The sequence below is a fragment of the Manis pentadactyla genome, chromosome 9, assembly GCF_030020395.1.
Source record: "Manis pentadactyla isolate mManPen7 chromosome 9, mManPen7.hap1, whole genome shotgun sequence".
Taxonomy (NCBI): Eukaryota; Metazoa; Chordata; class Mammalia; order Pholidota; family Manidae; genus Manis; species Manis pentadactyla.
In genome coordinates, this window is record NC_080027.1 from 41,329,936 (window position 1) to 41,534,233 (window position 204,298).

Sequence of the window (204,298 nt, forward strand, 5' to 3'; positions counted from 1 at the left end):
TAAAGCTCCCAGCTGAGGCTGGAGTAGAGATTTTGCCCAGTCTGGCCAGTCTGTGAACCTTACGGCTAGTGGGTAAGACCAACTTCCGGCTGGGTTTGTGTACTTCACTGGGAATTGCTTTGAATGTGTGTAGGCTTGGTGTACCTTGAGGCTGGTGGGAGGTGAATTTCTGGATTGCTCTTGATTGTGGTGGGAGTGTGTGCCCATATTTGAGTCTCTAGGGTGTCCTGTCGGGGTGGAGGTGGTTCTGGGGACAGCGTGCCTATGTGTTGAGATGGTTGCAGAGGTAGGCACCTCTGAGTATGGGGGCTGGGGGATGGAGAGAAGGGGCTCACAATTAACTTGCAGAATCCCTCTTCTAGTACTTCGTCGCCCCGCCTCTCAGAGCCCTCTGAATATTGGCCCCTCCCGGATCCATTCCCAGCCCCTGCGGGAGCACCAGTCCCTCCGGGCTGAGTCCCCTCCCTGGGCGGTCAGCGGCGGGCGCTAGGACCCTGCGGGGCGGGGCGGGGCGGGGCAGGACTCCGAGCTCTGTCAGCTGTACCTCCGCAGCCTGGAAAATACCGAGCCCGGCAGCGAAGCCCTCGGAGCCCCAGAGCCTAGCCCGGTGGGAGGGAGAGGGCGCGTGGGGAGGGGGGGCGCGGGGCGGGGCCGGGCGGCTGGACCCACTGCTCCTCCCCCCAGAGCCCCCGCGCCGTCCCGGTCGCCTGGGCAGCGGCGGCGGAGGCGCTTACACCCCTGGCCCCGGCGGGCCCCGGCGTTGCAGCGGGCGCAGGTGAGCGGCCCGGAGGGCGGGCACCCCACCCCACCCCGCCCCCACCACTCGCCCCGCGCGCCTCCCGCGCTGGCGCCGCTGCCGAGTTAGTTGAGCGGGTCCGGCCAGCACGTGCAGATCCCCGCCGAGCTGTCGGTCACCTCGGATCCTGGCCTCCCACGAGTCCCGACGGGCTCTCGCGGCGCCCCTGCATCCTATACCCAGCCCCTGTTCCTGCCCCAGGGAGGTCTGGGGTCGTTCCTTTGGGGTGATCGCAGTGATTTCCCCGTGCCGGTGCTTTTTCACTAAGGGGCCATCGCCTGCCTATCTCAAACTCTCCACCCGCCCAGGACCCCGGAGAGCCCCACCCGCGCCCCCAGCGCGCTGACTGCCGTCCCCAAACCGGTCTTGCAGGTCCCAGAAAGGTGGCGTCAGCATCTGCAGCCGCGTTGACGTTGTTGGAGCCTTCGCGGAGGACCCAGGAGAGCTGGACTAGGACCAGGGCCCTGGGCCTCCCCATGGAGAAATCAGCTGCCTCAACAGAGCCCCAAGGGCCTCGGCCAGTCCTGGGCCGCGACAGCGTCCAGGTGCCCGACGACCAGGACTTCCGCAGTTTCAGATCAGAGTGTGAGGCCCAGGCAGGCTGGAATCTGACCTACAGCAAGGCCGGTGTGTCTGTGTGGGTGCAAGCTGTGGAGATGGATCGGACCCTGCACAAGATTAAGGTAGGATTGCCCAGCCTGCCAGATACAGCCTCCACTGCAGACCTTGCTGTCTCAGAAAGGGAGTCTCCTGGTCCTCCTCAGGTCCACAGGCACCTGGTTGTGCACCTTGGGCTCAGAGAGTCTCCTACCAGGAGCCAGGAGGAGGCACAGTTTGCTGGGCCGGTCCCCATCACACAGGTGGGCCAAATGAGTCCTGGAGAGGGGGTGTGACTCACTCAGCCATAACCCAGGCTTCTGCATGGCCCTGACTGTCTTGTGTCTAGATTGGTCTGCCCCTGCCTCCACCTGGTCCCTGACTTGAGTTATCCCAGGGAGAAATTGAGCCCTTCTCTCCCTCATTTCTGGCCCTCTCAGCCTGAGCTGGGTCTCTTTCCCCATTCTGCTGCTTTGGATGCCAGGGACCTGATTCCTTCTTGCCTGGGTCCCTGCTCTCCTACCTTCCTTTCCTCGCTGCTCCCTGAGACTCCTGCAGGGACTCAGGACTGTGGTTGGCACATCCTGAAGTCAGGGCTTGCATGTCTCTACCTTGGAGGTCCAGGCTGGGGGTGGGTTGGGGGAGGAGAGGGCCAGCAGATGCCTGCACATAGCCCCCTTGTAGCCAGCAACCCTCTCTTCACAGCCCCATAATTTTCTTCTCTTTGCCATAATAGGGCAGACTTGGGGTTTTGGACCCTATGAACCTACTTCCCTTTGGGGGCTAGTGGGGCTGAGGCTAGTGGAGACTGGTCTAGAGGTCTCAGTAGCTGTCCGCACCACATCTGGCACTGCTGTGGGTGCCACATCCCAAGGGGGTGGGTCTCCCACTAGTGGGCTCCTGGCAAGTAGACTATGCCTTTCCCTTTCCACAGCGCTGCCACAACAATGCGTGGAGGAGTGTATTGCTATTGTGAGGAGGGCCAGGGCACAGGACTCAGAGGGTAATCCTCCCCTCCCCCCACTTCTGCCTGGGTTCTGCTCTCAGGTTAGCTGGGGCATCTTGGCCTTGCACCAGAGTCTGACCTCCCCTCTCTGATCCTATGTCTTTCTGCCTCACTTTGTCTTAATCATTTACAGCTCTGTCCATCTGTCCCACATGGCCTTCTGGCTTGCCTTCTCTACCTTCTCTTCTCCCCTGTGTGACTCTTCTGTCTGCATCCCGGCTGGCTGTCTCTTTCTTTCTGGGTTTCCAGTGTTTCTCCCTCTGGGACACTCTACCCAGGTCCAAGACCCTGGGCTGAGGGTTTCCTGGGTGCCTGACCTGTGTCTGAGCCTAAGGAGCAGGGGAGGGGAGGGCAGCTGATATGTCCTAGCTTGGTGCTCTCTGAGGGCAGGGACAGGTCCTGTCCCACTTTGCATCCCCAGCATCCAACACAGACAGAGCAGGGATATTGGCGGAAGGAAGGAAGAAAGGAAAGGAACAACCTGAATGAAAGGTGAGCATGGTTGTGAAAATAAGGTTGTTTTCCTGACTGACACGGGACAGGCTAAAGGCTGTCAGGGCGCAGTGGGATGGGGAAGTACAGTTTCCCCATGGCTGGCTCTCAAGGGGGAGGGAAGGGGAGGAGGGTGTGACCTGAGTCCAGGACTACCGCCCTGTTGACAGAGAGGGCGGAGCTGCCTCCTCCATCTGGCTTGGTTAATGAATAAAAATGCAGCCCAGTCCAGGACTGGAGTTGGCAGGTCTGGGGGCCAGACTGTCACAACAGACCCCATGTGACCAGATCAGACTTGTCAAGTGGCCTTCCTTGGGGTGGAGGGGACCTGGAAAAACTGGGTGTTGTGGGCTTATGGTCAGGACATACACCCTCCCCAGCAGCCAGGAATCCCAACCCCCCTTCCCTCTGCCACTGTGCAGAGGTTGAAGGTGCCAAAGGGCCGTGGGAATCCCTGGTTCCTGCTCCCCCCTTACTGGGATGCAAGTGAGGACATTGAGGCCCAGAGAGGGGCAGGGCCCACCCAAGGCCACACAGCAAAGTCCCAGCAGAGCTGGACTTAGAATCCAGATCTCTAGCTTCCCAGCCTAACCCTTCTGTTATGCACCCCAGAGTGGAGGGAGACTTGGAGTTAGTAGGTGAGCAGAGCTGGGTCCTAGGGAGGATGCTGAGGCCTTGGTAGTCATCCCATGGAGCCAGTCCCTGACTCCTGATCCCCTCAGCACAGCCAGGTAGAGTTCCTGGACCTGGGCAGAGGTCTGTGAGCTCCCCATCCCCAAGACTGCAGGATTCCCAGGTTCCATGCAGTTAATCCCATTCTTCTGAGTCCCTGCTCTGAGCCAAGCATTTCTCTCCACCAATTTACCCTCAGGCCAGTCCTGGGCAGTAGTAGGCTTGTCTCCATGCTACAAAGAAACTGAGGCTGAAAGAGGTGGCGTCACTGCCTAAGGCCATACAGCAGCTGAGGCAGGAGGGGAACCCAGGCCAGCCTGACTCCAGAGCCCTTGCCCCTCTCTGGTTGGGCTCGCATCGTTAGTCAACATTATGGCATTTGACCCCATCAATATACTCTTTGAAGGACATGATGTTCTAATTATCCCATTTTTGTTTGATACATGAGAAAGCTAAGGTCCAGAAGGGGAGTGGCTTGCCAAGGTCACGCAGCAAGTCTGTAGCCAGAGTCCACAGGGATCACAGGGTCACTCCAGGAGCCTGGGACTCAACCACAGGTGTTTGTTGAGCCTCTCCCCCCTCCCCCACTCCCACCCCCTGTTCTGGGCTTACCCCATGAACTGGGAAAGCCAGCTGCCCCTGGGCATGCCCTGTGCTCATGATCCTAGGGTAGGGGTGGGGTTCCAACTATCTGTCGGCCTGATTGATTTCCTCATCATCTCCCTTCCCCCAGACTTATCTTCTCACCGCCACTATGTCCAGAGGTCCCTGGAAGCCACTGTGGCTCTGGGCCCAGAATTCAGAGCTAAGACAAAGGGAAGGGGCTGCTGGAGGCCACCTGTGCCCTTTCACTCCCTCCTGGCCTCCACCCTGGCCTGGCCCCAAGCTGCAGTGTGCTCTGGGTACTGGAGAGGAAGCCGGCAGCCAGGGCTTGTCCCAGAGGCAAATGCTGAACACGGACCCTGGGTCCAAGGTGGAGGGCAGCTTGGAGCGAGGCCTCCCCATGGCTCCTGTGGTGGCATGAGAAATACAGAGCCAGGGAGTCTGTTGGTCATTTCAAGCAGGGCCAGCTGGGGTCCAGTCCTGGCTGTGGTATCCTCTTCTGTGTATGTGACCATGGGCACGCCCCTGCTCTTCTCTGGGCTGTTTTCCCATCTGCTATGGGACTGTCCTGGCTCCAGGAGCCTCTGAGCTCAATACCTATGCAGGAGCCTGTGAGAGGGGAATGAGGAATGGGGGACAGAAAGCCAAAGGTGCCACATGGCCTGCCAAGCCCTGCCCCCGATGCTCACATGCTCAGACTCTCCCGTGCCACTGCCTGCCTAGCCTTGTGCTTGGCTAGCTATGAGAGAGGCAGAAGGGGAGACCTGGCTCCTGTCCTCAGAGGTTTCCAGTGCCTGGTGGAGATAGGACCGACAGTTCCAGGTGAGCCCTGCCCACTGCACAGGGCAGATGTTCACAAGGAGATCACAGACACAGGAGTGGGCTCCATGGGCAGGGAACTTGAGGGGCTTGGCAGCTGGAGCAGGGCTAGGAGTCTCTTGGCGGAGTATGGTTGAAAACCTGAGGTTCCTCTTGCCTTAGAAAGCTGGGCAGTGGGAACCTGTCTTCTCTGAATCCCTGTCCTCTGGCTCCTCCCCTTCCCATACGGAGAAAGCTTTACTGCCCCTCCTTGCCCTGTCTCACTGTCCTGGAGCTCCCACACCACAGGACCCCTAGGTTCCAAGTTATCAGGCTCTCAGAGCCTCATTCTCTCCCACCATGAAATGTGGGGTCATCCCAGGGATCTCCAAGGGATCTTCTCACTTTTAATAGTCAGTGAAACTCAGAGGGTCATGGAGAAGGTGGGGGTGTGGGCAGTGTTTTCTCTATACCTTCTCACTGAGTCTTTACAATTGTCCTGTGGCGTGGGTCTTACTGACCCCATTGAACAGATGTGGAAACTGAGGCTCCAAGCAGGAATTCACCTGTGTAAGGCCAAACAGCTAGAGGTGGCTGACGCAGGATCAGAACCCAGATCCTTGGGTCTCCAAGGCTGAGTGCCCTCTGTTCCCTTGAGCCTGCTCTTTTGAGCACCATTTGACAGAAGGCCGCCTCTAGGACCCCATGGCTCACAGCTTACCCCTCTCTTCTGCCTTGCATCTCTCTATGCCGTGTCATTGTGGGAGGGCACCCTGGAGGGGATCTGGCTGAGCAAGAGCCCATTCCTGGTTGTGTGACCTTTCCAAGGCAGGCTGCTTTTCTGGTGGCAGGGGCAGGAGTTAATCTGGTTTTAGGGCCTTGAACATTGGTGAGTCAGACTCAGGGTGGGCCTCAGCCCCATCTGGGGTTCAGTTTGCCTGTCTCTACAGGAAGCTGCTGGACAGGTAGTGTGTAGAAGCCACTGTTGCCTTAGGCCATGGTAGAGGGGCCTTCACAGCTGGACACAGAATAAGGATGAAGAGCTAAAGCCTTCCCAGTCTGTGCCGTCACAGAGGTCCCTAAGTGGGGCACCTGACCCCAGGGCCCTGAGGACCATCCTGGCTGGCTCTAGCTCTGACTTGGTCTGGGGCAATTGGGAAAGTAGTGTCAGAGCTGTCTTCAGGGAACAGGCTTCCAGAGGGCATGGCTCCAGGTAGTCAGGGTCTGGGCCTTCAGGTTGGGGAGCTCAGAGGATGGAAGATCAGAGTTGGCTAGGGGCTTTAGAGGTCTTCCCAGAGGAGGTGCCTGGTTGGGCTGTGGCTGCAGGGGAGAGAGCACAGGGTCCAGAGTCCCAGCCACATGGCTTTGGGCAGGTTACTGCCCCTGCCCAGGCTTAATTTTCCTCATCTATCAAATGTGGGTAGTAGTGCTGCCCTGCCTGTCTTCAGTCACTTCATTCATTCATTAGCCCATTTAACTAATGGGTTCTCTGCCTGGCTCTGTGCTGGATGTTAGGGACAGATAGGGGAATCAAAGCCAAGCCCTGTCTTCAAGGAGCAACCAGTTGGGTGCTGGGACAGACACTTGTCACGGGAGCTGTGGAGACCCACCATGGGCCTCTGAACCAGCTTGGGGCCATGGAAGGCTTCACAGAGAAGGAATGTTCAGGTGCTCCTTTTGGAATTGGATGAAGAATAAGGAGTACAAATTTGATGCCATCGGGAGCTTTCCATGCAGAGGAGTATCTGTGCAAAGGCTCAGAGGCAGGATGCAGGGCAGGGCAGCAAGACAACGGCAGGCTGTTCAGTAAGGGACTGAGGACTCGGAGCTAGAGGTGACAGGGCTGGACCAAAGCCCTCGGACATGGGTTCTGGAAGGCCAGGGGAAGGTTTTAGACAAGGTGAGTGGTAGGAGGAAGATGTTGCTGTATTTGGACAGAGTTGCTAAGACCTGCACTAAAGCAGGGGCTTTGGGGAATGGAGCAAGGGCTTGCATCCAGAGCTATGTAGGAGGACTGGTGGATGGAACATGGGGGTTATAGCACAACCCTGTGCAGTATACCAGCGGTGAAGTGTTGTGCAGTCGGGGCTCTAAGGCAGTGTGGATGTTCAGTCCCCTTGGTGCCTGCCCTGGGGGTGAGGAGCCTTGTGAATGGGGGTGGGTGCCTCTAGTCAGTGTCCCCAGGAGCTAGAAGAGCCCTCAGTACCCACGCTGGCTCTGTGCCTCCACACCCAGCTCCCCAGGCTCTGGCTTTAAACTTTAACGAGCCCCAGCTCAGTTTCCAGCTGAGAGTCTTTAAAGTTTCAGGAGATGAGAGAAAGAAGGGAGTCCTGGAGACAGATGGGTTTTCGTTCTTCCCCTGCATCTCCATGCCTGGCTGGGCCACCTGTAACCAGGGCCGTGGGTGCCATGATCTCAGAAGCCTGGCACTCTACCAGGATCTGGGACCTCTGTTGGGCCATTCCTGCCTGTTCTGAGGGGTCTGGGCACCAGGTTGCTGCCAAGATAAACAAGATGGAAACATTATTTCAGCCCTGACTCTGTACCTTTGCCCTGACCTGGGCAGGTGAGCTGTGCCAGAAATAATTGGGGGGAAAGCTGCTCAGACCAGGTGCCAGGCTTGTGGTATCCCTGCCGATCTTGGTGCCTCACTTTATCCTCTCTGGCATGCTTGGGCTGGCCTTGCTACTCTGGGGCCCCTTGAGCTTCAGAAACACAGGCAGTAAAAGAAAGTAACAGGCCCAGAACTTAGAGGTGGGTTCTACACCAGATGCAGTTTCCTCTCACCTGTCGTTAAAGAGAACCTGGGGCAGGTGGTACAGGGCAGCTGGAGCTGTCTCTGGGGCTTTAGCCTAATAATTGCCTCCCTGCCTCTCAGCCTGGGCTCCCTGAAGGCAGGTACTGGCTACCTCTGATGTCTCTAAAATCCTTATGTCCTGGAGCAGGTGAACAATGCCTGCATATGTACACTGCTTCCTGCTATGTATACGCTTCCCCCACCTACCACATGCACCCAGGAAGTGGAGGGTGAGTACTGCCTTGTCTTCCTGTGGTGCCTGGGCTATTTAGTCTCATCCTTTGGGTTTCATGCCACAAACTTGGTTCTGTGAGGTTCCCTCTACATCTCTGGGCATCCCCAGCCCTCTGACTTTAGGCCCTTCCAGATTGCCTGGAACCTGGTACTAGACCAGGGAAATTATGAGTATTAAGGCAGAGGCCTGATCGCTAGAGGGGATGGAGTTCCCTGTGTGTCTCCAATACTGATTCATTCAACACATATTTATTGAGCACATACTAAATGCCATGTATTGTGTTATGTGCAGGAATTTAATGGCAAATCAGGCAGATCAGACTCTGCTGTCATAGGTTTACATCCTGAGGAGGAGACAAGCAAAACAGAAGCAAAAAACTAAATAAAATACCAGATGGTGGTTATGTATTATGAGGGTAGAATGATGTGATGGGGGTTGCCCGGCCTTCTGCGTGTGGCACTGGATTGTGGGTGACTGTGTGTGTGATGAGGTCCTTAGCAGGGTGGACTGTGAACCTCTGCTCAATTGCCCAGGTGACAGCCCTGCAGCGAGCACCTGACGAGGGTCAGTAAATCATACTGAATGTGTGTGTGTGGGTGCACGTCCATGTGTCTAAGGTTGCGTGTGTGTGCCTCTGAGTGTAAGACCGTGTTTCTGTGTCTGGTGTTACTGTGTGTATGAGTCACGCTGCCTCCCTGCAGCAGAGTTGTCTCTGATCCAATTATGTTTCCTCAGCTGTCTCCTGGCGGCTCCTGCCCCCTGGCTCAGCTCTGCCCACCATGGCTTTCCCTTCCCTGCTCCCTCCAGCCTCCTGTCCTCGCCTCTGGGCCTATCTCTGGGTCTCAGAGGCTCCTCTTAGAGTGTGTTTTCTATCCCTGTCTCCAAGGGTTACTGCCTCTGCCTTTATGTCTCTGGGCCTCCCACCCACTCCAGCTACTCTGCTGGTTCTGGGGACCTGGAGATGGATCAGACCTGGGCCCTGCTCTTGAGGCCTAGTGGGGAGACTGATGGAAATGGTGACAGCCCTTCGGGAGAGCTCAGGCTGAGGGAAGCCAGTGGCTGACCGCATGGTAGGGGGCAGTGGTGTCTGGGCAGGGCATTGGGAGCCGTGCAGCAAGCTGAGAGGGTCTTAGTGAGTCTCTCAGTGAGGTGGGCTCCCAGGGGCACAGGTGTAGACTAAGGGTGGGAAGGAGTGGAGACGGAGACAGAGCCTGAGTGAGGAGGACATTTTGAAGTCAGGATTCGATCCTGAAGGCAGAGAGAGAGACAGCAGAGGCTTGCAAGCTGGGCAATGCTATCATCAGCTCTGGGTTTTAGAAAGCTCCCTGGCTGCAGGGGACAGATTGGCTTGGGAGCCAGGAGACCCAAGACGAGGACACAGCTGCAGTTGTACAAGCAAAGGATAACAAAGTTGTCACTGCTGGGCCCCAGCCCAAGGATGGAAGGGCCCTGAGTCCCCTCTGCCTCCACTGCCAGCATGGCCGGGTGACATAGAGCATTTCCAAGGTAACTCAGCATCAGCAAGGGCAGCCTCGGGCCCCATCTCAGCTGAGGGCAGGCTTCCAGATCCAAGGAATGAAGACCTTGGGATTCCGGACAACATTCTTAACTGAGGGAAAAAAAGTATAGTTTGTATGTCTTGTATAAACTATATTGTACCAACGTTAACGAGAATCATTCATTAACAAAAAATGAAAAATCACTCACAATTCCTGAGTAAAACTTCCATGGTTCCTTCCACCTGTCATTAAGGATATATTTTGTACATAGTTTAGACCATGGCACAAGTACAAGTTTGTATCCTTTTTGGTTCATACATTGCTTCTGTAGAAGTTTCTTATATTGCTACAGACTTATTAATTCACAAACATTTCCAGCAATACTCCCTGACAGGCCTCTTCTGGGCCCCGAGGGTTCAGAGTCAGCTTAGTTCCTGCCCCTGCCCTGATGGAGCCCACGGTAACTGGGCAATAATCAGCCAGGTGATATGTTATTCTTAACTCAACTGGGCCCTGCTGTTGGTGGCGTTCCAAGTTGTTCTCCAGTATGTTTTGCTAATTACAAATACAGTAATATAGTCATTAATATTGTAACAGAACTTTTTTCTTATTTTGTATTTTTTCCTGAGTATAAATTTCTTGTCATGAGGTTCCAGGGAATGAGTTGAAAAATACATTTTTATGATTTAAAAAATATTGCCAAATTTATTTTCATGACAGTGGAACCAATTTTTGCTGTCACAAACTGTAACAATTTTACCATATCTTCACATACAATGGGTGTTTTATATATTTTTGCTAATTTACTAAGTATAAATTGGTACCTCAGTACAATTTAAATTTACTTTTGCCTCTTAGAACTATAAAAGATCTTACAGCAAGCCCTAAAATCTCCCCTGAACCTGTCTCTGACATCTCCTACCCCTGTACCCTGTTTTATAAAAGGATGATGTCAAAAGCAGTAATCAGCCCCAAGTGCCATAGAGATTTTTATGAGTCCAGGAGGTTTTCATGACAATTCTTCCTTCTGAATCCCACAGAAGCCCCGAGGGCCACTGGCTACAGCCCAGCACCCTGAAAGCCAGAAAAGCTCACAGAGGCATGGCCTCTTTGTTGGGTCACCTGTCCAGCCTTCAGTTCGGGCAGCAGTTCTTTTACTAAACGGTGCCTGGCCCAGGGGACGCCAAGATGAACAAGGGGCCACAGCATTGTAGGCAAAATGGGTGCCTTGCAGTGTGTGCTGATGGAGGGAGGCCCTGGGGATGGAGGAGGCAAGGAAGAGTAGGCCCCCAGCCGGAGCAGGCTGCCTGGACAGGGGACAGCCAGGCTGAAGTTTGGGGACAAAATAGGAAAGGAGCCAGTGAGGGAAGTCCTGGGAAAGCAGGACCAATCAGACCTGTCTCCTCCTGCAACCCTGTGACCCCTTATGTCAGTGCCCATGAACTGCTTTTGAGATTTGGGGGGCGTGGAGGAAGGTTTAAAGGTCTCCATTCTGGGGGCCCCAGAAACCAAGAGAAGGGAAGGCTCTCTGCTCTGTCAGCTTGGCCAGTGCTGGCCTCATGGGGCCTTTAGGAAGGACAGAGTGGAGGACCATGAAGCCAGCAGGTGGTGAGCAGGACCTGAAGGGCCCTTGGAGCTGAGCCCCTCATTATGTGCCCCCTGGCCTGTCTCTGCACCTCTCAACACCTGGTGTGACCTGGGGAGGGTAATGCCTGCTCATGGATTGGGAGGCCAGAGTGGGTGGATTTGTGTATGGCCCTGGTGTAAGAAGGCCACCCACCCGCTCCCTGTCCATCCACCCTATGGATGGATCTGGGGCATTTTGTTTTTTTAAAACTTTGTTCCATGTTCCTATGTACCCTGCTCTGTGCGGATTAGCAGGAAGGTGCTCCCCTGGCAGGGTCTGAGAAGTCAGGGAAAGCTGCTGGGGCCTGGGATCATAAGGGCAGCTGCTGCTGGGGGCTTTATATACAAGTCTCACTTAATCCTCACAGCTCTGCTCTGAGGGGAGGATTATCCCAGTTTGACAGATGAAGACACTGGGACCCAGAGCTAAAGTCCTTCGCCCAAGCCAAGGCCAGACAGGCAGGACATGGCAGGGTAGAGACCTGCCTGACTCAGACAGCCCGGAACTGCTGTGTAAACTGTGAGCCTCTGTGGTAAACTGGGCCTGGCTGGGTCTGGTGGGGCAATGTGATGGATGAGAGGTTCTCAGGTGCAGAGCTCCACTGCTGAGTTTTGGAAAACATGGCCCTGTCTTTTGAGCCAAGTGAGGTCTGAGGACCCAGTCTGGAACTTTGTTCAGAGAAAGAATCTCTGAGCTTCTCCTCCCTCATCAGCAAGCCCTCTGAATCCAATGAATGCTGCATAGTTAACTAAGCCCCCCTCCAGCTGCCAATGTGTTTGTTTTAGCTGGGCCAGACCTGCCCCTTAGTGAAGGTACAGAGAGTCCTGACACTTTGGGGTCAGGCGTACCTCGGCTCAGGTTCTCTGCTCCGCCACTGTTAGCCAGGTGGTGATGGTCAATTATTATACCTCTTGACCTCAGTTTCTGTATCTGTAAAATGGGGATGATGATACTCCTGGGGTGTTGGGAGGGTAAGAGATGGTGACTGCACAGGGTGCAGCTGGATGCCCTTGACAATTGGCAGAGGCAGTGTGACCTAAACTGCAGTCACTGTGGTGTCCATGGTGCAGGTGCTGCCGTCTCCCTTTGTGGGATGGGGAATTCGTGATTTGGAGCTCATGGTGAGGGTTATTGCAGGAGTGACTAATGTTCAGGGCTCTGATTGATTTGTTGCTTAGTGCCCCACCCCAGTCAGGAACACTTCCTTTGATTTGAATATGGTTCTGTTGGGAAAGGGTGATTTGCTTAACAGTTATTCCTTTTACAAAACTGTCTGCTAAATTGTAATGTGAAATGCAATGTGGTGAGCAGTCAGCACAGCTTGTGGGATGTTTCAGAGCCCAAATGAACATGAACCCCTACCCTTCTCTGGGCCTCAGTTTCCCTGGGTCTGTAGGACTTTAGGATAATCCATGTGGCCCACAAATCCCATGGACAAGGATATTGGAGACCTGCTGTGAGAGGTCTTGGGGTGAGGGTCAGACTCGGTCCACTGTCAGTTTGCTTGTTACTGCCCTGGCCTTTGACCCTCAAGCCCATGCTGCTGCTCCATGGAGGTGACCTGGCTTCTATTTCCCTGTGTCAGGTCTACCATTTCCCTGAGTCCTGGGAGATCCTGCAATTCCTCCTGCACCACTTGCCTTCCTACTGTAGAGATTCCTTCTTTGTTAAAGCTCAACACTGGGAAGGCTCCCAGAGTAACACAAGGCCAGGGGTGAGAGAGAGGAGGGGGGCAGAGTGAGACGCACCATGGGCACGGACCCTGCTCTGTACTCATTATTTAAGCCTCCAGGCCTTTGACCCCCAGTCCCTCTGCCTGAAATGCCCTCTCCCCTTTCGTCAGTTCAGCTCCTTTTCCTTTTAGGCTGTGTAGCCCTCTGCTCCTGTAGTTCCCATGCCTCCCCCTCCCAACCCTGCTCATTCTCTACTGGGGTTTTGTGTCTGTCTGTCCCACCACCCACGTCACGGGGCCTCTTTGGGGAAGGGCCCAGGTCTGATTTGCCTCTGGATTCCTGCTGCTCAGTGGTATGCCTGGCACACAGGAGACTCCAGAACATGGTGAATGGATGGATGGGTGGACAGGCAGGGCCAGGGTGAGGCAAGAGAGGTACAGACCACAGAATATAAGGAGATGAATGCAAATGCTGCACAGTCCTGTCCTATGGAAGGGTGGAAGCCGGCTGGAGTAATAATCGCTGCTATTTTTTGAGTCTACTATGTGCCAGGCATAGTCTATACATGATCTCATTTAATCACAACATGAGATAGGTACCCTTATATTCCCATTTTTATTTGAGGAAACTAAGACTGAGAGTTAAATCCTGTGCCCAAGGGGAGGAGCTGGGACTGGAAGCTGGGATTGCCAGACTGAAAACCTACAGGAGACTCCCCTCAGGCCTTTCTTGCTTCTCACTATGCCAGGTCCATTCTCACCATGGCTCTGTGGGACTTGGGGGTGCTGGTCCCAGGGTCCGGGCAATCCCAGTTTTGTATCTCATAGGATATGGAGAGAGCAGAGTGCAGGGGACAGTCTATAATTTCTCTGGTGTTACTTGCTCCCTCTGGGCCTCAGCTTTCTCAGCTGTAAAATGACTGCTTGTCAGGCTCCCTGCTGTAATCAGGCTTTAAGGGCTTTGTAGCCAAGTGTGGCTCTGCAGTGGAGCAGCCCCCACTCCCTTCAGTTTTGGTTTGCTGGGGAGCGCACAGGTGTCCTGCCGAGTGACTGACTTGCCAAGAACCCAGTGGCTGAGTGTTCAGGTCACAGGCCCACCCACTGGTGCTCTCTATTGACTCCCCGCCTCCCCCACCTGTCCTTCCTGAAGCCTCTTAGAATTACACCTTGCAGATGTGGTTTGGGCAGGAACAATGCTGTACGTAACTTACCCCTCTTGGCACAGACGCCCTGCCTCCTGGGGGCTGTGGAAAGAGTGGGGCCAGGAGCCAGGCCTGCCACCGTGGTATGGGGACACTCGTGGACACTCTGCAGCCCAGCTACCCAGACTGCCTGTGTCCATCCCTGCAGTGCCTGCTGCTACAGCCTGGGTTCTCACCCTCCCAGGGCCCTTCTCCCAGCAGGCCCTGCTGCTGGCCTTCCTTCCCGAGTCTGCCACAGCCTGGGGAACCTTTGAAGTGTCCCTCTTTATCTTAACTATAAAATATTATGCAGAGTTTACACTTAGTTCACGCCTGGTCTGTCTTGTGGCTCTGCATGCTCCGCCTACTGCCTGCTGTCCCAGTGGGAGGCCTTTGGTTCTGAAGCCACAGAAGCCCTGACCCAGGAGTCTCTGAGGAAGAATGGGCCATGTATGGGCAGCGGGAGTCCCTTCTCAGTGTGCCCCCAGCCATGGGATACTTGGGCCCTGGGGACACTGAGCCTGACTGGAGGGAAGAGGCATTCCCAGGTTGGATTCTAACCTAGAGCATAATTCTGTTGTCACTGTCTCTCTATACACTCACTGTCCAGGATAACACGTTTGAGGACTTGCAAAGCCAAATTGCTTACATACTTGGACTTAAGAGAAGTTCTCATTTTCTCAGAAGCCACATAAGCACTTCTTAATTGTTAGGAGCACAGGAAGATCCAGGTTTGAATCCCTGCTCTGCTATTTTCTTGCTGTCTGCTTTGGGCAGGTGACTTAATCTCCTGTGCCTGCCTTCTGTTTGGCAGCACAGGAATAATACCGGGTCACAAGCTTGGGGTGAAGCGTGAATGTTTGGTGAACATCTGGTGCAGTACCCAGATCTCCACCTGCTCTATAAAGGTGGTCAGGGTGCTAAGGATGCCAGACCTGGCCTCTGCCATCTTCTCCATGTCCATTTCTCATCATCACATCCATCCCCTCACTTTGTTCACTCGTTCGTTCACTTATTCCTGCACTCACGTGTCATTACTCTCCTTCAGTCTCATACAGTTCCTGAGTCTTCCCTTGACTTTCATGAACCTGAGATTTAGAGACCAGTTATTTTGTAAAAGTCCCTCATTTGGGGGATTGTCTGATTCTCCTTATGATTAGATTTAAGGTTTATGCATCTTTGACAGAAGTTTCACATAACTGGTGCCTGTGTTCTTTTCATTGCCTCCTTTCTATCAACATGCAGCTGTAACATGTCCCATTACTAATGGTGTTCACTCTGATCACAGATTAAGGTGGGATCTGCCAGGCTTTTCTATGAGTTTACTCATTCTTCCTTTGTATTATTAAGTATTTGATAGGAAGGCACTTTGAAGCTATGTAAATACCTTATTCTTCATGAAACATATACGTTTCTTATTTTTTATTCAGTGGAATATAATCTGTTGCTGTCATTATTTATTTTGACATGGGTGGTCCCAGCTTTAACCTGGGGTAGGTGGCCAACTGTTCTAGTTTGTCTGGTACTGAGGGGTTTCTCAGGATGTGGGACTTTCAATTCTAAAACTGGGAAATGCTCAGGAAACCCCAATGAGTTGGTCACTCAGCCACCGGGAGCCATTCTCACTGGCTCCCATATCCACTGGGCAAGGTCCCTGTCATTCTGTGAGTACGTCCTTACTTTCTGGCACAATAAGATGTTCCAGGCTCATCTTATATCTACTCTGACCCAGCCTCAGAATCCTGCATTGCTCCAAGACCTGGCACCAGGGCCTTTTGGTTATTAGGCTACACCACACCATGGGGACTGGAGCAGACAAACTCATTCGGCTTCCCTACAGGCTGTACTCTTGTCTGCCTCTGCACCTGTGTCTTGGTAGTTCTCGTTGCTAGCCACCTTCCAGACTGAGCTCTATAAAGCCTGATCCCCCCCCCACCCCTCAGAGCTGGTTCCTCCTTGGTGCCCCACTGGGCAGTTTAGGGCACCTCTCCATTTTCAAGTTGGTCTCCTCCCTCCACTGGAAACCACTCGAAGCCAGGCCTCAGATTCACCCCTGACTTTTCTGTGCTCTGTACAAGGCTGGAACTGTGGATTGCTAGTTAAATGATTGGGTCTAGTTGTACCCTATTATGGAGCAGAAAACGAAACAGGGAGAGTCACTTGTTCAGGGTCACACAATGACTTTTTCTTTGTAGGCTGGAGTCTGTCCTTGACTTCAGTTTTAATTCTAAAATGGGGTAATACCTCAGAGCATTACTTTAGAATAAAATGTGTATAAAGCACTTAGGATAGTACCTGGCATGTGGTGAGTGCCTGTCTTGCCAAAGGGTTTCAGCTGGGCAAGTTCACTGTGGATTCAGTGTGACCAAAGAAATGACAGTAGAATGTTCTCGGAGTGAAAGGGTTATACCCAACTTTATTTCCATGGTGGCAGGTCAGTCATTAAAATCCTGTTCATTCAGAGCGAGTCTGCATGCAGGAGGCTGGTCTCTGCCTCTGGGCCTCTCTACCTGCACAGCCATCCTCTGGGCTTCTGTCCTTGGCGCTGCCACCACTCCAGCCTCTGTTCTCCTGCAGCCTTGCAGCCATGCCACTGTGTCACCCAACCATGCCACCATTTCGCCCAGAGCACTGGGCAGGGCTCTTTATATAGAGTCAATAACGATGCATTGCCCACATGTGTAGTGAGCTAGCCAACCAGGGCCAGGTGAGAATCCCAGCCACAGGAACCTTCACTTTATCCAGAGTGCCCTTCTCAGTATCTCTGAGGGAACTTTCCATTCGAAGTTTTTCGTTATTGCAGAAGCAGTACTATACATTTTAGAAAATTAGACTACGGACAGCAAAAAGAAAATAAAACCAATATTCTCATCATTTAGAGATCTGTTGACACCTTAGTGATTGTCCTTCAGAACCTTTTCTGTGCATGCATCACTTCCCCAGCCCACCCCTAAGGAGACTATACCATGCGTTCCATTTTGTAACCTGCTTTTCTTTAGGCAGCAATCTCCACCATTTAGTTTCAGTAAATTTTCAGCACATCTAATACTTAGATCACATTCACATTTCTCCAGTTGTCCCAGCCATGTCTTTGAAGCACTTGTGTCCAAGCCAGTATGTAATCCAGGGCCACACTTTTTATCTGGTTGTGTGTTCTATAAATCTCTTATTTTTGCCCAGTCCTTGCCTTATGGTACTGACCTACAGAAGAGACTAGACCAGTGGCTCTGCAGAAACTCTCAACATCTGGCTTTGTATGGTTGTATTCCCATGGTAACTCTTAGCTTGTTCCTCTGTCCTCTGTATTTCCTGTAAGATGAAGTCTATCCAGGGCTTGATGAGTTCATTGGTCCCTGGAATACCCGACGGTAGTGATGTGTCTTTACCACTGGTGATTAGTGGTGCCAAGGCCTAACCCAAGATTAGGGGGAAGGCAATGTGACCCCTCCCTCCTCTGATGTTGTATATTCCCTTTTTAGTAAAAAGTAATGCGTGTATGTGTAGTTCCTTTGGGACTGTCTGAAGTCCCGCTTCCAGCAGACCTTTTAAAATTACACAAGAAAACTTGTCCCTTTGCTGAGGGGAACTTGATCCTGGGGTTTGGGCTCTTGGGTAAAAAAAAAAAAATCACAAAACAAGGACATGGACTGAGTTTTATCTTGCTAAATACAAAGTTTGCAAAACCTGGTTCTGTTTTTACTTGCTTTCCAGACATGTGATCTGGGTTAAATCCCAGCTCTGCAGCTTACCAGTGTGGTGATCTTGGGCAAGTTGCTTAACCTCTTTGAGCCTCAAGTTTCTCCTTGGATTTCTTGTCTGACAGAGTTGTTGTGAGGAGTAAATAAAAAAGGTATCCTTGGCTCTTCTCCTCCAGGTGGAAAGCTCTTTAAGGACAAGGCTAATCAATAGTAAGAAATCTAGAGGTTTAGGTTAGATGAAAAAAAAAAAAAGGACAGGGGGAGGAGAGAAATCATTCATTTAGATGTATGTTCATGCTTCCATTTAGTTTAACATGCACCCATATGAGGTGCATTGATTCTGCACTGAATCAACCATGAGCCTCTGCTCATGAAGTTCAGGTGTCTGGGAGGGCACAGATACAGAGAGTCAGTGTAGTAGGAGTCCAGAAAGTCTGTCTGGGTGATTCAGGAAGGATTCTTGGAGGAGGAGGAGACTGGGAGAAATTGGGAGGGTTGGTGGGGGCTGAGATGGGGGAAATGGTCTCTGGATCCAGGGCCTGTCTGTCTCCTGGTGCAGGTGGTTTCTCAAGGGCTGTAAGGCTCGAGGCAAGAGGTAAGCCCATGCTGGCTTCAGAGATCGCTGCTCTCCCTGTCCACGTCCTCCTCTCCTGTCTACCTTCTGGTCAGGCCTCTGCACCCTGTGTGACTCTGACAACCCATTGTCTGTCTGCAGTGCCGGATGGAGTGCCGCGATGTGTCAGCTGAGACACTCTATGATGTCCTACACGACATTGAATACCGAAAGAAGTGGGACAGCAATGTCATTGAGACTTTCGACATCGCCCGCTTGACGGTCAACGCTGATGTGGGCTATTACTCCTGTGAGCAGGCACAAGCGCTCCCATCAAGGCCTCCAGCCAAGCTTCCTCCTCCCACTTTCTCTCCTGTGGTCACTCCCATGGCCAGGCTCCTCAGAGTGCTGGGATGTAGGACCACCCAAGGGGAGAGCAGGAGCTCTCCCTGCATTCCTGTCTACTCCCAGACATGTGGACATACACAGACATGTGTACTCATAAACACATATGCACTTCATGTTCACATATACATAGTCCACACAAACGCATGTGCACAGTCATGTACACAACCCACAGCCACATGCCACATACTCACAGGCATACATTTTCATGTACACCTGCACAATAATACAGTCACATCCACATGTACAAACAGGTCAGGCCAGCAAGGTAAGGGCTGTGTGAGGTTATGAGGAGCAGAGATAGCTAAAGAGGAGGGGAGAGGGTTCTGCTCTCTTTCCTAGTTCTGGCTTTGGGACTGTGGTCTAGTGGGTGGGGAGGGTGCCTGCTTGGATCAGGGGGAGCTAGCGGTTAAACTAGCGTCCTTGTGTCTCTTGCCTCTGCCACGCCCTCCCTTATAGGCAGGCAGGCAGGCCAGGGGTCTGGCTGAACTGTCCCTTGCCCTCCACAGGGAGGTGTCCAAAGCCTCTGAAGAACCGTGATGTCATCACCCTCCGCTCCTGGCTCCCCATGGGCACTGATTACATCATTATGAACTACTCAGTCAAACATCCTGTGAGTCAACCTGCCTTCCAGTTGGGTGGGCAGGGAAAAGTGCCAGGTAGGGCTGGGCCAGCAGGTCTAGCTCTGGGAGAGGCCCCTGGCTGCTACCATGGCTTCCTATGACTCTGGGCCAGGCATGAAGCCCTCTGGACCTCGGTTGCCTTTCTGTAGTGAGAATATCGGCACCCGTCTCCCTGCTGGGGCTCTCAGGCAGATGAGGAGACAGCAGTGTGGCCCCTCATTGTGAGCAAGGGGGCAGGATGGGCTTACTTCCATTGGTTGGGCTCTGAGAAGAGCTGGCCTGGGAAGGAGGGAACCGGTTGAGAGGTAGGGTCCTCTGGCCGTTCCCGAGCCTGGGCCACCTTAATCTCCATGGCAGGCAGAACAGGCAGGATGAATGTGTGTGTATGTATGCGGTGCCCATGGGTATGCTCATGAACCCTGACACCAGATGGGGGCTTGCCTGAGGGGAAGAGGGAAGGCTTTAGAGGGGCAAGGATGACCTAGTCTAACTCCTCCCTTTCTCCTCACCCCAGCGTCAGGCCTGGCCTGGAGTGGATGCCAGGGGATGTGAACTAACTATGTGTGTGTATGTGTTTACATGTACGTCTACATACATACGTACTCACAAAGACCCTCCTTTGCCCCCTCCTCCTGAGTGTCAACTCCCTGTGCCTTCCATCCCCAGAAATACCCACCTCGGAAAGACTTGGTCCGAGCTGTGTCCATCCAGACGGGCTACCTCATCCAGAGCACGGGGCCCAAGAGCTGCATCATCACCTACCTGGCCCAGGTGGACCCTAAAGGTGAGGGCTTGGCCCTGGCAGCCTATCATGAGATCCTTTCCTATACCACAGGCAATGGGGATTGATCTACTAGGTATTCCAGAAGGGCCTCTGTTAAGAGCTGTTTTGTGTTTGGGGCATCTCCATTCAAAACATTATTTGAACCAAGGTATGAGACTCACAACAGTTTGGAAAGCAAGGACCACGTGGCAGCCACTACTCCATGACAAGGCCTAGAGCTCTCTTCCTGGGCTCCCACAGCCCTGGGCTGTGACTTGCTCCCACTCACTGACTGGTCCCACTGTCTGTCTTGCTGGCTTCCGTCCTCTGCTCATCCTGAGGCCTGGGTTTTCCAGGTGTTAGGCCTTCTTCCCTTGGGAGGGTTCAGCTAATCCCAAGGCTTCTATGGCAAATTGACTACATGTCTTTCTCTGCTGAGATCTGGGTCCCTCTGGCCATTGGCCTCTTGGGCATGTCCTTCAGGATGTCTTCTAAGACCTGAGACTCACTGTGTTCCATGCTGAACTCACTGCTCCCCTCCTGATTTGCCCCTTCTCCTAAGTCTCTGCCCTCTAGTCACCTATGCCTAGAACCTGAGGGTCATCTGGGGCTCCCTCTTCTCAGCTCCCAAATCTGGTCACTGCTTCCTACTGAGTCTGCCTCCTAAGTAGCTCCTGAATATGTCATTTCTCTCTATACTCAGTTACCTTGTCAGTCCAGTTACCAGAATGATTTTTCCAAAACACTCATTTCCTCATGACTCTCTTCTGCTTTAAGTTCTTCTGACTTTCCATTGCCCTCAGAGTGAAGTCTAAGCCTCCTCCCTGAGTTTCCCAGTCCCTCCTCACACAAGTCCCCCCATCCCTGTCAAGGCAGCCCTGTCCCTCAACCTGGAAACAGCTCTCCTCCCTCACTCATCCCTTCAAGGCAGCTTCAGATGTCACCACCTCTCCCCCTGATAGCCAGAGGAGCTGCTGGCTGCCCGCTGTGTGGGCCTGTCCTCCTGTAGCAGAGCATTTGGCTCCCAGATGAGTTCCTCTCTGGGTCCCTAAGGCTGGCCCAGGGTGGGCATCACTGAGTGAAGATGGAGTGAGTGAATGAGTGAACGACTAGAAGGTGGGTAGGCCTGAGTATGTCCCAAGCTCGCCAAGGGCCCAGTGACCCAGCACCTCACTGAGTGGGTGTTTTGGGTGTCAGAGGCAGAGCTGACACTTGGGAATGAGGCAGGCTGTGGATTCCAGGTCAGGCCAAGAGGCTTCTGTAGCAGCTATGCTTCCTGGGCCAGGGGTTTGGAAGGACGGGTAGCAGAGGGGCTGAGCATGAGGGCCATTCACACTAGAGGGATTGGGTGTGAGAAGGGCTTTTGGCATGAGTGGAGGGAGTTGGCAGTCAGGAGCTTGGTGGGTCAGGATTTTGACTCTCCACCCCCAGCCCTGTGTAACCTGTGGTCACCTTGGACCCTGTGGTTTTCTTCCATGCAGCCCCCTGGGGCTCAGAAGAGGCATGGGGGAGACAGAGTTGAGCCTTAGGACGTTGGTTTCAGATGGAAGGAGGGAGTGAGGAGGATGAAGTCTTATAGGACTTGCCTCACACTGCCCTCATGGAGAAGGGAGCAGCCTTCCTGGAAGCCCCAGGCTGGAGGAAGGAGGCTGGTGTGTGTGTTCGGTCGGGCCAGGTCTCTGAGGTTGTTTCTTCCTTTCTCTCCTTACTGCCCTTCCATGCCCTCTTAGGCTCTTTACCCAAGTGGGTGGTGAATAAATCTTCTCAGTTCCTGGCTCCCAAGGTGAGTGGCTGTGGGATTTGGGGGTTTGGAGGCTGGTGAAGTTCTGAGGTGAGGGGGTGGGCGCCGGGATGGAGACTGGGAGCGAGAGGCCGAGGTCGGGCAGAGGGGCCGGGTCAGTAAGGGGCCAGCGTCCAGATCCTGGAGCAGGGACTGGGCGCCTGAACGGCGCCGGAGGGGACTTGGTCAAGCCCTAGCCCTGGTTCACGCCTGTTTTTGTTGCGGCCGGCCGGCAGGCCATGAAGAAGATGTACAGAGCATGTGTCAAGTACCCTGAGTGGAAGCAGAAGCATCAGCCACACTTCAAGCCGTGGCTGCACCCGGAGCAGAGCCCGCTGCCGAGCCTGGCGCTGTCGGAGCTGTCCGTGCAGCACGCGGACTCGCTGGAGAACATCGACGAGAGCTCTGTGGCCGAGAGCCGGGAGGAGCGCGCGGGCGGCGCGGGCGGGGAGGGCAGCGACGACGACACCTCGCTCACCTGAGCGCGGCATCGCGCAGGGACCAGGACATGACGGGGCGAGCCGGGGGACAGGGGTTCTCCGAGCTTCCTCCCCCCGCCCCGCGCCTCCGCGGACGCTGGGCTTGGGCCAAGGCTGGCGCTGCGGCCTGGCTGGACACGGCCCTAATAAACGATCCCACAGCCTCAGCCGGCTCATTGCTGTACCTGCTTCCAGCACCTGCCAGGGCAGACCGAGGCCCTTGGTCCCCTTGTTCTGCAGTTAATTTGTTAATTTTGTTAATTTTATTATTGATCACCTGATCTTTGCTCTTTTAGGCATCTCCTCATTTCCCCGTGTGTAGCTGGGGGCAGGAAAGAGGGGTCATCCCCTCCACCTGTCCATGATGTGTTCTGGTGTCTCTGTATTAGCTCATCCTTCATCCATCCACCTGTCCTTGTGTGTTTATTTTGCCATTCACTCTGGGCTGATTGGCTACCTTTTGCTGCTCTATGAGATGGTGCAGTTCTGGCCCCAGGCCCCAGGTCAGGGAATCAGAGGGTGGGGTTCTACTGTGTGACATTCAGCTTAAGGCCCCTTGGGTCCAACCTATGGACTGGGGGTCTGACCCTCTTCAGTTGTCACGGAAGGGAGAAGGAGAGGTGCAGACCACAGGGCTATAGGCCTCAGATCTGATGTTAGGGGTTGAGGTGAGGGTCATCAGACTCCAATGGAGGGACTAGGCCCTGTGATTGAAACCCTCCCTAGGTCATTTTGAAGACCTCAGTCCTGTGTTAACAGAAGACTCAGCACCTTGTCAGTGGTCAGATGCCAATCCCTGGGTCCTGTGTTCCAGCTGTCTGATTTGAGTCTGGCCTTTGAGCTCTAGAGGGTAGCCTCGGCCTCCCCTGTTCTCTGTGGCCTCTGGGTGCCCTCTGCTGCCCAAGGGATCCTCCTGTTGTCAGCCTGGGAGGAAGGCCCTGTGCTCTGCCTGTCTCCAGTGTTTTTCAGCCCATATGAATTTGGGGCCTGGAAGTTCTCCCCAAGGTCTGGCCCTGCCCTCCCCTTTTGGGAAGCAGCTTGCATTAGCTTTGAAGTAGACTTTTTTCTAGAGGGGTAGGGTAAATGTCCAGTGGAGGGTAGGCAGGAGATTCTATAACTCACTGAGACTTGGGTTCCAGTCCCAGATTTGTTCAATACTGGTTTTGTGACTTTGGGCAAGTCCTGGAACGTCATGGAGCCTCATTTCCTATTCCATAACCTGGGTGATGATTTTTGCCTTCAAGCAGAGGTGTGAGGATTGAGATGAAGGAATAAGTTGCCTAACAGTGGGGCCTGGCATTTAGTAGGTGCTAAATCAATGGCTCCCAATCTCAAAGTAAACCCCCATGCCCCACCCTGTGAGAGCTGTTCTTCCAAATATCTCCATTGGGCATTTGGAGAAACAGAAGCATAGAGAATTTAAGTTCTCAGGTTTGGCTGGCCCCAGAGGTGCCCTGAACACAGGACCCAGGGATGACTGCCAAACCCCAGGCCCTCTTCTGTGTGTATGCTGGCAGAATGGATGGGAATCTTTCACTCTCCAGGCCGGAGAAGGTGCCTGGGTGCCGGAGCCTCAGCTGCAGCCTTCTGCCAAGGGATTCTTGGGTGCTCTGGGCAGGACTGCCTCTGGGAGATGGTGGGCCTTGGAAGAGAAGTGGGATATCCTCTGAGAATGAGGTGGGGAAGGACCTCCTGGAGGAGAAGGTCAGGGACCTTGGTCATCCTGCCCCTTAACCGTACTGCGAGTCTGAGCCGCTGGTTGGGTGGTGGGGGTTGTGTGGCTCATCACTCTAGAGGACTGAGTCACCAAGAGGGGTGGCAAGAAGCAGGGAGACTGAGGAAGAGATGGAGACCCAGCGGGCGGGGGTAGCTGGGGTAGACCTGAGCCTCAGGAGACAGAGACGGACCTGTGAGCAGTGGGATGGACAGGGGAGACACACACACCGGACCTGTCCGCAAGGCGCTCGATGCCAGCTGACTCAAAGATCGCGGCTGGGCGGAGCCGGGAAGGGGCGGGTCCCTGCCCTTCCCCGCCCTCCCCTCCCGGGGCGTCACGTGGGGCGGGCGGAAGCGCCCGGCCGGGTGGGCGCGCCTGGTCTGCGGCCGCGAGTTGATTGCGCGCAGTGAGTCCGTGCCGGCGCCGGGACCCCGGGTCCCTCAGAGTGCAGTCCTCGCTCAGAACAGGTCAGTGAGGCAGCTGGGGCCTCCCGGTCCGGCGCTCCTTCGCCAGGTGTGGCCCGGAGTTTCCCCATTCCGCAGAAGGGAACGCCGAGGCGGCGCGGCGACTCTGCGCCCAGCGCCTACTTCCGCGGGCGTCACGTACTGTGTTTTCTTGTCTGGTGGTGGGAACGGAGGTGGCTTTCTGGAGTTGCGAGGTCGGGCCTGAGGCCGTGGGGAGGAGGGCAAACCGGCGGGACAGGGGGCTTCCAGCAGTTAGCGCTTTGGGATGAGGGCTCCCAGAATCCGGAGCTCGCCCTCCCTTGGGCGCCTTGCTTTTCTCTTCCGTGAAGTGAACGGCCCCACCTCGTTCACTGTGGAGACCCTTACAACGCTGCACATTCGCATGACCCCATACCCTGGACTCGGGGCTCCAGTGACCTTGGGCAGACTACTTCTGGTCTCTGTGCCTCAATTCCCCACCAGTAAATGGGGCCATGGACTCCCAAGAGCTCCTGCCTGGCCCAGTTGCTGCAGAAAGGTGTGTGTTCACTGAATGGGGTCAGTCCGGGAGTGGGCTATCGGGACTGCAGAGAGCAGACTTGGAGTACTGTCTTGGGGAGATCAGGGCTGGGTATTTGGTCCCAGATCTCCAGGGATGGTTGGTGCTGGGAAACTCTGTTGAGGAGCCATCACAGTATAACTTCCGGCTTATGTACTCCCTTTCCACATGTGAGCTCCTGTCCAGGGAGTCTTCCATGATGCCCAGGCTTGCGGGAGGGGGAGATGCAGGGCAGGACAGATATGTGGAGGTACTCAGGAAAGGATTTGACTGCGTGCTGAGCCCTGAGGTCCAGACAGCACCCAGGATGCCTGTCCTTGGAGAGCAGAGTGTTCAGGCTAGGGGAGACCTCCCAGCAAGCTCATTACAGGGTAGAAGGAGTCCAGCAGAGTCATGAAGACAGGTGCCGACAGGTTTGAGATAGAATCAGACTAGGACTTTTGGAGGCCCAGAAGGGAGGAAATAACTGGAATGGGCCTTGGCAGTTAAGTGGCAATTCGTAAGAATAAATGCCCTCCAGAGAAGGGCATAGCTTGTGCAAAGGCAGGGACTTGGGTGGTATTTTTGAGGAATGGCAAGGATATGGGTGTGGCTGGAAGGAGTAGCTAGGGCAATGTGTAAAGAGAACTTAATCTCTGTGTTCCATGGCTGGTTGGGGATTGTCCAGACCCTGGCGTGGGGACCCTGCCTCCCCATTCGCCGCTTGCTCACTGGAGTAGGGCAAGGAGTTGTCCTCCCTGGCAGAATCCTGACAACTGGTGAGATGGAAGTGGCCAGGGACTACTAGGGGCCCAGATTGCCCTAGGCTTCATTAATGAGGTCTCCCCACTCAGCCCCAGACTCACCCTCACCACCTCCCAGGTTCCAGCTATGCTTTTCCACACATCAAACCTCAGCCCTCTGTGCAGGTTGATTCCCCATCCCCCTTGCCCAAAACCCTCCAGAAGTTTTCTTGCCATCCAGATCTCCTACGTTCTTTGGGACTTCAGAGGTGGGCTGCTTATTGCCTCCTCCTGCCTAGCCTTTCAGTCCTGTGCAGTGGCACAGCTTAGGAAGGGACTCCTTGGAGCTCTGGGGGTAGAAGGGTCCTGCACAGCCACGGGGATAACTGGGATCTGGGGCATTCCCGTGCAGCCACCAAACCCTATGTGATTCTGCAAGTCCCTAAACTTCTCAGAGCCTCCATTTCCCCATCTGCAGGATGAGGTGATAAGCCATAGTCCCATGCTCCAAAGAGAGACTCTGCTAGGGCACAAATTGGGCCTGAGTTGAAATCCTGCCCCAGCAGTGAGTGAGTGAAGAAAACGAAGAACCTGGGTGGAAAAAGTCAGTTCAGAGGGGTAAGGGGCCTCTGAGAGTCTGAGGGGCTGGTGGTGAACTAGCCTTGTACTAAGCCTAGGCATGAGCTGGAGAGTAGGAGTCCTCTCCACTCTGCAGGGGCCCTCTCCCCTCCCCACTCTGCTCCCTCTTTAGCCAAGCTCAAAGCCATCCAAACAAGTAGCCTCTGTTCCCAGGGTTGGGGGGAGGGGAGGCAGCCCTGGGCTGCAGGCCTGCCTGTCCAGGGCTGACCCTGGCCCCCCAGCCTTCACTCTGGATCTTAACCCTTGGGGGCCTGGGATGAGCCCTGGGCTGCTTGCAGGCTAGTACCCCTTGCCAACTAGCTGTTCCCTTCACCCACTTTCTGTTGCAGCAGGAGGGGATGTAGTAGGAAGGACATGAGTTAGAAATGGAGAAGGAAGGAGGGAATGGAGGTGGCAAGGAGGCTAGAGCAGATTTGGCCATAGACAGTCCGTTTTTGGCCCAGAAGGTTTTTTCACAGATGGATAGGCCATCTGGGTAGGCCAAGGACCAGGAATGGGACCAGGATCACACAGCACACTCTGGGTGGGGGGCGGGGGTCAGGACTGACCCTGATTCCTAGTCTGGGCCCTTTTGGGGAAAGGAGTGGGGAAGGGAGGGAGCCCTCCTTGATTTGAGCACTTACTGTGTGCCTGACACTGCACATTTGTTACTTTATCTAACTTAACATCATTCCGGGAGACAAGGATCACCGTCCAGTAACATAGGGGAAGAAATAGCCTCAGGAGAGCCAAGTACTAGCTAGAGTGACATGTCAGCAAACATGCGCAGTGCACTGCTATAGGGCCTTTTAAGCATATTAACCAGTTTTGTTCTCCCAACAACCCTAAAAGGTAGGTGCCACGCTATAGATATGGAAAGCAAGGTACAGAGAGGTTAAGTAACTTGTCCGAGATTACAGCAAATAAGCAGAGACAGGACCAGCACGCAGCCATTTGTTTTCCTTCTTTGGCCTGATTTCCCCTCCCCCAGCCTGACCTTACTCCTCAGTCCAGGGTCCCACTCAGTGAGGGGCTTTCCCTTGGGTGGCCAAGGTAGTTTCAAGCAGAGTGTACCCACAGCTAGGCAGACTCGGCCCTTGCTCAGGTGGCCTCTTTCACCCCCTTCTCTGGTCTTAGGCTGGATTTGTGCTACCCCTGCCCCCCACAGCCCTGTGCCACTGGGCATTCATGTTTCATGAAGGGGTTCTGGGCTAAGAGTGGCTGCTTCAAGGGTCTGAACAGCAGGAGGATATGGCGGGCCCTCTAAGCCACTAGAGGTGCATTCCGCACAAAGCTTAGGGCGTGCTGCTGATTCCACACCAGCATCCACAGCCCTGATCAGAGAGGCATCTCGTCCACTTAACCCCACCCTTGTCTGTCTGGCCCTCAGACCTGCACATACATTCCAACCCTGGCTCTGGGGAGGTAAGTCCCACCCAGCCCAAAGAGGCAGATGACCCCAGGTGTCAGCGATGGCCTGGGATGGAGGGGAGGCAGTGCTCGGTTGATCTTCCACGTGACCATCCTGTGGATTCAGCTGTCTCATTCTTTGGAACATAGTTAAAAAGGGAAAAGTCTGTCCCACAATTAGGACATCTGACCCAAACCATTGCGACAACCATAGTGGCTGGGAGGGGATGTGAATTAAATGACCAGATCAATAGCAAAATTATTGGTTAATAGTAATTATTATATTGGCAGTAGCAATTGTTTCTTGGACGCTTACCATGTGCCAACACTGAGCTAAGCATTTTATATATTAATTTCACTTAATCCTCAACAATTGTCTTACGGAATAGGCATCGTTCCCATTTTACAGATGAGGAAATTGGGTCCAGGGAGGTTAAGTGATTTGCCTAAGATCATCTCTTACATAGAAGAGGTGGGAGTCTGGCTTTTTATTGCTTCCCAGTGAGAACCCTGAGCGGGAGGCACTGCAGACAGAGGAGATCCAAACCCTGTCTGCCCCAGGAACTCCTAGTCAGGGTGGCAGACGGGGGCTGGAGGGCTCCTTGGTCAGGTGACATTGCTGGTGACAAGCTGTGGCACTGGGATGTCTGCAAAGGCCTCCAGTTTGCAAACTGGACTGACTGCTGTTGTGTACTGAGCCCCCATGAGCCCAGCCCTCGAATGAGCATGTCCTGTTTTTCCAAGAGCCCATTTTGCTGTGAGAAAACTGAGGTCAGGAGAAGTAAGTGACCTGCTTTGGTCTTTCAACTGAGGAAAGGGAGAGCTGGGACTGGCGGCCAGGCGCTCCTCCCTGCCTGGGGCCTGGTCAGGGCCTCCTTAGGCACTGCCCACCTGCCTTGTCACAGGGCCGTCTTCCTCCCTCACCGGACCGGGAACCTGATTCCTCTCAAGGTGCTTGGGAGCTGGTACAGCTGGGTGTCAGTGACAGAATGAAGAAACCTGGGGAACATAGTTCCAGAGCAGAGGACAAAAGGAGCAGAGACCAGCTGTGGTCAAGAGTGTGGTGCTTATGGTCAGAGAGGCCCAGAGGAGGATTCAGAAGTCAGGCCCCGCTTCTCCCAGGAGGGAGGGATGTGGCCAAATCTGCCTCTTTTTGTCTTCATTGTGAGGGCAAGGGGGGCGGAGAGGAGGATTGGGACTCTCACAAGCATTCCTCTGTCCCCCAGTCCCAGGCCATGGAGTCTTAGGTGCCCAGGGCTCCTGGGGGAGCCTACCCTGTTCCGCCTCCTTCTGGCCAGGCCAGTGCTGGGGTGGGTCAGCCCCCAGGACAGGGGAGTGGTAGCAAGGGAGCCACCACTGCATATGGTCCCCCAGGTGCCTGAGTCTCCTCTGACACCTTCCCTACCACCCCAGGGGGCACTGCCCGCCCCTGGGCATTACCTTCTCTCTTCCCCTCCTTCCCACCATAATTGGGGGGCAGGGCTCTGCCGTAGTGAGCCCTGGAGTCAGGAGCCCGTGGTCTGTCCCTGGCTTCTGGTTCAGTAAGAGGCCTTGGGCTGTCACTTATCTTCAGTGGACTCAGCCTCCCTTGAGCTTCAGGGAGAGAGCAGGAAGATCCTGGGACTTCCCAGACCCACCAGCCCTGAGGTGTGGACCGGTCAGGACAGGAATCAAGCACACTAGGCAGGTGAGGGGTGAGATGGGGTGAGGAGGCCTTCCCTGTCCCGCTCCACTCCCATCCTCCCTCTCCCCACATTAGGCAGCTGGGATTTTAGGATTCTGAGATTCTAGGTATTGGGAACTCAAAGATTCTAGGGTTCTGTGTGACTCCCAGCCCCCAAATTTATGAAATTCTAGGTTCTAAGAAGCTGCAAAGCCTCAGATCAGGCAGGTGGTCCTGAGCCGAGGCCGAACCTTGTGCTGCCCCTTGGCTGTCTGGTGCCAGGTAGACGAGGCCTGGAGAATTCCTTGGGGCTACTTGGGGATGTGAGTGGCCCCATGGGCATCCCAGCCCTTTGTGCTCTCTGCATCTACCACCCCCAGCATGCTGCCTTTCAAGAAATCTGTGAACCAGGCTCTAGAAAGAACTAGGTGGTAGCAGGAGAGACAGCTGTCTTGGGGAGGAAGGAGGGGCTAGACAGGGGCCAGGCTTCCCCTTCAGATTGTCAGGCTGCCCTCCTGGATACCAGGATGGAGTTGAGGGATGGCCCAGGGAGGGCTGGTGACTGGCTGGGTCACAGAGCAAGGTCTGGGTCACACTACTGGGTGAACCTGGTCCTCCCAGGGCCAGCAGGAGATGTGGCCTAGCAGGCCCAGGGTCAGCCTCGGAGGGCCAAAGCCAGGCTCAAGGGCCCTGATGGAGTGGTGGGTGAAGACTTGAGGGCAGGAGCCCAAGAGCCTGAGGGGAACCCGTCCTCGGGGAGCAGGGGACCTGGGCCTTGGCCGAGGGTCTGCGAGTATGTCAGAGTGCCTTACCCCAGCTCCTGCCAGTGCCCATCAGGGCCTGTGGGCACAGCATTGCCCTCAAAGGGCAGTGGGAGAAGCCCTGTGGGGAGGAGGCCTGTTTCCTCCCTCTGGGGGAAGTGCCAGCTCCGGAAGGCTTCCCTGGCCGGTGAGCCCCTTCCTGCCACACATCCCTCCGGGTCTGCCTGTGAGGTGCTCACGCATGGGTTCTTGGGCCCAGGGGCTCCTTGGAGGACCTGTGCCCTTGCCTTTGGGTGGGTGTGATCAGGACTCAATGCCCCACTGGGCTTGGGCAGGAGGTGCTGGCTCTGCGGCCCTTGGTGTGAGGGCCGGTTGAGGCTTTCGCCCACTTGAGTGGGGACCTTCCTCCAGGCAGGCTGCTGTGTGGCTTTGCAGCTAAAATGTGACCATTTGTTCCTAAAGGCTTCCCTGGCCTCATAGGTAGAAATGGGGAGCACCTCCTGGAGCACAGGGTTGGGGACTGAGTTTTGCCAGCTGACAATAGGATAGCCTTGGGGTGGGGTCCCCCTTGCTTGATGAAGGGGTGCTAGTGTCTCAGCTAAGGGCCTGCCTCTCACTTCCAGCTGGGGCTGTTCTTCCCTCTGTCTCCTCAGCTCTGCAGATGGACATGCTAAGCCTCTGGAGGCTGAAGATCCAGGGAGTGTCAAGTGGCTTTAGTGGTTCTGTTCCAGTTCCAGGACATGAACCAGGTCGTTCATTTACCTCTGTTCCTGTGGCCTGAAAACCCACATTTCTCAGTGCAGGGCCAGTCTAGCTTCTATGGAGGCGGGATGCTCATTGCTTCAGTACCTCTGAGGTCACCTGACAGGACCTTCCCCTCCCAGTTCTTCCAAGGAAGAGGCTAGTGGAAGGGGGTGGTGGGGAGCTCAGGCTGGGGCCCTGGGTCCTGATCCTGACTTGTGTGGCCACAGTTAGGTTGGCCCTCTTTGGGGTTCACTTTCCCCTTCTGGAAGCAGGGCTGGTTGAATTAGCTGGTTCCTAAATGTTAAGGAGCAGGTGGTTGGGGCTGTGGAGAGCTGGGAGAAGACAGGGCTGGAGGCGGGCAGGCAGGAGGCCTAGAGCTGTAACTGGGTGGACACCCAGGGGAACGGGAAGCACCTGATCTGGGAGACGGGAGGCCAGGTTCTACCTACAGTTTGGCTGCTGATTGCAGTGTGAACTTCGGGCAAGTCGTCACTTGCCTGGGCTTCTTGTTCTCCATGTGTGTAATCAGAAGATGTTGGTCCAGTCAATAGATATTCACTGTCTGCTAACCTTGGGCTTGTAGCTGGGGATGCAGGGGAATCAACCCCTGAACCCTGCCTTCAGGGAGCCTCCAGACAAGGCAATGTTGAGAGAGTGTGTGTGTGTCACAGTCATGGGTAGTGGTGTCCCATGGCTGTGACCATGGGAGTCAGGGACTGCTTCCTGGAGCAGGTGACAGTTGAACTTGAAGAGCAAGGTGGAGAAAGACGTTCTAGGCAGAGGAAATTCAGTGTAAGCAAAATCCTCGAGGTAAAGTGTCAGGCAGTGGGAGTGGAGGGAATGAGATTCAAGAGGAGGAATAAATGGCAGGAGCCAGAGGGTAGGCCCTTTGGGCCCCCTGGGTAATGGGGAGCCATGGAAGGGGTAGGCAGGCAGGGAGGGGGCAGTGGTTGGTTTCAAAGAGTCCTGGAAGTCTGGGGTGATTCTGCCCTGCTCTAGAGAATGGTTGAGGGGCGGATAGCACGAGGGGGCCTGAGAGTCAGCCCTTCCCCTCTGTGGGTGAGGATTCCCCCAGCAGTGTTTATTAGGCCAGCACAGAAGGAAGTGGCTGGGACAGCCACAGTGGTGGAGAGAGGGGCAGGCCCAGCCACAGAGGGTGTCAAGGAGCCTCAGAGTTGGGTCTTTGACTCCTAGACATCTTGTCTGAATCTTGACATCTGCCTCATCCAGCCGTCCCTCTCCTGTGTCACAGGCCTTGGACCTGAGCTCCTGACCAGGGCGAGCCAGGCCTGTGTAGATGTCCATTCAGCCATTCCCCCAGTGGCTGGACACTTCTAGCCACTGCGGATAGAGCTGTGAACGAGCCGAGGCCCCTGTCCTCCAGGTGAGACTGACAAGGAGCACAGAAATGTTTGACACAGTGTCCAGTAAGGACAAGTGGGGCCCAGAAAAATGACACAGGGTCAGGAGATAGGGACTGATGGGGACACGTCTTTAGGTAGAGTGGTCATGGAAGGAAGACCTTGTGTTGAGAAGGTGCTGGAAGGAGTATGGGAGTGAGTCAGGCAGATGTGTGGAAGAGCATTCCAGGCCGAGGGCACTGTGGGGGGGGGGGGTGCCCAGCCCCGAGGCAGGAGGCGGCAGGCGGCAGGGACAGAGAGGCAGGGCTGGCGAGCGCTGGCTGACTGGCTTTTCCTCTGAGGGAGGTGGGAAGTCACTGGGAAGGGAGAACAGATTTGGGATCAGTTCTGAGTGCATTTATTCCTCACAAGCCTGCAAGGTGAACCTGTCATAATTTCCATAATACAGATGGTGAAACTGAGACTCAGAGAAGTTCTGTGAATTCCCACATCTCACAACAGTAGGAACCCCTGCCAGCCTGCCTGCCCGTCACCCCGTGCCCCATCCCCAACGTACCCTGCTACCCTGTGTGGCCTGCTGCTATCTGCACAGTAAGGGTGAGTGCCAGCAGGGCCTTCACGGTCCCTTGCCTTCTCTCACCCTCCCTCTCCCACCTCACCTGTCCTCCCTGCCCACTGCCCTGTCTCCACACTGTCCCTTCTGAAAAGATGAAATGGAAGGAAGGGCCTGGTTCAGATTGTAGCTCCTGTGCCATCTCGGGCAAGTTACTTAACCTCTCAGAAGCTCAGTTTCTTCCTCATCTGTAAAGTGGGCTAAAACCATCCACCTTCTAGAATGTTGTGAGAATTATATGAAACTATCCATGAACCTGTTTAACACAGTGCCTGGTAGATGATAAGTACTCTGTAATCACGATCTTTTGCTGTTTTGAGCAGGGATGGCTGGATCAGATAAGTGGATTAGAATGTTCCCTGTGAGTTGGTGGGGAGAGGTCAAGTCAAGGAGTCTTGTATAGTGGGGGAGGCTGAGGTTGCACAACAAATTGGAAACCAGAGCCTGTGAACCCCATCCCCATCTCCCTCTCCTTCCTTCCTCCCTCCTGGCCCTGCCCTGTCACCTCCACCCCTGACACAGGCAGCTTCCCCTCTCAGGTGCTGGCAGCTGGGGGCCTGCTTATCTTCTGGCTTCTCTATTCCCTAGGAGGGAGGGAAGTTCCTGTTCCCCTGGGCTGCTGGCTCTGGAGTGCAGAGGAGCCCACCCAGTCTCTCCTCCCGGGTGGGCAGGCACATTAGGCTCCCATTCAACCTGGAGATGATGGACTCCAGCAGCCTTCTTTCCCCTCCCCGCTCAGGGACAGGATTGGCTCTCAATTCCTCTGGTGTGTGGTGAGGGTCCCAGCATCTAACTCTGGTTCTGTCCGCTCCTGCTGCCTGGAAGCCTGTTGTCAGCCCTCTGCACTCCCATCTCCTTGTGGTCAGCCCTGTTTCTTCCTGTTTCTGCCTTATTTACAGTGTTGAGTCCCCCTGGCCCCCCGTGGGGGGCAGTGGTCACAGGAGGGTCTTCCAGGAGTCACCCTGTGCCGCCTCAGGCTGCTCTCTCGCCCAGCACCTTTGGTGGGGGGTGGGGGGGGTGCTCCCTGCCCTGTCTGGAAGTCTCCAGCCCAGGAGGGTATGTCTGGCTGAGGAGCAGGGGGCCAGGCCAGAGCCCGCTGTGCTGGTGGGAGTGTCCCATGGCTGCGCAGGTGCTTTGGGGCCGGTGGGTCACCTTCAGTGTAGGAGGGCAGAGTTGAGGCCTGAAAGTGAAGAGCAGGGGCACGGGAAGCCAGATGTGGTCATAACTAGGAGCTCTGCCTCAGTTAGAGAAGTAGGCCAGACCTTGCCCTGGCTGCAGGGGGGAATGGCAGGAGGCAGGGAGGAGGGCCCAGGGGTCCAGACAGGCTGGGAGGTCTGGGGTGGATGGGGGCAGTGGGATGGAGAGGGGGAAGGTGTCAGAAACATGGTAATGAGGAGACAGGAGAAAGGGGAGGGAGTGGTTTTCCAGAGTGATCAGTTTGGAGGTGAGGGCCAAGGGGATTAGTGTGTCAGAGACATTTTGACAAGGCCTAAAAACCAAGCCCATTTAGCTTTCAGCTTCATTTATTTGCAAGTGAGGTACTTCAGACATTCACACTTCACACCACACCACACCTTACTCCCTATCTGACCCTCTCCAGGGTGGGACTTGGGCATAGGAGGGTCCTTGGGGAGGTTGGGGGAACCTGTGTGAGGGTCCAGGCTAGGGTGGGCTTGGAAGCTGTCTAGAGGCTAAACCACATGGACCCAGGAGTCTCATGTTTACTAATGGACCTCAGTCCATTTCCTATTTGAAAGTCTGTGGGCTGTGCTCTGCTCCAGGCCTCTGGGTCCCTGATGAGGAGACTTTATTTCATAAGCTGTGTCTTAGACCTTCAAGAGGATAAGATGGTCAGGGGAGGGAGCTTCAGGTCTCAGTCTCTCCTTTTTCACATTCATGGCCCAGAAAATCAGCAGTTTTGTTTATAACAGTTCTCTTAGTAGTCTATGCATGTTACATTTAAAATCATAAAGCTACTTTATAATAATGGTTTTGGGGAACAAACTGGAACAAACTTGATTCTAATAGACTTAAAGTATTTTTATTATTTTTTCTCCTAATTATAAGTGATGTGCAACTGTAAAAACTTTAAATAGTAAAGACATGAAGGGAGTAGGAAGTGATAATCTTTTAGGATTGTGGTGGGAAATTGAGGTCAGGGGAGTCCACTGTCCCTTAGTCTTTAATACCCCTTGGTCATTAGAAAAGTAGTTGCACATTTTATTAGGTTGATGCTGATGGGGCTGCCTCAAGAAGGTTGTTAGAATATCCTGCCTCTCCCAGGTCCATTGTGTGCATGTTGTGCACTGCCCAAGGGTACCTGGTAGGTGAGGGGTGGGGTGAGAGTCAGGAGAGGGAGGATGGAAGCCCAGCGTGTCCTCTTTGCTGAGCTGCATGCCCTGCTGTAAGTCTCCTGAAAGAAGAGGTGGATTTTTCTGATTTGCTCCAGCGCCTGTGTAGGTAGGAGGCAGCCCTGCTTTCTTGGGAGAGGGGGCTGGTGAGTTCAGTGTGGGATGGGGCATATGGTGCCGTGGGCCACCAGGGAGCAGGTCCAGGGGGGCAGGGGTGTGTCCTGTAGGCTGGAGGCGCTGTGTGGTATCTGGGGTGATTGGGATTCCAAGGTCCTAAGGGGGTCCAGACTAGACCCTGTGTGTGAGGCCAGTACCAAGGGCCTCTCTGCTCAGGACTGGCCGAGGCCTTGGGGCTAGCGACAGGACGCATCTCTTAGCAGGAGAGTTGTGAACAGATGACAAGTGAGTATGGTCTCTACTACACAAATGCCGACATGTCACAGTCATTTGGGTGACAGCTCTGCTTTGGGGACCGGGAAATTGAAGGTCAGAATGAGACGTCACCTGCTCGGGGCTTCAGGCAAGAAGTCGTGGAGCCGGGACTGGAACCCAGACTTGCCTTGCTCCTGGGGGGTGGGGATTCTGGCCTGGAGCTCAGGGACTTGCCAGTGGGCCCCAGGTCCCCACCAGGTGGCTGAGGCAGCTCCTCATGCACCCAGGCCCCTAGGGCTCCAGCTCAGACTGTACTACCCTGAGTGCTGCCCCTTGTCAGCCCCTACACCTGCACCCCCAGAGGACGGGCTGTACCACAGATGGGATGGGGCAGGAATCTGGTGTCAGGGTGAGTGACAGGGCAGAGATTTGGGGCTGGGGTAGGGCAGGAGACCCCAGTGTCCCTCCCTGGGACTAGTGTGCCATGGCCACCAGTCCCAGAGAGACAGAAAGTAGTTCTCTTGGCCCACGGGTCAGTCAGCTCCTTGCCTGGGGGCTACACCTGTTACCTTGCCTTGGGCTGGAGGGTGCTAGCTGTGCAGAGGGGCAGGAGCCACTTCTGCATCCTCTGGGCCAGGAGCCCAGCCCCCACCTAGTTCCTCATATCTACGGGAAGTGTCTCCAATCCTCTTGCGTTCTCGGAGTCCTGAGAACGCCCAGGAGGCCGAAGACCGAGGGTGGCCCTGCTCAGAGGCATCACCTGGTGACCAGACTGAGGGGCCAAGGAGGGGGCTGGGCATTAGTGGGGCTCTGGGGCAGTGTTGCAGGGGAGTGTGTGACAAGGCTGTGTGTGTGTGTTTGGGGGGCAGATCTGTTGTGTGGCTGCTGGGTGGGGTGGGAGGTGTGTGTCTCTAGAGGTGTGTGAAGTGTGCATTTGTGGCATGGGTAGGGTGTGGTTTGGTGACCCAGTCTGGTTGAAGCTGGTTGTATAGTGTTCTTGGTTCCTGTGTGGGGAGCTCTGAGGGGTTTCCTGAGGTCTGGATGCTGAGGTCCCTGCCCAGCCTGCCTGGGTTGTGGGGTGCTTTGCAGGGAAGGAGGAGGTTGGGGGTGGACCAGCTCATGCCTCAGGTCTGTACCTTGGGCCTGCCTTCCTCACCTTCCCTTCCTACCACTGAGCTTTCCCCTAAACCCTGAACTCTGTGCCCTTAGGGACCTGAGGGTGCAATCCAGGGAGGAGTCCTGGTTGAAGGGACTGCAGAACTGAAGGTGGAAGGAGTCAGGACCTTCAAGGCTATCCTGACTGAGGCCTGACTCACTCATGCAAATGAGAATGCAAAGGAGGCTCACACCCTTGCGGGTCAGCAGGCTCTTGGGGCAAACAGGGCAAGTCCCCAAACCTCTCTGGGTGTCACTGCCTTCTTCACATGCCCCATTCCTGCCCCACTGGAATCTCCCCGTCTCTGTATCTGCCAGGTCCTTTCCCACCCTGGGCCTTGCACACTTAGTTCCTATTGCCTGGAAGGGCAACCTCCTACTTTACCCTTCAAGACCCACTTCCCAGGAGTGCCCTCTGGAAGCCTCGCTGACTCCACCAGGCAGAGACAGTCACCTCCCCTGAAGGCCTGTTGGCTCTAGCCAGTGACCTGGGCAACTTTCCACCTCACACAGCCTCCATGAAATGGGTAAAATCCCAGGTCTTAGGATTGTCTGAGGGTGACTGAGATGAAGAGGGCAGTCTGGCATGGGCTGGGCACTTTGGAAATGGAGGGAGTGGCAGTGTGCCTGTCCTCAGGGCTCTGAGCTGTCTGTCTGGTGGAAGTAGAATTGGTGTCCCCAGTCAGTAGTGGGCGGGGCAGCCCAGGGGAGATGCTGGGCTACAACAGAGAAGGGGCCGTGAGTTTTAAATTTTGCCCTTGGTGGTTGAAATGCTAGGTAGAGGACAGAAGGGTGAAAGCTTTGGCTCTAGCAAGAGGGACTCAGGCCAGACCTGAGAAAGGACTGCTGGCGAAAGTTAGAGAGCCCAAATAGTCCTTACTTTACCTCTGGACTGAGTGCCCTTGTGAGCCCAGCCAGGTACTGGGCTCTCCTGTGGAGGGCTAGGAGGACAAGAAGGGCTGCAGATTCCCAGGATACTCCAGGCCAGGTTGGGGGTTGGGTGATGGACCCCACAAATGGAATAGTCAGACACAGCAGGAGCAGTGCTGAGCTGCATGGCTCAGCCTCCCAGGCCTAGGGGCCTGAGGGGGTAGGCAGGTAGGACTTTCTGTGGGAGGCAGCCTGGAATCAGTACCTGAATGTGGAAGGATGTGGTTCATTTACTCATTGTCAGCAGACATTTTGGGGGGCTTCCCTGTGCCAAGCTGGTGCTGGTGTGCAAAGTGAAACAGAGGGAGTTGTGGGCCAGCCCAGCCTGGCTGGGGCTTGAGGTCACGGACCACTTGGGCAAGTCACTTCCTCCCTGTGGGTGTTTGTTTCTTCATCTCTTAATGTCAGGGCTGGAGCAGGTTGAAGGACGGGCCGAGGAGCTGGACCTGAGTGTGCCGGAACCATGGAAGGACTATGAGCCGCCGTGGAGCATAGTTAGCACAGCAGAGGGGCGAGAGGAAGGAAGAGAAGTAGGGGCACGGTGGGTGGTGGGGTGTTGAGGCTGAGCTGGGCGCTTGGGATGGGAGAGGAGGGGAACCCCCCAACTGTGCTGTGCTTTGCAACAGGATGACACTCCCCTCTGCTGGGTCCCTGCTTCCCTGAGGCTGGGGACTCAGTGACCTGTCCACAGCTTGAAGGGCCAGGGTTAGGTTGGAGCCAGTGAGGTACTTGCCTCAGGTGTGCAATATAAGGGGGTAGGGGTAAAAGCTCAGTAATCAAGATAAATCATATTTTCAAGCAGTATTTTTTAAAATATCAAAGTCATGAAAAAAAAATCCAAGATTAACAAAATATCAAAGTTTTACATAAAGAGATTCAGTACTGCTGATCATTTGCCTCGAGCTCTAATAGGCTCAAAACTTGTCAGGGAGCTGCCTCCTCCAGGAAGCCTTCCCTAACCCGCAGCCTAATGAGGGCCCTGTTGGTTGTTTTTGCTGGCTGGGTGTTGTCTGGCCCACTCCAGCCTAGGATCTTGGAGGCCCGATCCAGGTTTGTGCTCTGGCTTAGGCTTCCAGCTCCTTGAACAGAGCTGTTCTAGAGGGGTCTCAGCAGAGTCCCCAAGTCTGACCTTGGCCTGAATCCTTTGGTGCAGGAATAGGAACTTGAGAGAGGCCCGGGAGGGGGCTGGGCCTTCTCAGGGACAGAAGTGGTTTCCTGTTTCCCAGCCCTGTCATTCCAGTGGAGTGGTTAGGGCCATCACTAATCAGTCCATGTTGAACCCGTGGAACAGTGCCTGGCCTGTAGCAAGTGTTCATTATCACTTTTGAGAGTCAGTGAGCAGAGTGGTTAAGAGTCTAAAGTTGCACTGTCCACTAGAAATGTAATACGAGCCACAAGAGCAATTAAAAATTTTCTAGTAGTCAACATTGAAATTAATTTTAATAATATATTTTATTCAAATACCCAAAACATTATAATTTCACTGTGTAGTAAACAGAAAACATTATTGAGATATTTTATATTCTTATATTTTGTACTAAGTCTTCAAAATCCAGTGTGTACTTTACACAGCACACTTCATTATGTGGCCCAGTGTTGAATGTTAATAACCATTATGTGTCAACTATCGGATTTTATATTAGAGTTCTAGACTGTTCAGACTGCCCATTCCTAGCTGTGTGATTTTGAGCAAGTTACTTAACCTCTCTGTGCCTCAGTTTCTTCATCTTAAAATAGGAAGTATGTGACTTACAGGGTTGCTGTGAAGGTTAAATATATTATAAAAAGTGCTCAGGTCCATGGCATACAGTAGGGACTATTTATGTGGTCTCTTCTTTTTTAAAGTCATCATTTGAATAGCACTGCCATTTTTTGCCAACTCTTCCTGAAGTACTAATTACTTAAAATTTATCTTTAAAATACTCACTTATCAAACATATACCTATTTTAGCCCCATCCTAAGAAATAATTATGGAATCTACTTAAGGTACTTAACTAGTAAATTAAAAATATTCACCAGTACCCCTTAAAGTCACCATGCAGAGCCCAGCAGTTTGTGGCTGACCCTGCTGTAGTAGTAGGAAACGTGGCTCTGCCCCAGACCTGCCCCTCACACACACACCCATCGCCACTGCCCTATCCCACACAGAACCCTGACCATCAGAGCTTGCTGGGCGCTGGCCCTCAGGCATGGCCAGTTCTTTCTCCCCCTGTCTGGAACACCCTCTTTTGTTCCCCACACATGTTGAGGGACAGGGCTTCTGGGGTCTCATGCCTCTGCCTCAGTTGCCCCCCTCTTCCCTCACTCTGGCTGCCAGGCTTAGTGGAGAGGGGCCTGTCTCACAGGGTCTCCCCAGGGTCACCCACCTCCCTCTGACAGGCTCTGCATTGCGTGGGACTGCCTATGTCCTGGAGCTGCATCTGACCCCTCCTGGCATCCTGCCTGGGCAGCCCAGTTTTCTGGCCAGGACCAGCAGACCCTGCCTCAGCTGGTCCTCTCCACGTTCAGAGAGTCCTGACTCCCCCTTACCACCTGTGTGGCCCCCACCTCTGGGCAGGCCTGCCTGTCTTCTCACCCCGCCCTCCCTGAAGGCCTTGCTGTTGTCTTACCTTCACATCCACTGTCCATCAGGCTCCCTCTCCTCCTCTTTCTCTGCCCTCGTCCCAGTCTCTTGCTTTCCTCCCTCGTTCCCGTCCCCCTGCCCTGGTGTCCCAGCTGCTCAGAGTGTCTGGCCTCAGGGACTTTCATCCATTTTGAAAACAGGTTGAGAGGCAGAGAGAGGATGAGGCCTAGAGACCTTGAAGAGCATCCCAGGAGGGTTTTGAAGGGGTGGGACCAGGAGGGCCCAGCGATTGGGTGGGCGGGTGTTTATCTCCTTATTTGATTCCCCTTCTTTCCTGGTGAGTTATGGTCTTGGTCTCATTCCCAGATGATCACATTATCTTTTAAATTGCATGTATTTTTTTTTTAAAACGGTACAAAATTTTAAAAGATACAGTGAATGGTGACCCCCTTGTGTCCTCCCAGCTGCCAGCTCTCTTCCCCCAAAGGCAGTTCCTTGTGCCCCAGCTGGAGGTGTCCGAGTCTGTGTGTGCACGTACATGTAACCGACCCTGGAACAGCACAGGTGTGAACTTGTATGTAGATCTTCTTCAGTAAATATATTGGAAAATTTTTCATATATTTGAGGCAATTTGAAAAATCATTTTCTTTAGTTTACTGGAAGAATACAATATATAAATCATATAAAATTTGTGTTAACCAAATTTTTATGTTATCATTAAGGCTTCTAGTCCACAGTAGGCTATTAGTAGGTAATTTTGGGGGGAGTCAAAGTTATACATGGATTTTTGACTGAGGGTTTGGCACCCCTAACCTCAGTTTTGATCAAGGGTTTGGCACCCCTAACCTCAGCTTTGATCAAGGGTCAAATCTATGTGTATATGGAGATTTTTTTCTGTATTCCAGATGTTTATAAATACTACTAATAAATACTGTAATAAAGCACTACTTTTCCACTTAAAATATATCGAATTTTATTTGAACTGTAGAATCTAACCGTTGGTAACACTTGGGGTTGTGCTGCTTAGTCTAACCCTGGAAGAACTGATGTCTTTATAATGTAGAGAGCCAGCTTATCCAAAACATTGAATATATTTCTGTTTGTTTGTGTCTTCTTTGGGTCCCTCAGGAACCTTTTAAAAAAATTCACATAGTTCAAAGTTTGGATGATAGAAAAAGATGTAGAGTGAAAATTTTCCCACCCACCCAGAGGTGGCTTTCCAGGGAAGCCAATGGTGCGGGGGCTTCAGGCTGCACCAGGGCCCAGTGAGGGTCCTGGGCATGTGTGCATGTGGTCGTGTGTTTTTGTAAATTTTTTCTAAAATAAGATACTCATTTTTTTAAATTTAGATGTGTTTGACATACAGCATATTAGCTTCAGGTATGAAACATAATGATTCTATATTTGTATATATTATAAAATGATAAGATGCTCTTACATTCTTTTTCTTAAAAGAGAGCATCCAAATTGTATAAGCTCAGATCCTGTGACGTCTGGATCTGCGTCTGTTCCCTCCTGTCCCCTCAGCCCTCAGTTTTCCTCCTCAGAGGCAACCAGCATCATACAGTCTCTGTCTTTTCAGGGATGCTTTATGCGTTTATCCAGTAGGCACATAGTGATCTATCCTCTCTCTTGGTTTTTTTCTTTTCCACATAAAGGACAATGTTATATACAGTTGACCCTTGAACAAGGCAAGGGTTAAGGGTGCCAACCCCTCATGCAGTTGAAAATCCATTTATAACTTAACTTCCCAAAAACCTTACCAACAGCCTACTGCTGACTGGAAGCCTTACTGATAATATAAACAGTTGATTAACACATATTTTGTGCGTTTTATGAATCATATGTTGTGTTCTTACAATAAAGTAAGCTAGAGAAAAGAAAATGTTTTTTCAAGTTGTCATAAATCACCAAAAAATTTTCCAGTATATTTATTGAAAAAAAAATCACACATAAGTGGACCTGTGCAGTTCAAACCCATGTTGTTGAAGGGTTAACTGTATGTTATTTCTGGGCCTTTCTTTAAGTCACTTAACAATGTATCTTGGAGGTCATCTCATATTGATAGGTAAGGAGTTTCCTCCTTTTTTTATGGCTGCTCAGTATTCTACTGTATGACGACACTGTAATTTAGTTAACCATTACCCGATTTGTGGATATTTTGGTTCTTTCCAATCTTTTGTTATTATACACATTACTGTAGCCAGTAACATATGTACTTCATTTTGGATGTGTGTCAAGATTGCAAGGTAAGTGCCTACAGGTGGCTGGATCAAAGGGCAGATGCACTTGGGGTTTCCATAGCTATTATGGCATTCATTGCCCTTCCCAGAGCTTCTCTTAACAGGAATGCCTCACCCTGACTCCACTTAGTATGGGAAGGTTAAGTTCCTTTTCAAATGTTTAAGAACCATTTATATTTTGATTCCTGTGAATTTCCCTCTTCATATTCTTTGCCCATTTTTCTGTTAGATTATTGATCTGTTTCTTATTTCTAGATGCCATCCATTTTTAGGAAAATTAGCCATATATTTGGAATATGAGTGGCAAATTTCCCTTAGTTTGTCATTTATCTCAAGGCTTTGCTTTATGGTGTTTCTTAATCATGCAGAAATGTTTGATTTTTATATAGTTGAATATTTTATTCTTTATCCTTCTGGGTTTGTCTCATTTCCAAAAGGCTTTTGCCTTTCTGAGATGATTTTTAAAATCCTTTCATGGTTTTATTTTTTGTAATTAAATCTTTGATACATCTGTAGTTTTCCTGTTGTAAGGTGTGAGATAGGAGTTCAACTCTTTCTAGAATGCTCCACAGCTGTCCCAACAACTTAATAATCCATCTTTTCCCCACCAGTTTGAGATGTTACTTTTATTGTATATTAAATTCCTATGTCTATTTGGGTCTAGTTTTGAACTTTCTGTTCCGTTCTGTGTAATTGATCTGTCTGTTGAAATACTAGGAACATGTACTGTTTTAATTACAACGGCTCTACATGTTTTAATTATGTGGCAAGGCTGATTATCACTCTTTATCCTTCCTTTCCTCCATCCCCTGCTTCCAGAATTTTCCTGGCTCTTCCTGCTTGTTTGTTTTTCTACATGATCTTTCAAATCAGCTAGTCTAGCTCCCCCCACTGCAAAAAAAAAAAAAAAATCCTGTGTGTGTATTTAACAAGATTGCGCATATTCATAAATTCACTTGGAGAGAATAGTATCTTTATGATGTCTTCTATCCAGGAGCATACTGTCTTTCCATTTGTCCAGATCTTTTTGCTCCTCTGTAACACTCTACATTTTTCTTCTTACACATTTCTTATTAAGTTTATTCTTAGTGTTTTATGTTTTGTGGTGCTATTGTAAATAAGGTCTTTCATCCTGCTTTCTCCCTGGTCAGTGCTTATACATACTGATTCTGTTGTATTAATTTTGAACCTAGCTATCTTAACCAAATTCTTTTTTTGCTCATAATAGCTTCTCAATTTGAGCTTTTTGAGTTTTCCAAAATTCATATTTTTGGTAATAATAATTTATCTCCTTCCTAGTTTTTATACTTCTTATTTATTTTTGTTGTCTAGAACTTTCAGAGCAATAATAATAATAATAATGAAATGGATATCTGTCTTGCCAATAGGTTTCAGCTCCAGGCAAGTTCACTGTGGATTCACTGTGACCAAAGAAATGACAGTAGAACATTCTTGGGGTGAAAGGATTTTACCCAACTTTATTTCCATGGTGGCAGGCCAATCACTAGATTTATTGACTAGGTCTCAGTCTCTGTCCTTGGCGCTGCCACCACTCCAGCCTCTGCTCTGCTCTCCTGCAGCCTTGCAGCCGTGCCACTGTGTTGCCCAGAGCACTGGGCAGGGTTCTTTATATAGAGTCAATAACGACATATTGCCCACATGTGTAGTGAGCTAGACAACCAGGTCCAGGTGAGAATCCTAGCCACAGGAACCTTCACTTTATCCACAATATCCTTGTCTCATTCCTGACTTAAATGGAAGTTGTTCTGTTACTTCTCCATTAAGCAAGGTGCTGGTTTTTAGTTTAAGGAAGTATCATTCCATTCCTATTTCAGTAACATTTTTGTTGAAGTACACTGGATATTGCGTTTTATATGCCTCTTTCATATGTCTCTTCAGTATCTGTGGAGATGATTGGATGGCTTTTCACTTTGGTCTGTTAATCACCTTCTCTCTCCTCATTGTTTCTTGACTCTTGCCAGGCCAGGAACTCTTCAGTGTGAGGATGGGACCTGAGTCCCCATTGCCTGGTACAGGGCTCTTTGGGATGAACAAATGAATGAATGGCCTTTCCTGAACATGATCCCCTTTCCCCACTCCACTTGGTGGGAGGACTTGCTCACTCACAGGGCCAGGACCCCAGAGCCTGTGTGACGCTGGGTTGCCTCACCTCCCAGAGCATTCCACGCCCTCTGGGGCATGGAGGTGGGAGTGAGGCTCAGCTCCGCTCATACCCTTGGCCCCTGCGCCTGGCCTTCAGCTGGGAACTGGTGCCTCAGAAGGACTTAGGGCCTTGCCTGGATCTTGTAGAGGGCAGTAGGGTTTGTGTAGAGCAGACACAGCTGTTGGCCAGCTTTACAACAGTCACTGAGGCTGCAGAGGGGGTTTAGGGGTGGTAGGAGGTTCTGGGGGGCTTCCTAGAGGATACATGATCTGGATGCTAGGAGGCCACAGGGTCGGGGGGGGGCAGTGTAGGGCATCAGGCTTCAGGCAGAAGGAGAAGGCTGTATGCTCCAAGACCTGGCAGTATCTGGCCTTGCCAGGTACATGGGGCTCATGGGAGAAAACTCAAGGACAGAGCTTGACCCCATGGCATGCAAGAGCCATGGAGGGCTGCTGATCAGGGAACTACAGCTGGGCAGCCATGCCTCTGACCAATGCCCATCTGTCTTCTCCAGGTCTGGACAGAGCCCCACCGGCTGGCCTCTGCTGGCAGGAATCATGGCAGATGCTGAGGACGCAGCCCTGTCGGTGGCCGAGTGGCTGCGGGCCCTGCACCTGGAGCAGTACACTGGGCTCTTTGAGCAGCATGGGCTAGTGTGGGCCTCCGAGTGCCAAAACCTCAGTGATGCCCGCCTGATGGACATGGGCATGGTACTGCCTGGCCACCGCCGCCGCATCCTCGCTGGCCTGCTCCGTGCCCTTGCGCCACCACCCCCCGCACCCCACCCCACCCCACGGCCTGTGCCCATGAAGCGTCATGTCTTCCGCTCACTGCCTGTGCGTGCCACTCTACCAGAGCCGCTGCCCACAGCTGGAGAGGATGAGGGGCTACCCACTGCTCCCCCGATCCCACCCCGGAGGAGTTGCCTGCCGCCTGCCTGCTTCTCCGCCCCATCTCCGCCCCAAGACCCTCCGTTGCCTCCACTGCCCGCCAAGCGGCATTTGGCAGAGCTCAGTGTCCCGCCTGTGCCCCCCCGCACGGGGCCCACCCGCATGCTGCCGAGGTGAGTGGATGCCGTCCAGGGTAGGAGGAACATGGACAGGACCCGGAGGGTGGAGAGGGAGTTTATGGTCTTTGGCACTGGGGTAAAAAAGGTACCTCGGTGGACGGAACGGCATAAGCAAAGCTCAGAGGTGGGCAGCACCAGCTGGTGGCACTCCGAGCAGACAGTGTGGCTGCACTGTTGGGTGAATGTGGGCGAGACTTGTGGATGGTGCTGGCAGGACATGCTGTGAAGACCAGGGGAGGACCAGGAAGGTTACACTGAGCTCTGAAAGGGTGACAAGCTGCTGGTGAGGTTGATGGGGGAGGAGGCAGGAGACCAGTGAGAGGGCACAGGGCCAGCTGAGAGCCCCGCTCAGGCTGTGCCAAGAAGACTGGAGAGAAGTAGGCAGATTGGAGTGAGAGGTTGGCCCTGGACTGAATTCCTTGAGTCTCTGAAGTCTGTGGCCAGTCTGTTGCAATCTCCTTCACATGTGCCTTCCTTCCTGCCATTTGTCGGGGTACCCGGCAAGGAGGGATGTATGTTCAGGGCTATAATGGAGATATGCTGCAACACTCAGACCAAGTCAGCCCAATCTGGGAAGGCTTCTCGGATGAGGAAGGAATGTGCAGAGAGAAGTTTCCTGGCCCCTGTCATCACTGATAACCCTGCATTGCTTACATGATCTTGTTTGAACCCTGCTCAAGCTCTGTGGGGGATCTGAGGCCTGTTTTCAAGCAGAGAAACTAAGGCTTAGAAAAAGGAGGGGAGCACCGGCTGGAACCACACCAAGTATATGCTCAGGGACCTCCTGTGGGGCAGGTCTGGGAGATTTTCCCCACCCAGACAGGGACATTAAGTAAGGGTGTCTTGAAGGCCAAGCCAGGCCTATGGTGTTTTGAGGTTTGATCGATGGAAGCACAGCAAGGGGTTTGTGCCTTTCTTGGTTTCACACAACTGAAGTTGCTACTGGGGTTCCCCTGGAGCCTGGTTTGCAGCCTAGATTGGAATTTCCTTGTGCCATTGTGCCATCTAGTGGCCATTCTGCTGCAAGCAGGAGTATGTTCCGTTTCCTTTTAACTCCATCAGCGCGCATGTGCGCGTGCGTGCTTGCGTGCGTGCGTGTTTGTCTCTCGGTCTGTCTGTCTCTCTCTCTCTTTCTCTCTCTCTCTCTGTCTCTCTCTCTCCTCCCCCTCCCTCCCCCTCTCCCTCTCCCTCTCTCTCCCTCTTTTCCTCTCTCTCTCTCTCTCTCTCTCTCTCTCTCTCGGAATCGAATGGAACAGGGGCAGGAAGAAGGGTTCCATCTATAGGGCGCTCACAAAGGCTGAGGAAGCAAAACTCCCAGTGGGAAAATGGAAGCTGGATTCCTGCTTAGGAGGCAGGATATCTGGTACCCATCTAGCTGTGGGACTCTGATTAACAGCTTCCCCTCTGGACCTGGTTACCCATCAGGTGCCCTCCTTGGCCTCCCATGGCCCTCTGGTACTAACATCTGAGTTCAAGAGACTTACTGGGTAGAGCAGAGGTCCTATCTACATCCATGGTACCAGCCCTCATTCTCAGAGCCTTGGTCTGAACTTAGCCACTTAGCCAACCTCTGGGGCAGGCCAGGCTCCCATAATCAGGAGTCTGGACCCATGTAGGACCCAAAATTCATTCCATGCAGGGAGAATCTGTAGATAACTAATCCTCACAATTTGGTACTATTCCTTAGGGCAGCATGTGGTGGGAGGTGAACTGCTAAGCCTGGCTTCCTGTGTTGGTCTTTGGAATTGTGGGTGTCTATAGTCCCAGCATCCTGGGTTACCAGGGTGTACTAAGTCTCTAAAGCCCAGTGGTAGAAAAACACACAGTGGATAGAGCCTAAGGTATGTGTAGCAGGCCAAGGCTGGCAGGGCTTGGGCCAGGTTCCAAGAAGCAGTGGAAGGGTGCTCATCCTGGCCTGCTCCTGCCTCCACTTGCGGGAGTTCCTGCTTCCTTATATGGCCTCCTGTCCTTGCGGTCACCCTCTGCTGATGAGGATCTCACTCTCAGTCCTAGGCCCTCTTATACCAGATTATGTGGTTATCTGAGTGAGCATTTCTGCCTGGCTCTAGCCCATCACCAGGCTTCCAAGAAGATTTGGGGATTATCTTCTGTGTGTGCATGTGGGTACTGGAGGTAGTGACTCCATGTGAGGGCATGCCTAGCCTGTTTTTGTGTCAGAACCCATAAGTGTGCATGTGTTTATGCAAGCTCTCAGGCTAGTAGTGTGCCTGTGTATTTACACATCTGCACAGGTTTGAAGGGAGGAAATGAGACAATATGTACACATGTGTGGAGACTTAATGCAGTCTCAGTGGTGACTTGCTGTGGTGTGTATGTGTGTGAATTCATCAGGGCCTGTGTACACACATACACGTGACCATATGTACTGGCACAGTGGTGTGAGTCCCTTTGTATATGTGTATGCTGTGGGCGATGGCTTGGCACATGTGTGATCTGTGTACCATCACCTGTGAGCCAGCGTGTGTACCCATGTGTGCATGTGCTGCCGAGGGGGTGAGCCCACTAGACCATCAGCTCTATTAGGGCGGAAATCTGTTGGTTTTGTTTGCTGACTCCCCAACTTCTGGATCAGTGCCAGGGGCCTAATAGGTGCTCAGAAAGTGTTGTGGGAGTGAATAGATGAAGGCTGTGTGAGCTTCTAGACTTTGAGGTGCTGAGCTCTTGTGCTGCCCGTGCTGACTCAGCACCTAGTGGGTGCCCTCAGCACACTGGACAGTGGACAGTAGGGTGAAAGGGCCCTGAGCTCACCAACCCAGATCCCTCCCAGCTGCCTAAACTGTGTGACCCCAGATGTCTTGGAAAAGCAGAGGCCTTGAGAAGAGGCAGAAAATGAGAAGAGATGGGGTATCTTCAGAACCAGATTCACAGTTCTCTCTAGCGGGAGAGGACCTCACTGCACCCACAAAGGGTCTGTGCCCCCACCATCATTTAAGCCTATAATAAGGAACTTGCTGATGAGTCTAGAAATGCTGAGAAACGTGCTCAGGGTCATGCAGCCTAGCAGAGGAGAAGCCGATATTCACACCCTGCCTCCTGACTTGGGGCCCAGTCTTCTCAGTTCCAGCAATCATATATGTGAACCTTCTGAGCCTGCTTCCTTGAGAGTGGCAAAGGGGTCATTTCTGATCCAGGATTCCAGGGTCACTCCACAGAGCTCCTCCCAGACTTCTCTTGGCCCCAGTTTCCTCCTCTGACACCTGGATGTCTGGAGATACCTCAAAAAGAGGGAATATTTGTCCAGAGTGGGCAGCTGCCAGCTGGAGTCACCCTGCAAGACCTCCCACCATGCCCTGGATTGCCCTGCTGCCCAGCCAATCCCTGGTCTTCCTGAAGTCTGATCACTTGTTTCTGGGGCAGAACTTGCTCCCTTTAAAGGGCCTCTTTCCCAGCCTCTCAGGGCCTCCTTGTAGGGATGGGGAGGGGTCAGCCAGGGCCAGGGCTTCCTGAGCATCCTCTGTAAGACCCTGCTAGACGGCACTGGGGTGGCTTGTTCCGTTTCAGTTTCGGGTGGGAGGGCAGTCTCAGGGTGGGGAGGAATTGTTTGCCCCAGGGGATTCTGGGTGACTTTTTGCTTTCTCAGTCAGGGCTTTCAGGAAGTGTGTGTTTTGGCCAGGCTGCAGGAGGTGGGGGAGGCAGAGTGCAGGAAGCCAGAGCTGGACACAGACACACACATACACACTCTCACGCACTCACACTCACTCCCAGATAGATCCACAGTTAAACACAGAAACACACTCAGACAAGTGATCACAGCTATTCAGACAAATCACAGGCACACAAAGCCATACCTGGACTCAGACACAGCCTCAGGCACACCTAGGTAACAGGGGCCAGGCTGTCTGTGCGACCAGCCCAGGTCCGACACAGACAAACTGCTCGTGTGGACACACACACACTTAAGCCGGAGCTGTGGGAGTCCTCGGCCCAGACCAGCAGGCGCCTGAGGGTGAGCTAGGGGAGCCTTGGGCTGGCCTGTCAGCCTGCTGGGAGGGAGTTTCCTCTTGAGGGCCTGGGAGGGCAGGAATGTCTGTGGGGCTGGCTGGCTGTCACTCTGAGCTGGGTTTTCTATGCTGCTCTCCTCCCTGTCCCTTTTTGGCTCTCAGAATTTTCTCTTCTTTCACTTTCTCCACATTTTCTGTTTTTCTTCTGTGCTTACTTTCTCTCTGCTTCTCTCCTCTCCCTCTGCCTGGGCCTTCCAGGTTTCTCTCTCTCCGTAAGCCTCTTTCTTGGGTCCACAGGCAGCCCACAGTGCTTGTTTGCTGGGCCACATGGATTGCTCCTCTGGGGGGCTCTGTTCGTCGGGGACCTGGTGCTATCTGCTCAGTTCTGGCTCCCTGTACCCGATTGTGGATTCCCTTGGGAGGTTAAATGTGGCTTCTCTCAGCGTCTAGTTCCAGGGTTCTGTGGCTCTGGGCACCTCATTCCTGGGCCCCCTTGCCCTCCCCACGGTGACAGGGAGACCTGCTGAGGGCTGGCACCCCTTCATTGCAGAGCTGATAGTGTGAAAGGCGCCTACTCACTGGGGGCCTTGGCTCGCCTCCCCTCCCGCCAGTTTATGTGGATCCCTTACTGGACTCAGCAACCCTCTGCTTGTGTCACTGGGGACGGAGTTGCCTCTAACCAGGTCTTGTCCACGTACCCATCCCTGCTCTGTGCCCTCCGCTCATCTTTTCACAGGGCCTAGCAAACAGCTGTACCCTCTTCTCCTGCCAAGCCAGCCCCCAGACTGGGCACTTGGAATGGGAGTGGGGGCCAGTACAGTTGTGAGCATCCTGAGGGCTGAACTTCCTTCCCCTGCAGCCCTCACGAGTCAGCACAGGGCCAAGCCTGGTAGAAGTGCTATAGGAGATCCCAGCCTCTGCCTCCCTCATGACAGCAGGGCTGGCCTGTGGGGAAGCGCGGTGTAGGCCTGGTAGTAGATGTGCCATGAGGGGCCTAACAGGCTTTGTGAGCTTAGGGAGGGAGCAGTTGGGTGGACTTCCTGGAGGAGGAGGTGTGTCCTGAGCACCTTGGAGTGATGAGTGGTGTCACTGTGGGAATTAAATGAAAAAAGGCCCCCAGCAGAATGCCTGGCATATAGTGGCTACTTAGCTCTGGTTCCAGAGAGAAGTGCTAAGAGCTGGGTGTAGCCTTGGTTGTGAGGATGGATGCCAGTTAATTGGGTGCTGCTCTGTGGAGGGTGGGAGAGCAGCTGACTTCTCCAGTGATGGGACATGAGTGGGGTGGTGGTTATTGAGTCATTCAGCGTGTCCTCACCGAAGCCTTCTCTGTGTTGGGTGATGTGTGGCCTGAGGGAGCGCACAGCATGTGCAGGCTGAGTGGAAAGCCGCAGACATCACAGCTGAGCCAGGGAAGCCCCAGCAAGGGCTGTCGGTGCTGTGGCCAGGGCAGAAGTAAATAGTGCAGAGCCAGAGGAGTGCTGGAGGGGCTGACCTTTGGGTCTCATGATGGAGAAGGAAGGACAAGGGTGGCCACAGAGGAAGCAAGAAGCATAGGACCGAGGCCTGGGCCCTGCATTGCCAAGGCCCAGATGAGGAAGTGCCAGCTGGGAGAGTTTGCCCTAGTGGGAAGGGGAGATCATGGTAGGAGACACATGTGTCTAGATCATTGGGCCTGACCTCACCTCTTGACTTTGCTGGTCAAAGTCCAGGGGCCAGGATTGGACTGGTTCCCTTTGGGGGTAGGAAGGTCCTGACTTCAGGATAGGGTATGGTGTGGGTCCTTGGTCATCTGAGGTCAGTTCAGTGAAGCACACACTGACAGACACAACTCTACTGAGTGATCGGAAGTGTGGAGTCTGGAGGAGCCGCAAGGAGGCTGCAACTCAGCCTGGGGCCTGAAGGGAGGTGCAGAATGGAGGGAAAGGATATTTGATCTGGACCTTTGGGGAGAGGAGTAGGAGGTGTTCCAGGAGAGGAGAGGAGAGGAACAGGGAATAAATGCAGGCTTCCAGGTAGAAGGAACAGCATATGCAAAGTCCTGGAAGCCTGCATTTATGGAATGCAGCTCAGTCGTGGATGGCTGGAATGTGAGTGGGGGACGAATTCAAGGCCACAGACTGCCCCACTGTGTGGTCCACCTGCCCTTATGGTGAGGCCTAGTTCTTTTGGCCAGAGATTGATAGAGACAGAAAGATGTGAAGAGAGAGTCAGGGGCTGTGAAGCAGGGTCCTGGCCCAGCCTGTGGGGCCTGAACCTCCTTCAGCCACAGCAGGGGTGAGGATGTGCTGATGACACGTGGGAGCAGCTGTCCTTACTGAATCATCAGTAAGCCTGGAAGCAGATTGCGAGGAAACTAAGGGTCAGAGGTGAAGTGACTTCCTTGTGAGGTCACACAGTGATGAGAGGTCAAGCTGGGATTCAAATCCGGGTTTACCTGGCTCCAAAGCTCTGTCTCTTAACTAGAGTGACCACATATTTCATTTTTCCCAGGACAGCCCCTGTTTATTTTACACATGCTACCCTGACATAGTTATTAAAGTTCCTCTTTTACCTCAGAAATGTTCTGGTTTATATGGTTATATGGTCACCCTACTCTTACCATTCTGGCTCCGAAGCCTCACATGTCCCCCAGCCCCCAGGTATAAGATCGGCTGTGTATATTTGCCATAATCAAATAAAACAGCATCTTAGGCTGAGGGCCCAGGCTTGGGTGGGCCAGCCCCTGCCTCTGCCCAGGAGTGCTTGGTCTTACTGTGGGCATTGTATAGGGAGAGCAGATAAGTCTGCAGGTCACTCGGATAGAGGAGAAAATGGGCTAAAGGAGCCAGCGAACCAGGCCAGGGGTCAGGGGCGGGGGACAGCAGCTCTGCATGGGCATCTTGGAGGCTGCCTAGAGGATAGGCCCACTGAGCCATGTTTTGTGACACAGATGGGATTTGGAAGGGCTGTGATGGTAGGGAGAGACCAGTGGAGAGGAGGAAGCAGTGTGGCAAAGGCTTGGAGGTGGGGCCACTGAGCATGCACTCAGGGTTGGGGCTGATCTTCTGGTCTAGTGGGTCATCAATCAGCCGCAGATTGGAGCTGGGGCTGCTCTTAGGAATGCAGGCATTTAGTGGCCAGGACTCCGGCTAGGGTGGGGACACTCTGTGGGCACTGTTCCTTCCCCTGGGATTTTCCCACATGCTGTACCTTCCTGATACTACTTCTCCTTTCCTGGGACTGGCCCTGACTCAGCATGGCCTCAGTCTCCTGTGGTAGGCAGGCAGGGTCAGCCAGGAGGCTTCCTGGAGGAGGTGGCTAGAATGAGGCCTGGAGGTCCATGAGGGCCCCTTTCTCCCATCTTCTTGGCAAAATAGTCCTTTTCCTGCAAAGGCTCTGCTGGTCAAGGAACATATTTGCATCTGTTCCCCTTCCCCTTCATGCCATCGTCACAATAGCCAACAGAGCTGTGAGCACATTCCCTCCTGGACAGAATGTGAGCTTCAGAGCTGCCTAGATCCTGAGTTGGGGTGGCCAGTGTGAGGAGGCAGGCCTCAGAGAAGCCCTCAGATCCTGGCTGAGGACTCATTTGCCACTGGTGGTTGAGCTTAAAGGCTCTGGTGATGGACTCCTGGGTACAAATCCCAGCTGTGGAATCAAGGACAAATTACATAGTGTCTCTGTGCCTCAGTTTCCTCATCTGTAAAGTGGAGATGACAGTAAGCCAAACCTCAGAGCCCCTGTGATGAGTAAATGATGAATCCATGTAAAGCACTTGGAAGAAGGCTGAGGATATATATATAATACACATGGTTAGCAATTAATTAATCCAGGTCTTCATTTATGTATCAGTGTCTGCTGAGTGCCGGGCATACAGTAGTGAAGCCGGCAGTGTTGCACTTGTCTCAGGGAACCGCCTGTTGGGAGGCAGGCCTGTGGATGGGCAGATCCCTCACAGATGATTGTGACAATGATGGGGGAGCACTGGGAACGCTAAGTGGGAGGGCTGGAGCTCCGTGGTCTCGGAGGATGCGCTGTGGCCACCATCTTCCCCTCAGCTCTGGTCCTCAGTCCTGGGAGAGGTTGGGCAGCCAGGTCCACTCAGCCCTACTTGGCACTGAGGGGACGGAACCTGTCTCCATGTTCCCTGGGCCACCTGGCCCTGGCTCAACAGCTTGAAGTTCTGATCTTGCTGATGACAACCTGGCCCCCAGGGGCCCCTTCCTCTTGGACTCTGGGGGGTTGTGTGTGATTGCTTTGCCCATCAAGAAGTCCCCAAGGACATTGCACCTGACCTGCAGGGGACCAGCATCACAGGTCATGCCCTTTGGCCTGCAGGTACTCCTCAGTCTCTTGGCCGTCATTCACTCTTTCATTTGCTTCTCTCCCAACCCTAAGGCCAACCCATCCATACCCATCTGCCTACCTACCTGTCCATTTATCCATCCACATGTTCTATCCCTCCATCCACCTGCCCACCCATCCGCACACCCATCCAAGATGGTTTTGTTGCTGACTCAGCCAGGCCCTGACCAGGCTGTTGGGGTAAAGAGGCAAGTCTGATGCCATCCCTGCCCTAAAGAGACTCAGGGTCAAGTGGAGGAGACAGCCTGGTGCAGTGCTTACCAAGGGGTCTTTGTAAGTCCAGCTAAATATTCAGGCGCTCAAAACAGAGGCCCACTTGGCATCAGATTCCCTGAGAAGCATTTAGGGAAGGAACAGCTGGCCATCGGGGCAATGGCAGGTCTTTCTCTGCTGGGGTCCTTGTAGCAGTTAATGCCACTGTCCACCCAGTTGTCCAGGAGCCATTCTCTGGCCCCCCAGGGGACAGCTCAGGACTGGGGACTGAGACTCACAGTGGACAGATAGGGAGCCACCCTAGTTAGAAACCTCAAGTCCCAGAGAGCCAGTATGTCTTCTCACAACCTCACCGGGTGGTTCCAAGCCACTAGCCTCAGGGGAATCCATAGGGCCAGCTTCTCTACCAGGTTGAGAGACCCTTACAGTGCCACCTGTCCAGGTGCAGGTCCTCACTCAGGCCACTTTTGCCAGAGGCAGTGTTGCCAAGGAATATGGCTGACATACCACCTTGAGCAGATTTCTGGGGGGATAGAGTGAAGAAGCTAGCTGAAGGCCAAATTTGCACACAGAATGGGGAAGAGTCTTGACCGTTCCTCAACACACAGAGAGGAGAGCACGCAGGCTGATGGGAAGCGGCCACGTAAACTGAGCAGCACACAGACTTGAGGGGAAGTCAGGGCTCAGGTCCTGGCTTAGATACTGGCCCAATAGCTGGCACAAAGGAGGGAGATGCTTTTTAAAAAAATGTTACTTGGAATAATTTGTCTAAAGCTCATGAGAGGGGAACATGGATAGGGAATGGGGGAACATGAAGGAGGGGCAGGAAGGACTTCCACAGAGAGGGGGGACTTGACTTTGGAGTGAAAGGATGAGCAGATGTTCCCAGTCAGAGACTCTGGAGAAGAGATTCCTGGGTGACACAGCAGCAGGAGCCAAGGCCTGGCGTCATGACCGTGCTCCAGCCCTTCCTTGCTTGTGCGGTGGTCACATGGGATTCATCCCCACCAGCGACACTGGAGCAATAGGCCAGGCTGAATATAACCAGAGGGGAAAGTGGCCCACTCACTCTGGTGCACCTTGCTGGCCCCTGCTGGACGTGGGCAGTCAGTGGGTGGGCCAGCCGTTAGGGCTCAGACACCTGGCTCCAGCTGGTGGCCCCTGCCAGACAGAAGAGGATGCTAAGGCCCAGAGAGGGTAGCCGCTTGCCACGGGACACACAGGAACTAAGACTGAGTGAGGGTTCAAGCCCATGCCTCTAATGCCAAAGCTCTTTGAGAGACAGTCATCTTGCGGGGAGCAGTGTGACCTGTTGTGAGCTAGACAGAGGCACTGTTCCTGTGGGAGCCCAGGGGGTCTTGAACCTGGCCTTGGAGTCGGGGAAGGGTTCCTGAGGGAGTTATAGCAGAGATGAGGAGCAGGTGGGCAGCAAGGGTGTGGTGGGGTCAGGTAAGATTGAGGGGTCTCAGGGCACCGGAGCTGGGGGAGGTGGTGAATATCCATGTCCAGGGCAAGAGAGGAAATGGTCTTGGTCCAGAGACCCACAGCTCAGGGCCTGAGGACTTGGCTTCCAAGGTTCTGGCCTGACCCTTGGCCTGGATGCCCATTTCAGTCTGCCCTGTCTGTTTATCAACACACATGCCTTCTCAGCCCTGAGAGCTCAATCAAGCCTCACCTCCTGTAGCTGTCCTTGACCCTGCAGGCTAGGGTGCAGGCCACCCCTCACCCCATTCTGGTCTCTATTCCTCTTCTGGAGTGGAGACACAGTGGGTATGTGTGGCTGAAAGCTAGTGCTTTGGGGACAGCTGACCGTGTCACAGCAACACAGGGCCAGCTCATGTGGGCCAAAGAAGGTGCTTGCTTCCTTTAGGCTTTGCAGAGGGCAGTGAGGTGGAAGGGTTGTGTGTGGGGCCTCCTGTCTGAGTCTGTGCAGTGAATGAGTTTTGCTACAGCTCAGGTGAGCTGGGAGCTTAGTGGGTTTGAGTCCTGGTTCAGTCCCATAGTTTCGCTGGCCCAGTGACTCAGCCACACTGAACTAACTTCTTGGTGCCCAACTTTTGGTCTGTTCCAGCCTTGCCTCCAAGGAGGAGGAGTCGCTGTCGCCACAGCTGTCACCACCTCCGCAGCCAGAGCCTGAAGAGTCCCCAGCCACCTTACCCTGGGGGTCTTCCCAGCGCCTGTCCCCACCTCCCCACCCCCCAGATGTTCCCCCAAAGCCTCTTCACTGGCTCCCGGAGTTTGGTGAGTGCCGTAGCCAGGCGTGGGGCTCTTGGGGTGGCCTGGGATCCAGGCCCTCAGGAGTCTGCAAGGAAGCAAAGATTGCACTCCCCTTCCTGCTGTGCCCTGCCAGCTGTGCTCACGTCCCTGTGGTGGCTTGGCTTCGCCTTTGGCTACCCCCTTGTGCTGGCCTGTGAGGCCCCAAGGGTATAAATAGTACTTCCTGTCCCCTGTACCTATTTTTGAAAGCCAGACCAGGGTGGGGGTGGGGGTCTCTCATAGGTTGAGGGTGGACTTTGTGAAGTTAGGCCGAGGTGCCCAGGAGCGGGGGCCAGGCTCCTGCATCTGAGTCTCCCCCTGCCCCTCTCTCTCCCCAGATGACTCTGACTACGATGAGGCTCCAGAGGAGGGGCCAGGAGCCCCAGCTGGCATGATGACCAAGAAGGTGGGGCAGGCAGTGGTTAGGGTTTGGGCTGTCTGCCTGTCAGCTGCCTTTCAGACCCTGGGACCACCAGATAGAGAATGGGCAGCCAGTTCCCAGAGAGTCCCTCCCCTCCTTCATTGTCTTGCACAGCCCTGGACTCTGGGCCGGGGCCCTGGGGTCCAGCTGTGGCTCCCACTCCCATCTTCAGCAGCAGCTGCATGAGGCCTCTTCCCTCCTTGGTGTTTCGAACACATCTGTCCCTCCATCTGTTTGACTCTCCGTGTTCCCATATCACCCTCTCTGAGTGTCTTAACCCTTCGTCCCTGAGTCTTTTTCCGTATCCCTTTATCTTTCTCTCTTTGTCTCTGGCCTGGGCTGGTGCCTGCACGGATTTTCTCTGTCGTGTGACCTGGGTCCCTGGGTCCCTGTGCAGTCTGCTGGCGGGGGGGAAGGCAGCGTGAGGAAACAGAAGTAAAAGTGCTGAGTTGTGTGGCTCCAGGATGGAGTGGACAGAAGGGGTGTGGCAGCCCCTGGGTGGGTGTGATCTGGGGCTTGAAAGGAAGCACAACACTGAGTGGATCTCGGGGGGTGTAGGAGGAGCCCTCGGTGAGCGGAGTCCCACGGGCCGTGCGTGTGGCCAGTCTGCTGAGCGAGGGGGAGGAACTATCTGGGGATGACCAAGGGGATGACCAAGAGGACGACTACACCTACGAGGGCGTCCCCAAGTGAGTGCCCCTCTTGGGTGGTTCTCCCACCCAGCTGTCCTCCTTCCCTAAGCGCAGCCCCTGCCCTATGGGAGGCCCCAACCCCTGCCTCGTTCCTTCCCTCCTTCCCCCAGTGGTGGATGGCACACCAGCAGCCTGAGCTCAGCCTTGCCCAGCAGCCTCCTCATCCCCGAGGTCCCACCACACCCGATGGACGGGCTGCCCAGGGGCCCCACCCCTACCCCACCGGTCATCAAGGCCGGCTGGCTGGACAAGAATCCACCACAGGGGTGAGTGAGGCCTGTTGGGCCCTGCTGTTGCTCTGCGTGGGTGGACAATGCTCTGGTGCCCTGGTGTCACTGACCGGATAACCAGAGGGTTCAAGATTACCTGAGCAGGTCTCTCCCCAGGCAGAATACCTGCCCATCATTCCCATCAGACTTACATTTTATTACCCTTAAAATTGAGAAGGCCTACTTTGAGTCTGACTTGACTCATTCTTGCTGTAGGTGAAGTTCATCTTCTCCATGACCAGTTGGGATCCCTCCTTCCTTGGATCTGGCTGCTTCTTACTTTGCGTGTGGCTGTCAGAGGGGTCTGGGGTGGTCCTGGAGCCTTGCCCCTAATCTCTGATCCTCTGCTCTGTCATCTCGCTCCCTCTCCAGATCGTATATCTATCAGAAGCGATGGGTGAGACTGGATGCTGACTACCTGCGATACTTTGATAGTAACAAGGTGCGGCCCATGTGGTCCCTGATGCAGGCCTGGCCCTTGGCTGAACCCTGACACTGGAACCAGGCAGAGTCCTTCCCCACATGAGTCCTCACCAAGCTTCTGTCTGACTTCTGGAATGTGTCCTCCTGGCTCATTGGCCAGCCGTAGGCTGTGGTCAGGGTCAGCCTAGGGGGACTGTCCCTGCCTACCTGTGGGAGACAGGGCTTCAGCCATCACTTATTGAGACTGAGAGAGTTAGGGAGGGCCTGGGCCTCTGGGGTCCCACCCTCCACAGTACAGCTCCTCTTTCTTCCCCAGGACGCCTACTCTAAGCGCTTTGTTCCCGTGGCCTGCATCTCCGCAGTGGCTGCCATCGGAGATCAGAAGTTTGAAGTGATCACTAACAATCGGACTTTTGCCTTCCGGGCAGAGAGTGATGGTGGGGCAGGGAGGGGGCTGGCACTGTGGCCTGAGTGGGGGAGGAGGGCCAGGGCACATCTGCCCGCATATCAAACCGGGAGAGCAGTCAGCCTCTGTGAGGTGGGGGGTGAGGGGGTTTCCAGTGCCTGGCTGTGCTCGAGCCACCCCGAGTCCTCAGAACCACACATTCCTGTTTATAGGGGAAATAGACGAAGCGAGTGGCACAGCTGGGGGTGGAACCCGAGTTTGTCCAAGTCAGGGAACTCGGAGGGAACTCGGAGACAGTCAGAGATTGGTAGGCCAGTCTGGGTGGGCTTTCTGGCAGAGGAGTGGTGTGAGGAGCCTGGAACAGGGACCCCTTGGGGCCCCCTGCTAGGCAGAGCTTGGGCTTAATCTGCCTGTTGTGCGCAGCGGAGCGGAAGGAGTGGATGCAGGCCCTGCAGCAGGCGGTGGCCCAGCAGCGTACCCGGGTCCAGCTGCCTGGTGGCTCCCCACTGGGTATCCCAGGCTCAGAGCCACCTGACCTTGCGGGCAGCCTGGAGCTGCGTGGCTTCAAGAATAAATTGTATGTGTCCGTGGCTGGGGACAAAGTGCAGCTTTACAAGAATCTGGAGGTGCGAAGGGGTCAGCCAGGTTGCTAAATGTCTCCCCTGCCCCGTGCCCACCTGCTTCCTCAGACTTTGGTCATGCCCACCTGGTCTCTCAACTTGTCCCATGCCCACCTGGCCCTTCAGTCCCTCTGTCCTGCCCTTTGCCCACCCCCTTTCCTGTCTGAGCTCAGCCCTTTGCCTGTCCCCCTTCCTGCCCCTAGTTCTGAGCCCATCTCCTGCCAGGCCCTGAGTGTTACTCCTGTCACTGCATTGCCTGTCCTTTCTGCCCCCTCCTGGGCCTTGAGCCTTGCCTCCTGTACCTTGCCCTCACCCCTTCCTACCCACCTGCCAGGAGTACCACCTGGGTGTCGGCATCACCTTCATCGACATGAGTGTGGGCAACGTGAAGGAGACAGACCGACGTAGTTTTGACCTCACCACCCCCTACCGCATCTTCAGGTGAGCCTCCCTCCCCTCATTCACCTGCATCCTTACTCCCTCCCATTGGTTTCTTCTGGCATATGTGGGAAGCTGCCCCTTCTTTTGGATGGATTTCTCCCGTCCCTTCCCAGCCCTGCCCGCCCCTACTGGTCCTTTACTAGCCCTCGCTAACCTGCTCCCATCTCTCCCTTCTAAGAAATCTCACTTTTACCCCCCACGCTGGCTATCACTGTCCCCCTTCCCTGTCTTGCTGCTCCAAGAGTTGCCCATACTGGCTTTCTGCACTGCCCACATGCCACCGTCCCCTCCAGCCTGCTCTGCCCCCTCAAAGGTGCTTGTCTGTCATTAGCACTTGGGGCTGGAGACCAAAGGCTGCACCTCACCCCTTGTTGTGTGGAGCCTGTCCTGGGTGCTCCTCCCTGAGTCCCCAAGACTCTACCACCTTGTTTCCTCTGCCCTCAGCCACCTCTCAGTGTTCTGTGTCCTCCGCGCTCTCCCTGGCCAGACTGACCAGCTCCTAGACCTTCAGCTGCTGTGTCTAAGGCACTGGGCCATGCCTGGGTTCACATTCTGTGTATCATTAGTCGGCTTGGCTGCCATGACGGAGAACCACAGGCTGGGCGGCTTTAACAGCAGAAGTCTGTTTTCTCACGGTTCTGGAGGCTGGAAGGAGCTGTGTCTGGTGAGGCCCGTCCTTCAGGCTCGTCCTTCACTGTGTCCTCCCACAGCCTTTCCTCTGTGCATGTGGAGGGGAAGAGAGCCATCTGACGTCCCTTCCTCTTTTGATAAAAGGCATCAGTCTTGTCAGATTAGATCCCCTCTCTTAGGATATTATTTCCTTACTTGCCTCCTTAACGGCCCTGTCTCCAGGTACAGTCACATTGCAGGGGCACAGTTCAGCCTGTAACATCCTGGGTCCACTACTGGGTCAACTTGGTGATCAGAGCAAATCGCTCAGCCTCTCTGTGCCTCGGTTTCCTCTGTGAGTGGGATCACGGCAGGCTTTGTGGAGCCATTACTTGACGCGGTGTGCTGTCACTGCTCGGCCCACACGAGCACCATCGCCCCTCTCCGTCCTCTCCTCGCCCATAGCTCAGATCTGTCTCCAGCAGGGTCTTTCTCCTGAGCTCCAGACCTGCACAGCTAATGGCTTTGTGATCATCTGCCCACTTTAACTTCTTCCTCAACTCACTGTTCCCATGGGCCCCTTCCTCCCCTGCTCACCCCTGAGTGCCGGAGTCCAGCTCCAGCCGAGGTGTGGGTCACGAAGGAAAGAACAGCGTCAGCGAGTGAGGAGATGAGTGAGGAGATGAAACACCCAGTTATGGCTGTAACATCTCCTGACATCAAGCGGCAGGGTCTTTATTTTATATCTTTTTAAGGTTTACATAATGTTATACATTTTCTTTGATCGTGGATGGTACAATGTTTTTTCCTTTCAGTTTTTGTATAATTCCGGCTCATTACAGATGTTATCATTTTTTTTTTTTTTTTGTAGATAATTATTTTTTTATTGAAGGGTAGTTGACACACAGTATTACATTACATTAGTTTCAGGTGTACAACATAGTGATTCAACATTTATATACATGACAATTCTAGGTACCAGCTATCACCATACCAAGCTGTTACAATATCTTGACTATATTCATAACATCCCGGTTACTTATTATTTTACCATTGAAAGTGTGTACTTTTTTTTTTTTTTTTTGTGAGGGCATCTCTCATATTTATTGATCAAATGGTTGTTAACAACAATAAAATTCTGTATAGGGGAGTCAATGCTCAATGCACAATCATTAATCCACCCCAAGCCTAATTTTCATCAGTCTCCAATCTTCTGAGGCATAACAAACAAGTTCTTACATGGAGAACAAATTCTTACATAGTGAATAAGTTCTTACATGGTGAACAGTACAAGGGCAGCCATCACAGAAACCTTCGGTTTTGCTCATGCATTATGAACTATAAACAGTCAGTTCAAATATGAATACTCATTTGATTTTTATACTTGATTTATATGTGGATACCACATTTCTCTCTTTATTATTATTATTTTTAATAAAATGCTGAAGTGGTAGGTAGATACAAGATAAAGGTAGAAAACATAGTTTAGTGTTGTAAGAGAGCACATGTAGATGATCAGGTGTGTGCCTGTAGACTATGTGTTAATCCCAGCTAGACCAGGGCAATAAACATCCACGTATGCAGAACATTTCTCTCAGAACGGGGGGGTGAGGTTCTAAGCCTCACCTCTGTTGATCCCCAGTTTCTCACCTGATGGCCCCCCTGCGACTGTGCCTGTCTTAGGTTGTTCCTCCCTTGAGGAATCTTACCCGTCTCTGGCTAACCAGTCGTCTTCCGGGGCCATGTAGGGAAATGTAAAGTTGGTAAGTGAGAGAGAAGCCATATTGTTTGAAATGGTTAGCTTTTTACTTCTTTGCATATTTATGCCCTGTAGCTTCTATGCCCAGCATTTGTCTTGAGGTATCTTTACCACTTGGAAGAATTATGATACTCAGTAAATTTGTTATGAGGCACGAATTCTATTTAAGGGTTGTAATTAGGAAGGAAGAAGAAAAGCTATAGAAGCAGCAGGTGGCAGAAAACCTGGGAAGATTGATTATTTATTTGACATCAGATGTTATCATTTTTAAAAAATTCATTTTATTATCATTAATCTACAACTACATGAAGAACATTATGACATTATGGTTACTAGATTCCCCCCTTCACCAAGTCCCCCCCCACAAACCCCATTACAGTCACTGTCCATCAGCATAGTAAGATGCTGTAGACTCACTACTTGTCTTCTCTGTGTTGCACATCCCTCCCTATGCCCCCGCCACACACTATACATGCTAATCATAAGGCCCCCTTTCTTTTTCCCTGCCCTTATCCCTCCCTCCCCACCCATCCTGCCCAGTCCCTTTCCCTTTGGTAACCGTTAGTCCATTCTTGGGTTCTGTGATTTTGCTGCTATTTTGTTCCTTCAGTTTTTCTTTGTTCTTATACTCCACATGTGAGTGAAATCATTTGGTACTTGTCTTTCTCCACCTGGCTTATTTCACTGAGCATAATACCCTCTAGCTCCATCCATGTTGTTGCAAATGGTAGGATCTATTTTTTTCTTATGGCTGAGTAATATTCCATTGTGTATATGTACCACATCTTCTTTATCCATTCATCTACTGATGGACATTTAGGTTGCTTACATTTCTTGGCTATTGCAAATAGTGCTGCAATAAATATAGGGGTGCACCTGTCTTTTTCAAACTGGAGTGCTGCATTCTTAGGGCAAATTCCTAGAAGTGGAATTCCTGGGTCAAATGGATGTTATCATTTTTTTTTTAACAGCTTTCTTGTAACATTTAATGTTTAACTTTCCCTTAACCTTTTTGGCCAGAGATGTAGGTTACATGCTAGGTGCTAGACAGGAAAATGGCGTGTGGCAGTGTGTGGTTTATAATGTCTGCTTTTAAGCATAGAGTTTAAGATGTGTCTAAAGCTATATAAAGTTTAAGCAGGTTATATAAAATGCAAGCTATATATTTTTTGGTTATTAAGTGTAACTATATTATTAATTAAATCCTATCCTACACATGTGGGTTGAAACTTACATCTAAAATCTAGGGATGGTACTCCTATCACCCATTCCTCAACATTCCTACAAATACAATAAAAACACCTTATTCTTTCATAATATTCATTCCACAATTTCAGATGTTTACACCTTTCCTCCTGCATCTACAGGCACCAGGGCCTAGCAGTCCTCTTTAATCTTTCATATAATGACACTAAATCTGCTCTTACTACCTTACCATTAATATAATAATATTTTATCATAAATTCATTATAAACTTTTATATATGGGATATTTATAAATATAAATTTTCCTATTTTGCTCATAAATTCTGTCTATGAGGGGGATACCAGAGGTGTCTTCTAATATTATAAGCAATATAAGGGGGACCCTGGGCAGTGGGGACTATTAATCTTTATTACTTTGCTATTTCATGTAAGTTTCTTGGGAGAATGGGTTTTTCTATGGCCCAGTTTACCATAACTCCTGGTTAGTCATGCTTGAATTGTTACAAAGGGGAGGACAAACTGCATCTAGTTTGAAGAGAGGCCTGGGTTCTGCCTCACTTCTTTGTGGCAGTATGCCTGGAACAGTTGGTCCCATAACACTGCTTTCATTTCCGGAATTGCTGCTTTGATCAATATTTTGGGTTATGTTATTTACTAAAGATTAAGAAATCTTAAATACATAAGATTTCCCATATATGAGCCCAATCACCAACATCATAACTGCAAAAATAAGTGCGGGAATTAGCAGGGGCCAGCTATGAGGTTTCCTGTTCTCAGGATTCCTCCTCGTGCCTGGACCTTGTCAAACAGCATGAGCAGCATGGCCCGCACCACCTGTGCAAACCCATCACCAGCTCCAGCTTGCTCCGGCGTGCTCTCGCCTCCATCCCGTTCTTCCGTTTGCCCTTCACCATTTTTCTCTAGGTCTATGGGGCCCCTGGCCTATGCCTGCCTTGGCACACTTTGGCCACCTATCTGTGACTACCGAGGGGGTCTTCATTTTCCTTTTTGTTAAAAGGCAAGTTTTTATTTGTTCATTTCTTAGATTTGAAGCAATCTTGGGTGATACCCATGGCCTCAGATCCTTTGTCATCCTTAGCTACCACACAACTGCAAGCAGCTACAGTCCCGAGTCTTCCTTCTCTGCTAGTTCCAGAGGCCTGCCCATTCCCCGAGTTCCCTGCTGTCATCACCTTGATTAAGTGGGTTTGGTGTTCAGCACCAGGGGCCTGCCTCACCTGGGCTCACAGTGTGGATGCGAGAACACGAAGATGGGCTCTGTGCCTGGCTAAGGCCTTGGCAGCTTTGCTGGTGCCACACGCTAGGCCTTCTTGGATGAGGGCAGTCTTCAGCGCCTCTCGTAAAGCTGTGTTAACCTCTGTGACATCTCTAGCAACAATGTGTTCCTTGATCACGCCAGTGGGTAGTGCGTGGGACTGAATCTTGAATGCGTGCTTGCAACTTGGTGACTAGGGGGAGAAAAGAGCCAGAGGGGAAGACATCTCTGTACCCTCCCCTTCTCCCCACTGAAACCTCCTCCTGCTTCTCCATTGTCCTGTGGGTACACTTTGACCTCCTCTGGTGCAAGCCTGTCCCTGTCTGCCAGCCTCTTCTGTGCCAGTCTGCCCATTCTGTGTGCACAATGCCCTGTGGACTGTCGTGCCCCTTTGCACCTGCTGTTCCCTCCCTCCTTCCCTGTGCTCACCTGGCTAAGCTTTTCTCATTCGTCTCAGCTCAGGCATCCGTTCTTCTCAGTAGCCTTTTCTGCTCCCTGGGTGGAGCAGAGCCCCCTGTGGACACCCGTAGGCCCCATCTCTCTCTCAGGTTCATGGTATCTCTGCCTTTGTCCCTGTCCACCTTCTTCACAGACCCAGGATGCCTCCCTCTTCTGATGATGAGCTCTCAAAGCCTTATTTCCCACTTCATGCTGTGCCCTTCATGCTACCCCAAATCCCTATGAGCCCTATCCCACCAACGCCCCTCTTCCCTGGCCCCATTCCTGTGTCCCCAGTTTCTCGGCCGAATCGGAGCTAGAGAAGGAGCAGTGGCTGGAGGCCATGCAGGGAGCCATTGCCGAGGCCCTGTCTACCTCAGAGGTGGCTGAGCGCATCTGGGCCGCGGCCCCCAACAGGTTCTGTGCCGACTGCGGGGCTGCCCAGCCCGACTGGGCCTCCATCAACCTCTGTGTCGTCATCTGCAAGCGCTGTGCAGGTGTGTGTGGGGGCACCAGGCTGAAGCACGGCAGGGCTGGTGTGTGGGGTGGCAGGTGGCCTGCCTGGGTGGAGGGGCTAGAGCCACGGTGATAGGTCATTGCCAGTGAAGTTGCACCTGTGTGCCAAGCTTTCCTACCACAGTTAATCTGCAGGCCTTGCATTACAAGGCAGAGATTCAACTTCTCATGTCATTGGGGGGACTATGAGTCAGAAAGAGGGAAAATGGCTCATTCAGGTCACCTGGCAAGTCAGGGAGTCTGGATTTCAGCCCAGGCCTGTTGGGGTCCAGTGCCCCTGTCACATCAGAAGGTGAGGTAGGAGGGGCTGGCAGTGGACCTGCCTGGCAGGGCTTTCCATGTAGAGGGAGGAGCTAGTGTTTCATGTGGAGGTGGGCAGGAGGTGGAGTGAGTGGAACATTGTCAGATTTGTGCATCAGACTGGCTGGTGGGTGGAAGCTGAGTTGGAGTGGATGAGATCGGAGACCTTGAGGAGACTGCTGCTGAGTCCACGAGAGAGGAGGCCTGGTCTGAGGAAACGATGGAGAGCATTCAAAAGATGTGGAGGGTCCGTGGTGTAGAAGTCCCAAGGACAGATCAGGTGAAGAAGATGAGAAAGAAAGAGGGTTGAACCCAAGATTCATCCATTTATTTAGCTAGAATTTATTAGGGTCTGTGATGTGCCAGACACTGTGCTAGGTCCTGGGGATTCGGACCCCATGGGAACAGACAGTGCCAGGCAGCTTTGGGTGGCTGGAGATAGGAGCCCAGGAGAAAGAAAGGTTCTGGAGGAGTTGAGCTCAGTGAGAAACCCCAGAGCTTGTGGGGTGTTCAAGGCAAATGTTTAGGAGGCCTTGGGCTATGACAGCTGGATACAGAAGGCAAGCCTTGATTGGAAACTAGGTTAGGAGGGTGTCAGCTCATGGAGGGCTGAGGGTGACAAGTGGATGAGACACTCCATAGGAGACTGTGGATGGAGATGGGGCCAAAGCCAGACAGTGCTAAAGCGAGTGCCTCCAGCTTCCTGCCTGCCCCGGGGGTCCTGTGTGGAACCTGCAGCTGAGCAGGGCTGCATTCCCTCCAGCCTCTACTCCCCTTCCCCTGCCTTCCACAGAGATTTATTAAGTGCCTACTTTGTTCTAGGCACTGAGTATTGACTCTAATGCAGGCAGTCAAGGTTTCTCCTCTTAGGTAGTTTAGGTTCTAGTGGGGAGAGGCAAGAAATACACAACCAGTAGAAGTGTCAGATAATGACAAGCACTAGGCAGGGAATGTGTCAGGAAGCCCTCTAAGGATGTGACTTGTCAGCTGAGATCTGAGTATCAGGAAGGAGCCAACCCTGGGCAGATGGCGGAAGAGAGTTCAGGTAGAAAGAAAAGCAAGTGCAAAGGCCCTGAGGCAGCAATGAGCATGGACAATTATAAGAGGAAGGAGAGTGTGGCTGAGCCACCGGGGAGGCATGAGAAGAGGTTGGAGGAGAAGCAGGTAAGGAATTTAGATCTAGCTCTGGGCAGTCATTGGAGGGTCTAAAGCAGGGATTTGAAGTAAGAGGATTTACATGTTAAAGAGTTCACTCTGGCTGGGCTGTTCGGAGTGGCCTGTATGGGGGGTCAAGCTTGGCTGTAGAGAGCCAGCAGGAGGGTTGCTGCAGAAGCCTAGTGAAGGCTTCTCACCTAGGGAGTGGGGAGATGAGTGCTTCTGTGAAGGAGAGGGCCCAGATGACCCTGAGTCTGGCCCTCTGTCTACAGGGGAGCACCGTGGCCTGGGTGCTGGCATCTCCAAGGTGCGGAGCCTGAAGATGGACAGGAAGGTGTGGACAGAAACACTCATCGAGGTGGGGAGGCCCCTGCTTGCCACCTGTATTTAGGGTTTGCTTCACTCAGTGGCTGTCTGGGTCTCCCAACCCCATCTCACCAACCCCAGTGCCCTGGAACTAGAAGAGACCTTTGGGATTACCTAGTGGGTGGGGATTTTGGAAGAGTTGGTTTTGGCAAAGTCAGTAAATTGGCCAGTAAACTAAGAGTGTTTATACAGTTTTAAAGCATTGTTTAAAAAAAAGAAGATTATGTAACAGAAACTCTGCAAAGCCTAAAATTTTTACTCCATTTTATCTATACTCGCATGTGCCAGCATGTATGTGTATGTACGTCTGGGGACACACATGTGTATTTATGCCTGTGTGCTTGGGGTTCCCAGGTACTAGTATGCATGGTCCTGCAACATGAGGCTGGACCCAGGCTGTGACCACACAGGGCCTTCCTGACAGCCCCAGCCAAGCTGTAGACTCCAGAGCAGTTGAGTGTCACATCTCCTGTGAGTTAGGTTTAGAATCCCCAGTTTACAGATTGAAGACACTGAGGCTCAGGGAGAAAACATGACTTGCCCAGTCAGAGAGTCAGTGGTAGGAGGGACTGTTTCTGTTTTGTTCTCTGCTGTGACCCAGCAACCACACAGGACCTGAGAAAGAGGCATGTTGGGGGTCCCAGGAAATGGAATATGATCAGCAGAAGGAAAGAATGAATAAGCTAGTCCCCTGAATGCTGAACTCCTGCACCTGCTCCCACATTCCTTCTCTCCTCTGTCTGCCCCTGCCCTCTTCCCCTGAGCCTAAAGAGGAATGTCAAGGACAGAAGATTTTTCCCAAATCCCTGCCCACCCCATTGGCTGATAAGTCAGCACCCCCACCCCCACCCCCAACCAACCTGTGATAACCTCAGGAATGCCAAGTTCCAGATGTGGGTCTGGGCAGGAAATAGCAAGGCCCTCAACAGGCACCAAGCCTGGGGTGTCCACCTGTCAGACTGTCGGCCTCTTGTCCTGTCACTGAGCTGAGGAATAGGACTCAGGCCCAGAGCTGGTGGGAGAGCACCCTTGGGCACCAACAGGTCAGGTTCCCCCGTAGTTTCCTTGATGGGAGAATGGGCAGATGGCCTGGTTCTCCCAGCCCCTTGCCTGACAACCTCAAAACCAAAATTTTGTCAGGGATGGGCCTCTGGCCATAGGCTGCCACTCTGATCTCTGGCCCACACCCGCAGCTCTTCTTACATCTGGGCAATGGCCCTGGGAACTGCTTCTGGGCAGCCAATGTGCCCCCGAGTGAGGCTCTGCAGCCCAGCAGCAGCCCTGGTGCCCGGCGTCGCCACCTGGAGGCCAAGTACCGTGAGGGCAAGTACCGCCGCTACCACCCGCTCTTTGGCAACCAGGAAGAGCTGGACAAGGTCAGAGCACTGGTCCTCTGGACCCCTTGAGACCACCTCCTTTCTTCCTGCCCCCCATTCCTCACCCTGTCTCAGCCCATCTTTCTCATCAGCTCAAAGTGATGAGCTGTCATATGGCGAAAAGGTCCAGAGGGTAGAAGGGCCCTGCCTAAGCCACAGGGAGAGTTGGGGCAAAGCAAGGAAGAACCAGGTCTGACCCTTGGGCCAAGGCTACGTCCCAGCATCTGCCCGCCTCCCTCCCCGCCTGCTTCTTACATCTTCTGCACCCTGTTCTGCTCTTTCTGAATCCTGCCAAAAGAAGGGAACTTGATGGGGATGCTATTTCCTGTCAGACTCATGAAAAACAGCTGGCTGCTCCAACCGCCCCACCCCCCCAATGCACACCCCACTCCAGATGAGGCCCTGTGTGGGCCCCAGGCCCTTAAAGGCTGGGAGCCAAGCCCTGGGCCCTGGTCTGACTTAGGCTGGGGGCGGTAGACTGTTCCTAGGCAGAAAGATGCCACTTGTGACCTCTGGTTGGCCTCTGGCCCCTCCCCCGAGCAGCCCCACCCAGGCAGCTCAGTCCAGCTAGAAGCCCAATGGGAGCCAGGCCTCCACCCGCCAGGAGCCCAGGAGTCCAGCCCCTAGCCCAGCCCAGTCTGGCTGGCCAGCCAGGAGTGGCAGCAACACCATTGGCTGGGAGGGCTGGGCAGGCAGTGAGGAATTCAAATGTGGGAGGAATTAGCAACCCGGCAGCCCCTCTGCCCTTGCACTAGGCAGAGGGAGCTTGAGAGCCTCTAGAGGACAGGCTCGGCGGCCGACAGGGTCCCGGGGCTGCCAGCAGGGGTGAGGCCTGGGCCGCTTGGACCCTGGCTTCTGCGGGGCAGCCCCTGCCCACCCTCCCTCTCCTTGGCCTTTTTCTTCTTCCTTCTCTCCTCTGTCTCTCCTCCTCCCTCTTCTCTTTCAGCCTGAGGATGGGCCCCCAGACCTGGGTGACTTCTTACTCCCTGCCCTCCCCTAGGCCCCCTTCCCACGGCCCCTCATTCCAGTTTAGGGCAACCTTCTCCTTCCTCTCCCCTCCCCCAGGCCCTGTGCGCTGCAGTCACCACCACAGACCTGGCTGAGACCCAGGCACTCCTGGGCTGTGGGGCTGGGGTCCACTGCTTCTCAGGGGACTCCGAGGCCCCCACGCCCCTGGCTCTTGCTGAGCAGGCGGGGCAGACACTGCAGATGGAATTCCTTCGGAACAACCGGACCACAGGTGAGTGGCCGGTGGGACTGTCCACCTTGAAGGACTGGGACCCCCCAGCTTCCAGGGGTTGACCCTTCGGAGGGGATGCTGGGTGGGAGTCTGCCAGGGAGTGTGTATCACCCTGCCAGTTTGATTTACATACCACTCGAGCTGTAATTGCAGCTCCTTGAGGGGCCCTGGTGCAGCGGTGTGTGCGACTTGGGGTGTGTTTAGCTTTACACATCAGGCTGCATTTCTGCATCTGGCTTCCCCCGCATAGGCATGTCCCATTGTGTTCCTGTCTCTGCATCTCTGTGTATTTGTGGGTCTCTCCCTGACCTGCAGTGTGGACCCTTAGGGCCCTTAGGACGGCGTCAGTGTGCCAGTGTCTGTCTCTGAGCTGCCGAGGATCAGTTTCCTTGAACCTGGGAGTGTGTAGCACTTTGGGGTTTGTGCGTGTGCAGAGCGTGTTCCTGTGGTGGGGCAGCGGAGTTGGGGTGGTGCTGTTGCATTTCTCCATGTGTGGGTGACCCACCACAGCAGCCCTGTCCACTGCTCTGTCTAGGTGGGTCTCTGTCACTGACTGGGGGTGGGTCCCATTTGGCTCCCATTCTTGGAGCGGGTGAGGAGGGGACGGTGGGGGTGAGCACTGCTGGCCATGGCCCCGGGCTGGCCTCTAGGGCCGTGTCCCAGGACTGCGGGTGGAGCTTGGCAGCTGGGGTTCTGGGCTCCTGGCCATGGGTGGGTGGGGTGTGCTGGTCTGGAGAGAGCCCAGGTGTCCAGAAAGGCACAGGAGACCACCCAGCCAGCTTGGGCTTTGGGACTGCTGGGAGCAGGGCTGCAGCCGGGCTGCTTCCTTAGGCTTTGCGTCATCGGGGACAAACCTTCCTCTGGGGCTTGCTAGTAAGTTTGCTGCGGCCCTCCTCATCCTAGTGCGCTGGCTCTGCCTCCACAGAATGGGCTGGGCTGGGGGTCAGGGAGGCTTCCTGGAAGAGGGTGTACTGGAGTGAGACCTTGGGAGTGGGATGGAATTTGCACAGGTTAGGAGAGGTGGAGAATGGCTTGGGCAAAGCCCGGGATGTGACAGTGAGAACCCAAGGATGCTAGTCACGGAGCCAGGGCTGGTGACCTGAATGCAAGCTTGGATGCCTGGCCCACGTGGGGGTGAAGAGGGACACCCTTACATGCTGAGCATGACCAGCTGCTCTTTCCCCACTTACCTAAAGAGGTACCTCGCCTGGATTCAGTGAAGCCCCTGGAAAAGCACTACTCAGTTGTTCTGCCAACTGTGAGCCACAGCGGCTTCCTCTACAAGACCGCTTCTGCCAGCAGGCTGCTACAGGACCGCCGTGCCCGGGAAGGTGGGTGCTGGGCCAGACCCCACCCTAGCCGTGGCATTCTGGCATGGTGGCAGGGCCAGAGAAGCCAGGGCTCGCCAGGCTAGTAGACCCATAAGGGTGCCAAGTACATTCTGGCTGAGTCACCTCAGATGGCTTCCTGAATGAGATCTCTAGTACTCAGTAGGTGCTTAATAAATGGGCTGACTGGGTGGGAGTGGGGCATGGCACTGCAGAGCAAGTCACTGCCAGAGTTTCCTTTAGACTAGAAGCCTTTACTGAGCACCTAGTGGGTGTGGGCCCTGACTGGGCATCTGGTGTGTGGAGCCCGTGGATGCTACAAAGTTGGAAGACTAAGCTTAAAGCTCTTCCCCACTCTCCTCTCCACCTTCCATTTGCTCTCCAACTCTGAGTAAAATCCACAGTGCTCACCACCTCCCACAAGAAGCTGCACGTCAGTGCCCACCCCATTACCTCTCCAACCCTGCTCACCTCTCTGCTCCAGCTTTACTGGCCTCCTTGCTGTGTCTCAAACATGGGACACATTCATTCTCACCAGGGCCTTTGCACTTGCTGTGCCCTCTGCCTAAACCACTTTTCCACAAATATCTGCATGGTCAGTCCTTTTAGTCAGGTTTCTGTTTAAATGTCACTTCTCAGAGACTTCATCCCTAACCATTTTATCTGAAATAACATGCCCTATTTGTCCTACTTTCATGCCACTTAGATTTGACACTGATCTGTCTGTTCATAGATGCGTCTATCAATTCTCTGTGCCCCACTGGAATATAAGGTCCTCTTGGCCCGCACTGTAGCCCCCAGCACCCAGAACACTGCCTAGCACACAGTGGACGCTTTGGCAGATGTCTGCAGGATGAAGAATCACTGAGGCTGGATTGGCACTCCTGGAGGGAGCCCAGCTGGGACACAGGCTCTGGGACATGCTGCGCTCAGGGAGCAGATGTCATGTCCTTGCACACAGGCTGAGAGACAGTGTCTGCTGTGGGGGTGCTGTTGAGACCATTGCTTACTGTTTCCCTCGGCATCCTCAGATGGAGCTCTGCAATACTCAGAGAGGTTTCTTTAACTCTGTGCTGTTCATCACCTCACTGCCCCTTGTCTACCTCCCTCTGCCTGATAATGTCATTTATGTAAATGCCTGAGTCATCCTTTTTGCTCTAGGTGCCAGGAAGCTCTGAGCCAGGGTGAAGCTCAATGCTATGAACTCTCCGAGCCTGCATGGCCTTGATACTCTGTTCTTTCTCCACCTTGCCTGGTGCAGAATCCCATTTCTGTTCCTTTGTGGTATCTTGTCACTCTCCTTAGAGCTGTTACAGGAGGAGGCAGAGTGTAGAGCAGTGGGTGCTGCTGACAAAGGAGGGTGGGGCACAGAAGGCTTCCTATGGCATTGATGGATGGAAACTGTGCCAGGTTCTGCCCCGGGGATAGTCTGCCAGGGCCCAGGATGAGCAAAACTGGGGAGGGTGGGGGGTGTGCTCAGGAGCGGCCAGAGAGGCAGCTGGAGAGATGGGCAGAGGCAGACCTGGCAGGGCCTAGAATGCCATGCTGAAGGGCACACACTTTGTTTCAAGGACAAGAGGGGCATGGAAGGTTTGGAGCAGAGGAAGGATGGAGTCTGATTTTAGGTAGATCACTTTTGAATCCTGGAAGAGGCAAGGCTGGGAGACCCATGGGGAGGCCACTGCAGTGGTCCAGGGGAGAGGTGTGGGCTGGGCTGGGCAGTGGGGCTGCAGGGAGGGTGGAATTGGGGGAAGTTTGTGAGTAGAATGAAGAGGACACAGGTCAGGTGTAGGAGTCGGGGCCTGGGGCGGATGCAGAGGTGGCTTTCAGGTAGGGCAGAGGCTTCTCATTTCTCCCCTGCCCAACTTCTCCCCAGAGTTCAGCCGACGCTGGTGTGTCCTTAGCGACGGGGTCCTGAGCTACTATGAGAATGAACGGGCAGTGACCCCCAATGGGGAGATTCGGGCCAGTGAGATTGTGTGCCTGGCAGTACTCGCTCCCGACACCCACGGGTGAGTACCTCTGGGCAGAGTCACAGACTGTTTACTGCTGCGAGGCCTAACCCCCACCATATTGGCAGACAGGGAAATAGCCTGTGGGGCAGAACCTCCCCAACAAACTGGGGCTGTCTAAGGCCTAGACCAGGTCTCCTGAGACCCCAGCTTAGGACTTTCTCACCATCTCTCTTAGGGGGCCAAGGAAGGGGAAGGGGGAGGGGGTCTGGGCAGGATGGGCCTGAATCCTGGCCTGTGTATCTACAGCTTCGAGCACACTTTTGAGGTGTACACGGAGGGAGAGAGGCTGTACCTGTTTGGGCTGGAGAGTGCAGAGCTGGCTCGTGAGTGGGTCAACTGCATTGCTAAGGTGGGCCTGGGTCAGCGGCTGGGTGTTGGGGGAGTCTGACAGAGCCCAGGGTAGGACCTCCTGGCTGATCCCAGCTCCCCCATCTCATGGAGCAAAGGCTGAATAGAGGGCAGCAGACACAGGCTAGGCTCTTCACACCAAGGGCCTCTAGCTTCTGGGAGGGAGGTCAGGAGACCTGTCTCAGCTATGGAAGAAGGTCCATGGCCTTGCACACCAAGGGGGGTGTGGGTTCCTTGTCCCGGAGGAGTGAAGCAAGGTTCCTGCAGACCTCTGCCCTGGGGACTGAAGCCAGGGACTTTCTGGGGTCCCCTTGACTCTTACTTGCTTGTTTATTGATCAGTCATCTGTGAGCCTTCGACGGTCATTCCTCAGAGCCCTAGGCCCCAGCTGAACCAGTCTTGGTTCTGGCTCTGCAGTGGCTCCCATGCTGGTAGGGGAGACAGATGGGGTCCAGACAGCAACAGTATGATGAGTGCTACAGCAGAGGCAGAGGTGCTTTGCTGCTATGGGATCCCAGGGAAGGGACGTCCTGGTGGGTGTGTGCAAAAGTTCTCTGTGGGAGGACTCATCTAATGGGTATGAAGTTCCCGAGTTCATATATGATATGAGTTTGTCCCTGTGCTGGGTTCTACCCTGGGGAAGAGAGAAGAGGCAGCCGGTGGGAGCGGGCACAGGCCCACAGGCCAAAGAGCTGGGGTGTCCTGGGGAGGCAGTGCTTGCTAGCTGATGCAGTCTCCCCAGCTTGCCTCCCCTTTCCTCCTGGCCTCTACCAGGCGTTCATGCCTCCCCTGGCTGAGGATCTGCTGGCCCGGGATTTTGAGCGGCTTGGGCGCCTACCCTACAAAGCTGGCCTGAGCTTACAGCAGGCCCAGGAGGGCTGGTTCTCCCTCACTGGCTCTGAGCTCCGTGCTATCTTCCCAGAGGGGCCCTGCGAGGAACCACTGCAACTTCGGAAACTTCAGGAGCTTTGTGCGTGGATCCAGACCTGAGCCCCCAACCTCCAGGCACCCCATCCTGGGCTCCCAGGCTCCTAGCCCCTCCTGGGAAGTCTGAACTCTACCCTGGCCTGGCTGGAAGGAGCCGGCCTGCCCTTTCATGCCCTCTCCTGCCCCTGAGGCGCCCTCTATATGTGGGTGGGTGAGCCCCAGGGGTGTGTGCCCAGAGAGCCTCGGGAGGAAGCAGGTTGGGAATCCTAAGGCCTGGGCCTCACCTCCACCGTCCCCTCCACAGCGGTCCAAGGAGACAGCGAGAACCAGGTGCTGGTGCTGGTGGAGCGAAGGAGGTGAGCCCTGGCATGAAAAGCCTGCGGCAGCCTGACAGGCCTGGGAGGAGTAGGGCAGGGATAGACCCCCAGGTGACTGACTGTCCTCCGCCCAGGACGCTGTACATCCAGGGGGAGAGGCGGTTGGACTTCGCGGGCTGGCTGGGGGCCATCCAGAAAGCGGCAGCCAGCTCGGGGGACACGCTGTCGCAGCAGCAGCTGGGAGACTCAGATATCCCGGTGATTGTGTACCGCTGTGTGGACTACATCACGCAGTGCGGTGAGCGCCGCTCCCGTGACCCATGTCCCACCCCGCCCAGAGAGGCTTGTGCCTCCTGCCGCGGAGGCCAGCCTCGGTTCCCAGGATCCTCTGAAAGCAGCGGCGAGGCCCCGCCCTGTGACCAGTGCTTCGGGCCGCCCACGTTTGGCCCCGCCCCCAGCTCAGCCCCACCCCTCTCCAGGCTTGACCTCCGAGGGCATCTACCGCAAGTGTGGGCAAACCTCGAAGACGCAGCGGCTGCTGGAGAGTCTGCGGCAGGACGCTAGGTCTGTGCGCCTCAAGGAGGGCGAGCAGCACGTGGACGACGTCTCCTCGGCCCTCAAGCGCTTCCTGCGAGACCTGCCTGATGGGCTCTTCACTCGAGCCCAGCGCCTAGCCTGGCTGGAGGCCTCAGGTGTGCCCTGCATCCCGCGCCAGCCAGAGTCTAGGCCAGTGATGCTGACCTGTCCTGCCTGTCCTGGGCTTCCCTCTCCTCCCCAGCATGCACTCGGCCAGGCATACCCCGCAGACAGGCTCCAGTCCTCCTCCCTCCTCTGCTTTCCTTCCCATTTTCACTCTATACAGAGCCAGGATCACTTGGAGATGGAGAATTCCTTATCCTTGCTGAGTGCCTGGCCTGATTTGACTTGGAATGGGGCAGGGAGTGCTGCCACCTAGGATGAGAGACTGAGAAGCCACGGGGGCTGGGACAAGGGAGATGGTTACATGGGGTGGGGGTGGGGCGTTACTGATCTGATCTGTTCCTTCCACCCTCACCCAGAGATTGAGGACGAGGAGGAGAAGGTTTCCAGGTACCGAGAGCTCCTGGCACGTCTGCCCCCAGTCAACCGGGCCACAGTGAAGGCCCTTATCAGCCACCTGTACTGGTGAGGAGTGATACTGTTGTAGGGCTCCAGTGGGGTGGAGTGGGAAGGATTCTTCTACTCCCAACCTGGCTGACTGCCGTCCCCTGGGAACCCGTCAGGCCTGGGCCTCAGTGTTGACTTAGTAGATGCTCTGATCTTGGACACTTTGTCCCCAGCTTTCCTCCTGCAGAATGGGAGAATAGAGGAGGCTTCAGCTAGGGACCGAGGGACCTTGGCCTGATCTCCCAGTTGTGCTCTTCCCCAAAGACTGTCCCCTCCTCCCCTCACCGAGTGGCCCATTCTAACCAGCACCTTCCTTGGCCTCGCTCCAGGGGCCAGTCATAGACCTTTTAGGAACTGCAAAGGTGAGGTGGTCCTGGACTGGACTCCTCACTCAAGGCATACATCCTTCCCTGCAGCGTCCAGTGCTTCTCTGACACAAACCAGATGAACACACACAACCTGGCTATTGTGTTCGGGCCCACACTTTTCCAGACAGATGGGCAGGACTACAAGGCTGGCCGTGTTGTGGAGGACCTCATCAACCACTATGTGGTGGTGTTTAGTGTGCGTCCCAGCGAGCAGGTGGTGGAGGGTAGGGTTGAACCTCTTGGGTGGCAATGACTGCCTGTCCCTGTCCCTCCCTGCTTCCCAGGTGGACGAGGAAGAGCTGAGGAAGCAGCGGGAGGAGGTGACTGCCATTGTGAAGATGCGTGTGGCTGGCACTGCCAGTGGGACCCAGGTGAAGGACAGGGCCTGGGGTAGGAGGCTCAGGCCAGCTGCCTGCACCACCTCCCTGGCCTCCAGCTGAGCCCTGTCTCCCCACAGCATGCTGGTGACTTCATCTGCACAGTGTACCTGGAGGAGAAAAAGGCAGATACTGAGCAGCATATCAAGGTAGGGGCCGGGGACTGGAAGCCGGAGGGCTGGAAGAGTGAGGCTGGGCCAGCCACAGGCACAGATGACCAGGGGAGCAGGGCTTCCGCCCCAAGAGGAGTCCCACTTTGGGACCTGTGTCTGGCTGGTGCCAGGGCCTGTCTCTTCACCTCCTCACCCCCATCCAGGTGAGGACCACTCAGAGACACCACCCTACACCCCAGGATTAGAGGACCCTGAGAGAGGCAGGCCCAGCCCCTGGATCACACAGTGAGGGTGTGGCAGAGCAGGGCCAGGGGAGGGGTAGGCTGAGCTCCTCCTCCTTGGGCACCCAGATCCCAGCCTCCATGACAGCTGAGGAGCTCACCCTGGAGATCCTGGATCGGAGGAATGTGGGCATCAGGGAGAAGGACTACTGGACCTGCTTTGAGGTCAACGAGAGGGAGGAGGCAGGTGGGTGACCAGTGGGGCTGGTGCGGGCTGTGGTGCAGCCTGTCCTCTGGGCTGCAGCCCCCTTCTTCCCTCCCCAGCCCCACAGGGTGGTGACGGTGAGGGGTGTGGGGTGGCAGCTGCTGCTGTGAGCTCAGCGGCGGCACTGCTAGTGTGCTGGCAGGGCTGAGGCAACAGCTGGCTGGGCTGCTGGGAGGGACAGGGAAGGGGGTGGGTGGTGGTGGCCGTGATGCTCATTTCTCAGGTGTGAGTGACAATGGTGTTGCTTACTAGGGCAGGGGTGCTGAATTTGATAATGGCTTTGCAGGTGACACTGTTGGTGGTAAAGAGGGTAGTGGGTGGTGATGGACCATGAGGGGGGCAGTGCACATAAGGGTGGTTGTGATGGTGTGGTGAAGGAACCATGGGGATGAAAGGGGTGATAAAGGCATTTTAGGGTGAAGAGCGGCCTTGATAACAACAGTGGAGGATGAGAGTGTACGTGTTCATTTGTTTTACTGTTACTTGTTGAGCACCAGGCACTGGGCTGCGGAGCCAGACACACAATCTGACCCTCATGGGGGCTAGTCTGGTGTGAAACAGACATTAAATCCCGTTATCAAACCAATAAACATACAACTGCTGGTGTGTTAACTGCTGTGAGGGAAAGGGCCACCATGCCACCAGAGTTTCTAATAGTGCCTCTGGCTTTGGAGTCCCTTAACTAGTGGGTGGAGGGGAAGAAGTACTTCTAGGCAGTGGCAACAGCATAGGCAGAAGCCTGATAGTAGCCAGGAACACCTGCCTTTCAAGGAGTCCAAGATAAGGCCCTTGAGGGGGTGTGGCATGGGATGGGGCTGGAGATAGAGGCAGAGGCTGTGGCTTGGGCCTGATGCCATGCAGGGCCTTTGAAGGGTTGGTGATAGGGAGTTTAAGATTATTTGCTGCTGAGTGAAGAGGGATGAGGTAGAGGGATTGAGAGCCCTTGCAGACCACTGCAAAGGCCACAGTACTGGTCCAAGGTGAAGGTGGGAGCATGGCCAGAGTGGTGGCAGTGGAGATGCACAGAAACAGATTCAACATGTGAAGGGAGGGTAGGGGAAGGCGGCTTGGTTCTGGCATGTGTGGCCTGGTGGGTGGTCGTTTACCTGACTGGGACGCACAAGGAGGATCACTGACTTGGTCTGGACATGTCGGGTTGAAGCAGCTTCAGCCCCAGCCCAGTATGTCAGGCCTGAAGCTCATGTGTGGAAAGGGTGGTCATTCCGGTGGGATGTTGGTGATGTGTGGCCCTGGTGACAACGGCTATGACCTCTCTCCAGAGCGCCCCCTGCACTTCGCAGAGAAGGTGCTGCCCATCCTGCATGGGCTGGGCACAGATAGCTACCTGGTGGTGAAGAAGCACCAGTCCATGGAGGCCATGCTGCTATACCTGGGTAGGTGGTGCACATCGGTAGGTGGTTCCTGCAGGGCTGGGCAGGCTGGGGGGTCCTTGCATCCAGAGCCAGGGCCTGATGGTGCCAGGCAGGAGCAGCTCAGGCAGAGGGCACCAGGTGGGCAGGCCTCTTTGGAAGCTGGGCAATCCCCTTCATCCTGGGAGCCTCCTGTCTGTGGGCAGGGGGTTGGTGCATCCCATGCCCACTCCAGTCCTCCTCCAGCCAGCCATGTGGGTGACACCAAGCATGGCATGATGAAGTTCCGTGAGGACCGCAGCCTCCTGGGCCTGGGCCTGCCCTCAGGCGGCTTCCATGATCGCTACTTCATTCTCAACAGCAGTTGCCTGCGGCTCTACAAGGAGATCCGGGTCAGTAGTCCCTCTGGGTCCTGCCTTGTGATGGGCCCTTGCACCCAGGCTTGCTCAGACACTCATGCACAAACATTCCCCTCGGTCTCCATTGGGAGCATTTCCATTGTGGGGTCTCGGGGCAGCAGCACAATGACAGAGGAGAGCTGTAGACTCTCAGGGACCCTCCTCCTGTGGCCCGAGGTCATGACTCTCTTGTTCCCTATAGCCCCACTAGGCCTTGGTGCGTGGATGCTGTTACGTCGGGCACATGCTGTCTCACTTGTCCCTGTGCCTTGTCATGGGACCCGTAAGCATATGCTACATGGTGACAGCCCCAAGTTGTGGCCCATGCATGTCTTGTCACTTCACAGGTCATATGTGCTCCTGGCCTCCGACATGCTCACTCTGTCCACATGCCAGGTATCCTCCCAGACCAGACTCTGGCTTGGCAGTCTCCCACAATAGCTTTTCACATGCATGCCACATCCCACCACACACCACCACACACTGTCCTGGCTCTGGACTGGGGCCTCCTCCTTCTGTAACGCTGATCCTCTATCAAACAGAGCCAGAGGTCGTGGAGTGGGGCCCCTGAGACCTTGAGTAGTTGTGGACCAACTGCCAGCTTCTTTACACCACTTGGGAGCCAAGCGAGCCTGGTGGGAGTGTGGGAACACAGTCAGAGCTCCTGGCTATCTCCGGGCATGGTCTCTGCTTGCCAAGGTCACCAGTTAGTATTAGCTCCCATCCTGGGGCTTGTGGCCTAGGCTCCTGCCGTTCATCCCTAGCCCTGTCTCAGAGTCCTGTCCCTAAGGTAGGGTCCCTTATCAGTGTGATGCTCTAGAATTTTCCAAAGGACTCAGTGTGGAGGCTGTGGAGTCAGTAATAGAGGCCCGTAGGTTTGAATTAGAGCTGTGACCCTCATCTCCTGAAACCCCTGAAGCCACCCTCTTTCCAACCCTGGAGAGAGTTCCAGGACTATCAGAATGCCCTTGCTACTGCTCTGATCTTAAAATGCCAGGGTGGGACTACAAAGGCTTATGGGTATATTCCCAGCCTGTGGTGGGAGTGCCCTCTCTGCTGCCTTGGCTGGTAGCCAGACGTCGTTTGCACACCTCTGGGAGAGTGGAGCTCGTCCACCCCTTATTCGGGGCTGTCCTATCCCTAGAGGGATTGTTCTACCTGGGAGAAGACCCTTGCTCAGGTTCCACTGAGAATATGCCTCCTTTGATGTGCTTGTGTCCCAACTAAGCTTCAGAGTCCACAGAGCATACATGCCCTGCAGAGATGGGCAGCAGAAACATGTTTCCAAGCCAAGGAGTCTAGCCTGAGCTCCCACAGCTTCCCCCACCTGTGACTCTAGCCCTTCCTGCTTTCTTGCGTCTCCTTAGGATATCTGGATAGGCCTAGCTGCCGTGGAGGGAGCAGAGTAGATAGAACAGCACCCTCACCTCCCTCTCTTTGCACATTATACCTCTATTAATGCAGCATGGACTCCTCCTGACTTTTGTAAGAAATGCCTCCTCTTCTATCCACCCCTCTTGTCAGTCTGCCTTGGCTGTGAGATGTCATTTCCCTGACCCCTCCCTCTAGGAGCACTTAGCCCCTTGGAGCAGAACAAGACCATCAGTGTGGGCAGAGGGGAAGGAGGATGGCTGAGGCACGTGGGAAAGCAGCTGCTGATCCCTTAGCATGGAGAGAAGGCAGGAGAGCTAGACAAAGGAAAAAGATCTAGCATTTACTGTTACTGAGCCAGGCTTGGTGCCCAGCCCATCACATAGTGGGACATATAATCTCGCTGTCCAATGAGAAAGGGTATTATCCTCATTTCACAGGTGAGAAAATAGGCTTCAGGTGATTTGCCCAAGGCCATCTCTAGGTGGTAGACTGGGATTCAAACCTAGATTGTTAGTATCAAAGCTGCAGCTTTTTATTCCTTGAAGTACAGGAATCAGGCACTCGGCAGTGAGGGGCTGACTAGTCCAGAGACACATCGTGCTCTCCCCAGGGGCAGCTGGCACCTCTGGCTTGACAGAAGTCTCAGTAAACTGTTTTGGTTACCAAGGTTTTGGTAATTCTGGTATTCACTGGTTTATGGAGCAACAGGACAGAGTATTTGAAATTGGGACATGCCCTGGCAACTAAGGATTGAGAACACCCAAGCCTCATTCTGGGGTCTCCCATTGTGAAAGACCTTGAGGCACATTCTAGGAAGATCTTGGTTTCAGCAGAGGTCTTTGAGTATCAAGGGGTGAACTTCATTCTCTGCTAGTGACCTCACACTTCAGAAATGCTGGGAGCATGAAGTGTTTGCTTAGGAACAAAGTCCTTGGGAACCAAAGCTTACATGAACTGACACTCCCCTCTCCCCGCCGGCAAGCCCCCCAACCTTCCTGTCTTCTCCGTGTTCATGTCCCACATACACCATGTATACCATATGCTCCGGAAGCCGAGGAAGCAGAGGCCTGAGGATTGTGTTTGCAGATTCTCAAGGTGCCACAGCCTGGTTTGAATTTCTCATCTCCCACAGTTCTCTCGTGCTTTGACCGGAACCATCGTTCCTGTCACACCCAAAGTCCTGTGCCCTCCACTCTTGATTTACTTTGCCCCTTGCATCTAGTCCTCATCCCCTTGTACCCACAGCCTGACTCCTAAGCTTGTAGCCTGCTTTCCACTCCCTCAGCCTGATGCCTTCTGTACCTGCAGCCCACTTGCCCCCACACCCTTTCTTCTGCCATGCCCACAGCCTGGCGTTTCCCATGCCTGCAGCCAATTTCTTTACAGCCTCTGTCCCAGCCTTTCCATTCCTGTTACCTGGTTTCTTCTAACCTGCAATCTGATTTCTTCAGTGCTCTCAGCCTTGCTTCTTTCCTGCTTGCCCAAAGGTTTCTTCCTTGTATTCTCCCCACACCTGTTTCTCCCCTATCTACAGCCCGGTTTCCCTTCCCGCTGCCCGGCTTCCTCCCTGCCAGCAGGCCAGTGTGTTCTAGGCCCTGTTGGGTACATGACCCTTGTCAGGTCAGGTGCTATGTGTAGGAGACATAGGGCTGTCCCACTGGGGCCTTAAGGGGTCATTATGGGGAACCAGGGTCCCCCCATATGGGAAGCAGGATGAAAGGTCCTTAGGAAGCCCTTCTTAAACTAGGTTGGAAGATTCCACTAGTCCCTAGGCAGTACATCTGTTTTCAGCCTCAGAGAGTTCACCCATTCCTGAGACTCTCCACCTACCTCCTAGTCCCCTCTGTTCCTGCTGAGGAGCCATGCCTGGGGGTAGCTGGGCGCAACAGTGGGGAACATGGTTGAAATGGCTCAATCTTTGACCCCCGGTTTTGGTTGTAAGTGAGTCCCCTTCCCCTGCCGTCCACCCTGGCGCCGCTGCTAGCACAGGAGTGTCAGGGGTGGGGGGCACAGGACTTCAAGCAAGTGGCTCCTAGAGCAGGAGGAAGGCTCGTTAGCTTGACCTCCAACCAGCTTCTCCTCAGAGGTCATTGCTTCTCCCTGCCTGCCTCTGAACCAGCCTGCTCCTTCCAAGCCCAGACCCATATGCTAAGGCAGGGGTGAGAGGTGAGCACGTCAGTGATCTGGTGCCCCTGCCCCTCACTGCAGTACATTGGTCTCTCGCTTCCTGACCTAGACCATTGGGAAGTTCTTTGGTCTACCAATCAGCCATTTTGCTTCAGCTTGAGTCATTAGCCTTCCCCTCGTGGAACCAAAAAACTAGTGACTGCTGCCTCCACAAGCCTTCTGTTCACACGGTCAACCCTGGAGCCTCCGTTTGGAGGGGGTGGTGGTGAGGAACAAATAACCTGAGACAGACAGACACAGGCAGGCAGACTCTCCAGTCACACACGCTTGTTCAGTTTGGTGCCAGAGGGCAGCCTGCAGACTGCAGCCTCTGCAGATCTAGTTCAGCTGATGCTAGAAGTCAGTTTAGCAGGACAGGGAACCGCTGCTGTGAAGTCCCACTGGAATGACCTTGGGGACTGAGGGTTGACTGTCTGATGCTGCTTCAGGGAGAGAGGCCTTGGGGGGCTTAGTCGGGCTGGGTTGCTAACAGGGAGGGCTTTGTCAGGCAGCCTTCCTGGAGGAGGTTCCCTGTTCTGGGATGCAAAGGGGGCTGGAAAGAGGGAGGAGGGTGCTACCCAGTTGGAAGAACTGCCCCAAAGCCCACCCTGGCTGACTGAAGCGCCCTCCCCCTCCACCTTTCCCTTCACCTCCAGAGTCACCGGCCTGAGAAGGAGTGGCCCGTCAAGAGTCTCAAAGTCTACCTGGGAGTGAAGAAGAAACTCCGGCCGCCCACCTGGTGAGCCTGGTCTGAGGAGATAGGTCTGTGGCTGGGGTCTGCAGGGGGCTCAGAACTGACAGGGGAGGCACAGCCAGGGGCTTTGAACTTGACAGGGGTTGGTAGAATGGCTCTGAAGGTGTGGTCTCCCAGACCAGCAGCGTCAGCATTGCCTGGACACATTAGGAAGCCAGATTCTCAGGTACCACCCCAGACGTGCTGAATCATGGATCCTGTGGGGGGCGCCAGCAGTCTGTGCTGTTGCAGGCCATCTAGGGGACTCTGGTGCTTGCTCATGTTTGAGAACCACTGGGCCAGACTGAAATCCTGTCACTGATATCTCTGGGACCTTTCTGTGCCTCGCTTCTAACATCTGTAGAATGGGAGGAAAATGATAATACCTGTTTGATGGTTGTAGGTTTTTAAAAGTTGAGAAGTGATGCATAGCCACTATTGCTGTTATTAATGCAGTCACCAGACTTGGTTTTCGGACTTTCTCCTCTTACCTGCTGTGCACCTCGTTGTCTCTTGGAGGTTAGGGTAGGCCGTGGATGGGGTGGGTAGGGACTGTGAGAGGAGGAGGCAGCAGCCAGGATGTGCTGTGCTTATGAGAAGGCCCTGAACTCTGACCCAGGCTTCTGTACTCTGTCCTGGGCACATGGGCTATGAGGCCCCTGTGGGCTGTCAAGTGATCCCATGTGCCCTCCTCTGCAGCTGGGGCCTCACAGTGGTACACGAGACAGAGAAACACGAGAAGCAGCAGTGGTGAGTGAGGGTCCTGTCTGGAGACCCCAGGTCAAGAAGAGATGGTAGCACAGCCCCATTGATTGGGTCCCCTCACTGCCCAGATCTGTGCCTGCCCCAAGAACCTGGGCTGGGGAAATGGGCAGGGTGTTCCCTGCTCAGCTGGGCCCTTGGCAGCATCCAGACCTGTGCCCTGGCCTGCAGGTACCTCTGCTGTGAGACGCAAATGGAGCTGCGGGAGTGGTTTGCTACCTTCCTCTTTGTGCAGGTACCAGGTGCAGAGTGTGGGATGGAGGGTGGGGTCCCAGGAGGCCTCCATTACAGGAAAAGGGTATGTGTGCTTCTTCACTAGTTAGGCTACCAGTTGCTTCAAGGAGACTTTGAGTTGCTTTTAATTCATTCATTTGTTCATTCACTCAGTAAACCCTTTCTAGAGCCCACTCTGGTCTAGCCCTGAGCCAGGCATGCTAGAGATAGATGGGGCAGACCCCTGTCTTTAGACACTCCCCATGTGGAAAGGAAGACAGATCAAGTGGCCTGTCAGAGCCCAGTGTGGTCAGTGTGTGGTGACAGAGGGAAGCCCAGTGACCTTACCTGGTGGAGGTGGTAGGTGGGGAAGGCAGCAGGGAGAGGGGGCCATGGGAGGTGAGTCTCTGGGGACAAGGGAGCATTCACCAAGTAAAGGCTGGGAGTGTAGCTTCTAGGCAGAGGGAACAGTTTATGCAAAGGCATGGCAAGAGAACTACAGGTTGTTTGATGGGGTGAGGCCAGGAGTGCCAGAAGTTGGCATTGGAAAGGGAATCAGGAGCCATATCACAAAGAGCCTTGAAGGCTATGCTAAGGAAGTTGAATTTGAGCTAGTCAGCTTTAAGGGAGTTTTAAGCAAGAGAGTGGTGTGCAGGTTTGAGTCTGAGAGGGTTCTTTCTGGATGTGATGTGCAGGGGAGGATCATCGAAGGGCCAAGCCTGGAGGTGAGGAGGCCAGGGAGATGGCTGCTGCAGTGGGCCAGGCGGGGACAGGCTAGGGAGGACTTTGAGTCAGGTCAGGGCCAGAAGGGTAGGTTGGACTTATAAAAGGATTTTATATGACATCTCAGAATTGCATGAAGAGAGACAAAACTGTACCAGGGCTCTAGGCTGAGTTGTTTTAGCCCTGAGCCTCCTGGTAGTCAAGGCCTAAAGGGAAACAGGGTGGATTCTATGGTTTTCTTGGTTCCTGGTGAAGAGGCACAGATATGTTCCTCAGCAACTATTCTCTTGGTGCTGTGTTCCTGGAGCAATTTGTTTGTGGACCTGGAGATGGGAGTTGTTGAGTAACATAGTTGGCTGGGTTTTGCTGGGAATATAGTCATGTTCTCTTAACAGCTGCTTCTCATATGGGCTGGGATCAAAGCTGAGGGTGTCACCTCAGATCAGAGCTGGAGCATTTCTGGGAAGGGTGGGTGGATCCGGAGCTGAGTGGGCACCCAGGCCCCAGCACCCCTCCTCTCCCCTGCTCCCCAGCATGATGGCCTGGTGTGGCCCTCGGAGCCCTCACGCGTGTCCCGGGCAGTGCCTGAGGTCCGGCTAGGCAGTGTGTCGTTGATCCCCCTACGGGGCAGTGAGAATGAAATGCGCCGGAGTGTGGCTGCCTTCACCGCGGACCCCCTTTCTGTGAGTGGCTTTCCACCCCTGGGGGCAGGGGCTTGGGGACCTGGCTGGGGCCCGCCTTCTCCCTGACTCACCTCTCTGCTTCTTCTGATTGCCCTGTAGCCCCCTCCCTCTGTCCTTGGTAGGGGTCCCCACAGGCCCCTTTGGTTCACGTAGCTCACAGGAGCCCCCTCTTGCTGGCCCTGGGGACCCCAACTCACTTGCGTACGCCCAGGCCAGCAGTGGAGAGTGGCTGCAGAAACTTCGCAGGGCTTCTGGCCCCTGTGAGCCTTCACAAAGTGCTTACGGAATCTGGGCTTCTGTGCCTTCCCACAGCTCCTCCGTAACGTCTGAGCACAGGAACCAGCCCCTGGCTCTGGGACTCTGCCGCCATGAAGCCTTCCTGTTCAGACACCCTCATGCCCTGAGGGCCTGGTGTGAGCCAGCAGAGGGCGCGTGAGGAAGCCGCACCCCAACATCCTGCCTACAGCATGGGGTTCCCTGGCTGGGGAGTGGGGGGGCAGCAGGGTCAGCCTGAGGAGGATCCCCTCATCTGCCCTGTCCCGATGCTCAGCCCTCCTGGCCCACTCCCCTGCAGGATCACTCGCCCTGAGTTTGAGGTCTCGGGGAGATGAGCATCGCTCAGGAACTCTGGAGGACCACTCCTGTCAGAGGCTCAAGGCCCTGGGCTCCTGCTGGAAGGGAACCCAGCCCCTTGCCACAAACTCCAGAACTGCAAAAAGTGGATGCTCTAAATGAACACTCAGCTGGGATGGGGAGGGAGCTCTTGGGTAAGTTTCTACAGGGCCCAAAGCTGGACTTGGGGGACTTTAGCCCCACTTCCGGTCTGGGCTGACTGGGAGGGCCTGGGCTGCCCAGTGCCCCATCCCCACTTTGGGGCCTTTTGATAATATAAATATACTGTATATTTTATCCCATGGTGCCAAGGCCTATGATTGGTTGGGGGTTTTGGGTGTCCCAGGGTAGGAGGGGAGAGGAGTTCAGGGTGCCCAGTGCCCTGAGCCAGGCCCTGGGCTGTTCAGCTACTCTAGCCTACCCCAGGCTGCCCCGTTGTATTCCTCTGCAGCCAGGATGGGGAATGCTGGTCCGGATCCTGGCCAGGACAGACCCCAGCTGGACTGAGCCCCTCTCCCTGACTTGACAAGAGCAGCCTCTCTGAGACTTGACAAGGTCACAGAGTCACAGGAGCTGTATTAAATTAGGAAGAAGGGTCACCCTTGGTGCCTGTACACACACCTCCAGAGGTGGGCCCTGCCTTGCACCAGGAAGCTGCCCTCACTGGGCATCGCCTAGCTGTCTCCTCCAAGAAGACAAAGCCCTGGCAAGTGGGGGAGATAATGAGCTGTTCAGAGACTGACTTGGGACTCCCTGGGAAGGTGCCAGACACCACATTTCTGCCTCTGCCTAGAGCCTCATCACAGGCCTCTCTCCAGGGTGCAGCACAGGCTGACCTCCCAGCTTCCGCCTCAGCTGGTGGGGTTGGGCGACGCAGGAGGAGATGGATCACATGACCTCTGACTCATGTGCTCTGGCTTAGTGGGGAGGCTTGGGTGCTGGGGGTGGGGGGGTCTTGGAGATCTGGACTCCAGGTTCCATGTTTCTGTCTCTCCAGAAAGGGAGGTGGACACCAGACCAGAATGGGTTCCCTGGCTGCTTTCACAGGCTAAGCCCTTTGAGTCTCCCACTGTTGTCCTGCCCTGAGTGGGCTGCTCTAGGCCGAGCTGACAGATCAAATGTCTGACCATTCCACCCGTAGCCAGGACAAGGCCCTGGGGCTGGAATTCTTCCCTGAATCTGATCTTGGACTGACTAGCTAGCCCTGAGCCGGGAGAGAGGGAGAGGGAGATAAGTGTCACTACCTAGGCTCTGGGACTGGCTGCAGTGACAGCATCAGGCCACCAGGGGGCAGCCAAGACAGTTCAACATTGCTGATCCCAGAAAAGGTTCAGGTGGGTCCCAGCATGGCAATCTTGCCCCATGCCTTGCTCTATTGGAGTGTGGGGTGGGATCTGGCCCTGCCCTTGACTCCAAGGCTGGCGACACTCTGGAAGGCAGCACAGTGCAGAGACGTGGACTCCAGGGCTCTAGGAACCAGGAGGAGGGAATAGCCCTTTACCAAGTCCTCACCATGGGTAAGTGCCTGTGTTCTCTGTACTATCTCCTCCTAGCAGAGGAAGGAAGGCCACTTGCCCAAGGTCACACAGCTCTCCTGAATCAGGGCTGAGGTCCACTCCTGCTGCCTCACTTCGGGAGTTCTCCTTCCTCCACTTGCCTTCTGATTCCACCTCTAACCTCTCTACTTATAAGTGGTCCCACTTGTCCCCTGGGGAAGTGGACTGAACTGTCAGGAGTTAGTTACAGCTTAAAATGTTTTCCCTTGGGATCATGGATGACATCCCAACAGGATCCTTCGGGGCCTCAACCTTAACGAGTTATGGCAATGAGAACAGTGTTGGGTGAATTAGGGCAAGGGACTGTGCTGGTCTTTGTTACAAGAATTCCTAGAAACAGGACACTGGATGGTCTGTTCACATATTCAAGGTTGGGTTTGTGGGGGTGGGGAGCAGCTCTTGGAAAGAGGGAGGAGGCTTCCTGGAGGAGGAGGTAACACCCCACCACCACCACCAGCTGGCCTTGAAGACTGGAAGCCTTGCCAGGGGCAAATGGTGGGGAGGGGTGCAAGTTGGGGTGAGAGTGGGCTGAAGAGTTAGGGGAGGAAGACAGGGCTTCGAGGTCAATGCTCGGGCCTAATCCAGGGGGACACAGGGAGCCCTGGGGGAGAAGGCTGTGGTAAGTCAGAGTCTGGGTAGGGAGGGCACTGGATGGGGAGGAGGCTGAGGGGGCTAGTGAGGAGGAAGGTCTGGGATGTCTGTCTCTCCCACCTCCTGGCTGCCCACCTTGCAAAGCGTTCAGCAGCCATGGAGGTCCTCTGGTCCTCTGAAGATTCTGCAGGAAATCGGTGGGGTGGGGGAGGGTAGGAGGCCCCACCTGCTCACCCCTCCCCCTGAGCTGAGCGACTGGATGGGCCCCTGGAGCTGCGGCCCTTCCTGGCTCGCCCCGTGCTCTGGTGGCTCCCAAGCCCCCTGCCCACAGTTAGCTGTTTGGGAAAAGTGTGGGTGTGCATGCCAGTGAAGCAAGTGCTGATGCTCCCATCTGTGAGCTGTGGAGCTTTGGCTGAATTCCTGAGGTCTCTGGTCCTTGGTGTTTCCATCTACTTTGGAGATATTAATAGTACCTATTAATGGGAGGATGAAATGAACTAATAAGTGTGAAGTAAGTACTAGCACTGTCCCTTGCTAATCCCCTTCCAAAATACATTTGGAGAGATGTGGCATCCAGTCCTTACCAAGATTGTTAGATATTATTTTACTTCAGCAAGCATTTCTTGAACACCTACTGTTTCCAGAGCTTTACTGAACACTGAGCAGAAGCAGATGAGTAAATGGGGTGCAAGAAGGAGGGAGCCCTTCTGGTGGGGAGTATTGATCACAGAGGAGGTGAGGCGAGAAACAGAAGTGTATTTCTGCAGGTGGAGTTGAGAGGGAAGGATCTCCAGGAGAGGGAATGGCATGAGTCTGTGATAAGGCGACGTGACCCTGTGGTGGGCAGCCTGCTACGGTTGGAGCTTAGTACCCCAGGGGCACCCCAGGGCCTACTGGTTTTGGAGTCTTTATCTCTATTCCCTGCTTCTTAAATATGACCACAAAGCAGTCAGATGGGCTCACTGGGGTCTTTCCCCACCAGAAAAAGGGATAATTCCTATTCCTTTAGCCAGTGCTGTGAGCTACGTGACTGATCTGGGAAATGTCTGTTTCTCATATACACATAGCACAGATGGCATGAACCTCCTAACCTCTCCTCCAATGTGACACCTTCAGGAAGTTCTGCTGGATTGTTCTTCCATCCTGCTGTCCTGTGTGCGCTTAGGGTGTGTATGTTTGTGCCCAGGTCCCTTGCACCCAGCTAGGGACTGGCCCAGGAAAGAGCTGTGAGGTGAGGGTTCCCTAATCAGCCCAAGCCAGTCCAGCTGAGCATATCCCCTCTCCTACACCTTTCAGCCTGTGGAAATTTCCTCACTTTCTCTGCCCTGGTTACAAGCGCCTACTGCTGTATTTATCACCCTGGAGACACAGTGGCACAGGCACACACATGCCACACACTCATGCCCCACACACATGTGCCTGCACATCTCAGCCTACACACACATACACAGCACGTGTATGAACGCCTCCACAACCGAGCTCTCTAGGAAAGCTGCCCCCTCCCTTCTGTTCCACCTCCTCCACTCTGTCCTCCCACAACCACCCACCTCAGAACAGTGAGACCAGAGCAATGGGCTGGACGGGGCCTCCCACTGCTCGTCAGCCTGGGAGGCATGTCCCCCTCTGACTACAGTGTGTCCTACTCCTTCCACCACCCACCTTCCCCTCCAGCTGTCTCCCGACTCTCCCTATTCCTCTCTTTACCACTTCTTTGCACTCATCTTTGTCTCCTTCTGCCTCAGTCACTCCCCAAGTCCTCTTCATCACTCTTGACCTGCTGAGGTAATCCTAGCTCCTTACCCTCCTCCTAAGGGGCTCAGGACGGGACCTCACAGGGTGATGGAGACAGAGGGACAGGTCGAGGGGATCTGGGGGCCAGAGCAACCTCAGCTGCTGTCACTCAGTCCCTCCTCCAGGGTGAGGGGAGGGCTGTGCGCCTGGTACCATGGAGACTAGCGTCATGGCAACACAGCCTGGGTGGGCACAGCCTTCCTCCTGTAGGGGGGGCTCCATAGCCCCCTAGAAGGAGCTGCCAAGAGGCCCTGAGGAGGTGGGGCTTGTGCTGGTGCCCAGCAGCAGTCGCCATACCCACCTCCAGCTCAGACCAACCCCGGAACACTCGCACCCTGGCCGTCTCTGCTTGCCTGCAGTGTCCGGTGCCACAAGGCACTAACCCCAGTGGGGGGAAATCTGGCAGACATGAGCTGTAGAGCTGGGGACCCTTGGGACTCATTTTACAGTCTAAATGGGACTCCCTAGCCCGGGCCAGAGAGGCCAGGGCTTGCCTAGGGTCACACAGCAAGTCTGGCCAGGACTCCTGACTCCCAGACCTCAGTTCTCTCCTCTGCTTTCCCACCTTCCACCCAGGTCAGCGGCTTATGGGGCAGAGGGGTCAGTCCATCCTGTGGTCCAACCACCCAGAAGGTTTCTAGTTTTGGCAACTAAGGTTTCCAGTCCTTAGTTTTGGCAATAATAATAATGCAAATGATAATGCTGGTAAACTATTAGGAAGCTCCCACCACCTACTGAGCAAAGGCTTTGCATGTGTCATCTCAATCTTTTTAACAAATCCTGTGAGGAGGATACTTTTCTCATTTTATAGGTGAAGAAATAGCGGCAGGAACGTGCCAACGTCAGGTGACTAATGGTGTAGCAGGGAAGGCACACAGGGCCTTCCCAGATGGTGCAGGCAAGCCAAGGCTTCATGCCAGGTGCCCTTCCCACAGGCACTCTTAAATCAGTGACGGTTTTCAGTTGTCTTTCCTTCTGCAGAGAGTTCACAGGAAACGTCTGGGGCTTGTCTAGGTCTGGCCTTAGGGTTTCTGGAAGCCAGGAGGTTATTTTTCTAAGTAGATGGAGAGGGAACAAAGCTTTCCTAGAGAAGACCTCCCTTGCAGTCCAGCAGGGCAGAAACCAGCTCTCGATCCATGTCCTTGCGGAGTCAGATCTAAGCCTAGGCTGGAGCCCCAGGATGGAGGGAGAAGATCTTGCCTCCCAGCTCTGTCTCAGCTCATCTCCCAACCTTGGTGGAGTCTCGGTGCAGCTGCCTCTCCTGGCTTATGTAATCATTCAAATATAGCAGCTGCCTTTATCCCACGGAGGCACGCCCCCTTCTGCCCCCACTCAGGTGCAGGAAGTTAAGGGGAAGAGGTAGATTAGGGATGAGTGGGTGGCTCAGGACCTCCTGGCAAGGAGGATCCTGCGTGCTGGGTCGGAGGGGGTTTCGGTGAGGGAGCTGGGGCCAGGGCCCCAGGGAAAGTAAGACCTTCCCCAGAGTATGAAGCTGCAGGGGCCACTTCTGCTCTGACCTATCCTTGGTGCAGTTCCACCTTCTCAGGATTGGTTTCCAAGGGTCACAAGCCATATCCGTAGCCTTCTCTCCCAGCCCTCAGCTGGGGTTGGCGAGGAGAAGGAAGGAGAATGGAAGGTGGCAAAGAGGAGGAGGTAGTCTGCTGGGGCAGTGGCCAGGAGTGCCCCGTCCTGGGCAAGCCCTGCCTTTTACCCGCTGTGTGACCTGGGCCCATTCCTGCACTCTCACCTGTATAATAAGGGATCCGGCTCCACTGGCTCTAGCATCTTACACCATCTGATTCCTATCCTGGGAGATGACCTCAGCCTTAGGCGGCAGACACTTCCAAGTGTCTGGTGCAGCCGCATCCCAGGCTGACTTCCCTCTCTTCCTTTTCTCTGCCTGTCCTCCGTGGGCCAGTTCACCCCCCGAACCCCAGCCACAGGGCAGGAGGTAGGGAGGGTCACTGGGTTCTGAGCTGAGGGGCTGAGCTTCGGCTTCCTATCACCTCCCTGAACTTGCCATCTGTCCCACCACTTCATCCCCCTTCCCACCAGGAGTGGGGAACTCACTACCCCCACGTGGGGTCACCCTTTCCCTCATGGGGCATCTCTAACTGATCCTGGAACTGGAAGCAGGCCCACAATGCCTCAATCCTTGGTTCTGGGTCCCCAAAGCCACCTTCTAGAAGTGCTGAAGCTGTTCTACCTTAGAGCTGTTGGGAGGCTGTGGTGACCTTCTGCTCTTTTGTCAGCAAAGGCCTTGTCCCCCGTGTGGGATGGGGTCTGTGGGAATGCAGGGAACCATGGCAGGCCCTTGCCAAGGACCCGGTGCTCCTCTACCCATTGCATTTGGAGCCACAGGTGGCAACTTCCTGGCTGAGGAGGAGGCAGCATGGTGGGTTGGCTCCCTGAGCTGCCTGCTCCCTCCCCGCCTCAGACTCCTGTCTCCAAGACCCAGATGGGGCCCCATTCTGGCCCCCAGCCAGAGGGAGTTACCCAGGGGTTTTCAGGCCAACACTCCGTGAAATACATGTTCCGCTAATTACCAGCATTTCTGTGGAGAGCTGAGGATTGTTTCATACTCTGCAGCCTCAGTCTGGCCCTGGGTGGGTTTGGGAGGATTCCTACAAAGCAGGTCAGTGAGTGCTCCCCAATATCACTGTGTCCCCACGTCCTGTTGCAGCCTCTTACTGAGGGCTTGCTCTGATGGGATCCTGGACTGACCTCTGAAGTGCGCTGTCTCATTTCCACACTCACTGTGTCTCCTTCCTTCATGCTTTACTCAGCATTTCTCCCTCTACCTGGTGAGGCTTCCCAAAGGGGACTGGGGCGGAGCCGAATAGGACTTTGGCCTGTCCTTGAGGAAAGCATGATCTGATAGATGAAATGAGATGAACCTGAGCAGGGAGTGAGGCGATGGGACAGATGGCAAGTTAAGGAAAGGAGACATCACCAAAGGCTGCTCAGCCCAGAATACAGTGACTGCCCCCCGACCCACCCCAGCCTTATTCCTGTGGGTGAGGGCAGGGTATGTGCTGAACTGGACCAGGAAAGATGGGCTGTGATTTGGGATGGGCAGCGAACAGGAAGAGGAGAGGGAAGTCAGCCCAGGAAGGAAAACCAGACTTCTTCAAGTCAAGGAGGAGGGAAGGACTGGCATGTGCTTAGGGACTGGACCCTGCTCCATCCGGGGCCGAGGATGGAGAGGTCAGCCAGCTTCACTCATGAAAGGCCATACATGCCAGGCGGAGGAGTGTGGCCTTCTTCCTGAGGAGCCATGTGAGGGTTTTATGTGACGATCTAGATGTCTTAGAAAACTGGTGCATGGGGCAGAGTGGAGGTGGAATAGAGAGGCTGGATTGGAGCAGGAAGCTGGAGAATGACTAGGGGAAGGGGAAGTCAGCTGGGACTGGGGATGGAGGTGAGAATCCTGTTTCTCGACAGGATTAGAAGTTTGCTGATACCTTTAATAGAGACAAAAGATGTGTTGATATAGAATGTTTGAGTGAAAGGAGCCTATGGGATGTTTGTAGACGAGATGTTCAGGAGGCAGCCTGTACTGGACATCTGGGGCTCCAGAGAGGGCTGGGCAGCTGCAGTCATGCTCAGGATGGTGTGAAGAATGAGGAGAGACGGTCCGGTACCCACATGGGGGTGGGGGTGGGGGCAAAGCTAGGATGAGCCAGTGAGGAAGACAGAGGAGGGGGCTGTCTGGGAGGTGGGGGGGAAACAGCCTTCCCTGGAAGTGGGGGAGGGTGCTGAGTAGAAGCCTCCTTGGCAATGAGGAGTTAGCTGGAGCCTGCAGTCCTCCTGAGGTGGTGGCTGAGGGATGGAGGCTGGATACCAGAGGCTGCGTCCTCCCATTGCTTTGGGCAGCTACCCACCTCCCAGGAGCATCCTGCTTCCTCCTACCTCCCTCCAGCTCCCCAAGCAGAAAAAAAATAAAGTGTTGACCGACCAGGAGCAGCAGCCAGGGCCTGTGAACCAGCACACAGATCAGCACCCTGGAGACAGCTGGGGCCTTGGAGGCAGGGCACGGCGGGGCGGAGCTTCGCATTACTGCACAGGGCTTTAGGTTCCTGGTCTTTCAGGCGGGGTCGAGGTGGAGGAGGGAAGAGCAGACCTAGACAGCCTCCCGTCCTCTCCCCTTTCTGCAGCTCTCCCTTACCAGCACTGCCTTGCAGGAGACCCTACCCCAATATTTGGGTCTGTTACGCCATCACCCCATCACTGCAACCTCTCCTGGGGAGGAGAGGGAAGGAGCATGCTATTTACTGGGAATTTCACAAACATCCCCAAACCTCATAACTCTTTGAACTTGGAATTTGTGAGCCCATCTTTCAGATGAGAAAACTACACTAAAGTTAAGAGAGCTTAAATAACTTGCCCAGAGCACACGGCAGAGCCAGATTTGAAATTCTGCCTATGTGGCTCTAAGTCCTGGAGTACCCAGTAGTCCTGGATCTTATACCTCATTCCTGCAGACTCCTAGCTTCTGGAGCCACTGTGGAGTCTGGTGTGGCAGTGGGATGGAGAAGAGACCCTCCCTGCCACCTGATTTGCTTGAGTATATCCCCAGGCAGATTTCTGAGGCTGAGGCCTCCCCCAGCATTTCCAGAGTGCGAGGGCCTCAACACACCTGCCCCTGCATGCCCTGGAGGCGCCTTTCTTTGAACTCCTCTGACCTAGCTTCTGACTGCTGGGCTCCTCAGGGTGTGAAAGGGAGCCTTGAGAGGCCAAGACTAGACATGGTCCAGGGCCTTAGCTTTCTGAGCCCACAGCATGTCTTCCCACTGGCAGACCTGGAGCAATGAGGTCTCGGATGGGTCAGACTGGGAAAACAGTTTGCCCAGAGCTTCCAGAGATCTAAAATTCTACCTTCTGGCGCCACACTGGGAAGCAAAGGCTCCCTCACATTTTCTTTCCTGACACTTTCGAAGCCATGAGACAACTGCTTTCTGTAATATCCGCCTGGACTTGCCTTCCACACAAGCCTGGTCATTCCTGTCCATCCCACCACCACTGTGCACCCCCACACTCTAGCAGGAGTCAGATTTCCACTCAGTCTCATTAGCTTTTCTGCCTGGAGCCCTGTGTGTGCTATGGCGTTTCCCTCTCACAGTTCAGAGCTCAGAGCGGTAGGGTTAATGGTGAGGGTTACATGCAATTCCTCTAAACTGGAATACACCCCCTTCTACTGGGCTTCTTTCCTTGCCTTTAAAGACCCAGCTGATATCCTTTCATCCTGAAATGCTCACCAACCTTTGACTGGGTCAGGGACCTTCTCTGGGTACCACAACCCTGTTTCCCTTCGTCACACTGCAAGTTCCACCCACCCCATCCCATCTCTTGCCTGGGTGCTTCTCCAAGGCAGGGAACAATCTGAGTCACGTCTGATGAGGTTGGGCACTGGTAGGTTTTTTTGAATGAATGAATAAGTCAGTGGAGGAGTCAGGTCTCAAACCCCCATCTCCTGCCTCAAGGTGTGGAGCTTTTTCTACATCTATCAGGAGCCCTGCTTAGACAACTCCCTGTCTGTCCCATTACCCAAAATGCCTTCTTCAATTGGGTTACAGTTTCCTCCTTAGGAGACTTCTCTGGGGATAGGGCAGAGGTGCAGCAGGCCTTCCCCCATGCCTGTAGCCCATGGACAGTGCAGGCCATCTGGGCAGGCTGTGGCCTGGGAGCATACAACTTCTAGGAGAAGTCCATGCTTCAGCACTGAGCTCCTGCAGTGACCCAGCAAAGCAGAGCCACCAAGAGGTAGACTCTGTGACGAGGCTCTGAGTACAAAACAATCAGCAAAACTGCCTATATATATATGCCCAACTCCCTGCAGGCGATGCATTCTAGGACATGATACACACCCAGTAAGGGAGCCCAGAGAAGCTAGTTCTGCAAGGAGGCCTAGTCCTTCCGTTCTTGAGAGACCCTGAGGGCCTCTGTGATGGGGTAGCAGACGGTCTTGAGCCCCACCCACCTGCTCTTCCTCCCTGTCTCCCATCCTGGCCCCTGAACATGGCAAATCCCTTATCCTCACACCTCTCTCGGGGCTCCTCTATCAGCTACTCCTCTCTCTTTATTTCCATCTCTGCTTTTTTCTTTTCTTTTCTGTCTTTGTTCCTCTGTGTGTGTGTGTTTCCCTATGCCTCTCTGATCTCTTTGTATTTCCATCTTGATCTCTCTGGGCCTCTGATCCCTCTCTCCTCTCCTTCATGTGTTTCTCTCCGCCTTCCTATCTCTGTTTCTCTCGCAGTGTCTCCCTCTGTGAGTCTTTTCTTCTCTCCCAGCCAGTCTCCCTCTACCCCTCCCTCCTCCTCTCCCTCTCTGTCTGGGCCTCTCTGTTCCTCCGCCCTCCTCCCTCCCTCTTCTGCATTATCAGACCTGCTCCAGCCTCCTCCCTGAGCCAGCCTAGCGGCAGAGGCAGTGACAGCAGGAGAGGTGGGAGCAGCTGGGGCAGCAGCAGGGCTGCACTGGGGTGTTGAGTCCAGACTGAGTTGGGGACAGGCTGCTGTTCTTGGTCCCTGTGCCTGCTGGGCCAGGCACCCTGCCTGGAACCCCAGGCAGGGTGGAGAGGGTGAGGTGCCACCTTAGTCTGGCTTGGAGGCAGATGATGAGGAGCGATGGGGCAGGCATGCGGCCACTCCATCCTCTGCAGGAGCCAGCAGTACCCGGCAGCGCGACCGGCTGAGCCGTGAGTACTATTGTGGGGCTGGGGTCCTGGTGGGCAGCTGCAAGAGGTGCTGTGGACAGGGTTCTGGGAGTCCCTCCGAGGAACTGGGGTTGGTGTGGAGCAGAGCCACATGGGAGGATCCACCCTGCTCCTGGGTTCCCGGTTGCTGGACTGTAGCCTGGGGAGCCTTTGCAGGGTGGGACTACCTGGCATCAACCTAAGGGGTTGATGGGGCCAGGGTCCCATAGAAGGAGCTGGTAGCTGGGGGAGGGGTTGGTAATGAACATGAATCATCCCTTCAGGGGCTGGGGTGGGGGAGGTCTGCAGGGAGTTCCAAGGAGCTCTGGGGGCTGAGATAGACTGGTTTAGGACCTAGGAGAGGGATGGTGTCTGGGACCACTGGTGTGTGTGAAAGAGGGAGGGGGGTGAGGAAAGGGGAGAGAGAGAGAGAACCAATATGAATAAGTGGACCTGGAGCAGAAGAGGGTCCGGGGTAGCTGTCCTTCATGGAACTGGGATTGAGATTCAAAGCCTCCAGTTTAGGCAACTTTACCCCAAAGTACCTGTCCCAGAGAGAGCTGTGGGCTGGGTAGAATGAGGCCCCTGTGTGCCAGCCTCATGTGCACGTGAGTGGAGGGGGCTCTCTGGAGGTGCCCCTCCAACGGTTGAAGGCTGCCAAGGTGGCAGGCAAGTGATATGTGCGTCTCCAAGTCAGTAGAGGTGCAGATCTATGGGAAGGTATATGCATGTGTGTACATGTGTGAGGTGCAAAGGTACATGTGGGGTGTAGAGGGGCCTGTAGAGTTCTGGGATGAACTGTGTGACTACGAGTGTGTCTATACATGTCTGAGTGCAGGTTGTTATGTGTAGGTGTGTAGGTGTGTGTGAGTTGAGATTGTATGTTGGCTTGTATGTTAATATGTCTACAAAATAGAGTGACTCAATATTGAGCATGTTTGAGTCCAAGTTTGTACATCTGTTAGTGTGTGAATATTAGTTTTGCAGTGTGTATATGTGTGGCTGTGTGTGTTTGTGTTAGCGTAAGTGTTCTGGTGTAGGTGTGTGCCATGATCATGATCTGGTGTGGGTGCTGTGTGCCTGAGTGTGTATACTGATCCTTGTATGGATGGTGTACATGTGTGTGTGTGTGTGTCTATATGTGTGTGTTCATCTGAGTATGTGTGGGTGGCTGTTTCCTTCCCCTGCTAGTTAAGGACACAGCTGGGACTTTGTAGCCCACTGGGCAGGGCGGGGGAGGCTGAATGTGTGACCATCTCTGTGAACCCAGGACAATTCGTTCTACACCCTGTGGGGAGATGGAGAAAAGAAATAGGCAATAATGACAGTGACTGTAATGGGATATGTGGGGGGGACTTGATAATAGGGGGAGTCTAGTAACCATAATGTTGTTTAAGTAATTGTACATTAATAATATCAAAATAAAAAATAAATAAAAGAAAAAAAAAGAAATAGGCAATAATGGTTCTGCCCTCTGGGACCTCCTAAGCTTCTTGGACATAAAATAGCTTGAAAATAATTAAGCAGTAAAGATCAGGATCAACAGGTGGGTGTTAGGATGGGAACAGTATAAGCAAAGGTCCTAGGTTGGGACCAGGCCGGCCTGTCCCTGGAGCAGTGAGGAGGCTGGAGGGGTGGGAGGGGCCACATGCTGCAGGACTTCGAACTCCAGCCCTCTTGGCCTTTATCCCGAGGACCCTGGGGAGTCCAGGAAGGTTTTGTGCAGTAAAGGGACAGAATCAGATTTGGATTTTTGAAAACTGCCTTAGTGACACTGTCATGGCTGAACTGGAGGAGAGAGATGGGGTTAGGAGGCCAATATAGAGGCCAGGCCAACAAGGGCATCCGTGAGGTTTGGGGCCAAGTGGGCCAAGAGGTAGATGAGACCAGGGCTTTCAGAAGGGAGAGGATGGAGGTCTTGGGAAAGAGGATGGGGAAGGAGCTTGAGGTGGCTCAGTCTTGGAATAGGGTGGGGGGTACACTGGCAGAACCTCAGAGGGTCAGGATGTCAGGAGGGAGAAAGCGGGAGAGATCCCTGTAGGGTTTCTAGCCAGAGTGCAGAGGGTTGAAGATAGGGAGCTGCGTCTCCCCAGACAGGGAAACTGAGGCTGTGGCTTTCTCACCCTCCTCTGGCTGCAAGACTGAGGCTGAAGCTCTTCATCAGGCCTGAACCTCAGTCTCCTTCAGGCCCTGCAGGAGGCCTCTCAGTTGCCTGAGCTGGGTCAGCCTGGTGAGGGTTAATCGTCTGTATGCTCCCTGCACCCCCCAGTTGCCCCTGCTACCAAACAGCTCCTGCCACTCTTTCTGCTTCCCACTCTATCCTCCTGTCCCCAGGGACTATTGATGGCTTGGCTGGGATCTAGCCAAATAGGGGAGGTAGAGCTCCCGGCAGTACCCCCTTCAGCCTTAATGGACTGGGAGTCTCGCCCCCGGCCATGCTGCTGTCAGGTCAGGCCCACACCTCCTGGGCTTCTGCTGTTTGAGCCTATGCAATCTACTCACTCAGCACGCTTTCATTCCTGCATTCATCCATTTGTTTGCTCATTCATTCACCCCACAGACACTCCCCAATGCCTGCTGGGTGTCCACTGGGCCAGTTACTGGGACCACAGAGAGGACACTGACCTAGACCCTGCTCTTGGAGTGCCTAGTCTGACAACAGAGGCAGAAGTGGAAAGCTAGAGGCCCACAGTGTGAACAGTGCTATGCAGAGAGAAGCCCCAGGAAATGTGGGGGCTCTGAGAACACCAAGGGCTTGAGAGGAAGAAACATTTGAAATGTATCAGGCAGGATGGTTAGGACTTGCCCAGGTGGGGCAGAGAAGAGGGAACAGCATGTAAAGGTGGGTAAATGTGAGAGTGTGGCATCAAGGGAAAGAAAGTGTTTGGGTTGACAGGAACAAGAGGAAGAGAAGACCAGATTTTCATAGGGCCTCAAATGCCAGGCCAAGGGCCTTGTACTTTTTCTCATAGGACTAGGATGCTGGCTAAAGGCTTTTGAATAAGAAGCCCTCCCTAGGAAGCCGCCTTGGTTTCACCTCCTTCTAACCCCATGACCCACCCTGAGATGTCTCCCTGATGGTATGGCATCAAGAGTGGTCCTGACACGGCTCTGCCTTGTGATGTTCCCTGTGGGTGAGCTCCTTACCCAGTCAGCCAAGGAGTTCCTGAAAGGCAGGAGCTACCTCCTTGTGCTTCTCAGCCCAGGACTGGGCGCCTGGGCTCAGTGCAGCCTCCAAGTGGAAGAGGAGATGAAGAGAGGCTGGGCTGCCTTTTAGCAGTTACTTTACTCCTCTCTGCAGCTTGTCTGCACATTCTAGTCAGCCTTGTTTACATACCCCCAGGGACAGGGGACTCATCCCTTCCCTCTTAGGTAGCTCTTCCCTTGTGGTAGTTAAATCTGTCCTTGACTCCTGTGCAGGGCCTGACTACACCAGGCTACCCATCTTGCCCTTGTGATCTTTTTCCATTCAGTGTCACTGTCCTTCCTCCTAAGCAAGTACAGACTAGGGCATAATGGTTCAGGAGTAGTATGAACACATCCTGGGCAGAGAATGGGGAGAGATAAGTAGCCTTTATTCTAACTACAAATGGTAAAACTGGGATGGGGCAGTCCCTGGCTGCTCTCCAAAAATAATGATAAAGAAGCAGGCATGGCTAGAAAAAGGAGTGAGGATAGACAATGGGAAGAACTTTCTACTAGCACAGAGGTGCTGTGGAATCTCCAGACTTCATGAGTGGGTTGTGGGCATGGGGAGGGAGTCTCTCAGGACAGGCTGGGGAGTTGGAGGCAGAGGCATTCCCCATCCCTGCCCCTCCTTCAGGTGAGTGAAGTCCCCAGGGAGGGGAGTCTGGAGGGGCTGAGAGAGACAGGATAGGGGGATAGGGGTTCATTCGTTCATCCATTCATCCATTCAGCAGTCATTCACTGGGTTGCTGCCCAGCCAAACATGGCAACCAACATAGAACCAGTGGCCACATGGGAAGAAGCCCATCTTCTTCCCTACTTTTGCCAGGGTCAGGGAAGGCATTTAAGAGGAGGGGCTCTTGGGGCTGGCCTTGAAAGGGAGAGTCACTTCTCCAAGCAGAACTGACAGCTCTAGGAAGAGGGAATGTCATGTGTGAAGGCCTTGAAGGGAAAACAAGCATGGTTTTGTTAATGTGAGAATTCTAAGGAGTTCAAAGTGGTCTAAGCCTGAAGTGCAAGGGTGAGAGAAGGACTGGGCAGAGATGGAACAGGAGGAGTGAGGGAACTTAAGTTAGACTGTAGGAGGCACTTTCTGTAGTCGAGGTGTCCCCAGCAGCCTTGACATGTGGGTGTCACCGTAAATTTGCAACTTCTTGGTCTCTCCTAGTGCCCCCAGCAGGGCCTGTTGAGGGGCTTCTCCTTGGTTGAGAATTGAATATTCAATGAACAAATACCCTGGAAGTAGGGGAAAGGCAGCCAGTAGATGACGAATGTGGGCCCCCTCCAGAAAGTGGCATGCAAATGAATGCAAAGTAATAAGCAAATCAGCCCACTTGGGCTTGGCAGCTTTGGCTGGGAGGATGAGGCATCGCCCCCTTCCATGCTGGCCCCCCACCTGCTCTGCCCCAGCCTGTGGGACAGCCAGAGCAGCCCCGGGGACTTACACAGCAGCCTTGCTGGCCGCTCTTAGCGCTCCAGCTTGTCTGAGCCGCGAGATTGTGGCCTTCAGGACAGGGGCCACAGGCTCCCTGTCAGCGCCCTCATCCTCTCTTGGGAAGTGGATATATTTAGTAACAGGAATGTTTTCAACACATTTATCTCCCATTGTTCAGCTGCCTGCTCCCTGGGAAAGGCCAGGTCCCCAGTGACGTGACCCACTTCTTGAAGTCCCTGAAGTCACCCTTCTCACTGCTCTCCCTGCAAAATAGGCGGCAGTTGGGGCTTGGTGCTGCTGAAGGGATTTGAGTCAGACACCTGTGAGGACTCCCCAATAGTGTATTTGATGACATATGTGGATTTGGGGTTTCTGCGTTCTCTTTAGGTGACTACCCTGGGTCCAGAGGAGGTTTGAAAATAGAATGGAGAAGGTGGCAGGCATAGATTCGAATTTCAGCACCACTGCTCTGTAGCTTTGTTACTGCGCAAGTTACTTAATTTCTCTGAACTCCACGTGAATAGTGGAGTGGGAATAATATTTTCGTGGCAGGATGACTAGAGAATCTGGAGTGAGAGCTTAGAGCCAGGAATGCAGCAGGTGCTTGTAAAGGCTAGCTGCTGCCACCCACACTCACCTACAATTTTAGAGAGATTCAGTGGGGGCCTGGGAGGGAAGAGACCAGAGCCAGGAGCCCAGAAACTGTCATTGTGTGGGAGGTCTGAAATGGAGCCGCAGTGGTGGTAGTGGTGAGGAGTGTGGGCTCTGTGGGAGGGCCGGGGGGCCTCAGAGACGTGTGACCATCCCTCCTAGGCTGCCCGGACTGGTCTGAGACTAATACAGAGTGACCACAAAGGAGAAAGGGCTTTTCTTTGAGAAATGGGTTAAGTCTGAGGCCATGGCCATGGCAGTGTGTGAGTCATTCTGGGAGTTGTAGTCCAGTGTGAATTTGCAGTAAGTATACTTAGTACTGCCTCCTTGGTCCCAAATTCACACCTGCTGCTGAGGCTGTCTGGGAGCAGGCCCAGGTGGATGCTGGGGGTTGCAGGGCCCAAAGTGGAAGCAGCTTTGATCCCTTTCCTCAGGGATCGGCAGCCTGCTCTGTGTGGGGGGTGGCAGGTGGGGACAGGGATAAGAGGATTAAGCCATAATGATGACTCTTCACACATTCACACAGAAGTTTACAGCTTCCAGAGCACTGTTTTCACATCTATGATCTCATTTAATCCTCACTGCAAACCCAAGAGACTGCTGTTTTTTGGATGAAGAAACAGGATCTGCGAGGGGAAATAATTTGCCCAGAGGTACTCAGCCAGTGACTGATAAGGCCAAGCCTTGAAGGGCAGGCACAATATGGACAATTAGACATCTCAGCAGAGGAGCAGCTGAACAAAGGCCGACTCAAGGGATGGAGGACTAAGGGCTAGGCCCTTTGGGATATGAGGCAAAGAGGTGGATTAGTCAGGCCCCAAAGATGTGATTCCAGGCTGAGATTGGACTTGCAATGGCCCACCAGGGTCTGCCAGGGTTTTTGAACAGGGGCAGGACCTGATCAGAGGTGGGCTTTGAGAGGATTGACTAGCAGTCTGGCTGCACGCATTGGAGTGGAGAAACTGAAGCTTCTGAACTCCATCCTTGGCGCTCCCTGCACTTTGCTCCTCTTCCTCCTCCACACTTCTCAACCTCTTCTTCCTCTTCCTCTAGCTCTTCTTCCTTTCTCTTTACCCTACTCCCCTTCACCCCAGCCTAGGGAGTGATGACTGTATCATAGAGCAGTGCTGTAATGCCCCTTGTCTCCAGCAGGGGTTGCTGTCACATTCAGTCAGCCTGGATCTTACTTGAAGGGCCAGAGTGAGTGAAGAGGCTAGACAAGATGCAGAGATGAAGGGTAAAGAGAGGGCAGTTCATTGTTCTCCCTTCCACTGGGCCTGGAGTAAGAGATGAAACAGCAGAGAGAGGAAGTCAGGCTGAGGAGAGGCTGGATCTCCCATAGCAGAGGCAGACACATTAGAGGGGTAAAGCAAGGGGACAAGAAATTATCTCCTTACAGCTCTGGGACAGGCTTAGATTTGGAAATGGATCTAAAATGACATTGCAAATTGAGATCTGGGTTTCTAGTGGGTTGTGATTTGTTTGATACTGAGATGGGGATAAGATTGGTTGGTTTATTTGTGTGTATGTGTGCGTGCATGTGCGTTTGTTTTCCTGAATGCAGGCTTCCAGTTGTGCATGTGTGTGTATGGGTATGAGAAGGTATAAGTGTGTGAATCAGTTTTTATATAAAAAGTGTAGACATGTTCATATGTGTGAATGTCTCAGTGTCCATTTTATGCCTGAGTATTGGTAAATGGTTGTGCGCATTTGAGTGTGGCTTGTGTGTGTATGTGTGCCTGTGTGTAAAGCCTTACGTTCCTAAGTTCTAGTGAAACTGTGTGTGGGTGTGCATCTCCGTGTGGATGGGCGCCGGGGGCAAGCGTGACCTGGGGATGTATTACTGTTGTGTGAAGGCACGTGCACTTACCCTGCCCACCCAGTAAAGCCACGCCCAGAGTCTAACAGTCAACACTCCCTCGCTCTCTCAGTGGTCTCAGTGGAGACAAGATGTGTGGGCTCGGGCTGAGGGGCTGTCACATGGGGGGCTGCACTTCTCTTGGGGGACTCTGGGACCCCTCCTGGTCAGCAAGGACCCTAGAGGAACAGTGTGTCCAGGTCCAAGTTGGGCCAGTCAGGATCCAGAGCCATCAGATTGAGATATTGGACTCACTGAGATGGCTGAGAGGTGCTAGGTTCCATTTTCTCAGGAAACTCTTAATGGCCACATCTGTACCCCACTAAAAAGATATCAGGGACTCCCAGGCCAGTCCCCATGCAAATCCTGAAGCCCAGAGAGGGGTAGTGGTTGGCCCAAGGTCACAGAGCAGGACTCAGGGTGAGATGGCAGGGCTTGGAGCAGACAGCATGGCAGTCTGGCCTGGAAGGTCTCCCTCCCTTCAGCCTCTAGAGCAGGTCGGGAGCTCAGAGTAGACATCCACACCTGTGGCATGAAGTCTCCTGCTCGTGGGCCTTTCCACTCCTCCAGCCCTCAGATGCTGCCTTTGAAGTTTCTTCCAGAGCTTCTGCCTGCTGTGAGATTCCTCCAGGGAGCTAGTGAAGTCTGTCATTCTGTGGTGCACAGACTCCATGGAGAGAAGCCCAGTGGTGGGGTGGGACCAGGGGAGAGGCCATGTCTTTGTGTCAGATGCTTTTTTAGGTTTCTACTGTTCTAACATTCAAGGCTTTCCTTATACTCTCTCCTTGGGTGCATGTTACAGAGACAGTGTTGGGGGTTGTCGGGGAGTCATAGAGGCCCAGCTTGGCTCAGTATGAGGGGAGCAGGGCAGTTCCATGGGAAAGGGCTGCTTGGGAGTGGGGGATGAGCTTCTTGTCCTTGGGGTGGAGAGGTGTGAGCTGGGCTGGGCAGCCTGGTTAGGGAGGCTGCAGCAGAAACCCCTGCCCTGGTAGAGAATTTTGCAAACTGCCTGAAGTCCCTTCAAGTGATAGCTGCCATGGGGGCACTAGAGAAGGACACGCCGCAGCCCACTCAGCGTAGGGAGTTTTGAGTCCCAGAACATGGCCCTGGTGGCCTGGCACTGGGAGGGTGTGAGTTTAGACTGCTTGGCTGACAACAGGGAGATTCCCCTTCCCTGAGGAGCAGGAAGCAGGGGGCTGGATGCCAGGACAGTCTGGTGGAGACTAGAGTGCGATGGGTAAGACTGGATGACTCTGCAGGGCTTTGCTGTTTCAGCACTTCCCAGGAAGGCAGACGGGCAGACAGCCTCCTTTGTGCTGAGTCTGGGGCTCTCGGGTGGGAGGCCCATGGCTGGGGGCTCTGATACTGCCTGTGGGTGGGCAGGGGTGGAAGCTTCCCAGTGCTGTGGGCTGGATGGGAATTGGGTAGGAGAGGAGAGAAGCAGGAAGCAGGATTGCATCCTTCCCACGTCAGAGAATTCGGAGTTGTCTTAAAACCCCAAGTAGGGTGTGATTGGGAGGCTAGATGGAGAGAATTCATGTTTACAGAGTGCTCTTTATTTTAAAAAATTACCTTGTTTAATCACCTCAACAATCGTTCAAGAGGTAGCTCTGTTTTGTGGAGGGGAAACAGATGACACACTCGTATGGTTTAACTGAAGGCAGTTTGATGAACAGTCACATCTGTGGGCAGACCTAAGGGGACCCACAGGGCCTGGCAAGGTGCTTGAGACTGACACCCAAGAGGCCTGAGGGGCAGGGAGAGCGCTCCGAATCTGAGAGCCTCGGCCCTGGGTGAGGGCTGCCCTTCAGTGGCTGTCAAAAGAAGTGGGGTGAGTCAGGATATAAATACTGGGAGCCCTCTTCCTCACTCTGCTCTCCTGCCCTCAGTGGCAGAACCTGACTGGAGGTCGAAGGGCAAGGAGCCTGGGGGAAGCAGCTCTAGAAGTCAGCCTCTGGGACACGGAGCATGTCAGGAAAGAGTGGAGATCTGAGGGACAAATGGGTGACAGGAAACTGAAGCCCAGAAAGGGTGCTGACTTCCCTCAGGTCACATAGCTGGTTGGTCTCAGAGCTGGAGCCAGAAGCCAGGCCCTGCCTCCGAACACCTACTTTGTCATGTTCAGTGAGCCCGGCGGGGCCTGGGAACCACCAGAGCTTCCTGGGTACACCTGCATACACCTAGTGGGCTGCCACTGGGCTGGAGCTGCTCCTGACACGACGGGCCCTCTCCCTACCTGGGCAGCACTGGGACTGTGCGCCCTGGGCCTCCACTGAGCCATCTGTTCATTAATCCACCCCCTCCCCAGTGGTGTTTTCACTCGTCATCCTGGCCATGGACATGGAGGACCGCCCTTGCCCTCCTCTGTTAGAGGCAGGCAACAAAGCTTGTGGGATGAATGCAGAGGAGGAGGGAAGCCCAGACCAGGACCACTGCTCAGGACACTTCCCTAAGGAGGTGATACTGGGTTTTAACCTTAAAAAGTGATTGGGAGCTTTCCTGGTGGGGATGAGGGAGGACAAAGGTATTCTAAGCAAAAAGCCAAGCCTGAGTAAAGGTGTGAAGAAGAGCAGGAAGTTCGGGGTGGTTGGGCCAGAGCTGCTGGGCTCGAGGAAGGGCCTGGTGGTGGAGAGGAAGGGAGTGGAGGCCCAGCTCACACACACAGCCAGGGAGGGCCTAACAGGGCCATGGTTCACTTTGGGTTGAGAAAGATCCACATGGAGGGTGAATTAGAGGTGCTGGTGGAGAGGCTGGCGTGGAGACCTGGGTGAGAGGCAGAAAGGCTCTGTCAGGATAGCCGAGGACATGTGCGCTCTGTAGACTGGTCAGGGGAGGAGGGACAGTCCCCACTCATCAGCTCGCCTGCCCAAGCTATGGGGCTGGCTCTCCAGTGTCTGCCTAACAATGCAGGGGTGCAGTGTATCTCCAGACTCCCATCCAGCGGCACCCCTCCCTGCTTCATCCTGTCCGTGGCCTCCATGCTCCAGAGCGCCCATCCGTGGCCCCCAGAAGCCACCCCGTCAGACCATGGTCCCAAGAACAAAGCTGTGCCACTACTGCCTCTTCTCTTGGTGACACTTATGACCTGTCCACTGCCTAGTCTAATGGAAGTTCTCCCTTTTAAGACCTTTTATCTTGGGGATTGATCTCAGTCCTTCTTGCTGTCTGGTGCTGGGCCTTGGGCTCCCTGGGGGATGAATCAGTGAGGTGGCCCCCTCCCAGTGCTGGGGGCGGTTAGGGGCTTTGGCCTGATGGGGAACCTACTCCTAGCCTCCACTGGGCCTCAGGTCACTTACTCATTAGCAGTGTTAATTAGCGCCTCCTGTACAGCCTTCCACTCCACTAAATACTTGACAACCATTAGGCACTATTGTGTGCAACTAGATCCCAGTTCTGGCACCGTCACACCCCCCAAGCCTTCTCTTCCCTTAGCCCCAGCTGCCTGAACAAGTGTCCTGACCACAAACATACTGGCACTGGGAAACAAGTACACATACACAAAAGAGCAGACCACAGCACACAACACAGACATCACTCTACACCGAGACAGGAGGAATCTAAAAATTGACCAAGAAAAAAGAAACAGAATGAAGTGCACACCTATGCACATAGCCCAGGTATAAACACCCAGGTGTGCAACAGACATGGGTTCAGCACACACATGGTTCACATGGACCATAAACCCCTCTGTGGATCAGCAATTCCTGCAAAAAGGGGTGAACTTTTGTTCCCCAGTTCTAGAAGCATTCACAGTCATTCTCAGAACAGATACAGACTGCCCATCAGGAAGCCATGGAACCTTTGTTTCCCCACCTGCACAACATCCCTCTGGGAAGCTCAATATGCTATGCCCTTTGCCTGGAACAGCCTTCCTCAATGTCCCCTCTCTTCACCCGGTTAATTCCTATCACTCTTCAGATTGTGGTGTCCCTTCTATACTCCCCAGCCTTGGAGTTCTCCCGTGCCACAGGCATCACTGACTGCTTTTTAACCAGTCTTTGACAGTTTGGGGATGAAGGATTTTGTCTGTGTCCGGTGAGGTGGTGGCTATGGCTGTAAGTGGATGATTACGGCTGAGAAACAGGCAGAGACGAATTTTGGGGGGAATGAGACAGGAGCTCTGGGCCTGAGCAGGCTTCTAACCATAGTCTGGCATAGCTGCTTGCTCTCTGCCTCATTTTTTTTTTTAGGCTATGCCTGATTTCTCTTGTGTTTCTTCCAGGCTTGCTCCCTGACCCAGTTTCCTCTTTGTCTGAGGCTGACCCTGTCTTTTGCTACCCCTCTGAGGTCACACACACTCACTTGCCTTCATTGCTTGGGGGTATCCCACCTCTACTTCTAAGCCTAGTGACAACTTCATTTTTCAAGGCCTGGGGTCAGAGGCATGTCCTCCATGCTTGGCTTCCTAACCCATGCCATTTAGTACGGAAAAGGGAGGAGGTAGGGGAGAATGCTTCTGAGAGCAAGCCTTGGGGACTATACCCTGGTTCAAATTCCAGCTCCTCTCCTTCGCTTCAGGGCCTGTGTGAGTTCTGCCACCTTTGCTCCTTCATTTACCAAAGGGGAGCAATAACAGAGCCACCTCATTAGGGCTGCTGTAAGGATGAAGTGAGACAAAGTGTGTAAAGCACCTGGCGCAGTTAGGCACCCTCTCTGGGCCTTGTCAGAGCAGGGGGAGAGCTAATGAGATTGAGATGTCCACGTGCACCCAGGAGGGGCCTGGTAAGTCCTTGCTAATTGGAACCGAGTGAGACAAACATCTGCTGTGCCGAGCACCTACTGTGTGCCCTCCATGGCTGGTTCTTTGCACCCCCCCCCTTCAGTTTATGCATAGCTGCCTATTCTGCACAACAGTTATGCTAGGTGGAGCCGAGAAGGTGGAGGTATGACTTAAAATTTTTTTTTACATCCATTTTATTGAGCTATACTTTACAATAAAATCACCAATTTAGAATGTATGATTCAATAAGTTTTGGTAAATATATACAACCATATAACCACCATTACAATCAAGAAAATAATATTTTTATCACTACCCCACCCCCAAACTTCCCTTGTGCACTTTGTAGTCAGTGCCTTTTAGGGGGTGACTTCTTACAGGGCTGCAAGAGGTGCTAGGCTCTTCTTGAGCTGACAGTGTGGGCACATGGAGTGGGGCTACCTCTGACATGGGAACCTCCAAGGAACTGCTCACCATCTGGGCCTTGGCTCCCTTGGCCTGGCTGAGGCAGTGAGGCCAGGGAGAGGAAGAGAGGCTCAAGCCATGGCCTCGGAGTGATTCTGGGTCTGAGGGCCATGCTGCCTGGGGGTGAGGACCCCGGAAATTCACAGAGTGGGTGACAGAGAGTAGGGAGGTGGTGTTCCCACACGCCTGCCCCTCCTTGGATCAGGTGTGCTCTGTAGCCCTGGTGGAGATGGCCATATATTGGTCTGGACTGGAGCAAGGGCATGTCCGAGATGACTCCACTTTTCTCCGTGTCTACCCCCACCAGGGACCATAAACCCCTCTATGGATCAGCAATTCCTGCAAAAAGGGGAGAACTTTTGTTCCCCAGTTCTAGAACCAAATATTAAAGCAATTATGTAACTAGCAATAAATTACTTAAAGTAGTGACTCACTCAGCTTAATTAGAGCGAGAGCAGGGAGGGATTAAGGTATTTTTAGAGCACACACCTCACTCCCTCCTGTGGGGGGAGGCCTCTGTGCAAGGTGGGGGTGGAGAAAGGGCTGGGAGCTCATGGAAGCACACCAGGTGTCTGCAAGGAAATGAAAGCTGATCCTCCACCCCACTGAGGTCCTGACAAAGAGAGGCCAAGTCAGAGCTGCAGCAGGAGGGATCCTTTGTTACCCAAGCTTCAGTTTCCTTCACTGTAAAATGGGCATAATAATAGCTACCTTCATGAATATTGTTAAAGATCAAGTGGGTTAATGTGTGTAAAGCAAACCCCAATGCTGACTTCACAGGACCAGAATCTCCAAAATGGCAGGAATGGTCCGTTTGGTTCGCTACTGTATCCCAGGCTCCATTCACAGAACACACATAGTAGGTGTTCAGTAAGTGCTTGTTGAGTGAATGCATGTTAGTTTCAGTCCCATTCTCCTGCTCCAAATGGGTTCCTTGTTTTAATGCTTTGTGAATGAAGGAACTAGGTGAAAAGAGAGCATGGGTGCTTCACAGGTGAAGTCTGGCCTTTCTTCCCCAGGCCCAATAATAGGTGACTTCCAAAAGAAAAAAGCTGGACTTCAGGAAAAGGCCTGGGAGGGTTCAGGACCACGGACAGCTCCAGCATGTGTTAATAGATGTGGTCTTCCCATAGCCAGGAGGGTAGCTGGGATGGGGGGATCCACCCTATATACCTTCCACAACCCCTGTGGGAGAAGGAAGAGCCAGCAGTCCCATCTGACTGGGGAGACCAGGTCCCTCACCCACCCTTCAGAGGTTCAGAGGAGGCAGACGAGTCAGCGTGGTGTGGGGTATCCTGAAAGGCTTCCTGGAGGCGATGGGGTTGGCTGAGAGGATTTAGGCAGAGAGAATATCCAGATGTAAAACAATAATTATGACCCTGTAGGTTTTCTGGGAGGATTGAATGGGTTACTTTTTAGGAATGCTGGCACATACTGGCACTTACGAGCTTGCTTCCTCCCCCTTCCCTCCACCTCTCTTTAGCCCCAGTGACATGAGGAGGGACATCACCCTGCCATACTGGGGAGAGCAGGGCCTGGACACCTGCTCACAGGTGCTGGGGTTGGAGGGCCTCCTATCCCGGCTTTTACTGACTCCCACCTGTGAGGTTAGACTGAGGTGGAGACACAGTAGTTGCACAGGACAGACTTGGGGCAGGTCTATGCACCTTCCTACCATGAAATTGGGAGGGTGAAGAGAGGACACAGCTGCATCAGGGTGATGGAGTTGAACCCTGACTCTCTCCCAGGCCCACAGCCCCAAGACTCCTGCCCCCAGTGGCCTCTCTGAGCAGCTCTGACCAGCTGTCCTCACACCTCACTGGCCTCCCAGGGCTCAGGTGGTGCATTAGTGGTGACAGCATTGCAGCATCGCTATGGCGACCCGGCGTGTTCTTAGCCTCCAGTCAGGGTGCAGCAGCAGGGGCCAGAGGCCCCTTTGGCTTTGGGCCTTTGTACTGGTATGTGTGACAGGGTCTGGGGCCCAAAGGGGAATGGGGAGAGGTAAGAGGGGGAGGAGGCAGGGACCAGGGAAGGGGGGCTCCATTTGCAGTGGACTACTTAGAGTTCTTCAGATTGTCAGATCCAAAGAGCCCTTGGGGACAGTTGTTTCTCTCTCTCCTCCTTTCTTATCTTTCTTTTCATTCCTCCTTCTCTTCCATGTTCTCTAAGCACCATCCCTGTTGGAGGTGCTGAGCTGCCCACCTCTTCCCTCCTCCCTGGGAATCAGGCCCAGCCCAGCCCTATCCTTGGGAGCTCTTGAGTGAGATGGGGACACAGAAGCACCCTGGCTTATGTTCCAGAGAAGGAGTATGGGGGCCACTGGTGGCTCTGCAACAGGTTCTGGCTTAGCTCTGCCAGAGTTGAATGGGTGAACCATGAGGCAGGAGTCCAGAGGTGAAACATGAGGAGGGATGCGAGGGTGACAGAAGTCTAGAGCAGCCTAAGCATAGGATGTGGTGGGGAGCATAGGAGGAATGGAGCTGGGAAGGACTGGGAATAGTAGATGCACTGAGGAGTTTGCAGTGTGTCCCACAGAAAAAGGAACCCCTGGAGATCTTTGTTTTTATTGCCTGTTCAGTTTTAGGGAGGGAAAACTAGGCCCAGAGAGGGAAAGTGACTTAATTCCAGCTCACTGAGGTCAGTAGAGGCAGACTAGACCTCAGCAAGGGCCTCTTGCCCCAGGCTTGCTGGTCAGGACTTTTCTAGGTAACCACTACCTCCAAAAGGTGGGAAGAGCCCTTGGGTGACTTTGCCCTAAGTTTGAATGAAATGTGCATTTGCAAGGGCCTGCTGATGGCACCTCCTGCCTCTGTAAGACGTACTGGGTATGTGTTTGATGGTGGTGGCAGTGGAGGGCACCCAGGGAAGGACCTGGGAAGCTGGGGCTTGGCTAAGGTCAGCAAAGGATTACGGTTGGAAACTGATTCAAACTTGGGTCTTTGACACCAAGCCCAGATATGGTCACATCCCTTTACTCCAAGCCCAGGGATTTGTGTCTGAATTGGGCACCTGTAGGAGGTAAGAGCATTTTTGAGGCCCTCACACTGTCCCCAGGGCCGTTCTTGGCCCTGGGGCCTGATATTGGGCCTTCTGTGGCTGCAGTTTGCCTGGGCAGAGGAAGACATTTAAGTCCATTGTCCTGATGAGGACACTGAGGTTCCAAGGTAATAGTGACTCACTCGGGTTACTGAATGGGTCAGTGCTGGGCTGGGCCTGACTGCCTGGCCCTTAGCTTATCCACACTCCCCCCACTTCACAGCTGTTCCCATGCCTCTCATCCATCCCACTGTGCAGCATCACGGCCTGCCAGCTTTGATGGATGGCCCCACAGCTCAGCCTTTCTCCCATTCATTTCCGGATGCTGAGCTGTTAGCCTCCTAATCACCAGTACTACCTCATGGACACCAAGCCATCCATCTCCCCCACACAGCCTTTCCCAGAGTAGGTGGTTTTTTCAGTGGATGTGGCAGGTCCCCCTTCTCTGAGGCTGAGTTGAGAGTGTGGCTGCAGCCCTACTCTAGGGGATTCGAGGGTTAAGAAGTAGCCTACACTTCCATGCTGAGTGCCAGAGATCCCTCCTCTTCTTCCAAGGGTACCTACATGCAATACATTCACACATACTCTCATGGTAATAGTAAAAAAAGCTTTCATGTATCAAACAAATACTGTATGCCAAGCCCTGTGCCAGAGTTCTGCATATACTATCTCATTCATCCTATTAGTTGGGTATAATTGGTAACTCCACTGTACAGGTAAGGAAACTAAGGCTTGGGAGGTTAAATGACTTGAACAGGGTCATATAGACAAAAAAAAATCTCCTCATCCAGGAAATGGAGGAGCTGGAATATGAACCCAGGTCCAATGGCTCACATCTTGTATTTATATTTACAAGAACCTACTGATTTATGCGTGCACACACGTGCATATGCACATATGTATTCATGAACATTAGCCTCCGTGTCTACCCTTGTACCACCCATCTACCTGCACTAGGCTCCTGGGGAGTAGGGAGAGTGCTGGTCTGAGGAAGGGAAGAGGGTCATTGCTCATTGTCCCCAGGGTGCCTGGAGAATCTCATCCTGGTAGTGACAGTGATCAGCCTGGGGGGCTACATGGAGGAGGTAGCCTTCAGGCAGCAGAAAGAAGAGTCTGGAAGGCAGATGATTGATCATCTCTGCAGCACTGCATTCCAGGAACTGGGGCCCAAGGGAGTCTGGTGTCCGGGTCGATCTTCTGGGCTGCGGCCCAGGACCAGCTTGCAGGGTGTGTGTGTGTGGGATGAGGCTGCTGTGTGGCAGCCTGCTTTCCCTGCCCCTTTCCCCTACACCCTGGCTTTCCCTTCCCCCTTCCTCTCACCTTTGGCCTGCCTACCCTACCCCTCCCCACTGCCCTCCAAGGGTGGCACTGCAGCTGAGAATCAAATACTAGTTCCTAGACACCTATGGTACACCTACTGTTTTGGGGCCACTCTTCCCCAGAAGCTGATCCCAGAGTGGGCAGGGAGGAAGGCCAGGGGCCAGGAGCTGCAGGAGGTGGGGGTGAGCCTTCAGAGACCAGGATGGATAATTTGGTGAGTTAATGAATGTAAAGCACTTCATGCCACCAGGGACACGTAGTAGGTGCTTAATTAGGCTTTGTTCCTTCCTCAGGAGGCTGGAGAGACCAAGGCTGGTGGGGGCCGATGGGGAGCCTCTGAGGGCACAAGAGGTCCCAGAGTGGATGTCAGGTGTTGCTGACGGTGTTAACAGTCCCAGAAACAATTAGCACAGAGAGAGAGAGAGAGATGAGTACCTGGTGCCTGACAGAGCTAGCCAAGTGCTGTCAGCCTTTCTGGCCCAAGGAGGAGGGTCGTCATCTGGCGCTGGGAGGAGTGATGGCCAGAGCAGAGCTTGGGACCCTCCCCACACGCCCTCTGGGAAGGGCCCTTGCACGGGCCTGGATCAACCTCTTCCCTGGACCACCTGCCCCCACCCTGACAGAGGGACCTCCAGCAGGGCCTCCAACTTGTACTGGCTCCAAGAGACCTAGGTTCAAGGCCTGGTTCGGCACTTGCTGGCTGGTGATGGTTTGGACAAGTCACTGTCCTTTTGGGGGCCTCAGTCTTTTCATCTGTAAGAGGTTATGGTGAGGATTGAACACAGTGTTACCATCGCGCGCCCGTTACTTCCCTGCCCCCAGGGACCAGGCCCTCTGGGTTTCCCAGAGCCCACTTTCCCTAGTCACAGCCTAGGCCATCTCTCTACTGGATGCTGTCTGCTCCATCTGGGGTCCCAGTGCCGCAACACAGGGCCTGCTGTTGAAAAAGAAGGAAGTAAAGGGGGTCCCATCTCAGGCTCTGTCATGTTCTTTTTCACTCTGGGTGAAGGACTGCACCCCTCTGTGCTCGCAGTGCCTCATGGGTAACCAAGGAGGGTTCTGTCTTGGGTGAGGGTGGGGAGGGAGCTCTGGGTAGGGATTCCCAAGGCCTGACTTCCTGCCGCTTCAGACACTGCCTCACTGTATAATCTTGGGCAATACTTGTCTCTGGGGGTAAGAGAGACATGGGACCTCTCACTAGTCTCTTTTCTGAGGTTCTGTTCTGGGGGAGAGGCTGGGTGCTGAGGGGGTAGAGTGGTGGTACAAGGCTGGTGATGTGCCAGCCACAGATGGGCAGACCCCGGAAAAGGGGCTAGCTCAGGATGCACGTGACCTTGGCGCTCTTGTCCTTGTTCCTCCACTGCTGGGCCCCGCTGCTGTCTGCTTTGCCTCCCAGTCAGCGTTGCCTCCTCCAGCCCCCTGCGTTCCTAGTCCTCTCTTCCTTTATTATCTGCCTCAGTACTGCCTCCTGCCTCAGGCTTATCTCCTCCTGTCGTGTCCATCCGTCTCTGTCATTCCCCTGCAGCTTCCTCCTGTTCTGCGGCACACCCTCTCCCTCCGCAGGAGTCAGGCCTGTCTGGGAGTCAGTGTTCCCTGCCAACTGTCTGTCTGAGTGGTCTCCGTGACTCTGACCAGCTCTTGTCTTCTTCCACCTTTCCACATACCCGTCTCTGTGATGGTACCTCTGCTTTTCACTGTCCCTGGACTCCTTTTGTCCGCTCTGTGTCTCTCCGCCCTTATCTCTGGGTCTCTGTCTCTCAGGGCCTCTGTGGCCCTGCCCCTTCTGCCTTCTTCCCGCAAGCACAGCAGGGAGCAGGCCCAGCCCTCCAGCCTGGAGAACAGAGTGGTCCCCTCCTTCTCTCTTGCTGGCTGCCTCTGAAGCCCCTGGCAATGCCCTCCACCCCTCAAGGCACCTGCAGGGCCTCGTTGCTAGGCCTTGGGCTTGCGGCACCTGGCTTCCATAGCGACGGGTGCTTAGAAACAAAACGCCACATCTCCCAGTCCCACCACGGAGTCTTTGCAGATCGAGTGCCTTTCGATCAATCAGGGCAGGAAATGTGGCCAGCTGTAGGCTGCCTCCAGCTTGAGAAGGCAAGAGAAGAGGGGACCACGGTCTCTGCCTTCTGGAGCTTGGGGGACAGCTGGGGTGGGCTGGGCTGCTGCAGTGAAGTCCTGAAGCTGGAGAGGGAGCCAGGAGGGAGGCCCCCTGGGCTCTTCTCAGGAGTCCACCTGCTGCTCTAGGAGGCACGAGTCTGCAAGGGGCCGGGTTTGGATTGCTGCTCTACTATTTCTAGCTGTGTGACTTTAGACAAATGACCTCATGTCCTGGGACCTCAGTTTTATTAATTGTAAAGTCAGGCTAATGACATCATGAGGATTAAATAAGAGAATCAACTGGATGGGCCTGGCATTTAGAAAGTAGTCACTGATTCCTCCTACTTCCCCTTTAAAGTTGGCTGAGATTTAGCAGAGAGAAGGGCAGTGGAACCCTAGGTACGGACAATGGTGTAAGCAAAAAGGTGGGAGCTGGAACACACTTCACATGTGCAGGGGTTCACTAGGGCCCTCCCCTTTACCTGCTATTCACAGAGACTCAAGCCCACAGACCATCAGGCTCTGAGGGGTGTTCCAACCCTGGTGTTGGAGTCCTGGAGTCCTGGCCTCTCAAGCAGCTAGAATAATAGAATGTTGGAATCTTGGGCTCCTCCCTTCTCAGGACTCCAGACTTGAGCATTCATAGAATGCAAGAAGCTGAGGCTCTTTGAATAATAAGGCATTATAATAGAGGCTCTGATTTTCTTAGAACCCAAAGCTCTGGGAGTTCTTGGAACCTGGAAGCCACAGACAGGGACCTCCTTGTATGACAGTTTCTGAGTTGGCAAGGAGTTTTCAGAGCATGGAGCCTTGGGTCACTGTTGCTTAGACTTCCTTGTGCCTTGGTATCCCTCATGAGCTCAGCTCTGAGCAGCCCTGGTGTATGCACGTGCACATGTGCATGTGTGTGTATGGGGGCTGGGCTCAGTGACCAACTGCAGCCTGAGACCTCTGGAGCAGGGCCAGCCCAGGAATAGCCGGTGGAGGAAAGCTGGCCAGATTGGGCTGCAGCTGTCCAGGCGGGGCTGGGTGAGTCTCTTGGCTGCCACCCTTGGCTGAGGACTGGCCTGCCCTCCTTCATCCTGCCAGCCTGCCAGTCAGGGCTCAGGGGGAAGCATCTCCATGTGGCACTCCTGTAGCTGGAGTCAGATAGTCCCTCAAGGTCCTGCAGACCTGGAGGGCAGGAGGTGCTGGTGAGGGGAGGAGATGGTAGGGGGGGGCAAGGGGATAAGAGGAGTGGGCTTCTGAGCAGATGGGCTCAGCAAGGGGCAGAGGCTCAGTGAGGGGAGGGGCTCAGTGGAAGTTGCTGAGGAGTTTCTCAGCACTGCCGTCTCTGTACTGCTCCAGGCTCCTGAGGATGGTGGTTGGGTTGGGGGTGCCTGAGCACCTTGAACCCATCCATTTGCATCTCCCTGCGGGAGGCTCAGAGTCGAAAACTCCTATTCCTACCTCTTCCCCAAGTTGGAAATGTTGGTAGATAGAACTGCAGAGAAAACTGGAATCTGCCTCTCCTTTTGCTCATCTTCCTTCCTGGTTTCCATGGGAATTGTGGCTTGGATGATTGAGCTTTGACAGGATTGTGCTGTGGGAGGAGTCAGCAACAGGCAGAGCCATCCCACTTGGGAAGGGGTTGGCTATGAAAAAAGTAAGCTACCTATCTCTGGAAGTGTGTAAGTGATGTCTGGATTGCCAGTCAGAGTGACTTCAGAAAGAGGTTCAGGTCGGGGAAGGCCATCAGGAGGCCTCTTCCCTGGGACAGTCAGGCTTTGTGTGATTGGCCCAGGTGGCCCACCTTCCAGATGTCCTGTGTCTCATTGAAGAGGTCATCATGTCCATCATGTCCTGGACTGTGCTACTGTGCTTCCAGATGCAGCCCCTACTCCTGCCTTTCTGGGCCCAGCCCCATGCTGGGCATGGACACATGGAGCTGAATCAGACCAGCATCTTGCTGAGAGAACACTGGGTCTGATAGGGGAGGCATACAGGGAAACAAATACACCTGGGCAAATCCTACCTAAAGGGGCAGGCCAGGCTGGGAGGAAGCTTCTACCACTGATTCCTACAGTCGACGGATGTCTTTTGGAGCAATTCCTCTGGATTGAGCCTTGTTCTAGGTGCTAGAGTCATACCAATGAGCAAAACAGGTGAGTCCTGTCCCCTGGAGCTGACAGCATAGTGGGGAGGCCAAGCATGTTACAAAGTACAGAGGAGTGATGGGTAGTGGGGTTGGAGGACTGGTGAGCTGTGAGGAGTGTGGCTAGAAGGCACACTGTGGGTGTGGCAGGAAAGGAGGTTTTTATGTAGAGGTTAAAGTCCTTGAAGGCCAGGACCAGGGCTCCTGTGGATAATGGGAGTCATGTGGGTGTGGGTGTGGCAGGGTCAGACTTGGGTGAAGAGAAAATTACTCTAGCAGGTATGGGCATCAGAAAGAAGGAGCCACAGTGGTCCCCGCAGGAGACACTGGGACAGGCGTGCCCACCTGTGCCTCTGTGTGTAGGAGCTGGGTGAGTGTGTGTATGGGTATGTATGAGTATAGAGTGATGGGAGTGTGTGTGTATCTGTGGAAAGATGGTGAGTATGTGTGTGATTGTGGCCTGGGGCAGCCTTGTGTGGCAGAAGGATCTTGGGGTTTGGAAATAGTAAGGGGCAGATACCAAGTCCTATGGTATGCCAAAGCCCAGTTCCCTGGACCTCAGCCCCAGTGAGAGCTGGCAGGTTCTGGACTAGTCTTGGACTAGAATCCTGTGGGTTCCCTTCTGCTCTAAGGTCATGGAGCTGGCCATCTGCTGCAGACAAGACAAATGTGTATGCAAATGCATGGAAACAATATGGAAACGAGACCTGTGGCTGCCACACCCTGCCCCCTCATCCCCTGGGCCTGAATTCACTCAGAGCAGCTGCTGGGGCCCTGGGAGTAATCCCTGCCCACCCAGAGCCAAAATCCATATTGTGTCCAGCACCTGCCTTCAGCCAGATCCTTTCTGGGTGAGGGCCTCCTCCACCCAGAGCCTATCAGGGCTAGTGACCACGGCGACACCTCTGTTAGGTGTGAATGTGAGTACACATTTACACATATATTCCCACATGAATGTGCCATACGTAGACACTTGTTCACACATACAACTGTACACACATACCTGCATGTGTGCATATACACAAACCTGTACACAGACACATACTTGTCTTGTGTACACACACACACATTCCTGTAAATATATACACATCTGTGAACACACGCAAGTTCACTTAACGTGAAAGTATCACACATCCTTACAAAGATATAAACTTACAAAGCTGTACTGGTACCCTCTCCTGCCTTCACCCGTATTATGCTCACGCCAGGCCTTATGCATTTGTACACACACACACACACACACACACACACACACACAGAGCTACCTAAGGGTGGCTCACAGCATACACACACACACACACCTACCTAAGGGTGGCTCACAGCATGCCCTCTCCAGGGCTGAAGCATTGAGGACAGGCTCTCGATGGATGCAGAACCCACGGAGATGTCAGCTTCCTCCAGGAACAGGCCTTTGCTGGGCCTCTTGGATGGGGGGTCCCTCATTTAGTCTGTAGGCTTCACTGCAGGAGCACAGAGAGACTGAGTCACTGCACTCTCTCCTGAGGAGTATGCCATGCTGGGATCTGGGCCTTGCTCACATCCTTGGGTCTGGCATGCCCAGGCAGGCCTGCCTGCCTGCCTAGGAGAGCTGCTGTAGCCCAGCCAGCCCTACCTGGATCCTGCCTCCCTCCACCTCAGCCACCTGCCCCCTCAAAGAGCACGAGCCAACCTTTGTGGCTGCTAAGTCTGAGGCCAGATAGGGCCAGAGCCTTGCCTAAGGTCACTCAGCATGTCCTGGCAGGGCTTGGTTTGAGCCTAGGCTTCTGCGAGTCTGACATAGCAGCAACAGGATAGATGCATGTCAGGCACCAGACAGGCTCATGGAGGAAGGACACAGGTCCAGGGGATGGGAGGAGATTTGGGGCCTGTTTAGGGTCTGCCAGTGCCCAAATATTAGATGGAGAGATGGTGAGCAAGAAAATCTGGCCACCAGTTCTGGGTGAGGGAGTGCTTTGTATGCACAGTGGCCCACAGAGTTGTCATTATCATTAGGAACAAGGGAGGGCCAGTTCCCAGGCAGGGCATAAGGTTGAGCGGGCCCAGAACCCAGGCTGACAGGCTTTCAGTTAAGTCACCTTTTCCTAAAATACCCAGTCTGAGGCCACTGAGCCCAGAGTGGCCTATAAGGTGGGGAGAGAAAAGAGGTGGCTAGAGGGGCTGGGCCAGGCACTCTTGGGGCTGGACCTCCTTGTGGCAGAGATGGGCAGAGGGTCCAGGGACTGGGAGCACAGCACCCTTGGTCAGTCACTGCATTGTTGGGGACAAAAGGAGAAGTGGGAAAACCTGTTTTTCTCACATGCCTTTCCTCAAGAGGTGGAAGGCACAGATTGGAGCCAGATGGCCTGGGTTTGATTTTTGGCTCCACTACTTACTAGCTGTGTGACTATAGGCAAGTGACTTAGTCTCTCTGTGCCTTATCTGTAAAGTGTACCTAATAAAAGATCCTACTTTATTTCTGAGAAGATGGAATGTGAGGCACATGGCAAGTGTTCAATAAATGTTAAAGCCCCTCAATCATAGAGCCCTCAGCCCTAGATGTTCACATTCAGCCTTTAGGAGTCAGCCCTGACAGATACTGAGGTATCTAAGATGGGACAAGATATAGCTAGTCCAGGGTTCTCAAACCTGTCAGCAAATTAGAATCACCTGGGAACATTAAAAGATATCTGGAATGGGGGTGTCCCAGGCATAAGCCAGGGTGAGAACCCAGCACAGAATCACAGAATCTAGAGTTGAGGAGCAGGGACCTATTGGAGACTGAAAGAGTTCTAGCCTCCGATCTCCTGATCTGAAGGAGGTCACTTCCTGGCTGGGAGAGCTTGGGCAAGGCCTGTCCTTGCCACCTCGAGGAGCCTTGGTTGCCTTTTCTGGGAGGGGGCTGGTTGGAGACTTTCAAGGATGACATGATGTTTGTGAAAGCGCTCTGTACTGCTGAGCATCAAAAGAAAGAAGTTTGCTTATTGAAACTTACCTAGTGTATTAATATTTCACAGGTGGGGAAAATGAGGTCCAGTGGCCTGCCCAGAAACACACAAGTCTATAGCAGAGTTAAACTCAGACCCTCTGAGGAATGCTTGAATCTGAAGGATTGACACAGAACGAATCTGAGTTGAGGGAGACATGAGCATGTACCTGGGCCCCCAGCTACTGAGCTGCAGAACGAGAGACCAAGTAAAATTTAAGAAATAACTTCTCAGGAGGTGAGTGCTCTGGCTGTTCTGCCTAGAGCTGGGTGCCCAAGAGATGGTGGCTGGATATCTCCTGGGTACCTGGGTCCACCCAGGCTATCCAGAGCTCAGGATTTACCAAGATATTTGTGAACTGGACTCAGATTCAGTCCTTACAATAGCCCTTACATTGGTCACCCCCTTTACAGAGCAAGAAACTGAGGCCAAAAAAAAGGGAAGGGAGTCATTTTTCTGGGCCAGAACCTTTACATTTCTTAACCCACGTGATATTGTTGGCAGTGTTAATAAGTAAGACATACTGCCTCTAATTTGAAGATGCAATAAAATACATTGACTTGGCCTGGATCACTTAGTGACAGAGAAGCTTCCCACCCCTCCCCAAGCCCCTAGACATGACTTCCAGAAAAGATGCAAGAAAAAGCGGGGCCGAGAGGATTAAGGTAGCATCCAGGGAAGGCCTTCTAGAAGGAGTGGGCCTCCAACTGGCCCCTGAATAACAAGCAGGCTGACAGGATCTGGAGGGCACTGGGGGTGGGGAGGCATGGGGAAAGGCCTGGAGGTGAGAATGAGTCAGTTACCCGTCTTAGTAGAGCAGGAAGTATAAATTTAAGGAATGGTGGCAAGAAGGTCAAAGCTGGAAAAACAAGTCAGAGCTAAATTACAGAGGGTCTGCCATGTCAGGCTGAGAGTTTGGGCTTTATTGTGTTGGTGGTACGGAGTCATTGAAGGGGTCTGAGCAGGGGAAGCAGCATGTCCAGAGCTGGGCTTCAGAAAGAGCAGTGGGAGAAATCCTGGCGTCGAGGTCCTTCCCCTGAGCCAGTGGCACAGCCAGGGCTCTGCCTAGCCTGGGTGCCAGGTGCCTGGACCGTGTCCAGTGACTCAACATTGAGGAAATCACTCCCCAGGGAGAAAGGGTCCAGATGAATCAGCCCAATCCTTGTGGGGAGGTGGGGAGGCTGGGGGCTCACTGAGTCACCCTCCAGGAGGTGTGTGTGTGTGTGTGTGTGTGCAGGGTGGGGGGAGTTGCAGAGAGAGGAGCCTGCAGTGCAGTGGGAAGGATTCAGGTCATGCCACAGCAAGGGCTGTCAGGGGACTCTGGCTGCCTTCCCTTCATTATCGGGGTTGATTATCCTGGCAGCCTTGTGAAAGAGATGGGGAAACTGAGGCCCTTAAGCTGGGGAGGGGATCTGATCAAGGTCATGCAGCAAGTCGCTGGCAAAGGCCAGGCAAGACCCAAGCGCACCCTCCAGTCCAGACACATCCCACAGCCTTAGCTGATCTAATCCCAAGCGGAGGAGGAACCGGGTGGGTCCAGGCAGGGAACTGGCCCAGGTGACGCTCCCTTCTCCGCTCTCCCCCGACCCTCCCCAGGCCGATGGCAAACAGGGCCGGGCTGCGCCGCCGCGATGGGACAGCAGGGGGCGCAGGAGCGTCACGGTTGCCGCAGGCGCCTGAGCGCAGAGGCTGCTCTGCGGAGAACTGCGCTCCGGACGCGCGGGTCCCACCGCAGAACTGTGGACTATGTGACCCTGGGACCTGCACCCTCTCCGGCTCCTAGGGACACCAGCGCAGACCTGCGTGCCCGGGGCTGGGGGCGCGGTGCCCATACCCCCGACTCAGGAGTGGTGCGCCCGTGTGCGCTCTTGTGCCTGTGCGCACGTGCCTCCCTCAGATTTGCTGCTGCTCCCAGGGCCTGTCCGTCTCGGAGCGGCCTCTCAAATTCTCCCCGACTTCCTCCTCCTCCCTGGAAGAGGAGCAAGCCCAGGGCTTCTTGTATCTGCCGGCGGCCCCTTTCCCCTACGTCCCTCCCCTCCAGCCCGCCTCACCCGACCAGCCTCCTCCACCGCTCTGGTCTCTGCCTTGGGTCTCTGGCCTGGCTTCAGGACTTTTTCAGTGCCGGGGGCAACAATGGGGATCCGCAGGTGATCGGTCGGGAGAGGGTCTCTGAGAAGGGACCCCCGAGAGGTAGTGACAGGAGTGGCGAAGGGGCAGGAGGAGGGGAGCGAAGGCTGAGAGCCGGCTGCCTGGCGGGGGATCCTAATAGCGGACCAGCTGCAAGAACCTTGAAAGCGGAGATATGAGGGAGGTGAGAGCTGGTGGGGACTCCGGTGGGGTCCGGAGATGCGAGGAGCCGAGGGGTGCCGTCAGCGGTTGCGGGAGGTAGGCGGGGCGGCGGGGGCGGGAGGTGGGCGGGCCGGGGCGGGGCCGGGGCGGACACTCGCGCGGACCCGGCGAAGCTGTCGCGGACGCGCTGACCGGGAGCGGCTGCCGGGCCGGCGGGCGGGCGGGCGGCTGCGAGCATGGTCCTGGTGCTGCACCACATCCTCATTGCTGTTGTCCAATTCCTCAGGCGGGGCCAGCAGGTCTTCCTGAAGCCGGACGAGCCGCCGCCGCAGCCATGCGCCGACAGCCTGCAGGTAGGGGGGCCCCTGAGCTGGGCACGAGGAGAGCCGGGTGTCGGGCGAGCGTCCGGCCGGCTCCATGGTCCACCTGCCCTTAGCCATCCTCGGGGTGGGGACCCCTTCTCTAGTTCTGAATCTAACTCCCTGAGTTGTGACTGCAGCCTATACCCAGATCCTTTGAATCTCCAGACCTCACCCCAGACTCTGAACCCCTTTTGGATACCAGGCTCCACCCCAAGCACTGAACTCCCAGTGGAAGGGACTAAACATGGAGAGAACAGTGGGACCCCAGTCCACGCTGAGAGCTCTGTCAAGCCTGGAACCCCTTGCCTCCCAGATTAGGGGAAAACCCCTGCCTAACCCCCTGAACCCCTGCTGCATATACATCAGACGCCAGGCATACCCAGCACATCTGAACCCCCATCTGTCCACCACAACCCACTCAGAGCTGGGGTCTCACCCAGGCCCTGAACTCTGTTCCACAGCCTCATCTGTGGCCCTGACAGATTCCCATGCAAACATCTGGACTTCAGTCCTCACCCAGGACCCTACCCCAGAGTCCAAAAGCCTCTTTCCACCATGGCTTCTCTCTCCTTCTCTGCAGACCCCCCACCCTGTTTCCCCTTGCCCTCCCTCCTGTATTGGAGGTCTTCTAGTCTTTGCGGGCTGGTTTCACCCTCTCCTCTTGTTTCTCTCCAGGTGTGGTGGTCCCGCTTTATTCTCTGGCTTCTCTGGGTCTTTCTGTGCATTTTCTCTCTCTGCCTGTTTCTCTCGTTTGTTCTCTTTTGCTTGCATGCCTACCTCTCTTGAATGTCCATCACTCCCCTCAATTTTTCCAGGTCTCTACCTTTGTCCTAGAGTGTCTTCCTATGGTCATCCCTTCCCCTTCTATCTGCCTCTGCTGCTGGGTGAGGAGGGAGCAGGCTCAGAGCACCAGGCTAGTGTCTGCAGGGCCTCCACCCTTCCCCATGTTGCTGGGCATGGCATGGTTTGGGCGCTGGTGGAAGGGACTAAACATGGAGAGCACATCTCTTGCGTGGTGCACAGGAACCTAAGGCGGGTAGGGATTGTGCAGCAGGGTACTGGGGTTTGTAACTTACACGCCCCTCATCCCTGCTGTCCTGGTCTGACCACATTGGGGAGGGGAGGAGTGACCTGCTATCTGGGGTCAGTCACCCATGGTGGGAGGTGTCCAGGGCTGCGTGAAGCTGGGTGCGTGTGTGTAGGATGGGCCGGACTGCATGTGCTGGGTATGCTTGTGTGTGATCATATGTGATGGGGTCATCGTGACTGGGGTTATTTGGGGGACATTTACAGGGGTTTATGGTGAGTGTGAGGATTATAAGTGTGTGGCGTTGCATGCCTTGTGTGGCTAGTGAGGCTGTGTTGTGGGTGTGGAGTGATAGGTAGCTCTATGTATGACTGTTTTTGCAGGGGGACTTGTATGTCTGTGGTGGTGTGTCTGGCATTGTGGGGCAGAGTTGTCATCGGGGCAGTTTGCATGGGGGATTGTGTGTATGGTTGTATATGTTATCAGCTGTGCGTGTAGCCAGAAAGACCCACTGTAGGGGCTGATGAAAGCTTTCATTGCATGTCTTGGCAGATGTGGGTGGGAGTGGGGCAGCTGTGTGTGCCCAGTGGGTTTGCAGCCTAGGTGACTGGCTTAGAGTCACTGTCGTACATCCTGGGTCAACAGCAAAGGAGTCCAAGGGAGGGAGCTGGGGAGCTGGTTGTGTGTGATTTTGTGTGTGTGTGTGTGTATGTGCCCCCTTGTGTCCATGCTGAGGGGCTGTGTGTGCCTACAGATGTGCGGCATTTTGGTGTGACACTAGGTGTGCATGTTCTCTATGCAGGATTTATCCCTATGTCTGGATAGCATGTGTGTTGAATTTAATTGGATGTGTGTGTCTGTGGATGTGGTTGGGGAGGGTGTGTGAGGTGCATAGGGGAGGTTGAGTATGAGTGTGGTGTGAAGTGTGGGTGTATGAGCTGTGTGACTTTTGGTGTGACATGTGGACTGTGTGATCTTTTCTCCATGTGAGTTGTTTATGTGTGTGATGGAGAGTGTGTTAGGGGTGCCCAGTGAGCTAAGGGTTGGGGGGTGGCAGTGCTGAGGGCTGTGGAAGGTGCTGCAGGGGGTAAGGGAGTGTGTGCATAAGGTGTGTGGGTGAGGAAGCAGTATGTGATGTTTGGGGTGTGTGGAGTACAGCAGGTGTCCCATAAATGTTTGTGGAGTGACGTGTGTGTGTGCAGGGTGGGCCTGGTTGCCATCCTGTCCTTGCTTCCCTCCCAGTTAGGTCCCCAGAGATGCCCAGTGACGTTCTTGTGTGGCCCCCCAAGCCAGGCTGCCTCTGCCCTTTGCCCTTTATCCCCCTCACTTTGACCAAGGCCTTTGTTTTGGGTTTCCGGCTAAGCAGGCACTGGACAGGCAGGCGGCAGTGATGTCGTGGTCTGGGAACCTTTGTTCTTTTCCTCTTAGCCTGTCTCATGTTTTGGGCCAGGATTTTGGAGGCGGGTGGGGAAAGGATGCACGTGTCACAGGGTCACTGTGTTTACTACCACCTCACAGTGCTCTGCAGAGGCAGAGGTCCAACTACTGTCAGTGAGGCCTGGAGGGTATCCCTGGAGGTGCCTCCTTGGCACAAGAGCAGTTTGGGCTGGGCTTGGAGTTGGGCGAGTTTGCCAATCATGAGGCCTCAGTCCTGTGGGTGGTCCAGTGCTCCTCCTGGCTCATGTCATCCCCAGGGTGCTGAACAGACAAGCACCCCCTTCTGCATGCTGTCCTGTCCTCTTCCCCTCTCTGTGACCTCCAGGAAGGGTCCCTGGACTGGAAACAGCCAAGGAGACCTCAGTCTATGTCCACTTTTATTGACCCCCATATCTGATGGGAGGAATAGTCCCGTCCTCACAGAGACCCTTATCTGAAAAAGAAGGCCTGGTCACAATTCTGGGGACCCTCTGGTCTGATGGGGGAGATCCCAGTCGATAGGACATTCCAGGTCATAACCTCCAGAGGAAGCTCTGGGGAAACTTTATTAGGCGGTCTGCCAACAGGTATTTGAAAGCAGGTAAGGTCAGCACTCCTTACAATTGGAAGGCACAGAAACTATCAGAGTCAGTCAGGGGAAGGGGCTGGGGGTCAGTGGCTCAGCATGACATTCCAGAAGGTTCTCTGAAGTGAGTGGGCTTGAGCTGGGCCTTAAAGGGGATATTGGATGTGCAGAGAAATATGGCCTGGGGCTGAGGAAGATTCTGGTCTAGTTGAAATAAAAAGATTTCTTGAAGGCATCTGATCATTTCCAAGTAGTCTGTCTGGCTTTGGATGGCCATCCATGGGCCTCCAGCCTTCTCAAGCTTTCATGTCACCTTTTCCCTCCCATCATCTTTGGCTGATATCACTGTATTGCCATCATCATCTTTTAGGCAGCTCTTTCCATATTCCAGCTCCTTTCACAAATGTCATGTCTAACAGATTAACTCATTTGGTTGTTGAAAAGCATATATTGAACACTGCTATGCACGAGGCAGGCACAGTTGAAGGGCTAGGGTCAGAGCAGTGATTGAACAGGCTTCATAGGCCTCCCACCTTCTGTGTCTGAGAGACCACCCTGTCTTCCTAGCCCAGCACACGGTCACATTGTTGGCCCCCTGGGCCTTGGGCGGGTGGTCCTCCTTTCCATTTCCTCAGCCTGATGTGTGCCTGGTGAGCCTCCAGGTGTGTATCCCATGGTGTGAGGGTCTGGCTCTAAAGAAATGCAAGCCCTTCGGAGGCTGGACTGGGTCTGTCCATTCCACAAGTCTTGAGCTGGGCTCAGCATGGTCCAGGTGTTGATATGGATCATCAGATGTCCATAACTCACTGTACAGCTGGCAGCCCAGCTTGGCAATCTACAGAAACTGAGGCCCAGAGCAGGAAGGAGACTTTAGACCCTCCTTTCACCAGAGTTGCCAGAGACCAGAGAGGTCAGGTGGTTTGTCTAGGTTTCACAGCATGATGGCAGGGTTGGTCCCAGAATACAGCTCTACTGGCCATCAGGCTGGACTCCAGCCCCAGTACCATGCTGCTCCCTGGCTGGCCTCCATGCTGCCTGTGGCAGGTAAATGATTATTAATGACCCCCCTGGCAAGGAGACAGGAAACATTTCCCAGCCACAGCTGGGGACCTGCTCCCTGCCAGCCTTAGCCGTCCATACCCGCCCTGATCATGGTGTTCAGCACTGATGTTATCTCCTTTCTGCTGGGCCTTTGGTGCTCCTCTTGCCCACCCACCTCCCACCTCCCTTTCCTCTCAGGGATAAAGGACAGGAGGGCACAGAACTTTCTGTCCCACATCTTTGTCTTCACCACTTTCTCCAGCCCGATTCATCTTCACCTTCTTCCTTGCCCCACACAAACCAGACTCCTCTAGGAAGCCTTCCCTGAATGCACTGCCAGCCCCTCCGGGGGCCCTGTCCTGGGCCCTGGCCACTGAATCTCCCTTATTACAGATTCTGGTCCCATTCAGACAGTTTGTTCTGATGGCACTAAGGCGGGACTGGGGACTTTTTGTGGCTTTTCCTCAATTGCTGTCTTAGGACTGACACATGTAGGATCCTCCCAGATGCCTCTTCCAGGAAGTCCCCAGCCCAACAGGGACTCTCACTTCCTCTGAGCACCCCAGCCGTGCCAGTCCATGCCACACACCATGTACTGCCAGGCCTTCATAGATGGACATTTAGTGAGTACCTACTAAGTGCCCACCAGAGAGGGTAGCTAGAGATGAGCACAGAGTGGGCCTTCAAGTTCTGCCACACATTATGCCAAGTCTGAGCAACAGGGCCTCTGCCCAGTGGCAGGTAGCTAGTGCTAAGTACCAGGGCCCATGGTGGGCAGGGGATGGGGGGGTGCACAGACAAAGGTTGGTACCGGTAGATTGTGTGGGGAGGGCAATGCTGGAGAGAAGTCTGGGGGCCATGGTGGGATAGAGCAGGGCCCCCTAATTCTGCCTTGAGTGGAAGGGAGGGGCAAGACGGGGAGCTTCCAAAAGGGAACACCTAAAATGAGACCTAAGGGATGGCCAGGAGAAATCTGTGGACAGAGAGGAGAGAATGGCGAATGTGAAGGCTTGCTAGTGACAAGCAGAGGGAGGAGAGCACCCTTCCGCTTCTGCCCTTGGAGGCCCTGGATCCCGAGCTGCCTTGGCAGCTGAGTCTGGGCGCCTTGGGGGAAGGGCGAGGCTGGCAGGGGCTAAATTATGCAGGACTTAAAAGCCATGTCAAGGAATTTGGGCTTTTTCTGGAGGGAATCCAGCACTAGGGGAAGAGTTGAAAGCTGGGCAGGGGCTGCTCAGACCTGCATATTTGGGGAGCCCCTGGGCTACGGGTGGAGAGTGCATAGCAGTGGGGAGGAGGCTAGGCAGTATGGTCCAGACAAGGAGTGGTGACACAGGACAAGGAAGTGTGAAGGACGGAGGGAAGGAGAAAGATTGGCCAGTGGTGGGAGAGGGAGGAGGGCAGCTACCGAGATAAAGGGAGATCAAATGCTGCCCCAGGAGTCTGGGTGGGCACATGAGGGAGGACAGGGTTTGAGGGCAAATGCCTAGGCCAAAGGTCTCAGGAAGGCCTCCCAGATCAGGAGCTTTGGGGCTGCATAGCCCTGGACTCCGCTCACCCGGGCTATGGCATCCTCTGTAGCGTGGGGATTTGGGATCTGCCTTGGGCTAAGAGAGTTCAGAATTCAAAAATTAAAACAATCTGTAAAATGTAATATTTAATAAAATTCAGATCCAAAAATGTATCAGTACACTCTAAAATGAGTTAAAATTTAAATTTATGAAAATGTTAAACATACATGATGATTCTAATATCAGTTGTAAGCCTAAGCTGCTCACCTCCACTGCAGATCCGGCTTCCTGGAAGCTGCTACCCCTGGTCTGGCCAGACCCCTGGGGGCTCCAGGACCTTCTGGGCTTGTGTTCAGGGCACCTTCTTTGGGGAGCCTGCCCCTGGCTGGTGGCTTCAGGTGGCAGGCATTTTGCTTTTCCTGTCCCCCACCCTGAGGGAGTTGTCCCCTGGAACTCCTCCGTCTATGGTTGCCTTTACTTGGGGGCCTAAGTACAGAACCAGGGGAGGGGGAAAGGAGAGGAATCACAGGAGCTGAGGGTAAGAAGGGCTGAGAGATGAGGTGCCCAGGAAGAGTGGGGAGGGCCAGGAGGCAGCGAGGGGACGTGAGCAAAGTGGATAGAATAGCAGCATCCTGCCAAAAATACCAGCGTTTCATAATGTAAGACTTGAGCCATTCCTCGAACACTGAAATGTTGAGGTTCCATCTTGCAATCTCAGGGGTGGGCATTGCCTGGCTTCTGCTCTCTTGATCTTGCACAAGGCAATTTTCTGGGCTTTATTTTCTCACCTATAAAAGGAGGAAGTTGGGGTCAATATCTACAAGGAGTGCACAAGCACTAGCTCTGGAGACATATGCCTCTGAGAATCCCGCTTTGTGGGTTTGTGGGGTTCTAGCCTTGCCAGGCTCTGAGCTCCCAGCCAGGGCTGTATGGATGCATGGTTGTGTGATTCTGACATTCTGTGGTTTTAAGTTGCTGAGACTTCAGGAGCGCAAGATGCGGACGTTCTGTGAATCCAGGATTCTAGGATATGATGATTTGATGATTCAGTGATTCTAAATGGGGCTGCTGGGAAGAGCTGTAACCACCTGCCTTGTTAATGTCGATGTTCAGTTATTAAAAACATAACAAGAAGCAATGAAGACAGCTCAGGATGGCAGGTGGCCCCCACCCCAGTGAAGGAGGGGAGGAGGGGCTGGGCTGGCATTAGGGGAACAAGACCCTCTCAACCTCGGTCACGTGGGCTGTTTCTCCTGCCACAACAGAATGTGTATGTGTGTGAGATCTGTGACTCCCTCAGCTTGCAGGGTAAAGAGTCATTTCCTTCATCCCCCTGCCTCTCAACCATTTCAGACTATGGCAAAGAAAGGAGTGCCCTTTCCTCCCAGCCCCTAAAGTCTCTGGGCAGAAAACTCAGCAGTGGAGGAAGGAGAGGGCTTCTCACCGCCCTCTCTCCTGGCAGCCCCGGCCTGAGGGGAAAACAGGACATGAACACTTCCTGGACACAGACACGGAAACACACCAGCTCCTGCCTGTGGAGGGCCCCAAGTATGAAGTGCCTCCGACTAGGGCAGAAGCCAGGGCAGCCAGAGGGAAGTGTAGGCATCGGCTGGTGACCTGTCAGCACCCGTTGAGTACAGGCCAAGGAGGGAGGGCCCTGCTTGGGCCTGAGGGTGGTTGGGAGAAGGGCCTATGGAAGGGGGAAATCCCAGGCCAGGGGGCCTCGAGAGCTGACGACCAGTGGGTGCTCCCCTGTGACAGAGGCCCGTGGCCTAGCCTGGCACACGGTCAGCCCATTTGTCCAGATGCTTGCTGCCTCCTGGGTTATGCACATGCCTCAGCACTACACCAGGGTTGAGGAGGGAACATTCAGGCAGGAGAGAAGGACCTCAGCCCTCTGGAGAGCCTGCTAGGGCGGGTCGCTCAGCAGACCGGTACTGCTGCCAGTCTAGTGGGTTCACAGAGCTGGTGACTGAGCCAGGGAGCTGGCCCAGGTCGCACAGCATGAAACCCTGCTTCCTGATTGCCCCAGTCCTGGGGGCTCCTCATTGCCTGCAGCTCTCCCCCTTCCCTTGGAACACCTGGGGAGCAAGAATGGGCACAGGACTCAGGTCAGGGGGGCACCCATCTTTCTCCTCTCGCCAGCCAGAAGGCGGATGGGGTGCTGCCGGCATCCCCAAGGCTCCATCATCTGCCACATCCTGCCTTGGCCCTGAGAGCAGGGTCTCGGGCACCTGCCCCTCCCACAGTGGCCTCCCTGGGGTTCTCCTCTCTCTTCATACAGCCATTCCTTTCTTCTTACTGACCCATCCCTCACTCTCCTCTCCTCTTCCCCTCACCCCTGCCCCCTGAATTCCAGCAAGTCTCCATCTCTGGTTGGCTGTGTGAGTCTCTCGCAAAAGATTGTTAGACTTGGAAGGACTTTTAGCAGATCATCCAATCCAACCCTTTTATTCTTCAGATAAGGAGAGTAGCTCAGAGAGGGGACAGGCCTGTCCAGAGTGGCCCAGAAGGTTGTGGCAGAGCCTGAGTCACAGAAGTGCTCTGTTCTGGCATCAGACAGCCAGTGTTTGAGGACTGACTGTGTTAGGACCAACCCAACAGGCTTCTCTCCTCAGCCCTGAGCTGTGCTCCTTTCCCCTCCTTTGCCCAGACCATTCTCTTCTCCATCACCATGCTTGCTGCCTGGCTGGCGCTGATCTTGGGGAGACCCTGCCCCGGGACATAGGCCAGAGCTCAGGACTCCGTGATTAGGATGTGCACCCATGCACGCACACACACACAGGCCTATGCAGGTACATGCGTGAGTACATGCAGCTCCCAGGTCAAAACCTGTATTGCATACTTGGAGGCTGTCCTAGAACCTAGTGTCCTCTTCCTGTGAGGCCCCATACCCCTCCCCCAGGAAATCCCCCCAGGACCTCTATGGAGACTGCCTCAATCCCACTAGTGCCTTTGTGATAACTGAGTTCCCTGAGCCTAGGTTTGTCCTGTGTGACCCCAAGGGCAGGGCTGTCTCCCTCTAGCTCTGGGGCCCCTCCTTTAGTGTTCCCTCCTTCTGTCTCCAGGAGGGGCTCAGCTTCCTGTCTCTGGGTAGGGAGAACCATGTCCCCAGAAGACAGTGGGACAATGGGCAGGCAGTGACAGATGAGACGCTGTGTCTTCCTCAATGAAGGCTCCAACCCCCCACCCCCACCCCCCTGACCTCCCTGACCTCCTGGCTGGTGTCTGGGGCATAGCTCTGGCTTGTGGGTCCCTTAGGACTAGGGTCCTGGTCTGACCCCACACCTTGACCTCTCAGTGTAGAGGTCAGAGAATCAGAACCCCTGACCCCCAGCAACAGTTCTCTCCCTGAGCTGTGGAGGCCGGGTCCCCAGGGTACCAGAAGCACCCTAAGGGGTGGTGCGGATTCCTGGGGCCTGTGGCAGGGTGAGCGGGACTGTCTGGCTGAAGGGGAGGCACGAGGCTGCGGTGGGATTCTGGAGGAGCTGCGAATGCCGAACTGAGGCTCCCCTCACCCCGTTCACCTTCCTGTGCTTGAAGCTGGTGACGGGGAAGCAGAGGGCACAGCGCAGGAGCCTCTCCAGGGAGTGGTAGAGAGGCCTGAGGGCAGCTGGAGGCCAAGTGAAACTAGCACTGCCTCCCCTCAGGGAGGAGAGGACACCTCTCAGGCAGCACAGTGGGTGGACCAGCAGAGGCCGGCTGGGAAAGAAGGCTCAGGCTGTGGACAAAAGGGATGGGCCCTGGGGTCAGGTACTTATCTCGGCCCTTGTCATTTCCTCCGCCGGACATGGCTAGGTTAGCAGGGTCATCAAACAGGCCGGAACCAATGCATACCAGGCCCGACAGTAGGGTCAGGCACACGGCCAACTTGTCACACCCTGGGCTGCAGTCAGTCCCTCCTAGAGGCCCAGCCATGTGGCCACAGTCACCCTGGGAGAATGGCCACATCTACACCCTTGCCCGGCACACAAACCCAGTCATCCGGGACAGCACTCAGGCCCAGCTGTGGGCATGGCTGAGCAGGAAGACCCCATAGGACACACGGACATGTCCCACATAGGACATATGGGACAACTAGACACCCTGCCACAGCCATGCCACAAGCAAGCACATAGCAGGTGCAGCTACTGTCATGGGCAGGCATCCAGGTCCTGGGTGAGAAAAAGGGGCACCAGGCAGGGCACCCAGATCCTCCGTGCCAGACTGTGCCCTTCCCACAGCTCGCTGGGCACCCAAGGCTGTTTATTTCCTAGCAGGAATGGGTATCTCATCCCCTTCCCCTTCCCTCTCCCCGTCCCCACCACTTGCTTCCGAAGCTGCCAAATCAAATCAGCCCCTGCACCCGCGCCAGGCTGGCATGGCGGCCAGCAGCTGACTGGAACTGAGCCAGGCTCAGAATATCCCGCCGCCTGCGTCTGTCCAATGCCTGGGTGCGCTTGTTGGGTGGGGGTGGGGAGGGGCAGCTGGCCCCTGGGTAGTGCCTCCCAGAGGGGCTGGGGTTTCTGGACACCACCTGGGTGGTGCACTTCTGGAGGAGTGAGCAGAGAAAGAAGTGTGTCTGCCAGAGCTCAAGGAGCTATGGAAGTGGTGCTGGTGGGATGTGGGGCAGGGGGGTCTTCCTGGAGCCGAGGTGACTGGGCACCAGGCTGGGGTTGGGGGTTCACACACATTCACTCCGGATTCACAGCAACCCTAGCTGGGAGCCTAGCCCAATGACGTGTGAGCCAGACATTACAAATCCCGTTTTATAGAAGGGGAAACTGAGGCTTAGAGAGAGGTAGTGAAGTTCCCTGGAGAGAAGCAGAAGAGGAGGGGACCTCAGAAGGGATAAAAATGTAGCCGTTTCCACCCCTGAGGGTTCCTAGGCTGAAAGAAAGCTCTGCTGAGGGGCAGAGAATAAGCCAGGGGCAGAGGTGCCCATGGGAAACAGGGAGCAAGAAGGGAGAGTAGGGAAAGAGCAGGGTGCAATCTGGAAAGACTTCCTGGAGGAGGCCATCTGTGGGGGACAGGGGGCCCCTGGGTTGCTGGAGGCTGGGTGGAGGGGCAGGCTGGGGAGAAGGGAAAAGGCCTGGCTGGCCTCTCACCCCCTGGCCTTCTTGTCTCTGCAGCCAGCTGGGACCTCCTTGCACAGAAGCCAGTGCCCGCAGGGAGTAAAGATGCCAGACTGGAGGTGAGAGCTCAGCAGAGGGAGGCGTGGGTGGGCTTGGGGGATGGGGGCACAGGCTGGGGGTCAGTCTGAGCATTGCCCCCACCCCTGGGAGGACTGGGAGGCTGGAGCCGAATCTCAGCCCCACCCCCTCCAGCCTAGGGTCACCCCACACCAAGACCACTTCCCCCACCCTATTCTGGCCCCGGGTTCCCTCCAACTGAGGACTCTCCCATGCTCTCCCAAGTCACCCAAGGAACATTTGAAGCTCCTCTGTCATCCTCCCCACCCTCATCCAACAAGTCCCTGATAATTCTCTGACCTGAGTAGTCCACGAACTCCTCTGCTCTCCGTTCCTGCTCCCTGTCCCAGCCCGAGACTACTCGTCTTTCCCCTGGACAGCTTACTGGCTGTCTGCTTTCAGTTGCCCCCTCCTCCATGTGGCTGCCAGATGTATCTTTCTAACACGCAAACCTGAACTTGTCACTTTTCTGATCAAAGATTCTTTGTTCTACCCAGCCCCCTGCTCCCTCTGCAGCCCCTGCCAGGCTACACCCCTTCTTCCATTCCTGCCTCCCCAGAAGTGCTTCTCCTGGCCTCTTCCCCCTTCAGCTCCCCAAATCCTTCTGGGCTCAGCTCTAGCCTCCTCTCCTCTGGGAAGCCCTCCCTGGCCCTCACGCCCCTTCCTCTGAGCTCTCCTGCCCTGGCAGTCAGACTCTGGGGCATTCTGCTGTCTGTACCATTAGCTCCCTGTTTAGTCCATTATGTGACTCTGTGTGTCTTCCCCTCTGAACCTTGAGCTCCTGAGCCTGAGGACATGCCTTTTTCATTCCAAGTCTTCCACCAGCCTCCTTCGAAGGGGTGCCTGGTGAGGACTCAGTGAGTGCACTTCCTCTGAGATGAGGGGCGGCATCTCCAGCCCCTGACCAGGCCTTTGGGGTGCCTCATAGGAATCTTCAATGCTCAGGGGGGCCTTGAGCAATGGAAATGGGGTGGACTGTGGACTTGAAGATTGGGTGAAATCGGACCGAACAGCAAGACCAGCGTGAGCCTTCCCTCCTGCCCAGGCCTAGCTGAGAGGAAGGGAGGCTGCCGCTGTGTCGGCCTCTCCTCTGTACCAGAGCTTTAGATTCACTTTCCTTTAATCCTCACAACCTGCCTTCGAAGCAGGGGCTGTGACTATCCTCCTTTTCATTCAAGGAAGCTGAGGTCCAGGGGAGTCACATAATGAGTCAAACAGGGACAGAGCTGAGAGTGAAACCCAGATGCATCTCGGGCTCAATCCTCATTACGTCCCCGACCCCATCTTGGGTAAGGCAGGAAAGAAGATGCCCCTACAAGGCCTGGTACACAGGGGGCTCAGCATGGGCTCCCTGCTGAGATGTGGGGCTGAGCCCTGAGAATGTCCCTGTAGTGGGGAGCTGGGGAAGGAGGTGGCTGGGAAGTCATTATTAATTTATTTATGGCCATGGCATTCCCCACAGGGTGGGGGCTTCCCGCAGAGCTGGGACAGATGGTGTTCCTGGGAGCCAGCAGTGTCTCAGCAGTCGCTGCCACCTGCCAGGAGAGAGGGATTTGTCATCCTCCCAGGAAGCTGCTCAGGAAGAGGGCTCTGGGGAAGCTGAGACCCTCCTGGGCGATGGGAGCTGGGCCCTGAAGGAAGCAGCCAGATCCAGGCTGCCTGTGTGTGCCTCTGCGCACAGCCCTTGCCCAGGCCCTTAACCCTGCTCCCTGCTGTGTCCAGGCTCCGCCCCTCCTGCCCCTGTAGCCTCCCTGGACCACCCCTGTTGCTCCCTTCACTTGGTCCTCTCTCTGCCTTTCCTGGGTCTCAGTGCTGCTGCCCCCTCCCTCCTCTGGAGGATCTTAGGTTATGAGCCCCTCAGCTCTTAGCTCTGTTCTGTCCCCCAACCCCACACCCACCCTGAAGATGGCAGGGGTCTGCCTGGCCTCTTAGTAGAGCCTGCTCTATGTTTTAGGTTCAGTTAGCTCCCCATCCTGAATGCCCAGGCCCATACTCAGCCCTGCCAGGGAGAGAGGGGTTGCCTCCCTTGGGGACTCTCCAATATAGAAAGGGCAGGACTGAGAGAGTAGGACCCTAAGGTGTTTCTCAGACTGTGGGGACAGCTAGAGGGAAAGAGAGAAGAGGGGTAAGGGAACTGATGACGATTCCCCTGTCAGGGTGGAGGCTGGGGAGACAAGATGGCCTCACCTAGTAGACAGACCATGGAGGGGAAGGACATGAGTTCAAGTCCCTGCTTCACCACATCCTAGCTGTGTGACCTTGAACCAGTCACTTACAGCCTGAGCATCAGTTTCCTTGCCTGCCACAGGGGGATAAGAAGCTCCATCACATTGGACTTAATGGCAGTAGAGCCGCTAGGAGAAATATGGATACAATGTGTATGAGGTGTCTGGACCAGGCCTGCCCTCAGCAGGTCCTTGGAGGGAGTCGGCCCCCTCCCTGCTTCCCTCAAGGCTGAGATCCTGGGAGCAGGACTGGGCTGTGGCCGTGTGAGGCAGGGTGAGCCGCAGGGCTGGGCTGGCATTCGCACGGGTTGTGTGGGCACAGAGTGTCCTCCTGGCACTGGAAGCATGACAGCCAGCACCCATCCTCACCGAGCAGGCACCTGGGATGGCTCCCTGGACTCTATGCCAGCGTCAGCATGGGTGGCTCTCAGAAGCTGACCACATGGACCTCTCTGACTCTCCAGCTGATCTCTGGCCTCATCAGTCAGTGGCCTTGACCCTTCCCATCCTTCAAAGTTCCTAGGCTGCCTCCTCCAGGAAGTGCCCAAGACTTCCCCCAATCCAGCTGGCTCTCAGGGCCCAGGCCAAGGCTGGTGGGCAAGGGCACGGACATCCACACTAGGCACCCAGTGTGCTGTCCAGCACTGGCTCCTCTATTGCTGCCTATAGGATAAGTAACGGCCACACTCTTGGCATGTCATTACCAGCCCCTCATGTCTACTCCTTGTCCCCAGGCATAGCAGTCCTCACTGCCCAGGATACTGGCCCTCCCCGGACTCCCTGCCCTTGCTTGCACTGACCTGTCTCTCTGGAGTGCCTTTCCCTTTTTCTCCACCTACCCACTTTCCAAGCCCTAGATTAGATGTCACCTCCTCTGTGAAGTCCTCTCAGACTGTTCCCTCTACAGTGGGTCAAGTTAGTCTCCCTTATTTCCTGGGCCCTCATAGCCTCTAAGCTTCCCCCGAGCTCTCAGTGGGTAACTTGTTACCCCATGTGGTTATATATCCTTTCCTTGTAATTGTAAACACTTGAGGGTGGGAACCAAGGCTGAATCTCGTGTTTCTCATGGGCTCATGTGAGTCCTGCTTAGGCCTGGTATATAGTAGGTGCTCAATAAATGCTTCTTGATTGAATGAGAATGGCTGTTAAAGGGCTGGAGTAGTTCTAAGAAGGGAATAGTTGCTGGATTGGGGGAAGTCTTGGGAACTTCCTGGAGGAGGCAGCCTTGGAACTTTGAAGGATGGGAAGGGTCAAGGCCACTGATTGATGAGGCCAGAGATCAGCTGGAGAGTCAGAGAGGTCCATGTGGTTGGCTTCTGAGAGAACCACCTGAGGGCCCCAAAGCCCAGTACAGGACGGGGCAAGAGCAGGTGGAGGGCCTGAACAGAGCTCAGAGGCCGCTGTAGGAGGCAGGCTCAGTGCTGAGAGCCTGCAAAACATCTGCCCCCAGATCCTGGGCTGAGGAACACTTGGTCTCAGAGTCTGGGGTGAGGCTGAGGCTGTCAGTGGTGAATACGTGGGCCCAGCATGGTGGGACAGCGACAGTCGGGGGCAGGAGCTAGGGTGGTCCTGTGAGGTAGGATTGCCGTGGGGTTGAGAAAGGTTTGCGTGCAGAAGGAGCAGCTTGTGCACGGGATGTAAGCAGGACGTCCCCAGTCCTGACACTTCAGTGGAACCCAGATTACTGGTCAGGGAGCATCAGGGTGAGTCTAGAAGGGCGGCTGCAGGAAGCACTTTCCAGTTCTGCATTTAAAATTCTTGAGTGAGTGCTCCTAACTGGCAGGTGTGTCAGCCTCCTCCTGGGTTCTGCACATCAGGAGCACGGCCCTGATGATGCCCCGCGGCCCTGAGGGAGCTGCTGCCAACAAGATGGCCACAGCATCTGGCATCCATGGGGCCCTGAGGCCCTGCCATCTGTCTGGCCACCTGTCGGGCTGCACAGGCCCAGGGCATGTAGAGACTTGAGGCCAGGGACGCAGTCTCAGCTGCCACTCTAGCTTGTCTCTCTGTCTGTCTGTTCATCCATCTGTCCACACCCCTGACTGACCAAGGACAACGTGGAGACGGGCACATACAGGTCATGCCTTCAGAGAAGCCTAGTCGGAAGTGGGAGGCATCAAACACCCAGAGAAGACACAAGCTGAGAGGGGGTAGGCCCAGGGAGGTCCTGCCCCTTGAGGGCTTGGACTGAGGCTCAGAAAGAGGCAGAGACTGGCTCAGAGGCGCAAGGCAGGTCTGAGGCAGGGCTAGGCTAGATGCTGTGGGCCCCCGGACAAAGTTCCTCAGGCTGGCCCCTCCCCCACCACCTTGTCTGGTCTTTGGCTGTAAACACAGGGAGAACAAGTTCCGTTTCCCGGGAAATATTTATCTCAGACCGTGTGGGGATAGCGCGCTGGCCTCCGCATGTCCTTCCTGCAGGCTGGTCTGGGGCAGGAGGTGAGCGCTCAGCAGCTGTGAGGGGCAATCTGTGGGGCCCCGAAGGCAGGGTCAGGAAGGGTGTGCCCCGAGGCTGCTGCTTGGTGCTCAGTGTGAACGCTGGCTGGTGTGGGTGACAGGAGGAAGCTGATAGGAGCAGACCTGTTTTTCTCCAAATCCCACAACATAGCCTGCCTGCCTCCTGTTCCTGTCATCAGCCTGTCAGCCCTGTCTGCTCTAGGTTCCTGCCTCCAGGCCTTTGCTCCTGTCTGGTGTTCCCACTGGGCTGCCTTTTCTTCCTCTTCCATGGATTTTCCAACCCTCAGCTGCTTTCCTCTGCAAAACTTTCCCTAACTCCCTAACTCCCTAACCCTTTGTCCTCCCCTTCCACCATCTGCCCCTCCTCTCTGGCTCTGGGAAGCTTCAGGCTGAGCCCCAGAGACCAGCTAAGGTCTTGTCTCAAGCTGTTCAGACAGAGTAGACAGTTTTGTCCAAGCTGCCCAAGAGTGGTCCCCCACTCCAAAAAGCACAGGCCTGGGCACCACGGGAATGGGATAGGGCCCAGAGGTCACCACATTCAGGGGAGCTGGCATAAGGCCAGGCACACGGGGGATCCAGGCTGACTGAATAGGGGAAAATCCCAGAGGCCCATCCAGAATGAGGCGGAGGAGAGAGGCCCAGCACTCCTGCTGGCCACCTCTTGGGCTTTGGGCTGTGTATCCCAGGCTAGGCCAGGCCTGACTAGGGCCCTGACAACAGGAAATCCTTGAAGGAACAAGCAGCGGCTGAGGACTGTGAGCACAACAACAGGAAACAGCCTTGACATGGGGCAGCAGCTCTGGCGACTGTGCCCAGCAGGGTGAGGGTGGAGTGAGGAGCTTGTGGGACCCGGGTGATGATGGGGTGACACTGAGATACTGACTGTGGGCCAGTGTTGTTCTACTGAGTGTGTGACCTCAATCATCGCATACTGTCAGGAGAATGGGGGAGCCACTGAGTGTGACACTGAATGTCTGACATTATAATGCTGAGTAATACCAAGTGTGTGGCTGTGAGGATCAAAACACGGACGAATGACACTGGGTGATAACAGCTGTGGTCCTGAGTTTGTGGCTCAAGCGTCTGACACTGAATTGTGAAACCGTGTGTGTAGCCCAAGCATACCATATGAGGCTGAGTGTGCCGCCAAGTGTGTGACGTGGAGTGATGTCAGGTGCGTGAAAACCAGTGTGTGATGCTGTGGGACTCTGAGCCTGAGGTTGAATGTGTGATGCTGTATGTAACGGTTATGACAGTGTGAAATGTGGGCACACAATACTGCGTGTGGCACTGTCATGGGAAGACCCCATGGGTTCAGGCAGGGAAGTGACATGGGTCCAATTTATGATTTTGAAAGATTGCTGTGGATGGGGGTGTATGTGGGGTCTATGTATGTATGTGCATATTGGAGAGGCTGAGAGGAGGTGGGCAGACAAGCGGGAGGCTACTGAGCCACCCAGGCAGGATACGGAGGTATTGGGTTAAGGGGGTGGCAGAAGAGTTGGAAACAAATGTGTGAACTTGGGATATTTGGGAAGTTGAGATGACAGACTTGCTGAAGGATGAGGGGTTGAGCCAAGAGGAAAGATGAAGGATGGCTCCCAGGCTTCTGTCTCGAAGAACCAAATGATAGACTGTGGAGACATTACTGAGACGGGCGAAGACTGGGGGAGGTCAGGGTTAGTAGGATGAAAGAGGACAAGGAGTGGAAATGAAGAGACCTGCTTTGGATGTAAGTCAAACATCCAGTTGAAGATGCTTGGCAGGCAGTGGAGGCTAGGATGGGGATATGTCTGGGAGTCGGCAGGCATGGGAGGCGTATTAACCTGCGGACTGAGGACTGAGCCCCGAGCCCTGCACACACCATCATTTAGAGGCCAGAGGGGTGAAAAGGAACAGCAAAGAGACAGCAGGAGTGGCCAGGGAGGTGGAGGCACAGGAGTGGGGGTACTCAAAGGGGAGGGCGGCTGCGCCCCCAGGTGAGGTGGGAACAGGGAGATGGTGCAGGACCAGGCCAGCACGTCAGCCTGAGGAGAGCCAGTCAGTGACAGGGTGGGGCCAGAGCCAGCTGGCCTGGGGGCGCGGGTGGGAGGTGAAGACAGGATAGTCAGCCCCTGGGAGGCGTTTGGCTGTGAGGGAGGCAGAGAAGGGCCATGGTTGCTGGAAAGAGGTGTGAGGTCAAGGAAGTGTACGATCTTTCTATTACAGAATATTTCAAACACACAGAATAATAGAATAATACAATAAACTTGCCATGTACCCATCTCCCAAATCTAACAGTTACCAAGATTTGGGTGTATTCAGTTCATCTATCCCTCCTCCCTCACTTTTTTTTCTTTTTTTTTCTCCTAAAGTATTTTGTTTTAGAATTTTTATTTGTGGTAAGACATACATAACCTGAAGTTCACCATCTTCACCATTTTTAAGTGCCTAGTTCAGTAGTGTTAAGTCCATTCACACTGAAGTGCAGCCAGCCTCCATAGCTTTTTCATTTTACAAAGCTGAAACTTAAACCCATTAAACAACTCTCCATCCCCCCCAGCCCCTGGCAGTCACCTTTCTTCTTTCAGTCTCTATGAATTTGACTACTCCAGGTACCTCATGTAAGTGGACTCACACAGTATTTGTCTTTTTGTGACTGGCTTATTTCACTTGACATAATGTCCTCAGGTTTATCCAGGTCGTAGCATGTTTCAGAATTTCCTTCCTTTTTGAAGCTGAATAATATTCTGCTATAGGCATCTACCACATTTTGTTTATCCATTCATCCACCCTTGGACATGGAGATTGCTTCTACCTCTTGGCTATTGTGAATAATGCTGCAGTGAACACGGTGCACAAATCTCTCTTGAAGATCCTGCGTTCAATTCTTTTAGGTACTTATGCAGAAGCAGAAGAGCTGGATCATATGGTGATTTTAAGTGTTTGAGGACCCTCCATACTGTTTTCCACAGCACCCCCACTCAGTTCCCTGCACTCGGGCACCTAGTGTGTGGGGCACACTGGTGGGTGTGCAGGGAGGCTTACGGATGTAATGTGTTCTCCTGTGTCCACAGCCCTCCTCTCCCTCTCTCACCCCTTCTGTCCCCTGCTCAGCATTGTTAGACACCCCCCACCCCGCCCCCCAGCTTGCTGCCACACCCTCCTCCCCTGACTCCTGCCATCCACACCCACTGTCAGCCTCCAGCCCAGGCTCCTGCGGCTTCATTCAATTAGGCCGAAGCAATTTGCTCAAGGAAAAACCCATAATTTGGTTAATCACACCAGCAGGGGATCTGGCCCCTGTTGGGTGGGTGGGGATGGGTAGGAGGTCCACACCAATCAGCAGCTGAGGGCACAGGTCTGTGAGTGCCTGTCTCTTGGGACTCCCACCAGGCCCTGGGCTCCATTCAGGAGCCAACAGAGTCCAGAGCTTGGGTCTCCCCACTTTCAGCCCCAGAGGTTTTGAGACAGGAGCTTGGACTGCCTGGGCGTCTCTGGGGAGGAGAGCGGGTGGTCCCTGGCTCTCTCCATGTCTCAGTCTCCCTGTCTGACAATGGGAGTTGGGCCGGGAGGGCGGTTCTGAGAATCTGGCCCGCTAAGCTTGCCCCGCATCCCAGGTCTGGTCAGTCCCCCTCATGGCTTCTGTAGGGCCTTCTCTCAGCCTTTGGGGAGGGACAGCTGGAGGGCGGGTCAGGGGGGTGGAGCCCCAGGGGAAGTTAGGAGGGGGTGGATGTTCTCAGAGTCTCATCTGAACATGTCCACCCCAGTTCTGAGTCAGAGACCCTCTAGTCGCAAGCTGCACACCTGGAGTGGGACTGGGAAGCAAGGGAGTAACTATCTCTTAGTCACCTGCAGGGCCACTGCCTCCAACCTCACAGTGGCTCCAACAGTGGTGGGGAGGTGCTGAAACCTAGCCCCCCTGAATCCTTGCCCCTGGCTGCATCTGCCCGGAAAGTTGGGGTCGCCTCTCTAACTTTCACAGAGGTGACCTAGCCCCAGCTTAGGCAGGACTCATATGGCACTGGTTTAGACTTCTCAGTACCTCTGGGAGAAGGCACCATTTTACACATGAGGAAACTGATCCCAAAAATGTTCAGAGACTTGTGCAATGCCACACAAGTAACATGTAGCAGGTTAGGGGTGTGAGCCCAGGTCTGGCAGACGCGATGGAGGGATCCATGGGCAAAGGAGAATCAGACCCCCCTGCACAGATGCCGCCACTCTCAGCCACATGCTCATTCACTCATTTGGACACCAAACCAGCCCCCGGGACACTCACAGTCCCTCAGACAGCCGCACGCTCACTGCAGACACTCGTACAGACAAAAGCACACAGGCTGTGATGGTCACCTGCACATGCAGGTGGCTCATGCACAAATGTGGACACGGGTGCTCAGGCATTTTCTCCCACACTTTCTCCCACACAGTCACAGACCCATGTACTTTCACACAGACATTCTCCTTGTGACCCAATGGGCCCATATCTTGCTGTGGCTCCGTGATGGCCTGTGGGGACACGCATTACGGATGACTGTGGGCAGGCACATACGTGCTTAGATTGCCAGCAAAGAAGGAGCCCCCACAGGGTGAGCAAAACAGTCAGTTTCATTAAGTGTATCCGGAATGTTGCGATAAGAAAAGTCACACAAAAGCAATTTTGATTTTCATTACCAAGACAAAATTATATAGGGTCTAATGGGGGATCATTGTCAACTTTTGGGGGGTTTGGGCCTCTAAAGCACCTACACAGATTCACCAGAGCAACAATCCCAAGAGATCTCCCATGTTCACGTGTTTACCCAGCCCTGGACTGTGTGTGTGTGTGCACGCACGCATGCTGGCACACTCCATGTCTCCTGGGTTCTTGGAATGTAAGGAGAGAGAGGAGAAGTTCCAGGGACTCCAGATGTTTGTTCTCTGGCTTCCTGGGCCCTCCAAAGGCAAATAACTTTGGATGCCAGCCTGCCTGCCTGGGCGGGATGGGCAGGGGGTGGGGTGTGTGAAGATCCTGCCCCGTGACTGGAGCCTTACCTGATGATGTAGGGCCCAGGCCCATGGCCGGCTTCCCCGGAGCTCATGGGTCCATCACCTCGCCTCTCTGGGGCTCAGGTCCCTGATCTGAACAATGGAGGCAGAGAGGAGGTGAGACTGGATGGGTCTTCCCTGGAGAAATGGAGAGAGAGAGAGACATTCTCGGCCTAGGGTGCAGAAGAGAAAACCAAAGCTGGGGAGGGGAGACGGAGGGGCCCAGTAGGGCTCAGGGCAAAGCATAGGGCCCCAGGCCTGCAGTGTCTTCACACTGATCTCCCACCTTACCAGGTGAAGAGCTGCTCCTCTAGCTGCCCAGAGTGGGGCAGGTATCCGCCCAGCCCTTGCTGATCCACAGGGGGCAGGGAGGGCGGGAGGGGAGGATGACAGTCTGAGTCGTGAGCACCTGAGGACAGGCCACAGAGCAGAGCACAGCAGGGAAGGGCACTTGAGTAGACCAGCCCAGGGCAGGTCTGGAACATAGGAGAGGACTGAGGATGGCCAGGTGCAGGAGATGGAAATGGACAGCCAAGGCCTGGAGGTGGAGTGGGGAAGGGGTGGGGGGCATAAGTTTGGAGAGTCGGGAAGTGGCTGGAGCTCAGGGAGTCAGGGGGAGCAGCAGTGACCCCACTGTGAGGGCTGAGCACTTCATGCCCAGCTGCCCATAGGCCTGGGAGCTCAGAGCCTATCCCAGCTCCTGGAGCCCTGGCGGTCTCACAAAAGGAGGACTACAGTCAGATGTAAGTTTTAACCAAATACTGCAGGTAAGGGTGGGGGCAGTCACAGAGGCCCCACTCTGGGGAGCGTAGTGGATGGGAACCCAGAGGCAGGGGCATGCCTGAGATGAACACAGCCCAGAAAATTCCTCATTCCAACCCCAATAAAGAAGGGCTATTTTTAGGAACAATAAAAGTACTCACACATTCCTGCAGGGCCAGGGAAAAGGGAGGGGGGTCAGGAGTCAGCACAGAGGGAAAGGGTGGACCCCACTCCTCCCTCCAAATCTGGCTTTGTCTTCAGGGTCTCCCCCTCAGGGCTGGGGAGGCTTTGTGACCCTGACCAGCCATGCCCCTCCCTGGTCTGTCCTCAGGGTCCCTTCCTGGTTCTGTGTCTGTCCCTCTGCCTATGAATTGGTCTTGTCTCTGTCCCAGTCATTTTCTCATACTCCCCTAACCCCCAGCCCCCGATCTGGGGACCAGCTGGGATGGGCCAGGCCCTGAAAGTTGCCAAATACAGTCATGGGTCCCAGCAGTGAGGCTGGGAGAGATGCATACCAGGGAAGATAGACAGCAAGGGGGACAGACATGGAGAACGCAGGCAGGCTGAGGAGTAGGGAAAAGAGAGCTCAGAACCAGCAGGGAGAGCACCAAAGCAGGTGCCATGGCCCTGGCAGCTCCCCTGTGTCCTGCTCTGTTTTGTCCTGGGAGGAGACCACCCTGCCAGGCCCACCCTCCCTCCACCCCACTGCACCTCCCCAGGCCAGCCCTTCCCCCCTGCCCTCTGGAGGCCCACACTCACCCTGTGCCAGGTGAATGCCATCCAGCGTTTACCTCCCACTCTGGGCCCTGTGTCTGGCACAACAGAAAAGACAAGAGGCCCAGTCCCTGACGTGCAGGAAGACATCCAGCTCCATCCTGCATATTAGAGGGGTGCAGCCAAGGCAGAGATTTGGAGGGGCCCAAAGGCGACAGTGCTCAAGAGGAAGGGAGCCTAGTGTGTCCGGAAGGGCTCTGGGCTGTGGCAAGGGCCCCCTGCCTCCAGGCTAGGCCCTGGGCAAGTCCTTTCCTGCCTCCTCTGGCCTTAGTCTACCCCCCATAAAGCTGGAGTTTGGGCTCTGGTCCTGCGGGAATACTCAGGAGGCCTGGGAGGAGAACAAGAGACCCACCCAGGAAGCCTGTCTGGAGGAGGTGACCTTACTCATGAAAGAAGGTGACAGTGATGATGCTCCTCTCAAGGAAGAGTCCTTCTGTCCTGACATGCTGTCCTCAGCCCTGTCTGCACCGGGAGATAATCCTACAGGTGAAGGACCTCCTGACCCACGAGATGCCTTGGAAAGGTTGCCAAAGGCACTCGGCACAAGGAGCCCTCATTCCTGAAGCTCCTTTTCCTCTGTCTAGTCACTGTGCCAGACTTGGGAAACCCTGAGAGTCTCAGCTGTCTTCCCAGCCAGAGGACCTCCAGAGATCATGCGGTCGGCCCTTCTGTTCAGTGATGACACGTGCCCCTCACAGTCCAGTAGGTTTGGGCACACAGGGATCCAGCTGGTCATTTTATTGCTCAGCAAACACCTCCTGTGGTGGCCTGGATGATGCTGGGGACCCAGGGAAGAGCAGGACACGCCTCTGTCTTCTGAGAGCTCCCAGTCTGATGGGGGAGCCGGACTGGGCGTGTGGCCCATGCCACGCCATGATGGGGGAGGCACTGGGCTGTCAGACCCCGAAGTGGGAGGGTCAGAATTTCCTACAGCAGGGCAACGACAAAATGTTCCTGGAGGGAGACCCAGTGAAGGCCGGTCAGTCACTCGTCATTCATTTATCCGTGTATCCAATTGTTCCTTTGGCCATTATTTCCTGGAACTCTTTTCTGACACTGTTCCTGCTGGTCCCACAGCTCCATCCTCCCTTCCTGCTGGGCCACCGGGCCTCTCAGGGGCTCTGGCCTTGCTTTGTCTGGCTCCTAACCCATCATGAGGGCCATCTGAGGGAGGGAGGCTAAGTTTGAAGATACTTTGGATCAAGGATCACAGAGCTGCAGGCCAGCCATTCTCCAGGGCACAGACTCCCAGGCAGGGCCCCATCCTTACTTGCATACCACTGGGGACAGGGAGCTCACCCCTTCCTCTTGCCCAGGCTTCTCTCTTATGGCATGACTCACAACAAGTTTACATCTGCCTCCTTGTGACTGTCCCTCTATGCCAGGAGTCAGGGACAGCATAGCGTCAGGTGACCAAGATGACTGGGACAGCCATGAAGGGGGCTGCTGGTGAGGTGCCTGGGATCAGATGTCAGTCCTGGCTTGAGCTGGGTGCCAAGGGAAAGGTGGGCGATGGGGGTGCAGGTCAGTATTGGCTCTGCCATGTGGATGAGGCAGCTGAAAGTGGGGGGCGGGTAGGAGAAGCCACGTGCCTGTTCTGGCCCTCCTTGATCTGAGGTCTGTCTCCCATGGCCACCTTCCCCTCCCCGTGCTCAGCTCCTCTCTCCCACCTCTGCCCACTCTGGCTGTTCCTATATGCCCTCCTCTCCTGACCCCAGACCTCGTTCTGGGGACTGAAGGGTCCCAGTGGGTCAGGCCCTTGGTGAGCTGATTGTTCACACATATTACCTTCCCTCCCCAGCTCCTTCCTCCTTCCCATCCTTCATCCACCCCCAAGCCTAGTCTCAGAGGGATGGGGGTTCTGGGGGGCCCTGGGACAATCCAAGGGCATTCTGGAGACGGCAGGAGAAGAATAGAAGCTGCAACTGACTCAGAAAGGGTGAGTGGCCAGAGGAGCTGGTTGTGACCATCGGAGGGGAGGAGCCAGCAGTGTGGGGACCGAGCTCCCTAGCGAGGGGGGAGACGCCCTGGGGGGCAGGGGGCACCACGACTGGGCTCAGGTGTATTCTACAGTGCACGTGTCTCCAGTGTGGCTCAGAGGCTGGGGACGCGGCCCTGTTGGAGTAACAACTGAAGCCGGAGTCTGCAAGGGTGGGAGGACGAGGTGGTGGCTGGGGGAGGGGCAGGGGGCAACAGAGGAGGGCGAGGGACAGGCCCCTCCTTGAGGGCAGGGCTCCTGAGTTCTGAGAGGCCCCTTCCACACATCCTTGTCCCACGTTACCCACTGTCCCACCTCAGTCTCTCCTCCCGGCCTCTTCTCTCCTGGGGGCCTTCCCCGTGGAGTCCCCCTCATGTGGTCTGGGTGGCATAGATTTGCCATCAGAGGACAGGCTGTTCTCATTTGCGCAAGTCCCCTCCCATTACTCCCCTCACCTAGAAAATGGGATGATCACAACAGGCACCCCTCCAGGTCCGTAGGAAGATTAAAGACACTGTATGTCCCTGGGTCTCAGCGTGGCCCCTGCACCAGCCGCGTGGCACCACCATCATGGGAAATGCAAAGTCCTGACCTCGGCCCAGATGTGCTGTATGAGAAACTGGGAGTGCGCCGGCACTGGCTGGTAGGCTCCCTGGGGGTCCTGGTGCGCACTCAAGTTTGCAAGCTGCTGGTGGACACAGCGGCTGCTTGAGAAAGGTGACTTCCCTCCCTTAATCTTGGCACCCAGCTCAAGCCAGGACTGACATCTGATCTAGTCCGGCTGTGACCCAGGTCTCTGTCCTGCCCGTTCCTTCAGATCAGGTCTCCCAAGAGTCCCCAAGCCTCTGTCCTCCATTCCCCTGCCCCCCATCCGGCTCAGCCTTGTTGAAAGGACGCTTGGGGATACAAGATCTTGGTGCTCACAGGCAGCTCCTCTCCGAGTATTTAAGCAGCAGGGTCTGTTAGAGGCAGTTCCTCGGGCAGGTGGCAGGCATGGGTGGGAGGAGGCGGGGAGGAGGGACTGCCTCTTGCTGTCTTCTGACTGCAGGGCTGGGCGAGCTCTGAGGGCTGTGTGGAGCTGCAGAATAAGCTTGGGGTTCTGGGCTCAGGCTGGAGTCCGAGGCCCAGCTGAAGTGGACTCTGTGGTCTGAGCCCCCAGGAGGCCTTCTTTGGGGGATTGCTGCCAGACACCCCATAGTGCAGCTGGGTTGCTAGTGCCAGGCGCATGCAGGGCACAGATAGAAAAATTCTCCTTCACCCTTGGGCCCTGTTCTCTGAGAAGATGAGAGACTGTGTATCCTGCCCACCAGAACAGAGGGCAGGAAGCAGGCATATAGCCAGCATCTGCCCCAGCACCCCTGATTTCTCCCATCGTGGTCACCTTCCTGGGCTCTCCCATCCTGTGGGTACCCATCTTGGGTCACGTGCTTTCTCTCAAGTTCTCAAGGTGACTCCCTGGAGGTTTGGGGAAGGCGGAGGCAGGAGAGACAGGAATGGGTGGGGGTGGGGGTGTGCAGGAGAGAGATGGCAGGAGACGCCAACTGAGAGGAGAGAGGATTTGGAAGTGGGCAAAGCCACTGAGACGTTGAGAATCATGGGGGTGAGACAGGAGAGCAGCTGTGAGAGAAGGACATGGACCAGCGGAGACACAGGAGAGAGACCCACTCGGGGGGCTCGGGATATGCAGCCCCAGAGGGAAGGGAAGAGGAATAGAGAGTATGAGGGCTTCAAGGCCTAGGGGCATCTTGAAGGACATCCCCCAGAGAAGGGGACAACAAGGCCCACAGAGGTCCCCAGCCCAGGCCACCCAGGGGACCCAGCACAAGCAGTTGGATGAATCTGTATGGCCAGTCCCAGTCACACAGCCCGAGTCCTGAGAGGTTCTTGACAGTTGGGTTTGATGTCATGCCCCTCTGCCAGGCCACCAGGAAAGGCACTGTGAGGCTTCCTTCCAAAGGGTGGGGAGGGGTGCTCTAGGTTTCTGGCAGCTGGGGAGCCATAGGACGGTTTAAGGAGGTGGGGAAAGACATAGAGACTCATGGAGACAAGACAGGAGAGCAGCTTGTGACACTGACCTGGACCCTCAAGAAGGGCATGAGTCTCTGTACAGGTGGCACCAGAAGGGATAAGGCCAAGATCTCTGGCTTCAAAACATCCTAGGCATTGAGAAGGAGTTAGAAGTGGTTTGCTCTGGACCTCTTCCCAACCCCCAAAAGAGTAGAAAACCTGGTCCAGCCCCAGCACTGGCTCCAGAGGAGCCCAGACTCAGAAGAGACTCCCATTTCTTGGTACTGTGTGGGTAGCGGGTGGCTACAGTGCTGACTGACCCCCGTCTCCAACCACACACCTGCAGGAAGGCTCCCCACACCTGCCCATCCATCCCTCCCTCCAACCACCCACCCTGCCTTCCTCCCATCCTTCCATCCATCAATCCACTCATCCATCCATTCTTTCATCCACCCACCCATTCATACACACATCCATTCACCCATCCTCATTGAATTAAACGACAAAACCACAGAACTATATGCTGCAGAGCTGTAAAGACCCATTTTTACTAATGAGGAAACTGAGGCTGAGAAGAGGAAAGTGGCCTGCTAATGCCACACAGAAGTTCTGTAGTCAGTCTGGGACAGGACTGGAAATCACTGCTCTTTTCTACACCACAAATTCTCCTCTGGGGTCTGGGAAACCACTTGTTGTTACACTGATATTTATGCTGATGTTTGTTCAAAAAAGCTAGGAGGTCAGGAAATATGACCTTTTTCACCCACCGTGGGCCTGGGCTGTGTGTGTGTGCAGCATGTGTGCACACGTGTATGTGTGTGCACAGATGCTCATGCCTAAGTGTGTATTTGTGCATGCATTGTATGTATGGTTGCATTTTTATCTGTGTACATGTCTGTGTGAGGGTGTGTGCATGTGTGTTGGGCAGAGTTGTGCGCATTCTCAGCTCTCCCCACTGACTCCTCCCTTCACTGAGGCAGCTGCTCTGCTCTCATAGCTGCACCTCATGAGCTTTGGAATTTGGGCTATTTCCTTCCCTGAGCTGATGCGGTGGAGGTGAAGTTGCTCTGACATGTAAGGAAGATTCAGGTAGGAGGTGGCATTTGAAAAAGTCTTGAAGGCCCCTTCAGGAGCCAGGTGTAAAGTGGTCCTACCCTGCTGTGGTTCCTGCACCCAGAAACTCCACTCCTGGGGCAGGCAGGGCAGGGCCAGGAGGTGGACAGACAGGAATGCTAGGTGAGAGCCCCAGGCTTCATCAGCCATGTCTGCATGGGCCCACTCTGACCAAGGCCATGAAGCCTCCTCCCTGTTGCTGCCCCAGCTCGCCCCAAGTTTGCTTCCCCTCCCCCCTCACCACCACATCCTGCCCTTAGCCTGTAGTCACAGAAAACTGATCAGTGTAAACAAAGGCCAGACAAGCACCTGCCAATTCCACTAAAGGACATGTCCAGGCATCCCCCAATCCAAGTAAAGGGCAGGTCAGGAGCCCACCAATCAGAACAAAGGACAGAATATTTTCTCTAAGCCCCCTGGGGAGGGAGCCTGAGGGGATTGGATGCAGAGAAGGAGCTAGACAGGAGCTGGAGATCCAGAGATTTGGGTTCTGGATCAGGTTCTGCCCTGACTGGCTGGTTGACCTCAGATGGGACATTGCTTCTCTTTGAGCCTTGGTTTCCTCATCTGTCAAATGGTGAGACTTAGCTGTCCCAAGCCTGTGGTTTTGAAAAATTTCTCCCCCCACGTTAGAGTTCACTCCATCACTTTGACTGCTCTTCTCCGGCTTCCATAGCACACACATCAAACTCCACAGAAGGGCAGAGCCCCTCAGGGCTCAGCTTGTCTGCTCCCCACACCCCCATCCACCTCCAGGCAAAAACAGACCTGAACCAGCACCACCTTCTGGAGCCTGCCCTGGGAGCCCTGGGCTGAGGAGCCTGGGTTGGCAGACTTTATTCTGGGATTATTTGGAGCATCAGCTCTTCCTTCTCTCTTTAGACTACAAAATTGACTTCAAAAGGCCACAGTAGCCCACACGTACATGGTGTGTGCCAGTGTTACTGAGAAAGAGCTGCACCCCTGTGAACCTGTGTGCATACCTAGAGGGTGTCTAAAGGCGTGCTGGGGCGTTTCTGCAAGAATAAGGGTCTGGGGCTATGTGGCCAGCTATGTGTGGTGCTGAGGGTACGTGAACTGTGATGAGGAAAGCCTAAGGGTTAAGGACAATTGATCCAGTTTGGGGATTATTAATGTTTGGAATCAGCAGCGTCTGATGTCCAAGGGTAGAAATGTTCTCTCTGACCAAACATATCTTCATCCTTGAGGAGTGGGAGGCATCAAAGGGATGCTGGCACGTGGGACAGCAATGCCAAGTAAGCTTTCAGGGAGAAAGGCCACTGCTGCCTCCCTCTTTGGAACATAGGACTGGGATGGGTGGGGTGGGATCTGGGAGGAAACTGAATCCAAGAAGACTCAGGGTGAAATTTGGAGCTGAAGCCTGGACCACAGGCTTCATCTGGACACCAAAGCAGAACTCCCTTCTGTGGCCTTTCTGAGAAATGGACATTTAGCCCATTCTTGCACAGCCTCAGGGATGGGGAGCTCATTTCCTCTCTCTTTCCTGGTGGCCTCTGCCTATATAGCATGGTTCAGCCTAGAAGAAGGTCCTTCATCCCACTGGACCAAGACCAGCCTCCTTGAAATCCTAAGGGTCTCCAGGCTGTCCCTGGGGCCAGGGTCTGGGTCTGCTCTGCTTTAGGCTAGGCGCCCAAGTTCTCCAGTCTGAGTCATATATAGGACTTGGTTTCCAGTTTCCTCCTTACATGGGTCACCTCCTCCGAACTAGGCATGGTCTAATCAGCGTGTATAAGTGGGGAAGCCATCATCTAAAGCTAATAGATCTTTATTAATATGGCATGCAGTTTCAGCATTTGTACTTATTACCAGCCATACATACACTAAGGACTCATGCTGAGCTGATGGTCCACTAAGACCCTCAACCTCATATCATTTTTACATGAATGGGGGCCAAGCTATGTCTCCTTCATCTTATAGTTAATCACTTTGCCTTTTGAACACAGACCTAGCCATCCCACAGGGAAGACATCAGAAAGAACTTCCAAGGGCTAGCGGGGAGGGCATGGCTGAGTGGATGGTATGAGTCATGATCCTGCCTTGGCCCTGGATCCGTTGTTCCATTACCCTTCTCTTTGATTCCTGTGGCTCTGGCCAAGTTAATAGAGCGAGAAGCAGGGACCTTTCTTGTCTCTGTTCCGCCTTTCCAAGGACAAGGCCTGCTCCTGGGACGGGAAGGCTGTAAGGCAGTCAAGGCTGACTTCTCCTTTCTCTCCTATCTTGCCAGGGGCTGGCACAGCTATGTTTCTTCCCGCCTTGTGGGTTCATGTACCCCTTGGACTTTTTCTACTCCCAACCCAGCCTCTCACTAGGCTGAAAAATGATTGGGTGAGACCTCTTCACTTCCTGGGGAAAATGAGTGGGACCCAGATTCAGTGAATATTTAGCTGAGCATCTACTCTGTGTGGCTACTCTGTGAAGCACTATTAGGGCTCAGTTCCATTTTATCTTCATATCAACCTGTAGGAGAGAGAGCCACAGTTGCCCCCAATTTACAGATAAGAAGATGGACTTACCAAGGCATGCGCTGCTAATAAGTAGTGCAACTAGGATTCAAATCAGGGGGTTTTGTTTGCTTGTTTTGCTTTGTTTTAATGTGGAAGCTTGTGTGTTTTTTTACTATGCCAGAGTTGTCCTAAGCCAAGGGATAAGGGACCTGGGGTCTAGTCCAGACTTGACCTCTAGACTTACTGTGACTTCTTTGCTATGCCCCTGACCCTTCTCTGAGCTGGTTTCTCCATCTGTAGGATGAAGAGAACTAGACATTCTAAAGCCTTTACTCTTGCTGGATTCTGAGATCCTGGGATTCAGCTGAGAGCCTTGGGCTCTGGGAGTCTGTGCTCAAAGCCTTCTGGGTAGATGGACTGCCCTGACCTACATGGAAAAGGCCCTCACTGCCCTTTCCTCTCTTCCAGGATGTTTTGCTGAGCCTAGGCTCTGTCATCGACATTGTGGGCTTGCAACGGGCTGTCAAGGAGGCCCTCTCAGCTGTGCTTCCCAGAGTGGTAGGTGCTTTGCTCCACATTTTCCCCACCCCCTAAACCTTTGCCCAGTTCCTTGCTGTATTTCACACAGGGCTGAGAAGGAGGGAAGAGCAGAGTCCCTGCCTAGAGGACTCTCATGGGGAAGTGAAGGGTTTGGGTGTATGTTCTGGGAGAGCTTCCTGGAGGAGAAAAAGCTGAAACTAAGCCTCAAAGAATGTATTTGTAGAGGAATCCTGGAATGTCTTGACATAGAAGGGGCCTCAGAGCTGAGCTGGAAAGATGATGCTTTCAGATAATGAAAGGGATTTACGTAGGCTAACAGCTAGGACATGGTGGGGTCAGGTCGGCCTTCAAATATGTACAGCCGGGGGGGGTGAGGGTAGACATGCACAAGAACTTCCTTGATGCCAGGTCTGGGAGGTGCTAGAATGGGGCTCAGCATTGATGAATGGATCTATGCTGAGTTAAAGTGTCCTGCCTGGAGACAGGAGGCTGGACAAGGTGACCTCTAGAAACCTTTAAGCTTTTCTCTGACCCATCCCAACACCATGGATGAGGTTGCAGATTAGAGAATGGTTGCCTAGGCCCATGGTCACCTGCTCACTATGGTTGCCTGCGCCCAGAGTGCCTTGGTGAGGGGACTGTGCCCCTCTTCAGCTGCCCCAGGCCACTCCCCAACCTGGCTCCAACGGCTACTGTTCATTCCTTAGGTAGTAGAATGGATAAACTGGCCCTCAAGACTCAAAGCAGCAGTGTCTTGGTTGTGCCACATAGAGGGAAGCAGGAGATTCCTGCTGGGAAGATGTCAGCTGGGAAGGGGTGTTTGACCCAGCCTAAGGGGCACAGAAGAATTCCTGGAGAAGGAGATGCGTGAACAGTCCCCGTGGGTTGGAATGTCTTCTCCCCTTCTCAAGACATTGGCCAAGTCCAGGCTCTGCTCCAGGAAATAAGGCTAATTCAGAATGTGACCCCCTCCCACCCCACCCAACCAGAAGCCCATTGTGTCTGAATCTGCTTGATGGATGAACCACCCGAGGCACAGAGAGGGAGGGCACTTCCCCCAAGGTCACACAGTATGACAGGGACAGATGGGGCTTGGCACCTAAGCACCCTTGTTCCCTCTCCCTAGCTCTGCCTTTACAAAACCTCCTAGAAGTTCAGAACCCAGGAGGACTAATGGGTGAGCTTTATTGAGCGTGAAATTGGTAGGAAGTGGGTGGTGTGTTGGCACCCAAAAATAAATCCTCCCAGGGAAGGATGGGACTGAGGCAACATCTGGCTTGGGGTGGAGAAACATCTGGAAAGAAGGGAGTGGGTACTGGCAGGTCAGTGTCTGCAAGGCTGTCCTGGGCCCCTCTGTGGCCACTGAGGCTGCCCTGGGACGAGGAGGAGGAGGTGACCGGCTGGGTCTTCATAGGGTGCCTGGTGGTTATGCCAGCATAGATACCTTAAACGGGACTAATTTTATCCCCAAAGTTGGGGGCTGAAAGACAGCTGCGGTCAGGCAATTATGTTCCTGGGACTGTGGGAAATGTCTACCAGGGCCCATCCAAGAGGCCTGCATGAGCTAGGGAAGCCCTGACTTGGGGGAGCCCTGGCTTGATTGCATGGAGGGGTGAGGAATGGAGGGGTCTGCTCTGCCTCCAGGGATGGGTGGGGAGATGGAGGGGGTCTGCCCTGCCTCTGGAGATGGGTGGGGAGTCAGGGGGTCTGCTCTTCCAGAAGGGAGGGGTGGGGAGTGAGGGGTCTCCCTGCCTCCTAAGTGAGGAGAGCCGCTGGCACCTGGACCCCTCATCAGCACCCATTGTGCAGGCAGCCCCAAATACAGATGGCACTGATGTGTCTGAAATGGTTCCCTCCTTCTCTCCCATAAACTCAGCTAATTTTAACCCAGAGGGCTGCAAGTGAGGGGGTGGCAGACAGAAGGACATCCGGATATGAAATGATGAGCGACATCCTCCCTGCATCCCCACCCCCCCATCGCCCATCCCTCTCTCTGCCAGGGCAGGCTTCTGTGTGAGCCTGGGGCCAGCTGGTCTCTTAACCTCTTTGAGCCAAATCCCTCAGGCCCCTCCCAGGCTGCTAATGGGGTCAGATGACAAGAAGGAGGCTGGATAAAGATAAGGGGTGGGTGGCCTCCTTTCCACTGATTTCTTCATCCCTGAACTCCCACCTAGACCCTTACCAGGGGGACAAGGCGGCCCCAGGCCTTGGCCTCGTAGGCCCCTCTCACTTCCCTCAGGCCCTATCATTCCCCACCCATGCCACCCCTGGGCTTGGCTCAGGTTCTCTGGAAGTAGGATTGGGTCATCCCCTGGGTGCTGGGAGAGGGGGTGGACTGGCTGGGGACAACTAAGGGCAGCAAAAACTGGCTGGCACGATTGTGGACTCTCACAGTCACCGAAAGCAGCTCCTGCTGTGAGGGATTCCACACTTCCTGAGGGTGGGCCCTCAGTACCTGGCCCTAGTGTCACCTCCTCTGATGCCATCAGCAGAGAGGACAGCCCTTCATCCTCCCACTGAGAAAACAACTCCCCTCAGGATACTTAGCCCCCTTGCTGGTGTCTGGGTTTCCCTTGTCACAGTACCTTGTGGGCTGTGCTGAGTGGGAGTTGTTATAGACCCCCAAGGGGAGCCAGTCCTGCTTGGAAAGAATGTGGATTTTCACCTGTGGGCCAGTGAGGACAACTTTTTCCACCAGGACATGGGCTGGAACTGAGGCCAAGTCTGCTCTGGGCCTGGGGGAGGGTGGGTTGACAAGCTGAAGACTTGATAAGCTTCTAGCAGAGCTGTGATCTCACTCCAGGAGGTGATCACTCCAAAACACAAGTCTGCTCTGTCTATGAGTGCTCATCACCTGCCTGGCAGGTGCCCCTAGGCATCTGCCCCCAGCTTGGTTTACCTACCCTTGAAGTTCAGCCCTCCTGACCCAACCCACATCCCATGCCCCCTGCCGCCACTGTTAATTCCATAAATGCTCTATGCTCTTTACATCGACATGCCTGCAACTTGGCACAGAAGCCATTCTTTTGTGCCTCACCCACTCCCTAAATGTGTCTAATTCCCACTCCATTTATAGCTTCAAGGTCACTTGCTCCAGGAAGCCCTCTTAGCTTGGGTCACAGTGTATAGTTTCTTATAGACGTGTTTGTGTTTCTTAAGGCAGGAGGGAAGCTTCCAGGGCCTCTGAGCCCCTCCTGGTATGGGCCTGCCTGTGTGGATGCTCAGTTATTGTTTGCTGAGGCTGGAATCATGGAAGATACCCTGGGGTTGGGGGGTAGGATTTGTCGGCATCTTCAGCGCATCAGACCCTTTTCCCATGCCTTGGATTTGGGGTGATAGGTAAAGAAAGCCAGCAGAGTCATGGCACACTGCCTGCCCAGAACCTCCTCCAAGAAGAAAGGGTGAGGGGTTAAGTTCCTAAGGGAGTGTGTCCTCCCTCACTGCACTTTACAATCACCTGCAGAGTAAAAACCAACAGATGCCTGAGCCCACTCCCAAAGGGTCTGTGACCCTGTCACCCAGACCTCTATACAGGCTGGGACTGGGCAGCTGGGAGGGCCTCTCCGCAGGGTCTCACGAGTGCCTTCCATCCTAGGAGACTGTCTACACCTACCTTCTGGACAGAGAGTCCCGGCTGGTGTGTGAGGACCCCCACCACGAGCTGCCCCAGGAGGGGAAAGTCCGGTGAGCCATTCTGTATCCCATTGTCCTTTCACATGTCAAGGATCTTAGGCCTGGGGTATCTTCCAAGGTCCTCAGCTTCCCTGCCAGGCAGGCTCTTTGGCCAGGCCACTGACTTCAGCAGAGAGGGGAGAAGCGATGTCTTCTCTTGTGGTGTGTTAGGGGAGTGGACAGCACAGGGAAAGGGGTAGCTGGTAGGTTTTCTCCTAGAGAGTGATTCTAAATTGCTTCTCAGAGCTGAGTCTCAGGATGTCGGGGCTGCGCTTCATCAGTTAGAACCCCAGCAGGCTCTGAGAACTGCCTGGGAGGTTCTCACAGAATCACAGAATGCTAGACCCGGAACACACAGTGTCAGCCCAGTATCTGAGAGCAAATCAGAGGCAGTGCCCTGCTGGGGGTTCTAGAGCCTTACTGCCTGGGTTCAAACTCAGCTCCCCATTTACGAGCTGTACAACCTAGTGCAAGGTATTCAACCTCTCTGTGCCTCGGTTTTCATGTTTGTACAGTGGTGATAATAATGCTTATAGTTTGTTGGGAGGATTAAATGAGTTTAATACATGTAAAGCACTCAAAGGTATCCATAATGAATGCTAAATGTCTGATATCATTTTCATTGTGATGGAATGCAGAATCATGACTTTAGGAATATGGGCTAGCACCCTCTGGTCCTCTGATACCTCAGCCTATCAAATTCAGCCTCCTTAATTTCCAGATGGGCCACCATCACAAGGTATGTGCAATGCCACATTCCTGAAGTGCTGCTGAGCCAGGCCTGGGGCATGGTCTCCTGGCTCCTGGCTGTTCAGGGGACACTGAGGGAAAATGGAACTTGCCTGATGAGAAAGAGTGATGATGGGTAGGAGTGCTGGTCCAGAAGAGGGCAGGCCACAGAGGACGTGGTCACTGCCTTTGAGGCACACAGGGCCATCATGGGCCCAGGGAGCACTGGGTTGGGAGCTGAGGGCTGAGTGGGCACCAGCGGGAGTGTTCAAGACAGCGCCCCATGCCCTGGGGGAGAGCTTTTCCAACAAGCCAAGATCCAGGGATGTGGCTTTCAGGGAGCAGCTGGCTGGCCAGGCACTTGCCTCTCACAGAGGCCATGGAAGCATTGCTGCTTGGGGGTGTTGGAGGCCTGGATGCTGAGCTGCTGGTGGTTCTGAGGCCCCTCCTGGCCCTCGGAACCCTGGATTCTTGGATGCTGTCTCTGTCCCAGTCCTTCCCCATGGAATGGGCTGATGCCTCTTGAAGCCTTCCCACCTCCTGTTCTCCTGTTCGGCTCCCCAGCAGGGTGGGTGACACTCTCCCCTTCCACATCTCCAGGCAGCTCCTCCCGCTAAGAACTGTGTGAATCAAGCCAGCCATGCCCTGTCTACAAGGCGGCAGGACAAGGCTGAAGGTCTTTCAAATCTTACGGTCAAAAGTGCTATAATATCCCCTTTCTCCTTTAAGCCACCATCCCCACGCCTGAATCTCAAGAACGTCACTTAATATTACCTGCCCCATCTGGGAAGTTTCCTCATAGAGGCCTGGGAAGGCCTTCCTGAGAGAGGCATGTGGACCATGAGCCCAGAAGGCAGGAGAAGAGGAGACCTCCCTTCCGGCCTCAGTCTCTTTCTCTATAAAATGGGTGGAGCTGGGTACAGAGTCCTTTCAGTGGTTCCTCTGTGGCTCTGGGCCCATCAGGAGACCAGGCGCCCGCCCCAGGCTGAGGTGGCGCCTGCGGCTCCGGCAAGGCCCATTGTGTGAGGTGGTGGTGTGTGCCCCTCCAGGAAGCCTGGAAGATGGCACAGCTGGCAAACAGCAGCAGGTGTGAAGTGGAGGTGGATCATAAAGACAGATAAGGGTGCAGGAGAAAGGGTAGAGGATGGGCGCAGGGTGGAGATGGACCAAGGGGAGTAAGGAGTCCCTGCCAGCTACCCAGCCCTGCCTGACATTGCCCCCTCCCACTCTGTGGCCTCACAGACACCTGGTTTTGTGCCCACATGGGTTTTAGGTTTCCTGTGCTCGCTCCTGCTCATTCTTCCTTCGCAACGTCCTTCCCTGTTCCATCTCGACCAACCCCACATTTCCCTTATCTCCCCCTGCCCAGCCAGAGGCCCTTAGCTGCCTGGCCCATAGTTCCTGGGCACGAAGGAGGATCAAATTATCAAAACAGGTGTCTGGGCCATAGTGGCCTCTCTCAGAGATAGGTCTGTCCACAAGATCCCTGGGCTGTGAGTCAGAAGACCTAGATTGCCTTAGCAATCTCATGCAATCTCCCCAAGTCCCAGTCTTAACTTCTGTGAGGTTATAAGGCTGGACACCATGATGTCTGAGGGTTAGTCCAGCTCTGCATTCTAGGCTGCAAAAGGCCTCAGGGCTAGAGGGGAGAGAGGCTGGTGGGCTGCCTGGGTGAGGGGCTTCCCTGAAGGCTTCACCTCCTTCTTGTTGGTGCCCCGCCTCAATCTCCCTGCTTATTTCAGTCCCCAGCCCTGCCAACTTCCTCTTATTGTGTCTCCTGACATCTTAAAGCCTCTGATTACCCGCTGCTGAGTGCAGTGAAATCTGGGGCCTTACAGCTGCAATGGAGATGTGCCCACGCCAGCCCCAGCTGGTTGTCTCTCTCCACTACCATTTGGGGTTCCCAGGGCCCACCCTTGAGAAATTGCTCCCTCAGAGCTGACCTGGTCCCCTCTCACTGCAGAATCTGTCCCTCTGATTTGTCTTAAAGGGCACAGGTAATAGTCTCCTCCTATCCCTGGAGTGCCACATGCTAGGAGAGGGAGAAGAGGGTTCCAGTCCTGGCCTGAATGAAAATTTTTCTTCAAGAGATATGAAAGGTCACAGCAAGGCTGAGGCTCAGGGCAGGGGGTTCAGTGAAGGGGGTGGGGCCTCACCAAAGAAGGGGCTCAGAAGACTGGAAGAGGACCTGGGCACTCAGCTCTTTCCAGGCCATTGACCCCACCAACAGAGAGCCTTTCCCTCTACTCTTTCCACTAAACAAATAGTTGTAAAAGGGACAGAACCATCATAAAACCTATGCCCGTTCCCCCCTCCACTCTACACCCATCTGTCTTTACCTTCAGCAGGACACGCCATGACCACCCAGGTGTCTGGGCTCAGTCATTAGCTTTCAATGTACAGGGTTCCCTCCACCCCCAACCATTAGCCTGGCAAAGCAGGGAAGGGATAGGGGAGAGGAGGCAGGCTGGGGGCTCTGCACTGAGGGGTGAGCCTTGGGGGTGTGAGCAGTAGACCCCCTCTGGGTTGGGAACACTCAGCCTTGGCATTCCCCTCCCCTTCCAGTTTGTGGGTGTCTTGGAACCTTCAGGGAGCAGTTCCAGGAAGGGTAGCGTAAAAGGACTTGCAAGTGGGTAGGTTGGTGGGAGCATGGCCTGGCACAGCCCTACCTGAGACTGTAGGTTGTGGCTGGGCCAGGGAGGACGGGTTGTAGAGTGAGGTGCCAAGGTGTGGGGGCTTCTGAGCGTCGAGCCCCCTTGGAGACCCCAGCACTTGGTGGGAGGTCTAGGCACAGTCAGGGTTGACCTGCCCCAGCCTAGCCTCTCCTCTGCTATCCAAGGACCACCAAAACTAGGGGGCCCTCACTAAGACCAGGTTTCCGGCCTCTGAGGTTCTCCCTCCCTAGTGAGAGTTTTACCTAGCAGCCAGCATGATCAGCCTGAGTCAACCCTGACCTTCCCCTTCCCCTGCTCAAGTCCCTCCTGGGGCTCCCACTGCCCTTAGGGTCAAGCACAGCTCCTCAGGGCCCTGGCTCCTATCTGGCCTTGCTCCCTGCTGTCCAGCCACACCAGCCTCTTTGCAGTTGGCCCATCCAGCAGGCAAACATACTTTCTCTCCTCTGAGACTTTGCACAGGTAGTTCCCTCTGCCTGCACATCCTTTCCTGTCTGTCTTGATAACTTCTGCATGTCTTTTAGGGTTCAGCTCAGATATCTCCTCCTCCAGGAAGCCTTCCCTGAGCTTACTTCTGCCCTCTGCCTCGGCAGGCTGGGGCCCACTCTTCCTGCCTTTGTCAGAGCCCTCATTGCAGCATTCGCGGGAGGCTGCATGTCAGTCCCTGCATGACACTGGAGCTCCTCTCCTCATCTCAGTCATCAGTACCAATCCTGACCCAGAAGGACCCCAAATAAATACTCTGGAGTATTTCAGACTTCAAGTAGGATGTTCCCATAGGATTTTAGTTGAGAAAACCTTCTCTGGCTCTGGTATGGGGGATGGATTTAGGAGACCTGGCAGGAGGCAGGCAGCTAGGGGAGAGGCTGCAGGTCTGGGGAGTGATGTCTCTGTTCAAGCTGGGCAGTGGGTTGGGGTTGGAGAGCAGCGATAGTTATGAGAACTGCCTGGGAGGTGACCTGCCCATTGGATGGGGGAGGTGAGGAAGAGGAAGGCAGCTAGGACAGTTTGTGGACAAGCCACAAAGGACCCAGGGGATGGCTGTGCCCTTTAGGGGTAGCGGTAGATGGGATAAGCTCAGATTGGGACTGGGTGTCTTTGACAACCTTGGGGACACCCAGGGCAGGTCTCTAGGAGGCCTTTGGGTATCTGGGTCTGGAGCTCATGAAAGTGGGACTGGAGAGTCACAAGGCCATAAGCACAATGGATGGCGTTTTGTGCAGAAGAGAATAGCTGAGGGCGGATCCTTCATCAGGGTCCCGAGGGAAGGAAGGGGAGACGCCAAGGGAGCCCCTGGTCTGGAGGTGGGAAGCGAGGGGTCAGTGGGATGAAGCTGCAGCGCTCACTGGCCAGCAGTGCAGGGCCCAGCACCACCTTGTGGCTGCCCATGAACCGGACTGTCAGGAGCCCAGTGGCTGAGCTGGGTCCACAAGAGGGGGTTTGGCTGGAGGTCACCAAAGCCAGACCCCTGCCTCCATGAAGCCCCAGCCTTTATCAGTTTAGTCATCAGGAAATGTGGCTGCCATTGCCCTCCTGCCGCCCTAGATCCCTACTCTCTTCCTGGGGTGATTGGCATAGTCTGACAACTCAGAACTGGAGACCAGCACTCTGGGAGCCTAAAGATCCAGGGTGTGAGGGCTGGAAGTGGGGAGACACCACTAGTTCTTATGGATTCTGATCCAAGTGGCCAGGATGTTTCAGAATGCTGTGTGACCTTGACCAAGACGCTCAGCCTCTTAGGTCCCCGATTTCTCTAGTGCCTGTGATCTCCTGATCTGGAGACTTGCAGCCTGCCCCTCTTCTTCCTCATCTGCCCTGCTCTGGGATCCCCACGGGGACCCCACATGCACACACCAAGAGTTCCAGCCCCACAAGCTTCTTTTCTCTAAAGGCCAGGCAGTTCCTACGAACACAATTCAGTGGAGGCAGCATGAGGGATGAGAAACCCAGGACAATTAATCATGAGGGAGTGACACTTGGTGAAAAATCAGGCACTTAATTAGGCAGGCAGAGCCAGAGGCCTGGGGGAAGGGTGGTATGGGCAAAGAGAAATTCCTTCTTTCTCCACTAACCTCCCCTGCCTGGGTTCCCACCACCCCTCCCCTCCATCACACCTGTGCCCTTTGCCTCCTGGACATTCATGCCAATTCTCTGTTGGGGGCTCACACCTCCTTAGGTCTTTAGGAAGGTTCAAGCACACTGCTTAGGGGTTTAGGCTCCAGTGCCAACTGCCTGGGTTCAAATCCTGGCTCTACCACTTACTAGTCATGGAACTTTGGACAGGTTACTTAACCCACCTTAGTTTCTCTACCTGGAAATGGAGATGATGATAATATTTAATTCATTAAATTGTTGGGAACTCTGAGTTCATCTATGTGAGCTGCTTGGATTGGGCATGGCATACCAGGGATGTCCAGTAAACTTCATTTCTGATGATCGTCTCTTCACAGGAGTCCCACTCTTGTGCTTAGCGCTGAAATCTGCTCTAGAATGATTTTCTGAAGGTGGAGACAGTTCAAATTCTACTCTCCTCCATCTAGTTCTCCCTGGGAGGCTCAGAGGGTTTGATCACTTGCCCGAAGTCAAGTAGTAGCCTGGGCAGGATTTAACCCAGGCAGCCTCGCTTTGAGCCCTTGCTTTACTTGTTCTGGGGGATTTGTGCTGGGTTATAAGGTACCTTTCCCATATCTACGTGCAAGAGGCACCAGAGGTCGGCCAGAGGCCGCCTGCCCCTCTACACAGGGGGTCAGAGTCCCTGACTCTTTTATTTTTGCCTTCCTCGTGTCCACCCTGCAGTAGGTCAACTTGTCTGGATCCTTGCAGATGTGTGGGGTCCAACCTACTTGTGCGTCCCCAGGCCAGGGCCTGCTGCTTTTTGATCCAGGGGTTGAGAGGTAGAATCATGTCCTCTTTTCAGAGAGGCTGTGATCTCCCGGAAGCGGCTGGGCTGTAAGGGACTGGGCCCCTCCGACCTGCCAGGGAAGCCTTTGGCCAGGCTGGTGGCTCCCCTGCCTCCCGATTCCCAAGGTAAGGGCTGGGAGCTGGGCAGGGGCAGGGAGGGACTGCGGCCCCTGCTCCCCAGATCACCTCTGTCTTCCACCCTTGTCTTCATCTCTCTGTCTCCTTCTTTCTCTTGCTCTGTGTCTCTAGCAATCCCTCTAATTCTCTCTCTCTTGTGCTGCTAACCTCTCTGAGCCTCAATTTCCTGATATGTAAAATAGGGATGACAGAACCCACCACAAGTGGGTGTTGCAAGGAGGAGCAAAGGAGACGACGCATGTTAAGGGCCTGGCACATACTAGCGGTCAGTGGCCAATGGCCACAGCAACGATGTGCTCGTGCCTGTTGCTAGATGGGCTGCAGTTGTTGCCGTGCTCTCTCTGTCACTGTCTGTTTTTCTCTCTTCCTCTCCATGTCCCCTTTCCGCCATGTCTCTGCCTCATGTCTCAGTCTCTCTAGGTCTCTGTCCTCTGTCTCGATGTGGAAAGTGCACAAGACTGGGAGTCAGGAGACCTGACTTGCTGTGTGATCTTGGGCAAGTCACTTCCCCTTTCTGGACCTCAGTTTCCCAATATGTAAAATAGGGGTGCTCAGTTTTAATTACCTCCCTCCCTCTCAGGGTTGCTGGGAGGATCACAAGAAAATTGTCAAGTGAGGGGGTTTCCTTCTATGCAGGGGTCGTTTTGCTGTGGTTATCTTTGTTGCCACCTGAGGACCCCTCTCTCTGTCTCTCTGGGTCTCTGGGTCTCTCTGTGTCTCTGTCCTGGCCTCTCTCTGTCCGTGTCTTGTCTCCCTCCCTGGGTCCCGGCTCAGTATCTCTGGGCCTCACTGGCCCCACAGGACCACCTCATTGCCCTCTCCCCCTCAGTGCTGGTCATACCGCTGGTGGACAAGGAGGCTGGGGCTGTGGCTGCCGTCATCTTGGTAAGAGCCCATGCGAGGCATGGTGGGGAAGAGGACAGCAGGGGAGGGAGTGGTGGATGAGTCTGCCTGCTGTGTGTGTATGAGTGTGTGTGCGCGCGTGCGTGTGTGTTGGGAGCAGCAAGCAGGGCTAGAGTTAGGGGAAATGGGAGTCTGGGAGGAGTCTGAGGCTTCTCCCACACCCCAGCCCCCCGCCCCGCCTCCAGTGGGCAGGACCAAGTCGCTGGCTCAGTCAGCAACATTCGGAAGGATACACAAGCCCCATCTGCACCCTCGGCCCTGTGCAGCCCTTGGCACGGCCCTGACCCTGCTTCCTCTTTGGCATCCTCCCGGATGGGTTGGGGTCAGTGTCCACAGAAGATGTGAACAGTGAGGTGGGAAGGGTCTGAGAGATACCGAGGAAGGAAGGATGGGTAGACATGAACTGACAAAAAGAGACAGTGAGAGAACGCGCATAGAGATTAGGGTGGTTAGAGCCCAGGAGAGGACGCCCATGGGGCAGGCTGCCTGGGAAGGCGTCCAGACCCCCAGCTGAGGCTGAGGCTCTGGTAGGTGCCAGGCAACAGGGCAGGCCTCCTGGTGGTGGTGGTGGAGTGATGGAGGGGAAGGGGCCTCAGAGAAGGGGGAACGCATTACCCTGGTGGGGAGGAGGGTGGGGCCTGGCGTGAGACCCAGGCAGCGCTTCCCCTGCCCTCTGCTGCACCCTTGTGGAGCTTGCTAGGTTTCTGCTCCACTGGAGGGGGGTTGGCTCACCCTTACGGGCTCAGGTTCTGCCTCTACTCAAGGCTCTTCTCCCCTGTGAAGGTGGGCATGAAGAATCATTGTCCTGTCCTAGGAACAGAAGGGTTGCACCCCCAAATAGCCATTTTGGGGTCTGCATCTGCTGAAGCAGCCACCACCTCCATAAGGGGAAGACTTTGGGGTACAAACAGATAAATGAGCCAGGGACTCCTCCTGAGCTCATTAAAGTGGAATTAAAGGTTTCAGAGGCGCCTGACCTTTCCAGAACTGCTGGCAGGGAGGGCAGTGGGCGTGGGGGGGGCAGCGGGAAGAGGGAGGGAGAGGAGAGGGTATTTGGCTTGGGCTCCCGGTGCCCCCTGTCTGCCTGGCTGAGGGAGCCGTGGCCGTCTCGGTTTCTCCTGCAAGCTGCTCCCCCACCCCCAGCTGCTGTTCCCACAGGGAATGGATCTGCTGTTGGCACAGAGTTCTCAGTGCTACTGCCCTCCTTCTTTCAGTCCCAGTCTGTGCCAGAGCTCATTGCTTGGAAGAGGCCCAGGGCTAGGGGCAATGTGCAGGGGTGGGGGGTGGGGGGCAGTGGCTCTGTTGAGGGAAACTAGTCTGGGAGTGCCAAGTTTCTGAGAAGGACTTCCTGTGTCAGGGCTGGGAGGCTGGGTCAGAAGGGAAGCGATTCCCACAAGGGGAAGACGTTTGGAAGGTTGTTCCTCTTGGGCAGGATGGTTGCTGTGACCACTGTTCACCTTGGCTCAGGTTGGGCCAGGAGTCCGGGTTACAGCCCTCTCCGGGAGGGAGAAAGGCCTGGGTGTATGTGTGTGTTGTGTACTGGGAAGGGGAAGGGGTCGAATCACTTAAATTCAACCCACCCTAGCAAAGCCCTGCTCCAGGTTGGGTGCTGGGCAGAAAGAGGAGTCAGACCCATTTCTGCCTTCTAGAAGCTCAGGATCTCTGTACTGGTTTCAGTACAGAGCTGGGAGACTGAAAGAGAGTCTCTGAAGGCCGGGGACAGAAAGGTATCATGGAGTCATCCTACACCCACTGGACCTCCCCCCACGCCACTCCATGCTCCTGGGCTCTCAGCCCATCCCCACCCAGCGAGTACACCCATGCACACACACACATTCTCTCAGTGCACTCAGACCCTCAGTGCCCTCCTGCCACCACACACATTCATACTCACAATCATCTCCACTAGATGGAGATACTCAGGCATGCAAGCACACACACAGTGCAGCAGGGCAGGGACACACCGTCAGACCACGACTGGCCAAATGCACTGAACGCTGCTAGCAAGTGCTCTGGTGGCAGAGGCTGGAGCAGCAAGGGAGGAGTGGAGACAGCATTTGAGTGGGGCATGGGAGGAGGTCAACAGGCAGAGAAGAAGGGAAAAGGATATTCTAGGCAGAGGGAACAGCATGCTTAAAGGCAGGGTGAGGAGACAGGTAGTGGAGTGTTAGGGGAAGAGTGAGCCTGGTGAGGCTGAGGTACGGGTGACAAACTGTTGAGCAAGACGCTACCTTAGGCTTTGGCTGCCAGGAGAAGCTCCCAACATCCATCCCTTCACCACCTGAAATACCCTGGACAGTGAAGAGCTCGAGAGGCATTTGGATTATTCACCATCTGCCTCTCCTTCCAGCCTGCGCCTTCCTACTCAAGTAGAAACGCATTTCTCCAGGACACCCCTCTCCCAGTGCAAATCCATCTGACAGAGCCTGTCCTGCTGCTCCACCTCCTGGCTCCTGGGGCCACAGGATCTCACATCCTCTGGGAGGCAGCACAGGCTTCTATCCACCCACTAACCCATCCGCCGGTTGAAGACTTCTTGAGCACCCCAGGCATGTGTGTTAGGTGCTGCTAATTCAGCAATGACCTAGGCAGACTAGCCAGGCCCTCTTTCAGAGTCTGGAGGGGCAGGGGAGACAGACATTAAACAAGCAGCAAAATAAAGGTAGAATTGCAAATGATTTGGCAAGTGCTAGCAAGAAAGCGGGGAGCCCTGCAAGGAACAGTGGGGCCTGATGAAGAGTTGGGCAGCGGAGGGCTCTCTGAGGAATGTGCCTTCTGGTGCAGGACTGCCTGGGTGGGATCTGGGTCCCTGCAGCTTGTGGTCGGGGTGCCTTGGCTGCAGGTTCTTTGTGTGGAAAGAGTCTTTGGCTCTGTTCTTCAGTGCTGAAATGTTAAGTCGCTTTTAGGAGTGGGTGGCCCTTGGTCTCTGGCATTTGATGTGTGATTTGTGCCCACTTTCCCCCCAGCTGTGCCAGCCACACCATCTCCTTATATGGGGATGGGGTTTTCATGCAATTAGCCATGTTGGACTTGATGAGGGTGGGGAATGGGGAGCAGAACAGGGATTTCAGCCCTCTCCACAGTTCCAGTGCCCACCACTGGGTGCTCCCACTGGGCCCCAGATACACCCCCTGATTAGCAAGAGGAGGTCCAAGTGTGTGTTCCTATTGGTCAGCAAAAATCTATATGTGAGTGCTGGTGATTGTGGGTCTATGTATGGGGGCCAGAAGTGTGTACATGGCTCTTGGGTGTGTGAATTTAAGGGTCCTACATACAGGTATGAATGCACATGTATGGATGGTTGTAGACATTGTGAGTGTGGGTGTGTGGCTGTCTTTGAGTCTGTGATGGTACTGTGTGTGTGCTTGCATGCCTGAGTATCTCCATCTAGTGGAGATGATTGTGAGTATGAGTGTGTGTGATGTCAGGAGGGCACTGAGGGTCTTGATGAGAGAATGTGTGTGTGTGTGTGTGTGTGTGTGTGTGTGTGTGTGTGTGTGTGTGTGTGCACTTGCTGGGTGGGGATGGGCTGAGATCCCAGGAGCATGCAGTGGCGTGGGGGGAGGTCCAGTGGGTGTAGGATGACTCCATGATACCTTTCTGTCCCCGGCCTTCAGAGACTCTCTTTCAGTCTCCCAGCTCTGTACTGGACCCAGGCTGTTTTGTCAGCCCAGAACTGGTTGTTCCTGAGAGATGGGAATAGGTAGAAGGAACCAGGATGAACCAGAAGAACCCCCATTTTCTGACAGTAAAATGCCCACATGTTTGTGTAACCCATACACAAATGAACCATGGCCCCAGCCTCTTTCAACAACCTATCCTTTTGGAGTCATAGATGGAGCCTCATCCAGAGCTTCACCTTCAATACTGTCTTGGTGGTCCAGGCCTCTCCCAGGTCTTCCCACCTCCAGTCTTGCTCCTGCCAATTCCCCCTACATCCCCTAGATCGTGGTCTGCAGATGCTGAAGTCTGCCAAGGATCCCCAGTACAATCAAGCTGAAGTCCGGTTCCTTAGCCTCTCACTCAAGCCTCTTTCCTCCTGAGGCACCATGGACTCCACCCCTGCCCAATCCTCATCTCCACATACCACATACCACCCAACACTGCCAGGACAGCCTCCTGCCTGCAGTGCCCACCCCTCTCCTTCAGGCTCTACTTATCCTCCCGTGCTTCACTGCCAGTTCTGGAAGCCTCTCAGATGCTCTCCCCATGTGAGCTCCCACAGCCTTTAAGTTCCCACCCTAAAGCCTACCCTCTCCCACTTCCTCAGGTATGAGGTTCTGTGCCCCACCAATCACTTCCCCCCACTCCATCCTGCCCCAGCCAAACCATGAGCTTCCTGAGAACCTGCTGGTCTCCTCCTCTCCATCTTCTCCTGGCAGGGGACCTAGAGCAGAAGCGGCAGGGGCTACCGTGTGGGGAGGGAAGATGAAGGAGGACCCCAGTGCAGGCCCTGTGGGGAGCCCCGCAGGCGGTGAGCAGCTCTGAGTAGGCGCAGGAAGCTGGTGACGCAGGTGGAGAGCCCTGCTGGCAGGGCCTGCTGTGGGCCCCAGACTGCCACCCACCCTCTTTCTATCATTTTCCTCACCAAGCACCCGGCATGGGGGAAGGGACTTCACAGAGTATGAAAGATGGGCTGAGGGGACTCCTGGTGACTGACATAGGGAAGTTGGAGAGGGACAGGAAGATGGGGCAGGAGGGTAAGAGTGGGTCTGGAGAGAGGAAGGTGTGGGCAAAGAAGAGGAGAGAGTGGGTGGTGCTGAACCACCTCTGCCACTTGCTGCTGTGGGACCTTGGGTAAGTCACTCAGCTTTCCCAGGCCTTGGCTTGTCTGCAAAGTAGAAGCTTGACTTACAGGGTGGTGAGAATCCACGTAAGGAAAAACACTTTATCACTCCATTCATTCATCCATCTACCATTCTAGGTTCTTTAGGCATAGCAGATTTTTCATAAATGTTGGACCTCTTTCCTTACCCCAGACTTAAGGGTGGCACAAAGTCCATCTCAGATGGGATGGAGCTGGGAGGCTGAGGTTGATACCACTGACTGGGTAATCAGGCCTGTGGGGCTCCATGGTCTGAGAGATGGGCAGGCATCCAAGGTCACGCCCCTTCCCTCACTATACACCTGGATTGTGCCTTTGATGGGACCATAACTGAAAAGGCAGAGATCAGAAAAGTTCACTTCTTTGGATTAGCCCAAGAAGGTTTCCTGGAGGAGATTTTCCTGGAGCCATCTGCTTGGTCAGAAGGATGGGCTCATCACAGGCCTACAGATTGGAGTGTGTATGTGTTGGTGGAGACAGGTGTGTGCTGGGTGTGGGGAGGGCACTCTGGCAGAGACAGGAAGCTAGCGGAGGTCAGCTGGCCCCCTCCCAAATTCCTCTAGGTGCACTGTGGCCAGCTGAGTGACAGTGAAGAGTGGAGCCTGCAAGCTGTGGAGAAGCATGTGAGTTGGGGGAGGGCTGGCGAAGGAAGGGGCTGCTGAGGACCCTCATCACAACTGGTGGGAAGGTGTTCTGGCCAGGGAGCTGGACAGACCTGGGTTCCAGTCTAATGCCTTTGGGCTATGTGACCTTGAGCAAGTCAACCTCTCTGAGCCTCAATTTCACATCTGGAGGTGAGGATAAGGATAGCACTGACCTATTTAAGGTACTGGTGAGATAAGGCGAGTTGCATACCTTGTCAATACTTAGGAAGGACTATTTACGTCATGAAATTGAGGCTCTTTCCTGAGATTTTATGATTTCTGTGACTTGAACAAGGACTGAGGATTCCCCCATGGGTGCTAAGGACAGAGAAATCTGACTCTCTCCTGTCTTGGAAGAGACTGGGGACTAGGGGCAGAGACAAACCCTAACTGACCTGTTCAGGGACTGAGGGGCGCTCCAGGAACAGTGGGAGTCCACAGGAGGATGGAGCGATGAGGGATGAGTTGTTTGGAAGGAAGGTGCGGAGGGGTTGGGCACTGTAGGCAGACAGAATGGCTTGAGCAAAGGCGAGGCGTCCCGAGGCGGGGAGCTGGGTAAAGGTGGGGCGAGTGACTCTCTCACCGCTCGGCCCTCCCCAGACCCTGGTGGCCCTGCGAAGGGTGCAGGCCCTGCAGCAGCGCGGGCCCAGCGCGGCCTCCGAAGCGGTCCAGAATGCCCCCGCGGGCTCGGCCGAAGACCATAAGGGCGGGGTTGCGTACACCGACCGGGACCAAAAGGTCCTGCAGCTCTGCGGTGAGGACCTGGATAGGCGAGTCCTGGGGGCGGGGTCGACTCTGGGAGGGAGGGGCCTATATGAAGGGCGGAGCCTGGGCGGCGGGGAGCGGCCGGGGCGGGTCCGCGACGCAATTGGATCTAGGAGGCGGGGGCAGGTGGAGCGGAGGCGGCTCGTAGAGGTTCTAAGAGCCCGCTCTCTCTGACTTGTGCCCCACCACTGCAGGGGAGCTCTACGACCTGGATGCTTCTGCCCTACAGCTCAAAGTCCTCCAGTTCGTGAGTCCCTGTGCACCCCTTTCCCCCGTATTCCTCCAGGGACCAAAGTACCTGTGAGCCGTTCCATCTCGATTCAGACATCCTACCCTTCCTCTCTCCTCCTGCTGGAGGAACCTCAGAGAGCCGAAAGGGTGGGGAGTCAGTGTGGCCCCAGATCCGCGGTTAGCTCCTCTGTCTGTCTCAACCCCTCAGCTGCAGCAGGAAACCCGGGCATCTCGCTGCTGCCTCCTGCTGGTGTCCGAGGACAATCTCCAGCTTTCCTGTAAGGTGAGGGCTCTGGTCCACTGCGGGGCGGGGCGAGGGACCCGGCTCTCCGAGGGGAAAAACCTTGCCCATCCTCTCACCTGTCCCTCTGTTCTGCCTACCAGGTCTTCGGAGATAAAGTGCTAGAGGAAGAGATTAGCTTTCCGGTTAGTCCTGCGCCTGCCCCATGTGCTGGAGTCTGCAGGAGCACTCCTGGGAGTAGCAAGAATCTCTTCGAATCTGATAGAAATACCTGGGTCTTGGGGTCTTATTAGAAATAAGAGATCACATTCTCTTATGATTAGGATCCATTAGGAGAAAGCTCTTATAATCTACAGAAAGGCTTACTTGTGACCAGTTCACTTAAGTTGGAGTATCTTTGCATTTGGCTCTCTTAGAATCTGTTGAGATCAACATTCCTTGGAGTCTGCTTTTTTCTCTCCTAGTGAGGAAAGACCCTAAAGTCCTCCATAGGGGATTGTGGTCAAGACCAGATTTCCCCCCTAACCCCCTGCTCCTCAGTGTTGACTCTATCCACCATTTGGATTGGCTGAAGAGGTGGTTGAAACTTCCGGATGTGGGGTGGGGGGGTTTTCTGAGATCACCTGATCTTGGGGAGAGCTGGGAACTAATCAGGCCTCTCCTCACTCCCCAGTTGACATCCGGACGTCTGGGCCGGGTGGTAGAAGACAAGAAGCCTATCCAGCTGAAAGATCTCACCTCTGTAAGCCATAGTGTGGCTGGACCAGGGGAGGAGGAAGGGGAGAGCCCACTGCACAGTCCCCAGGGCCAGGGTCTCTGGGATCAGGCAGACTAGGAATGAGGGAGACAAGACCTAGGGAATTTCTCTCAACCCGCACTCATGTCCTAATACTTCCCATCCTGCATGTGTCCCTTAGGTCCCTTAGAACTGCATGTGGCAGAATGTCATGGAGGGCTGGGGGAGGGAAGCATGCTCCCTTCCTCCTTCCCTGCCCCTGCCCAATTTACCTCCCCTTTGCAGGAGGATGTGCAGCAGCTCCAGAGCATGTTGGCCTGCGAGTTGCAGGCCATGCTCTGTGTCCCTGTTATCAGCAGGGCCACTGACCAAGTGGTGGCCTTGGCCTGCGCCTTCAACAAGCTTGGAGGAGTCTTGTGAGTCTGGGTGGGGTGATGTGGGTCAGGAGATGGAGCTAAATGGCTGGTCAGAGCTCCACCAGGGTAACAGATCAGGAAGGGAACTAAGCCCTGTGGGGGGAGTCCTATTCCAGTAGTGGTGGGCTGAATGGTTTGTTGGTATAAGAGGTTATAGGATTATGAGGGTCCTAGATTCTTGCAGCAGCTGCTGGCAGAGGCACAGGTAGTTGTTTACTCTGTCGTCCATTTTGGCTTATTTGAAATCATTTTGAGACCCAAATGAGTTTCCCTTTTCTTTACCCACTTCCTGCAGTTTGGATTATCCACGGTTAGAGTACTGGACTCCCTCCCACTTGTCACATCCTGCTTTGGCATTTTTGCTGTGAACTGCCTGATGAAGGGGCAGTGAGCTCTGGGATGGGTGAACGCTCTGTGACCCACAGAGCATCACGGACAGTGGACAGTAGCTAAAGGGAAGAGGCTTGGGGACTGTGCTGAGGGTCTTTAGAAGCACTTACAGAGCAGTTGTATGAATCATATGGAACAGAGTCAGGTAAATAGGCTTAGTCAGGAAGTGTATCTCAAGAACTGAGGCCAGATTTGGGGTCTAGAAGTAGTATCTTAAATAGATTGCATGTCCTATACCAACACATTAACTGGTAGTAGCTGCCTGAAGGCTTAGGCTGAGACTCGATCTTAATTTAGTGAGAAACAGTGCAGTGATTGAGTAGCCAGGTCTGTGCTGGGTGCAGGTTCAGGATGTGAATGCTGCTCCATATGGTCCAGCAGGCCCAGCAGTTTGTGCCAAGCCAGACAGGTGGGGAGGAGCAGGCAGGTGAGGGGTTGAGTCCTGTTTCCAGGATGCAGAGAGATGCTGTCAGGATGCTTGGCCCCTGGGCCCCAGAAAGCAGCCTGGGTTTGAGGGCCTGGGATCCCTGCAAGAAGTGGAGATTGGAGATGTTCAAAATAGCATGGTGTCAGAAGCCCTGGGATGCAGTCTGCACGGCTGGGGCAGAGATCTGAGAGTCATAGGTCTGAGTAGCAGGATCTACCAGCACAGAGCAATGTAGGCAGTTGGATGTGCCTGAGGGAAAAAAACAGAGCCCACTGAGGCAGAAAGGATGTGGGATCTGTATCATTTGGAACTGGTGGGCACCCTGTGGTGGACATATTTACACCACTCAATAAACACATGTTGAGCACCTGCTGTGTCCAGCCCAGTACTGGCCAGATGGCCTTGGGAGGGCCTTTGAGGAAGGGAGTGCAGTGTAAGTAGGATCCAGCATGGGCTGGCTGTGGGACTGGGTTCTAAAATGGCCCTATACCTGGGTATCAGACCTGGAGGAGAGGTATCATCAGAAGGTAAATGAGATGGGGTCCTGGTGACAGCCCTGATGTCCATGGCAGGAGCAAGGCCATCTCTGGATCCCACATATTTCAGAGAGTGAGTGCTGAATGATTGCATGATCCAGGTCGGGTTTAGTTCAAAGTAGTGACCGCAGGGAATCTGCCTGGAACCCGGAGAACAAGGGTTTCCAGAATCCCTTCAGCTGGGAGTGTGAGGGGCTGATGGCAAGGGCAGAGGTAGAATTCAGTTAAGACGTTTAGCAAACACCTCCTCTGTACCAGGCTCTGTATTGGGGATGAGGTGATAAAGTCATGGTTTCTTCCTTCAAGACTTGAAGTTTATTTTCAAGGCAGAGAGGGAGGAGGGTGGGAAAGGTATTCTAGGCAGAGTGAACAGTGTGGGAAAAAGGATGAAGGTGTGAAAGAGCCTGAGATTTCTTAGAATGATGAGGATCTTAGTGTAGCTGAAGCTGAGAGACACCCATAAATGTGGGGAGAGAGTTGGGTGGGACAAGACTGAGGGCCCTCAAATGCCACGGTAAGGAAGGTGGGCAGACAGACATGAAGGGGGGATCTAGCCCTGAGTCACTACACTAAATAGGGAGGGATCTAGATAGGGAAATCTGAAGGCAGGGAGATGGTCAAATCTCTGAGGCATGTCCCCCTCCCACTCCTGTGAACCCCACCTGGAGTTGCTAAGCCCCAGCCCCAGCCCAGGTACCACACCAGCTTGTCCATCCAGCCCTACAGAGCGCCCACCGAAATCATTTGGTGGCTGGATTGAATGACCTCAGCAGGACCTGAGGCTGATCTTATCACACAAAAGCTAGCTCCATGAGTAGGGGGGGCACCGCCCTCCCCAACACCCCCTTAGGGACCTACAGAGTCCAGGAAAGTAGGGCAGTGGTGGGAGCTGGACAAGATAGGGCAGTGTCACCACCTCTGCCTGAGGCTGGAGGGGCCCCTGGGAAGAGCAGGAGAATACCCAGCACTGGCCTGGGCAAGCCTGCAGTCTGAGGGAGGAGACCCAGCTTCAGTCTGGGTAAATCAAAGTCACAGGAGGAGGAACGTACATGGCTCTGGCTTCAAGAGACAATAGGAGGAAAACACATTTTGGTCTGAGGAGGAGTAGAACCTTCCCTTCAGGGAGTGCCCCGTCTGCAGAGGAATCTGGCCCAAGCTGCCCCTGCAGTGAGCAGCCCCAGTAGAGGAGAAGATTGCTTTGCTGGTGAATCTCTGAGGGCTTCCTGGAGGATGGAAGGAAGGAGAAATGGGGAGAGAACTTTAGGTCATCCAATCCTTCTCCAGATATCCCTGCCCCCTCCCCAGGTTCACAGACCAGGACGAGCATGTGATCCAGCACTGCTTCCACTACACAAGCACAGTGCTCACCAGCACCCTGGCCTTCCAGAAGGAACAGAAGCTCAAGTGTGAGTGCCAGGTGAGTGACCTGCCTTAGCTCTTCCCTCAGGGACAAAGTCTTCCAGCTCTCAGCCCCAGACAGTCATCCACAAGGGAAAAGCCCACGTCTTTCTGGGCCCATGCCAGGGTGATTACCCAGTGCCCTCTACAGCACCCAGTGCTCTTAAAGAGTGAGACCAGCCGTTGCTCTGGACAGCGCCTCTGGATGCAGGCTCTGTATGCGATCGTCCTCTAGTGTCCAACTTGAGTACTACAGCAACATCTGGGCAGCTAGAGCCGAGGTGAATGGAGCATCTGTGATTCGAGATTCCTATGCACCTTCATGGGGGCTGCTTTCCACCCCTTCACTTAGTAGGCAAATGATAAAATTATATTCTGCCAGTCTCCAGCCTGTCTGGAGATCCCTTGGGGAGGAATGAGAAGACTCTGGGGCTGTTGGAGGCAGGGGCCGGAGAGGGTGACCCCTGCAACTTGAACCCCTAGGATCTCCGTTTTCTCCTTTCCAGGCCCTTCTCCAAGTGGCAAAGAACCTGTTCACTCACCTGGGTGAGTGTACCCTCTCTTCCTCCATGCCTGGCTGTGGGGTGGGAGTGGGGGCTGGCGCTTGGGGACAAGAGGTGAGGGGGTTTGGTCTGGGCACTCCAGCCTGGTCTCACCAGCACCCCTCACTCCTCTCCCTCCCACAGATGATGTCTCTGTCCTGCTTCAGGAGATCATCACAGAGGCCAGAAACCTCAGCAATGCTGAGATGTGAGTGAAGAGGCTTCCTCCTCTCCTCCCCTCATTCCGCACCTCCACTGCCTGCTTGTGGGACCCTGTCACATTTTCTGGGATCCTCTATTTAATGCCTGTGTCCCTCGGGCAGGGCTCACTTTGCTGCCTGTGCTTCCTCATCTCCCAACGCATTGCCTGGCACACAGTAGGCACCACACACACAAAAAAGAAAAATCCCAGGGCTGGACTAATGTCTGCAGTCAGCCAGTCCCTAAGTGATCTCACCACAGGTCACTCCTTCCAGGCCTCAGAAATCTGGCTTTCCCTCAAACCTTGAGAAGTGGGGGTGGTTGGACAGGGGTATCAGGGCCCTGTTGACCAAGGCTGTCTCCCACAGCTGCTCTGTGTTCCTGCTGGATCAGAACGAGCTGGTGGCCAAGGTGTTTGATGGGGGCGTGGTGGATGACGAGGTGAGGCAGGGCCGCACGGTGGGAATGTGTGGCCGTGGTCCTGTGGGCCAGGAGTCTGTAGGGGGCCTGGGAGCAGGGTGACAGTCATTGGTCCTCCCTGGCCGCCAACTAACTTCTTCCTCCCTACTCCATCCTTGTCCTGAAGAGCTATGAGATCCGCATCCCGGCTGACCAGGGCATCGCGGGCCACGTGGCAACCACCGGCCAGATCTTGAACATCCCTGATGCGTACGCGCACCCGCTTTTCTACCGCGGTGTGGACGACAGCACTGGCTTCCGCACGCGCAACATCCTCTGCTTCCCCATCAAGAATGAGAACCAGGGTGCGGGCTCCTGGCGGCTCGGAGGAGGGGCGGGGCCAACATAGGGCGGGGCCTGAGCAGGATGGGGCGGAGCCAAGCGGAGGGTCGGCCACCCTTCCTCCGCCGCCCTAGAATCCTGGAGAAGAAGGGAAGGGGTTTCCAGGCATGGGACACTCTGGGAGGGCCACACCCTGCCAGACACATCCACCCGCTGATCCTAAGCCCTCTCGGACCCCCAGAGGTCATCGGTGTGGCAGAGCTGGTGAACAAGATCAATGGGCCTTGGTTCAGCAAGTTCGACGAGGACCTGGCGACAGCTTTCTCCATCTACTGCGGCATCAGCATTGCCCATGTGAGCAGGGACCGGGCGGGCCGGTGCAGGACCCCCTGTTCTCTTCTCCGCCTTGACTCTCCTTCCTCTATCCAGACAAGTCTGTGCTTCTGCCAAGATTCAGAACCCTGCTACTGGGTTGCTGTGCAACCTTCAGTACCTGCTAGTCATCTCTGGACTTAGTTTCTCATCGGAATATTGGGGATACCACTTCCCGTCCTGGCCAGTTAGCCTCCCAGGATCATAGGAAACCTCAGCTGTCATTATTTCTCCCCACCCCCTGGAAGCAACCTCTACCCAAGCCACTGGTCAGCTTCTCTTTGGGAAATGTTGGGTCTCATTTTCCAGTGCTGGTGGCTCTGGCCTGGAAATCCAACCCCTAGGTCCCTAGCTATACCCCCTTCTAGCTTCCCTCTGCCATGGGCCTTGGACTTCACCACTGAAGGCTTGGGAGGGGGGGAAAAGTGCCCAATCAAATGCTGAAAGGAGCTGGGGAGGAGGAGCAGGGGAAGTTTCATGAGAACTGGAGGGACTCCGTACTCTGGGCTGGAGCTCGGAGGCTCAGGCAGGGCCCAGCGCAGAACAGGAACAGAGCCTCTGTCTGACCCTTTGGTGCCAATGGATTTTGGACCCCAGGCATTCTGAGAGTGCACCTCACTTGAGCCCCATTTTTTTTCCCTCTTTCCCCCTAGTCCCTCCTGTACAAGAAAGTGAATGAGGCCCAGTATCGCAGCCACCTAGCCAATGAGATGATGATGTACCACATGAAGGTGAGGCCTGCATGGAGCTTCTGTCCCCCTTCTCAGGGTCCCAGTGTCCCGTGCCCTCTTCAAGATGAGAAGGTAGACCCAGAGCAATGTCTGGCCTTCTGCTGTCCTGCTCTCCTTCAGGCAGTTTCTCTTCTAAGCAGTTTCTCGTTCAGCACCGAGGCTGCCAGCCCGACTCAGCCAAGGGAAGACCATGGTTTAGCCACTTGTTCCCCATGTGCAGGGATAATTCCCATCTTGGGAATTACTGAAAGCTAGGAAGCCTGCTCTGGGCCCTTCCCACAGCTGCCCTAGGTACAGTGGTCATAGAGTCCTGAGCACACTGCTGATATTCATTCCCCTTCCCAGACCCTGTATCAGAAAGGCTATCCCAGGCTTTAGTTCAGAGTATGTGCTGGCATTGTTCATTTGACTATTTCCTCTCACCTGTGTGCAGACCAAAGGGCCCCAGACTTTGTGGATAAGGTCAAAGCTGTAGCAAGAAGGACTGAGGTTGGACTCTGGGATGCATCGCATCCCCCCAAAAAAGAAATCTTTGCATTAGTATCTATGGAAGTCTGCCATGATTTGGGGGTGCCACAAAGGGGTGTTCTCTGTCATTGCTGAGGGTAGGCTGTTACAGATGAGGGTGGTCACAGGCAAGGAGGCACAGTAGTTGGACTGCAAGATGGTGAAGGGAGGGTGGTGATCTCCTGCCCAGCGACAGTCCATGGAGTAGACAGCCCAACTGGGGTGAATTTGGGGTGGGGACCAGCTCCCTGCTGTGGGAATTTGAGGCTGACACCACTGGATCTGGGTGAGCTATCTTCTAGTGCCCTGGTGGCCCTCTCTAGGTCTCTGATGACGAATACACCAAACTCCTCTATGACGGGATCCAGCCTGTGGCTGCCATTGATACCAACTTTGCCAGTTTCACCTATACCCCTCGCTCTCTGCCTGAGGATGACACTTCCATGGTGAGCTGGCCCTCCCCCATGTGACTGCAGAGGTGAAGGGTGTGCAGCTGGAGATTTAAGTTAGATGTGCATAGGTACTTCCTGGCAAGAGAGTCATCAGAAAAGGCTACAGAGTCTTCCAGTGATGGATGTGGTCCATGGGCATGGGCCACAGGGCCTGCTGGGAGGCCAGGGGCAAGACTGGATGACTGATGATCGCAGGGGCTGCTCCAGTGATGCCTAGGGCAAGTGGCCTCAGGGCTGGCACCTCCCTTCCTGTTTTTCTAAGAGTTTGTGTGAGCTCAGTTTCAAGAGTTCTTCATGGCTCTGAGAATGCTTGGCTCTACCCTTGTATGGTTCTCTAGTTTAGATCTAAAGTTCCAAGACTAAAATTTTGGAGGCTTCAAGAAAGTCCAAGGCAGTGGCCCCATCTTGAAACTGACATCCCTCTGATTCCTTCCTTCTGCTCTCCCCAGGCCATCCTGAGCATGCTGCAAGACATGAATTTCATCAATAACTACAAAATTGACTGCTCAACCCTGGCCCGGTGTGTGCCCCCAGCCCTCCCCTCCACATGCAGGCAGCCCCAGTCTTTGTCTCCATCTGCCCTCTCTAGTCACATCCATTGCCCCCAGCATTCTGGGAAGAGGCCTCTGAAGCCAACTAGGGGAGGCCCAGTCTTGTGAGGGTGGGAAGGATCTGTGAGTGAGAGGTAATTTCCAGGCCTGGGACCAGGAGTGAAGGAAAGAAATGGGGCAGGGCAGAGCCCGAAGGGGTTCCTAGAGGAGGAGAGCCTGCGGTCCCTCTGCTACCCTGTCCCCTCCCCCAGGTTCTGTTTAATGGTGAAGAAGGGCTACCGGGATCCCCCCTACCACAACTGGATGCACGCCTTCTCTGTCTCTCACTTCTGCTACCTGCTCTACAAGAACCTGGAGCTCACCAACTACCTCGAGTAAGTGGCTGCACTTGCCCCCTGTCTGGCAGTCACTGGGGTCCTCTTTGCTGCGACAGAGCAACATGTCCTTTGTGGCAGGCACTTTACATGTACCTCTTTGTGGGACCCTCTTAACAGTCCAGTGAGAAGGTTCCAGGTGGGATTCGCCCAGTCACATACCCAGGGAGTGATGAGCCTGCCAAACTCCAGACCAGGGCTTATTTCGAGGAAGGGGACACAGGTGTCCCAAGCTCCTATCTTGGTGGCAACCACACATCTCATCCAGCCCTCCCAACTCTGGCGGTGTGGGGAAGGAGCTACAGCTGAACCTCCTCTCCTCTCTGTTTGCCAACCAGGGACATCGAGATTTTTGCCTTGTTTGTTTCCTGCATGTGTCATGACCTGGACCACAGAGGCACGAACAACTCCTTCCAGGTGGCCTCGGTGAGACCCTGCCCTCCTCACAGTGGGCACCCTCCTCAGGGTGAGGGTGGGGGCTGGTAAGACAGGAGCCAGTTTAGAGACAGGAGGAGGCCCTCCCCGGCTTTGTGCTGGGCTCTGAGGTGCAGGAGCGGGGTGGTGAGAGCAGGGGGAAGGGGGGAGCAGGGCAGCTCTCAGCCTGACAGGGCAGGCTCTCGCCTCTGGGTGTGAGGAGTGATGGAGTTCTCCCGGGCTTTTCCAGAAATCTGTGCTGGCCGCGCTCTACAGCTCTGAGGGCTCCGTCATGGAGGTACCGCCATCCTGCCCAATATCCCTGTGGGTTCTGTCCAAGCCCAGGTTTGCGAAGGGAGAACTTGTATTTAGCACATTTCTCTTTGCACGTTTGGGAACACCCTGTGCAGCCACCCTCCCCCAAGCCTGGGATGGGCTGCACCCCATTCACACTCAGCTCTACCTCAGATTGTTTGGTTTGGGTCCACCTGCCCCCAGATGGGAGCTTCTTGGGCAGGGACAAATCTGAGACACCCTGAGTTCCCTGCGCTTGGCACAGGACTTGGCAAGGAGTAGGAGGCACACTGCCAAGGTCACCTTCCCCACACTAGCCCTGGCTTGCACAACCCTAGATACGAGAGGCTCCCTCCCTCCCAGAGGGCCTCATGACCGCCCTGCTTCTGCCCTGCGTACCCTGGGCTAAGCCTGTGCCTCCTCCAAGCAACATCCCTTCCATGTCAGTAGACAGGGGCCTTGCTCTCGCCTCATCACTGCCTTTCCTTGTCAGCACACGAATGTTTCCGCATGAATTAGTGTCTAGGACTCCAGAGGATCATTTCAGGATTGTTCCAGCTTGAGTGGCACTCAGAGCTTACCTGGTGGTGTCCCTCCATGGGACGGCTGAGGAACCTGAGGCTCTGAGCCTGCCAGAAACTTGCTCAGGCTCACCCAGAGTCAACCCAGCCCAGAAAAGGAGCTGGACCCACCGGCTCACCAGTTTTGCCTGTTGTGCTCCCCTTGGGGGTCGGGGCTGGGCCGGGCCTGCTGCCTCTCTCGGGGTCCATGGTGAGGGAGCTCGGGCCCTGGCTGCCCGCCCACCTCTCCTCTCCCCACAGAGGCACCACTTCGCTCAGGCCATCGCCATCCTCAACACGCATGGTTGCAACATCTTCGATCACTTCTCCCGGAAGGTGATGGGGCGGGGGTGGGGGTGAGAGAGTGGAAGGCGGGAGCTAGCCTGGAACAGGAGAAGGAGTTGAGGGGTGGAGGCTCCTCAGGGCCAGGGCAGTGGGAAAGGGGGTCTGGCAGGAGGCCTTGAGCTTCCCCCTTCTGCCCTGCATGGCTCAGGACTATCAGCGCATGCTGGACCTGATGAGGGACATCATCTTGGCCACAGACCTGGCCCACCACCTCCGCATCTTTAAGGACCTCCAGAAGATGGCTGAAGGTGCCTGCCTGGAGCCCCAGGCCTTGTGATTGAGGAGGGGCCTCTAAAGGAGGATTTGCCCACAGAGCATTCCCAGGGGTTTAGGTCTACCCCCTCCAGCAACTACCTACCAGGCAGACCCAGCCCTGGCCCCTTGGCTCCCATCCAGAGTGCTGGAATCCCTGGACCACTTTGGGGGCCCTTGACCCCATCCTCTCCCCAACAGTGGGCTACGACAAAACCAACAGGCACCACCACAGCCTCCTCCTCTGCCTCCTCATGACCTCCTGTGACCTCTCAGACCAGACCAAGGGCTGGAAGACAACAAGGAAGATCGCAGTAAGTGCTGTCCTTCCCTGGGAAGGCGTGGGCTGCACACCTGTCTGTAGGTGGCTCCTGCAGCCTGAATACCGCTCTATGCTGAGTTCAGCCTGGCTATATTTTGGGGAGACAGAAACCTAGACCACCTCAGAGCAACAGATGGGGAGATTCAGAGAGGGGCATGGACTCACTGGGGGTCACACAGCAGGTCAGTGGCTGGTGGAAGGTGGGCTGGCCTCTTGCCAGGCTAGGGGTGGTGAGGACGGCTCTCCAGTGGGCCGAGGGATGCCTCAGTTTGCCCCTTTGGGAATGAACTGTAGAGGAGCTCAGTGGGTAGAGCCTGCTCACAGGATGTGATGAGAGTGTTGGCCTTCCAGGAGCTGATCTACAAAGAATTCTTCTCCCAAGGAGACTTGGTATGTGGGAAGTGACCTCAGGGGTCCTGGCTGGGAGAGGGCTCCTGGTCCGGGTCTGGGAGGAGGCGGGTCAGCCTGGCCTGGGTGCCTGATGACTTGATCCCCCCAGGAGAAGGCCATGGGCAACAGGCCGATGGAGATGATGGACCGTGAGAAGGCCTACATCCCCGAGCTGCAGATCAGCTTCATGGAGCACATTGCAATGCCCATTTACAAGTGAGGGAGCTGACGGGGACTGCTGGGGACCAGCACAGAGAAAGGGCTGTAGGCTGGGATGGGGCTGGCTGCGGCCCTTGCAGCAGATGTAGGTGCTAGGCTGTCCGGGCCCAGCTCTAGCTGATCCCCCCGCTGCCTCTGGGCATAGTGGTCTCCTGCTTTGCCCCAAGATAGGCCCTTCACTTCACCCTCAGTCCTCTGTGGAAAGAGACCATTATGCTCTCCTTGATCATTCAGTCCTATGCCAGTCACTCTGGTGAAAGTTCTACCTGTGGTACAGCCTTAATCTTTCTTGCTGCAACTTCTGCCCCATGCACCCCCAGGCTGTTGCAGGACCTGTTCCCCAAGGCGGCAGAGTTGTATGAACGTGTGGCCTCTAACCGCGAGCACTGGACCAAGGTATCCCACAAGTTCACCATCCGCGGCCTCCCAAGCAACAACTCACTGGACTTCCTGGATGAGGAGTACGAGGTGCCTGTGTTAGATGGCACGGGGGCCCCCATCAATGGCTGTTGCAGCCTTGATGCTGAGTGAGCCCCTTCTAGGACCCTTCCCCACCCAGGCCTCCTCCCACAACCCTCCACTGGTCTGGCCCGATGCCCTAGGACCAGAGCCACGGGTTCTGGATTCTAGACCGGGACATCCTGTGTGATCCTGGGCAAGTGCTGACCTCTGGGCCTCCCTTCTTGTCTGTATAATGGAAGCAAGGCTTCCAGCCTCACCGAGACTTTGTCATTTGTCCTCTGTGAGCACAGGGTGACCGCTGAGCAGTAGGCCTGCTCTGCACCTCCGACCGCACTTTGGCCAGTCCTCCCTGAGCCAGTCCTTCTCTGAAGCAGCTGAGCTGCTTTCTCCTGGGCCCTACCCCATCAGATCCATGCCCTTTTCCTCCCTCTAGGATCCTCACTCAAGGAGACAGTGGAACATCTCAGTGAGCAGAGGGTAGGTCTTAGAAACAGTCGTGAGCTCTGCTGGAGGACTAGAAATAGCCATAGGGCTGAAGGTGCCCCTGAGGACCACCACTGTGCTCACGGTGGGCTTTGGGGCAGCCCCACAAGGGAGCTGCCAGAGGGGTGGTTCAGTGGGAGACAGGGCTCAGGAAGAGAGCAGGAGGGAATGGTGGGCGGGGAGGCTCCCTGGGCTGGGAGACAAGCTCCAGTTGAGTCAACAATGCTTCCTCCTGGCTGTGTGGCCCTGAGCAAGTCCCTTCTCCTGTCTGGGTGACACAGGAGGGAGAGACAGTTCATTCTCTAAGACCCCTCTTAGATCAAAGTCCCCTAGTTCTGTGGAACCCTGGGAGAGGCCATGGAATGTCCCTGCCACCTTAGGGCTGAGAGCCAACCCCCAGTCCCTCAGTGGTCCCCTGAGTGTACCCCCATAGCCTAAGCCCCTCCCCATTCCTGCAGCCAGAGAAGGACCTGGCCTCCACCCTGGCAGGGCTTCTCCCTTCTTTAAGGCCATATCTACCCATGCCCCAGGGCTTGGGAGACCCCACAGGGCTGGGCCTCTTGGGTCAGACCAGTTCCCTTATCTGTTTTGTTCTGTATGTGTTGTGGGGTGGGGGGAGGGGGGCCACCTGCCTTACCTATTCTGAGTTGCCTTTAGAGAGATGTGTTTTTTTAGGACTCTGTGTACCTGTTGTATATGGTCCTGTGGGCTGACCGCTTTGTACATGAGAATAAATCTATTTCTTTCTACCAACCCTTCCCCATCGGGCTGTTTGCAGACTTTGTTCATGGGGTTTGAGGGAAACAGAATTGGGGGAGGCAGATGCCCTTAGAACCCCCTGGCTACTAGAGCCCCCATCCTGGTGCATAGCCCCTCTTCTGGGGGAGTCATAGGCCTGTTGGGGTATCCCTGGGTCAGTCCTGTGCCAGGTGGTAGCAGCTTAGGGGCAGGTGGCTGATGGGGAGGCCTGGGCATGGAGCAGCAGGTAGACATGTTGGCTGGCAGAGGCTGTGGACCGGCAAGGGAGACTTGAGGAGCTGAAGCAATCAAGGAGGCTTCCTGGGAGAACAGCCAGGCCCTGGGCCTCTGAACACCCTCCTGGCCTCAAGGACACCTGTCTGTGTCCCCATAAGTCCTGCCAAAGGGGCAGCCCTGAGTCTGACTGTACCAGATGCAGCCCTGGGTTGTGTCTGTGGAGCTGGTTCCCTGCTCTCCTGGCTGTGAGAGTGTTTGCCTCTATGCAGGCCAGGAGGGGCAGACTTCAGATTGGGGCCACATGGAGGCTCTGACTGGCAACATCTCCAGACCCTGTCCCCTCACTTGCCTGCTCCTCTCCTGTCCCCTCTCCCTGTTCATCTCTTCCAGATCAGTAGAGGTTGATGAGTTAAGGGTTGGGCACTGGGATCTCCTTTCCTAGGGGAGGGAGGCAGGCAGGGCTGGGAGGAGAGGGACAGGGCCATGCCCCTGGGGTGCCAGCCTTGCTTTGGGGACCACAGAGCCTGTCTGCTTCTCCCACCCCACAGCTTGTCATGGTTTGGAATCTGATCCCCTGGGCTGATAGTCTCAGGGCCTCTAGCCTTCTCTTGGGCCTGTGAAGTCCAGGCCACCCCCACTGCCCAACCCCTGCTTTGGGTGCCCCCTCTGTCCTCTCACAGCATGGACCTAGGCTGACCAGCAGCGCCCAGGCAGTGGGTCAGTCCCTGGCCCAAGGTTGACAGGGATGGCCATTCTGATAGTACCCAGCTGACATCAGTGCCAGTGTGGGCTGATATAGGGGCTTTGATCCCCCCACCTTGAACCCCCAATGACCCTGAATGTATGTGTGTGTCCCTCTTCCACAAGCCTTTGGACAAAGAGCAAGAACTACCTGGGTACACACATCAGGAGCCTACTCCCATCCCTCACATTTGTCTGTCCCCAGCCCAACCCTCCCGTGAGGACATTTAATCCTGTTTGAGGCCCATGCTATGACAAGTCCCTCCTTGCCACCAAATTGAATGAACAACTCAGAAATATTTCTTTGTGCATGCAGGACCCTGTGCTGAGGCCCAGAGCCAACTCTGTCCTTGTCCCTGGTCTGGAGAATCTTAATAGCCTGGTGAGGGAAACAGACCCAAACTCATACACAGGACACAACAACCCTATGGGATGCTTGGTCCTGGGATCCAGGCATCCAGGCAGGATCATAACCCTAAGAACAACAGGGAGGTTTAGGAGAGGAGCAGGTGTTGTTTTCCTGAAGGCAAAAGGGGAAAGGCACTCTCTGTAGAAGGAACTGCTTATACAGGGCCAGAGGGGAGTGACTGGCAGGGAATGAGGAGCTGGGGGTGGGGGGTTGGGGGAGGCCGTGGCCAGAACGGGAAGCCTTAAATGCCAGGGAGTTTGGCTGTATTTTGTGGGCAGTGGGGAGCCAGGGAAAGTTTTCAGTAGGGGAGTGGCTTGGACATGCACTTTAGGAAGATCCTTCTGGAGAGCAGAGAAAGGGCCTCAAGGGGAGAGGTTGGGCAGAGGCTGGGTCGGGGAGGGACTCCAGGGACTCTGGGTTGGCTTGTCACAAGGCTTGGCCCTGGCTTCTTGCAGCTGCCCTGTCCTCAGAATTTGATTTCATTTTACATAAAACCTCACATGGACTCTGTGGAGAAGATATCATTATCTCATTCTGTAGCTTGAGCTTCAGGGGAGCTAAGTAATCCCCCAAGGTTGGGGTGAGAGCCCCACCTGCCTGACTCCCCTCCGAGGGCCCTTTATCTGGGATAAAGGTTTAGGGGGGCAGGGCCTCTGTCTGTCTCTGCAGGATTGTCGTGGTGGGTAGGGAGGGTTAGCCACTGGTTTGGGAAAGAAACTGGGGATCCACTCTGAGTACCTGTGTTGAGGGGCGGGCGGTAGGAGGGGCATGTGAAAAGGGGTGAAGGACTGTGGCTTGTAGTGTAGCTTATGGCCACCAGGTGGTGCCTGACCCTTGCTGTCCTCACTCCCCCAGGGGTCTGAGGCGGCGGGTGAGGGGGCGGGGCACCGAGGGGCTAACCCCGCTCCTGTCCACTCCTCTACATCCCTCTCGTACTCAGACACATACGTGTTCTCACATAGACACGTGCACACTCCGACTTGCATGCTCACTCTCTGACACACACACTTCACGCATCTGCACGGGGCATGCTCTTTACAGACTCCACAAGGAAAATAAGAAACATTTCTCAGGGGCCTGTAGCCCCTTCAGCTCCTCTCTGAGCAGGACTGAGGTCCATTGGCTTTACATGAATGAAACCCTGTCCCCTTGGATGTCTGCCTCCCTTCCTGCAGAAGGATGCCTGGGAAGGCAGTGTGGGCTGAATCCCCTCCTCTGGGCATGAAATAGCTAGGAGACAGCGCTGCAAGGCTTGGCCCCATGCTGATGAAGCGGAGGGTCAGCGCAGGAGCAAGCCCAGCGTGAAGGGGCATCAGGAGGAGGCGGGGGCCCAGGGGGTCTTGTAGTTTGGATGCGGAGGACCGGGATGGGAGGTGAGGCTGCTGCGCGTGGACCAGGAAAGCACGCTGGGCAGTGGGGAGGGGCAGGGGCTAGGCTTCAGGCCTCAGCGTGCCCTCAGGGCTCAGCCTCCCAGGGCTCAGTCTGCTTGTGACAGGGAGGTGGGGCCTGGGGAGGGGGAGGGGAAGAGAGCCAAGGACGGCATCAGGGGGCCCAATAAGGCAGGGGCGTGCCTGGAGAGGATGGCGGGGAGACGCTGCGTTCACAGCCGCAGCTGCAGCCTCCTGGGGGGTCCTGGTGCTTGGGGGAGGGGGTGAAGGGCCAGAGGCCACCTGGGAAGCAGGGCAACCACTGTGCCCCAGGCTAGGCTCTGGACAAGGCTGGGGAGGGAAGGGAGAGTTGCAGGACGAGGGACTAAGGGGAAGGTGGCAAAAGTAGGCAGCGTGGCTAGGGTAGGGAAGATCAAGGACGTCAGAGAAGGCTTCCTGCCCGACAGAAATTCCCAGGGGCTTCTCTCTCCTGACACCACGGAGGAGTTGCCACCACCCACTGGAGCCCCTGCCCCTCGGCTCTTTGCTTTCCTCCAGGGCTTGCTCTTCTCTGCTAGCTGGCCATTCACTGGGATTCCTCACTAGTCTCAGTTTTCCTCTCCTATAGTGAGTCCCCCTGGAGGCCTCAGGATACAGGAGGCCTCCCCACCTCCTAGTGGGCTGTGTGCGAAGGAAATCTGTGCAGAGATAATGCAGCCAGATTGTTCACTGAGACATACTCGGACAGGTACATACATGAAGCAAAGGGCACCATTATTACTTGTTATTACTCCTTTGGAAGCAATGCATCTCTCTGGCTGCTTTTAAGATTTTACCTTCATTGTTTATCACAGTGTGATTAACAACTGTGTGATTAGGTTATAGTTTTCTTTGTATTCATCATGCTTGAGATTTACAATGTGTCTTGATTCTGTGATGATTTCCCCTTACCCTGATTCGGTCTTCTTGAAGTGTCCGTAAGTGCATTTCCCCTAACTCCTGAAGTATGCAACCTCTCGGTCAACATTTATAATGCAGGACAGAGTAGTATTTCATTGCATAGAATGTCTCCATATCAGAATAGGAGTTTGGATTTACCATTGAAGGAATTCCCTTCATGACAGTAAGTGCCCCCTGAGTACTGAGTTCTGGCCCAGTACAACAAAGAATAGACAGTGGGCACCCAGGGTTCCCCTACCCTGGAGCATTTCTTACTCTTCTCTTTGACCATAAGGCTTCAAGTGCACCTGTATGTGGAGTTAGGGAGACATCAGGGAGCTTCCTTCATACTTTCAGCTGCATCTCTACCAGATAGTTTGCTGTTTCAGTGGTGAATCAGAGTGAAAGGACCCTTGAACCTGGTCTGGGTCACCATTCTCACCACTGTTTGTACCCAGGCAAATTCTCGTGATCGTGATCTGGCCCAGCTCACTGGTCCATATATCTTTCCTGAATTCCAGATACACACACCCAGTGGTCCAACCCCTTCTAGACTGCCTTCCTGTGTTATAGATGCTAGAAAACATTTCCCACATTCCACTATAGCTTGGGTATCACGTGTGACCTGGGGTTCATCAAGAAGGTGCCCTGAGAAGACATGGAGGTGGAAGTGCATAGTGAGCACTGATGACCGCGTGCAGGTAGAGAAAGTCACGGGGAAAGCAGCTCTGATGGAGGTGTCCAGGTGTTCCAGGGGCACCCATGGAGGGGTCTGTAATAGCCAAGACCTCACTTAGGTGCCAAGCAACAGGTGGCAGGGTGGTGATGTTTCCATTAAAAAACTGGTTGGGCGTTTTGTCTACATTGTCTCTGACCTTCAGCTGTGTAGCTCTGAGCCTGATTCTCTTCTCCTTCTACTTAATCCTGGTTAGATTATGGCAGGTACAACCAAGAACCTCACTTGATAGAGTGCTCTCAAAGTACTGATCCCATTGGTTGTAATTGCCTGTCTCCCCCGGTAAAATGTGAGCTCCTTAAAAGGAAAAACTAAGTTTGGCTTATTTCTCTATCCTTAGTCCCAACACAGAGCCCAGGACAGAGTAGGCACTCAGCCAAAATGCACTGACTGCTTAAATGGGATGTTAGCCACTATAAATCCAATCTGAGTGACTGCATCCTCTGAGGAGTCTGGGGCGGGGCTGCCTGTCTTGAGGATTATCTCAGTATGGACACGCGAAAGTTACTTCATCCGACTGAAGAAAAGAGTTTGCACGGTAAAACCACAGCTGCATGATGAACAGTCAGGCTTCCCATCAAAGGAAATCATGTTCACAGTAGAGTCATGCTTACGTGACCAGCACTGAACATCCATCAAAACGAACGGGCCTCCAGAACACCGGCAGGCTCCAGGGTGCAGAATGATGTTCACCATGAGTGAGGTATGAAAGTAGGACAGAAAAAATCAATTTTAAAATACCACCAAAGGAAAATTCTTCCCTAAAGAAACATCACCCCAAACTGCCCCTCAGCACCTGTTTTCATCTCTTCATGTGACCTGTGACTCCTCATTCCTGGGTCCTCAATGTGACCAAAGACAGGCCCCCAATGTTGTATTCTCCCTCATTCTCTTAGCGGTTTTTTCATGGCACTCTTCTAAGTTGCTAGATGGGTTTACGTGTCCCCTCTTGCCATCTGGCAGCTGTCCCACCAAGGGAAGCCTTTCAGCAGCAGGCTCGTTGGTTGAGGGCATGGTGTCTGGCATCAGGCAGACCTGGATCAACTCTCTGCTCTGCCATTTCTTTGCTGTGTGATTTTGTGTAAGGCAGGAACCTTCCCTGAGTCTCAATTTCCTCATCTATGACATGGGAATAATATCAAACCTTCTGGAGGCTGTTGTGAGGATTGGGAAAAGGCACAAGAGCCTTGGGCTACTGTCCAAGCTGCCGGCTGGGTGAACTGCAGGGTTTCATCAGGGCGCATTTCTGGGAGTGAGAAGCTGAACTTCCTCTTTGATGTAGGCTGAGGGGTCAGAGGAGAGGCCCCAGGAAGAAGGCTTTGGCCTCGGATACAGAAAGAGCAAGTTCAAAATAGTTTGAAAGAGGTTAACTGTGCCTTCCTGGGTTAGTGCATTGAATTATGTCCCCCTAAAAGATACGTTCAAGTCCTAATCCCTGGTGCCTGTGAATGTGACCTTATCTGGAAAAAGGGTCTTTGCAGATATGATTAAGTTAAGATGAAGTCCTTATAAGAAGGAGGCACTTTGGACACAGGGACACACAGGAAGAAGGCCATGTGACAGAGGCAGAGATTGGAAGCTGAGCGGCACCAAAGACTGCCAGCAAACACCAGAAGCTCAGAGAGAGTCAAGGAAAGATCCTCTTCTAGAGCTTCTGGAGGGAGCACAGCCCTGCCATCATGATTTCAGACTTCTGGCCTCCAGAACTGTGAGACCATACATTTCTGCTCTTTGAAGCTGCCCAGTTCATGGTAGTTTGTTACGTCAGCCCGAGGAAGCCAACCCAGTGGGTGAGGCAGGAGAAGGGTCCCGCAGGTCACAGGGGCTAGATACATTGCAGGAGGAGGGGCGATAGCTGACCAGCATTGCTCAGCTTTGGTGTCCTGGGTCCAGTTGACAGGACAGCCAATCACTGAAGACCATTTGAGACATACACACTGAAGCCTGGCCCCCTTGCCTCAAGGTGGGACAACCCAGTGCAATCTACAATTTATGCTCTAGATCTTCCTTTCCCTATCAGCCCAAGGCTAGGGCTACTTAGACCACATCTGTCCTCAGCTCCCTCGCCTTTCCTGTCCTGCCGCACTCCCTTACTGCTTGTCTCTGACGAGCACGCCCATCCATGTCAACCACATCGTCACCATCCCTCAGTGTTCATTTACACCCTTCCCAGGTCCAGTCCTGTGCTACCTGCTGGGGATGGCAGTGGTGCAGAAGCATCAAGGTAGGGCCCTGCCCCAAAGGAGCTTGTGGTAACCTGGGTGAAACGTTAATTGCTTCAACCAGTTAATTAATTAATTAAACACGTATTTGTTGTAAACTTACCAGGTGCTGTCTCTGGTGCCTGTCTTGAGAAAGACTGCAGAGAGATCAACAAAACCAGACATCAAGCTTATAGGCTGGTTGAAGGATAGATTTATCAAACTCACAAGCAAATGTAAAAGCACAACTGTGCCACCTGGGCCATTAAGGAGAAGCAGGTGCCACAGGAGCCTCTGGCAGGGGGATTTGATCTGGTGATGGTGGTCTTTGCGGAAGGATTAATGCCCAGGCTAAAACCTGAGGTGAATAAGAGCTAACTAGGCAAAGCAGGGAGGGAGCAGCATGTGTGAAGAGCCCGTGGACAGAAGTGCAACAAGGAGGGACTTTGGGAGAGTCCATGGAGGGAGGTGGTTGGGATAGTCTGAGAGGGAAAGAGGATTGTATCTAAGATGAGGCAAGGGACACAGGCAGTGGCCAGGCTGTGTGAGGGCATTTGGGTTTTATCCCCAAAGGAAAGAACATTTAGGGATTTCAGCAGGCAGGTGACACGGTCAGAAGCTGAGACGACCACTCTGGCTGCAGCAATGAAGAGATTGGAGGATGGATTCAGAGCTGTGGATAGACCAGTTGGGAACTCTTGCACCATTTTAGGTGAGAACCTAATAATAACATGAAGCAAGGTCATGGAGGATGCAGAGAAATGCACAGGTTTGAGCGAAGGCCCTGGTGATGGATTGGATATGATGTATGGGACGGAGAGAGGGGTTGGTGGTGACTCTTAGTTTTCTGGTTTGTATAACCGGAAAGATGTTGGTGCCATTTGTTGGGAGTAGGATCTTTGGAAGAGGACCAGGTTTGGGGGAGAAAAATAATAAATTCAGACAAAAGTTCTTTGTAAACGCTACAGTTGCAGGAACATCAGTTATTACAATCTGTTCATTCAAAAAATATTTAATAAGTGCTGGCTATCTTGTGGGGACCTGTGCCAAGTGCTGGAGCTTAAAGGGAAGGAAATTAACATTTGGTGCACAACTCTTCGAGGCAGTGGGGTAGAGACCAAGATGGGTATTGTGGTACCAAAGAGATCTGGTTTTGAGACCTGGCTGTACAGCTTAGTAGCTGTATGATCTTGGGCAAATCACTTAACCTCTTGTCTCAGGAATCTGTAAAGTGGAATTTACATCCCTGTCTCCTAGAATGTTACATAGATGTAGGGATAATACATGTAATGCCTTTAGCACAGTGCTTTGCAAACTGTAAGTGTGTAATAAAAAGATTATTATTGGTTTTCTGCAGAAGGCATTGTCATATACCATTCTATCTAATCCTTGCAACATCATGAGGAGAGAATTACCATTGTATCTCCTTTTACAGATAAGGCAGTCTTGCCAACTGTCTACCCAACAGCCTTTTCTCCTCATCCTCACTGTAGGGAAGTAGGTTTTGTTTGGGTGTTCATCATTCCATGTTCAGGAAAGCTGGCCTTCTCTCTCTCTCAGGGTGTAAATCCTGATTAGTCTAAATTTATCATGGTTATTCCATTCCCTCTCTGACTCTTGATTTAGGATGTAGGTCATCATGGATCCATTCCTACCCAGTTATGAACTCATTCAAGTTGCTAGGAATGTCCTGGTTTTAGTCCTGGTAGTGCTGAGTCCTGGAAACCTGTCAGTTCTGGGCAGACTGGGATGGTTGGTCAGCCTACTAGCCACTGAGACTAAGAAGACTTCCACAGGGATGTGTTTGTGTGCAAGGGTATGTCTGGAAAACTTTTTCCTTGCTAAAAATAAATGGTAAAGACATTTATGGGAGGCCACCCCTTTCCTTGCTGGCTGTCTTTGTTTTGGCATGCTGTGCTTGGAGTTTCTGCAGCCACCCTGTGACCATGAGGGGAGATAAGCAACGTGCTGAAGATGGCAGGGCAAACAAGTGGAAAACACTTGGTCCTTGAGGACCCTGCTGTGCTGGGCATGCTTAGCTCAGGGTATTCTTGCTCTGAGAGCATTAAACCACAATACCTACTGGTATTCATTACCTGCAACCAGAAGTGCCCTGATGCAAAATGGCACCCATGGGAAGGAGGCAGAGTTGGGTATGATGGGTATGAGCCCTTCTCTGTCCTGGTAGTCATATCTTAATGTTAAACACTAGGCCAGAGATAAGTATAAACTCCGGAACAAGTCCATTTGTCTATGGCAGGATTTCTCACAGTACGGACTTTCCTGAGATGCTCCCTGCACAAGGCTTCCAAGGTCAGATGGGTTTGGGAGACATGACATGCAATCCTCTTACCAGATGCATATTGGTTTTGGCAAGTCCTGCAGTAAGAACCTGCCCATCTTGGGCTAACTCAGAGTTTCTCAGAATCATTTCCATGTGGAATTTTTATTTCTTTTTGTTTTTGTGAAGCCCCGTTGATAACTCCTAGGAGTGCCACAGAATGCAGTTTGGGAAATGGTGAGGTAATAGACACAGAGGCCTTCTGGAGCATGAGACCTCAGCACGGGCTCTGGGTAGGAGCCTTAGTTGCCTGTTGTCTGATGTGATTATTGATATTGCCTCCTTTCCCTCTCCAGTGTCCCAGTTTGGGATGATCTACTGTGTGATGGCTCAGCTCTGCACGAGGAGGAGGGCTTCCCAGGGAAAGGAGGAAGCCAGCAGTCCTTTAGGATGAGGGGGCAGGGCTTGCCCCCCAGGGAGCAGAACGGTAAGGTCAGTACGGGTCAGCCGGGAGGAGGGTACTGCAGGTGGGAAGACTGAGGGCAGAATAAAGCTCAGCTGCGGCTCATGCTCATGCTCACGCTGTGCGCCTGCTGCGGAGAGGGAGGCGGGGGGCTGGTCCAGGGCGGTGAGCGCGGGTGGGCAGAAAGGAGCGGCAGAGGCTGGCGGGCTGCGGAGCCACCGCTGCCCCACGGCGCGTGTCCTCCCAGGCCAGCGTTCCCCGTGAACTCCAGGAAGCGGGGCGGCCTGAGGAGCCGCTCTAGCAGCAGGAGCCCGCTGTGTCGCCACCACGGGAGGCGGCGGCCTGAGAGAACAGAAGGAAGCGGCCCAGGCCTGCGTGTGTGAATCCTGCCGCCTCCCTGAGCCTTTCATTCATTCGTCTTCATCTCCCTCGCTGGAACGGAAGCTCCCTGAGGTCAGGTACTGTGTGTCTTCTGCCCACTGTTATATCCATGGCACATGAAGCAGGGCCCCATTCAAAGTGAAGGCTCAATAAATATGTGTTGAATAAATGAATCCGAGGGGGAGAAAATAGTTTTCCAAAACCACCGTGTATGGAGGTTGAGAAGGGCAGCAAGGCGAAAGGAGCCTCTGCTGGGGTCTTGCCCGCTGGCCACCGCCTTCGGCTCACTCACCTCTGTGGCAGAGATGGCAGGTGGGCTAGTGGTAAGTCGACAAAACCCGTCCCTCTTTTGAGGCCCCATTCAAGCCCCTCATCTTCCAAGAAACTGTCCCCATCTGAGTCACTTCCCCTGCCCTGAGCTTCCTCTCTCCACGCCTTGTAAACGCTAGCTCTCGGCTGCATGCTGTTCAGCGTGGCATTCCATCAGACCACCTCCCACTTGGCTGTAAACACTTCAAGAACACAGGCTACATCTCTGTTTCCAAGTCTCCCCCACAGCACCACGAGCTGAACTGAAGCAGAAAACAAAGAACAGCCCTACGTACTCAGCGTATGTTACTCGCTAACTGATGGGTTTATCTTTAACACTGGTTCCGGCGTGCACCTGACTTGCCGCACTGTTCCTGCAGTCAGTTCCTGCTGCTCTGTGTATTCTGTCTCAGTTAGGAATGCTCTCTGCTCTGTGATGGAATACCTACCTGACTAGCAGTGTCGTAAACAATCAGGTCACTTAATTATTGCACATAAAAGGTCTGGAGGCAGAGAGCCCACGGTGAGAGCAACCCTTCTAAGATGCCCTCAGAGACTCAGACTCACGGTGGCTTTGCCATTGTTAGCATGGTGGCTCGGGGCCTCATGGTACAAGATGGCTGATAAAGTTTCAGGCTTCACATCTATATTCCAGGCAGGAAGATGGGAGGAAGGAGTGTGGCCAGCCCAAGTGTCCTTTTGATCAGAAAAGCTAAAGCTTTCCCGGAAGCCTCTAGCAGACTTCATATTATTGGCCACGCTAAATATAAGGGAGCTAAGAAAACAACTATTTAGTTTTTCTAGTCTCTATAGTTAAGGGGACAAAGGAGAAGTGGTTTGAGAATGAGTGCTGCATTAGTCCATCAAACACTGATTGCTATACACTCGGTAGAAGGAAGAGAGAAAAAAAAAACTTGCCCTCCATTCAGACTGACCATTCAGAAACCTCTCCGCCTCAAGCAGGACCCTGCTTAGATTTGTATGTTCCCAAGGAGACAGTCTAAGTTCTTGATTATACCACGGATACCTACAGATGTAAAAGGCACAGTCCATACCCTTTGGGGCCACATAGTCTGGTGGGAAAGCTGTGAAGGGCTGGCAGAGATAAAGCCGTCATCTCAGTGTTGTTGCTATGGCGTGTGCATAGGAAGATATGGGAGGAGGGGACTCTAAGGGGCATCTTAGAAGTAGTGGCATTTGAGGCTGAAATAGTGGTTGAATATATGAAGAAGGGGCTGGGGAGGGTATTTCAGATAGAGAAAAGTACATGGGCAACAGCATGGTGGTGGAAGAGAGCAGAGCTCATGTCTCCAGTGTGAGCGCCCGAGTAGATGGTGGAGCCAGTGGCTGAGGTAGGAATCCCTGAACTCAGTTTGGTGATGTTGACTTTGGGGGCCTCAAGCTCTACTTATTCTACACGATTTTCCAGGAGGGTCTCTTCCCCTGTCTTGACTTCAGTTACCATTTTATGACCCCTAATACATGCCCTCTTTCAGATCTCTCCCTGAGAGTCCCAGCCGGCATAGCCAATGTATCTTTTGCCACCTGGCAACCATGCCCAAAATTTAGCAGCTTAAAACTAGGACCATCCATTCAGTTCCTGAAGTTTCAGGCTGGAGATCTGCTTGCACTCAAAAAGACTTAAAGGAGACAGGGGAGTGGCTACCCTTATAGCTCCCACTTACTCCAGCTGCATTAGTGTCTGCACAGACCAAGTGGTAGCCTCACAATTAGCTCTTATGGTGGGTGTAGTATCTTTATTGGAATAGACCAGAAGTTGGCTTTAACTCTGTCAATGTGTCCTTTTCAATCCGCCATAATAAAGGGAACCAAAAGCAACTCAAAAATAAATGGAAAGAGTAGTAGTACTCATTTACGGTCATAGCCCAAGACTCTGACAACTCCTGCTCTATGTGCTAGAAAATGGTACCACCATGTACCCAGGAGCCCAGGAGTCCCGAGCCTTTCGCAGCACGCATCATGGCTCACGGTCTGGCCCTGCCAGCCTCACCTCTCTCCTTCAGGTATCCTACACTCTGTCAAAACAGAACTTTCTGATGCTCCTCAAATGTTCTAGGCTCTCTTCCCACCGCGGTGCCATTGCCCATGTACAAGGACCTTGGTCATCTTGACTTTCTGTAGAACTTCCTGCTGGTCCACTATACTGATGACAGCATGCTAATGGGACCTGGTAAACAGGAATATGGTGTTACTCTGGATGTCTGAATAAGGCACATATATACCAGAAGGTGGGACAACAACCCTGCAAAGATTCATTAGCCTGCTACATGGGTGAAGGTTTTAGGGGATCTAAGTCTGAGGCATGCTAGAACATTCCTTCTGAGGTCTTATTACCTTATGTTCCTTATTGTTAAGAAAATATACATGTTTGATGGGTCCTTTGGATTTTAGAGGCAGTAGATGCCATGTTGAGAATACTACCCCAACCCACATATCAGGTGGTCAGAAGTCTAACAATTTCAAGTGAGGCCCAGAGGAGGAGATGACTCTGCATTGGGACCAGCCCGATGGCTATACTGTTAGAGATGTCTGTGGAGATAGGACGCTGGGTAGGGTCTCTGGTAAGCCCTAGTAGGAGATGTGTGGCACAGACCCTGTAGCTAGGCCATGCCTTCTGCATCAGATAATTATACATTCAAAAAGAAGCTCCTGATGGCTACTGGGCCCTAGTAGAGATTGACCACAAGTTGGACACTAAGTGATTATGAGGCAGGAATTGCCTATCAAGAGCTGGGTATTATTAGAACCACCAAGTCATAGTAAGGTCAGGCAGGCAGAGTACAATCCATGGTGTGAAGGAAGTAGTAAATTCAGGCCTGGGGGTCTCTAGCAGGCACAAATGGGTTACACGAGCAGGTGGCTCAGAGCCCCATGTGAAAAATCTGTTGCACAGATGTCTCTCCTGCAGCTCAAACTTATGGGCTCGCAGGGGCTTCCCTATGGCCAGCCGATGGAGAAGGAGAACATCCAGGCCCGATTCCTCTATGCGGAGGCTCCCTTATAAGTTGGTGCGGGCTGAAAATGGACTCTTGCCACCCTATAGCCCCAAGTAGGGGTGTCCCGAAAAGGCAGTATAGAAGGAAAATCCTCCTACTGGGCAGAGCTCTGAGCAGGGCTTTCAGTTGCAAGCATTTCATGGAGTGAGAAGTGGCTGAAGGTAAAAGGAAACGCTTCTGGGCAGCAGAGAACCACTAGCTGGCTGGTCACCATAAGCAGACAAGAAAGAAGCCTGTGGACAGATCTACAAGACTTGGAGTCAAGTTTGACAGCATTTGTGTCTCACATCCATGTTCACTAGGAAGCACGCCCCTCAAAGGAAACCCTCAACAGCCAGATGGACAGGATGGCTTCTCTGGCGGGTGTCTGCCGGCCTCTGAACTTGGCTACTCCTGTGCTGGAGCAGTGGTCCCATGAATGGAGTAGTCACAGTGGCAGGGATGGAGGGTGCACGCAGCCTGACAGCCAAGGCCCCCAAGTGGCTCCACCCCTTGAGATCAAACAAGTTGATTATATCAGATCCCTTCTAATCTGGAGGAGTAAGTGATTCTTCTTTATAGTAACTGAAGCTACCTCTGGTGTGGGCTTGCCTCCCCAGCCTGCAGGGCCGTGGCAGCACTGATGCAGAGCTAACCATGTGCCTGATTTCCTGGCAAAGCACTCGGCCTCACGCTGCCTTGGCCTCAGGACCCCATTTTATGGTGAAGACAGTGTGACAATGACACGTTCCACAGGATCCACTGGCTCTCTTATAGAAAGTCACCAAGAAGTACCTGGCCTGCAAGGCTTAGTGATGGCGCTAGCCTGGAGATGACATCTTGTGGGGCCGGTGCTCTCCTGGAGGACGTGCAGTATATATTGAGCCAATGGTTGTTGTGTGGTGCTCTGTCTCTGTCAGTTAGAATGCAGAGGCCCAGGAGCAGAAGGGCAGAAGGAGGAGTGGCCCCTCTTACCATCAATTCCAGTGACCCACTTACAGAAATTTACTTTGTGTTCTTACAATTTTAGCCTGCAAAGACGTCGTGGTTCCCAGGGAGGGGCTCTCCCACCAAAGGACACAGAAGGGTTCCACTTAACCTGAAGCTACAACTGCCACCTGGTCACTTTGGATCCCTGTAACAGTGGCTCAGTCGGCAGCAATGGATTTATGATGGAGGCAAGGTATAACCAACCCTGATTTTCATGAAAAGGCAGGATTGCTGACACCTCATGAGGCAGAAAGGAGAATGTCTGGCTCTCTAGGGCTCCCCCAGGCTCATCCTGGTGCTTCAGTGCTCAGTGATAACATTACATGGGCAACTGAGGCATCCACGGCCTAACAAAGGCAAGGCCACCCAGGGCTCTGACCCCCCAGGAACAAAGGTCTAGGTCATCCCACGGGAAGCAGCCAGACCAGCTGAGGTGCTGGCTGAGGGCAAGGGAGATTTAGAATGGGCGGTGGCAGATGGTAATAAGTATCAGAAATGCAAATTCAAACTACACTGAGAGAACATTTCTCACCCATCAGATGAGTATAAATCCCACAGTTGGACAACAAATTTTCTTGGTGAGGCTGTGGAGAAAGACATACTCACCCACTACTGGTGAGAGTGCAAAATAGTATGACCCCTGTGGAGGGAACATGGCAATATCTAGCAAAATGACGTACATGTTTACCCATTTATAGGAATCTATCCCACATATACACTGCCCAAAAACCTGAACTGACATGAGCACAAGACTGCTCACTGCAGTACTGTTTGTATTAGCAAGAGACCCAGAGGAACACCATCAAGAGAGCTGCACTTCTTTGCGGCAGCCATCGGGAAGGGGTTGGAGTTCAGACAAAACGCTGGGTGATTCACTTGTTTCTATCTAATGTGTATTTAGTGCCTGCTATGTGCTTGGTAGTTTACATATGTCACTCCATATACACTCTTCAACAACTATGCACCCTCTCTGGAAACAAACTTATATCTGCAATCTTTAACACAGAAATTCTACGACTACATCATGCAAACATAACCAAAAATGGCATCCATTCTTTATACACAAAGATGCTTACTGCATCACTATTTTTCAGAATAATTTTTAATATTTTATCCAAGTTATGTAAGCACATGGTTTAAAACAAAACAGAAACAAGAAATATAGAAGAGCTTATAATGGTAGCAACAATCCCCAGCTCTACACCTTCCTGTCCCAGTCTGGTCTCCAGAGGCAACCCCTTTGAACCATTTCTGGTTTTGTATCTTTGATGGGTTCTTTCTATATCTTTACATAATGTGTTTGTGTGACTGCATTTATCAAGCTTAGATATTGTGTATTGGCTTCCGGCTACAGACTGGACTAGGACCTCTTCAAGGGCACATACTATTTTTTCTCTTTAGCCTGGCTGTGGGACTGACAAGGAGTGAATATTAAATAGATTTTTGTTAAATAAAAGAACAACCTAGGGTGGTCAAGGAATGGGAGGGCACTGGAAACAGAGAGAAAATCATTGACAAAAGGGCAGAGGCCTCTTTTTCCTCACTAACAGGACCCTGATCTAGTTCAGGGTGGCTGTATCCCCCACTAAAATTGTTCACCTCCCACACTCCCTTGCAGCAAGTGGAGACCATGTGTCCTGTCCCAGCCAAAAAAGATATAAGTAAAAGTTGCTGAGTAGAGCTTCCAGGAAAGGTTTCCAAAGGAAACCTGATGCAGTTGGCTTATGATACTTGGGTGTTTTCTGCACTTCCTCATTCTTCCTTCCTGGAACAAGGATGTGATTTCTGGATGCTTAGCAGCTATTTTGCAACCACATTTCAAAGATGGAGGTCCAAAGCAATAGAAGGAGCTAAATTTTTGAAGACACCATTCAATTCTACACCAGCTCGGACTGCCTATCTCTATAGTTTATGTTATCTGAGATAAATAGTACTTTTATTTAAGATCACATAATTATTCTGTTGCTTGCTGCATTTGTAACAGAGGGAAAAAGAGTGGCCAAATCTTGATGGTAGTTTATGATACAAGGAGATTCTGAAAGTTTTCTGTAATAAAAAGTTTAAAAGAACAGTGGAAATTTAAAAATATATGTAGATCATCCTTGCAAATATGATTTCCAAAAAGTTTTGCAAGGTATCTGGGCTTCCGAGGTTGTTGCTGTATCTTGTGACAGTTTACCTTAACCTCTAAGAAGTCTGTGACTTTGATTGGTTGTTGTGATGACACAAACAACTTTTGTTTCTCTGACTTGCTGCCTAGGCATTTTATAGTATGACAGCCCTACTCACAACCAGAGTCTGGACATTTAGATAAAGATCCAAGCTTAGGATTCCTGCCATAAATTCCTGCTTTGCTTTTCCTGGGGCACCTTTTGAAATAACCACTTGGAGTTAAGCCCGTGAAAAAGTAGTGACCTCAGCCCCAACCACCTCATAAGGAATAGGTGCTTTCTACCCCACTCTCTGTCTCCTGCTCACTTGTGACCTGGGACAAAGGACTGTCCTTTGTGCGAGTGTGTTGAAAGTCACACCTTCAAGCAAACTGAGCCCATTGGTTTCACTTTCACAAAGTGGGGGCTCGGATGCTGAAGGAGCTACCTGCCAACGCCGGGTGGCTGGGTGGCTTGACCTCACTCAGCAGGTCAGGATCCGTATATTTTTAATTCAGTACACCAGCTCTGGCTTCTCAACACAGTTGTCTTAATAATGTGTCACCCTGGTGATAACATTTAAATTACCTCAGTTTTTGGGAAGAGATACAAATACAATTTTCTCTTTTTTTCCAGGAGGGGTTCATTGGTATGGCATCTTCCTCAATAAACATGAGGGAAATAAAACCACTCTGCAGAATTTCTTATTTAAACAAAGAGTTTGAGAGTTTTCATCACATTTAAATGAATAAACTAATGGGAAGATAAGAGTAGAGGTTGGTGACCCCACACAGAGCTCAAATATGAGCCAACAAAAGGAAGGTAGGATTGACCACCTCTTTTGCCTCCCTCACACCCTGGCAGCCCAATTTTGACTCTAGCCATTGCTGCAGCAACAAGATCTGTGTAGGCAAATCCCAGTGCTGGGCCTCAGCGGCACAGTGTTTCTTTCACTTTCTGCCCTTGGGCCTCTGGGAAGCCACAGTGGGAAATGCCTATGGGAACTCGCAGGCACTCATTCTTGCATGTGAGCCCTGAGTGTGGGAGGAATGAACACTCCAGTGCTTGACTAGCATTAGAGTGTTAGCAATGCTTGACTAATAGGAAATAAGAACGGGTGGATAAATGCTCCCCAATTCTGAGATGCACCTCAGGAGGTCCTGTGGGATCAAACCAACTCGTCAGTTCAGCGTTGCCATGGCTTTTCCTCCTCTGGGGCTAGCGCCCTAGTTCCTGTTCGTGACCAACTCATTCCAGTTTGCTTGGCACTTCCCCGATTTAAGCCCTGAAAGTTTCACATCTTAGGGAACCCCAGAGTCCTCAGCAAACAGGGTGGCTGGTCATCCTATCAGTTCCTCACTCTTGTACCCTGGGGTCACCCCCCAAACAAAACCCCTTCGGGCAAATGCCTGTCTCAGGCTCTGTTTTCAGAGGGAACCCAGGCAACGATAAGCCATTTGGGTTTTGTTGGAACACCCTCCTGTCTCTGAAATCTGTTTCTCACCAGTTTGAAACAAGAACATCACGTTGCACCTGGCTAAGAAATCTATAGAGTAGATGGAAGCGAAAACCTGCAGTTTCTATTTCCTGTTGTGGATTACTGTCTTGTGACTTTTGCAAGATGTTCGTGGATATGAATCCAGATAATACAGGTGGAGTCTTATTTTTGAGCCTACCAGCACTCAGAGCAGATGGAAGAGGTCTTGTGATTCTGTCACCTGGAATGAATGTTCTGGTTTCTGGGTTAGAATTTTATCTGATTCAAAGCTGGAGTGTTTTCTTTCGGTTTGAATTAAGGCCTAGTGATTTTCCCTGGAGACTGCAAGAGACAAAACTCTGGAAGCGAGGTGATTTTTCCCCAGAAACAGGTAACTACCACCCCCTAGAGGATAAATATATAAATGATGGTTCAGGGAAGCTCAGGGCAGCTGTGTGTTTTTCCAAACCTATGCGTGGTTTCTTGTCCTTAGTGAAAAAAATGCTACTGCTTATCTTTAGATGGTCCAGAAACTTAAAAATTTCTTCTGTTGTTTGAGAGATTTGCTTCCCCATGTAAAAGCTCTGCTGAATTGTATTTGAATTGGTATGAATTGAGGGATTGGGAGTGAGGGATCCAAGGAACACCAATAGGTATTTCAGCTTACTTGTTTGTGGGGGATTGATCTGGACATACCACAGACAGAGAAATGAGTTTGCTATCAAAGATACTTTGAATTAATTAGGCTTCCTCTGTGGATTTGTAGAAAACACCTCTATAATGTCTCACGACCTCGGTGGATTTCCTGTTTGTGTTGGTTCCAGACCAGTGAGGCTTACACAAATCTAAGATAAATGGATTCAGTGTCTCCCAAGGGGGAAAATTAAGAAATTAAGCCACACCTTCAATACTTTAAATGTGCTAGCCTTTTATGAAAAGCCCTCTAGGCTAAGAGAAAAAGAAAAACTTCCAAGCTGTAGAACAGCGTGCTTACTAGGAGACTTGAGCTGTAAATTGCACTCTGTAATTTATGTTAATACATTTAAATAGATTAGAGAAGCTAGTCTTCAAAAGGATGACTCTTCTAAATTATTTTTCTTACAAAAAACAACTTCCAAGTGAAAAAAATGAAACTACTCAAAGTAACTGAGTATTGAAACCTTTGGGTAAAAGGTAAATTTCACATTCTTTTAAGAATGAAACAAAATATGTATAAATAACCGCACACACAAAAAATCCCTGGGTTGTTAGTACAAATTTAAACACTATTCCCATTTTCCAATCTAAGCTCTTTCTTCAAAATGTTTTTGGATGGGAAATAGAAAAATCTAACTTTGGTTTAAATGCTTCATGATTCCTGCTGAGTTACAAAATAAATATGCAGATCAGGCTGCATGATATGCAAATTAACACCAGGCCAAAAATTGGTAGTCACAAAGATTTTAAGAAACCCTTCAATATTAAGACTTCTAATTAAGGTTCAGATAATTCCATTGCTCTATAAAATAAATATAAGAAAGCCCTTGATCCCCTCTGCCGAGTGGCTTGTATGCAGCCACGGCCCAGGTGCTTCCTCCCAAGGTCTGTGACTTAGGGGACTTCCTTTTGCTGCTCTCTCACGTGACACCACCACCCAGCATATGTTTTACTGAAGCCAAAAGATTCAGTGTAGTCTTCATTTGAATTCCCTGTTGGGAGCCCACAAGCCTCCTCATTTCCTCTCCAGAGTTCCCTTTTTCTAAAGTCACTTGTCCCTTGTTTAATTATCTGGAGAATATTACCAGTAAATGACAATGTGTACACAAATCACTGACATGCTCTTCAACTTCTTAGTTTTATTCTCTTCAGGGCTGTTTTCCCTTTTATGTCCATGACCCAACTCTCCCAAGTCAAGATAAACAAGTTACTTGCCTGCCTGAGAGTTACAGGTATTCTAGATCTACCTTGAAACATTTGTGGTGCTCTGGGTCTTTGGAAATGCCAGGGTTAACATGCACACCATGCCTCCTGGTGGCTGCACTTGCCTACCATTTGAGCTCAAAGTGACAATTATTAAATGCTAATGAGCAAACTCAGTTGCTGGTACAGAAGAGCTCATAAGTGGCTGAGGGCTGAAATCCTCACTTCCTTGGTTCAAACATCTAGCGTTTTCTAACTTGTACACAAAGCTGCTTTTTCTACACTTGTGTACACAAACTCTTCAGCCAGTGTATCTGAATATTTCTCACTTTATCATTTTCTAAGGAAATATCTTAAATAATTTAGTTGTTGGAATTCTAAGAGGAAAACGTTGGTTTCTGTTGAGTTGGTATCTGGTGTTTTAATTAGCTCAGCTTTCCCTATAGCGCAG

General features: G+C 54.0%; 3 protein-coding genes and 1 long non-coding RNA gene across 11 annotated transcripts; 3 read left to right on the plus strand and 1 right to left on the minus strand.

Annotated features, from left to right (window-relative positions):
• The first annotated feature begins 274 nt into the window (after positions 1–274).
• On the plus strand, positions 275–22,443 carry STARD10 (StAR related lipid transfer domain containing 10). Its single transcript, XM_057508195.1, has 8 exons — positions 275–286; positions 604–775; positions 1,169–1,479; positions 18,389–18,536; positions 19,141–19,244; positions 19,921–20,038; positions 21,748–21,800; positions 22,034–22,443. Exons 1-8 carry the CDS (start codon positions 275–277, stop codon positions 22,277–22,279), a joined length of 1,164 nt encoding a protein of 387 aa, XP_057364178.1. The 3' UTR covers positions 22,280–22,443.
• Positions 22,444–24,309: 1,866 nt separating this feature from the next.
• Positions 24,310–86,778, plus strand: ARAP1 (ArfGAP with RhoGAP domain, ankyrin repeat and PH domain 1). 4 transcript variants are annotated; one of them, XM_036888597.2, is made up of 34 exons: positions 24,310–24,460; positions 45,181–45,729; positions 56,326–56,495; positions 56,849–56,916; positions 57,490–57,620; positions 57,734–57,889; positions 58,265–58,334; positions 58,632–58,752; positions 59,145–59,347; positions 59,676–59,782; positions 65,367–65,566; positions 67,313–67,398; positions 68,600–68,782; positions 69,848–70,022; positions 71,219–71,353; positions 73,227–73,362; positions 73,612–73,714; positions 74,488–74,683; positions 74,945–74,996; positions 75,092–75,255; positions 75,437–75,649; positions 76,016–76,121; positions 76,520–76,667; positions 76,756–76,842; positions 76,929–76,997; positions 77,312–77,429; positions 78,728–78,841; positions 79,064–79,209; positions 79,758–79,790; positions 83,412–83,494; positions 84,188–84,238; positions 84,422–84,485; positions 85,720–85,869; positions 86,182–86,778. In XM_036888597.2, the coding sequence occupies exons 2-34, from the start codon at positions 45,224–45,226 to the stop codon at positions 86,197–86,199; spliced, it is 4,362 nt and encodes a 1,453-aa protein (XP_036744492.2). In that variant the 5' UTR covers positions 24,310–24,460; positions 45,181–45,223; the 3' UTR covers positions 86,200–86,778. The 4 variants fall into 4 exon arrangements, with proteins under 4 accessions (XP_036744492.2, XP_036744493.2, XP_036744489.2 ...); XM_036888598.2 differs by lacking the exon at positions 79,758–79,790; XM_036888594.2 differs by lacking the exon at positions 78,728–78,841.
• A 10,033-nt stretch (positions 86,779–96,811) lies between these two features.
• PDE2A (phosphodiesterase 2A) lies at positions 96,812–184,286 on the plus strand. Of its 4 annotated transcripts, none has more exons than XM_036888614.2 (32): positions 96,814–97,113; positions 123,548–123,614; positions 134,313–134,374; positions 153,626–153,715; positions 157,293–157,381; positions 163,688–163,797; positions 164,639–164,694; positions 170,101–170,160; positions 170,782–170,935; positions 171,141–171,193; positions 171,386–171,460; positions 171,562–171,603; positions 172,092–172,160; positions 172,440–172,570; positions 175,229–175,340; positions 175,828–175,867; positions 176,008–176,071; positions 176,433–176,505; positions 176,651–176,828; positions 177,047–177,159; positions 177,831–177,908; positions 178,739–178,861; positions 179,317–179,387; positions 179,670–179,792; positions 180,131–180,218; positions 180,457–180,504; positions 181,322–181,396; positions 181,554–181,653; positions 181,859–181,971; positions 182,331–182,369; positions 182,479–182,585; positions 182,909–184,286. In XM_036888614.2, exons 2-32 carry the CDS (start codon positions 123,596–123,598, stop codon positions 183,117–183,119), a joined length of 2,766 nt encoding a protein of 921 aa, XP_036744509.2. In that variant the 5' UTR covers positions 96,814–97,113; positions 123,548–123,595; the 3' UTR covers positions 183,120–184,286. The 4 variants fall into 4 exon arrangements, with proteins under 4 accessions (XP_036744506.2, XP_036744509.2, XP_036744505.2 ...); XM_036888610.2 differs by lacking the exon at positions 96,814–97,113 and adding an exon at positions 123,242–123,283; XM_036888611.2 differs by lacking the exon at positions 134,313–134,374 and having other exon boundaries at positions 96,812–97,113.
• On the minus strand, positions 122,738–123,575 carry LOC130684872 (uncharacterized). 2 transcript variants are annotated; one of them, XR_008999220.1, is made up of 3 exons: positions 123,454–123,575; positions 123,029–123,259; positions 122,738–122,937 (listed from the first exon to the last, which is right to left on the minus strand). It is a non-coding gene; the product is annotated as an uncharacterized LOC130684872 (long non-coding RNA). The 2 variants fall into 2 exon arrangements; XR_008999221.1 differs by having other exon boundaries at positions 123,426–123,542.
• Positions 184,287–204,298: the final 20,012 nt, after the last annotated feature.

Bases quoted from the DNA above. Each gene is read 5' to 3' on its own strand.
- STARD10 (XM_057508195.1), top strand. The intron at 776-1,168 runs GTGAGCGGCCCG...CCGGTCTTGCAG, and splicing joins CGGCGTTGCAGCGGGCGCAG to GTCCCAGAAAGGTGGCGTCA. The intron at 18,537-19,140 runs GTGAGCAGGCAC...TGCCCTCCACAG, and splicing joins TGATGTGGGCTATTACTCCT to GGAGGTGTCCAAAGCCTCTG.
- ARAP1 (XM_036888597.2), top strand. From the start codon at position 45,224: ATGGCAGATGCTGAGGACGCAGCCCTGTCGGTGGCCGAGTGGCTGCGG. The intron at 56,917-57,489 runs GTGGGGCAGGCA...CGGGGGGTGTAG, and splicing joins CTGGCATGATGACCAAGAAG to GAGGAGCCCTCGGTGAGCGG. The intron at 58,753-59,144 runs GTGGGGCAGGGA...TGTTGTGCGCAG, and splicing joins CTTCCGGGCAGAGAGTGATG to CGGAGCGGAAGGAGTGGATG.
- PDE2A (XM_036888611.2), top strand. From the start codon at position 97,043: ATGGGGCAGGCATGCGGCCACTCCATCCTCTGCAGGAGCCAGCAGTAC. The intron at 170,936-171,140 runs GTGAGGACCTGG...CCACCACTGCAG, and splicing joins AAAGGTCCTGCAGCTCTGCG to GGGAGCTCTACGACCTGGAT. The intron at 172,161-172,439 runs GTAAGCCATAGT...TCCCCTTTGCAG, and splicing joins AGCTGAAAGATCTCACCTCT to GAGGATGTGCAGCAGCTCCA.